Here is a 288,358-nt window from a genome sequence, read left to right as displayed (position 1 = left end):
GCTCTGGAAAACCATTGCTAACTTGTAGGACATGAAGGGTCAGATAGCTCAAATGGTATGTACAGTAGTGTGACCGTTAGTATAATTGCTATTACAGCTCAAAGGGCCAAAGTTCAGTTCCTGCCACTGTCTGTAAGGAATTTGTATGTTCTGCTCATGACTGTCAGGTTTTCTCCAGGTGTTCTGGTTTCCTCCCACATTCCAGAAACGTACAGGTTATTAAGTTGATTGGTCACATGGGTCTAAATCGGGCTGTGGGTGGGGCTATTAACTTGCCATATCTTTAAATAAAAAGTAAATGATTGGACCGTGCGGGCTTGTTGGGCCAGAAAGTCTTGTCGCATCTCTAAATAAAATACAGGTGAAACAATGAGGAAGCATCCACTGCAATGGAAGTGGTGTTGAATTCATTGCAATTCTTTCACCCAGGTCACCTTTGCCCCCGTGACCCATTTAATTCCTCACCCACCATACCTGACGACAAACACGAGACTTCTCCAGTAGATATTGTTCTATCTTGGCTCCCTCGATGGCCCCTCGCTTGTTAAAATGGATGTCGATATATTTCCCAAAACGACTGGAGTTATCATTCCTGATAGTTTTAGCATTCCCAAAGGCTGTGGGCAGAGGATGAGGGCAGAGCAGTTAGGTCACGACACTAGAATCAAGCACAGTAGCAAAGAGGTTGGCATAACGCTGTACCATGCCAGCTGTAAGATCAGGGTTCAATTCCTGCCGCTGTCTGCAAGGACACTGCACGCTTCCCGTGACCGCTTGGGTTTCCTTTGAGTGCTACAGTTCCCCCCCCCCCACCCCCACATTCCAAAGATGTGCTGGTTAGGGTTGGCGAGTTGTGGGCAAGCCTTGTTGGCATTGGAAGTAGGGTGACACTTATGGGGTGCTCCCAGTACATCCTTGAACAGCATGGTCATTAATGCAATATGATGCATTTCACTGTGTATTTCTATGTACACGTGACAACTAAAGCTAACAGTTAATCTTTAAGTGACATGTTGTGCAAATCAAAAATACAAGAAAACCTGCAGATGCTAGAAATCCAAAGCAACGTATGAAGAACACTGGAGGAGCTCAGCATCAGTGGAAAAGAGTAAACAGTAAACATTTTGGGCCTAGACCTGACTATTCCTCTTCCTTTCCAGTCCTGATGAAGGGACTCAGCACTAACATCAACTGCTTAGTGTTTTCCATAGATGCTGCCTGGCCTGCTGGATTCCTCTAGCATTATGTGAATGTTGTGTAAACTCTTATTCTCTCTATGCCCAGCTCTGAATTGGTACCTCTGTTTTCAATGGACATGGCAGTGTTTCAATATCAAGGTTACACCAACAAACCTTCCAGAATGGGATTTGCTTCAAGGACTTGCTGCTCGATCCACGAATGCTGGCCGCTGATCGCTGCCAGGAACTGTAGTATCAGCTTTGTGCTCTCCGTTTTCCCAGCACCAGACTCTCCACTAGGAATCCCAAACAAAGGTTAAAATTCATCAGCACAAGAGATTCTGCAAATGTTGGAAATCCAGAGCAACACACACAAAATGCCAGAGAAATTCAGCAGAACAGGTAGCATCTATGGAAATGTTTCTGGCCAAAACTGTTCATCAGGACCGGAAAGGAAGAGGGGAAATGCCAGAATAAGGAGGAGGGTGGGGGGGGGGGGGGGAAGAAGGACAATCCAGAAGGAGATAGGAGAAGCCAGGTGGGCTAGGAGGGGGGATGAAGTAAGAAACTGGGAGGTGATAGGTGGAAAAGGTGAAGGGCTGAATGAGGAGGAATCTGATAGGAGAGGAGAATGGACCATGGAATAAAAGAAAGGAAGAAGTTTATCATTTCAGGTAAAGTTCAATTGCTATTACATTCAAACTTTCATCATACCAATAGAGCAGTCAACATAATCAAAGACTCTACCCACCCTTGACATTTTCCCTTCCCCCTTGGGCAGAAGATACAAAAGCCTGAGAGCACCTACCACCAGGATCAAGGACAGCTTCTATCTCTCTGTTGCATGACTATTGAATGATTGTCTAGGATAACATGGACTCTCAGCTCCAGTCTGCCTCATTATGATTTGCACATTATTGTCTAAAGGTACTGCACTTTTTCTGTGGTTGTTTTATTCTGCATTCTGTTATTGCTTTACCTTGTCCTACCTCAATCCACTAATGGTCTGATCAGTATGAAGAGAATGCAAGACAAGCTTTCCACTGTACACATGACATTATTAAACTAATTCCAATTTAGCAAAGATTAGGAACACAATAACCAAATTTTCATTCACTTATTAAATGGCTGGTAAATTTGTTTAATATTGTCACATGTACTAGGGTACATTGGAAAACTTCATTTTGCATGCCACCTGTACAGATCAATTCATTATAATGGTGCAGTGAGACATTAGAAGGGAAAACAGTAACAGAATGAAGAACTATGTGTTACAGTTGTCTGAAAAGAGGATGCTGTCTAAGTTGCATGCCATCTTGGACAATGTCTCCCATCCACTCCGTAATGTACTGGTTAGGCATAGGAGTACATTCAGCCAGAGACTCATTCCACTGAGATGTAACACTGAGCGTCATTCCCACCTGTGGCCATCAAACTTCACAACTCCTCCCTCGGAGTGTCAGAGACCCTGAGCCAATAGGCTGGTCCTGGACTTATTTCCACTTGGCATGATTAACTTATTATTATTTAATTATTTATGGTTTTATATTGCTATATTTCTTCACTATTCTTGGTTGGTGCGACTGTAACGAAACCAAATTTCCCTCGGGATCAATAAAGTATGTCTGTCTGTTACAGAGAAAATGCAGGGCAGGCAGATAACAAGGTACCGTAGACCGATGGGTCAAGAGTCTATCTTATACAAGAATGTTTGGCTACCCAAGGCAATTTCTAAGGTAGGGACATGTTTGGCACAGCTTTGTGGGCTGAAGGGCCTGTATTGTGCTATAGGTTTTCTTTGTTTCTATGTTTCTCAAAGACACCTCCCACCCCAGACATTCCCACTTCTCCCCTCTCCCAGCGGGCAGAAGTCACAGAAACCTGAGCGCACAGAACACCAGGCTCAAGGACAACCTCTATCAGACTCTTGAACAGACTTGTACAGTAAGACAGACTCTTGGCCTCACAATCTACCCCATTATGATCTTGCACTTCATCGTTTACCTGCATTCACTTTCTTTGTAGCTTTTACGCTTTATTCTGCATTGTTATTCAGCATCATTATGTGCCATGTCGTATGACCATAAAACACTACAGCACAGTACAGGCCCTTCAGCCCTCCATGTTGTGCCGACTCATATAATCCTTAAAAAAGTACCAAACCCACACTACCCAAAAACCCTCCATTTTTCTTTCATCCATGTGCCCGTTCAAGAGACTCTTAAATACCCCTAATGTTTTAGCCTCCACCACCATCCCTGGCAAGTCATTCCAGACACTCACAACCCTCTGTGTAAAAAAACTTAACCATGACGTCTCCCCTAAACTTCCCTCCCTTAATTTTGTACATATGTACTCTGGTGTTTGCTATTGGTGCCCCGGGAAACAGGTACTGACTGTCCACCCTATCTATGCCTCTCATAATCTTGTAGACCTCTATTGAGTCCCCTCTCATTCTTCTACGCTCCAAAGAGAAAAGTCCCAGCTCTGCTAACCTTGCTTCATATGACTTGTTCTCCAAACCAGGCAACATCCTGGTAAATCTCCTCTGCACCCTCTCCATAGCTTCCTGATGTGGGCAATCAAGACCCTGATCGTTCTTGGCAAACTTTTCCTATGGAATTGGTTTGCCATCGCCTCCTGGACAGTGTCTTTACAAGATAGATGACGTCAGCCATTTGCAACACTCTTCAGAGATTGTCTTGCTGGTGTCGGTGGTTGCATAACCAAGACTTGTGATATGCCCCTGCTGCTCATACGACCATCCACCACCTGCTCCCATGGCTTCACGCGATCCTCATGGGGGAGCCAAGCAGGTGCTACACCTTGCCCAAGGGTGACCTGCAGGTTAGTTGAGAGAAGGAGCACCATACACCTTCTTTGGTAGAGATGCATCTCCACCCCACTACCTGAGCACTGTTATTGTTTTACCTTATTCTAGCTCAATGCATGTAATGATATGATCTGTATGAAGAGTACTCAAGACAAGCTTATCACTATACCTTGGTATGTGTGATAATAATAAACTAATACCATTGCCCATATGTTTTCCCAGTGTTAGGGTCGTGCAGGTGGGTTCTAGGACTGTTTATTAGCCACTTTATGATTGATAACACTCAAAGAAGGTCATCATGAGGCTACTGAGTAGTGGTCGCTGACTCACCTTATGATACAGCACTGGTCCTTGCCGTTCCGTTGCATGTTGAAGTAACAGTTATCAGCAATTGCGAAGATATGAGGCGGCATCTCCCCGATCTTCCTGTTGGTGTAGTAGCGGATTTGCTCGGCCGTGTAGATCGGCAGCAGTTGATAGGGATTCACCGCCACCAGGATGGAGCCAGTGTACGTCTGAAACAGTCACATTGAGCCCATTACCAGCGGACCTCTAAACTCTGCAACCCTCACTCCTCCTGCAGAGATACACCACTCCGATAACAGGTCCCGCTGCAAACTCCCCATACTACATCAGCAGGGAAACACTCAGATGTTGTTCTGAAGATGGGATTGCATTCAAGTCTATAACATATTGTAAAGCCAAGATAAAGAGTGGATGAGGAGAGGATCTGTCCTATAGTGAGGGAGTCTAGGACCAGAGGGTACAGTTTCAGAAGAGGACACCCCTTTAGAACAGGGATGAGGAGAAATTTCTTTCGCCAGATCATGGTGAATCTGTGGGATGCATTGCTACAGATGGTTGTGGAGGTCAAGTCATAGGGTATATTTAAAGTAGAGATTGATAGGTCCTTGAGTAGTAAGATTGTCAAAGGCTACAGGGAGAAGGCAGGAGAATGGGATTGAAAGGGATAATAAATCAGCCATGATGGAATGACAGAGAAGATCCAATTGATCAAATGGCCTAATTCCGCTCCGTGTCTAATGCAAGAGGCAACAGAACTTTGGACTCTGTGTCATAGACCATTATAACACAGAAACAGGCCTTTCAGACCATATAGCTAACGTTGAACTTGTTCTGCCTCGTTCCATCAATGCACATCTGGACGATATCCATCTGTACCCCTCCCATCCAAGTCCTTATCCAGACTTCTCTTAAATGCAGCAAACAAGCCCCCATCCACCACTTCCACTGACAGCTCATCCCACGCTCACACCAGCCCCTGAATGAAGACTTGACAACCTCAGTTTCTTCATGGAGTTTGCATGTGTACATTTATTCAACCATGAAGGCAGCCTGTTTCTACTTTCTTAGAAGTCCAAGGAGATTCAGCATGAGATTGAAGACTGGAAAACTTCTACAGATGCACAATGGAAACCACTCTGACTGTCTGCATCATAGCCTGGTATAGAAACCCCAATGCACAGGATTGCAAGAGGCTATAGAGGATGGCGGACTCAGCAAGTTCCATCACAGGTTTAGCTCTCCACACCATCGAGGACGTGAACAAGAGGTGATGTCTCAGGAAGACAGCACCTCTTCTCAATTCTGCCATCAGGCAGGAATTACAGGAGCCTGAAGACCCAAACCTCAAGGTTCAACAACACCTTCTTCCCCACTACCATCAGGTTCTTAAGCTGATTTGAAAATCCCCAACTCTACCTCGGACCACATTTCCCTCAACTTACATCAATCCCTGTTTATTTTGTTGTGTGGACATAACTAACCAGCGCAATCCGAATCACAACAGTTTAGCTACACTATAACCATTTTCATCACTTTGCACTCTAATAAACGTTGTTGTTATTTGTTCTGCTTGTGTCCTTCCTTATTAAGAGCTGAGTTGGGGAGGGTCAGCAACCTTATTTCTGAGAAGTGCAATTACAAAGGAAGCACTGCAGCGCCTCCTACTTCCTTAGGAGCTCGCGCAGATTTGTCATGACATCTAAACCTTTGACAAACTTCTATAGATTGTGGAGGCATGTATGGAAACACCAATGCCTTTGGACAGAAAATCCTACTACAAGTAAGGGATATGGCCTTGTCCATCATGGGTAGAGCTGTCCCTACCACTGAGCACTGTCGCAGGAAAGTAGCATCCAGCATTAGGAAACCTCCCCCCCCCCCCCCCCCCCATCCCCACCACCCAGGCCATGTTCCCTTCTCACTGCTGCCATCAGGAAGGAACAGGAGCCTCAGGATCCTCACCGCCAGGTTCAGGAAAAGTTACTAGCTCTCAACCATCAGTGTCTTGAACCAAAGGAGGTAACTTCACTCATCTTCACAGCCCCATCAGCAAGATGTTTCCATGACTTATTGACTCACTTGCAAGCACTCTTCATCTCATGTTCTCGATATTATTGCTGATTTATTTATTATTGTTTCTTCTTTTCTATTCGCAGTTTATTTCCTGTTTGAATTCCTATATGGGCAGTCTTTTATTGATTCTGCTATGGTTATTATTCTGTAGATTTAGCAAGTATGTCCACAAGAAAATGAATCTCAGGATTGTATATGGTGACACTTATGTACTTCAAACTTTTTTTTTTAAATTTATTATTTTTTCTTGTGAGCCCTGCTTATATGATGCTATGTGCCTGTAATGCAAGGTGTTTCATTACACCTGTGCATGAATGTGCTTGTGCATAGTCAATAAACTCAAATTTATGTCATTTACTTTAAGTTTGTTAACTTGTATTAGTGTTCTACAGTGATGCCTCTCCAAAAACACTGATTGTCATGATGTTTATACCTTGGGTATCAATGCCCATGATAACAAACTTGAATGTGAAACCTGATGGTGAGGGTTTTCCCTCGAGAACTCCTGACTCCTCCCACATCCCAATGACATGTGGGTTAATTGGTCACCGTAAACTGCTTCTGAGCCGCCAGTGAAAGGTAAAGTCTGGCGGGTGGGGGGTGCAGGGAGGGTGGGAAGCTGAAGACAGTCAGAAGAACAGATTCCGTGTAAAATGGTTGGCTGATTTTCAGTGTGGGCTGGATGGGTTGAGGAGCATATTTCTGTTCTACAACTCAAGCCTCTGGTGGGGGTGAAACTGGTTGTAATTTGGATTGAGTCTCATTTTTTCCATCTGAGCAGATAAATGCTGCACTTGTAAATGGCATTCACAACAAAGGCCTCCATCCGGTTAGTGCCCTCCCCCCCCCCCCACTCTTCCCCTGCTTCCTCGGTCATCACCTTAGTCATAGAAACAGACCCTTCAGCCCATCTATTTCATGCTGGATTGTTAACCTGCCTAGTCCTATCAAACCTCACCTTGCTCTCCAAGCACATACTTATTTATACAAATTTATCTTAAATGTTGAAATAATCCCACATCCATCATTCCCACAGGCAGCTTATTATTCCACACTCTCACCACCCTCTGAGTGAAGACATTCCCCCTCAGGTTTCCCTTAACCATTTCACTTTTCACCTTTAACCTATGACCTCTAGATCTGTTCTCCTAGGTGGTCCTCCCTGCTCCCAATTCATGGGCACACTTTCCCTTTTCTAGAGAAGAAATTCAATCTTTTATCATCCATATATTCTTCTACCCTTTTCAGTTTATGAATATCCTTTGAACATACAAGGCATACAAGCCACACCCCTCCAAAAACCAAAATAAAAGCCAGTTGCTGAAGGGCCATGGAGAAACGTTAAATGATCATAATAGTTTATTAAGCTTCATTTTAACTCTTCGAACCCCAGTAGCACGAGATGGGAGAGGTAAGGACACCCACCACCGACTGAATTCAGCTATGCAGAGCCATGAAATGGTGACTTGGAGAATGCCAGTGCTTATGGATGACTTGGCACCCCTAATGAGATCAGAAACACCAATGCTGATGGTTAGCCATGCAGAGTGCAGCCTTTGAAACATGGATGTGTGGAGTTAATGGTGCGGAAGGCTTTGACAGTGTAACTACGGCTGCCTTCAGCCACGAACAGCCATGCACTGCACTTACCCGACTGCCACAGTTTGTCTGTTGGGGGAGAGGAAGCAATGCATTAAAAAGCCAAAGGAGGGGGGAAGATCATCAGGAAAGGACACAGTGTTCGGGGGTGGGGGGGGGAAGAGAGAAGGAGAACTCTTGTATTTATATAGCAACATTCAATTCTCTCATGGGGTCTAAAAGCATTCAGGACAGTTCTCAGAGCAGTCAGGAGATAACTCATCTTAGGCACCAAGGCAACAGAGACTGCCCACGCACAGAACTTTCAGGAACACTGGCTGAGCACCAAGGCGTTACTGACCACGCAAGGGGAAAAACAGCTTTGTCTGTACCAGTCATGTCTCCCTGATGGTCTAAGCAACTTATGCATGCTTCCAGGCATGGAACACAACACCGGCCACAACAACCTCCCCTCCCAGATGAGTATCTGCTGTCTGTAACAGCAGCAGACGCGAGAAGGACTTAGCAGTGAGTCAATCATAATAAGGCAGCCAGGCCAGAAAGAAAATCTCAGGCCGAGTACTCAAGGTACATGTACACACCAGCTCACCAATCTCACTTTATGGACGTACAACTAATCCAAATATACAAACTATCTTAAGTATTTATACTTGCTGTTTATTACTATTATTATTGTGTTCTTTATCTTATTGTACTTCTTGGGCTGCATCAGAGTCAGAGTAAATTATTTCATTCTCCTTTACGCTTGTGTATGGGAAATAACATTAAACAATCTTGAATCTTAGAGTACATCACAATTATCGTGCACAGCCACTGGTGTAACAGAATGCACAGGGGCCCAGGGGGCAAGTTACAGGACTTGCAGCTGTGATTCCAACTATTCAAAAACAAAATTAGAAACCTGTTACTGCAGTCTTAAAGTTAAAAAGCAGAGTGAGGAATAAACAGTCGACATTTCAGGCCAAGACCTTTCATCATTCTATGAAGGTAATAAGATGACTGCTGGATTGGTGTGAAAATGTATCTTCAAAAAGGGGGATAAAAATGGCCTCACTTACCAAAGTCTGGTTCTTAATGACTTCAAGCTACTAACCGTTTCCATTGAGGCAATGAAGGATAAACAATAAATGCTAGCATGGACAGTAATGTCCATGAAGTGGGGCAACAAATAGAAACAGAGGAGACTGTGCACATGGGAAGCAATACAAGAGATCACATCTTGAACTGGGACACCATATAGAAGAACAACATATTAAATGGAGATCTCCTTGTGTCTTTCCAGACACCAGCTTCTTACAACCACCCTGGTAGGAAAGGCACTGGGACCAGGAGCATAGGAGACTCGTGAAAATCACAGTCTGGATTTCAGTTATTTTTGATATCTAATCACACCTCTCAGTGAAGAGTGTGAAGTGCTGTTAGATCATGAGCACTTTAAGCAACTCATTTTAAAAGCTGCAAGAACTGCACAAAGTAATCCAAATTCCCAAATTAATATTTCAATACAAAATCATTGCTAAAAATAACAAAAAAAATGCAGAAAGCAGAAAAAAAAATGCTGGAAATAATTAGCAGGTCTGAGAGCATCTGTGGAGAGAGGGGCTGATTTTAAAGACTTTTGCTATTGAGTCCAGCTTCCAAGAGGATGACAACTCTATCGTGTTTTGGAGGCTTGCGTGCCTCAATGATCCAGAGATCTATGTTGGCTTTATACTTTGGCTTTTTTTTGGGGCAACCCATGCCAAACAGGTTAAAGGGGAGAGAGAAACCAAGAGTGGTATTCTTGAGTGTCCACCTGGGACTTGCATAGTAGTGAAGATACTGGCACAATCAAGGAAGCCCTGAACACAAAACAGGGATTGAAATTCAAATATACAAACAAAGGGTGGAAATACACAGCAGGTTAGGCAGCGTCTGCGGAGAGAAAAATAGGGAAAATCTGTCATGTTAAACAGCATTGCCTTTCTCGCGTGCCTCAACCATAGATGCCACCCAAAATGGACTACACTCACATAGATCAAGCGGTCTCGGTAACGGATGAGGAGGTTACGTAGAATTCCTGCTTCATTTAGGTCTCCCAGTCGGATCATGTCTTCCACTCCATGGACGGATGTCGGATGCATGGGCTTAATATTGGTGGCATTCTGAGGTGAGATCCAGTGCTCCTAGAAAAGTGAATGAAGAGACTAAATGTCCAAGTTTTGCTAAGATAGAACTACTTTGCAACAAAAGGCAGAGATTGATAGGTTCCTGATTAGTAGGAGGGTTTAGTGTTATGGGAGACAGCAGGAGAATGGGGTCAGGAAAAAGAAAATCAGCTATGATTGAATGTTGGAGCAGATTTGATAAGCGAAATGGCCTAATTCTGATCCCAAGTCTGATGAACTGTCTGGGACAAGACTAAAGTTCAAAGTACATTTATCAAAGTATGTATACATTGTACAACCTTGAGATTCATCTCCTTTATGGCAGACGCAAAACAAAGAAACCCAAAAGAACCCAAAACAGAGAAAACAGTCGAACACTGAATGTACAGAGAGAGAGAGAAAAAAGCAAAAAACAATACAAGTAAGCAAATAGCATTCGGAACTGAAGTTTTACAAAAGCCACGAAAGCCAGGCATCACTCCAGCCGGAGTAGGCCACAGCCCCAGTTTATCACAGAGATGAGTAAACCTTGAGAGTCCTCAGTACAAGTTGACAGTTATCCATTCTGGCTGACCAGATCCCCTCGAACTCTCCAACTGAAACGGCGACTCAGTCATTGCCACCACTCATGGCATGTCTTCTCTCTTACCATCAGGAAAGTGGTACAGGAATCTGAATACACACAATTTCAGGAAAAACTCTGGCATCAGATTTCTGAACGGTCCATCAGCACTACCTCACTATTCCTCTCTTTGCACTATTTATTCATCTGGGCAGTGAGAGTCCTGGCTCTGGTCAATCAGAATGGATAACGACCAACTATTTCTTGTAACTTATAGTAATTTTATGTATTGCACTGTACAGCTGCCACAAAACAACAAATTTCATTGCACATCTGTGATAATAGAACTGATTCTAGTCTAAGACACTGCAGATTCATTGATATTAAAATATTCCCAAAAGGATCTGCAAATTTGCCTCTATTCATCTCACAGAAAGGCCAATCAAAAGAAAAACCATAATAATTTATCCAATTTATGTTCAAGGAACAGAGATTTAAGAATACTTACATTCCCTTCGTCATCCACAACCTGAATTTGTCCGGAGTCGCATAACTTCACCACTGCTCCAATTGGAACTTCAAACTCACGGCCGGTCTTCAAATCCAACCAGACATAATCCCCCTGTGGACAGATAAGTCAGAGCATCTCAGGGATTCGCAAATTAAAGTACTGCAGATGCTGAAAATCTGAAGCAAACACAAACATGCTGGGAACACTCAGCAGGTCAGGCAGCATCTGTAGGGAGAAGAAACAGAGTTGGCGTTTCAGGTCAACTACCTTTCATCAGACTGAAGACTGAGAAATGAAACATTTTTGGTTGCAGAGAAAAGCAGGATGAGGGAAGGAGGCAAAAGGAGAACAAAGGGTGGGGGCAATAACCGAGTCAGAGTTTGAGTTTCGCAGTACTCACCCATGCTGACCAAATTCCCTAACTGAGCTAGGCCTATTTACTTGTATTTGGCCAATACCCAGCTAAACCTTTCCTACCCATTGCTGGATTAGAGCACAAAATTGTTATTTTTCCCCACAGTTAACTTTTCTTACGCTTGCTTAAATTTTGATATAATTACCTATTACAGTACAGTGCAGAAGAGTGTGAACCCTGTAGAATTTCTCCATTTTTGCATAAATGACCTAAAATATGATCAGATCTTCACATGTCCTAAAACTAGATAAAGAGAACCCAAATAAATAAATAACAAAAAATTATACTTGTTCATTTATTGATGGAGAAAAATGATCCAATATTATATGTAATTGTTGGAAAATTATGTGAACCTTTGCTTTCAGTAACTGGTGTGACCCCCCCCCCCCCACCTTTATGCAGCAATAACTTCAACCAAACATTTCCGGTAACTGTTGATCAGACCTGCACATCAGCTTGGAGGATTTTTAGGCCATTCCTCCTTACAAAACTGCTTCAACTCTGGATGTTGGTCAACTTCCTTGCATGAACTGCTTGCTTCAGGTTCTTCCACAACTTTTCTGCAGGATTAAGATCAGTCATTGACTCAGCTGATCCAAAACACAAATTTTCTTTCTAAACCATTCAGATGTTGATTTACTCTAATCTTCCAGATCATTGTCTTATTATCAAATTTCTATTAAACTTCAGGACACCAACTGCTACCGAGCCAAAGCTGCCAAACACTTCTCATATGTTAACCTCTTCATTGCCTGAATCATCTGCATGAACCTCCTCTGGACTTTCTCCAATGACAACATATCCTTTCTGAGATATGTGGCCCAAAACTTGACAATACTCCAAGTGCAGCCTGACTAGTGTCTTTTAAGCCTCAACATTATCCCCTTGCTTTTATATTCTATTCCCCTTGAAATAAATGCCAACATTGCATTTGCCTTCTTTACCAAAGAGTCAACCTGTAGATTAACCTTCTGGGAGTCTTGCACGAGGACTCCCAAGTCCCTCTGAACCTCTGATGTTTGAACCTTCTCTCCCATTTAGATAAAATTCCGCATTATTGCTCCTTTTACCAAAATGCATTATCATACATTTCCCAACACTGTATTCCATCTGCCACTTTTTTACCCATTCGTACAATTTGTCCAAGTCCTGCTACTATTACATTGCTTCCTCATCACTACCTACCCCTCCACTTATCTTCACATCATCCACAAACTTTGCCTCAAATCCATCAATTCCATTATTTAAATCATTGACAAACAATGTGAAAGTAGCAGTCCCAATACTGACCCCTGAAGAACACCATGAGTCACTGGCAGCCAACCAGGAAAGGCCCCCTTTAATTGTCACTCCCTGCCTCCTGCCTGTCAACCATTCCTCTATCCATGCCAGTATCTTCCCTGTAACACCAAGGAATTTTTATCTTGTTAAGTAGCCTCATATGTGACACCTGATCAAATGCCTTCTGACAATCCAAGTAAATGACATCTACTGCCTCTCCTTTGTCTACCCTATTTGCTACTTCTTTGAAGAACTTTTAACAGATTTGTCAGGCAATATTTCCCTTTATAGAAACCATACTGACTGACTTATTTTATCATTAGTCTCCAAGTACCCTGAAACCTCATCCTTAATAATAGACTCCCGGCAATGTCCCAACCACTGAGGTTAGGCTATCTGGCCTACAATTTCCTTTCTTTTGCCTTCATCCCTTCTTAAAGAGTGGAGTGACATTTGCAATCTTATAGACCTCCAGAACCATACCAGAATCAAGTAATTCTTGATAGATCATGACCAATGCATCCGTTATCTTTTCAGCAATCTCTCTCAGGACTCTGGGATGTAGCCTATCTGGTTCCGGTAACTTATCCACCTTAAGACCTTTCAGTTTGCCCAGCACTTTTTCCTTTGTAATAGCAATGGCACTCGCTCCTGCTCCCCAAGACTCACAGACCTCTGGCACACAGCTAGTGTCTTCCATACTGAAGACAAATTCAAAGCACTCACTAAGTTCATCTGCCATTTCTTTGTTCCCCCCCCCCCCCTTTACTACCTCGCCAGCACCATTTTCCAGTGGTCCAATATCAACTCTCACATTTATTTTACTCTTCATATAACTGAAAAAATACTTTTGGCATCCTGCTTTATATCATTGGCGTTTGCCCTCATATTTCATCTTTTCTCCTCTTATAGCTTTCTTAGTTACCTTTTGTTGGATTTTAAAAGCTTCCCAATAATCCAACTTCCCCCTCACTTTGCTACCTTATATACCCTTTCTTTGGGTTTTATGCAGTCCTTAATTTCCCTTGTCAGCCACGGTTGCCTAGCCCTGCTGTTTGAAAACAACTTCCTCTGTGGGACATATCTATCCTGCACCATGTGAACTGTTCCCAGAAACTTCAGCTGTCTCTGCTCTGCCGTCATCTCTGACAGCACTGTTCTAAACATTCTCTGATATTAAACTATAGAACTATCCTTGATTCTGTAGCAAAAAAAAAAGCAGCGTCCATCACTGAGAACCCATACCATTCAGGCCATGCTCACTTCTTGCTGCTGCCAATAGGAATGTGATACAGTTGCCTCAGGACTCGCACCAGCAGGTTCAGGAACAGCTATTATCGTTCAACCATCAGACTCTTGAACCAGAAGGGATAATTTCGCTGAACTTCAGCTGACCCATCATTGAAATGTTCCCACAACTCCCCTATTGACTCACCTTCAAGGACCCTTCATCTCATGTTCTCAATATTTATTACATCCTTATTTATTATTTTTTTCATCCTTCTTTTTGTATTTGCACGGTTTTTTCCTGCACATTGTCTTTTTGGGCATGGCCTTCTATTTTGTGTTTCGTCTATTTACTCTGATTAACCACAAGAAAAGGGTTGGATATGGTGAGATGTACGCACTTTGATAATAAGTTTACTTTGAACTTAGCTCACGCTCTCTCATCCAGGCAGCATCCCGGTGAACCTCTTCTGTAACGAAATGCATATGGAACACTCCAGCTACAGAATTTTAAATACAAATCTCATATTAAAGGGAATTCTAAACAGCCTGGCTTGGGTTACCTGACACAGCCGAGAGTGGTGCAACCAGCAACGTGGAGTAGAAATAGGCGCAATTAAATTAATTGTCTTTAGTTTCAAAACAGTGTAGGGTGAAATTGATCCTCTTCTGCCTGTACTAGACACGCGCTCAGTGGCCACTTTATCTTTATGTATCTTTGTACCTAATAAAGTGGACACTGAGCGTATGCTCATGGTCCTCTGCTGCTGCAGCCCACCCACTTCAAGGTTCTGCACGTTGAGCTTTCAGAGATGCTCTTCTGCGCACCACTGTTGTAACATGTGGTTATTTGAGTTACTGTCAGCTAGTACCCAGTCTGACCATTCTCCTCGGACCTCTCATTAACAAGGCGTTTTCACCCACAGAACTGCTGCACACTGGATTTTTTTTGGGACCTTTCTCTGTAAACTGACTGCCATGTGTGAAAATCTGCCACGACCAGAGTTACTTAGATCACATTTCTTCCCCATTCTGATGTTTGCTCTGAACCTCTTGACTATGTCTGCATGCTTTTATGCATTGTGTTGCTGCCACATGATTGGCTGATTAGATACTTGTAATAACGAGGTGTACCTAATACAGTGGTCACTGAGTGTATGTTGAACATGTTACATTAACTCTTACATTTGCTTCCATCAACTCTAATTTTTTTTTCATACAGCATCTATACCAACCCTTCAGCTTATGACAAACACAAGCAATTAAATAGAGTACTGTAGGTAATGTAAGATGATCTTTTCCCACGTGTGGGTGTCCTCTCATATGATTAAAGTTTTAGCTTTTAAAATGAACAATGACTTGCAAACTTGTATACAAGAGAAATTAAAGCTGTTCATTGTGGTCATATTACAGAGCCATAGAACAGATCTCAGAAACAGGCCCTTCAGCCCATCAAGTTGGTGCTAAACTGTTATTCTGCCTAGTCCCATCAACCCACACCTGGTCCATTGCCCTCCATACTCCTCCTATCAATGCGAGTTATGTAGGCTCTAAAACTGCTAGCCAAAACTGCCTGACAGATTAGGAACACCAGCCTACCCTCCATCACACAGACACAGGAAAAAGGTATGAAAGTTCCCGCCCAACCAGCTCATGGGCTGTTTGTTCCACTCACATCAGGGAGGAGGCTATGTAGCATCCACACCAGGACAACCAGGCTCAAAAAGTTATCTTCCCCAAGCAGTAAGGCTGATCAACACCTCCACTCACTAACACACCCTACCACCACACCCAGCCACCACTACTTTATCATTTCCTGTCAGAGTCACCTTATGTACAGACACTCCTGTGCCTAGTGTCACTCTATGGACATACAATGTATACAAGCTATCTTATAAATTTATATTATTGTACTTTTTATCTTAATACATTTTATTTGTGCTGTATCAGATCTGGAGCAACAATTATTTTGCTTTCCTTTGCACTTGTTTTTACACATGACATTAACCCATCTTCAATCTTGAACCTAAACAGATGCTAGAAATCCAGAGCAACCCCCTCAAAATGCTGGAAGAACTCAACAGGTTGGGCAGCATCTTTGAAGAGGAATAAACAAGGCTGCAACCCTTCATTACGACTGGAAAAGAAGGGAGAAGAAGCCAGAATAAGTTGGGGGGAGGGGAGAAATGTACAAGTTAGCAGGTGATAGGTGAGAACAGGTGAGGGGGGGAAGGTGGGTCGGGGGGGAAAGTTGGGAGGGGCAATGGCACAAGAAGCTGCAAGGTAATAGGTGGAAAAGGCAAAGGGCTAAGGGAATCTTATAGCAAAGGAGAGTGGACCATGGGACAAAGGGAAGGAAGAGGGGGACTAGAGGGAAAGAAGAGATAAAAGTGGAGCAAGAATGTAGAATGGAATGAGAGAAAGGGGATGGGGGAGAAGTTTTTCTCAAAGTTAGAGAAATTGATCATCATGATATCAAGTTTGAGGCTACCCAGATGAAATATGAGGTGTTGCCTCTCCAACCCAAGAGTGGCTTCATTAGGACTGTAGAAGGGGTAGAATAGGAATGAGAAGCAGCATTAAATTTGGTGGTCATTAGGAAACCCCATGTTTGTGGTATTTTGAGTGGTTCTTCAATCTGCATTGGGACTCACTGATGCAGAGGCTGCTTGGGGAGCATCATATACAGTAGATAACTCCAACAGACTTGCAGACTCTCCCCTAATGGTTCTAATTATCACTTAGAGTTCAGTACTGGTAGCTCTTTCTGTTCCTGCTGACCATCCTCCAGTAGCTGTCTCCAACCTTATCAATACCTACCCAAGTCACTCCATCCGAGTCTCTTCTTGCTCTCTGCCTCCAGCTATCCCACCTGCCTCTATCTCCCAATTCTACCAGACTCAAACTCACCATCATGTCTCACACCTCTTCAGTCCACTAATCACCTCTGGCTCATCTCACCACTCCCCCTCTCCCCTTTGTACTGACCATCTCCCTCCTCAGCCCTGGTATTGGGTTTCAATCTGAAATGGTGACAATTCCTCTCCTGCATAGGTACTACTCAGCCCACTGATTTCCTCCAGCTTATTCGTTACTTCATATTCCAGGATCCATAGCTGTTAGTGCAATGCTCCGGAGTTCAGTCCCTGCCGCCCTCCACAGGGATCTTCTACCTTACCCCAGTGACTGCATGGATTTCCACCGGGTGCTCTGGTTTCTTCCCTCTTTCTAAAGACCTACAGCTAAGTGTTAGTGTGCCCACAACTCACTATGTTGGTGCCAGAAGTGTGGTGACACTTGCAGGAGACCCAGCAAAATACTTGCTGATTCGATTTGACACAAAACACTATGTTGCCATGTACACATGACAAATAAAGTGAATCTTTAAAAACTTCAATTTTTTAAATTGTGTCTCTTCAGTTCCAACTCTTTGCTCCTTATGTAATGTGCACAAGATGCTGGAGGAACTCAGCAGGTCAGACAGTATCCATGGAGTCCAATAAACAGTCGGCATTTCAACCCAAGATCTTTCTGTGACCACTTCAGAGGAGGAAAAAAAAACCCTAGACCACTCAACCTTTCCTCATGAGATATGCCCTTGAATCCAGGCAGTGGTCTGGTAAATCTCTGCACCATCTCTACATCCTTCCCATAATTAGGTGACCAGAAATGAACACAATAATCCAAGTGCGGTCTAACTAGAATTTCATAGAGTTGCAACAGTACCTTACAGGTCTTGAACGCAATCTCCCAATTATCAGAGGCTAGTACATAATACACCTTTCTAACCAACCTTGTATTTGTAGTTAGTGTGGTAAAGGCAACACATGGCATATTTGCTTTCATGGGTCAGGACATGGTATACAAGAGTAAGGGAGTCATGATACAGATGCAAAGAGCATGGAAATAGGTTCTTCATCCTAAGTAGCAGCTGGATAAAACTTTGGTTAGGTCTCATTTGAATACTAAACAGACACATTACAGGAAGGATGTAGGATCCCCTGAAGATTAATTTGCAGGTTGTGTCGGTGGGGCGGAAAGCAAGTGCAATCTTAACGTTCATTTCAAGAGGTCCAGAATATAAAAGCAAGGATGCAATGTTGTGCCTGTAAAAGGTATGGGGAAGCCTCTTATCCAAGAAAGGACGTGCTGATATTGGAGAGGATTCAGAGGAGGTTCACGAGAATGATTTCAGGTATCTAAGTGTTACCATATGAGGACTGATAGGACCATATGGGCCTATACTCACTGGAATTCAGAAGAAAGAGGGAAAGCTCATTGAAACATATCATATGTTGAAAGCCCTCAATGAAGTGCGTGGAAGGTCACGTTTGACAAATCTTATTGAATTTCTTGAAGAGGTTACTAGGAAAGTTGGCGAGGGTAAAGCAGTGAATGTTGTCTATATGGACTTCAGTAAGGCCTTTGACAAGGTTCCTTACAGAAGGTAAGTTAGGAAGGTTCAATTTTTAGGTATTAGTATTGAAGTAGTAAAATGGATTCAACAGTGGCTGGATGGGAGATGCCAGAGAGTAGTGGTGGATCGGTGACTAGTGGTGTGCCTCAGGGATCTCTACTGGGTCCAATGTTGTTTGTCATATACATTAATGATCTGGATGATGGGGTGGTAAATTGGATTAGTAAGTTTGCAGATGATACTAAGATAGGTGGTGTTGTGGATAATGAAGTAGGTTTTCAAAGCTTGCAGAGAGATTTAGGCCAGTTAGAAGAGTGGGCTGAATGATGGCAGATGGAGTTTAATGCTGGTAAGTGTGAGGTGCTACATTTTGGCAGGACTAATCAAAATAGAATATACATGGTAAATGGTAGGGCATTGAGGAATGCAGTAGAACAGAGTGATCGAGAAATAATGGTGCATAGTTCCCTGAAGGTGGAATCTCATGTGGATAGGGTGGTGAAGAAAGCTTTTGGTATGCTGGCCTTTATAAATCAGAGCATTGAGTATAGGAGTTGGGATGTAATGTTAAAATTGTACGAGGCAACGGTGAGGCCAAATTTGGAGTATTGTGTACAGTTCTGGTCACCAAATTATAGGAAAAATGTCAACAAAATACAGAGAGTACAGAGGAGAGTTACTAGAATGTTACCTGGGTTTCAGCACCGAAGTTACAGAGAAAGGTTGAACAAGTTAGGTCTTCTTTGGAGCGTAGAAGGTTGAGGGGGGACTTGATAGAGGTATTTAAAATTATGAGGGGGATAGATAGAACTGATATGGATAGGCTTTTTCCAGTGAGAGTAGGGGAGATTCAAACAAGAGGACATGAGTTGAGAGTTGGGGGCAAAAGTTTAAGGGTAACACGAGGGGGAACTTCTTTACTCAAAGAGTGGTAGCTCTGTGGAATGAGCTTCCCGTAGAAGTGGTAGAGGCAGGTTCGTTATTGTCATTAAAAAAAAAATTGGATATGTATATGGACAGGGAAGGAATGAAGGGTTATGGGCTGAGTGCAGGTCGGTGGAACCAGGTGAGAGTAAGCGTTTGGAATGGACTAGAAGGGCTGAGATGGCCTGTTTCCATGCTGTAATTGTTATACGGTTATAAGTGATGATGGACAGGATGTTTTCTATGGTGGGGGACGCTTGGACCAGAGGGCACAGCCTCAGAATGGAGGGACATTTATTTCGAATTGAAATTATTTCATTAGCCAGAGAGTGATGAACCTGTAGAATTTGTTGTCACAAGCAACTGTGGAAGCCAAGTCACTGGGTATATTTATGGTGATAGATTCCTGTTAGTCAGGGTGTGAAGGGAGGAGATTGAGACTGAAAAGGAAACGGATCTGCCATGATGAAAGGGCAGAGCAGACTCAATGGACCAAATGGCCCAATTCTGCTCCTGTATGTTATGGAAGCTTTTGAATGGATACAGAAGAGGTTCACCAGGGTTCCTGCATTAGAGGGCATGAGCTGTAAGGAGAGGTTGGACATATTTGGATTACTTTCTTTGGAGCAGAGGTCAAAAGAGGACTCAAAGGCTGATAAGATGATGAGAGTCATAAGAAAGGAAGGGGTGGACAGTCAGAATCTTTTCCCCCTTAGGGTGGAAATGTTAAACACTGGACTTGTATTTAAGACGAGAAGGAAAAGACTTAAAGGGTGATAGGCAGAGCATGATTCTTTTCCACACTCAACATGGAGAGTACCTGGAACGGGCAACCAGAGACGGTGGTGGAAGCAGGTATGATTGCACCATTTCAGAAGCTTTCAGATGGACGATATACATTATGTCCTTGATATTTATTACTTATTATCATTTTTCTTGTTGTATTTGCAGTTTGTCTTCTTCTGCAGTCTGGCTGAACACCCAACTTGCGGGTTCTTTCATATAGCTATTCTTCTACAGATTTATTGAGTATGCCCACAAGAAAATGAATCTGAAAGTTGTATATGGTCACATTTAATAAATTTATTTTGAACTTTGATATAGAATATTTACAGGCAAAAGATGTTTAGCTTAATTCAGCATCATGCTCAACACAGACATTGTGGGCTGAAGAGCTTGGTCTTGTGTTGTTCAAAGGGCTGAGCTTACAATCCTCTTTCACTCAAGTTCATTGTCTGAAAACTGTATACATTCATACCATCAAATGAAACAATGTTCCTCTGGACTACCAGCACAACACAACACATAAAGTAACATTAATTAACAAATAATAAACTATATTCCAGAAGCCTGACGTTTAGCACAAGGTGTACTTATTTCACAAGTTAAAAAGTTAACAGTATAGTGCTACTGGTGCTTCATAAGCTTGGATGTTAGTAGGGAGTTCAGTAGTCTCACAGCCTGGGGGAAGAAGCTGCTTCTCATTCTAAATATCCTTGCCCCAATGCTATGGTACTTCCTGCCTGAAGGTAGCCAAGGTTCTTTTCCCTACCTTCCCACAATCTACTTGACCCCTTACCATCAGACAGGAGGGACCATAGTTTTGCTTCATCTAACTAGGCAACAAGACACAAAACAAGCTGTGAAATACAACGGACATTATTGGAGAACTTTTGTCCCCATGGACACACTGTACTTACTGGAAGCAATGTGTGCTGGTATTTGAACACTTGGTTGACATTACGTAGCAGTGCCCATTTTCCCTCGTCTTTTTGATACACATCACTGTCCACTCCGCTGCGCGTGTACATTTTCCAGAAAGACTCCCCTTCACCCTCCAGCTAATCCAAACTGCTGTTCCAACACTTAATCCACACACAAGAGACTTCTACAACACACAACTGTTTCAGGGTGAGACCAACATCATCAGGGGCAGAAGGGCAGAGCCAGCACACCAGAGATCTTCAGCCAAGGACATCCCATTCCAGAAAAAGATAATTGGTCACAGGAACTCAAAAAAGCTTATTCCCAAATGTGACAACAGGAGTACAGCACATAACATCACATTAGAGGGGTTTAAAATCCGGGAAACTCATTCTTGACTTTCAGAAGTCCTGAGTCCTGGAGCATTTAACCCCGTTGAGCCAACCTCGAAAGTGAGCTGTACTTCTCCCTCTGTTGCAAATCTTTGCCTGGCTGTCCGCGGGGGATTTGTTGAATAAAGACCAAACCAGTCAGGTGGCTGAAGCAGTCTGGTGACTTATAAACCAAACTCCAAGTTGTAACTGGCACTCATTAATCCATTAAACACCACCACACAGCAAACATTCATGCATTAATGTAGGAACCTGATCGCAACAACCTTGAAGCTACTCTTGCCATCTGCCGTGGGAACCGAAAGAAGATGAGAGAGGCATTAGTATACAAGGGAGCGATCCTGAGCTAATGATAAGAGCATCGTGAATCATTTATAGCATCTGGTCTTTGGCGCTTCTCTTAATCAGAGTAAGAATTTCTGAGGAGCTAGTCAAGGGTTGCCAAAGGCCAACTTGCTCTTTGATTGGACCTTTGAGCATTGGTGGTCGTCCAATAATTAATGCAGCAAGAATGAACACAAAGAGTGTTCAATTCATAGAATTTACTCCCCAGCATTAAAATTTTAGATGCAGTATTTCATTATACTGCTGTCTACCCCATTACCGTTGGAAGGCAAATGGAGATAACGTGCTGAATGGAGTCACATCCACTTTCCAGTACTCAATCCAATTCAAGGACATCAGTCATAGAGCACTACAATGCAGAAATAGGCCTTTCAGCCGATCTAGTTCATGCTGAACAACTATTCTGCCTAGTTCCATTGACCCACACTGGACCATAGCCCTCCATACCCCTCCCATCCATGTACTTATCCAAGCTTGTCTTAAATGTAGTAGTCAAACCAGTGACCACCACACCTTCTAGTAGCAATCATCTTCATCATGTGACTAACTCTGTAGGTTCACTTTGTAACTCTGCCTCATTATTGCTCTTCTGTGGTCAAATTCTTATCCTCCAAACTCCCCCATTTTTCCCTCTCAACCTCACTTTCCTGCCTTCTCCCCATAACCCTTTTTGCTCTTACTGATCAAGACCCCATCATACTCTGCTTCAAATATACCTAATGACTTCACCTCCACAGCAGTCTGTGGCAATAAATTCTACAAATTCACCATACTTTGGTTCATGAAATTACTCCTCATCATCATTCTAAAGGGATATCTTGTATTCTCTGGTCCTAGACACTCCCACTATTAGAAACATCCTCTCCACATCCATTCTATCTAGGCCTTTCAATATTCGATAGGCCACCTCATTCTTTTGAACTCCAATGAGTACAGGCCCAGAGCCATCAAACAGTCCTCATACAGTAAAACTTTCACTCCCAGAATCATTCTCATGAACCTCCTCTAAACCCTCTTCAACGCCACCACATCCTTTCTTAAATCCGGAGCCCAAAACTGCTAACAATAATCCAAGTGCAGTCTGACCAATGCCTTTTAAAGCCTCAGCATTACATCCTTGCTTTTATATCCTGGTCCTTTTGCAATGAATGCTAACATTGCATTTATTATAGGAAGCGAGGACCTCGATAAAATCACTATCACTAAAGAGATAGTGATGAGCAAACTAGAGGGCCTTAAGATAGACAAGTCTCCTGGTTATGATGGGATGCATCCCAGGGTGCTGAGGGAATTGGCGGAGGTTATAGTAGGTGTGTTGATAATCATTTACCAAAACTATCTAGACTCTGGGCAACTCCCAGTGGATTGGAAGACAGCAAATGTCATGTCACTTTTTAAAAAAAAGGATGTAGGTAAAAGACGGGCAACTATAGGCCAGTTAGCTTAATGTCTGTAGTCAGGAAAATGCTGGAAGCTGTCATTAAGGAGGAAATAGCGAAACATTTAGAAAGGAGCGATTCCATTAAACAGATGCAACATGGATTCAGAAAGGGCAGGTCCTGTTTGACAAACTTACTGGAGTTCTTTGAGGTCATAATGAGTGCAGTGGATAGAGGGGAACAGGTGGATGTCGTATACTTGGATTTCCAGAAGGAGTTCAATAAGGTGCCACATAAGAGACATAAATAAGATACGGATGCATGGGGACAGAGGAAGAGAGTTGGTATAAATGGGTATTTCTCCGGTTGGCAGTCTGTGGTGAGTGGGGTGCCGCAGGGGTCAGTGCTGGGCCCGCAGCTGTTTACCATTTACATTGATGATTTGGAAGAGGGGACAGTGTAGCGTAGCAAAATTTGTTAATGACATTAAACTGAGTGGAAAAGCAAATTGTAGAGAGCATGTGGAGAGTCTGCAGAGGTATATACATAGGTTAAATGAGTGTGCCAAGGTCTGGTAGATGGAATACAACGTTGGTAAATGCAAGATCATCCATTTTGGAAACAATAATAGAAGAGCAGATTATTATTTAAATGGTGAAAGATCGCAGAATACTGTTGTGCAGAGGGACTTGGGAGTGCTTGTTCATGAATGGCAAAAAGTTGGCATGCAGGTACAACAGGTTATTAAGAAGGCAAACGGAATGTTGGCCTTCTTTGCTAGAGGAATTGAATTCAAGAGCAGGGAGGTCATGCTGCAACTATACAGGGTATAGGTGAGGCTGCATCTGGAGTATTGTGTGCAGTTCTGGTCTCTATACTTGAGGAAGGATATACTGGCTTTGGAGGCAGGTTGATTCCAGGGATGAAGGGGTTAACCTATGAGGAGAGATTGAGTCGCCTGGGACTATACTCTCTGGAGTTCAGAAGGATGAGAGGGGATCTTATAGAAACATACAAAATTTTGAAAGGGATAGATAAGATAGAAGTAGGAAAGTTGTTTCCATTAGTAGGTGAGACTAGAACTAGGGGACATTGCCTCAAGATTCAGGGAAGATGATTTAGGACACAGATGTGGAGAAAGTTTTCCCCCCAGAGAATGGTGACTCTGTGGAATTCTCTGCCCAGGGAAGCAGTTGAGGCTTCTATACTAAATATATTTAAGAAACATTTAGATAGGTTTTTACATAGTAGGGGAATTAAGGGTTATGGAGAAAAGGCAGGTATATGGAGCTGAGTTTATGGACAGATCAGCCATGGTCTTATTGAATGGTGGACCAGGCTCGATGGGCCGGATGGCCTACTCATGCTCCCATTTCTTATGTTCTTGCTATTAACTCAATCTACAAATTAACATTTAGGAAATCCTTCATAAGGGTTCAGAAGTCCTTTTGCATCACTGATTACTTCTGGTTTATATAATAGGTAGATGTTTATTCTTTCCACTGAACTGCATGACCATACATTTCCTTACACTGTATTCCATCTGCCACTTCCTTACCTATTCTTCTAATCTCTCCAAATCCTTATGCAGACTCCCAACTTCCTCAACACTACCTGCTCCTCCACCCATCTTTAACACAATGTGAAAACTAGCAAATGCAATACCAAAACCCCACAGAACTATAATGACTCCAGCACTGCTAACCATTCCTCAGGAACTCCCTCCCTACATTATTACAATTCTCTTCCTCTCTTCTCAAAACAAACTTCTGGTCTCAAGCTCCACAACTTGTGGCTTGACGTCCAATTTTAAACATGCAAACTAAGGAGCCCAAGTTGGCCAATGTGACCAATAGATTTAATTTAGCTATTTAAGACCATAAAATATAGGAATAGAATTAGGCCACTTTGCCCATCAAGGCTGATCCATTTCATCATGGCTGATTCATTTCCCTCCCAGCCCCAATCTCCTGCCCACGTCCTGACTAATCAAGAATCTATCAACCTCTGCTTTAAATATACCCAATGACTTGGCCTTCACAACCATCTGTGGCAATGAATTCTACAGATTCATCACTGTGGCTAAAGAAATCCCTGCTCATCTCTACTCTAAACGGACACCCCTCTATTCTGGGGCTGTGTCCTCTGGTCTTAGACTCCTCCAGCATTGGAAAGATTCACTCCACATCCACTCTATAGAGGCCTTTCAAAATTTGATAGGTTTCATTGAGATACCCTCTTCATTCTTCTGAACTCCAGAGAATACAGGCCCAGAGCCATCAATTGCTCCTCATAAAACCTTGACCTACCTGGTGTTTGATATCTGAGAAGCACATTGAAGCATTTGCACTATTAAAGGTATTTTTCAGAGAAAAGGCGGTAGTAGTGTGATCACTTAAGTCGAGCATGATGTTCCTCTAATGGAGAATACCTGTGCATGATTTTGTTTAATGGGGGAGGCTGATGCATAGGCAGCCATCATACGATTCTTGACAGATTGAGGTCAGGATCCAGTGGCATGGAGTACAAGATGACTGGGGACCCTTCACCACTGCGGCCTTCCTCCGCCTTCACTGCTGCTGTGATGTGTCATCATCTTCCAGCAGCTCTACTGGTTGGATCAGTCTTTTTCTGGAACCTTCCCCTTGACTCTGCTGCCATGGCTGATCCCATCAGGAGCTGAGGGCCAGACAGCATCACTCTCGGGATCTCACCAGCCTCTCCGACACGGCACGATACTCAGAGAAGCTGGTTACAAGATACCGACATGGCTCATTCACAGAACACAGGTACCCCCTTTAAAAGGTGCATTCCAACTGGAACTTAAAAGAGAACAGTGGAGCACAGGGACAACCCCACAATATCTGTGCCAAGATGATGCCAAATTAAACCAAATGTCTTCTGCCTGTAAATTGCCCATATTCCTCCATCCTTGCATATTTACAGTATGTCTATCTAACAGCTTCTCAACCACCACCATTGTATTTGTTTTCACAACAAAGCCCAGTAGCCTGTTCTTGCCACCTTCCACCTTCTGTAAAAATAAAGTTGCCCCCTCTCATCGTAAGTGCAATTTCTTTGGTACTAGAAACTGTTTTAAGTTGCTTAATTTACAGAGCAGCACTGCTCAATCCTCTTTAAGTGGACACTAGGAATAAAGACCAAAGTTAGTTTATTATTGAAATACATACACATCAACATCTACAACCCTGAGATTCATTTTCTTGTAGGCATTCTTAATGAATCCATGAAAGAATAATAAATGAAAGACCCCAACAACTTGGGGGTTCAAGCAGTTTGCAAAAGACAAACTGTGCAAGGACAAGAAAGATGAGAAAATAATAACAATCATAAAAGACACCAAACCTTACTATAAATACAAGCCTGATCCAGCTTTAGAGTCAGTGTCTCACAAATTATACCAAGACCAATATATTATTACAGATAGGACAATCCAGAATAACTGGTCGGATGTAATATTACAGGATAAACGAACAAGAGCTTACTTAATAGATATAGCCATTCTAAACATGCATAACTTACAGAAATCAGCAAATGAAAAACACCAGAAATATGCTGAATGAAAAGAGGAAATTGAAAGACCGGAACATGTACAGGGTATACATTGTCCCAACAGTATTATCTACAATCAGCATCATCCCAAAGTCACTACACAATAGCATTAAATAATTAGGCCTACACAGCAATATTTATGTAAATCTTTAGAAAGCCACAATACTAAACACCAGAAGAATATTCCTAAAGTTCATAGCAATTGAGAAATGAGTGTGCTTGGCTATGCTCGTAACTCAGATTTTACCAGCTTTAGCTGAGACAATATAAAAATAATAAATAAGCACTAAATATCGAGAACATGAAATGAAGAGCCCTTGGTGGTGAGTCTGTAGGTTGTAGGAAGTGTTCAGCGATGGGGCAAGTGAAGTTATTCCCTCTGGTTCAGGAGCCTGATTATTGAGGGGTAATGCCAGATAGACTAATCAGTAAGGAGACACAAGAGACTGGAATGCTTAAAATTTGGAGTAACAAACACTGGAATAACTCAGCAGGTTAGGCAGAATCTACGTAGAGGAATAAACTGTTGACATTTCACAGCAAGATCCTTCCTCAGGACTGGAAAGGAAGGAGGTGGAAGGAAGGAGGTTGGGGTGATGGAGTACAAGCTGATAGGTAACAGTTGAGATGGAAAGTGGGGGAGAGGGTAAAACCTCTCACCCCCCATCCTCTCACTTTGCTCCCCAATCTCACTCCCCTCTTACCCCTTTCTCTTTTTCTCCTCTTTACCTCTGATGCCCCTCCTCCTTCCCCCTCTTCCATGGTCCACACTCCTCTCTTATTGCATTCCTTCTTCCTCCTTCCATCTCCTGGTAATCTCCAGCCCCGACGAAGGGTTTTGGCCCAAAACGTCAAAGTTTTTTTTGTATGACCAAAACCCCATCACCTAGGACAAGCCCTCTTCCCATTGCTACCTGCAAAGAGGTGGCATAGGAGCTTGAAGACACGCACTCAATGATTCAGGAACAGCTCTTTCCCCTCTGCCATCAGATTTCTCAATGGTCAATGAACCCAAGAACACTTCCTCACTATTTTTCTCCCCTCACTTTTTGCACAAATTTTTTGATTTAAATTCCTTTACACTTACTGTAGTTTAGTTTCTTTAATTATTATGCACTGCTCTGTACTGCTGCTGCAAAACCACACATTTCACGACGTACGTCAGTGATATTAAACCTGGTGCTGATATTTATTTAGCAATACAGCATTGAGTAGGCCCTTCTGCTCCAGCAACCCCATAACCCCAATCAACTTTAACCCAATCACGGGACAGTTTACAATGACCAATCAACCTACCCGGTACAGCTTTGGACTGTGGGAGGAAACCAGAGCACCCGGAGAAAACACACACACTCAACAGGGAGGATGTACAGAGACTTTTCATAGAACAGTGCCGGAATGGAACTCCGAACTCCAGAACACACCAAGGTGGTTAGCGTCATGCTAACCACTACGCTACCATGTTGCGCCTTGATTCCCCTCCATAGATGCCACCTGACCTGCTGAGTTGCTCCAGCATTTTGTGTGTGTTGCTCAAGATGTCCAGCATCTGCAATATCTAGTCTCTAGAATCTGGAAGGGAAGTGGACAGTTGACCCTTCAAGCAAAGACCTTTATGTTGGGTCTTCTATCCCAATCTTAGCCTCAAGTCCAGAAGAAGGGTTTAGACTTGAAACATCAACACTCCATTTTCTTCCATCGATTCAACATGTTTCTTTCCACAAGAGGTAGCAGTAGTGTGGAGCTTTCCAGTGTCAATACAGTTATGTGCAGTTTAGTCACACTATAGATCAGTATAGCTATAATGAAAACACAACAGTGCAAGGTGTTCAGTTAGAAAATCAGCCATGACACCAGCACGTGATATAACAGGGTCAGGAGGCAAGTGGCCTCTACTTGAAGAAGGCTGATGAACATCAAACCATCAATCTACTGATCCCTGCCCTCCTAAGTTCTTCTGAGTTCTGGACTGCCTGCAGCATTTCAAAGCATAGGAAAATGGCAACCATCAATGACCTTCAAGTTTACTGGAAGGAAGATAGAACCAATATCATCGTCCTCAGCCACACCAAAACCCACTCCAGGTCAAACCTGGTACTGAATTATCAGACACATAAATTGGCAGGAATGCAAGAACCCGCAGAAAGTAGCGGAATCTGCCCAAAGCATCACAGTAACATCCCTTGCTACCATCAGTAGTATCTAAAGGAAACGCTGTCCCAAGAAGGATTTGTCCGAAGATCTCCACCATCTGGGCCATGCCACCTTCTCACAGCTACCATCAGGCAGAAGTTCAAAGCAAATTTATTAACCAAGTTACCTTATACTACCTTGAGATACACTTACTTGCAGGCATTCACAGGAAAAGAAATACAATAGAATGTGTGGAAGACAAACTGTGCAGATAAAAATAAACACCAAGAACATGAGTTCTAAAGTCCTTAAAAATGAATCTGTAAGTTGTGAATGAAGTTATCCACGTTGGTTCAGGAGCCCGATAGGTGAAGGGTAATAACTGTTCTTGAAGCTGGTTGTGGGACCCAAGGTTTCTGTACCTCCTACCTGATGGCAGCGGTGGGAAGAGAGCGTGAGCTCCTTGATGATGGATGCTGCTTTCTTGCAGCAACGCTCCAGGTGAATCTACACAAGTGTGGGGAGGGCTTCTCCAGTGATGGACTGGGCTGTATCCACCATGTTCTGTTCCTAGCTATTGTTTCCATACCAGGCTGTGGCACAACCAGTTAGGATACTCTCCACTGCATCTATACAAGTACGGAGGTACAAAAGCCAGAAGTCCAGGTTCAAGAACAGCTACTTCACCTCAACCAATCAGTCCTTAAACCATCGAACAAATCCTAATCACTACCTCAGCATAGCTGCACTTCAACCATCTGGAATATAATGAACATTTTTGTTCCAATTATGTTCTTTATTATAAAATTTATGCATTTAATTTATGTTTTCTTGTAACTGCTGCTCTTCTCCCATTATGTGCCTGTGATGCTGAAGTTTCTCATTCACTTGTGCATCTACATACCTGCAAGGCAGTATGCACAAATATATACACTGTATGTACCTGTAAGGCAATGTATAGAAATAGATACTGTACATACTTTAATAAAATTAGTTTGGCTTTGTGCACGTGATGATAAACATTTTGACATTCCATAGAACAAGTGTGGGAACCGTTGGCAGGTCAGAACCAGTGGATGTGACACGGCTGGCTTTTTTCCCCTCCACACTAGTCATAGCCATCCCAGCTGAGCAGGAGGAGAAATAATCAGCAGCTGGTTCAGCACATTTCAGGCCCCCGGTTCAAAAACTCAGTCCTCGTTATCGCAGCTTGGTTAATTATTGAATTGCTCTATTCATGCTTCATCACTTCTGTAGGCTCCCCATCTCTCTTACAACAGGACAGCTCGATGTATGTATCGAATTTCACTCGGTCTCTGCCAGCTCATTAATACTTTATAGGAAATGGGAATAAGATGATATTTTAAGCATTGTATATTCTAGTACATCCTTAAGTGCTCAAAGTTCAAAGTGAGATTAAGGGAGCTCGGGCTTTACTCTTTGGAGAGAAGGAGGATGAGAGGAGACATGATCGAGGTGTACAAGATATTAAGAGGAATAGATAGAGTGGATAGCCAGCACCTCTTCCCCAGGGCACCACTGCTCAATACAAGAGGACATGGCTTTAAGGTAAGGGGAGGGAAGTTCAAGGGGGATATTAGGGGGAAGGTTTTTTTACTCAGAGAGTGGTTGGTGTGTGGAATGCACTGCCTGAGTCAGTGGTGGAGGCAGACACACTAGTGAAATTTAAGAGACTATTAGACAAGAATATGGAGGAACTTAAGGTGGGGGGAGGTTATACAGGAGGCAGGGTTTAAGTGTCGGCACAACATTGTGGGCTGAAGGGCCTGTACTGTGCTATACTATTCTATGTTCTATGTAAATATATTATCAAAGTACATGCCCCATGTGCTACCCTGAAATTGATTTTCATGCATGTAGAACAGAGAAATACAGCAAAGTGAAAAACTACCCTCAAAGACTCACAAGCATCAATATGCAAAATACAATAAATAAATAATACTGAGAATATAAGTTGTATTTTGTTCCATTTTGTTGATTTAAAAAAAAAGGGCCACTTGTCCTTTAGTATTAATTCTGTTCAAACTCACATTTAATCAGAGATGGTATTGATGACTCCAAGGGTAGTCATAGACGAAGGGTGGTAGTGGGGACGAGCTCCCACTGCTAAAGAAATGCTCTTTATGGCATGCATCTCAAACAGCCTCTAACAACTAAGTCCAACTCCTGGCCTTCACATGTGGCATAGTTCTTAAGCCTGGCGGAGCTGTTCTCACTGACCGGAGAAGGGGCAAAGGCGGGCCACTGGCACCTTAAAACCAGTCGCTCCAGGCAGATGGGACATTAACCGCGGATGGCAGCTCATCTAGGAGAGGGAAAACTCCGATTTCAAACCTCCGCTGCCTTGCAGCTATACCCGCTCACAGGAAAGGCTTTGGGGATGAACCCCAAGGAAAAATCTGGAATCGGAGTCCCGAAGGCAGCTGACCGCTGTACCCAGCACCGGCACGGCAACTCCTGCGATGCTGCTGGCGCCAAACCGTATCGACTTCCGTCGTTCCTTTGGACCCGTCATCAGCATGGGGGGGGGGGTCCCACTGTACGGGCAACAGGCGGATCTCCACATCAACTCTGCCCTGGCTTGTGCCCTGGAGAAGCCACTCCCGGTGACTGCCAGAGGCGCAGTACCCATGGTAGACCACGACCGACGGAAGCCGTATATTGATGACTGGACATGAGAAAAACTAGCATGGCTGTTTACTCTGGAGCAGAGGCTGAGAGGTAGAGTGAAAGTTTTAGCTTGGGAGCAGCCATTTCAATAAAATGGGAAGAGATTAACACTCAGAACCAAAATGGCAACGTGTTAAAGAGAGCCAATATTGCCTCCAAAATAACAAAAAGCAAACAAACCAACCAGAGTCATAGGAAACTACAGCACAGAAACAGCCCATTCAGCCCATCTGGTCTGTGCCAAACCATTTAAACTGCCTCGTCCCATCATACCTCTACTATCCATGTACCTATCCAAACTTCTCTTAAACATTGAAATTAAAATTGCATCCCCCACTTGTGCTGGCAGCTTGTTTCACACTCTCACCATCCTCTGAGTGAAAATCCCCCTCACGCTCCCCTTAACCATTTCACCCTTACCCAGAAGCACTGCTTGTAGTCTCACTCAAACTCAGTGGATAAAGCTTGCTTGCATTTACCCTTTCTATACTCCTCATAATTTTGAATATCTCTATCAAATCTCCTCTTAATCTTCTGCATTCTAGGGAATAAAGTTCTAACCTATTCAGTCTTTCCTTATAAATCTGGCCCTCCAGCCCTGGCAACGGTCCTTGTAACACATCGACAAACAGCCCATGAAACGAAAATTAAAACCATAAATCAAAGTGTTTATGTGACTCACTGAAAGCCACCTACACTAATGACACAGCCACACACTCACACACGATCCAAGATCAAATGCTCAGATCTTCATTAATAATCTCCCCAGTGGTGTTAATTCAGCAACCTGGCTTAATTGCCTTCAGCTCTGGACAGTTGTAGGTAATAAACCAATCGGCTGGTAAGCTACAACTCATCGTAAATGGCGAGTCCCACGACTCCCATCATTTTGGGAATGAAGCGGTGCACTGGGAGGTCAGAGGTCATCTCATAGCCTCTTTCAATCTATATGCTAATGAGCCCTGGTTGATGACAAAGCGTTGAGCCCAACCTGTCAAACTTCAGGAGGGCACAGCCCCCAGGAATTTATTAGCTTAGCCCTCAGACTCTCACTGCCACCAACAGAATTTGTTTATTGATTGTCAGAACTCATTTCGATGCTTCACCGCCAAAAATAATATTGCAAATTAAACCATAACACTTGTATTAGTTCCAGGTCAAGACCTAACACAGGTTCCTCCATATAAATCTTGGGTAGCTCTGTACTACGTTGCTAATTCAGAGGTCCTCGGGAATTAAAATTAAAAATGTTTGGACCCGAGAAAGGTCATGTCATTAAAATACTTCCCCAAACCATATTCTTTAAAATACTAAGCCACACACACACAAAATGCTGGAGCAGTTCAGCAGGTCAGGCACTACCTATGGAGAGGAATAAAGAGTTGATGTTTCGGACCGAGACCCTTGATGTATTCGGTTCTTGGACTAATGAGCAAAATACTTGATTACTACAGTGTAGCAACTCTATGACCTCTGTGCACTAAAATGGACCTTGATTTTTATTCCAATAGTGCTCCTTCTTGTAAAATGTCTGCAGATCCTGGAAATCCAAAGCAACACACACACACACCCCCCCCCCCCACCCCCCTCTGGAGGAACTCAGCAGGTCAAGCCGTATCTTTAGAAATGAATAAACAGTTAATGTTTCAGGCCAAGAACTTTCATCAGGACTGGAAAAGAAGGGGGAAGATGGCAGAATAAAAAGGTGGAGGGAGGGAAAGGAGGATAGCTGGAAGGGGATAGGTGAAAGTAGGTGGGTAGGAAATATAAAAGGGTGCAGAGAAAGTGAAGTCTGACATAACAGTATTTCAGTGGGGTAAGGAAAATTACAGTGATATAGAGAGGAGTTGGCGAAAGTAAATTGGAAGGAGATGCTGGCAGGGATAGCAGCAGAGCAGCAATGGCTTGAGTTTCTGGGGAAAATGAGAAAGGTCCAGGATGCATATGTTTCAAAAACAAAGAAATATTCCAATGGCAAAATAGTACAACCATGGCTGACAAGGGAAGTCAAAGCTAATGTAAAAGGAAAAGAGAGGGCATACAGCAAAGCAAAAAGTAGTGGTAAGACAGAGGATTGGGAAGCTTTTGAAAACTTACAGGGAGCAACTAAAAGAATCATTGGAAAGGAAAAGATGAAATATGAAAGCAAGCTAGCAAGCAAATCAAAGTGGAAAGTAAAAGCTTTCTGAAGTATGTAAAAAATAAAAGAGACGAGAGTGGATATAGGACCACTAGAAAATGAGGCTGGAGAAATGATAACGGGGGACAAGGAGATGGCTGCTGAACTAAGTGAGTATTTTGCACCAGCCTTCACTGTGGAAGACACTAGCAGTGTGCCAGATGTTAAAGGGTGTGAGGGAAGAGAAGTGGGTGCAGCTACTATTACAAGGGAGGTGATCAAAAAGCTTAAAGACCAAAAAATACACAATTCACCCAGACCAGATGAACTGCACCCTAGGGTTCTGAAAGAGCTAGCAGTAAAGATTGTGGTGGCATTAGTAATGATCTTTCAAAAATCATTGGACTCTGGCACGGTGCCAGAGGACTGGAAATTTGCAAATGTCACTCCACTCTTTAAGAAAGGAAAGGTGCAGCAGAAAGGACATTATAGACCAGTTAGCCTGACCTCAGTGGTTGGGAAGATGCTGGAGTAAATTATTAAGGATGAGGTTATGGAGTACTTGGTGACACAGGACAAGACAGGACAAAGTCATCATGGTTTCCTTAAGGGCAAATCTGGCCTGACAAATCTGCTGGAATCCTTTGAGCAGATTACAAGTAGAATGGATAAAGGGGATGCAGTGAATGTTGTATATTTGGACTTTCAGAAGGCATTTGACAAGGTAAGCCCACAACACAATAGGAGTCAAATTAGGCCATTCAGCCCATCAAATCTGCTCCACCATTTCATCATGACTGATCCCAGGTCCCACTCACCCCCATACACCTGCCTTCTCCCCATATCCTTTGATGCCCTGACTGATCAGGAAACTATCAACTTCCACCTTAAATATACCCATGAATTTGGCCTCTACCACAGTCTATGGCAGAACATTCCACAGATTCACTACTCTTTGACTAAAAAAGTTCCTCCTTACCTCTGTTCTAAAAGGTTGGCCCTCAAATTCTGAAGCTGTGCACTCTAGGTCCAGACGCCCCCACTATAGGGAACAATTCCACCCCCCCCACCACCGCCACATCCATCCCATCAACATTCAGTAGGTTTCAATGAGTTCCCACCGCATTTCTAAATTCCAGTGAGTACAGGCCCAAAGCTGTTAAACACTCCTCACATGTTAACCCTTTCATTCCCAGAATCATCCTTGTGAACCCTTCTGGACTCTCTCCAACGACAATACATCCTTTCTGAGACATGGGGCCAAAAAACTGTTGACAATTCTCCAGGTGTGGCCTGATTAGCTTCTCATAAAGGCTCAACATACCTCCTTGCTAAGGTGCCTCTCACGAGATTGTTTACCAAGTTAAGAGTCCATGGTATTACAGGAAAGTTACTGGCGTGATTAGAACATTGGCTGATTGGTAGGAGGCAGTCAGTGGAAATAAAAGGATCCTTTTCTGGTTGGCTGCCAGTGACTAGTGGTGTTCCGCAAAGGTCGGTGTTGTGACTGCTTCTTTTCATGCTGTTTATCAGTGATTTAGATGATGGAATAGATGGCTTTGTTGCCAAGTTTGCAGATGATACAAAGATTGGTGGATGGGCAGGTAGTGTTGAAGAAACAGGAAGGCTGCAGAAGACCTAGTCAGATTAGGAGAATGGGCAAGAGAGTGGCAAATGAAATACAACATTGGAAAATGTATAGTCATGCACTTTGATAGTAAAAAATAACATGGAGACGATTTTCTAAATGGGGAGAAAAATCTAAAATTCTGAGATGCAAATTCCCAAGTCCCTTGGAAGTCCTTGTGCAGAACACCCCAAAGGTCAGATTACAGGTCAAGTCAGTGCTGAGGAAGGCAAATGCAATGTTGGCTTTTCTTTCAAGAGGTCTAGAATACAAGAACAGGGATGTGATACTAGTAAGGCCTCACCACGAGTATTGTGTACAGTTTTGGAATCCTCATTTAAGAAAAGATGTGCTGGCATTGGAGAGGGATCAGAGGAAGGTCACAAGGATGATTCTGCGAATGAAAGGGTTATCGTACGAGGAACGTTTGATGGCTCTGGGTTTGTATTCACTGGAATTTAGCAGGATGAGCGGGGATCTTATTAAAACCTTTCAAATGCTGCAAGGCCTAGACAGAGTAGATGTGGAAAGGATGTTTCCCATGGTGGGGGAGTCTAGGACAAGAGGGCACAGCCTCAGGATAGAGGGGCATCCATTTAAAACAGCTGTGGAGAAATTTCTTTAGCCAAAATGTAGTGGAGGCCAGGTCACTGGGTGTATTTAAGGCAGAGCTTGATAGATTCTTGATTGGACACGGCATCAAAGGTTACGGAGAGAAGGCTGGGGAGTAGGGTTGAGGAAGGGGGACAAAAAAGGATCAGCCATGGTTGAATGATGGAGCAGACTTGATGGGCCAAATGCCTAATTCTACTCATATATCTTATGGTATCTGATGGAAGAGGTGTGTAGTTCTTAGTAGAAAGGGAAGGAGGATATAACCAGGGGAGATGACAGGCAGGTGAGAAGAGGCAAAAGGGAATAGAAGAGGGGAGGGGGAGGGAATTTTTTTTTAAACTGGAAGGAGAAATTGACATTCATGTCATTGGTTTGGAGACCACCCAGGTGGAATAAGGTGTTGCCCCCTCCTCCCTGAGGGTGGCCTCATCTTGGCACAAGAGGAGATGCATGGACTGACTCGTCAGAATTGAAAAGTTTGGTCACCAGGAAGTTCTGCTTTTGGCGGGTAGAGCGGGGGAGCTCAATGAAGAGGTCCCCCAATTTACGGCGGATCTCACCAGTGGAGGGGAGGCCGCGTCGGAAGCATGCTTTATTTTCTTCTTGCAAATGCTGCTCAAATGATGCCTTGTGTCCCTGACGCTTCTGCGAGCAAGATCTTCATTGCACCGGTGCATACAGATACTAGTGGAGATGACAATAAACTCTCCTTTGGCTGGTTTTAAAATGGTATTTGATTTAACAGGTTACAGGGAACGGCCAGCGGAACTAAGTGAGTTCTATGACAAATTAACACCACCCAGGCAGAGTAAACTGGCTACTGGCAGAGAAAAACACTTTACTCAAACAAAAATTACCATGCCTTAATAAATACTTCCTCCCACATCCTGGTTTAATCAATTATACGGGCTGCTCTAATCACTCTAGGGAGGTGCAAATACACTGAGGAAGGAAAACTCCAAGACAACCTGCATATTTTCTTTCTTCCAATTACCCCGATGCAGAAGACGGACTTGTTGAAAGGTGACTGATTAGAGAGGAGCTCAAGAGACCACCACCAGCACTGAGTCATAGCACTCTACAGAAATAGTCCCTTCGGCCCATCTAGTCTGTGCCAAACTGTTATTCTGCCTTGTCCTTTCGACCTACATCTGGACCATGGCCCTCCATACCCCTCCTACTAATGTGCTTATCCAAATTTCTCCTAAATCCGCACCTGTCACTTCTGCTGGCAGCTCGATCCACACGTAGACCAAACTGAGTGAAAAGATAACCTATGACCTCTAGTTCTAATCACACCCAGCCTCAGTGGAAAAAGCCTGCTTGTATTTCCTCCATCTCTACCCCTCCAAAAAAAAATTGTGTGTACCTCTATCAGATTTCTCCTTATACTCTGTGCTCTAGGAAATAACACAAGACCATAAGATAGAGGAACAGAATTAGGCCATTCAGCCCATCTAGTCTGCTCCACCATTTCATCATGGCTGATCCAATCTCCCTCTCAGCCCCAATCCCCTGCCTTCTCCCGATATCCCTTCTGCCCTGACCAATCACGAATCCATCAATCTCTGCCTTAAATATACATAAAGACTTGGCCTCCACCACTGCCTGCGGCGAAGAATTCCATTCTGTCACCATCTCCATCAAGTTGCAAACAACTTACCCTGAGACAACCCCAACTCCTCTAGTTCAATCTTTCATTAATATCCTTCTGGCTCTTAAATACTGAAATTGGTATAATATTGTCACATATACAGTGAAAATCTTGTCCTTCATGCAGATCAAATCATTACAACTGTATAATGAGATAGATTTGGCCCATTGGGCCTGCTCCACCAATTTATCATGGTTGATCCATTTTCCCTCTCAGCCACAATTTCCTGCCTTTCCCTGAACTCTCCCCCCCACCACCCCACTGCATAACCACAGCCTGACCAATCAAGAATTTTGTCAACTTCTGCCTAAAATGTACATGAAGAATTGGCCTCCACAGCTGCCTGGGGCAACAAATTCCAGAGATTCACCATTCTCTGGCTAAAGAAATTCCTCATCTCCATTCTAAAAGAATGTCCCTCTATTAAGAGGCCATGTCCTCTGGTTTTAGACTCTCCCACCACAGGAAACATCCACGTCACATCCACCGTCAAGGCCTTTCACCATTCATAGAAGAATGAGGGGTGACCTCATTGAAAACTGAATTCCAGTGAATACAGGCCCAAAGCTATCAAATGCTCTTCATATGACAAGCCATTCAATCCTGGAATCATTTTCATGAACCTCCCTCGGACCCTCTCCAGCTTCAGTATGTCCTTTTTAAGATTAGGGGCTCAAAACAACTCACAGTACTCCAAATAAGGCCTCACCAGTGCTTTATAAAGTCTCAACATTACATCCTTGCTTTTATATTCTAATTCTCTTGAAATGAATGCTAACATCACATTTGCCTTCTGCAACACAGGTTCAACCTGCAAATTAGCTTTCAGGGAATCCTGCATAAGGATTCCCAAGTCCATTTTAACCTCAGATTTTTGTATTTTCTCTCCATTTAGAAAATAGTCAAACCTTTCATTTCTTCAACTGAAGTGCATGACCATACTCTTCCCAACACTGTATTCTATCTGCCTCTTCTTTGCCCATTCTCTTAATCCATGGAAGTCCTTCTGTAGCCTCTCCAATTCCTCAAAGCTAAACACCCCTCTTCATTTCATCTGCAGACATTGTAACTAAGCCGCCAATTCCATCATCCAAATCATTGACACTTAATGTAAATGGAATTGGTCCCAACACAGGCCCCTGTGAAACACCACTAGTCACCAGTAGCCAACCAGAAAAGGCTCCCTTTATTCCCACACTTTGCCTCCTGTCAGTCAGCTACTGCTTTATCCATGCTAGAATCTTTCCTGTAATACCATAGGCTCGTAGCTTGTTAAGCAGCCTCACGTGGGGCACTTTGTCAAAGTCCTTCTGAAAATCCAAGTACACAATATCAACCAATTCTCCTTTGTCTTCCCTGCTTATTATGTCGTCAAGGTGTTCCAACAGATTTGTCAGGCAAGATTTTCCTTTGAGGAATCCATGCCGACTACAGCCCGTTATATCACGTGCCTCCTCGACTCCAACATCTTCCCAACCATGGAGGTCAGACTAACTGGCCTATAGTTTCCTTTCACATTCCATCTTCATCTTCTTAACTTTATTTAGTTGCCTTCTGCAAGTTTTTAAAAGCTTCCCAGTCCTCTAACTATCCACTGATATTTGCTCCAATATAAGCCTTCTCTTTGGCTTTTATGTTGGCTTTGACTTGCCTTGCTAGCCATGGTTGTTTCATCTTTCCTTTAGAATACTTCTTCCTCTTTGGGATGTACATATCCTGTCCTTCCGAATTGCTTGCAAAAATTCCAGCCATTGTTGCTCTCCCATCAACCCTGCCAATATTGTTTTCCAATCAATTCTAGTCATCTCCTCTCTCAAGGCTTTATTCCAAGGTAAAGGGAAAAAAGTGTAACAACAATTGAGAAAGTGCAGTGCAGCTAGACAATAATTGCAAAGTCATAATGAGGTAGATTGTGAAGTCAACAGGCCATCTTAATAATGCAATACGAAGACAAGTAGAGGGGGCAGATAGTGTTGAGAAAACAGAGGCTACAGGAAGACTTGGACAGATGAGGAGAATGGGTAAAGGAATGGCAGATGGAATATAGTGTCAGGGAGTGTGTGGTCATGTACTTTAGTAGAAGAAACGAAAATACAAAGAACCAAGATTCAAAGGGACTTGGGTGTCCTTTTGCATGATTCCCTAACGATTAATTTGCAGGTTGAGTCTGCATTACGGAAGGCAAATGCGATGCTAGCATTTATTTCAAGAGGACCAGAATATAAAAGCAAGGATGTAATGCTGAGGCTTTTTAAGGCACTCGAAGGCCTCACTTGGAGTACTGTGAGCAGTCTTGGACCCTTTGTCTAAGGAAGGATATGCTGACACTGGAGAGGGTTCAGAGGAGGTTCACATGAATGATTTTGGGAATGAAAGGGTTTATGTTTGAGGAGCACTTGATGGCTCTGGGCCTGTACTCCCTGGACTTCAGAAAGATTGGGGGGGGGGGTAAAATATCACTGAAAGCTATCAAATGTTGAAAGGTCTCAATAGTGGATGTGGGGGAGACTAGGTCCAGATGGCACAGCCTCAGAATAGATGAATGTTCAGTTAGAATGGAGATGAGGAGGAATTTCTTTAGCCACAATGTGGTGAATATGTGGAATTCATTGCCACAGGCAGTTGTGGAGGCCGTCATTGGGTATATTTACAGCAGAGGCTGATAGATTCTTGATTAGTGAGGGCATGAAGGGTTAACGGGGAGAATGCAGGATGCTGAGGCTGAGAGGAAAATGCATCAGTCATGATGAAATTGTAGAACAGACTCGATGGGCCAAAGAACCTCACTCTGCTCCCATATCTTACAGTCTTACAACAGTGAGGTGGAGCCTGTTCCTGAGCTTAATGCTACCTGCTATCAGGCTTTTGAGACTTCTGTCCAATGGGAGGGAGAGAAGAGAGAACGATAGGTTTGCTTATTCTAACTCGAGAGGCAGTCAGCTCAATTAGGTTCATCCCACTTCTCAAAGCAACCCCTTGGTCCCAGACCCTCCTCTCATTCCCCTGTACCCTTGCAGCTTGATTCTGTATAATATCCGGAATATACGCCAAAGAGAAGGGTTGATTGATACCATTTAAGTCTCCCCGCAACGGTGTGGGATTCCACCACGTGCTCCTGTTTCTTCCCACATTCCCAAGACATAGGGGCTAATAGGAAACATGGGAGTAACTGGGTGGCGCGGGCCTGTTGGACCGGAATGGCCTGTTATCATGCTGCATCTCTAAATAAATAAAAACCTAAAAATAAAAGGGATTCTGCAAATGCTGGAAGTCCAGAGCAACACACAATGACTTCGACAACAAGTTTACTCCATGATATGGCCGTGACTGGAGCGAGGCTCAGGAGGGCCAGAGAGCTGGGTGAAGAGACGGGGAAGGAAAGCTTCTGGCTGTGGACAAAAGAAATCAGGGACCAACCAACCACACTGAAAGCTGCAGGGGGGTGGCAGGGAGACGTCACTGCCCCTGCTCTGCCACTAGGAGGCGCGCCAGGGCTGAGGGAGCGAAACATCAATGAGCGGTGATCCCTGAAGCTGACCCAAGGCACTGCTAAGAGTTGCGGCAGGCAGTAATACCAAGCAGGAAACACCTTCCTGTAAATATCTTTGAGATACTGTGCAGAATAGGCCCCTCGATCCACACAACCCAACAAACCCTATCCAAATTTAATCCTAGCCCAATCACAGGACAATTTACAATGCCCAATTAACCTACCGACTGGTAGGTCTTTGGACCGTGGGAGGAAACCCTCGTGGTCACAGGGAGAAAGTACAAACTCCTTACAGGCAACGGCGGGAATTGATCTGAGGTCACTGGTGCTATAAAGCATTGTGCTGATCACTACACTGTCACTGCTGCCCTGATGAATTTTCTCAGCCTGAAACATTCCAGTAAGCACTTCCTGAACCCGTTGCCTCGGTCACTCCACTGTAAACACTTCAAACCACTTTTTAAATGTGTTTCTAAGTAACCACTGTTTACCTTTTAAATACAAGATCCTGAAGAAGGGTCTCAGCCTGAAACATGGACTGTTCATTCGTTTCCATAGATGCTGCCCAAGTTGCTGAAGTCCTCCAGCATTTTGTATGCATTGCTCTGGATTTCAAGCATCTGCGGACTTTCTTTTGTTTGCTAATTATTCACATTTTATTCCAAATATGTCCCTTAAGCTCCAACTTTATTAGTTTTATTTAACTTTAAAAAATTCTTTACAATTGCTGAATGTTGTTGTTTTTATGCATCTCACTCTTTGACCAACACACAGCAACTTCCTAACGCATGCTAATGTATATGGTAAATTAATCTGATTCATAAAAATCTGAATAAAACTGATCTTTGAACAACTGTTTATTCCCCAAAATAAAAAAAAACTACATGTTCTGAGTGGAAATCCATTAGAATTCTTAATGGGCAGAGCAGGCGACAGCATACTGGCTGGAGATGGAATACCTCACCTGGTTGAAATACGTCATGGTCTCAATGGCTAGGGTGGTCATTGTCCGAGTCAGTCCGGTGAATCTGTGCATTCCACCGTACAACACTGCAGAGTTTTGAATACCTGCTGTTTACGCCCTGACTCACACCCGTCACCTCTGTGCTTACCAACCTACTTTGGCAGCCAATGTTATCAAACCCAAAGGAAAGCACCACCCTCCTGTTAATTTCTCCACCCTGGAGCCTTCTGAGGTTGGCCCCGATTTCAAACATCCCATGACTGACAGGTCTGCCTTTCACTGCCGATGCCACAACCTCCGGAATTCCTTCTGGGACTTTCAAAGCTACAAGACATAGGAGCAGCTTTAGGCTATTCAGTTCATCGGAACCTTCCACTCTGATGAAGCCTTTGGTTATCTGCCTTAATGTTTCCTCAGAAGGGATGGTCAGATTTTGCCTAACAGTGGCGTAACGGTAAGCGCAATGCTCTACAGCCGGCTGCCAGATCGGTGTTTGATTCCCTCCGCTGTCTGTAAGGAGTTTGCACGTTCACCCTGTGACCACATGGGTTTCCTCCCACATTCCCAAGATGTACAGGGCAGGGTTAGTAAGTCGGAGGCATACCGCGTTAGTGTCAGAAGCGTGGTGACACTCGTGGGCTGCCCCAACACATACCTCACTGAGTTGGTTTGGTGCACAGGGAAACATAGAAAACCTACAGCACAATACAAGCCCTTCGGCCCACAAAGCTGTGCTGAACATGCCCCTACCTTAGAAATTACCAGGCTTACCCATAGCCCTCTATTTTACTAAGTTCCATGTACCTATCCAAAAGTCTCTTAAAAGACCCTATCATATTCGCCTCCACCACCGTTACCGGCAGCCCATTCCATGCACTCACCACTCTCTCAGTAAAAACCTGACATCTTTTACATCTCCTCTGTACCTACTCACCAGCACCTTAAACCCGTGTCCTCCTGTGACAACCATTTCAGCCCTGGGAAAACGCCTCTGATTGTCCACACGATCAATTTCACTGGACACTTCAGTGTACGTGTGACAAATGAAGTTAATCATTCATCTTTAAAAACAGTGAAGCACTTTTAAACACAAGAGTTTCTGCAGATGCTGGTAACCCAGAGCAACACACACACATACACTCACTCACTGCTGGAGGAACTCAGCAGGTCAGACAGCACTTTCAAATAAATTTTCTACCTTAAAAAACTCTTTAGATAAGACACCAACTACATGGCTCTGTGCTTAATCCAAGCTACCTTGGGTCTCAGGAAGATCAAACACAATCAGGGTGAGCCTAGCCAGAGTTTAATACTCCTCCCTCAAATTAACTATTGGCTTAAAATCAAGTCCAACTGTGCTTTTTCATCTTTTAATGAAAATCCCCAGCACTTTCTGTGGGTCATTTGTAATGGTGAGAGAGAATTAAAAGGAAAAAAAAAATCAATATTAGAACTATGATACAGAAGCAGAACGAGGTTATTTGGCCCATCAAGTCCGGCCTGCCACTCAATCATGGCTAATTTATTATCCCTCTCAACCCCATTCTCCTGACTTCTCCCTGAAACCTTTGGCCAGGGTAAGTTGCAAACAAACCCCAACAAAAGATAAAGTGTATTGGCCTGAAATGTCAACTGTTTATTCCCCATAGATGCTGACTGACCTGCTGGGTTCCTCCTCTCCGTGTGTGTAAATGAGACTTGAGGCTGCTTTTGAGGCCAGCAGAGAGCATTTCCTGCTGTGTCAGACATCAGCTCAAACTCCTGACATTAGCATCCAGGCACATGGTGACAGATCAGTCATCAGACCAAGCGACGACTTCTCCTCAGTGACTGACATTGCAGTTTAGTGTTTCAGAAATGCAGGATATATCCTCAGTGTACATCTGTGGTCTTCTGCTGTAGCCTATCCACTCTTAGGTTCGAAATGGTGTGCATTCAGAGATGCTCTTCTGCACACCACTATTGTGACACAGGGTTATTTGAGTTACCATTGCCTTTCTGTCAGTTTGAACCAGTCTGCCTATTCTCCTCTGACCTCTCTCATTACCAGAGCGTTTTGCCCACAGATCTGCAGCTCACTGGATGTTTCTGTGCTTTCAGCACCATTCTCTGTAAACACTAGGGACTGCTGTGCCTGAAAATCCAAGATCAGCAGTTTGAAATACTTAAACCACCCTTCCTGCCACCAACAAACACTTCACAAAGTCACCAAGATCACATTTCTTCCCCATTCTGGTGTTTGGTCTGAACAACAACTGAACCTCTTGACTCTGTCTGTGTGCTTTTAGGGATTGAGATGCTGCCACATGATTGGCTGATTAAATTTTGTGTTAACAAGCAGGTGTACTTAACAAATCAGTAGCTGGGTGGAGATAGATCTCCAGCAAAGGTGGTAGAAGACTCTCCTTCCCTCCGCGAGCCTGCAGATCACCCTCGGGCAAGGTGTAGTACCTGCTTATCACACCCCCCACCCCAAATCAGGGTCACGTAAAGCCACGTGAGCAGGTGCATTTCACAAGTCCTGGTTATGCAACCACTAACACCCGGCAGACCATCTCTGAAGAGTATTGATAATGGCTGGGGTCGCCCGTCTTGTAAAGTCACTGCCCTAAAGGCAATGGAAAACCACTTCTGGAGAAAAACAAAATTGCTAAGAACAATCACGGTCAAGGGATCATGATCGGCCACATCATATGACACAGCAACGATGATGATGATGTACCTAATCAAGTGGCCGAGTGTGGATTGGGTCCAAACCAGTTTGTACACCATCCAAATCAGAAACAGAATACTTACATATAAAATTGGTGCTTCTGTTGAATGTAATGCTGAAGAAACAAAAACATGAATATGTCAATCAGCTGCCAGTTTGCTCTTTCGTCAAGAACCGTGATTGACAATCTACTGGGACTCAGTGTGTTACGTATTCAGGCAACAATAAATATATGAGTTAGGCAAGGGTTTATATAACAAATAATACGTTTATTAAACATTGAAAACAAACCCCCCAAAAGTAAACAAACACTAACGTAACCGGAAATCAGCTGCTGTGCGGCAGCTTAAACAGTTCTTAAAGCGATGCAGCTCAAACAGTTCTTAAAGCGATGTTGCAAAAACAGTTCTTTAACGTAGTATTGCCAAAAGTTCGAAATGCTCACAGTCCATTTAAGGGAAAGACTTTTTAAGGCGATTTAAATTCTCTTTCACATCGTTTTGCTTCGATCCCCGACGTCGAACTTCTCCCACGAAGAATTTATGAAACAAAACAGCTTAAAGGCACTGACCTTTCCTTTATCACTATCCTCAATCTTTTCTGCTATCCCGCAGAGATTAACACAAGAACAGTCAACGAATTCCTTCCGAATAAGGATCAAACAAGGTCGAACCCGTTTCGCCGTCAAAAATCGATTCTCCTCGATCTTTAACTCCCGAACTCCGATCTTCACTCTCCACTGATCCTCAACTAGCAGTATTGTAAAGAACCTGCTGGCAATGACCTTTTAAACTTTAGGCATTAGATAAAAACTTCATCCTTCAACTAAACTGCGTCATCACATTAAATCACGCAGTGGCATGAAGTCAACATGGCAAATCCAGCCACGAACTGCCCCTCCTCACAGGGTGGGGTCTTCCTTTTATAACCTGTAAAAAAAACCTGTCACATGATCTCTACTGGTGGGAAAATCACTCAACCATCACAAGACCATTACCTCAAGTCCAGTATAGCTTCAACCCCAGTCACGTGACAAGGGTACCACTGTCATGTGTCACGAGTACGTAACAAGTGTCAAACAGCACAGAAACAGGGCCTTCTGTGGATTTGGTCTTTGCCAACAAAATGGGGCACAGAGCACCTTAGCAGTTAGCGTAAAACAATATTCCCGGCTCTGAGATCAGTTTCCGCCACTGACTGAACATTCTCCCTGTGGCCACACGCGTTTATTCCCTGGGTGCTCCAGTTTCCTCCCACATTTCAAAGACATGCGGGTTGGGGTTAGTGAGCTGTGGGCACGCTATGCTGGTGTTGGAAGCGTGGCAACACTTGCAGGCATCATCCTCGTTGATTTGAATTGACTTAAACGACAAATTTCACTGTATGCTGCAACAAATAAAGATGATCTGAAGTTGCCTGTCCAACATAGTCCAGTTTTTCAGCATATTGAACAGTACAGCGCAGAATGGACCTTCTGGCCCACAATACCATGCCAACATTTTAATCTACTTCAAGATCAATCTAACCCAGGCATTCCCAACCTTCTTTATGCCACAGACCCTACCATTAACCAAGGACCCCAGAGCTGATCTAACCCTTCCCTTCCACATAACTCTCCACATTCTTTTCATCCATGTGCCTATCTAAGAATCTCTAGAAAGTCCCTAAAGTACCAGTCACTACCACCACGCCTGGCAGCACACTCTACACACCCACCACTGACATCCTCTTCCTTTATATTCCTTCAATCAACTTAAATTACACCTTCTCATATCAGCCGTTTCCACTCTGGGGGCAAAAACCTCTGGCTTTCCACTCGATCTTTGCCACTTACCATCTTGTACCCCTTTATCAAGTCACCTCTCACCCTCCTTTGCTCCAAAGAGAAAAAGACCAGTTTGTAGCGGTGTGCTACAAACAGCGCTAAAATTACGACACGGAGTCGGTAACTGCAGTCGAAGGAAAAACTTTATTCGAAAACTTCAGCCTCACTTTTAAGCCTCTGTCAACCGGCCCCCCATGGCGAAGAGGCTCCAAAGCTCTGTGCTCGCAAACCCCCGTAGGCTATCTAATTGTGAGTCGGTTCGCATACGCTAGGAAATGAGCCGCCACATAACCCCCCCCCAGAACCGGCGATACACCCCCCAATGTCCACAGCCTGGGCCAGAACCTGCTTGGGAGGTCGGCCTCTGCGCCGAGGCGCCGGAAACTCGGCCGGTTGCGCCAGGTCCACATGGGCCGGCTTGAGGCGGTCCACCGTGAAAACCTCCTCCTTCCCCCCAACGTCCAGCACGAACGTGGACCCGTTGTTCCGGAGCACCGTAAACGGCCCCTCGTATGGCCGCTGCAGCGGTGGCCGATGCCCGCCCCTTCGTACAAACACAAACTTACAGTTCCGTAGGTCTTTGGGTACGCAGGTCGGGTGCCGCCCATGCTGTGAAGTGGGTATGGGGGCCAGGTTACCGAGCTTCTCGCGAAGTCTGCCCAGGACTGCAGCGGGTTCTTCCTCTTGCCCCCTCGGGGCTGGTAGGAACTCCCCGGGGACGGCCAGGGGCGCGCCGTATACCAACTCGGCCGACGAGGCGTGCAGGTCGTCCTTGGGCGCTGTGCGGATGCCGAGAAGGACCCAGGGAAGCTCGTCCGCCCAGTTGGCTCCTCGCAGGCGGGCCATGAGGGCCGACTTCAGGTGACGGTGGAAACGCTCCACTAGCCCGTTCGACTGTGGGTGGTAGGCAGTGGTGTGGTGCAGCTGAGTCCCCAAAAGGCTGGCCATAGCTGACCACAGGCTGGAGGTGAACTGGGCGCCTCTGTCGGAGGTAATGTGGGCTGGTACACCAAAGCGGGATATCCAGGTGGCGATCAGGGCTCGGGCGCAAGATTCGGAGGTGGTGTCGGTGAGCGGGACCGCCTCTGGCCATCTTGTGAACCGGTCCACGATAGTCAGGAGGTAACGCGCTCCGCGCGACACTGGCAGGGGGCCCACGATATCCACATGAATGTGGTCGAAACGCCGGTGGGCGGGATGGAACTGCTGCGGTGGGGCTTTGGTGTGCCGCTGAACCTTGGCCGTCTGGCAGTGCATGCACGTCCTGGCCCATTCACTGACCTGTTTGCGGAGTCCGTGCCAAACGAACCTGCTGGAAACCATCCGGACAGTTGTCCGGATGGAGGGATGCGCCAAGTTATGAATGGAGTCGAAAACACGTCGCCGCCAGGCTGCGGGGACGACCGGACGGGGCTGGTTGGTGGCGACGTCACAGAGTAGGGTCCTCTCACCTGGGCCCACGGGGAAGTCCTGGAGCTGCAAACCAGAGACTGCAGTCCTGTAACTCGGAATCTCCTCATCTACCTGCTGTGCCTCTGCCAGTGCCTCAAAGTCTACCCCTTGGGAAAGGGCATGAACGGTAGGGCGAGAGAGCGCATCCGCCACGACATTGTCCTTACCCGAGACGTGCCGGACATCCGTTGTGTATTCAGAGATGTAGGACAGGTGGCGTTGCTGGCGGGATGACCAGGGGTCGGATGCTTTCGTAAACGCAAAGGTAAGCGGTTTGTGGTCCGTGAACGCGGTGAAGGGCCGACCTTCTAGGAAGTACCTGAAATGCCGGATTGCCAGGTAGAGCGCCAACAGTTCCCGGTCAAAAGCACTGTACTTGAGCTCGGGTGGCCGCAGGTGTTTGCTGAAAAACGCCAGGGGTTGCCAGCGACCTGCGATGAGCTGCTCCAGCACCCCACCGACTGCCGTGTTTGATGCGTCCACTGTGAGGGCGGTAGGGGTGTCCATTCTGGGATGTACTAGCATTGCGGCGTCAGCCAAAGCTTCCTTCGTTTGAACGAAAGCGGCGGCGGACTCCTCGTCCCAGGTAATGTCCTTGCTCGGACCCGACATCAGGGCGAACAGGGGGCGCATGATCCGGGCAGCTGAAGGGAGGAAGCGGCGGTAGAAATTGACCATACCTACGAATTCCTGAAGGCCTTTGACCGTGGTGGGTCGGGGGAAGTGGCGGACCGCATCTACCTTAGCGGGCAGAGGGGTTGCCCCGTCTTTAGTAATCCTGTGGCCCAGGAAGTCAATGGTATCAAGTCCGAACTGGCATTTGGCAGGGTTAATTGTAAGACCGTACTCACTCAGTCGGGCGCAGAGTTGACGGAGGTGGGACAGATGCTCCTGACGACTGCCGCTGGCTATGAGGATGTCATCCAAATAGATGAACGCGAAGTCCAGGTCCCGTCCCACCGCGTCCATTAACCGCTGGAACGTCTGTGCGGCATTCTTCAGGCCGAACGGCATGCGGAGGAACTCGAAGAGGCCAAACGGGGTGATGAGAGCCGTCTTGGGGACGTCGTCAGGATGCATCGGGATTTGATGGTACCCTCGGACAAGGTCGACCTTGGAGAAGATCCGGGCGCCGTGCAGGTTTGCCGCAAAGTCCTGAATGTGCGGCACAGGGTAGCGGTCCGGTGTGGTAGCCTCGTTCAGCCTGCGGTAGTCGCCGCACGGTCTCCAGCCCCCCGTCGCTTTGGGCACCATGTGCAGGGGGGAAGCCCAGGGGCTGTCGGACCGCCGGATGATCCCCAATTCCTCCATTCTCTGGAACTCCTCCTTCGCCAGTCGGAGCTTGTCCGGGGGAAGCCGCCGAGCACGGGCATGGAGGGGTGGTCCCTGTGTCGGGATGTGGTGCTGTACGTCGTGCCTGGGCATGGCTGCTGTGAACTGCGGTGCCAGAACCGATGGGAACTCCGCCAGGACCCTGGTGAAGTCGTTGTCGGACAGCGTGATGGAGCCGAGGTGAGGGGCTGGCAACTGGGCCGCGCCCAGGGAGAACGTCTGAAAGGTCTCGGCGTGTACCAGTCTCTTCCTGGGCAGGTCAACCAGCAGGCTGTGAGCTCGCAAAAAATCCGCACCCAGAAGCGGTTGGGCTACGGCGGCCAGTGTGAAGTCCCACGTGAACTGGCTGGGGCCGAACTGTAGCTGCACCTGACGGGTGCCATAGGTCCTTACTGTGCTGCCATTCACGGCCCTCAGGGGGGGACCCGGTGCCCTGCTGCGAGTGTCGTAACTTGTCGGAGGTAAAACGCTGACCTCAGCCCCAGTATCGACCAAAAAGCGGCGTCCCGACCTGCTATCCCACACATACAGGAGGCTATCCCGATGGCCAGCCGCCGTAGCCATCAGCGGCGGCTGGCCCTGGCGTTTCCCGGGAACTTGCAGGGCGGGCGGCAACGGCGGGCTTCTGCGCCCCACCGCTGGTGGTAGAAGCACCAGTGGTCATTGGGCCGGGGGTTAGTGGGCTCTGCGGCCGGGCCTGGACTGGTTTGCTGCCGGGAGCGTGGCTGGGTGATCTGTGCGATGGACGCCCCGCTCACCTTTTTGGCGTTCCACAGCAAGTCCGCCCGGGCTGCCACCTTCCGGGGGTCACTGAAATCCGCGTCGGACAGCAGCAGGCGTATGTCCTCGGGCAGCTGCTCCAGGAATGCCTGCTCAAACATGAGGCCTGTGTGTCCCTCGGCCAGAGACAACATCTCATTCATTAAAGCCGATGGAGGTCTGTCGCCCAAGCCATCCAGGTGCAGTAAACGGGCAGCCCGCTCGCGCCGTGAGAGTCCGAAAGTCCTGAGGAGCAGGGCTTTGAATTCCGTGTACTTGCCGTCTGCCGGGGGCGACTGTACGAACTCCGCGACCTGGGCAGCTGTGTCCTGGTCGAGGGAGCCCACCACGTAGTAGTAGCGGGTGTCTTCTGAGGTGATCCGGCGAACGTGGAATTGGGCTTCGGCTTGCTGGAACCATAGGTCCGGGCGCTGTGTCCAGAAACCCGGCAGTTTCAACGAAACCGCATGAACAGAGGCGGCGTCGGTCATTTCTGGTCCAAAAATCGTTTGGACCGTCGGGGTCACCAATTGTAGCGGTGTGCTACAAACAGCGCTAAAATTACGACACGGAGTCGGTAACTGCAGTCGAAGGAAAAACTTTATTCGAAAACTTCAGCCTCACTTTTAAGCCTCTGTCAACCGGCCCCCCATGGCGAAGAGGCTCCAAAGCTCTGTGCTCGCAAACCCCCGTAGGCTATCTAATTGTGAGTCGGTTCGCATACGCTAGGAAATGAGCCGCCACAAGTTCACTATTTATCTTGGATTTTTTTTGGTGAACGCTGCTTATACACTACGATGTTATGTGCTGCTGCAAGCTGGTTTGTCATCATGTTTGTGCATCCACGACCTTGTGCATATGACAGTGTACCTGGGGGTGCTCTTGGGTGACTGACGAGTGCAGCAACAAAAGAGAGGCCAAGGAGGCCGGGATCCTTTAGAGTGTGCAGGCCTCTCCTTCACATGTTCTACCTTTCTGTTGTCACCAGTACAATTTTCTACGTGGTGGTGTGCTGGGGCAATGGCATCAACACGGGTGATGCCAACAGGCTCAAACTGATTAGAAAGGCTGGCTCTGTTATAGGAGTCAAACTGGACACGCTGGAGAACAACAAAGGACCCTACGTAAAATCTTGGTAATTCTGGACAATATTTCTTGCCCTCTGCATGCCACCTTGGCTGAACAGAGGAGCACTTCTAGTAAAGGAAGAAGATAACTGTGCTGCTCCAAAGAGCACTATGAGGTCATTCTTACCCTTGGGTCGATAATGATTCAACCTAGAGCTGGAGAAGTGATGATCCCCTCCCCCCATTAAACTGTTTAAGGTAATTTATTATTCTTTCTCACTTCTCTTCTAATATTTGTATATCTGAGCACTTGTAATGCTACTGTGGCACGACAATTTCCCTTAGGATCAATAAAGTATCTATCAACTCGATTTTGGACACAGAACGTACACTCAGTAGCCACTTTATTCGGGACATCTGTTTGTTACTGCAAATATCTAATCAGCCAATCATGTGGCAGCTATTCAATGCACTAAAGCATGCAGACATGGTCAAGAGGTTCAGTTGTTGTTCAGACCAAACATTAGAATGGGGCAGAAATGTGATCCAAGTCACTTTTGCCGTGGAATGTTTGTTGGTGCCAGGTGGGGTGGATCGAGTGCCTCAGAAACGGCTGATCAACCCAGATTTTCCATGCACGGCAGCCTCTAGAGTTTAAAAAGAATGGTACAAAAAAAAACAACAAAGAACATCTAGTGGGCTGCAGCTCTGTGCGTGAAAATGCCATGCTAATGAGAGAGATCAGAGGAGAATGGTTCAAGCTGACAAGATGATGCGTTACAACAGTGGTGTGCAGAAGAGCATCTTTTAATGCACAACACATTGAACCTGGAACTGAACAGGCTACAGCAGCAGAAGACCACGGACGTACAGGAATACACTCAGTGGGAGGGGAGAGAAAAAAATGTTTAAACCAGAAGGAAAAATTGAGACTTGTGCCTTCAGATTTGAGGCGACCCAGATGGAATACAAGGGCAAACACAAGGAAATCTGCAGATGCTGGAAATTCAAACAACACACACAAAATGCTGGTGGCCTTCTTACCCCATCCCTGACATACTTAGTTGTTTGCCTGTTCTCCATCTCCCTCTGGTGCTTCCCCCCCCCCCACCTTTCTTTCTCCTGAGGCCTCCCGTCCCATGATCCTTTCCCTTCTCCAGCTCTGTATCACTTTCGCCAATCACCTTTCCAGCTCTCAGCTTCATCCCACCCCCTCCGGTCTTCTCCTATCATTTCGCATTTCCCCCTCCCCCCACTACTTTCCAATCTCTTACTATCTTTCCTTTCAGTTTAGTCCTGACGAAGGGTCTCGGCCCGAAACGTCAAGAGCGCTTCTCCCGATAGATGCTGCCTGGCCTGCTGCGTTCCACCAGCATTTTGTGTGCGTTGTTTGGAATACAAGGGGTTGCTCCTCTAATTAGTAGGCCAATTGGTCATTGTAATTTGCCCTGTGATTAGGCTAGGGTTAAATCGGTGGGATGCTGTGTGGTTCGACTCAAAAGGGCCTGTTCTGCACTGCCTCTCTAATTAAATGTCGTATCGACACTTGAGCCTACTCTAAGAGCAATCTAATCCTTCCCTCACACAAAGACTTGATATTGATCCTTCTTCCATTTGGATCACACAACAACGTAATGAAAACAGAGAGCCACGCAAAACACGCGGCCCTCTCTTTCAAACGCGTTGTCCGGCTGAGACCAGAGGCGGAGTGGGCGATAAAATGCAGCATCAGACCTCCAGAGCAATGCCAACTTCTGTAGTCCTGTATGAAGATATCAGAGGGGAGGAGCCACTGTTCATGTCAATTCTCCATTATACTGTCAGTTAAAAAAAAATTAGGACAAGGAACCCAAAAGTTCTGTTTGATTAGCAGCCAAGTTAGAGAAGATAAATTGGAACACGGTGTCCTTTGTTACGGATCTGCAAGAGGTTTGTGCTATGTTCATGGAGTGGTGAAGTGTGCAGGGACAGAGGTTAGGATGGATTTTAAGCAATCACAGCCAGAGCTGCTGCTCCCTCTAGTGTCAGAATGTTGTAAAGCAGCTTATAATAAAACATCGTAGCATAGCACAACGCTTTGTAGTACCATCGGCCTGGGGTTCAATTCCTAATGCTGCCTGTGAGGAGTTTGTACATTCTCTCTGTGACTACATGGGTTTCCTCCCACAGTCCAAAGACATGCCAGTTCGTAGATTAATTGGTCATTGTAAATTGTCCGTGATTAGGCTAGCATTAAATTGGTGGGTTACTATGCGGCATACCGTGAAGGGTCAGAAAGTCCTACTCCACACTCAATAAATAAATATTGGTGATTTGACAGGTTAGCTCAGCGTATACAGAAAGAACAGCCTAGCCCCTTCATTCTGGTGGGAATAGAGATATTCCCTTCTTAAAGAAGTCAGTTTTCATAGTACTGCTACAGTAAAACAAGTTTTTCAGTGGTCACATTACTAGGAACACCTCCTCAACCAATCACATGGCTGCAACTCAATGCATAAAAGCATGCAGACCTAGTCAAGAGGTTCCGTTGTTCAGACCAAACATCAGAATGGGGAAGAAATGTGACACAAGTGACTTTGGCTGTGGAATGATTGTTGGTGCCAGACAGGGTGGTTTGAGTATCTTAGAAACTGATGATCTCCTGGGATTTGCAAGCACAGCAGTCTCTAGGGTTTACAGAGAATGGTGTAAAAAGCAAAAAATAAATGCAGTGAGCAGTGGTTCTGTGGGCAAAAATACCTTGTTAATAAGAGAGGCAAGGAGGGTATGGCCAGTCTGGTTCAAGCTGACTGGAAGGCAGCACCTTCAGGTGCAAAGAAACTATTCTGTCTGGATCCATCACTAATTGGTACGGCAATTGTTCTGCACACGGCCACAAGACACTGCAGAGAGATATGGACACAACACAGCACATCACAGAAACCAGCCTCCCCTCTGTGAACTTTCTCTATACTTATCGTTGCCCCAGTTAAACAGTCGATATAATTGAAGACCATTCTCTCTTCTTCCCTTTCCCATTGGGCAAAAGCCTGAAGGTACATACCACCAGGCACAAGGACACCTTCTATCCCACTGCTATCAGACTATTAAATAGTTCCCCGTAGCACAAAATGGAGTCTTGACCTCACAATCTATCTCATTATGACCCTGTACTTTATCATTTACCCGCAGTGCACTTTCTCTGCACCTGTTCATCTGCATTGTTATTGGTTTACTTTGTTCTACCTTTACGCATTGTATGATACTTTGATCTATATGAACAGTATACAAGACAAGCTCTTCACTACATCTCAGTACATGTCAATAATGAACAAATTCTAATAAGCCAATTATTTTAATCAGCAAACACGAGGAAATCTGCAGATGCTGGAAATTCAAACAACACACACAAAATGCTGGTGGAACGCAGCAGGCCAGGCAGCATCCATAGGGAGAAGCGCTGTCGACGTTTCGGGCCGGGACCCTTTGTCAGGACTAATTGAAAGGAAAGATCGTAAGAGATTTGAAAGTAGTGGGGGGGAGGGGGAAATAGGAAATGATAGAAGACCAGAGGGAGTGAAGATGAAGCTGAGAGCCGGAAAGGTGATTGGCAAAAGGGATACAGAGCTGGAGAAGGGAAAGGATCATGGGACGGGAGGCCTCGGGAGAAAGAAAGGGGGAGGGGGGAGCACCAGAGGGAGATGGAGAACCAGCAGAGTGATGGGCAGAGAGAGACTGAAAAAAACAAACAACTACAAATGTCAGGGATGGGGTAAGAAGGGGAAGAGGGGCATTAATGGAAGTTAGAGAAGTCAATGTTCATGCCATCAGGTTGGAGGCTACCCAGCCGGTATATAAGGTGTTGTTCCTCCAACCGGAGTTTGGATTCATCTTGACAGTAGAGGAGGCCACAGATAGACATATTAGAATGGGAATGGGACATGGAATTAAAATGTGTGGCCACGGGGAGATCCTGCTTTCTCTGGCGGACCGAGCGTAGGTCTTCAGCGAAACGGTCTCCCAGTCTGCGTCGGGTCTCACCAATATATAAAAGGCCACACCAGGAGCACCGGATGTAGTATACCACACCAGCCGACTCACAGGTGAAGTGTCGCCTCACCTGGAAGGACCATCTGGGGCCCTGAATGGTGGTTAGGGAGGAAGTGTAAGGGCAGGTGTAGAACTTGCTCCACTTACAAGGATAAGTGCCAGAAGGGAGATCGGTGGGAAGGGATGGGGTTATGAGTGGACAAGGGAGTCGCGTAGGGAGCAATCCCTGCTGAAAGCAGAAAGGTGGGGGGGGGGTGGGGGGAAGGGGAAGATGTGTTCCACCAGCATTTTGTGCGTGTTATTTTAATCAGCTCTGGTCACCACAGACCCCATTTCTACTAGTACAACCACAACCCCGAACATTCACTGCCCATTTCCCTCCAAAGTTGCTTCCTGATCTGCCAAGTTCCTCCAATTTGTGGCATTGAGGCCATACCAGTGTTCTTTTAAAAAAAACAACAGACTGCAAATGCTGGAATCCACAACCACACACGATCTGTTGGAGAAACTCAGCCAATTAGGAACCGTCAACATTTTAGGCTGAGACTATATCAGGACTTACCAAAACAACTTCCTTGCTTTATACTCCAGGCCTCTACAGATATCATTCAGAATGGTGAATGTCTTGTTAGAAGGGCTTCCTGGAAGTGTGGGTGGCACGTGTCAGCAACCTGGGCTCAAATCCACGGCTGTAAGGAGTTTGTCCGTTCTCCCTGTGACTGCGTGGATTTCCTCCAGGTGCTCCGGTTTCCTCCCACATCCCAAAGACATGAGGGATTGGGGTCAGTAAACTGTAGGCATGCACTGTTAGCACTGCAAGTATGGCAGCTCTCACCGGCTGCCCCCTGCACATCCTTGGAATGTGTTGATGCAAATGACGCATTTTATTGTATAGTTCGATGTACGTGTGTCAAATAAAGCTAATCTTTGATCTAACCCCATGCTTGATCTTGGCCAAAGATAATTCTCACCTGTTGAAGGATCACCATTGCTCCTTAAATCCTGGCAGCAGCCATCCAGCACCTGAGAGAGAGGGAAAGAGGTAAGTAAAGGGTCAGAGAAGCTCTCATCCCCCTATTCAAAGGCACACATTGCTCATAATATCAACTAATTGTCATAATTGGACCATAGCCCTTCACGCAGACCCTACTATCGAGCCCATCTACGAGGAGCATGCCACAGGAAAGCAGTGTCCATCATCAAGGACCCCCCAACATCCAGGCCATATTCCCATCAGACAGGAGGTACAGGAGCCTTGGGTCATAAGCACCAGGATCAGGAAGTTACTACCCTTCAACCATCAGGCTCCTGAAATGGTGTGGATAACTTTACTTCCCTGAACACCAAACTGATTCCACAACCTGTGGATACACTTTCAAAGATTCCACAATTCTTGTTCTCAATATTATTTATCTATTTGGCATAATTTGTCTTTTTTTGCACATTGGTTGCTTGTCAGTCTCTGGTTGTGTGCTGTTTTACCATTAATGATATTCTTTCCTACGGAGAATAGCTGTTAAGAAAACGAATTTCCTTATAGTACATGTCCACTTCTACAGACTTTGATAATAAACTTATTTTGAAATTTGAACTTTTGAATAGCGTCAGGATTCCAGGAAATAGATTTAGGAAGGAGAAGAGGAGAAACTGCTTTTGCACTGAGTGGTGAACCTGATGAATTCTCTGCCTAGGGAAGCAATTGAGGCTCCCTCATTGAAAATCGTTAAGTCATTAGATAGATCTGTCCTGATGAAGGGTTCTCAGCCCGAAGGGTTGACTGTTTATTCTCCTCCATTGATGCTGCCCAATTCATTGAGTTCCTCTAGCTTTTTGTGTGTGTTGCTCCAGATCTCCAGCATCTGCAGAACCTCATGTTTAGATTTTTACAAAGCTGGGGAATTAAAGGTTATGGGGGAAATAGGCAAATAAATAGAGCTATGTCCATAGTCAGGTCAGCTTTGATCTTATTGAATGGTGGAGCAGGCTCAAAGGCCAATTAGTTTACTCCTGTCCCTAGAAAAAAAACTGGTCTTCAAACAGAGACCATGGTAATTCTATATCTTTCACGTTACGAAAGAAGAGGTACTGCCTATTGGATGGGATATTAACCCAATACACCATCTGCTACACCTCAGACAAATGGTTGACGTTTCAGGCAACTAGAACTAAGGGACATAGCCTCAAAATTCAGGGGTGTAGATTGAGGACGGAGATGAGAAGGAACTGCTTTTCCCAGAGATTGGTAAATCTGGAATTCTCTGCCCAATGAAGCAGTGGAGGCTACCTCAGTAAATATATTTAAGACAAGGTTGGATATACTTTTGCACAGTAAGGGAATTAAGGGTTTGGGAGCAAAAAGCAGGAAGGTGGAGGTGAGTCCATGGCCACATCAGCCATGATCTTAGGGAATGGCAGAGCAGGCTCGATGGGCCAGATGGCCTACTCCTGCTCCTATTTCTTATGTTATGTTGGCCAAAACCCTTCATCAGGACAACTGATGAATGGTCTCTGCCTGGAAAAATCACCTCTTTATTCCTCACCGTAGATGGTGCCTGACCTGCTGAGCTCCTCCAGCATTTTGCATACAATAAACTTGGAATTCCAGCTCACACTTAATCGTCTGGTGGTCATCAAGTTGCAGTTTATTTCACTACAGCGGTGACTATACTCAGAATTTATCAGCTGTGAGTAGATTTGAGTCATCAAGGACAACAAGGCTACTTGAATACCAGTTCTTTCGTAGAGACAATTTAAAACCTTTAAATGACAGATCAACAGGGAACAAATAGAAACAAAGCCCCCTTTTTCTTTCTGCCCACAAAATAAACTGGAGATTCACCAAAAGTAATTATTTTCTGTGTCCACGGGAGCAGAAGATCCCTGGACACAGACTGCATTCATGACAGGAATGTTGATGGGGCAGACACTGGTTTCGAAGCATAACGGCAGCTTTTATTCACACGGTCTGTCTTCTCCCCGTTTAATTAACACATTTAATATATGGGGTGATTCTCAGGCAATGTTGTGGAAAATGTCAATACAGATGGATTTACTGGGGAGACATTTTCTAAAGAGAGACATTCCTCAACCCAGTCAGATTCTACCAGAGATCAGAAATAGTCATCAAAATAACTGCATAGAGAGCCTGTTGAAGTGTAGAACTCTTCTGCAAACACTGTCCACTGTATAATTGAACATTTGTTTAATAACATACCAGTCAGTCATGCAGAAAATACTTCGATAATATGAGGTGTTGCTCCCACAACCTGATGACATGAACATCAATTTCTCTAACTTCTAGTAATTTCTTCCCCCTTTTTTCCTTTCTCCATTCTGGCTCCCCTCTTACCCCTTCTCTTCACTTGCTCATCATCTCCCTCCAGTGCCCTTTCTTCCACAGTCCACTCTCCCCTCCTATCAGATTTCTCCTTTTTCAGTCCTTTACCTTTTCCACCTGTCACCTCCCAGCTCCTTACATTGAGCCCCTCCCCCATCCACCAACCCACTCTCCGCCTCAACTATCACTTCCAGTCTGTCCTCCTCCTGCTCCCTCCAGCTTCTCATTCTGGCTTCTTTCCCCCTTTCCTTTCCAGTGCTGATGAAGCGTCGACAGTTCATTCCTCTCCGTAAATGTAAAGGAAGACGTTGCTCCTTCCAAACAGCTGTACGTCCAATTCGTGCAGTGTTCTGACTCAGTGAGCACATGAAACAGGAAGGTTTCTTTAACAGGAGTCCAAGGTGCTTCACGGGATTACTGATCACAATTCATTAATCCCCTTTGGTGGGTCAGTGACAGGATGGCGACAACACAGGAAGCTGCCGTTCTGTCCACCAACTTCTTACCATCTCTCCATACAATGAGGTTACTCCCACTCACTGCTCTCCCCTCCCACACCATCCCCCCCCCCCCCAACCCTGGAAACCGCAAGATTCCCCTCATTAGGGCACAGATTCTACAGATGCTGGAAATCCAGAGTAACTCACAGGTCAGATGAGAAACAAAGTCGATGTTTCAGCCCGAGACACTGACTCTTTATTCCCCTCCATTCATGCTGTCTGACCTGCAGAGTTCCTCCAGGATTTTGTGTGGGATCTCTCATCTGGCTTCCTTACCAATGCTACAATTAAATTGGTCTTCAAATTGTCCTCAGCCACCCAACACCCACCACTCCACTGCCGTAACGTAAAGAGCCTTTAACAGTGTTGAAGAGCAAAGAGATCTTGGGGTCCAGGTTCATAGCTCCCGGAAAGTCGCTACACAGGTTGAAAGGGTGGTTAAGAAGGCGTACAGCACGCTTACCTTAATTAGTCAAGGATTTGAGATCAAAAGTTAGGAAGTTATGTTGCAGTTTTATAAAACTCTAGTTAGGCCACATCTGTAATATTGCATATAGTTCTTCACTCTTTCCCCACACACCTCATAGGAATGAGGCTGCAGCTTTGAACAGGGTGCAGAAGAGATTTACCAGGATGCTGCTAGTATCAGAGGGCATGTGCTACAACAAGAGCTTGGATAAACTTGGGCTGTTTTCCCTGGAGTGGTGGAGGCTGAGGGGAGAGCTGAGAGGACAGACAAACAATATCTTTTACCCAGGGCTGAAATGTCTAATACCAGGCTAATAAGAACATAAGAAATAGGAGCAGGAGTCGGCCATCTGGCCTATCGAGCCTGCCCCGCCATTCAATAAGATCATGGCTGATCTGTCCCTGAACTCAGCTCCATCTACCTGCCTTTTCCCCATAACCCTTAATGCCCTTACTATGTAAAAACCTATCTAACTATTTCTTAAATATATTTAGTGAGGAAGCCTCAATTGCTTCCCTGGGCAGAAAGGGGCAATTTCAAAGGAGTTATGGAGGTGCAAGTTCGTTTCTTTTTTTATATATATAATACAGTGGTGGGTGCCTGAATGCACTGCTGGGGTGGTGGGGGAGGTAGATACATTAAAGGACATTTCAGAGATATATCGATAGCCACATGAATGTGAAGAAAATTGAAGGATATGGACAGTAACTTATTTGACCATTAGTTATAGGAACAGTATTAAGCCATCTGGCCCATTCAGTTTGGCACAGGATTGTGGGACGCAGGGCCTGTTCCTGTGCTGTACAGTTCCATGTTCAGACAGATCATTCCATACATTGAGGTAGGACACAACTGCAGACTATAGTTTTACAGTTTAGAGAAGGTGCAACAAGACTAAGAGCATTAAGAGGTCGATGATGAGCTAGATTGGGAGATGGCCTGAGATGATGGAATGTTTTTGTATGCACAAGTACATCAAGGAGTACCAATATAAATTAAAGTGTTGGAGTTACAGCAAAACCAAGCCTGGCAGCTGGAGATGTTGCCTCCTTATTGCCCAGTTCCAGCCTGTCAGAGCACCACCCAGAAACAGGCCCTTCAGCCCATCTGGTCTATGCCAAACTAGTATTCTGCCTATTCCCATCAACCCCCACCTGGACTGCAGCCCTCCATGCCCCTCCCATCTATGTATTTAAAGGTTCAAAGGTCCAATTTGACATCGGAGAAATGTATACAATATATATCCTGAAATGCTTTATCCAAACTTCTCACAAATATTGCATTTGAACTCTGCATCCAGCGGCAGCTCATCCTACAGCTTCTGATTGAAGGTCCTCTTCAGATTCTCCTCAAATATTTTACCCAAGTGGTGAGAGTATGGAACGAGCTGCCAGTGTAAGTAGTGAATACAATTTTGATTTTGACGTTTAAGAGAAGTTTCAATAGGTACATGGATGGGAGGGGCATGGAGGTTGATGAGGGTGCAGATCAATGGGACTAGGCTGATTAAATGGCTTAGCACAGACAAGATGAGCTGAAGGGCCTGTTTTATGTCCTGCAGTTTTCTATGACTCTACAACTCTTAACCTATGACCTCTAGTTCTAGTCTCCCTCAACTTCAGTGGAAGATGCCTGCTTACATTTACCCTATCTGTACCCCCTATAATTTTGAATACCTTTATCTAATCTCCTCTCATTCTCCAGGGAGCCTCCTGCACCTAATAAATTGGTCACTGAGTGTACGTTCATGGTCTACTGCTGCTGTAGCTCACCCACTTCAAGGGTCGACCTGTTGTTTGTTTAGAGATGCTCTCTGCATACCACTGTTCTAATGCATTCTTATGAGTTATTGTTCCCTTCCTGTCTGTTTAAACCATTCTTCTGACCTCTTTCATTAAGAAGACATTTTCACCCACAGAACTGCTGCTCACTGGATGCTCTTTTATTATTATTATTTTAAACATACCATTCTCTTAAACTCCAGAGACTGTTGTGCTTAAAAATCCCAGGAGATCAGCTGTTTTGAGATACTCAAACCACCCTATCTGGCACCAACAATCGTCCACAGCCAAAGTGATTTAGATCACATTTCTTCCCCATTCTGATGTTTGGTCTGAACCTCTTGACCACATCTGCATGCTTTTCTGCAAAGAGTTGCTGCCACATGATTGGCTGATTAGATATTTGCTTTAACAAGGTACACAGGTGTACATAATCAAGTGGCCACAGTGTATACTGCAGTTGCACAAGTCATTGGAGAGGCCACACCTGGAGTACTGACTACAGCTTTGCTCACCCTGGAATAGGACAGATGTGGTTAAACTGGAAATAGCACAGAAAAAATAGAGGATTTTGCCATGACTAGAGAGAGGGCCTGAGTTGTAGCAAAAGATTGGACCCAAGATTTATTGGAACGGGGGAAAATAAGGAGCTTCCTTACAGAAATGTTTAAAATTATAAAAGCAAGGTGGATGGTCTTTTCCCCAGGGAAGTGAAGTCCGAAATTTAGGGCCAAGAGTTAGGTTGACAGAAGACTCCCAAGGGACAATTCTTTCCACACAAAGGATGGCGAGTTTATGCAATGAGCTGCCAGAGGAAAAGGTTGCCCATAAAACAGGAGCAGGATCAGGCCATTTGGCCCATGAAATCTACTCTACCAGCCCACTATGACTGATTTATTATCCCCCTCAACCTCATTCTCCTGTCTTCTTCCGTAATCTTTAACTCTTTCACTGTTAGGAACCTATCAATTTCTGCTTTAAATATACCCAATGACTTTGCCTCCATAGCCATCTGTTGCAATTCCATAGATTCACCACCCTCTGGCTAAAGAAATACCTCATCTACCTCAATGTATAGAGAGCATCCTGAGCAGCTGCATCACTGCCTGGTTCGGAAATTGCACCATCTCGGATCGCAAGACCCTGCAGCGGATAGTGAGGTCAGCTGAGAAGATCATCAGGGTCTCTCTTCCTGCCATTACAGACATTTACACTACATGCTGCACCCGCAAACAGCATTATGAAGGACCACACGCACCCCTCATACAAACTCTTCTCCCTCCTGCCATCTGGGAAAAGGCACTGAAGTATTCGGGCTCTCACGAAGACTTTGTAACAGTTGGGGAAAAAAGCTGGAAGCCATCAGATTCCTCAATACCCAGAGTCTAGACTAACACCAACTTACTGCCCTCTACTGTGCCTACTGTCTTTTTATTATTGATTGTAATGCCTGCACTGTTTTGTGCACTTTATGCAGTCCTGGGTAGGTCTGTAGTCTAGTGTAGTTTTTGTGTTGTTTTACGTAGTTCAGTGTAATTTTTGTATTTTTTCATGTAACACCATGGTCCTGAAAAACACTGTCTCGTTTTTACTGTGTACTGTACTAGCAGTTATGGTCGAATTGACAATAAAAAAGTGACTTGACTTGATCTCTGTTCTAAAGGGATTGTATTCTGCAGTTGTGCTCTCTGGCCCTGGACTCCCCCTAATCCTCTCCACATCCACTCTCTCTAGGCCTCTTAATATTCAATAGGTTTCAATGAGATCCCCTCTCATTCTTCAGAACTCCAGACAGTATAGGTCCAGAGCCACATCAAACGTTCCTCATAGGTTAACCCTTTTATTCTTGGCTTCATTCTCATGAACTGCCTCTTGACCCTTTCCAATACCAGCACATCTTTTCATAGTTAAGGGGCCCATAAAATACTCTACAATGCTTCAAGTGTGGTCCCAAGTTGAGGTAGGTACAATGGTGTCATTTCAGAAGCACTTGGATTGGGGGTTCCCAACCTTTATGCCATGGACCCCTACCATTAATCAAGGGGTCCATGGAAGCAATTTGGACTAGTTGAGGGGCACTGTGCTTTACTGCTCTAACTATGGAATCAAAGACAAAACCATTCTCTGCATAAGCAGGACCTTGGGGGTAGTAATCTCAGGATTACAGCCTTTTCCATGCGACAGCGAGTATAGGAATAGAAAGAGGTGGAGAATAAATGCGTGGCTGAAGGATTGGAGCATGGGGCAGGGGTTCCGATTTCTGGATCATTGGGACCTCTTCTGGGGCAGATGTGACCTGTACAAAAAGGACGGTTTACACTCGAATCCAAGGGGGACCAATATCTTGGTGGGGAGGTTTGCTAATGCTTTTGGGGAGGGTTTAAACTAGATTTGCAAGGGGGCGGGAGCCAAAGTGAAGAGGCAGTGGATGAGACGGTTGGCACACAAGTAGAGACAGCTTGTAGGGAGTTTGTGAGGAAGGCCAGGCAGATGATAGAGCAAAGATGCACTCAGCCCAATGGTTTGAGGTGTGTCTATTTTTATGCAAGGAGTATCATAAACAAGGTGGATGAATTTGGAGGGTGGATCAAAACGTGGAATTATGACTTCGTGGCCGTTACAGAACTTTGATGTCTCGGGGGCAGGAATGGCTACTGAGTGTGCCAGGTGTTTTAAAAAGGACAGGGAGGGAGGCAAAAGAGGTGGGAGAATGGCATTGCTAATCAGGGATAGTGTCACAGCAGCAGAAAAAGAAGAATCATGGAGGGATTATCTGAGTCAGAAACAGGAAGGGGGCAATAACAGTGTTTTTTGAAATAGACCCCCCCAAAAAAAAAAATAGTAACAGGGACATCGAGGAGCAGATAGGGAGGCCGATTCTGGAACAGTGCAATAATAGAGTTGTTGTGATGGGCAATTTTATCTTTCCTAATATTGACTGGCATCTCCTCAGTACAAGGGGTTTAGATGGGGTGGAGTTTGTTATGTGTTCAAAGGTCCAACTTAATGTCAGAGAAATGTATACAATATACATCCTGAAATACTTTTTCTTCACAAACATCCACAAAAACAGAGAAGTGCCCCAAAGAATGAACAACAGTTAAATGCAAGAACCACAAAGTCACCCACCCCCCAAGCTCCCCGACGTAATATGTAGATAAGCCAAGAGGAGAGGCTGTACTTGATCTGGTATTGGGAAATGAACCTGGCCGGGTGTCAGGTCTCAGTGGGAGAGCATTTTGGAGATAGTGATCACAAATCTATCTCCTTTGCCATAGTGCTAGAGAGGGAGAGCAGTAGTTAATTTGGGAAACCATCTAAATGGGGTAGGAGGAAATATGATGCCATTAGGCAGTAACTTGGGAGCAAGTATTCTCAGGGAACTGCACGGCAGAAATGTGGCAAACGTTCAGGGAGTACTTGCATGGTGCTCTGCATAGGTATGTTCCATTGAGGCAGGGAAAGGATGGTAGTGTAAAAGAAACATGGTGTACAAAGGATGTGGAAAATCTAGTTAAGAAGAAAATAGCTTACAAAAGGTTCATGAAAGTAGGTACTGAGAGCTCTAGAAAATGACAAGGGTGCCAGGAAGGAGCTCAGGAATGATATTAGGAGAGCCTGAAGGGGCCATGAAAAGGCCTTGGTGAGCAGGATTAAGGAAAACACCAAGGCATTCTACAAGTATGAGAAGAGCAAGAGGATGAGCCAAGTGAAAAAAGGGCCAATTAGGTATGATATTGGAAACATGTGCATGGAGTTGGAGGAGATAGCGGAGGTACTTAATGAATACTTTGCTTCAGTATTCACCAAGGAAAAAGACCTTGGCAATTGTGGGCATGACTTACAGTGGACTGAAACACTTGAGCATACAGACATTAAGAAAGAGGATGTGTTGAAGCTTTTGAAAAGCACAAAGTTAGATAAGTCACCGGGAATGGATGAGATATGCCCCAGGTTACTGTGGAAGGTGAGTGAGGAGATTGAGGAGACTCTGGCAATGATCATCAATAAGGACTGGAGAAGCACTGGACGATTGGAAATGTTGTTCCCCTGTTCAAGGAAGAGTAGAGATAACCCAGGAAATTATAGACAAGTGGGTCTTACTTTAGTGGTGGGCAAATTGTTGGAGAAGATCCTGAGAGGCAGGATTTACGAGCATTTGGAGAGACATAATCTGATTAGGGACAGTCAGCATGGCTTTGTCAAGGGCAGGTTGTGCCTTAAGAACCTAATTGAATTCTTTGAGGATGTAACAAAACACATTGATGAAGGTAGGGCAGTGGATGTAGTGTATATGGATTTCAGTAAGGCATTTGGTAAGGTTCCCCATGCAAGGCTTATTGAGAAAGTAAGGATCCAAGGAGACCTTGCTTTGTGGATCCAGAATTGGCTTGCCCACAGAAAGCAAAGATTGGTTGTAAATGGTTCGTATTCTGCATGGAGGTCAGTGACCAGCGGTGTTCTACAGGGATCTGTTCTGGGACCAGTCCTCTTTGTAATTTTTATAAATGACCTGGATGAAGAAGTAGAAAGGTGGGTTAGTAAGTTTACTGATGACCCAAATGTTGGGGGTGTTGTGAATAGTCTGGAGGGTTGTCAGAAGTTATAGCAGGAGATCAAAAGGATGCAGAACTGGTCTAGGAGTGGCAGATGGAGTTCCACCCAGATATATGTGAAGTGATTCATTTTGCTAGGACAAATTTGAAGACAGAATATAGTATTAAAGGCAAGACTCTTGATAGTGTGGAGGATCTGAGAGATGTTGGGGTCTGTGTCCATAGGACACTCAAAGCTGTTGTGCAGCTTGAAAGAGTTGTTTAGAAGGCATATAGTGTGTTGACGTTCATCAACCATGGGATTGAATTCAAGAGCCCTGAGGTAATGTTAAAGCTATAGTAAGACCCCACTTGGCGTACTGTATTCATTTCTGGTCACCTCACTAGGGAAAGGATGTGGATACTATAGAGAGAGTGCAGAGCAGATTTACAAGGATGTTACCCGGATTGGAGTGCGTGCCATCTGAATGAACTTGGCCTTTTCCTCCATGGAGTGACACAAGATGAGAGCTGACCCAATAGAGGCGTACAAGGTGATGAGAGACATTGATCATGTGGCTATCTAAAGGCTTCTCCCCCCCAGGGACGAAACGGCTAACACAAAGGGTCATAGTTTTAAGGTGCTTGTAAGTAGGTACAGGGAGGATATCAGAGGCAAGATTTTCCACAAGAGTGGTGGGTGCGTGGAATGCACTGCCAGTAACAATGGTGGAGGTGGATACAATAGGGTCTTCTAAGAGACTCTTAGATGGGTACATAAAGATTAGAAAAATAGAGGACTATGCAGTAGAGTAAATCTAGGAGTTTCTAGGAGTAGGTTACATGGTCAGCACAACATAGTGGGTCAAAGGGCCTGTAATGTACTGTAGATTGCCGAGTTCTATCATCACATAGGACCATCTGCTTCACCAATGTTTCTCAGGCAAGGTAACTTCCATCCTTGCTCTGCTCTGACCTATACACTGCTCATTAATGCAAACATCTAATCAGCCAATCATGAGGCAGCAACTCAAGGCATTGAAGCATGCAGACAAGGTCAAGTGGTTCAGACCAAACGTCGGAATGGGGAAGAAATGGGATCTAAGTGCCTTTGAGTGTGGAATGATTGTTGGTGTCAGACGAGACGGTTTGAGCATCTCAGAAACTGATCGCCCGATAGTTTCACACACAACAATCTTTAATGTTTACAGAGAATGTTGTGAAAAACCAAAAAACATCCAGTGAGTGGCAGTTCTGTGGATGAAAACACCTCGTTAATGATGAGATCAGAGGAGACCGGCCAGACTGGTTCAAGCTGACAGGAAGGAGACAGTAACACAAATAACCACACATTACAACAGCGGTGTGCAGAAGAGCATTTCTGAATGAACAACATGCCGGATCTTGAAGTGGATGGGAGATCACAAACATTTGAGGGGTGATTGATAAGTTCGTGGCCTAACGGAGGAGACGAGTCATTAACTTCACGCTTTCTGCATTATCACTGCACATGCAGTTCAACTCGAGTGATTATGCAGAAAGTTTGAAGTTAATAACTCATCGCCTTTTATCTTAGGACACAAACTTATCAATTACCCCATGTTGTGGACCACTTCTGGAGGTCCAAGACGCCGACTTCTACAAAGAAGGGATCCGTATGCTCCACGACCGCTGGACTAAGTGTGTAAATGTAGGAGGGGACTATGTTGAAAAATAAATGTGCCAGGTTTTCCAATATTGATTCCTACTACCTTAGGCCATGGACTTATCAATCATCCCTCGTACACTCATTGGCTACTTTATTAGACACAGGAGGCATGAAATAAAGTGGCCATTGAGTGCAAGACTCCAGACTCAGCAAATTAGTTGGCTTTTAAATGTATATTGATCACACAGGCTCCCACAGATGATCAATAAATGGCAGTATTGATAACAACATCCAATCCTGATGAAGTGACAAAACTCACTTTACTGCAGCTATGGGGTAATTATTTTGAAACATCAAGAACTCACATTGGCGCCAAGGTAGCATAGTGGTTGGCACAATGCGATTACAGCTTGGGACCGAGTTTGAAGTTCAATTACAGCATCCTCTAAGAACGTTTGTATATTCTTCCCCTGCACACGTTTCCTCTGGTGCACCTTTTCCCTCCCACAGTCCAAAAGACATTCGGGTTAGTAGGTCAAACGGCCAGTGTAAATTGCTCTGTGATTATGTTGGGATTAAATCAGTGGGTTGCTAGGCGGTGCGACTCATTGGGCCGGAAGGGCCCGTGTTGCAGTGTATGTCTAAATAAATAAAAAATAAATAACGTCTCACCCTTGCCAATTCCAACCCACCCCAACTCCGCACTGCACGACACAAGTAGTGTGCAACTTAACTGGCTGCAGAGTACAAAAATGATCAACGGCCACCCAATAAAATGTTTCTGCCTAGTTCATGCATGCTGTTTCACCCATTATCAAGAAGCCATCATGAAAGGGACACAAAAGCACATTAAATACCATTTAAAGCCCTCATGGAGCAGAGGCCAGCATTAATTGTTGGAATAACAGCTTTTAAAGTCAAATCGATTCCCTTTCAATGTGCGCTCGATCATTTTTCATATGGTGGACTTCATGTCCGACCCCAGCAGATTTATAATTGCTGACATGGCTCTCTGACCTTTTTAAAAAGTGGGCTACTCATTTTCCAGTCTAGTGCCTCTTCCCAATCTCCAATCAAGAAACCCACAAATCACTCACACTGTTCTGGTCTCATCAGGGTCTGTCGATTACAGGCTCAAGTGTGTTCTGAGCAGCCAGAGTCTCATTAGCTGTCTATCTCACTGACCTCTTGTGCATCATTCCAAAGAATGCCTGAAAAATCCAAGGATTACCTCATCTGCTGATTGGAAATATTAAAGCTTTCCAGGCACAACATGGAGTTTAATAACTTCAAATACATTATTATTCCAAATTTTAAGCGTTCCTCAACAGTTTAATTTTATATTTTGCACATTCCTGACAGAAACTCAAATATAGAAACAAAAATCTACAGCACATTACAGGCCCTTCGGCCCACACTGTTCTGCTGATCACGTAACCTACTTTAGAAACTGCCTAGAATTTCCCTACCGCACAGCCCTCTATTTTTCTAAGCTCCACATACATATCTAAGAGTCTCTTAAATGACCCGATTGTATCCACTTCTACCACCATCGCTGGCAGTGCATTGTATGCACCCACCACTCTGTGTGGAAAAACTTACCTCTGACGTCCACCTCTGCACCTACTTCCAAGCACCTTAAAACTGTGCCCTCTCGTACTAGCCATTTCAGCCCTGGGAAAAAACCTCCGACTATCCACATGATCAATGCCTCTCATCATCTTGTACACCTCTATCAGGTCACCTCTCATCCTCCGTCGCTCCAAGGAGAAAAGGCCAAGTTTGCTCAACCTATTTTCATAAGGCACGCTCCCCAATCCAGGCACCATCCTCCTCTGCACTGTCATAAATAAATATGCTTTTATTCATTTATTGAGATCTAGCAGGGAATAGGCCCTTTGAACTTTGCCCCCAGCAATCCCTGATTTAATCCAAACCTAATCACAGGACAATTTACAACAATCAATTACCCTACCAACTGGTAGGTCTTTGGACTGTGGGAGGAAACTGGAGCACTGGGAGGAAACCCATGCAGTTCTGAGGGAATGTACAAACTTCTTACAGGCAGCAGTGGGAATCGAACCCAGGATGCCTGTACTGCAGAGCATTGTGCAAAACACTGCGCTACTGCGCCACCCCTGTGATTAGGCCAGCATTATGCTCATCATCATCCTGATGCCGTGGATTCATAAGCTAACACAGGTCCTTTGTCTGTCCAAGGTCGCATTATTGTCAATCACACATTTATACATTAATTTTAACCTTCCCCACACTCTCATCAACTGCCCCACTCACCTACAATACACGCTAGGGGCAATTTACGAGGGCCTATTAACCTACGAACCCGCATGTCTTTAGGCTGTGGGAGTAAACCTGAGCACCCAGGAAAACGCAGGTGGTCACAGGGAGAACGTGCAAACTCCGCAAGGACAGCACCCAAGGTCAAGTCCTATTCCATCTGACAACCCCTTACCAGAGCCGTCTCATTCTCTCCCTCTATTGTCAATTTTGGCTCAAAGAGCAGAAGAAAATTGAGTAAGTCACAAGGTCCCAAGCTTGCTGACTATCCCCACTGGACCTTAAAAACCAAAGCCCACAAGATCATGAGGCAGCAGCTCGATCAGCTGCTCCACTGTCACTCAGAACTTCCGCAAAGTTATCCACATAACCCTGAAATGATTTTGGCAAGTCTCGTCTTTATGTTCTTCAAAGTCTTCAGAATCTTTCCTGAAGCCGGCATGTAGAACTGAGCACAGTTAACCTATGCATTGACATTTTGGACAACCTATCCAGAGCTTGGGTCAGCTACAATCACAATGCCCTGATGGACATTGGTGATACAAAGTACTGCATGCACTGGTTCATTGGCAGGACCAACAGCGGGGTAGCCGCATGGCTTCGAATGTTGTGCGGGCTAAGCCCTCGTGCCACAACGTCGCCTGGTACGGCCACGTAGGGGAGGCGGCGAGTTGGGAGAGAACAGAGGCACAGCGGGTGTCCTAGAATCCATGCTGCGTTGAGGGCTGGTCCCTGCTTGCTGGCTCTCCCATCAGGGCTGCCCTCCAGTGTTCGCTCCCTGGATCGTGGCTGTGGGAAATGAGGAAGTGCTATATGTTTGTTTTTGCAGGACCATGGCTCCAGGGCAACATGCCACTCAGAATCAGATTTATTGTCACCGGCATGCGTCTTGAAATTTGTTAACTTAGCAGCTGAATAATAATAATGATAAATAAGTAAATCTCAGAATTGTGCCAATATTATTTATGTATGTGCTATCGTAACTATACATGCTGTCTGTACCTTGGCCCCAGAGAAACAATGTTTCATTTAGCTGTATACTTGTGCGTGGCTGTGTGATTATAAACTTGAAGAAAGGAGCACCAGCGTCTTTACTTTCTTAGGAAGTTAGTCTTTTCACTGAACACTAACCATCTTTGGATGATTCACAAAACAAGTAATGCTGGAGGAACTCCAAGTCAGGCAGCTTCTATGGAAATGAATAAACTTACCCGTTCAGGTCAGAGGAGGTTCACGAAAATGACTCCGGGATTGAATGGCTTGTCATATGACGAGCATTTGATGGCTCTGGGCCTGTATTCACTAGAATTCAGAAGAATGAGGGGTGACCTCACTGAAACCTGTCAAATGGTGAAAGGCTTCAATGAGGTCACTCATTCTTCTGAATGCTGAAAGGCTTCAATAGAGTGGATAGAGAAGGAATGTTTCCTATGGCGCAAGAGTCGAGGATCAGAAGACGCAGCTTCAGAATAGAGGGATGACCTTTTAGAACAGAGTTGAAGAGGAATCTCTTTGGCCAGGGAGCGGTGAATCTGTGGAATTCATTGCCACAGGCAGCTGTGGAGGCCAAGTCTTTATATACGCTTAAGCAGAGGTTGATTGATTCTTGATTGGTCATGGCGAAGGCAGGAGAGTGGGGTTGAGAGGAAAAAATGGATCAGCCATGATGAAATGTCACAGCAGACTTGATGGGCCAAGTGGCCTAATTCTGCTCTTGTATCTATGGTCTTACATGTCAAGACCCTTCATTAGGGCCAACAGACTTCTACAGATGTACTGTAGAAAGAATCTGAACTAGTTATGACACCATCTGGTACAGCAATTCAAATACACGGAAATGCAAGAAGCCACAGAGAGTGGCAGACTCTTCCAGTACCTCACGGGTGTGCTCCCACCCCATTGGCGGTACCTACAGGAGGCACTGCCATTCTGCACACCATCTGGGCTTTGCCTTATCCTCACAGCTGCCGCTGGGCAGGTGGAATACCTATTACTCCAAAACCATCAGGCTCCTCTCGAGTCACCGCAACTTCTGAACTGATCCTACAACCTACAGACACACCTTCACGGACTTTACCACTCACGCCTCCAGTATTATGTTTCTCGTTTGTCTTCTTTTGTACATTGGGTCTTAGGTATCTATTCACGATATGTTGTGGGTGACCACGGTTTTGGTCATGATTGTTCTTGGCAAATTTTCCTACAAAATTGGTTTGCCATTCCCTTCTTCTGGGCAGTGTCTTTTTTTTCCATATATAGTTTCATGTAGTTTCTTCCACAAATTCTTCTGTATTTATTTTCCTGTAAATGCCTGCAAGAAAATAAATTTCTAGGCAGTATATGGTAATATCTGCAAACTTTGCTAATAAGTTTACTTTGACTTTGAAGTCCTGCAGCACCATATTCAAGAACAGCTGATTCCCTTCAACCATCTGGTTCTTGAACCAGCTGACATAACTACTGTTCAGCAACATTATGATCACTTTGGACTAAAATGACGTTGCTTTTTTTTGTTCCAATTGTGTTCTCCTTTGTAAAGAGTTTTACCCTTTTTCTTGTGAATGCTCTTGTATGGAGTTAAGTGTCTGTGATATCGCTACAAGCAAGCTTTTCATTGTACCTAAAACATAGAAAACCTACAGTACAAAACAGGCCTTTTGGCCCACAAAGCTGTGCCAAACATGTTCTTACCTTAAAAATTACCTAGGGTTACCCATAGCCCTCTATTTTTCGGAGCTCCATGTACCCATCCAGGAGACTCTTAAAAGACCCTATTGTATCCACCTCCACCACCGTCACTGGCAGCCCATTCCACGCACTCACCCCCTCTGCATTAAAAAACTTAGCCCTGACATCTCCCCGTACCTAAAACAGAATGGTAGAGCACAGAAACAGGTCCTTTGGCCCACAATGTTGCGCTAAGTCACTCAAATGGCCAATTAAACTAATTCCATCTGCCTGCACTATGTCTGTCCATTTTCCTCACTTTCATATGTTAATCTAGAGACTTTTAAGAGATGTTTAGGATACATCCACACTGGACTGGTTAATTTTGAAAACGCCGGTTTCATGTAAAAACGATAGGCATCCACACCATGCATTTTTGAAAATATCTCTATCCACATTGAAACGGAGATTTCGGCAAATCTCCTCCTACTGCGCATGCGCAGGACACATCTACTGAAAACAAGCGACATGTTTGGTGTTGAATCTCGCTGTGAAAGTGCATGATTTGTTGAGTTACAGACTAGAAAAACTTAAACAATGGGCAGCTGTTGGCTCTCGTGCAGGAAGATTTAAAAATAATTTAAAAAAAACAAATACTAGAGCGTATGGAGGTAACCAACGGGGTGTTCACGAACAGTATGACCCAGCTGATGACAAACATTGAAAAACTGACCAACTCTGTTGCAGTAATAAAGCACCTTGTTAAATGTATAAAACATGTCTGCATCAGTGTTATCTTGTATTTACATATAATGTTACATTAGGCTGTTACACATCTATTGTCAGAGAAGTACTTACATAAATAGGTAAACCACCTTCATACGAGCAAGGACAGAAAACAGGGCACCGTGAGTACAGTTTACTTATTTATTCAGTAAGTTATGGGTCAAAGTATTTGGTGAGTACATTTCTAACTCTTCTGGCTTCAGTCTCGTTGTCGTCTGTTCTGAAATTGTTAGGTTGCGTTCAGGAAAACAATGAAATAGCGCACTGCCGTCTGACAGCATTTTCAGAAGTCTCCAGTTACCCCGTCCACACTGATCTGCCCAAGCAGAGTTTTCAAAAATACCCACCCTGGAAAGCGTTTCTGAAAAGCTCTGGTTTCGGGGGGCAAAAACGCCATTTTAGTGTGGACAGATGGTAAAAAAGAGAAAAAGCGTCGGTTACAGATTTATCCGGCATAGTGTGGACGTAGCCTCAATGTACTTGCCTCTACCCCAAGCAGTGCATCCTAGGCACCCACCACTCTGTGTAAAAAAAAAACAAACAATTTGCCCCTCACATCGCCCTTGAAATTACCCCCTCTCACCTTAAATGCATGCCTTCTGGTATTAGACATTTCAATCCTGGGAAAAAGATATTGCCTGTCTACTCTTATCAACGCCTCTCATAATCATGAATTATTGAATATGACAAGGCGATTTTGACTTCCACACCTCGTAAAAGGCAGGAAAGAGGTCAATTATTAATATTGAATCATCTCATCTCCAAATTTAGCGGGTGTATGCATGTAGAGGATTTGTCCCACACAACAGGTTATTGTCAGATGGTAAAACATGATGTTCCCTCTAAAGCCACTCCATTAATAAAAGTGGGAGAGATTTCACGTACAGAACAGCTGATTGATGCCATGTCAACTACAGAACAAAAGGCAGCAATACCTCACCCTCTCCATAAGCCAGACAATTGTAGGGGCAATCACATTGTACTAATACGATATTTGAGCCCACAGCCATGATAATAGGGGAGTTAAATAGAGAATTTTCATTTTGTCCTTGGTCCCTCTGGATGTTCAGGCAACTAAAAAATTTAATAGCTCAATTCAACAACACACCCTGGTAGAATTTCATCAGTTGAGATACACCGGTGCTTGCATAGAGCTTTGGAAACACTCAGATAGAACATCGAACAGTACCGGACAGGTACAGGCCTTACAGCCCACAATGCTATGCCCAGGTAGAATTTCATCAGTTTAGTTATACCAGTGCTTGCAGAGAGTTTTCCCAAGCTCTCAGGTAGAGAATAGAATAGTACAGGACAGGTACAGGCCCTTCACCCACCCCCCACTAATTCAAGTTCAAGTTTAATTGTCATTCAACCATACATGAATACAGGCAAATGAAATAGCGTTACTCCTGGGTCAAGGTAAAAAACACGAATCCAACAGTCACACACAGCACAAAAGCATGCACAGCATGCACAAAATAGCAAGTACATATGGTATCATAGCCACGCAATAAAAAAGTCCAAACTCCAGCCATCAGTCTACAGTTAACCACAATACAGCCAGGCTGAGCTTCCTGTGGCAGAGGAGAAGCTCAAAAAGATACTATATCAATGAAAACATTCAACAACATCTATAGCAGTGATTCCCAGTGGGGGCAGCTACATGTCCTAAGGGGGCATAGAAGCCGAAGTAGTTGGGAGCATTCAAAATTCTTGGGGGGGGGGGGGGGTCGGTAAGCAGCCCCCTAACTTGAGGTATGAGACCTGGCAGACCGTGTCAGCTCACTGCCATTGTCAATATCTGATGGGCATTCCCAGTTTGTGCTCAATTTTTTAAAATTTTAATTTAGTCCCATTAATACGTACGTAACAATACGTAAATACGTATGGTGCGATCTCAGAGCCTGAAGATGGTGATTGAATTCTAATCCTGCTAAGAAACAAACTATAGAAAGTCTGTCAATATAATGTTACATACCTGGAGTGTGGGTTTTATTCCGTTCCTGTCAGATCAGCGACTTCTCATGTCTTATTTGTAATACTGTACTATCTAATGAAGCCATGAAACCATCGAGATTAGAGGAATACTTTCATAAAAGATACCCCAAAAAGGCTGCTTACGGAATGACTCAGTTCCAGAAAATGAAAGAAGCTTTTGAAAAGCATTGCACACTGTAGTCATTTGCCAAGAAAGCTAAAAATGACCCTGATAGTGGTCTCAATGCTATCATTTTGAAAATGTTATAAGAAGCAAAGTGTGAAAAACCTCAAACAGGTGATGAAAGATTAATAATATCTGTTGTACCAGAAATGGCTACCACTGTCTCAAAATGGATACTAGTATTTTAAAATCAATTCCGAGTAATAACTCTGTAGTTTGTCATATCGACGAAATGAGTGAAAGCATTGAGTATCAACTCTGCACAGAGCTGCAAATAAAAACAAACAAAACAGAATTTGGGATTCAACTGGATGAGTCAAGACAACAAGGCAATGCTAATGGTATATGCACGGTTTATCAAAAACAGAAATGTTTATGACAAGGTTCTCCTTTGTAAAAAGTTGAAAACAATTATCAGAGAATCAATCTACAATGAACTCAGAATGCATATTAAAGACAAAAGTATTCCAATTAACAACATGATTTCTTGTGCAATAGATGGAGCACCATATATGACAGGTCGCCATACTGGTTTAGTGGCATTTATGAAAAAAGAAATTCCAAGTCTGTTTGCAATCTACTGTGTTATTCATCAACATCTTGCATCAAGCATCTCAGCCAGTGACATTTTTCAAGCATAATTCTTGTAACATCTGCAATCAACAAAATTAAAGCTCATCCATTAAACATAATATTTTGCCATTTATGCCACTATAATGATGAAGAGTTTGAATGTTTGTTTCTTCACACTGAAGTGCATTGGCTGTCAAAAGGCTGCTGCTCAAAACATTTCTTTGCTCTTTTTGACACTGGTTGAAGTTTTGCTCAAAGTCGAAAAGAGCTAAGGAGACAAGGTTGAACTTTCTACTTGGAGATGTGGCATAACTAGCCAAACTGTATGACAAAATGAACATTCTAAATATGAAACCGCAGGTGTGAATTTCAACTTAATCCAGGCGAAAAGTGCAGTATTGGAAAATTGGAAATAATTAAGCAAAACATGGAGAAGAATGCTCTCTCAGTTTTCCTACATGGAAAGTATGGCACTCTCTTTCACAGACAGTGATTTGCAAGAGTACTGCTTACACCTGCAGTCACTGAAGAAGGATTTTCAGAATCGATTCAAGGATTTGAATGATTTGGAAATTCCAAACTGGGTAACTAACCCATTTCTTTGCAAGGTGGAAGTACAGAAAGAGAGCGTGCAAGAAGAAATTATCAAAACTCAGAAGCAAAAATGCTTCTCAAAAATGTCAGTTTTTGGTATGTGGCTACACGGTCATGAAAAGTTGTCTGGTCTTTGTTGAAGAGCAAATCTGCTCTTCATTGCATCCTCCTACCTTGTTGAAAGAGGCTTCAGTGCAGTGAACCACTTACTCTCAAAACAAAATAAAACAACAAACACAGAAATCACTTGGACATTGTTACACATGGGGAGTTCAGGATTTTGCTGTCATAATTTGAACCAGGTATTTCAACTCTTGTTAAAAACCATCACATTGATATCAAAGCTGCTATACAGTGCACTGGTACTGTGCAAGGTAGGTCTAAAGACAAATAAAAATTTAAAGTAGAATCACTTTCTCATGTTAGCGTTTGGGTAGATAGGTTTTTACACTATGGGGTGCAGGGAAGTATATTGTGCTGAAGAAGGGTGTTGGCAAGTATGGATGTGGTTGGGGGGGTGCAAAGATGGATAGAAGCATTCCACATGGCAGTAATATGATTTCCATTATGCTTTTCAGACTTGGATTTAAAAAAATAACAGTCGCTACAAAAATACCACCATTGTCTCCAGAAAATCCTCCATATTCGCCAAAAAGGATGAGTGAAGCAGATTCAGTGGTCTTTCCCCTCAGTGAACATCCTAGCACCGAGCATAATTCGGGGATTCAGATCAGGTCATTCCCTTCTGCTACATTAGACTCCTGAAACAGGCATCTATAGCGAGTTCTGTCATACAAGGAGACCAAACCGAGAAAAGTTTCCTCCCAGAAGGAATGCAGGTGGTTGTACATTCAGCCAGCTCTATCATGGGCACTAACTTCCCCCAAACCAAGCACATCCTGATGTTGTCTTCTCATCACTACCATCTTAGAGGTGGCACAGGAGCCTGAAGATCTTAGGACCAATTTCTTCACCTGTCATCATATTTCTGAAGACTATTTCACTATTTGGTGTATTAGAGTATCGTGAGCAGTTTTGGGCTCCATATTTTGAGAGGACATGGTGGCTTGGAGAAGGTTTACAAGAAAATTCCCCAAGAAGAAAAGAATTAACATTTGATGGTTATGGGCCTGTACTTGCTGGAATTCAGAAGAGTGTGAGGTCAGGGGGCAGGGGAGGATCTCATCTCATCGAAACCTATCGAATATTGAAGCATGTAGCTAAAGTTGATGTGAGAGGACATTTCCTGTAGTGGGGGAGTCTAGGACCGGAGGGCACAGATAGAGTGGATGTGGAGAGGACGTTTCCTGTAGTGGGGGAGTCTAGGACCGGAGGGCACAGATAGAGTGGATGTGGAGAGGACGTTTCCTGTAGTGGGGGAGTCTAGGACCGGAGGGCACAGATAGAGTGGATGTGGAGAGGACGTTTCCTGTAGTGGGGGAGTCTAGGACCGGAGGGCACAGCCTCAAAATAGAAGGATGTCCCTTTCAAACAGAGATGTAGAGAAATTTCTTTAGTCAGAGGGAGGTGAATTTCTGGAATTAATTGGCAAAGACAGATGTGGAAACAAAGTGATTGGATTCATTTAAAGCTGGGGTTGATAGGTTCTTGATTAGTTTGGGTGTCAAAGCTACAGGGAGAAAACCAGAGAATGGGGTAGAGGGGATAATAAACAAGCTGTTATTGAATGGTGGAGCAGATTTGATGGGCTAAATAGCCCAATTCTGCTCCCCATGTCTTATGGTTTATAACCCACCTCTCCTTACTATAATTTCTAGATCCTACTTCATGGCATTGCTTTTCTAATTAGTGGTCAGTATGCAGCAATAGCCCTTTATGAGTCATGCAGTAAGTTATTATCTTCTTACAAAGTTTACAAAATCTAGCAAATATTCAAGCTTTTTACAGATGCATAGTTCAACACATCTTAACAAGGATCAATTTGCTCTCCATATATATTTACATGCATTAGGAATTCGCTCCGGAATGTTGCCATGACCACACAACCAAAAAAAAATTTCAATTCTCGAGAATAAAGAATTATATAAAAATGTTAAGAATTTGAAGTATGGATATGGAATAAAATACCAGCATGTATTTACAACATAAACAACATTATACAAAAAGTGGTTTGAGGTGTTTAGTGCAGTGACTGAGGTAATATAGAAGGGGCGGGGCTAACTAGAATGGCTAATCAGATTGACCAGAGGAAGAAACTTTTAAGGTGACTTGAAGATTTTGTTTTAATAAATGGTTGCATCATGTCCTAGTACACACCCATGAACACAAGATGATGTAGAAAGCAGTGCATACAACCAGGTCCAGCACAGGCCAAGGCATCCCCACCATGGACAGCAGCTACAGGAGGCACCGACTCGAGAGAATGGCATCTATAATCCAGGACGTGCCCTCTCCTCACTGCTACCATCATGCAGGAGGTAGTGAAATCCTGCACACCACGTTCAGGAACAGTTACTTTCCTCCGACCATCTGGTTCTTGGACCTAGCTGCACAACACTAACCCTGCCTCAGCAACAGAATTCCAGGGACCCCCCTTTTACTCAATCATGGATTTGACTCCGATTGAGGCAAGTTACTTCATATTTTTTCCACACAGTTGTACAATTTAGAGTACTGTGCAACATTATATATACACATCCGAAGACTCTTCCACAGTACTATATTTGTCAATGTGGATTGGACAGCCAGTTTGTAAATCTGACAGGAGCGTAGGTTTTCATAAATAATAACAGCAGAGACATTACAAGTTTCAGGGAAACCATAACCACCTTTGTCCTCCAAACACAAAGCATGGTTAAAAACTTCACATCCTTATGTCATCACATCAGACTAGCCTTTCAGAGAATGCCAACTAACTGTCTGTGGTTGCGAATTATGCATGTTTCCACCCATTACAGGAGCAAGGATGCTGGGAATAGTGAGGATAGAACACTGTGGGAGGGGTGTGGACAGATGGCAGAGGAGTTGCAGAGGTTGTGGGGGGGGGGGGGGGGTGCAGGTGCCTACATACCCAGCTCTGTGATAACAGGCAAGGTCAGTTGATTTCAAACAACTGGTTTATTGATAATTACAAAACGTCTCTCTGGTGCTTCCTGCTCCCTCCCCTCTCCCCCTTTTCCCAACCATGATTCCCCTCTCCCTGACCCCTTCCCACTCGTGATCCACAATAGAGACCAATATAAGAATCGGGTTTATCATTCAGACATCATGAAATTTCTTTGCAGCAGTACAGTGCAACACATAAAATTTTACTACAGTACTGTGCAAAAATCTATATATTAGATCTATATTATAAAATATAATATTTATAATATAGATCTATATTAGTATGTGCCCAAGGCTTTTGCACAGCTCAGTATGTATAATTTATATTTTGCTTTGCCTGTACTGATGTGCCCATGATGCTGCTGCATGATTCTCATTGTGTCTGTACCTCAATGTACTTGTTCACATGACAATAAAGTGAACCTGACATCAGATTGCCTGCAACCTCTCACTTGCCTAGGTCCTGCTCAATTAACAACAACTCCTTCCGCCCCGGGTCACACAGTAGAACACCTGCTCTTTCCAATGTCCTTGCGTGCACATCTGTCAATTTCCCCCTCCGACTGATAGCATTCTCCTGCCGACACCAGGTTTCTCACGCAATCAGTTTCTCCAAACTCATTCTAAACCAGCCACACAGTTGCAGCTGTCATCCTTAGCTACGTCACCAGCTCAGACAATATGCTACTGTCTACACTATCTTTCTGAATCTCAAAACTCAAAGTAAATTTATCAAAACATATTTAGCAATAAAAGGTCCATATACTACCTTGAAATTCATTTTCTTGCAGGTGTTCATAGGAAAACAAAAATAGAGTAATAGAAATCTACAGCACAGAAACAGGCCTTTTGGTCCATCTAGTCTGTGCCAAACAATTAATCTATCTACCTCCATCGACCTGCACTGGACCATAACCCTTCATATGCCTCCTATTTGTTGCCTATCTAAATTTCTCCTAAATGTTAAAATCACACCCACATCCACCACTTCCACTGACAGCTCACTAAACACTCCCACCATCCTCTCAGTGAGTAAGACCCCCCCTCATGTTCCCCTGCAACATTTCACCTTTCACCCTTAGCCCAAGACCTCTAGTTGTTGTCCCACACAACCCCTGTGGAAAATGTCTGCTTGCATTAGCTCCATCTAGAGCCCTCATAATTTTGTATACCTTAACAAATCTCCCTCATTTTATATGCTTTACGGAATAAAGTCCTACCCTATTCAACCTTCCCCTACAACTCAGGTCGTCATGTCTCAGTAACACCCTTGTAAATTTTCTCTGCAATTTTTCAATTTTATTTCCATCTTCCCTGCAAGTAGGTGACCAAAACTGCAAACAATACTCCAAATTAGGTTCTGCCAGCATTTTGAACAATTTCAACATAACATCCCAACTTCTGTACTCAATTCATTGATTTACAAAAGCATACGTGCCTAAAAGTTTATTTACAAAGTGATTTCTCTACCTGTGATGCCACTTTCAAGGAATTAGGGATCTGTATTCACAGACCCCTCTATTCTACCACACTCAGTGCCCTACCACTCACTCTGGTTTGTTCTGAGAGCCTTTCTTAATCAGTGGAGCAACATTAGCAATCCTCTGGCACCTCACCTGTGGATAAGGACATTTTAAATATCTCTGCTAGAGTTCCTCAATTTTTGTCAGGCCCTGGGGATTTATTCACCCTAATTTGCCTCAAGACAGCAAACACTTCTTCCTCTAATCTGTTTAGGGTCCATGACTGCACTGTTGCCTCACATCTATAGACTCTGCCCATCTTACGGGTAAATATAGATAAAAATAGATTTATCATCTCCCTCATCTCTTTTGGCTCCATGCATTGATTTTCCAGAAGATCTTCCAGAGGACCAATTTCGATTCTTGCTATCCTTTTGCTCTTAATATATCTGTAAAAGCACTTGGGAAGCTCCTTCACTTTGTCTGCTAGAGCAGACTCACATCTCCTTTTATCCCTCCTGATTTCCTTAAGTATTCTCTTGCATTTCTTATACACCTCAAGTGCCTCATAGACACCTTGTACTTAACCAGAGCCTCAATCTCTCGAAAAAAAGCGAGGTTCCCGAAACCTGTTGTCCTCGCCTTTTATTCTTACAGGAACAAACTCTGTACCCAAAATATCACTTTTGAAGGCCTCCCACTTAACCAAGTTCACCTTTGCCAGAAAACAACCTGTCCAAAGGTACAAAAATACAAAAAATACAACTGCAGATGTTGAGATTACATACACAACGCTGGAAGAACTCAACAGGTCAGGCAGCATCCGTGAGAAAAGAGTAGCCAACGTTTCGGGCTGAGACCCTTCAGCACCCATTCCTGATGAAGGGTCTCGGCCCAAAACGTTGGCTACTCTTTTCTCACGGATGCTGCCTGACCTGCTGAGTTCTCAGCGTTGTGTACTGTCCCAATCCTCACTTGCCAGATCCTTTCTGATACTATCAAAATTGGCCTTCCGACAATTTAGAATCTCAAAGACCAGACCTGTCCTTTTCCATAATTATCTTGAAACTAATGGCATTATGATTACTTGATGCAAAGTGTTTCCCTACACAGTCTTTTCTCATCTGCCCTGTCTCATTCCCTAATAAGGGATCTAGCTTTGCACTCTCTCTAGTTGGGACTTCCATGTACTGTTTAAGAAAACTTTCCTGAACACATTTGACACACTCTTTCCCATCCTGCCCTGTTAGTTTGGAAACCCCACTCAATATGTGGAAAATTAAAAATGAACTATCACAATCTTATGTTTCTTGCTGTATTGATCTCTCTGAAAACTTGCTCTCCAATCCTGTGGACTGTTGGGTGGTCTATAATATAATCCCATAACGTGGTCCTACCTTTCTGATTCCTCAGTTCTACCTATAAAGCTGTACTAGAAGAACTCTCCAATCTGCCCTGACTGAGCAGTGCCGGGACAATTTCCCTAACTAATAATGCCGCACCTCCCCCTTTAATCCCCCTCACCCTATCATGTCTAAAGCAATGGAGCCCTGGAGCGTTAAACTGCCAATCCTACCCTTCCTGCAACCAAGTCTCACTAATGGCTACAATGTCTTAATTCCACATGCTGATCCATGCTCTAAGCTCATCTGCTTTTCATACAACACTCTGTGCATATGAAATACATATAGCTCAGATCATTAATCGCACCATGCCCGACCTTTAGAATCTAGGCTTTGTACATAGGCTTAAAAACATCTTTCTCCACCATCTATTCTGGCACTCTGGGTCACATCCACCTATAACTTTAGTTTAAACCCAGCCCAACCCTTCCCCCCACCTCAGTTCAGGTGTGAACGGTCCCTCCTATAAGTCCCACCTTCCCTGGAAAAGAGCCCAGTGACAAAAAGTCTGTACACCTCCCTCTAGCACCAACTCCTTAACCACATATTAAACTTAATGATCTTCCCATTTCTTGCCTCATTAGTATGAGGGAAGGGTAGCAATCTTGAGATCATAACCCTGGAGGTCCCGTCATTTAACTTAGCACAACTCCCTGAACTCACTTTGTAGGACCTCGTCACCCAAATTACACATGTCATTGGTACCAATGTGGACAATGACCTCTGGCTGCTCACCCTCCCACTAAAGAATGCTATGGACTTGATCTGAGTTGTCCCGTTCTCTGGCACCCAGGAGGCAACAAACCATCTGGGAATCTCATTCTCATCCACAGAACCCCCCTTCTGCTCTCCTAAACAACGAATCCCCCTAACACTACAGCTTGCCTCTTCTCCCTCCCACCCATTCCTTCTGAGCCACAGAACCAGACTCAATGCCAGATACCTGACCATTGTGCTTTTCCTCTGCTTGGTCATCCCCTCCCTCCACCCCAACAAAAGTATCTGTTGTTGAGGGGAACAGCTGGAGGGGTACCCCGAGCTGGCTGCCTATCCCCTTTTCCCCTCCTGACCGTTGCCCATGCCGTATATCTTGGGTGCAACTACCTGCCCCTGCCAATTAACCCTTCAGTCTCCAAAATGATCCAGAATGAATCCAGTTCCAGCTCCATCTCTATTACATGGTCTGTTAGAAGCTGCAGCTGGATGCACTTCTTGCAGGTGTAAATATTAGGGATACTGGAGGTCTCCCTGCCTTCCCACAAGATTCCAGTATCTTGCCTGGCATCCCCACTGCTTTAAATTTACAATAAGGAATAAAGAATAAATAATGGGAAAAAAATAATCTACCCACAGCTTACATCTCTCCCCTCTTAAGCCTCTAGGAGGCTAAAGTCCAGCTCCACACTCCAGTACATACCCACTCGCACAATGGCCGTTCTTCTTATACCCAAGATCTTTTTAAAAATCGGTCCTTGCTAAATGCCCAATTATGTGCAATCAAATGCCTCCTCTTGGTTCCTTAACATTGTTATAGCTGGGGGAGGTAGTGAGAATAAGCTCCCACTACTCATTAAGTGCTTCCAAAGGTGCACGTCTCAAGTAGCCTCTGACAACCCAGTCTAGCCCCTAGCCTTCACATGTGGCTTCGCTGCCAAGTCCGGCAGAAATGTTTCGACTGGCAGGAAAAAGGCAAAGTGGGTTACCGGCGCCTCGCTTTGGACGGGTGAGGCTCATCAGCTGTGGTTGTGCCACACACGAGGCTGCTTAGCAACGAATTACAGAAAAGATTCCAGCATGGATAAAGCAGAGGCTGACTGGCAGGAGGCAAAGAGTGGGAATGAAGGGAGACTTTTCCAGCTGGCTGCCAGTGACTAGTGGTGTTCCACAGGGGTCTGTGTCGGGACTGATTGCTTTTATGTTCTTTGTCAATGATTACATGATGAAATTGATGGCTTTGTTACAAATTTTGCAGATTATGAAGCTAGGTGGAGGAATTAGAGAGGCTACAGAAAGAAGTAAACAGATTAGGAGAATGGGCAAAGAAATGGCAGATGGAGTACAGTGTCAGGAAGTGTATGGTCATGAACTTTGGTAGAAGAAATGGAAAGAAATACAAAAAGAGGTGCAAAGGGACTTGGGAATCCTGTACAAGGATTCCCTGAAGGTTAATTTGCAGGTTTGAGTCTGAGGTGAGGAAGGCAAATGCAACGTTAATATTCATTTCAAGAGGACTAGAATATAAGAACAAGGATGTTATGTGGAAACTTTATAAGGCACTGGTGAGGCCTCACTTGGAGTATTGTGAGCAGGTTTGGGCCCCTTATCTTAGAAAGGATGTGCTGAAACTGGAGACTGAACAAAGGAGATTCACAAAGATGATTCCAGGATAGAATGGCTTGTCACATGAAGAGTGTTTGATGGTTCTGGGCCTGTATTCACTAGAATTCAGATGAACGAGGGGTGACCTCATTGAAACTCAACAACCCATGAAAGGCCCTGATACAGTGGATGTGGAGAGGATGTTTCTTACAGTAGGATTGTCTAAGACAAGAGAACACAGCCTCAGAAAAGAGGGGTGTCCTTTCAGAACAGAGTTAAGGAGGAATTTCTTTAGCCAGAGAATGGTGAATCTGTGGAATTCTTCATCCCAGGAAGCTGTGGAAGCCAAGTCTTTATGTATATTTAAGGCATAGGTTGACAGATTCTTGACTGATCAGGGCATGAAGGGAAATGGGGAGAAGGAAGGAGATTGAGGCTGAGTGGAAAATTGGATCAGCCATGATGAAATGGCAGAGCAGACTCGATGGGCCAAATGGCCTAATTCTGCACCTGGTCTCATGGTCTTATGGTTAGCAGTTCATCAAGAAGGAAAACTCTGATGTCAAGCCTTCACTACATTGCTGCTATACCAACTCATGGGGAAGGCTTCGGGAGTAAACCCCGAAGGAAAAAGTCCTTATTTTCTCCTACATTAAGTTCAACCCTGACTGGCAATTCCTGCAATACCATTGTTGCCAAACTGTATCGGTCTCTGTCATTCCAACTGTGTGGAAATGGGTAGGGTGCTATGTGGGCAACAGCTTATCCCCCATGTTGTATGGTCCTGGCCTGTGTATCATGTAGATGCTGGTATACAACATCTATGATTGACCTCCCCCAATGGAGCACCTCACAATATCACCTCAGGACTCTGGCAATCGAAAAGTGCCGAATGACCCCGCCCACTTCATTTAAACCCCGTCTCCCTCTACAAAGTTCAGTGTCTCCTCGGGACTATGACACGCAAAATGTAATAGAATCAATGAAAATCAGCACCAGCCTGCCCACCATCAAGGACCATGAAGGATCCCACCCACCCTGTTCATGGAATGTTTGTCCCACTCCCATCAGGGAGGAGGCTACAAAGCATCCACACCAGGACCACCAGACTCAAAAACAGTTACTTTCCCCAAGTAGTCAGGCTGATCAACATCTCCACCCACTAACCCACCCCTCCACACTCCCAACCACCACTACTTTATCATTTCCTGCCTAATGTCACTTTATAGACATACAATCAATGTACATAAACATTATATATTATAAATAATAAATAAATAAATACTGAGCAGATGAGTTGTAGAGTCTTTGAAAGCGAGTCTGTAGGTTGTGGAATCAGTTCAGAGTTGAGGTGAGTGAAGTTATCCACACTGGTTCAGGAGCCTGATGGTTGAGGGGTAATAACTGTTCCTGAACCTGGTGGTATGGGACCTCCTTCCCAATGTCCACAGTGAGGAGAGAGGATGTGCTGGTCCTTGATGATGCTTTCTTGTTGCAGGTTTCCTTGTAGGATTGCAAAAATCTACAGAATTTTAGAAGATTACCATCAGTACTCTCACCATCTCCAAAGCCACTCCCTTTAAGACAGTAGGATACACACAGGAGATTGTGCAGATGCTGGAAATCTTGAGCGATATACACAAAACTCGAGGATCAGGTAGTATCTCAGGAAAGCAATAAAGAGTAGACGCTTTGGGCTGAGACCCTTTATCAGGATTGGAAAGGGAGGGGAAAGAATCTAGAATAAGTGTAGGAGGGGACGAGGTACAAGTAGATAAGGGGGTGGGCACAAGAGGTTAAAAAAGAGGGGAAGTAAAATACTGGGAGGTGATAGGTAGAAGAGGTAAAGGAGAGAAGGAAGAGGAACCTGGCCCACTGTCCTCCCCAATCAGATTCCTTCCCCAGCTCTTTACCTCTTCCACCTATCACTTCCCATCTTAAGGCTACATCCACTCTAGACTGGATAATTTTGAAAACGTCAGTTTCGCCTAAACACCAAGCGTTTTTGAAAATGCCTCCATCCACATTAAAACTGGTATTTCGGCAAATTTCCTCCTACTGGGCATGTGCAGGACACATTTACCGAAAACAAGTGACATGTTTGGTGTTGAATCTCGCTGTAAAAGACTCCGTGCGTGTTTGTCCAGTTACAGACAATAAAAACTTAATTGCCAAACGACAGACAGCTGTTGGCTCTCGTGCAGGACTTAAAACTAAAAAAAAACAAATCCTGGAGTGCATGGAGGCAACCGACAGGGAGTTCACGGACAGATTGACCCGGCTGACGACGAAAATTGAAAAACTGACTAACTCTGCTGCATTAATAAAGCCCCTTGTTAAATGTATAAAACATGTCTGCATCAGTGTTATCTTGTATTTCCATACAATGTTATATTAGGCTGTTACACATCTATTGTCAGAGAAGTACTTGCATAAATAGGTAAACCACCTTCATACAAGCAAGGGCAGAAAACAAGGCAAAGTGAGTATGCTTATTTATTCAGTAAGTTATGGGTCAAAGTATTTGGTGAGTATATTTCTAACTCTTCTGGAAATTGTTAAGTTGCATTCAAGAAAACAAAGAAATGGTGTGCTACTGTCACATAGAAACATAGAAAATAGGTGCAGGAGTAGGCCATTTGGCCTTTCATGCCTGCACCGCCATTCAGTATGATCATGGCTAATCATCCAACTCAGAACCCTGTACCTGTTTTCTCTCCATACCACCTGATCCCTTTAGCCACAAGGGTCATATCTAACCTCCTCTTAAATATAGCCAATGAACTGGCCTCAACTGTGGCAGAGAATTCCACAGATTCACCACTCTCTGTGTGAAGAAGTTTTTCCTCATCTCCATCCTAAAAGGATTTCCTGTTATCCTTAAACTGTGACCCCTCGTTCTGGACTTCCCCAACATCAGAAACAATCTTCCTGCATCTAGCCTGTCCAATCCCTTTAGAATTTTATACTTTTCAATAAGATCCCCCCTCGATCTTCTAAATTCCAGTGAGTATAAGCCTAATCGATCCAGTCTTTCTTCATATGAAAGTCCTGCCATCCCAGGAATCAATCTGGTGAACCTTCTCTGTACACCTTGGCAAGAATGTCTTTCCTCAGATTAGGGGACCAAAACTGCACACAATATTCGAGGTCTCACCAAGGCCTTGTACAACTGCAGTAGAACCTCCCTGCTCTTGTACTCAAATCCTCTTGCTATGAATGACAACATACCATTTGCCTTTTTCACCGCCTGCTGTACCTGCATGCCCACCTTCAGTGACTGGTGTACAATGATACCCAGGTCTCATTGCATCTCCCCTTTTCCTAATCGGCCACCGTTCAGATAATAATCTGTTTTCCTGTTCTTGTGACCAAAGTGGATAACCTCACATTTATCCACATTAAGTTGCATCTGCCATGAATTTGCCCACTCACCTAACCTATCCAAGTCACCCTGCATCCTCTTAGCATCCTCCTCACAGCTAACACCGCCGCCCAGCTTCGTGTCATCAGCAAATTTGGAGATGCTGCATTTAATTCCCTCGTCTAAATCATTAATATATATTGTAAACAACTGGGGTCCCAGCACTGAGCCTTGCGGTACCCCACTAGTCACTGCCTGCCATACTGAAAAGGTCCCGTTTACTCCCACTCTTTGCTTCCCGTCTGCCAACCGATTCTCTATCCACATCAATACCATACCCCCATACCATGTGCTTTAAGTTTGCACACTAATCTCCTGTGTGGGACCTTGTCAAAAGCCTTTTGAAAATCTTATTATACCACATCCACTGACTCTCCCCTATCCACTCTACTAGTTACATCTTCAAAAATTTCTATAAGATTCGTCAGACATGATTTTCCTTTCACAAATCCATGCTGACTTTGTCCGATGATTTCACCTCTTTCCAAATGTGCTGTTATCACATCTTTGATAACCGACTCTAGCATTTTCCCCACCACTGATGTCAGACTAACCAGTCTATAATTCCCCGGTTTCTCTCTCCCTCCTTGTTAAAAAGTGGGGTTACATTAGCCACCCTCCAATCCTCAGGAACTAATCCAGAATCTAAGGAGTTTTGAAAAATTATCACTAATGCATCCATTATTTCTTGGGCTACTTCCTTAAGCACTCTGGGATGCAGACCATCTTGCCCTGGGGATTTATCTGCCTTTAATCCCTTCAATTTACCTAACACCACTTCTCTACTAACATGTATTTCCCTCAGCTCCTCCATCTCACTAGACCCTCGGTCCCTTACTATTTCCGGAAGATTATTTATGTCCCCTTAGTGAAGACAGAACCAAAGTAGCTATCCAATTGGTCTGCCATGTCTTTGTTCCCTATGACCAATTCACCTGTTTCTGACTGTAAAGGACCTACATTTGTCTTGACCAATCTTTTTCTTTTCACATATCTATAAAAGCTTTTACAGTCAGTTTTTATGTTCCCTGCCAGCTTTCTCTCAATCTTTTTTCCCTTTCCTAATTAAGCCCTTTGTCCTCCTCTGCTGGTCTCTGAATTTCTTCCAGTCCTCAGGTGTGCCGCTTTTTCTGGCTAATTTGTATGTTTCTTCCTTGGAATTGATACTATCCCTAATTTCCCTTGTCAGCCAGGGGTGCACCACCTTCCCTGGTTTATTCTTTTGCCAAACTGGGATGCACAATTGTTGTAGTTCATCCATGCAATCTTTAAATGCTTACCATTGCATATCCACCGTCAACCCTTTAAGTATCATTTGCCAGTCTATCTTAGCTAATTCACATCTCATACCTTCAAAATTACCCTTCTTTAAGTTCAGAACTTTTGTTTCTGAATTAACTATGTCACTCTCCATCTTAATGAAGATTTCCACCATATTATGGTCACTCTTACCCAAGAGGCCTCGCACGACAAGATTGCTAACTAACCCTTCCTCATTGCTCAATACCCGATCTAGAATGGCCTGCTCTCTAGTTGGTTCCTCCCTGCTTATACTGGTCCCACCTCCCCCAGAACTGGTTCCAATGCCCCAGAAATTTGAATCCCTCCCCCTTGCACCATTTTTCAAGCCACGTATTTAACTGAAATATCCTCCTATTTCTACTCTGACTAGCACATGGCACTGATAGTAATCCAGAGATTACCACCTTTGTGGTCCTACTTTTTAGTTTATCTCCTAACTCCCTAAATTCAGCTTGTAGGACCTCTTCCCATTTTTTTACCTATATTGTTGGTACCTATGTGCACCACGACCACTGGCTGTTCACCCTCCCATTCCAGAATGTCCTGCAGCTGCTCAGAGACATCCTTGACCCTTGCACCAGGGAGGCAACATACCACCCTGGAGTCTCATTTGCGGCCGCAGGAACGCCTATCTATTCCCTTACAATCGAATCCCCTATCACTATAGCTCTCCCACTCCTTTTCCTTCCCTCCTGTGCCGCAGAGCCACCCATGGTGCAATGAACTCAGCTGCTGCTGCCTTCCGCTGATGAGACATCTCCCCCAACAGTATATCTGTTTAGGAGGGAGATGACCTCAGGGGACTCCTGCACTACCTGCCTACTGCTACGCTGTCTAGTGGCCACCCCTTCCCTTTCTGCCTGTGTAGCCTTTACCTGATAATAAATGTAGCCTTCACCATTTGTTCTGTCACATTATGACAGTGTTTTTAGATTTCTCCGGTTACCCCATCCACACTGCTCTGCCCAATCTTGTGTTTTCAAATTTATACACTCCGTTTTCAGGGTAGGAAAATGCCATTTCAGTGTGGACGGATGGTCAAAACAAAGAGAAAAAGCTTTGGTTACGGATTTATCCAGTCTAGTGTGGACATAGCCTAAGTCATCCCACTCTTCCCCCACCCACCTTCTCTCTCACCTTGTACCCACCACTTTGTAAAAAGCCTACCTTTGACATCCTCCCCCTATACTTTTCCCCAAATACTCCATCTTCACATTGGCCCATGCTGCTCTACGAAAAAACCCACTACCTGCCTACTATCAATTCCTCTCACATTGTACACCTCTATCAAGTCAATTTGCATCCTTCTCTTAAAAGAGAAAATCCCTAGCTCACTCAACCTTTTCTCATAAGACAGAGCTTTAATCCAGTCAGCATCCTGGTAAATCTCCTCAGCTTCCACATCCTTCCTATAATGAGGCAGCCAGAACTGAACACAATACTCCAAGTGTGGTCTAACCCAGGAGTTCCCAACCTGGGGTCCATGAACCCGTTTAATGAAATTGGCTCCGGCATAAAAAAAAGTTCATAGGTTCATAAAGGTCTAACCTTTATGGAGCTGAAGCATTACCTCAATAGGCTTAGACATTTAAATTCATTCAGAACACTGTGGTATGAAAGCCCAATTACAGTGCTGAACTGTTCTATGTTCAGTAGATATTTCCATTTAAAAAGGGAATCACAGATGTAATGGGCCAAATGGCCTTCTCTTCTGATGCAACACTATTATGGAAAAAATCCTAGCTGAGAACCAGTGGGCAGGGGAGGAAGAACCACAGTTCAGAGCTGCTCATTTCCTGGTCCAGCCTTTCTTCCACAGGATAATAAATGGGCCCCATTACTGCCACGGTATTGTGAAGCCCTGCAGAATCCACCATATCAAACAAACGCTCCAAGGTCAGACAGTTCACCACATTCATCCTCAAGGCCGCTATCACAAGACGCATTCAGCACACTGAGCTGACAACGGTCAAGGCCCCATGATGGCAGAATAATGAAAACTTGCTTTTTAAATATCACCTCAGTGTTAATTTGAAAAAAAAAAATCAAACTCCAAGTATAATACTTAAATAACCCTGCTGATATTTCAGAACGCAGTTCATTTTCTGCCGAGACACTCCTCAATTACCAAATGTGACCCTACTCCGAACACTACATTTCTGATTCAGAAGGGTTAGGCCATTTGTTTAATACAACAAGAAACAGGGCCTTTGAGCCAACATGTTCACTAAAAAAAAAGATCAACTTTATTTCTTACATGCGCATTGAAACATACAGTGAAATGCATCGTTTGAGTCAAATCAAATCAGCGATGGTCATGCTGGGCAGCCTGAACGTGTTGACACACTTCCAACGCCAAAGTAACACGCCCACAACTGACGAACACCAACCTCTTTGGAACATGGGAGGGAACTGGAACACCTGAAGGAAACCCACGCGGTCACCTGGGAGACACGCAAACTCCTCACAGACAGTGGCAAAAATTGAACCCCAAATAGATGATCACTGGCACTGCAAGTGTGATGAACTGATACACTACCATGCCAACCGATGCCCCATTTGCGCTACACCTCATGAAACCTTTCCTATCGTAGAGTCAGTCATATAGCACGGGAATAGGCTCTTCAGCTTAAACTCATCCGTGCCAGCCAAAATTTGCATCTATGCTAGTCCTGTATCTCCCCAAACCTGTTCTATCCACGTACCTGTCCAAGCTTCTTTCAAATGTTACTGTATCTATAATGACTACTTCCACCGACAGCTTGCTCTACAGAATGTGAAGTCGCTTCTAAACCTTTTTCCCCCTCTCATCTTAACCTTATGCCCTCTAGAATATATTCCCTTGCGTATGTTTAAAGCCGAGGTTGGTAGTTCTTGACTAGTAAGGTCATCAAATGTTGACACCATAAAGACAGAATTACTCCATTTAGTCCATCGAGACTGTACCGCCATTTGATCATGGTCTATTTATTATCCCTCTCAACCGCATTCTCCTACCTTCTCCCCACAACTTTGGTTCTCTTACTAAATAAAAGCCTACCAATCTCCACTTTAAAATATACCCAATGACTTGGTCTCCACGGCCATCTGCGGCAACAGGTTCCACAGATTCACCACCCTCCAACTAAAGAAATTCTAAAGAGAAGTTCTACTCTAAAACTGTGCCCTTTAGTCCAGGGGTCCTCAACCTTTATTATGCCATAGACCCCTACCGTTAACTGAGAGGTCCATGGACCCGTGGCCATCCCCTCAGCATCAGGATTATTCCTTTGGATACTGTTGGCCAGGAAGACCTGGCAGGGGAAAGTCACACCAGTCATGTCATTGGCATCGAGTCTGGCTCAGTGACTCAGAAGGTGGGGGGTGGGGGGGGGGGGAGATGGAGTAAAGGCACGCTGTGGTGAGAGGGGATTTATTGGTTGGGAACAGAAAGGAGATTCTGTGGGTGAGAACAAGATTCCCAGATGGCACGTTGCCTCCCAGGTGCCAGGGTCCGGGACATCTCTGATCGAGTACTCAGCATTTTCAAGTGCGAGGGTGAACAGCCAGAGGTCATGGTCCATGTAGGTACCAACGACACGGGTAGGACGAGTTACAAGGTGCTGCATTGGGAGTTCAGGGAGTTAGATGCTGAATTAAAAGGCAGGACTTCCAGGGTTGTGACTGCAGGATTGCTACGCATGCCATGTGTTAGTGAGGCTAGAACTAGGAAAATTACAGTTTCATGTGTGACTGGTTTAGTGTAGGAGGTGGGGGGGGGGGGAGACAAGATTTTTTTGATCATTGGGCTCTCATCCAGGGAAGGTGGGACCTGTACAGAAGGGACAGTTTGCGCCTGAACTGAAGGGGGAAATAATATTCTAGTGGGAAGGTTTGCTAATGCTACACAGTGGGGATAAGAACCAAAGTGCCAGAACAGTAAGTAGAGCAGTTGTGGAGACAGATATTACTAGACCTCAGACAAAGTCAGGAATCAAAAAAAGGTGCCTCTAGTGTCTTGAACTATATATATTTCAATGCAAGAATATTTGTAGGAAAGGCATGAATCTACACCTGGAATTATACTATTTTAGCCATTAGTGAGACTTGGTTGCAGGAGGGTCAGGACTGGCAGCTCAGTATTCTGGGGTTCCATTGTTTTAGATGTGACAGAACAGGAAGGATGAAAGGAGGTGGAGTGGTGTTACTGGACAAGGAAAATATCATATAACCATATAACAATTGCAGCACAGAAACAGGCCATCTTGGCCCTTCTAGTTCGTGCCGAACCCTTACTCTCACCTAGTCCCACCAACCCGCACTCAGGCCATAACCCTCCATTCCTTTCCTGTCCATATACCTATCCAATTTTTTTTCTTTTTTTTTAATGACTATATTGAAACTGCCTCTACCACTTCTACTGGAAGTTCGTTCCACACAGCTACCACTCTCTGAGTAAAGAAGTTCCCCCTCGTGTTACCCCTAAACTTTTGCCCCTTAACTCTCAACTCATGTCCTCTTGTCTGAATCTCCCCTACTCTCAATGGAAAAAGCCTATCCATGTCAACTCTATCACCCTCATAATTTTAAATACCTCTATCAAGTCCCCCCTCAACCTTCTGCACTCCAAAGAATAAAGAACTAACTTGTTCAACCTTTCTCTGTAACTTAGGTACTGAAACCCAGATAACATTCTAGTAAATCTCCTCTGTACTCTATTTTGTTGACATCTTTCCTACAATTCGGTGACCAGAACTGTACACAATACTCCAAATTCAGCCTCACCAATGCCTTGTACAATTTTAACATTACATCCCAACTCCTATACTCAATGCTCTGATTTATAAAGGCCAGCATATCAAAAGCTTTCTTCACCACCCTATCCACATGAGATTCCACCTTCAGGGAACTATGCACCATTATTCCTAGATCACTCTGTTCTACTGCATTCTTCAATGCCCTACCATTTACCATGCATGTCCTATTTTGATTAGTCCTTCCAAAATGTAGCACCTCACACTTATCAGCATTAAACTCCATCTGTCATCATTCAGCCCACTCTTCTAACTGGCCCAAATCTCTCTGCAAGCTTTGAAAGCCTTCTTCATTATCCAGAATGCCACCTACCTTAGTATCATCTGCATACCTACTAATCCAATTTACCACCCCATCATCATGGCAGTGTTCCATCAGGGCAGACAGGCAAACTCGCCTAAGTGGGCTTTATGGGTGGAACTGAGAAACATGAAAGGTACGACTACATTAATAGGGCTATATTACAGACCACCTAACAGTCCTAGGGATTTAGAAAAACAAATTTGTAAAGAGCTTACAGAACATTGCAAGAAACAGAAGGTTGTTTTAGTAGGTGAGTTCAACTTCCCACGTATTGACTGGGAATCCCGTACTATAAAAGAACTAGATGGGATAGAGTCTGTCATAAATGACAAGGAAAGGTTCCTTCATCAGTACATAGAAGTCCCAATAAGAGAGTGCTGCAATACTGGATCTGCTATTAGGGATTGAGACAGGGCAGGTGACATAAGTTTATGCAGGGGAATATTTTGCATCAAATGACCACAATGCCATTAGTTTCAAAGTAAGTAGGCAAAAAGATGGGTCTAGTCCATAGGCTGAGATTCTAAAATTGGAGTTAGGCCAATTTTGATGGTATTAGAAATGATCTGGCAATGTGGATTGGGATAGGCTGTTTTCTGGCAAAGATGTACTTGCTCAAAAGTGAAATTTTGAGAGTACAAAGCTTGTATGTGCCTGGCAGAGTAAAAGGTTAAGATAACAAGTCTAGGGAACTTTGGTTTTCAAGAAATATTGAGGACCTGGTTAAGGAGAGAAAAAAAAAGAGGTGCATAGCAGGTATAGGCAGGCAGGAACAAATGAAGTACAAGAAATGCAAAAAAAAAATCAGGAGGGCTAAAAGGAGGCATGAAATTGCTCTAGCAGACAATGTGAAGGAGAATCACAAGGGATTCTACAGCATTAACAGCAAAAGGATTGCAAGGGACAAGATTGGTTCTCTGGAAGTCCGGATTGCTAATTCATGTGAGGAGCCAAAACAGCTGGAGATTTTAGATACATTTTTAGCATCTGTTTATTTGGGAGATAGATTATAGAGGCAAAGTGGCTTCAACTTCATGGACCCTGTACAGGTTATAGAGCAGGAGGTGCCTGCTATCCTGAGGCGAATCAGGGTAGATAAATCCCCAGGGCCTAACAAGGCGTTTCCTCGGACCCTATGGAAGCCAAGTAGAGAAATTGCTGGGACCCTAGCAGAGACGCTTAAATTATCCTTCGTGCCAGAGGATTGGAGGATAGGTAGTGTTCCATTGTTTTAAAACAAAAGGGTCTAAACATAAATCAGGAATTTATAGACCAGTGAGTCTGACATCAATTTGTGGGATAGTTGTTAGGCATTGTAAAGGACTGGCTATCCAAGTACTTGGATAGACGTGGACTGATTAAGGGTAGTCAGCATGCTCCATACACGGTGGGTCATATCTAACCAATGTAATAGAGTTTTTTTTTGAGGAAGTTATGAGGAAAGTGGATGAAGGCAAGGCAGTAGATACTGTCTACATGGACTTTGGCAAGGCATTTGACAAGATCCCACAAGGGAGGTTGGACAAAAAGGTTCAGTCACTCGGTATTCCAGATGAGGTACTAAATTGGATTAGACGTTGGTTTTGTGGGAGAAGCCAGAGAGTGGTGGTAAGTGCTCGCGTCTCTGACTGGAGGCCCACAAGTAGTGGTGTGCCACAGGGATCAGTGCTGGGTCCTTCATTGCTCATCCATAAATCAATAATCTGGCTGATAAGGTGGTTAACTGGATCAGCAGATTTGCAGATGGCATCAAGATGAGGAAGGCTATCGTGGCTTGCAGAGGGATCTGCATCAGCTGGAAAAATGGGCTGAAAAATGGCAGATGGAATTTAATGAAGACTTGTGTGAGGTTTTGCATTTCAGCAGTACCAACCAGGGTAGGCCTTGCACCATGAACTGAGGAGTGTGGCAGAACAAAGGGATCTAAGAATACAGCTCCATAATTTGTTAAAAATGGCATCATAAGTGGATTGGGTTGTAAAGAAAAAGCTTTTGGTACATTGGGCTTCACAACTCAGTTTATTGAGTACAGGAGTTAGCATGTTTTGTTGAAGTTGTACAAGACGTTGGTGAGGCCTAACTTGGAGAATTGTGTGCAGTTTTAGTCACCTACCTACAGGAAAGATGTAAACAAGATTGAAAGGGTACAGAAAATTTACAAGGATGTTGCCAGGACTCAAGAACCCAAGTTATAAGGAAAGATTGAATAGGTTAGGAGTGTATTCCTTAGAATGTAGAAGATTGAGAGGAGATTTAACGGATGCATACAAAATTATGAGGGGTATATATAGGGTTAATGCAAGCAGGCTTTTCGCACTGAAGTTGCGTGGGACTACAGCCAGAGGTCATGGGTTAAGGGAGAATGGTAAAAAGCTCAAGGGGAACACGGGGGGGGGGGGGGGAGAGAAAACAACCTCTCTGAGGGCCATAGGAGTGTGGAATGAGCTGTCAGCGCAAATGGTGCATGCAAGCTTGATTTCAACATTTTAAGAGAAGTTTGGATAGGTACATGGATGGTAGGGGTATGGAGGGCAATGGTCTCGGTGCAGGTCGATGGGAGTAGGCAATTTAAATGGATTCAGCATGGACTGAAGGGTCTGTTTCTGTGCTGTACTTTTCTATGACTCTATGACCCCAGGTTGGGAACCCCTGCTTATGTCCTAGACTCCCCCACTGTAGGAAACATCCTCTTCACGTCCACTATATGTAGGCCTTTCAATATTCTATAGGTTTCAATGAGATCCCTCTTTTTCTAACCTCAGCAGGTACAGAACCATCAAACATGCCTTACTAGTTAACTCTTTCATTGCCAGGATCATTCTCATGAGCCTCTTCTGGACCCTGTTCAATGCTAGCCCATCCTTTCTTCAATAAGGGGCCCAAAACTGCTCCCAATACTCCAAGTGTGGTCTGACCAGTGCCTTATAAAGCCTCAGCATTACTTTCTTGCTTTTATATTCTAGTCCTCTCGAAACAAATGTGAACATTTCTTTAGCTTTCCTTACTAAGGTGAAGGCGGGAGAATAGGGTTTTAAAGAAAATAAGTCAGCCACGATTGAGTGGCAGAGCAGACCCATTGGGCCAAAAGGTCTAATCCCATTTCTATGACTTATAGTAAAGGTTCCCAAACTGGTATCCATAGACCCCTCTGTTAACGATAGGGGTCTATGGCATTAAGGAAAAAAAAGGTTGGGAACCTGTCTTATATTGCCTAGTAGCCAAGTTGTTGTTTGTTGAAAGGCAAGAAATAGCATCAACAAAAGTTAGAACATAGCATTGACCATTTTATTAGGTAGAAGAATGGAAACCAGTGTGGTCTTCTGCAGTTGTAGCCCATCCATTTCAAGGTCTGACATATTCAGAGATGCCCTTCTGCACACCACTGTTGTAATGTGTAGTTATGTGAGTTACTGTCACCTTCCTGTCAGCTTGAATCAGTTTGGCCATTCTACTCTGACCTCACTCATTTACAAGGCATTTTCTCCCACAGAAGTGCCACTCACTGGATTTATTTTATTTTATTTATTTTTTTTTTAAAAAAAGGTTTTTTTGCACCATTCTCTGTAAACTCCAGGGACTATTGTGTCAGAAGACCCTCGGAGATCAGCAGTTTCTGAGCTATTCAAAGCAGCTCGTTTGGCACCAACAATCATTTCAAGGTCAAAGTCACTTAGCTCACATTTCTTCCCCATTCTGATGTTTGGTCTAAACCAAATCTCTTTATCATGTCTGCGTGCTTCAATGCGTTGAGTTGCTGCCACATGATTAGCTGATTAGATATTTGTATTAACCAACTGGTGCACAGGTGTACCTAATAAAGTGGCCGCTGATGTTCATTCACGAGTCAGCTGTACTGCAGCAAGTCTGGAGTCACACAAAAATTTAGACCAGGCAAGAATGGAAGATTTCCTTCACCCTGACAGTTCCAGCAAACAATTCAATTTAATTGTCAGCGCCAAAACTGGCTGCTTAATTCCAGGTTTTATACTGTCAGCAATGTTAGGTGAGATTGAAAGTGTTCCTAAGGCAGTGCAGATGACGTGCAGCTGTTGAGCACTAACGAGTATGGCACCCTTTAAAGAACAGAATGGTTCAGCACAGGAACAGACCCTTCAGCCCACAGTGTTGTGTCAACCCATTCAATTTGTAATCATACAGGGAACCCAACGAATCCCCTCTGTCTACACAACGTCCATATCCTTCCACTTTCCTCACATCCATGTGCCTATCTAAACTCCTTCTAAAAGTCTCTCATGTATCTGCCCCTACCAACACCTCAGGTGGTGCATTCCAGACACTTAACTGTGTGTAAAAAAAAACTTGTCTCTCCCATCTCATTTGAAATTACTTTCTCTCCATTTAAATGCATGTCCTCTGGGATTAGACATCTCAACCCTGGGAAAAAGATACTGTCTACTTTATGCCTCTCATAATCTTATAAACCTCTATCAGATCTCCCCTCAGCCTCCAATGTTCCAGAGAAACCAAGCCTCTGTCTCCATGCTTACTTCTTTGGCAAATACTCTCCAGCCCATACCAATGACCCCTTCTCCCATCTTCAACCCTACTCCTCTTCCTGGACACCCCACTCTGGAACTCTACCTGCTCTTGATAACTGCTAAAGAGACATCAACTGTCTTGACTTTAACACACCGCTCTCCAATTCTAACCACACTGCTCTCCACACTAATCTCAACATCACCATCAAAAACACTGATGAGGTGGGGGGGGGGGAGGTGAGGGGGTTGCTTTAATAGTTTGGCAGACTGACATCTACCTTGCTGAGGCAAAGTGACAATTCTCAGACACCACCTCTTACTTACCCCTCGAACAGGATCACATAAGGAGCACCAGGCCATTGTCTCCCACACCATCACTGACCTTATTAACTCTGGGGATCTCCCATCAACCTCATAGTTCCCTTAACCCACACTTCCCATTTCCAATTCCTACCCAAGATCCACAAACTTGCCTGTCCAGGTAGACTCATTGTTTCTGCTTGTTCCTGCCACACCAGTCTTGTATCTGCATACCTCGACTCTGTTTGATCCTCTCTGATCCAGCCCATTCCCACCAACATCCATGACACTTCACACACTTTTCAATTACTTTTACTTCCTGGCCCCAATCATCTTATTTTCAGATGGATGTCCAGCCCCTATACATCTCCATCCCCATCAGAAGGGCCTTAAAGATCCCCGCTTCTTTCTGAACAGACCCAACCAGTTCCCTCCATCTAGCAGAAAGTCCTCAATCTTAACAATTTCTCCTTTGGCTCCTCCCATTGCCTTCAAACAAAAGGTGTAGACGTGGGCACTCGCATGGATCCTAGCCATGGCCGCCTGCTTGTTGGCTACATGAAACAAGCCTGCACTGGCATCCGTCTCCCACTTCTTCTATGCTACATTGACAACTGCATCAGTGCTGCTTCCTGCACCTATGCGGAGCTTGTCAACTTCATCAACTTTGACTCCAACTTCCACCCGGCCCTCAAGTTTCCTTGGTCCATTTCCGACACCTTGCTCTCTTTTCTCAATCTGTCTTCATCTCTGAAGACAGTCCATCTACTGATATCTTTTATACACCCACTTAGTCACACAGCTACCTGGACTATACCTTTTCCCACTTGCTTTAAAAAAAAATGCCACCTTCTCTCAGCTGCTCTCTTTCTACTATATCTGCTCTCAGGATGAGGCTTCTCATTCCAGAGCTACTGAGACGTCCTCCTCCTTCAAAGAAAGGGGCTTCTCTTCCTCCACCATCAACACTGCTCTCACCCCATCCTCCCACTGCCACACCAGGGATAGAGTCCTTTTTGTCCTCACCTACCACCCCAATCATCTCCACGTCCAGCATATAATTCTCTGTAACTTCTGCCATCTCCAATAGGATCCCACCAAGCGCGTCTTTCCCTCCCCCACCTTCCACAAGGATCGCTCCCTATGTGACTCCCTTGTCCACTTATCCTTCCTATTGATCTCCCTCCTGGTATTTACCCTTGCAAGTGGAACAAGTGCCACACCAGCCCCTACACCTCCTCCCTCACTACCATTCAGGGCCCCAAATAGTCCTTCCAGGTAAGGCGACACTTCACCTGCGAGTCTGTTGGGGTCCTCTACTCTATCGGGCACTCCTATATATTGGTGAAGCCCAACGTAGATTTGGAGTCTGCTTCACCAAACACCCATGCTCCCTCCACCAGAAAAAGCAGAATCTCCAGGTAGCTACCCATTGTAATTATACTTTCTATTCCCTTTCTGATATGCCAGTCTAAGGCCCCCTCTATTGCTGTGATGAGGCCACAATCAGGTTGGATGAACACACCTAGTATTCCATCTGGATAGTCTCCAACTTGATGGCATGAACATCGATTTCTCAAACCTCAGGTAATTGCACCCCCCCCTCCCACTTTACCATTCCCTCTCTCACTTTATCTTATTTATTGTCATCACCTTGCTCTGGTGTTCCTCCCCCTTCCCTTTCTTCCACGATCTTTAATCCTCTATTCGATTCCCCCTTCTCCAGCCCTTTATTTCTTTCACCGGTCAACTTCCCGGCTCTATTTCATCCCTCCCACTCTCCCCACTTCACCTACCACCTTGTACTTATTCCTCCCCTCCTCCCACATTCTTACTCTGTCTTCTCCTCTTCCTTTCTAGTCCTGATGAAGGGTCTTGGCCCAAGATGTCAACTGATCACTCTTATCCATAGATGCTGCCTGGCCTGCTGAGTTCCTCCAGCACTTTGTGTGTTGCTTTGGACTTCCAGCATCTGCAAAAACTCATGTTTGTGAAAACAACCCAAGTTTGTCCCACCCTCCCATGCTTTTGAATCCATGCAGCATCCTGGTCAACCTCTTCTACACCCTCTCTAAAGCTTCGCTGTCAGTCCATCAGTAAAGTAATTTAAGTATCTTACCTTACCAGTTGCAATACAAGTAGTATTTTCAGTACTATCAAAGGTTGAAGAGCAAGATTTAGCATGAGACAATGTTGTAAGCTTAGGAAGATGGGAAGAGGAGGGAATTATCAGGAGTCTTGCTGTACTACAGCGTACAAACAGGTCTTTCAGCCCATCTAGTCAATGCCAAACTATTATTCTGCCTACTCCCATCAAGCTGCTCGTGGATCATAGCTGTCCATCCTCTCCCCACCATCACCATCCCCCTCGTCCTTACACCTATCCAAACTACTCCTAAATATTGCAATCAAACTCACATCCACCATTTGTTCCGTCAGCTCATGCCACCCTCCCGTAGATATGATGGACTGCAACAGGAGCAGGGGAATCCAGAACTAGGGGCATAGGTTTAGGTGAGAGGGGACAGGCTTAACAGACCCAAGAACAAGATTTTCCTTGCAATGTATGGTGTAAATATGGAACAATCTGCCAGACGCACATACAGTAGCATCACTTACTAAGCACGTGCCTATCCAGATGGAGGGGCGGAACCTTGAGGGATATGGGCCAAATGCAGGAAATTGAGTCCAACTGGATGGTCCCCATGAACTGGCTGGGCCAAAGGGCCTGTATTAAATGCTCTATGACAACCCCAAAGAAGAAAGAAATGAAAACACAACAAATAATTCTGTCTCCTTTACAACAGCATTGGAGAGCGATAGGAACAGACAAGTTAGAAAAGCATTTAATTGGAGTAAGGAGAATTATGAGGCTATCAGGCAGGAAATTGGAGGCTTAAATTAAGAACAGATGTTCTCAAGGGAAAAGTACAGAAGAAATGTGGCAAATATTCAGGGGATATTTATGTAGAGCTCTGTATAGGTACGTTCCAATGAGACAGGGAGGTTATGGTAGGGTACGGGAATCATGATGTACAGAGGCTGTAATAAATCTAGTCAAGAAGAAATGAAAAGTTTACAAAAGGTTGAGAGAGTTAGGTAATGTTAGAGATCTAGAAGATTAGAAGGCTAACAGGAAGGAGCTTAAAAGGGAAATTAGGAGAGCCAGAAGGGGCCGTGAGAAGGCCTTCACAGGCAGGATTAAGGAAAACCCCAAGGCATTCTACAAGTATGTGAGGAGCAAGAGGATAAGCTGTGAAAGAATAAGACCTATCAAGTGTGACAGTGGGAAAGTGTATGGAACTGGAGGAAATAGTAGAGGTACTTAATGAATACTTTACTTCAGTATTCACTATAGAAAAGGATCTTAGTGATAGTAGTGATGACTTGCAGCAGACTGAAAAGCCTGAGCATGTAGATATTAAGAAAGAGGATGTGCTGGAGCTTTTGGAAAGCATCAAGTTGGATAAGTCACCGGGACCAGGTGAGATGTACCCCAGACTACTGTGGGAGATAAGGGAGGAGATTGCTGAGTCTCTGGCAATGGTCTTTCCATCATCAACGGGAACGGGTGAGGTTCCGGAGGATTGGAGGGTTGTGGATGTTATTCCTTTAGTCAAGAAAGGGAGTAGAGACAGCCCAGGAAATTATAGACCAATGAGTCTTACTTCAGTGGTTGGTAAGTTGATGGAGAAGATCCTGGGAGGCAGGCTTTATGAACATTTGGAGAGGTATAATATGATTAGGAATAGTCAGCATGGCTTTGACAAGGGCAGGTCGTGCCTTACGAGCCTGATTGAATTTTTTGAGGATGTGACTAAACACATTGATGAAGAAAGAGCAGTAGATGTAGTGTACTGTATATGGATTTCAGCAAGGCATTTGATAAGGTGCCCCATGCAAGGCTTATTGAGAAAGTAAGGAGGCATGGGATCCGAGGGGACAATGCTTTGTGGATCCAGAACTGGCTTGCCCACAGAAGGCAAAGAGTGGTTGTAGACGAGTCATATTCAGCACGGAGGTCAGTCACCAGTAGAGTGCCTCAGGGATTTGTTCTGGGACCCTATCTCTTCGTGATTTTTATAAATGACCTGAATGAGGAAGTGGAGGGATGGGTTAGTAAGTTTGCAGATGACACAACAGTTGGAGGTGTTGTGGATAATGTGGAGGGCTGTCAAAGGTTACAGCAAGACATTGATAGGATGCAAAACTGGGCTGAGAAGTGGCAGATGAAGTTCAACCCAGATAAGTGTGAAGTGGTTCATTTTGGTAGGTCAAATATGATGAATGGTATTAATGGTAAGATTCTTGGCAGTGTGGAGGATCAGAGGGATCTTGAGGTCCAAGTCCAAAGGATGCTCAAAGCAGCTGCGCAGGTTGACACTGTGGTTAAGAAGGCATAAGATGTATTGGCCTTCATCAATATTGGGATTGAATTTAGGAGCCAAGAGATAGTGTTGCAGCTACATAGGACCCTGGTCAGACCCCACTTGGAGTACTGTGCTCAGTTCTGATCGCCTCACTACAGGAAAGATGTGGAAGCCATAGAAAGGGTGCAGAGGAGATTTACAAGGATGTTGCCTGGCTCCTGTAAACAGGCTCATGTTAAGGAACCCCAGCACCCAGGCAATGCCCTCTTACCACTGCTGCCACTGGGCTGGAGGTACAGGATCCATGGGTGCCACACCACCAGGCTCAGGGATAGTTATCACCCCTCAACCATCAGGCTCCTAAATCATTGTGGATAATTTCACTCACCTCAACACGGAACTCACTCCTTAACCTACAGACTCACTTTCAATGACCTTACAACTCATGTTCTCTGTATTATTTATTGATTTTTTTTTATTTGTGCAATTTGTCATCTTTTGCACATTGATTGTCAGCCTTAGTTTATGTATACTTTTACATAAATTCTATTGTATATCTTCATTTTCCTGTAAATGCCTGAAAGAAAAGCTATCTCAAGGCAGCATATGGTAACAAATATGCACTTTGATAATAAATTTGCTTTGACTCTGACCATTATTAAGTCATAATTGGAAAAGAATTAAACTACAAACTAGCTTATCCTGAGTAATATTGTAGACAGATTTATCAATTAGCCTGAGTCACCATAAGATATAGGAGCAGAATTAGGCCATTTGGCCCATCAAGTCTGCTCCACCATTTCAACATGGCTGGTCCAATTTTCCTCTCAACCCCAATCTCCTGCCTTCTCCCCACATCTGTTCATGCTCTGACCAATCAAGAATCTATCAACATCTACCTTGGACTTGGCCTCCACAGCTGCCTATGGCAAAGAATTCCACAGAATCACCACTCTCTGGTTAATGAAATTCCTCCTCATCTCCATTCTAAAAGGACGGCCCTCCAATCTGAGGCTGTGTCTTCTGGTCTTAGACTAGCAAGAAACAGGATGCTGGAGGAACAGTGAGTCAGGCAGCATCTGTGGAGGGAAATGGACTGTCAATAATTTGGCTCAAGGCTCTTCCTCCGGAGTTGGCAATCTCTTCCACCCCTGCAAGTGCTGCTCGGTTCTGTCCGCAGTATCTCTAGATACTGCAGTTCAGCATAAATTTATTATCAAAGTACACATGTATATGCACCATATCCAATAAAATGAGATTCATTTTATTGTGGGCATTCACAGTAGATACCAAGAACACAAAAGTCAATGAAAACCTACACAAAAAGACAGTCTAACAACCAAAGATGACCTGCAAATACAAATAAAACTAATAATAATAAATACTGAGAGCATGAATTGTAGAGTCCTTGTAAATGTGAGTCTGTAGGTTGTGGAATCTGTTCAGTGTTGAGGTGAGTGAAGTTATTATCCACGCTGGTTCAAGAGCCCGATCGTTGTAGGGTAATAACCGCTCCTGAACCTGCTGGTGTGGGACCTGAGGCTCCTGCGCCTCCTTCCTGATGGCAGCAGAGAGAAGTGAGCATGGCCTGGATAGATGCAGCAATAGTCCTTGAAGATGTGCTCGGTGGTGGTGAGGGCTTTTCCTCTGATGGACTGGACTCTGTTCACTACTTTTTGTAGGCTTTTCCATTCTCCATGGCACCTTGTAGAGAGGGCAGTCTTGGTTGTGTTACAAAGTCGAATTGAGCACAGTGCTCAATCAAATGGAAAAATCCGTATCCAATTCCGATGAGGTGTAGTGATGTGTTTACGTCAGTCATTGATTGTTGAGAGAGTTAAAATGGAATAAAGATCGTTCAAGACTGTTTAATGTCATTTCCAGTACACAAGTATAAAGGAGAATGAAATAATTATTACTCTGGATCTGATGCAACACCAAAAAAAATACATTAAGATAATGAACACAATAAATATAAATAGATAGAGTAGCATACATCCCTAGACTGACTGTATGCTCTTAAAGTGACGATAGACACAGGAGTGTCTGTACATGGGGTGACTCTGACGAGAAGTGGTGGTTGGGTGCATGGAGGGGTGGAGGTGTTGATCAGTCTTACTGCTTGGGGAAAGTAACTGAGTCTGGTGGTACTATGTGGCCTCTTCTCTGATGGGAGTGGGGTAAATGTCCATGAGATCCTTCATGATGCTGCTGGTCCTTTTCTGACACCTTTCTGTACGCAAGTCTTATTGCACTGAGAAAAATGGGGAACTGTCACCAAATACACAACCCTTTGTTCTGTTTCTATGTTGGACTAAAAGAACCAATAATCCATGGTTTCCTTGCATTTCCAGCTGTACATGTTAAATAGTTTGCTTCAATTATTTCTGTGTGTACCCAAGCAATTGTCAAACTTGATCAATGTCTCCTGTAATGTATCGGTGGACCAAATAGGATTATTGTTAATAACAACAGCTTTTTACTTAATTGCAGGGTTTCCCAAGATGGGGTCCACTGATCCCTGGTTAAATGGTCCATGGCATAAAAAACGTTTGGGAACCCCTGCTCTGTGGTTTGTGCTTTCTGAAGCCAACTTTCTCTTCCTGTTCATAAGCACAGGAGATGCTGGAAATCCAGAGCAGCACACACAAAATGCTGGGGGAACTCAATAGCTCAGATAGCATCTATGGAGAGTCATAGGGCACTATAGCACAGGTACAGGCCCTTCTGTCCTTCTAGTCCATGTCAAACTATTATTCTGCCTGCACCCAGACCAGAGCTCTCTGTTCCTCTCCCATCCATGTATTTGTACAAATTTCCCTTAAATGTTGAAATTGAACTCGTCCACAACTTGTGCTGGCAGCTCGTTAAACACTCACCACCCTCTGACTGAAGAACGCCCCCCTCGTGTTCCACTAAACAGTTCGCCTTTTCACCCTTGACCCTTGACCTCTCATTCTAGTCTCAGTGAAAAAAGCCTGCTTGCATTTAACCCTATCTATAACCTTCATGGATTTTGTATACCTCTGTCAAATCTCCCCTCATTCTTCTGCTCTCTGGGGGCGGTGGGGGGGGGGGGGGGAGAACGACAATTGCTACTTTAGGCTGAAGTCCTTGATCAAGCCTTCATTCCCTCCTTTTGGAGGGTCTCGGCACAAAATGACAGCTGCTTATTCCTTTCCATGGATGCTGCCTGACCTGCTGAGTTCCTCCTGATTAGTTTGTTTCCCAGTCTGCGGAGAAAGAAGCTGTTTCAGAATCATAGTGTGAGCCCTCAGGTTCTTCATTGCTAAAGGAGTGAAAGGTTATTGGTATTTGTTTAAAATGTCACCTGTACCAAAATACAGCTTCTGTCCAAGAGCCATCCAGATAGATCAGGTGATGCACAAGTACCTTGCAGAGGTAAAAAGAAATGCAATGTGGGATATAGTCTTGCACTTACAGGGTGCAGTGTGGGTAGACAAAACATTCAAGAGCACAAGAAGGTAGCCTGAGAGATCAGGAGATGCAAGTGTATGGCAGGGCAAGGAGTTCAGGTTGATATACAATTGTGGCTACCTTTATTAAATGACAGGATCAGTTCAATGGGTTGAGAGGCCTACTCATTAGTTTGTTCGTTAAGTGAAGATCCAGTACATTTAGAAACACAGAATACAGGCCCTTCGGCCCACAAATTTGTGCCAAACATGTCCCTACCTTAGAAATGACCAGACTTCCCCATAGCCCTCTATTTTACTTAGCTCCATGTACCCATCCAAAAGTCTCTTAAAAGACTCTATCGTATCCACCTCCATCGCCGGCAGTCCATTCCATGCACTCACCACTCTGAGTAAAAAACTTACCCCTGACATCTCCTCTGTACCTACTCCCCAGCACCTTAAACCTGTGCCCTCTTGTGGCAACCATTTCAGCCCTGGGAAAAAGCCTCTGACTATCCACGCGATCAATGCCTCTCTTCATCTCACACTCCTCTATCAGGTCACCTCTTATCTTCCGCTCCTCCAAGGAGAAAAGGCCGAGTTCAGTCTTAAGCCTTATGTAAACAGGCTCCTGTTAAGGAGTAAAAGATGTGCTTTCTTATGGCAGTGCTCCTCGTCGATGTGCTCGGTGGTGGGGCGGGCTTTATCTGTGAGGGACTGGGCTGTGTCCATCACTTTGTGTAGGCTTTTCAGTTCCTGGGCATTGGTAGTAAAGTCTACACATTGCTAAAAGTGTAGGGAGTCATGCTACAAAAATCCTACCCACAACAGATAGAAGCTCGGTCTCTGCCCAAAACATTGACTCTTTAATCCCTTACCATGGATGCTCCCTGACCTTGCTGAGTTCCTTCAGCACTTGTAGAACCTCTGGTGTTTCCTCTCTTCCTTGGTGATCTGCTCTCCCTCCCTATCCCAGATCCCAATCAAAATGGGTCACTTACATTTTAACACACACAGGATGAACTCAGCAGGACAGGCAGCAAGGGTCTCAGCCTAAAACGTCAGGTCTTTTTTTCCTCTCCATAGATGCTGCCTGACCTGTTGGTTTTTTAAATTTTTTTTATTTATTGAGGTATGGTGCAGAATAGACCCTCTGACCATCCCAGCAACGTAGCTCAGCAATCCCCTTATTAATCCTAGCAGAATTTACAAACTAATCTATCAACTGACAGATTATCAACCAGAGGAAACGAGGAGACCGCGCAAACTCCCCACAGGCAGAACGCGGTTCACCTGTACTGTAAAGGGTTGTGCTAACCGCTACGCTGCTGTACCGCCCTCCTCCAGCAGTGAGGAGATCTGAATTTCCAGCAACTGCAGAATCTGTTGTGTTTCTGCTTTGGGGTGACAATATTAGCCGGGACAGAGCCTCCTTCACCCCCAGGAGCAACAGAGGAACTTTCGGTGGCTTTCCAGGAAGGTCTATCGCGGTCTAGTCTGGAGTGTCACATCTCATGAAAGGGACCCGGGAGGGAGCAGTCAAGTCGGAGGGCTTTGGAGAGGGGTGGGGAGGCTTGAATCCACCAGCTTTTGACCGTACAAAGTGACTCATGCGGGCGGGCGGGCGCGGATTAGCACGGACATGCCGAGCAACAGGCGCCGACCATACTGGGAAGAAAGAGCCCTGTGTTCTTTTCAAGACATATTGTTGAATCGGTATCGATAAACTGGCACTGAATGTAACACGGACCACTGGAAACGTGAAGGCCATCATCTTGTCTAGTAAAGCCCTCTTAAAGCGGAATAAGCACATTACAGCCAGCTGCCTAATTGGACAGAGCAGTTAAATTGCTCTGATCCATAATTATGCACCGCATTCCCCTACATCTTCCCAAAGAACAACATGGGGGTAAATAAAACTCACCAAATCGCCACGACAAGCGTCCAAACTCCCCCCAATCCTTTCGCTGGAGCCGGGCTATTAATTCGCGCGACGAAGCGAGTTTACAACACCTGCGGCCACTCCTTTTTAAAAAAAAAGGCTCGCTTAATTCGGCATTAAAGCGGATTTAAATAAATTAAGGCAAATCCTTAAGATTCTGAGTTATTTCTGCCAAGCCGTCGCCTGTTGAAGAGCGGAGCGGGATGGGCTGGTTAATTCCTCGGAATGGTAATTGACAGGTTCTTCCACGGGAGTTAAAGAGGCGCTCTCTCTCTCTCTCCCGCTGACGGCGAGGGGCGGTTGAGCCAATTTCACTGATGGCGTCTCCGTCTCTAAGAGACCGGTAGACTTCTCTCCCAACACCGCCGCCCATCGTCGTAGGAAAAACTTACAACAGATCGCATCTTTTAACAAAGGAGACAGATATGGGATGTTCTTTCTCCTGGCTGGATTGTCTTCAAAGATAACAGTCTCAAACTAAAGCCATTCTAAAGTAAATTTATAATCAAAGTACATATTAAAACCCCTCTGTCCTCCAGGACTGGGGATCATGCTCAGGGTTAACAATTCTGACTGGTAAAACGAAATTGTTCCAGAAACAGCAATCCCTTCTACATCTGAGCGTGACCGTATTCCAGAATTAAGGAGATGTCTTCCTTCTTCAAAGAAAGGGGCTTCCATTCCTCCACTGTCAACACTGCCCTCAACTGCATCTCTTCCATTTCAAGCTCGTCTGCCCTCACCACCAGTGAGATGGTTCTTCTTGTCCTCACCTACCATCCCTCCAGCCTCCGCGTCCAGCACGTAATTCTCTGGAACTTTCATCACCCCCAACACCAAGCACACCTCTCCCTCCGCCCCACTTTCTAACGTCCGTAGGGACCACGCCCTACGCAGCTCCCTTGTCCATTCATCCCTCCCCACTGATCTCCCTCCTGGCACTTATCCTTGCAAGTGGGACAAGTGCCTCAACTGCCCCTCCACCTCCTCCCCCACTATCATTCAGGCCCCAAGCAGTCCTTCCAGGTGAGGTGGCATTTCACCTGTGAGTCTGTTGGGGTCATCCACTGTATCTGGTGCTCCCAGACTCTTGTATGTCGGTGAGATCTGATGTAGATTGGGAGACTGCTTCGCCGAACACCTACGCTCTGTCTGCCAGCAAGAGCTGGATTTCTCAATGGCCACCCATTTTAATTCCACTTCCCATTCCCACCCTGACATGCCTCCTCTACTGTCGCAATGAGGCTACACTCAGGCTGGAGCAGCAGCACCTTATATTCCACCTGGGTAGCCTCCAACCTGATAGGATGAACATCAATTTCTCAAATTTCCAGTAATGCCCCCCCACTTCTCATTTTGCCATCCCCTTTTCCCTTTCTCATCTTATCTCCTTGCCTCTGGTATGCCTCTCCCTTTTACTTTCTCCCATGGTCTTCTGTCCTCTCCTATTAAATTCCCCCTTCTCCAGACCTGAATCTCTTTCACCAATCAACATCCCAGCTCTTTACTTCCCCTCCCTCTCCCGGTTTCATCTATCACCTTGTGTTTCTTCCTCCCCTCTCCCCGCCTTCTAACTCTGACTCATCTTTTTTTCTCCAGTCCTGATGAAGGGTCTCAGCCCGAAACGTTGACTGTAATCCTTTTCCATTGATGCTGCCCAGCCTGCTGAGTTCCTCCAGCATTTTGTGTGTGTTGCTCGGATTTTCAGCATCTGCAGATTTTCTCCTGTTTGTGATTTGCCATCTTCTTTAAATTTAGATTGTCAAATTCTGTGGACGTGACCGGGTTACAGGCACTGACCATGGGTCTGTGGTGCAGAAGGGAAAGGGAAAGAAGAAGGGAGTGGTAGTGATAGGGGACTCGATAGTGAGGGGACAGGCAGGAGATTCTGTGGATGTGAACGGGACACCCAGATGGCACGTTGCCTCCCAGGTGCCAGGGTCAGGGATGTCTCCAATTGCGTCCACTACATTTTTGAGAGGGAGGGGGAACATATTGGTACATATTGGTACCAATGATATAGGAAGGAAAAGCAGTGAAGTCCTGAAAAGAGAATTTAGAAAGCTAGGTAGAAAGCTGAGAAGCAGGACCTCCTGGGTAGTAATTTCTGGGTTGCTGCCTGTGTCACGCACCAGTGAGGGTAGAATCAGGATGATTTGGCGGATAAAGGCGTGGCTGAGAAGTTGGAGCAGGGGGCATGGTTTCAGGTTCTTGGATAATTGGGATCTCTTCTGGGGGAGGTATGACCTGTTCAAAAGTGACGGGCTGCACCTGAACACGAGGGGGACCAATATTCTCATGGGCAGGTTTGTTAGTGCTATTGGGGAGGGTTTAAACTAACTTGGCGGGCGGTGGGAACCAGAGGAAAAGGTCTCAGGAAAGGAAGATAGCGTGCAGTCAGATTGTCAGGAAGGGCCAGCAGCTGAAGGGACTTAGCTGCAGCCAACAGGCTGAGTATCAAATCATTAGGGATGCGAATCAGAAAGGACAGCAAATATGGTACACAAAGTGTTTTATCTAAATGCACGTAGTAAAAGAAATAAGGTGATGATGTTGCAATATTACAGATTGTCAGGGATGATGTTGCGGCCATCACTGAATCGTGGTTGAAGGATGGTTGTAGTTGGAAGTTGAATGTCCAAGGTTAAATGTTTAGCAGAGGGATAGGAAGGTAGGCAGAGAGGGTGGTGTGGCTCTGCTGGTAAAGAATGGCATCAAATCAGTAGAAAGATGTGAAATAGGATCGGAAGATATTGAATCCTTGTGGGTTGAGTTAAGAAACTGCAAGGGTAAAAGGATATAGATGGCAGTTTTGTGCAGGCCTCCCAACAGTGGCTGGGAGGTGGAGCACAGGTTACAACAGGAAATAGAAAAGGCAGGTCAACAGGGCAATGTTATGGTAGTTGCGGGAGATTTTAACATGCAGGTTGATTGGGAAAATCAGGTTGGTAACTGATCTCAAGAAAGTGAGTTTGTTGAATGCCTATGAGATGGCTTTTTAGAGCAGTTTGTCATTGAGCCTACCAGGGGATCAGCAATACTGGATTAGCTGTTATGTAATGAACAGGAAGCAATTAGGGAGCTTAAGGTAAAAGAACCCTTAGGAACCAGTGATCACAGTATGATTGTGTTCAACTTGAAATTTGATAGGGAGAAAGTAGTCTCATGTAGCAGTATTTCAGTGGAGTAAAGGAAGTTACAGTTGTATGAGAGAGGAGTTGGCTAAAGTAAATTGGAAGATGCTGCTGACAGGGATGTCTGCAGAGCAGCAATGGTGTGCGTTTTTGGGAAAAATGAGGAAGGTGCAGGACATGTGTATTTCATAAATGAAGAAATACTCAAGTGATAAAATAGTACAACTGTGGCTGACAAGGGAAGTCAAAGCTATTGTAAAAGCACAAGAAAAGGCATACAACAAAGCAAAAATTAATGGGAAGATAGAGGATTGGAAAGATTTTAAAAACCTCCAGAGAGCAACTAAAAAAATCATTAGAAAGGAAAAGATGAAATGTGAAAGCAAGCTAGTAAATAATATCAAAGTGGATAGTAGAAGTTTTTTAAAGTATGTTAAAAATAAAAGAGAAGTGTGAGTGGATATAGGACCACTAGAAAATGAGGCAAGAGAAATAACAACAGGGGACAAGGAGATGGCTGCTGAACTAAATGAGTATTTTGCATCAGTCTTCACTGTGGAAGACACTAGCAGTGTGCCAGATGTTGTAGTGTGCCAAGGAAGAGAAGCGGGTGCAGTTACTGTTACAAGAGAGAAAGTGCGCAAAAAGCTGAAAGACCTAAAGGAACATAAGTCATCCAGACCAGATGAACTGCACCCCAGGGTTCTGAAAGAGGTAGCGTTAGAGATTATGGTGGCATTAGAAATGATCTTTCAAAAATCATTGGATCCTGGCATGGTGCCAGAGGACTGGAAAACTGCAAATGTTACTCCACTCTTTAAGAAAGGAGGAAGGCAGCAGAAAGGAAATTATAGACCAGTTAGCCTGACCTCAGTGGTTGGGAAGATGTTAGAGTCATTGTTAAAGAAGACGTGAAGGAGTACTTGGTGACATAGAGCAAGATAGTGAAAAGTCAGCATGGTGTCCTTCAGGGAAATTCCTGCCTGACGAACATGTTGGAACTCTTTGAGGAGATTACAAATAGGATAGATAAAGAGGATGCAGTGGATGTTGTATATTTGCACTTTCAGAAGGTCTTTGACAAGGTGCCACATATGAGGCTGTTTACCAAGTTAAGAGCCCATGGTAATACAGGAAAGTTACTAACAAGGTGAGAGCATTGACTTATTGGTAGGAGGCAGCAAGTGGAAATAAAAGGATCCTTTTCTGGTTGAATGCCAGTGACTAGTGGTGTTCTGCAGAGGTCAATGTTGGGACAGCTTCTTTTTATGCTGTATATAAATAATTTAGATAATGGAATAGATTACTTTGTTTCCAAGTTTGCAAATGATACGAAGATTGATGGAGGGGCAGATAGTGTTGAGGAAACAGGTAGGATGCAGAAGGAATTAGATTAAGAGAATGGGCAAGAAAGTTGGGAATGAAATACAATGTTGGAACATGCATAGTCATGCATTTTGGTAGTAGAAATAAACGTGCGGACTATTTTCTAAACGGGGAGAAAATCCAGGAATTTGAGGCACAGAGGGACTTGGGAGTCCTTGTGCAGAACAGCCTGAAGGTTAACTTGCAGGTTGAGTCTGTGGTGAGGAAAGCAAATGCCATGTTAGCATTCATTTCAAGAGGTCTAGAATACAAGAGCAGGGATGTGATGCTGAGGCTTTATAAGTCACTGTGGACAGTTTTTGCCCCTCATCTTAGAAAAGATGTGCTGGCATTGGAGATGGTCGAGAGGAGGTTCACAAGGATGATTCCAGGAATGAAGGGGTATCATATGAGGAATATTTGATGGCTCTGGATCTGCACTCGCTGGAATTCAGGATGGGAAGGGGTGAGGGGAAATCTCATTGAAACCTTTCGAATGTTGAAAGGCGCAGATAGAGCAGGTGTGGAAATTATGTTTCCCGTGGTGGGAGAGTCTAGGACAAGAGGGCACAGCCTCAGGATAGAAGAACACCCTTTCAAAACAGAGATGTGGAGAAATTTCTTTAGCCAAAGGGTGATGAACGTGTGGAATTTGTTGCCACATGCAGCTGCGGAGGCCAGATCTTTGGGTGTGTTTAAGGCAGAGATTGATAGGTACTTGATTGGACGTGGCATCGAAGGTTACGGGGAGAAGGCCAGGAACAGGGGTTGAAGAGGAGTTAGAAAAAAGGATCAGCCATGATTGAATGGCAGAGCAGAATCGATGAGCCAGATGGCCTAGTTCTGCTCCAATGTCTTATGGCCTTATTTCCTGGCTCTGAGTAAAGATTTGGGGAATGAGATTAATTCTAATACACTTTGAAAGGATACTGTACCAATGGGCCAAGTGGCCTCTTTCTATGCTGTAGTTAATGGGTTGTTCCTCTGCCACTCAGTTAGCCACGCCCACATGGGAGGAGTTCACATATTGTACAAGCAGTGTTGTCAATAAAGTTCAGATGACTATCTTGCAAGGCTTCCATCCTGGTGTGTTCTGAACTCTCTCTTAACATTGAACACAACAATGTACTAGCCTTTGAATCTATCTAGAGGTGCCATTCCTTCCTCCCTTTATTTTTAACCAAGTTTTTGATCTATTTGACTTTCAGTTGCTATGGTCAATTTACGATCAATCAATTCATGGGGGATATCCAGCAGCTGTCTGAGTCGTGTCGTGCCTTTGAGCTCCACAACGTTTCGCTTCACGTGTGATGAGCTGAGACTGACACTGCTGTCCCTGATCTGGGCTTCGTATCCATGACTCACTTCCATTCTGAATGCTGTCACTTCCTTTCATTGTTTACACGATTTGTGTCTCTCTGCGCATTGGGTGGTTGTTGGTCTTTCATAATGAGTTCTTTTAGGGTTCTTGTCTTGTAGGTGCCTGTAAGGAGATGAATCTCAAGGTTGTATAATGTATACATACTTTGATAATAAATGTATTTTGAGTTACTGGTTTTTTAGAGCATGGAACATTCCAGCACAATACAAGTCATTCATCTCATGATGTTATACCAAAGTTTTAACTTCAATATCAATCTAAACCTTCCCTCCATTTTTCTTTCATCCAAGTACTTATCTTATCATTATCGTTATGTGCTGAGTCATAGGACATATGGTCTTTCCATAAGCATGATTGCTCTACAGAAGTTGTTTGCCATTCTGGGCAATGTCTTTACAAGATGGGTGACCCCAACCATGATCAATACTCTTTAGAGATTGCCTGCCTGGCATCAGTGGTCACATAATCAGGACTTGTGATCTGCACCAGCCGCTCAAATGACCATCCACCATGTGCTCCCATAGTTTCACATGACCCTGACTGTGGAACTAAGCAGATGCTACACCTTGCCTGAGAGTGACCTGCAGGCTAACAGAGGGAAGGAGTGCCTTACACCTCCGTTGGTAGAGACATATCTTCATCCCATCAAACCTATGTAAGAGTTTCTTATGTGTCCCTAACACCACCCCTGGCAGGGCAGTTCACACACCACCACTCTCTGTGTAAAAAACCTTCCTCTGACATCCCTTCCTTTACTTTCCTCCAATCACCTTAGAATTATACCCGCTGGCATTAGCCATTTCTGCCCAGTTTCCTTGTGGACTGATCTGTCAACTGATTTGATCCAAGTGGCCATGCAAAGTCATTGAGCACAGGCTTACTTACTGTCTGTTATGCCACTGACGTTTAGGGCAGCAATGAAGGTCCTCCATCTCTGGTGCTGTTCAAGGCTTCCTTCATCGTGTCAGTAGCTTCTTCTTGGTTTTCACTACAGTCATTCATGCAAGTCCTGGGTGGAGACGTGGGAGTACCATCACACTCAGATGTACAATAATTCTTCATTGCCGTTAAAGTTTTGTTTTACCAGTCGGGGTTGTTAGTCCTGAGTGAAACCCCTGAACCTGGAGGACTGGTGGACCACTCTTAGTCTGTCCTCTACCCTTTGACCTGTTTGGCATTGGTGACCCTACTAAAAGACATAGCATAAAGCCCTGACATCCAGCCAACAGATCTCCAGGTCACTGAGGTACACAAGCCTCCAAAACATGACAAGGTTGTGGTCCTCTTGGAAGAAAGTCATTGAGGAACAGCAATGCAATTTGGGTTGGGGCAAAGGAGCAAGTACCTCATTACTTCTGCCCAGGGTAAATGCAATGGAGCTGAGTGTTAGAACATAGAGCATAGAACAGTACATTAACAGTTAGCATAATGCTTTACAGAGCCAACTGTAAGATTGGATTCAATTCCCTCCACTGTCTGTGAGGAGTGACCACATGTGTTTCCTCCAGGTACTCTGGTTTCCTCAAACATTCCAAAGACGAGTGGGTCAGGATTAGTAAGTTTTGGGTATGCTATGTGTGTCACAGTCCCTTCTGGCAATCACCCACCTGGCTATTTACCTCAGGAATTGGGCCTCAATCACCTCGTTTAGTTGCAATCATTCCCAGGTTCCACCAACTACAAGCACCTGCCATCCATCAGCAAGTGTAGTATAAAAACTCTGTGAGCACATCAGGGAGCTGTCAGTTTGCTGGTCGACTCTGGTGTGAGTAACTTGTTTCATGGGTTTTTGGACTACCAGTTCTTGGTCAAGCATTGCTCCTGGATACTGACTCCATGCTCTCTACGGTAATGATGCCTCCTGACTCTGCCTCCACGCCCATGTTCTGCACTTGGGTTCGTTTCCACCGCCACGTCCTTGCAACAATGTGGCGATGCTTGCAGGCTGCCCTCAGCTCATCCTCGGACTGTGTTAGCTATTGGTGCAAAACAATGCCTTTTGCTGTATGTTTCAATGTACATGTGATAAATAAAGTTCTTTAATCTTCCAATATTTAATCTTTATTCATATTGTACCCTGATGGAGAAAGAGCAAATACCCCATAAACCTCTGTCTGGGGTAAGTGCCAAAGTGTTGGGTCTGAGAATGTAGACCATGACACAATATAGCACATTATGGGCCTTTTGAAGAATGTTGTACTTACCAATATAAACTGTGATTGATCTACACAGCCCATAACCCTTCATTTTTCTTACATCCATGTGCTTAAATGTCCCTAGTGTATCTGCCTCTATAGCCACCAGCAGTGTGTTCCTCACAGTCTGTGTAAATAAAAGTCTACCTCTGACATCTCTACTAGACTTTCCTCCATTCTTCTTACCCCCGCACCCTGGAGGAAAAAAGTACTATCGTAGCTGGGTTTATTTCAGTTTTAGGCATGCAATGTGTGGGACAGGGTGGACCAATCAGTAGAAAGCCCTTTACCAACTTTAATCTCCATTTTAATCAACAAAGTGGATTTCCTGGACTGGGGCTTTAGAGATGGAGATCTGGGGATGGGGGGGAAAGAGTGATGTGAGAGTACTGGCATGAAGATAAAGTCCATCAGAGTATTTTAAAGTTTCACAGTCAGCTCTTTTGGAATGACCTTTATTCATTACACCCTGGTTCAGAGAAACATTGTCTCGTTTGACAGTATATATGTATATGGTTAAGTGACAATAAACAACTTGACTTGATGATCTGCAGAATTGATTCAAGATCCATCTATGCATTGGTCTTCCTTAGATCCCTTTAACACAGTGAAAACTCGCACTGCCCTTCTTCCCAATCTCCATAGGCTTTGAAATCCTATTGAAACACCACTCAATTTCCTTTCTGTCAATGAGTGAAGAGGGGCTGCAATAGTCACTGGGCTCTGGTGTTTGCAATATCTTGACTCGAATGAACATGAAGACATAGGAGCAGAATCAGGCCATTCAGCCCATTGAGTCTGTTCTGCCGTTCGTTCATGTCTGATTTATTATCTTTCTCAGCCCATAACCTAGAAAGTGAGTCCATAGGCTATGGGAACAACTCTGTGATGGGGTGTGTGAAGTTAAGTACAGTTATCCCCTTTGGTTAAAGAGCCTGAAGGCTGAGGGGAAGTAACTGTTTCTGAACCCAGAGATGTGAGTCCTGAGGCCTCTGCATCTCCTCCCTGATGGCAGCCGTGAGAAGAGAGCATGGCTTTGTTGGTGCGGGTCCTCGATGATGAATGCTGTTTTCTTCCACGTGGATGTGCTCAATGGCGGTGCGGGCTTTACCCTTCATGGACTGATCTACATCCATTACATTTAGTGGGACTTTCTATTCAAGGGCACTGATATTTCTATACCAATCTGTGATGCAGTCAGTCAATATACTCTCCACCACACATCTGTAGAAGTTTGTCGAAGTTGTAGATGCCATGCTGAATTGTCACAAACTCCTAAGGGAGTAGAGGCACAAAATTTCCGCCTCTGATCCCCTGATGAGGACTGGCTCAAGGACCTCCTGAAGTCAATAATCAGCCCCTTGGTCCTGCTGATATTGAGTAAGAGGTTGTTGTTGTGGGACTGCCTGGCCAAATTTCCAATATTCCTCCTACCTGCTGATTTGTCAGCACCTTTAATTCAGCCTATGACAGTGATGTTGTCAGCCAGCTTAAATATGGCATTGGAGCTGTGCTTAGCCACACAGTCATAAGTGTAAAGTGAGTAGAGCCGGGGGCTAAGCACACAGCCTGTGGTGCATCTGTGCTGATGGAGATTGTGGAAGAGATGTTGTTGCCAATCTGAACTGACTGCGGTCTGCAAATGAGGAAATCAAGGATCCAATTGCACAAGGAGGTATTGAGGCCAAGGTCCTGAAGCTTATTCAATGGTTTTGAGGGGATTACGGTATTGAATACTGTGCTGTAGTTGATAAAGAGCATCCTGATGTTTGTACCTTGGCTGACAGATATACCAGGGTCGAGTGAACGGCCAATGAAATGGCACTCGCTGTAGACCTGTTGCTCCAGTTGGCAAATTGGAGCAGATCCAAGTCTCTTCTCGGGCAGCAGGTGCTATGCTTCATCACCAACCTCTCAAAACACTTCATCACTCCGGAGGTAAATGCGACAGGACAATTGTCTTGAGGCAGGTTACCAAGTTCTTAGGCACCGGTGTAATCAAAGCCTGCTTGAAGCAGGAGGATACCTCAGACTGCCAAAGTGAGAGGTTAAAGGTATCAGTGAACAGAATCAGAATCAGGTTTATTATCAACGGCATGCGTCGTGAAATTTGTTACCTTAGCAGCAGCAGTTCAATGCAATACACGATAATGTAGACATCAATCAATTACAGAAAGTATGTTTCTGTATGTTGAATAGGTTAAAAATAGTGTGAAAACAGAATAAATACATATTTAAAAAACAGTGAGATAGTGTTCATGGGTTCAACGTCCATTTAGGAATCAGACAGTAGAGGGGAAGACACTGTTCCTGAATTGCCGTGTACCTCCTTCCTAACGGTAACAGTGAGAAGAGGGCATGCCCTGGGTCCTTAATAATGGATGTTGCCTTTCTGAGACACCGCTCCTTGAAGATGTCTTGGCTACTATGGAGGCTGTTATCCAAGATGGAGCTGACTAATTACACAACTTTCTGTAGCTTCTTTTGATCCTGTGCAGTAGCACCCCACCCACCCCCCCCCCATACCAGACAGTGGTGCAACCTGTCAGAATGCTCTCGATGTTACATCTATAGAAGTTTCTGAGAGTTTTAGATGACAAACCAAATCTCTTCAAACTCCTAATGAAATATAGCTATCATCTTGTCTTCTTTATAGCTGCATTGATATATTGGGACCAGGTTCTGTCCTCAGAGATCTTGACACCCAGGAATTTGAAATTGCTCACTCTCTCCACATCCGATCCCACATCTGATTGGTTTGTGTTCCCTTGTCTTACCCTTCCTGAAGTCCAAAATCAGCTCTTTGGTCATACTGATGTTGAGTGCTAGGTTGTTACTGCGATACCACTCAACTAGCTGGTATACCTTGCTCCTATACACCCTCTCATCTCCATTCGATACAATGGTTGTATCATCAGCAAATTTTGGATGGTATTTGAGCTATACCTAGCCACACAGTCATTGGTATAGAGGGAATAGAGCAACAGGCTAAGCATGTACCCTGAGGTGTTGATCATCAGTGAGGAGATATTATCATCAATCTGCACAGATTATGGTCTTCTGGTTAGGAAGTCGAGGATCCAACTGTAGAGGAAGGTACAGGAGCCCAGGTTCTGTCATTTCTCAATCAGGATTGTGGGAATGATGCTGTCAACAAAGCTATATAAGCTCATTGAAGTCAGAGACATTGATGTTCCTGCCATCGTGTTGAAGACTACCCAGATGGAATATGAGACGTTGCTCCTGGCAATAGGAAAGGGCATGGACAGACATGTTGGTGTAAGAATGGGATGTTGAATTGATATGGTGACTACAGGGAGATCCTGGCTGTGGTGTTTGAATTTTCAAAGCTTTGGGGATCAGAGTTACCTCACAGGAAGCACTGACCCAAAACCTTTCCACCCTTAATCTCCCTAAATCATGGGTATTCTGAGGAATTTGGACAGAAATCTCCATCAAACACCATGATGCAAATCCAGCAAGTATTTGACTATGTTCCATGGATCTTTAACGGACTGCCCAACTTAACCGTTCAGTTACCAGCCCAGCGGCTGAAGCTCACATGTTGAACAATGAACACAAAACCCAGGCATTAAAGTAAAGGCATTAAAGGTTAGCTTTATTTGTCACATGTACATCAAAACAAAGCCCAGGAACAGTTATTACCCAATACCCATCAGGCTCCTGAACCAGCACGGACATCTGCCTCACATCAACTCCAAACTGATTCCATAATCTATGGATGGACTTTCAAAGACTCTACAACCCATATTCTCAGCCTCAATTATCTATCTATCTGTCTGATTGTATAGTCGGTCTTCTTTTGAACAATGTCAGTCTTTGTTTATGTACAGTTTTTCAATAAATTCTATTGTATTTCTTAATACTTCAATAATAAATTTATTTGGACTATGACTTAATTTGAAAGATCGAAACATACAGTGAAATGTGAAATTTCGCTACAGTAACCACCCCTCCCTCATACAAACAGGGAGTTTTCTCGCTGGTTTACTGACCACTTACTAAATTTAAAAAGAACGTTCAGCTTACTTATTTTCGAACACCAGACACATTTCCTTCCATAGATGCTGACTGATCTGTTGAGTTCCTCCAACGTTTTGTGTGTGTGTTATAAAGAAAAAGATATGAAGAGTGACAACTCCCCTGGTTTTTATCCTCTATCCCTTTCTCCCACGGTCCTCTCTCCTTTCCTATCAGATTCCTTCTTTTTCAGCCCTATCTTTTCCATCTTTTCCACCTATCACCTTTCACCTTCTTACTTCATCCCCCTTTTCCCAATCACGTGGCTTCACCTATCACCTGCTAATTCATACTCTTTAGTCTCCCCCTACCTTCTTATTCTCTCCCTTCCTTTCCAGTCCTGGAGAAGGGTGTCGGCCCGAAACATCGATTCTTTATTCCTTTTCATAGATGCTACCTGATCTGGTGGATACATCCAGCAGATGGTATGTGTTACTCTGGACTTCCAGCATCTGCAGAATCTCTTATGTTAGAGATTGTGAAGATTAATTTTATTTGTCACACGTACATTGAAACATCAGAACAATGAGCAGCACAGTCCGTGGAGGGACTGTGCTGGGAGCAGCCTTAAGTGTCGCCATGTTTCCAGCAGCAGCATAGCAAATCCATGAATTACTACCCCGTCCCAACATGTTGGTCCATGGCCTCCACCTCTGCAATGATGAGGCCACCCTCAGGATGGAGGAGCAACACCTCACATTTTGTCTGGGTAGCATCCAATCTGTTGGCATGAACATCGATTTCTCCTTCCAGTAAAAACTACTTTTTCCCTCCTCCTCCTTTCTTCTTGTACTCCCCACTCCCGGCCCCTGACCTCTTGTCACCTGTCTATCACGTCCCTCTGGGTCCGCTCCTCCTTCCCTTTCTCCGATGGTCCACTCTCCTCTGCTATCAGATTCCTTCCTCTCCAGCCCTTTACCTTTCCCACCCACCTGGCTTCACCTATCACCTTCTAGCTTTCCTCCTTCCCCCTCCCCCACCTTTTTATTTTGGCATCTTCCTCCTTCCTTTCCAGTCTTGAAGAAGACTCTCACCCCAGAGTTTAATTGCCTACTTACTGCCCATTATACCACTGCTGTTTCGGGCAGCAATGAAGGTCCTCCATTTCTGGTGGAGTCCAGAGCTTTCTTCGTTATGTGAGTAGCTTCCTCTCATTGTTCACGACCGACAGTCCTGCACGTCCTGGGCGTAACCTCGGGAACGCCATCACATTCAGATGTAGGATTTTACATTGCTGTTTCTGCAACGGTTTTGTTTGATCAGTCAGAGTTGTTAGCCTTGAGCTGAACCCCCGAAACTGGAGGTAGACCACTTTTATTCTGGCCTCTGCACTTTGAACTGACCCTACCAACAGCCAAAGCATAAAGCCTTGACTCCAGCCAGCATAGCTCTCTGGGCCGTTGAGGCACACAAGCCTCCAAACCAGGGCAAGGTTGTGATCCTCTTAGCCTGAAACGTTGACTGTTTATTCAGTTCCGTAGATGCTGCCTAACCTTCTGAGTTCCTCCAGCATTTTGTGTGGGTAGCTCACTAACCCTTACCCACACATTTTTGGAATGTAGGAGGAATCTAGAGAACTTAGAGGAGACCAACATGTCACAGAACGAGCATAGGAACTTCTTATGCACAGCAACGGGAATTGAACCCAAATCAAATGTCATACTAAATGCTACTATTGCTACTTATTGTGGGAACTGGCCATGCAAAACTGGTTTTGTTATTTCCTGCAATGTCACACTAATAGCCTAACTTACTGGTTGTCGAGGCTTTAAGAAATCTTGGGTCTGTAACGACTGCTGTAGCAATGACAGGTCTGTTGTTACTCACTAAAAGGCAACAGAGAGTGAGCAACACTGCCCTCTAGTGGGTGCCTTGTATGTCCTCTGTCGGACAATGACCAGGTTTCCTTCAGTTTTAATCATTCAGAGTATGTTATCATTACACAAGGATCACACGTGAGAAGTTTTGATTCAATGTTGAGGAAAGAAAAATAGGGAGATGGTTACATTTGCATTCTTTACCTGTAAATTAACCTTCTGGGAGTCTTGCACGAGGACTCCTAAGTCCCTTTGTACCCCTGATGTTTGAACCTTCTCCTCATTTAGATAATAGTGCACACTTCTGTTCCTTTAACCAAAATGCATTATCATCAGGACCATGGAAAGGAGTAAACAGACAATGTTTCATCGAAACGTGTCTTCATCAGTCGTAATGAAGGGTCTCAGCCTGAAATCCATTGTTTTCCGCGGATGCTGCCTGACCCGCTGAGTACCTCCAGCATTTTGTGTTACTCTAGCTTCTTAATTCTACACCATAATGCACAAGTAGATATAGCAGGTCTGCAGAACTTTGCTCACATCATTTCATTGCAAGATAGTTCAGCTGTGTCCATTACATACTATTTTCTGTAGAACATGGATATAATCCTGTGTTGCAGAACTGACAGGTTGACAGCACATTTTTAAGTATTGTCCTTATTATATTCTTGAGAATTTTGATCCTCAATCCTCACCAAAGAGAACAGGTTTCCACAGAGTCCATTTTATATACTTCTAATAAAATTTTCCTCGGCTTTCCCCAATAACAAATATGGTCGTAACCTCTCTAGGCCATTTTTGTAATTGTGCTTCCTTATCATTCTCAGGAAGCAATGGCATAAATCTTTTCTGGACCTTAATGTCTTCACATCTTTCCAATAATGCAGTGGTCAGAACTGAAAACAGTACTCTAGTTAAGGCAAACCCAGTGTTTTTCTCAAGATTTAATATAGCTCCCTCTTTTTATACTCAATGCCTGTATAGATCAAGCCCAGAATTGTATGTGGCTTACTATGTCATGGCTGTGGAGATAACAGAACTTTGTCCTTAGAGAATTCAAAAGTCACTAGCCAAAAATGTTAGATGTGGAATAAAATTGATGTGAAAGAAAAGCAAATAAGAAACTGAATCTGCATGAGATACAGGAGCAGAGGTTTCAATGACAATCCAGAACACCCTCTGTAAGGAGTTTGTGCTTTCTCCTCATGACCACGTGGTTTCAATATTCTTGCAGGCAGGTTTACGAGAGCAGTTGGGAGTGGTTTAAACTGATACGGCAGGGAGATGATAGAGTGAGGATGAGCCAGCCGGTTTACAAATGTAAGAACGTAAGAATGTAATGTAAGAATGTAAGAAAGGACAAGCCAATGAATGGGTACACATGCAGACAGAGCAAAGAGTTAAATTGTACCACAGAGGCAAAATTCAAAAGGGCAAAGAATGCAGGACCGAAGGTGCTGTACTTAAATGTGCATAGCATTCAGTGTTACGAACCCCTTAACTGGGTTACTTACCAGCAAAGATAGAGACGTCTGTTGGAGTCTGGTGATACTATTTTTAACAGTATTTATTAGTAAAAAATACACAAAAATAATAACAATGCAAATATACAGATAATATACGTCGTCAATACTAAACCTAAAAGTGCAGGTCTAATAATAATCAATAAGAAACAAGCTCTATCGTTGTCCAGGGGATAATGAATTGTCCGATGGAAATATAAAGTTCGTTCAGTTCCTACAGGCTGCAGCCACTGGGGACCGCTGTGTTGCAATCATTGGAGAGAGAGAGAGAGAGAGAGAAAGAGAAAAACTTGCCGGCTTTCCTTTATGATTTCGATCCGTCAGGTGTCTCGTTGTCGTGGCCGTTCAAATGTGACCTCTCCTTTAGCTAAACCGTTCTTCCGTGATGAGCCCGCCACCCAGGCAAGGGAGGATGCACACGAGCTCCCACCGGCTTTCGCTATAAAACGCTGTCACTGGATTTCTAGCGTTTCTCCGGGTGCGTCTAAAGGGGTGTTCCCCAGACCCCTCTTTTATCCTCACTCATGGGGTCTCAGATGTCAATCAGATTGGGATGATGCAACCCTCAACCAGACCACTCTGGTTGTCCCCTGAGGGGTTTCAGTGAGTAGTACAGTACTCAATACACAATTCCTTCTCCAAGAGACAATGGCAGTAATCAGTGGTTCCGTTCCGCTGATGTCAGCAGACATTCCAAACCTTGTATATTCTGCGTCTCCCTCTCTCATGATGTGTATCTCTCTCATTTCCTGGGTCCCAGACCCGAAATAATAGCGATCTTGAGATTCTCAAAAAGGAGGGGGCGACTTTGTACCCTTTGGCCCCCCAGAGTTGCTCCACCTTTGTAACATCAGAATAAGGTGGATGAACTCGTGGCGCAATTAGAGATTGGTCGGCATGACATTGACATTGTGGGCATCACTAAGTCGTGGCTGAAAGAAGGCCGTAGTTGGGAGCTTAACATCAAAGGATATAATTTGTATCAAAAGGACAGGCAGAAAGGTATGGGCAGTACTGTGGCTCTGTTGGTAAGAGATGGAATTACATCTTTAGGAAGAGGTGACATGGGGTCAGAGAATGTTGAATCTTTGTGGGTGGAGTTAAGAAATTGCAAGGTTAAAAACACCATTATGGGAATCATATATAGGCCTCCAAGTAGCAGCCAAGATGTGAGGTTGAGATTGCAAAGGGAGCTGGAAAGGGCATGCCACAATTGTAAGGGGGACTTATGCAAGGGGATTGGGAAAATCAGGTTGGTGTCAGATCGCAAGAGAGGGAATTTGCTGAATGCCTATGAGGTGACTTTTTAGAGCAGCTTGTACCTGAGCCAACTTGAGGTAAAGTTATCTTAGATTGGGTGTTGTGTAATAACCCAGATCTTATTAGGGAGCGTAATGTAAAGGAACCCTTAGGAGACAGTGATCATAATATGATTGGATTCCTACTGCAATTTGAGAAGGAGAAGCATAACTCATATGTATCTGTATCACAAAGGAATAAAGGGAACTACAGAGGCACGAGAGAGGAGCTTGCCTAGGAGGATTGGCGGGGGATACTGGCGGGGTTGACGGCAGAGCAGAGATGGCTGAAATTTCTGGGAATAGTCCACAGGGTGCAGGATAGGTATATCCCACAGAGGATGAAGTTCTCAGATGGCAGTGGTAGGCAACCATGGCTGGCAAAGGAAGTTAAGAACTGCATAAAAGCCAAGGAAAGAGTTTACAAATTAGCAAAAGTGAGTAGGAAGTTGGATGATTGGGAAGCTTTTAAAATCCAACAAAAGGCAACTAAAAAAACTATAAGAAGGGAAAAAAATGAAATATGACGGCAGAATAGCCTATAATATAAAGGAGGATACCAAAAGTTTTATCACTTATATAAAGAGTAAAAGGAAGTGAGAATGGACCAATGGAAAATGTTGCTGGTGAGGTAGTGATGGGAGACAAAGAAATGGCAGATGAGCTTAATGAATATTTTGCACCTGTCTTCACTGTGGAAGACACTAGAAGTGTGCCAGTGGTCCATGAGTTTTAAGGAGCAGTAGTGAGTGCCATTGCTATTACAGAGGAAAAAGTGCTGGGCAAACTGAAAGGTCTTAAGGTGGATAAGTCACCTGGGCCAGATGGACTGCATCCCAGAGTTCTGAGGGAGGTTGCTGAAGAGGTAACGGATGCATTGTTCATGATCACAAAAGCAAGAATCACTTGTTTCTGGCCTGGTCCTAGAGAACTGGAAGATTGCAATTATCACTCCACTCTTTAAGAAGGGAGGAAGGCAAAAGAAAGGAAATTATCGGCCAGTTAGCCTAACCTCAGTGGTTGAGAAAGTGTTGGGAGTCTATTATTAAGGATGAGGTTTCGGGGTACTTGGAGACTAATGTTAAAATAAATAAAAAGTCTGTATGTAAAGGGAAATCTTGCCTGACAAATGTGTTAGAGTTCTTTGAGGAAGTAACAAGCAGGGTGGACAAAGGAGAGGCAGTGGATGTCATTTACTTGGATTTTCAGAAGGCATTTGATAAGGTGCCACACATGCGGCTGCTTAACAAGATAAAATCCTATGGTGTTACAGGAAAGACACTGGTATGGATAGAGGAATGGCTGACAGGCAGGAGGCAGCAAGTGGGAATAAAGGGGGCCTTTTCTAGTTGGATGTCAGTGACTAGTGGTGTTCCTCAGGGGTCAATATTGGGACCACTGCTTTTCACGTTGTCGGTGATTTAGATAATAGAATTGATAGTTTTATGGCAAATCTTGAAGATGATACGAAGAAAGGTGGAGGGGTAGGTAGTGCTGAGGCAACAATGGGATTGCAGCAGGACTTAGACAAATTGGAAGAATGGGCAAAGAGTGGCAGATGGAAGTGTTGAGAAACGTATGATAATATATTTTGGTAAATAGTGCGGACTATTATCTAAATGGGGAGAAAACGCAAACATCTGAGGTACAGAGAGACTTAGGAGTCCTCGTGCAAATTCCTAGAAGGTTAAATCACAGGTTGAGTCTGTGGTAAAGAAGCAAATGCAATGTTGGCATTTATTTCAAGGGGAATAGAATATCAAAGCAAGGAGATAATGCTGAAGCTTTATAAGCTACTAGTCAGGCTGCACTTGGAGTATTGTCAACATTTTTGGGATCTGTATCTCAGAAAGGACATGTTGTCATTGGACAGAGCCCAGAGGAGGTTCACAAGGATGATTCTGTTAATGAATGGGTTAACATATTATGAATGTTTGGCAGCTTTGGGCCTGTACAGTGAGTACTCACTGAAACCTACCGAATGTTGAAAGGATAGGGTGAATGTGGAGAGGATGTTTCATACGGTGGTCGAGCCTCAAAATTGAGGGGAGACTCTTTAGAACAGAGGTAAGGAAGAATTTTTTTTTTAAGCCAGAGAGTAGCTCTGCCACAGACTGCGGTGGAGGCCAAGTCCATGGGTATATTTCAGGCGGAAGTTGATTGTTTCCTGATTGGTCAGGGCATCAAAGGATATGATGAGAAAGCAGGTGCGTGGGGTTGAGTGGGATCTGGGATCAGCCATGATGAAATGGTGGAGCAGACTCAATGGGCTGAATGGCCTAACTCTGCTCCTATGTCTTACGGTCTTATCGCACATTCCAAATACACCCAGGTTAGCAGGTTAATTGGTCACACAGGTGTAATTGAGCAGCGTGGGCTCTTTGGCTGGACGAGCCAGCTACCATGCTGATTCTCTAAGGAATGTGCTGTCATAGGGTTAATGGGAGGATGAGTAAGGAAACAAAAGATGAGTCAAGAGGGGATAGAAATGGAAAAATAGAATCATGGTGTTGCTACTTGAGTTGACAGACGTAAGGATTATATACTCAGTGGCCCCTTTATTAAGTACCTCCTGTACCAGCAAGTGTACCTAATACAGTAGCCACTCACTCAGTGCACGTGAAAGGTTTTGAAGTCAATGTTGAGGAGAGATAAATGGAGAGGAAGTTTTCAGTTCTAATGAAGTTGATTTTCTATAGGTGTTATGATAGTTATCCCAGGATACAGTAACAATTCAGGTAAAGAAGAAGTTCTTTAGTCACATTTTGGAGACTTTGACAATGTATCTGTTCCTCTACATTATTGCTAGAGTTCAAATAGGAATTTGACATTCTGGGATTGTCCCATAAGCAACAGATCCTTTGATTTTGTAATAAAGTTGCCATTGAATGTCTCTTCAGAGAGTGATAGCTGTGTGGAATGAGCTTCCTGTAGAAGTAGTAGAGGCCAGTTCAGTTGTGTCATTTAAGGTAAAATTGGTATATGGACAGGAAAGGAGTGGAGGGTTATGGGCTGAGTGCGGGTAGGTGGGACTAGGTGAGATTAAGAGTTCGGCACGGACTAGGAGGGCCGAGATGGCCTGTTTCCGTGCTGTGATTGTTATATGGTTATAATTATTAGGAACTAATACACAGTTTTATAGTACTGAAGTGGTACTGGTAGTGTTCCAATTTGTTCTGTATTTCATTTAAATACATTATTTGTTATTCAGTTACACGACAGTTTGTCTTTTTATACCATTCTTAAAACTATTTTCATAAAACTTTGGCTAACTGGGGTAACCACTTAATTAGGGTCAGAGAAGAATGGCTAGACTCGTTTTTTTATTTTATTAACAAAATATATTTTATTCAAAAATAATGTACAATAAAGCATTCAATCCTTTACAGACATTTCCACTACATTCTATACATTTCTACACTTTTTGCCACTCATGGCACTCTGTTAGTTCATCTTTAAATGCCATAGTTGAGGGGTAAACTCCCTGCCACCCTACCCCTCCCACTCCTGCGGGAGGAAGACCCTAGACTGTGGTCCTTCCCCACCGGGCCCTCACGGTGGCTGCACCAAATTTCAGTGTGTTCCTCAGCACGTACTCCTGGAGCCGAGAATTTGCCAGTCAGCAGCATTCTCCCACGGACGTCTCCGTGTGCTGGTAGAACATCAAGTTTCGGGCCGACCAAAGAGCGTCTTTGACCGAGTTGATGATCTGCCAGCAGCACCGGATGTTGGTCTCTGTGTGCGTCCCCGGGAACAGCCCGTAAATCAGGGAGTCGTCTATTATGCAGCTGCTGGTGATGAAGAATGACATTAGTCCTTCCATCCTCCTCCACACCTCCGTGAACCCACAGTGCACAAAGAGGTTGGTCACTGACTCCTCCTCACTGCAGTCCTCCCGTGGGCAGTGGGGTGTGGAGACGACATTCCGGGCGTACAGGAGGGATCGGACTGGGAGGGCCCCTCTCACCACCAGCCAGGCGAGGTCTTGGTGCCTGTTGGTGAGGTCTGGCGATGAGGCATTTTGCCAGATGAACTGGACGGTCTGCTCAGGGAACCACTGTGTCCATCACGTCTTCTCCTGCAGTGCCTGCAGGACCTTACATGCTGACCACTGCCTGATGGCCCTGTGGTCAAAGGCATTGACCTGAAAGAACTTCTCTACGAAGGACAGGTATGGCGGCAACAACTAGCTGACTGGGTTGTTGCACAGTAAGGGGGCCAGACCCATCCTTCGTAGCTAGGGCGACAGGTAGAACCTGGGCACGTAGTGGTACTTGGTGCCCACGTACCTGGGATCCACGCACAACCTGAAGCAGCCACATACAAAGCTGGCCATCAGTGTGAGGGCGACATTGGGGACATTTTTGCGCCCGTTGTCCAGGGACTTGTGCATGGTGGTCCATCTGACCCGCTCCATCTTGGATCTCCAGACAAATCTGAAGACGGCTCGGGTGATTTCCGAGCTGAAGGAGTGGGGGACTGGCCACACCTGCGCCAAGTACAGCAGCCCTGAGAGCACCTCACACCTGATGACCAGGTTCTTGCCCGCTATCAATAGGGAGCGCCCTCCCCACAGTCCCAGTTTCTGTTTCACCTTGGCAGTCTGCTCCCGCCAGTTCTTGTTGCACGCCTCGGCCCCTCCGAACCAGACCCCAACACCCTCACGTGATCAGACCTGATGGTGAAGGGGACGCTGGATCAGTCGGGCCAGTTGCCGAAGAGCATGGCTTCACTCTTTGTGCGGTTGACCCTGGCCCCCGGCGCCTGCTCGAACTGTTCGCAGATGCTGATCAGCCTGCGAACTGACCTCGGATCGGAGCAGAAGACGGTGACATCGTCCATGTACAGGGTGGTTTTGACTTCAGTTCCTCCACTGCCTGGCAGCGTCACCCCTCTTATGCCCTCATCCTTCCTGATGCTTTCTTAGAACATTAAGCAGGTTTGTTTTCAGAGCAGTGGTGATAGTCAGTTTAGATGCCAAATAATGAACACAATTCAAACTGTATTTATAGTTTATTTCTGTCTGAGGGTATCCTTCATATAAAATACATTTTATTGAAACATTTTAATGCGCCACAATTTTATAATGGACTTGTGAAGCTGCAGCGAGACAATGGGTGAGCAGAAGACCTGATCCATGCAAGTAAGAGAAAAATTAATTGGCGAATTGCAGTGCCATTGCTCTACCACCAGGTGCCAGCACTGCTCGCCTTCTGCTAAATTGATAAAATACAGACACAACTCCATGGTTCTTTCCGGCCTCACACTCTGGCAGAATCTCCGGATTTAATTGGCTGCCCCCTGTTTAGATGTTATCCAAAACTAAGCATAGCAATAGTGTTGAACTACAGTCCATGATCTAAGTGTTAGCTGGCTTAAGAAATATGGGTATTTCTTATAAAAATTTATTTCTATTATCTTGTTTTATGTCAAAAATGGGATATTCATTCTTGGCAATAGTTGTGAATCTTCTTTCTTTCGTTGCTGGTACAGTCTTCTCCAAAATCACAAAATAACTGTTAACACAGAATATTAGAACACAATGCAGGCCTTTAACCTTCTCCAAGAGCTATCTAACTCTTCCCTCCCACATTGTCCTGCAGTTTCCTTTCAGCCATGAGCCTATCTAAGTCTTATATGACCCTAATATATCAGACTCTATCACCAACCCTGGCAGCGCATTCCTGGCACTTATCACTCTGTGTGAAAAAAACCTACCTTGGACATCCCCCCCTATACCTTTCCTCAAACCACCTTCAGAGTTTGCCCTCTGCTATTAGCTATTTCCACCCTGGGAAAAAGGCACACTGGTAGTCTACTAATCTACAGTATGCCTCTTATCATCTTGTACAGCTTTACTAAGTCACCTCTCATCCTCCTTCACTCCAAAGGAAAAAAGCCTAGCTCGCTCAACCTGTCCTCATCCACATGCTCTCTAATCCAGGCAGCAGCCTGATAAATCTCCTCTGCGTCCTTTCTGCAGGTTTCACATCCTTCCAGAATCTCTCATACAGATTTCCAGTATCTGCAGCATCTCTTGCGTCTCCAAGCAGCTAATTAACTCCAGGGAGTTTTTAACTTTTCTGGTATGAGTTGTACTCTTATTGAAGTTACTAGGCAACACAACACCCCTTTAGACCCAATTTCAAGCATTCCACTGTCTTGATCAGCAGACTAAAGCCAACCCGTGATACCAATAATTGACCTCCAGCAAATGCTCCCTCTACAGGTTGGAGACAGACAGTGTTTCCTTCCTCTGGTCCCAGCGGAACATAAGCCATTCATGTCAAATTCCCGTGATGTTAAACCTGATTCTGAGGAGGATGGAATGAACAGTCAGTATGATCTTGATGGGTCTCGAGTTAGAAGGATACAGAAGATCAGATTCCTACGCTGTACTGTTCTATGTTCCATTCATAAAGAAGGAGAAAGAAAAACTGGAGCTGGATAGCGTAGAAGGTTAAACAGGAACAAATTAAACTCCCAGAGAACAGACAGAGGAAACATGGAATCCTCAACCATTAGGTTGGCATTTGGAGTCACGTGTTACTTTTGAGATGGAGCTCGATAGTTTCTTGTCACGCAGGGATACAACCAGCTCTGTGATGGACGGTCCTAAGCCTAGCTGCAGAAGGAGGCGAGTTGGGCATGGGGCTAGCGAACCCATCCCATTAAAAACCCAGAGCTACAGAAATTGCCAACAGAAGCTCCGAAGACCTCATCCCTGGGAAAGGAAGGATCTTTGGTGGGCTCCACCCTGAAGGACTGAAAGGATGGCCCAGGACAGAGGACTCTGACGAGCTGCTCTTGGCAGCCTATGCCCCAGCAAGGGTGATGGATAGAATTAAAAAGGAGGGTACGATCGAGTCATAGAGATCTACAGCACAGAAACAGACCCTTCAGCCCATCAAGTCTTTGCTGACCATCAGACCTGTCTATCCTAATCCCACATACCTGCATTATGGAATCAGAGAGAGTTGGAATTTAGAATCAACTCCAAAGGGTTAAATGGTTGCTTACATTCCAACATTGATTAGAGCCAAAGAGCAGGTCTTCTTGTTGGACTCAGAGCAGAGGAAGTTTTACTATGTCTAAATAATGGTACACCTTGACCAGGTAATGCTTGAAACTTGGGCTGGACACAGGTGGGGTTCACTATCAGCTGCTCAGAGTTTTAGACATAGCACTAACTAGGCTGCAGGGCCTAACATCCAGACAATCAGTTTATATCTCCCATCACAGAACCCAGTTTTCCGGCCATGGACTCAATACTTCTCAGTAAAGCAGCCAGCACAATCAAAGGCCCCTCCCACCCTGGACCTTCTTCTCTTCTCCCTCCTCCCAATGGGCAGAAGATACAAAAGCCTGAATTTACATAGCACCAGGCTCAAGGACAGCCTTTATCCCGCTGTTGCAAGACTATGCACCATGATGGACTCTTCACTGCACAATCTACCTCACTGTGATCTTGTACCTTGTTGTCTACCTGCACTTACTCTGTAGCTTTATTCTGCATTCTGTATTGTTTTATTTCGTTCTACCTCTATGCACTGTGATCAAATAATTTGATCTGTATGAACATAATGCAAGACAAGCTTTTCACTGTCTCAGTATATATGAAAATAATAAACCAATACCAATTACTCCATTTTAGCACAGAAATCATGTGGACATCTTGAAATCTGAGACGATTCACTCTGCATCCATAAGGCATTTATTGTACAATTTGTCAAATTCCATCATCTACCTTTTGCAGTTCTTGTGGATGTTACCTGCTGGTTGATGGGATCTGCAAGGCCACAACAGGTAAATAAAGCCCAAAGATATTACAAGGGAAACTAGTTCCTTTTTTTCTTAAAGCCAGTTGATTCATGCTTTCTCTAACAGCCCACCATCTGCACCTGGGGAGAGCACGCTGATCACCCCAGCCTTGTTCCCAACTCCCCACCAATCCCAGTAAGATGAGCAGAGATCCCACCAGCCCCAGCGAGGAGGTTGGGGGGGGGGGGGGGTCCTACTAAACCCAGCAAGGCGTGAGAAGATCCCACCAATCACCTCAAGGCGTGTGGAGATCCAGAAAGGCGCGTCGAGCACCAATTACATAAGTGTAAGGGTGGAGAAATGACCAATCCCAAGGAAATTGAGGCTCTAAATAATCTCAGGAGCGACTTTCTCCTGATGAAACTTGGCAACAACTCATCTCTGTTACGTTGTGTAGTCAGGAAGAGGGTAACTGTACGCAGGTTCAGAAATTATCCATTTTTGACCCATTATCCTAAACAATCATCCAGGCACAGATTGAATACACAAAGACTATCCTATCACCTCAACCAAAGGTTGCCAAGGATAGTCCATCAATAAGTGGTTTCTGCCCTCTATACACAGTAAAAACAAAAAAGAGGTCTTCCATTTATAAAAGCACATTTTAAACAAAAAGCATTTAAAAATCATTGGTTAAAAGTCCACAGGTTATGTCTTTCAGTTCAAAGTTATAATTCTAGAAGTTGAGTGAACCTTTTTCACAGTGCACACCCTCAGAATAAGGCTGGTGTGTCACAATATGGCTTCACTCCTGTGGTCCCAACAAGATGTCCTGCCCCAGTGTCTGAGACAGATATGAGAGAACAGAGGAAGAGATGTGGACCACAACACAAGGTACAGGCAGAGATGGAATGAAAGAGAAAGTTGATAGAATGGTGTGTGTACTGGATGATATTAACTCCTCAGGAGTTGTTGGAGCCAAACTCATCCAGGCAATGGTGTATTTCACCATTCTCCTGACTTATGCCTTATAGATGGTGCCTAAGGCTTGGCATGTCCAGAATGCTGAGTACCCCATCTTTGACCGATTTTTTGGAGTTGGGATGTTATGTTGAAGTTGTATAAGAAGTCGATGAGACCAAATTTGGAGAGTTGTGTCTAGTTCTGGTCACCTACCTACAGGAAAGAGATTGCTAAGATTTGAAGAGTACAGAGAAAATTTATAAGGATATTACCAGGACTTGAGCACATGAGTTATTGTGAGAGGCTGATTAGGTTAGGCATTCCCTGGAGTATATGAGAATGAGGGAAGATATGGTACAGTTATACCAAATTATGAGTGAGTGAGTGTGTGTGTGTGCGCATGCGCGCATACACACACACGCAAGCAGGCTTTTCCACTGTGGGAGCTCCTAGAGCTAGAGGTCATGGCTTAAAGGTGAAAGGAGAAGTGGTCAAGGGGATCATGAAGGGTAAGTTCTTCACTCAGAAGGTGCCGAGAATGTGGAATCAGCTGCCAGCGGAAGTGGTGGATATGAGACAATTGCAACATTTAAGAGGTTTGGATAACTACATGGACAGGAGAGGTGTGGTGGGTTACAGTTGAGCTGCAGGTTGATAGGACTAGGCAAAACAAAAGTTTGGCATGGACCTGATGGGCCAAATGGCCTGCTTCTGTGCTGTACTCCTTCATGACTCTTGGAAAAACAGTGTTGGTACATCTGCTCCGGATGAGTTACTGGCTCTCAAGATGGGCTTGGCGATCTCACAGGGAGGGGTGGCTTAACTACAAGGATGACACGCAAACTCGTGAAACGTTCCATATGTTTCGGGCTCCACGGTAGTGTAGCAGATAGTGTGGTCTGGAGTTCAGAGTCTAATTCTGGCACCATTCTCTGCAGGTAGTCCCCATGACCACGTGGGTCTTCTCCGGGTTCACCTGTTTCCTCCGGCAGTCCAAAGACGTACCGGGCAGGTTAACAGGTCATTGTAAATGGTCCTGTGATTAAGTTAGAGTTAATCGAGTTTGTTGGGGGTTACTGGGGTAGAATGGCTTGAGGGGTTGGAAGGGCCTATTCTGTACTGAACCTCTAAATAAAGAAGATATAAGAAGCGTGAGAGAGAATAGATATCCTTTGGGGGAGAGATAATATCACAAGCCAGACAGCCACAGAGTGGAGAATGAGAGGGAAAGGGTGGTGCCAGGGGGTGAGGGAGGTAGGACAGTCTTGTGATTATGATTGACCAGTTAAAATGTTAGTGCTTAACTCATCCGGTAGCCCAGCCAGTGGTGGTCAACAGTCTGTGAAGATGGAGTATGGAGGGTGTGCATATTAAGACCATCCTTGTAAGCAGCCATAGGTTCTTTATAGAGGTAATTTTCAACTGTGTTGTGAGAGGGGGAAAAGAGCGCGAGGAAGATGGGAGGGGTGGGTTTGGGAGAGGAAGATGAGAAGGAAGGAGGCAGGAGGCGAAGGAGACGGCCACAGTTTGGACCTCTGCTCCATTCTTGAAGGCCAAGTGATGGATGAGTGAAGGGCATTTGTGGATGTCAGGCTGTCCAAGGTTACTGGATCCAGGGAGGCAAGAGGGCCAGCCTATTGGAGATCGATTCTGGGGGTTCAGCGTCCCATCACTGATGGTTGAAACCCGAAGGACAATTGGAAGTCAGGAAGTCGAAGCCGATAGCCGAAGTCTGGAGACTGGAGGCCCAGGGGCCTGGACTGAAGTTGGAGGTCTGTTTGTGTGTAGGGGTGGGTGTGAGGGAGGAAAAGGGTTTGTTCTGCTGTTGTTGTCTTGTTGTGTTCTGCAGAGCATTGTGGGATTGCTATGTTGGAGCCAGTATATAGCAATAGTTGCAGGCTGCCTTTAGGTAGTGTTGGTTGTTTCACCGCATGTCTCAAAGTACGGTACATGTAATCAGTGGAAGAATCAGAATCTGACTGGAGGTAGAGCGGATGGAGAGGGGGCAATAGAGAGAGGACGTGGGGAAGAGAGAGGGGAAAAGGGGGTAGGGGAGGAAAGGGAACGAGGAGGCAGCAGAGGAGAAGACAGGGAACAGCGTAGTACAGAGAGATGAGGGAAGCAGGAAACAGGAGGAGGGGGACAGCGCAATGAAGAGGGCAAGGAGAAGAGAGGAGGAAGGGACAGGAAAGAGGAAATCACAGAGGAAACGAGAGAAGATGGGGCTGGTGGGCAAAGTGGTTGGGAGATGAACATACGGAAAGAGAGGGAATTGATGGACTATCACATCTAGTCTTGTATTCACCCTCTAAGAGAGTTCCAGGGGAACGAAGAGGAACTGACAGAATACCCTTGCACCTTTCCCTAATCGCCAACCCATCCAGCAACCCCTGCTCTCTCAGAGAGAGACCCTACCAAGGTGGGGAAGAGGAATCTCTTAATGCTTGAGCAGATTAAGTTCCGGGAAGAGCAAACGCCATGGGAGGAGTAAGTCTCCAAGCAGAAATATAGCCTACCCAAGAACAGGAAGTCAAGAATTCTCATATTAAAGGCCATTCTGAAAAGTGTTGGGTGATTGGCGAGCTGCAGGTAGATAAAGGGGGTAAAGGTCTGTGGGAACCATCAATTCCCCCTCCTCCCTCCCTTCCTATCCATAGATCTAAGTGGATCTGGTCAACCATCTTGCTTATCTTGTCTGGCAGAAGAGTGTCGGGGACTTTAGAAACTGGCTAGCTCGTTGCTGCTGCTGATGTTGAGGTTGATAGTCCCAGGAAGATCGTTGTTCTGTCGGTTACCCTTGTCCCTCAGGTGCAAGGTGTGGTGTGGCTGGAGGTCGCTGGGGTCAGCCAGGAGTGTCACCTGACCCAGGAACTGGTCACTGAAGACGTTGTTGTTCCAGATCTGGGCAAAAACAAAATTAGCTCTGATATGTGGAGAGTTCAAATTATTGCACATGTGGTAACAATGCACTTGAGAACTTCAGATCATTGAAATTATTTCAATTTCTAAAGATATCAGAATCGCAATCAGGTATCACTGATATATACTAAGTGGCCTCTTTGTAGCGTAGTGGTTAGAGTGACACAATTACAACTCGGGACGTCGGAGTTCAGAGATCAATCCTGGAGTACTCTGTACATTCTCCCCATGACCACAGAGATTTTGTCCCGGTGATTTGGTTTCCTCCCGCAATCCAAAGATGTACAGGTTAGTAGGTTAACTGGGCATTGTAAAGTGTCCCGTGATTAGGCTAGGGCTAAATTTGGGTTGCTGGGTAGCGTGGCTCAAAGGGCTGTTCCACTCTGATCTCTAAATAAATAAATTTATCAGATACAGTCAGCATGGCTTTGTGAAGGGCAAATCGTGCCTAACAAGCCTGATAGAGTTCTTTGAGGAGGTGACCAGGCATATAGATGAGGGTAGTACAGTGGATGTGATCTACATGGATTTTAGTAAGGCATTTGACAAGGTTCCACATGGTAGGCTTATTCAGAAAGTCAGAAGGCATGGGATCCAGGGAAGTTTGGCCAGGTGGATTCAGAATTGGCTTGCCTGCAGAAGGCAGAGTGTCATGGTGGAGGGAGTACATTCAGATTGGAGGGATGTGACTAGTGGTGTCTCACAAGGATCTGCTCTGGGACCTCTACTTTTCGTGATTTTTATTAACGACCTGGATGTGGGGGTAGAAGGGTGGGTTGGCAAGTTTGCAGAAGACACAAAGTTTGGTGGTGTCGTAGATAGTATAGAGGACTGTCAAAGATTGCAGAGAGACATTGATAGGATTGTTCCGAAGGATGAACAGCTCTGATGGGCAGAAGGGTGCAGAGTTACTCATGTTTCACCCCCCCCCCCCCCCGGGACAATCACAAACCGTTACTGTTGCTATGCTACAGATAAGAGAGAGATAAAGAAGAGGGAGAGAGACTTGTTGATCCACCATATTATGACTTCTGAAAGACTTATGGCTTCTGAGAGGGTTGTTTACCTTATACTATTCTGTTCATTAAAATTCCTCAGTGGACAGCCGGAGTGGGCTGGTTTGATGGACTAAGCCATTCAAAACTGATTGACACCTGAGACCCCGTGAGTAGGGATAAAAGTGAGGTCTGGAGAGACACCCCTCAGACGCACCAAGAGACACACTAGTGAGCACTGATTGAGTGTTGGAACCCACGAGAAGGTGTGGGGCATCGGAGACCGAACAAGGGATCGGTCAGTTTAACTCACAGTGTGACGGCAGGGCCAGTGGGGACTTGTGTGTGTGTCCACTCATGCCAGAGTGATGAGTCCACCACAGAAGAATGGTCTAGCTGAAGGACAGAGGGGTCACACCTGAATGGCCGCAACAAAACGACTGATCAAGAACGTAAAGGAAGGTTTGCCTGCCGGTAGATGTTACTGCTTGCTCGCTCGCTCTCTCCAACAATTACAACACAACAGCCAACATCTACTTCAGCATGTATGAACTGGACTGAACTTTATACTTATATATGACAATTCATTATCCCCTAGACATCAATAGAGCTTGTTTATTATTACTTATTATTATACCCACATTTTTAGGTTTATTATTACTAATGTGTATTATCTATATATTTGCATTATTGATATTGATTTGTATATTTTATTAATAAACACTATTGAAAATAGTACCACCAGACTCCAACAGATACTTCTTTCTCTGCTGGTCAGACACCCAGTTACGGGGTACGTAACAGGATGCAGAAGTGGGCTGAACAGTGGCAGATGGAGTTCAACCCGGAGAAGTGTGAGGTGGTACACTTTGGAAGGACAAACTCCAAGGTAGAGTACAAAGTAAATGGCAGGATACTTGGCAGTGTGGAGGAGCAGAGGGATCTGGAGGTACATTTCCACAGATCCCTGAAAGTTGCCTCACAGGCAGATAGGGTAGCTAAGAAAGCTTATGGGGTGTTAGCTTTCATAAGTCGAGGGATAGAGTTTAAGAGACGCGACGTAATGATTCAGCTCTATAAAATTCTAGTTAGGCCACATTTGGAGTACTATGTCCAGTTCTGGTTGCCTCATTATAGGAAGGATGTGGAAGCATTGGAAAGGGTATAGAGGAGATTTACCAGGATGCTGCCTGGTTTAGAGAGTATGCATTATGATCAGAGATTAAGGGAGCTAGGGTTTTACTCTTTGGAGAGAAGGAGGATGAGAGGAGACATGATGGAGGTATACAAGATATTAAGAGGAATAGACAGAGTGGACAGCCAGGACCTTTTCCCCAGGGCACCACTGCTCAGTACAAGAGGACATGGCTTTAAGGTAAGGGGAGGGAAGTTCAGGGGGATATTAGAGGAAGGTTTTTCACTCAGAGAGTGGTTGGTGCGTGGAATGCACTGCCTGAGTCAGTGGTAGAGGCAGATACACTAGTGAAGTTTAAGAGACTACTAGACAGGTATATGGAGGAATTTAAGGTGGGTGGTTATATGGGAGGCAGGGTTTGAGGGTCGGCACAACATTGTGGGCCGAAGGGCCTGTAATGTGCTGTACTATTCTATGTTCTAACCAGGAGTGGAACCCAGTGTGGTCTTCCACTGCTGTAGCCCATCCATTTCAAGGTTCAACAGCATTGTGCATTCAGAGATGCTCTTTTGCACACCACTATTGTTATCTTCCTGTTGAACCAGCTTGAACCAGTCTTTCCATTCTCCTGGGACCTCTTTCATTAACAAGGCACTTTCACCCACAGAACTGCCACTTGCTGGATGTTTCATTTTTCACCATTCTCTGTAATCTCTGGAGACTGTTGTGCGTGAAAATCCCAGGAGTTCAGCAGTTTCTGAGATTCTCAAACCATGCTTTCTGGCATCGACTGTTATGGAAATTTTCCATCTGGAGTTTGAAGAGATTTGGCATTTCACCAAAGGCTCCTGCAGCTTTCTATACGTGTAGCATGGAACGCATTCTGACTGATCACATTGTTAGGGCATAATCTGGATTTAGAAACATAGAAAACCTACAGCACAATACAGGCCCTTCGGCCCACAAAGTTGTGCTGAACATGCCTCTACCAGAGAAATTACTAGGCTTACCCATAGCCCTCTATTTTTCTAAGCTCCATGTACCTATCCAAAACTCTCTTAAAAGACCCTATCGTATCCGCCTCCACCACCATTGCTGGCAGCCCATTCCATGCACTCACCACTCTCTAAGTAAAAATCATACCCCTGACATCTCCTCTGTACCTACTCCCCAGCACCTTAAACCTGTGTCCCTTTGTTGCAACCATTTCAGCCCTGGGAAAAAGCCTCTGACCATCCACACGATCAATGCTTCTCATTATCTTATATACCTCTTTCAGGTCACCTCTCATCCTCCGTCGCTCCAAGGAAAAAAGGCCAAATTCACTCACCCTATTCTCATTAGGCATGCTCCCCAAACCAGGCAACATCCTTGTAAATCTCCTCTGCACCCTTTCTATGGTTTCCACATCCTCCCTGTAGTGAGGCAACCAGAACTGAGCACAATACTCCAAGTGGGGTCTGATCAGGGTCCTATAGAGCTACAACAGTACCTCTCAGCTCTTAAACTCAATCCCAAGATTGATGAAGGCCAATACACCGTATGCCTTCTTAACCAGAGAGTAAACCTGCGCAGCTGCTTTAAGCATCCTATGGACTGGGACCCAAGGATCCCTCTGATCTTCCACACTGCCAAGAGTCTTCAGCACATTTGACCTACCAAAATGAACCACTTCACACTTATCTGTGTTGAACTCCATCTGCCACTTCTCAGCCCAGTTCTGCATCCTATCAATGTCCCGCTGTAACCTCTGACAGCCCTCCACACTATCCACAACACCTCCAACCTTTGTGTCATTAGCAAATTTACTAACCCATCCCTGCACTTCCTCATCCAGGTCATTTATAAAAATCACGAAGAGTGAGGGTCCCAGAACAGATCCCTGAGGCACAGCACTGGTCACCAATCTCCATGGAGAATATGATCCATCTACAACTACACTTTGCCTTCTGTGGGCAAGCCAGTTCTAGATCCACAAAGCAATGTCCCCTTGGATCCCATGCCTCCTTACTTTCTCAATAAGCCTTGCATGGGGTATCTTATCAAATGCCTTGCTGAAATCCATATACAGTACACTACAACTACTGCTCTTCCTTCATCACTGTGTTTAGTCACATCCTCAAAAAATTCAATCAGGCTCGTGAGGCACAACCTGCCCTTGACAAAGCCATGCTGACTATTCCTAATCATATTATACCTCTCCAAATGTTCAAAAATCCTGCCTCTCAGGATCTTCTCTATCAACTTACCAACCACTGAAGTAAGACTCACTAGTTTATAATTTCCTGGGCTATCTCTAATCCCTTTCTTGAATAAGGGAACAACATCTACAACCCTCCAGTCCTCTGGAACCTCTCCCATCCCCATTGATGATGCAAAGATCATCGCCAGAGGCTCAGCAATCTCCTCCCTCACCTCCCACAGTAGCCTGGGGTAGATCTCCTCCAGTCCCGGTGACTTATCCAACTTGGTAACACAAAGTACACTGCAGATGCTGTGGTCAAATCAACACGTACAAGCAAGCTGGATGAACTCAGCAGGTCGGGCAGCATCCGTTGAAAGGAGCAGTCAACATTTCAGGCCGAGACCCTTCATCAGGACTGGTCCAGTGCAGTCTTGTCCAGTTCAGTCCTGATGAAGGGTCTCGGCCTGAAACGTTGACTGCTCCTTTCAATGGATGCTTCCCGACCTGCTGAGTTCATCCAGCTTGTTTGTACATGTTAATTATCCAACTTGATGCTTTCCAAAAGCTCCAACATATCCTCTTTCTTAATATCTACAATCTCAAGTTTTTCAGTCCGCTGCAAGTCATAACTACAATTACCAAGATCCTTTCCGTAGTGAATACTAAAGTATTCATTAGGTACCTCTGCTATTTCCTCTGGTTCCAGACACACTTGATAGGTCCTATTCTTTCACGTCTCATCCTCTTGCTCTTCACATACTGTAGAATGCCGTGGGGTTTTCCTTACTCCTGCCCGCCAAGGCCTTCTCACAGCTCCTTCTGGCTCTCCTAATTTCCTTCTTAAGCTCCTTCCTGTCAGCCTTATAATCTTCTAGATCTCTAACATTACCTAACTCTCTGAACCTTTTGTAAGCTCTTCTTCTTGACTAGATTTATTACAGCCTTTGTACACCACGGTTCCTGTACCCTGCCATAACTTCCCTGTCTCATTGGAACGTACCTATTCAGAACTTCACACAAATATCCCTGAACATTTGCCACATTTCTTCCATACTTTTCCCTGAGAACATCTGTTCCCATAGCCTTATAATTCCCCTTACTCCAATTAAATTCTTTTCTAACTTGTCTGTTCTTGTCTCTCTTCAATGCTATTGTAAAGGAAATAGAATTATGATTACTATCTCCAAAATGTTCTCCCACTGAGATCTGACACCTGACCAGGTTCATTTCCCAATACCAAATCAAGTACAGTCTCTCCTCTTGTAGACTTATCTACATATTGTGTCAAGAAAACTTCCTGAATGCACCTAACAAACTCCATCCCATCTAAACCCCTTGCCCTAGGTGGATGCCAATCGATATTTGGGAAATTAAAGTTTCCCATCACGACAACTCTTATTATTACATCTTTCCAGGATCTGTTTTCCTATCTGCTCCTCAATATCCCTGTTACTATTGGGTGGTCTTTAAAAAACTCCCAATAAAGTTACTGACCCCTTCCTTTTCCTAACTTCCACCCACAGAGACTCCGTAGACAATCCCTCCATGACGTTCACCCTTTCTGCAGCCATGACACTACCTCTGATCAATAGTGCCACGCCCCCACCTCTTTTGCCTCCCTCCCTGTCCTTTCTGAAACATCTAAAGCCTGGCTCTTGAAGTAACCATTCCTGCCCCTGAGCCATCCAAGTCTCTGTAATGGCCACCGCATCATAGCTCCAAGTACTGATCCACACTCTTAAGCTCATCCGCTTTGTTCACAATACTCCTTGCGTTAAAATAGGCACATCTCAAACTGTCGGTCTGAGCGTGTCCCTTCTCTATCACCTGCCTATCCTTGCTCAAAAACTGTCTCCAAGCTTTCTCTATTTGTGAGCTAACCTCTCCCCCAGTCTCTTCAGTTCGGTTCTCACCCCCCAGTAATTCTAGTTTAAGCTCTCCCCAGTAGTCTTAGCAAACCTCCCTGCCAGGATATTGGTCCCCCTGGGATTCAAGTGCAACCCGTCCTTCTTGCACAGGTCAGACCTGTCCCAAAAGAGGTCTCAATGATCCAGAAATCTGAATCCCTGCCCTTTGCTCCAATCCCTCAGCCACGTATTTATCCTCCACCTCATTCTATTCCTATACTCACTGTCGCGTGGCTAAGGCAGTAACCCCGAGATTACTACCTTTGCGGTCCTGCTTCTCAACTTCCTTCCTAACTCCCTGTAGTCTATTTTCAGGACCCCTTCCCTTTTCCTACCTATGTCGTTGGTACCAATATGTACCACGACCTCTGGCTGTTCTCCCTCCCACTGCAGGATATCATGGACGCGATCTGAAACATCCAGGACGCTCTAGGGTGTTTAGCAAATATAACTTCAACAACAATCTTTAGACCCCAACATGGATTGTAGATTACAGTCCTGGACAATAGTTTCTTCAAGCTGTGGACTCCAGTTAATTGAAAACCGGATAATGCTGATTAACATTCACTTTGGGTGCCTGGTGTGTGGCTGCAAAGGAGGAGGAGTAAAAATTATATGTAATTCAAGGAAGCATCGTAGATACATTGTGAATATAGAATTGCCCTGCCACTACCTCTGATAAAATGTCAAGGAATATTGGGTCAAGGGTCCTCTTCCTCCAAGAGCATCTCATTTTTGTTGAATAAAGCACTTCTGTGTCCACTAGCTTCAGTGTATCTCTGATGAGGGCTATGTGGTAGGGAAATTCTAGGCAGTTTCTAGAGAAGGTCAGCACAACATTGTGAGCCGAAGGGCCTGTACTGTGCTGTAGATTACTATGTTCTGTGTTCTATAACTTTGCTCACATTAATGCCTTGTTAATGAGTGAGGTCAGAGGAGAATGGTCAGTTAGTTCAAGATGACAGGAAGGTGACAGTAACTCAAATAACCACGCATTACCACAGTGGTGTGCAGAAGATGATCTTTGAATGCACAACATTGAACTTTGAAGTGGGTGGGCTACAGCAGCAGAAGACCATGAACATACATTAGGAGGTACCTAATAAAGTGGCCTCTGAGTGCGTGTACATAAAATTTGTTATTGAAGGGGACAAGAAGCAGAAATAACATATGTGGTGGAGTTACAGCAGACTCTGTCGAACATTCAGAAATTGCGATGAAGATGGACAAGTCAACAGCATTTGAAAAATTATACAGATGTACCGTGGAGAGCATTCTGACTGGCTGTACCACCTTCTGGGATGGGGTGGGGTTACTGCACAGGATCGAAGTAAGTTACGTTGTGCTGTTACACTGTCCATCATGGGCACTAGCCTCTGTAGTATCCAGGACATCCTCAAGGAGCAGTGCTTCAAAGAAGTGGTGTCCATCATTAAGGGCCCCCACCACCGAGGATGTGCCCTCTTCTCATTGCTACCATCAGGAAGGAGGTACAGGAGTCTGAAGGCACACACTCAGTGATTCAAGAACAGCTGCCATCTGATTTCTGAATTGACATTGAACCCATGAACTACCTTTTATTTCTGTTTTTGCACTATTTATTTAACTATTTAATGTACATATATATTTACTGTAATTCAGTTTTCTTCCTAATATGTATTGCATTGTATCATTGTCACAAAGAACAAATTTCACAACACATGTTAGTGATATTAAACCTGATTCTTAAGTCAAAAAGTGTACATAACTTGAAAACTCACGGAATGTTAAGCCCTCCCAGAGTTGAAAATGGCCTCACCCTTTTAATGCACAAGGTTAAATTAAAACCCAAACTGCACTGATACTCTGAGGCATGTGGTAATGACGGGTAATTCTATTCAGATTCTGATGGCGCCATTTAGTAATTAAAAACGCAGAACATTACAGAACTTTACAGGCCCTTTGGCCAATGATGTTGTGCCGAGCTTTCAATTTACCCCAAGATCAATCTAACCCTCCCCTCCCACATGGCCCTCTATTTTTCCATCATCCATGTGCCGAAGTAATTCTCTGCCTCTACCATCACTCATGGCAGGGCATTCTGAGCACCCACCACTCTCGATGTAAAGAATGTACCTCTAACATGCCCCCCTCTGCTTTCCTCCTATTACCTTAAAATCACGCCCCCTTGTATCAGTCATTTCTGCCTTGGGAAAAAGCCTCTGGCTGTTCATTCTATCTACACGTCTCATCATCTTGTACACCTCTATCAAGTCACCTCTATCCTCCTTCGCTTCAAAAAACAACAATCCCAGCTCACTCAACCTATCGTCATAAGACATGCCCTTTAGTCTGGGCAGCGTCCTGGTAAATCTCCTCTGCACCCTCTCTAAAGCTTCCATACCCTTCCTATAATGAGGCGACCAGAACGGAACACGAATTCCAAGTGTGGTCTAACCAGAAATAATTTATTCCACAAATAACTTATGGGGATTATGATGCAAAGTGTCACTCACAGAGTAATACTGTACCTCACACATAACCAGTGTCTGTTTTTAGATTTTAAAAAAGTCAAAGGTTATTAATATATGCACAAGTACGTACAATGCAAAGCTGCTTGCATCACTGACACACAGCATCAGATATGGCATCATTCATAAAATTAATTAAACAACACCTAATGGGGCAAACCTACTGAAATACAGGGTGGTCCCAAGAACTGAATGGCCTTCTCCTGCCTTGATCTGTTCTGGACTTTGACCAGGCGTACAGGTGACTGTGATGTGATCCACAAAGATGCAGGGATATCAAGGAGAGGAGAAGCGTGGAGTCACTCACCTCGATGTGGATAGGAGTCTTGGCATCTTTCCTGTAGAAGATTCCCTTCACGTTGAACTCGGGATTGAGTGTGTCCTTGTGAGTAGGCGACCTGACCTTGTCTCGCCCACACCGGATGATCACATAGGGGTCAGCTCCTGCACAAGCACAGAAGGATGATCAGTTTCCAAAGCCACTCAACATGGAGAGCTGCAAACCAATCAAAGCACTGTCATGTGAACTGTACTCCACTACCCGCTAGAACATAGATACAGATGAGGTTCCTCCATCTACTGTGCCAGCTGGGATCTCCTGCTGGCCAGCCAATTGGTGGGTGACACAGTAGGGTAATGAATGACACTGTAGCAGAGTGGTTAGCATAACACTTCACAGCACCAGCCTTCTGGGTTCAACTCCCACGGGTTAGGGTAAGAGAGTTGCCACCAGAAGTGTGGCAAAACTTGAGGGCTGCCCCCATCACAATCCTTGGACTGTGTTGGTCGTCAACACAAAATGACCCACTTCCCTGCATATTTCAATGTGCTGATGAGAAATAAAGCTAACCTTTACTCCTTAATTCTACTTCCCACCCAAACACTGACCTGTCTGTCCTTGGCCTCTTCCACTGCCAGGCTGAAGTTAAACGTGGCATCTCCAATTCCATCTTGGCTGTCTCCAACCTGACACTGGCAGAAATCCACTAACTATTTCCCCAATCATACATGGAGTACTAGTCTCCCAACCATGAAGTCATACATCAGAGATGCAGGATCTTCAGACCAACTAGTCCACACTGGCCATGAAGTCAAACATCGCAGACATGGGTAGTTTATTTCTGATACAGACCACACTTTGGCCGAAACATTTGCTACTTTAGCTCCCATTGAATCACTTCTCCTCTCTTTGAACCTGTGCCATCTTGTTCTTGAATCTCCTACCTTTAGAGGAAAGCCTCTATCTATCCTCCTTCTGATTTTGTACATCTCTTTGAGATCACCCTAGGTGGCGGGGTGGAGATATGTCTCTACCAAAGGAGGTGTAAGGCGCTCTCTCCCTCCATTAACCTGCAGGTCACCCTTGGGCAAGGTGTAGCACCTGCTTAGCCCACCCACTCCCCGATCAGGGTCACGTGAAGCCAATGGAGCAGCTGGTACATGTCACAAGTCCTGGTTGTTCAACGCCAGGCAGATAACCTCTGAAGGGTATTGATAATGGCTGGGGTTACCCGTCTTGTAAAGACACTGCCCAGAAGAAGGCAATGGAAAACCACTTCTGTAGAAAAGTTTGCCAAGAAAGACCACGATCTCCCATGTCTTTTAACACGCACATAGTGACGTTGACAAAATCACCTTCATTCTCCTATGCTTCAAGGAATAAAGATTTAAAGATTAGCTTTATTTGTCACATGTACATTGAAATACACAACAAAATCTGTTGTTTATGTCAAAGCAGATCAGTGCGGGTTGTGCCGCGGCAGCCCTCAACCGTCACCATGCTTCCAGCGCCAACATAGCATAGCCACAACCTATTAATCCTGACGTTATGTCGTTGGAACGTGGGTGGAAACCTGAGCACCCAGAGGAAACTCATGCAGTCACGGGGAGAACATACAAACTCCTTACAGGCAGCAGCAAAGAATTGAACCCCAACCGGTGATCGCCGGCTGGTGCTGTAAGCGGCATGCTAACTGCTACTGTCCTGTGTGGCCTCAGTCCCAATCTGCCCCTACCTCCCTCCGTAACTCAGTCTCTTGAGTATGGGCGACATCTGCTGAAATCTCCAGCTTACTGGCACCTTTCCCACAGCAGGGTGGCCAGAACTGAGCACAATATTCTAAATGAGGCCTCACCAGTGTTTTGCATAACCGCCACATAACATCCCAACTTCTGCACACAATGCTCTGACTGATGAAAGCCATTGTACCAAAAGCCTCCTTCACCACCGTACACTGGAATTTCTAGATCACTTTGTTCTCCACACTCCTCGGGGTCCTACTGTGAAACTCCTACTCTGGTTCAGGAAAAGATCCACTTTCACAGAATTTATGTGAATAAATAAGCCTTTATTTTTCTCTTAATTTGCATTTCTTGATCCAAGTGCAGATAATGTAGCTTCCTGTTATGGGAAACCATGAAGTGTTTTCAAGGACTGCAATCCTATCCTCCTTCTGATTTTGTACACCTCTCTGAGATCCCTTTAGGTGGCGGGGTGGGGATATGTCTCTACCAAAGGAGGTGTAAGTTAGGGATCACCTGGAATTGTAACCACTTCTGCCACATCATGGGCAAGAAAGCTCGCCAATCCCTCTACTTTCTCAGGAGGCTGAAGAAATTTGGCATGTCTGTTTTGAACTTCATCAGTGCGCCTTTGAAAGCATTCTACCCTGATGCCTCACAGCTTGGTACGCAACTGCTCTGCTTGCAACTGTTTCTCTGGTCGCAAGAAACAGTAATGAATTGTGGGCACGGCTCAGCCCATCACGGAAACCAGCGTCCCCGCCATCGATCCCGTCTACACTTCTCGCTGCCTCAGTAAAGCAGCCAGCGTAAGTAAAGACCCCCACCCATCTTGGACATTCTCTCTTCTCCCCTCACCCACTGAGCAGAAGATACAGAAGTATGAAAGCTGGTGCCATCAGGCTTAAAGATAGCTTCTACCGACTGTTGTAAAACCATTGAGTGCTTCACTACTGTAAGATGGACTCCGGACCTCCCAATCTACCTTGCATCTTATTGGCTACCTGCACAGTACTTACCCTGTAACTGGAAACACTTCACTCTGCATTCTGCAATTGTTTTTCCTTGTCATAAAAATACAGTACTGAAACAGACCCATTGGCTCATCTGGTGCATGCTGAGCCATTTAAACTGCCTACTCCCATCGACCTATACCAGGACCATGGCCATCCATACCCCTGCCATCCATGTACCTATCCAAACTTCTTAAATGTTCAAATTGTGCTCACATGCACCATTTGTGTAAGGAACTCCTTCTACACGATTGACCCTCTGAGTGAATAAGTTTCCCCTCATGTCCCCCTTAAACTTTTCACCATTCACCTGAAATCCAGATCTTTGGTTATAGTCCCACCCAATGGAAAACGCCTGCTTGTTCTTACCCTATCAATATCTCTCATAATTTTGTATATTTCTATCAAATCTCCCCTCAATCTTCTATGTTCTAAGGATTAAAGTTCTAACTTATTCAATCTTTCCCTATAACTCAGGTCCTCCAGACCCAGCGACATCCGTGTAAATTTTCTCTTTACTCTTCCAACCTTACTGACTTCTTTCCTGTTGGCAGGTGACAAAAACAACAAACAATACTCTAAACTAATGTCTAATACAACTTCAAGATAACATCCATCTCCTGTCCTTATTTCTTTGATTTATGAAGACCATTATGCCAAAAGCTTTCTTTATGACCATATCTACCTGTGGCAGCACTCTTAGTGAATTATGGACCTGTAGACCCAGATCCTTTTGTTCTACCACACTCCTCAGTGCCCTACCGTTCACTGTGTAAGACCTACCCTGGTTGGTCCCATTGTAGTGAAACACCTCGCACTTGTCGGCATTAACCCCATCTATACCCCTCATTATTTTGTATATTTCTACCACCAAATCTCCCCTCAGTCTTCTATGTTCCATTACGCACCATCATAATGAATTGATCTGTTTGGACCATAGGCTATTACTGGATCTCTGTACATGCATCAATAATAAATCCATTTATCTTGTGTGTGGAAAAACTTTTTCCTGATGGTTAGGGAGGGCTAACCTTGCCAGCAATGGCTTGATCCCTAAACAGGGATAAGCACATAAATAGTTTCCTGTTCCAGCAATCCAAACTCATTCATTACCTGATTAACCTATTGGACAGCTTGGCAACACCAGGAACTTTCTAAGCATTGCAACTTCTCATCATTAACTTTGTAAACATTGCAGCACAGCAGTTAGCATAACAGTTTACAACGCCAGCAATAAGGTTTCATTTCCCGTATCTATAAGGACTCGGTATGACCTCCCCATGACTGGGTGGGTTTCCTCCAGGTGCTCCGGGTTCCTCCCACATTCCAAAGATGTACGGATTATAGTTGAGTTACAGAGGAAGGTTGAATAGGTTAGGACTTTATTCCCTGGAGTGTAGAAGAATGAGGGGAGATTTGATAGAGGTGTATAAAATTATGATGGGTATAGACAGAGTGATTGCAAGCAGGCTTTTTCCACTGAGGCTAGGGGAGAAAAAAAAGCAGAGGACATGGGTTAAGGATGAAGGGGGAAAAGTTTAAAGGGAACATTGGGGGGGGGGCTCCTTCATGCAGAGAGTGGTGGGAGTGTGGAATGAGCTGTCAGATAAAGTGGTAAATGCAGGCCCACTTTTAACATTTAAGAAAAACTTGGACAAGTACATGGATGAGAGGGGTATGGTGGGATATGGTCCAGGTGCAGGTCAGTGGGACTAGGCAGAAAAATGGTTCGGCACAGCCAAGAAGGGCCGAAGGGCCTGTTTCTGTGCTGTAATGTTCTATGGATTAGGGTTAGTGAGTTGCGGACATGCTATCTTGGCACAGGACGCATGGTGACACTTGCCAGCTGATTTCAGCACAATCTTCGGACAGTGTCAACCATTGATGCAAAAACAATGCGTATTTCACCGTGTGTTTCAATGTACATGTCACAAGTAAAGCTAAAATAATCTAACCTTTATGCTCCTGGGTGAGTGTTCGGAAAACAAATACAAAGCGGTAAATTGTCAATTTGATGCACGATGGTTGGAAAAGTCCAGCCAATCGGTGAAGGTTTAGCTGTGCACTGGGTACCTGACGCTCCATCCTGCTGGGCCAAACCACTCGCAGAAATCACGTGAACTTGAGTCACAACCTGCGGATATCCAAACAGCCTGTTCCAACAAGTGTGAGGAGGCTCATTGAGAGTTAGTTCCCTGTAGAGACAATCACAAAGCAGGAAAGGCCTTTAAGATTAATTGTCTTTAAGAACATAGAGGGCATGCTGTGTTGGCGTGGGAATGTGTGGTGATACTTGCGGGCTGCCCCCAGCGCATCATTTGGTTGCTTTGGTTGTTAAACGCAAACCGTGCATTTCACTGAATGGTTAGATGGATGTGTGATAAATAAATGAATCTCAGTCTGAACTGTAGTTAGCTGCACATCAAGGCAGAGAATGGAATGCTAACATGAGGCAAAATAAATTAAACTATGTCACATACCTATGGGAAAGATGTAAAAGAGGTTGAGAGAGCAGAGAGAAAGATGACAAGGATATTGCCGGGACTGGAGGACCTGAGTTGTGAGGAAAGATTGAATAGGTTAGGACTTCATTCCTTGGAATGGAGAAGATTGGACGATGATTTGACAGAGGTGTATAAAATTATGAGGGCTACAGATAGGGTAAATGCAAGCAGGCTTTTCCCTCTGAAGTTGGGTGGGATTACAACTAGAGGTCATGGGTTAAGGATGAAAGGTGAAATGTTTAAGGAAAATATGAGAGGAAACTTTCCATAAGGGTCTGGGTGTGTGGAATGAGCTGTTGGTGCGAGTGGTGCATGCGAGCTTGATTTCAGCATTTAAGAGGAGTTTGGATAGGTACATGGATGGTAAGGGTATGGAGGGGATGGAAGTAGGCAGTTTAAATGGTTTCAGCACAGACTAGATGGGCCAAAGGGCCTGTTTCCTTGCTGTACTATTCTATGACTCTATATTTCACCAGACTGTTAAGTGTGTACAACGGGTAGAATGGACCCAGCATACATCAGGCTGCCAATACGCAGCAGCGTCTCATTACCCACAAGGTGTGGTGCGGACACAAAGGCAGAGTTGAAGAGAGGAGGGAAGGGAAGCGTGAGAGGAAAAGAGGGAAAGAGAATGGCAGAGAGAAGGGGCCAAGGGGTAGAGAAGGGAGGTGGAAGACTTCATTAGAGAAGGGAGGGAAAAGGAAGACACCACTTGTTCGTTTCAAGACAAGATGGCCTCCACGAGGATCTTTCAGGAATGTGGAGGGAGGGATTTTAGGTGCTAGGTTTCAGCACCTAAGTTACAGAGAAAGGTTGAACAAGTTAGGTCTTTATTCTTTGGAGAAGGTTGAGGGGGGACTTGATAGAGGCATTTAAAATTATGAGGGGGATAGATAGAGTTGACGTGGATAGGCTTTTTCCATTGAGAGTGGGGAGGTTCAAACAAGAGGACATGAGTTGAGAGTTAGGGGTCAAAAGTTTAGGGATAACACAGGGGGAACTTCTTTACTCAGAGAGTGATAGCAATGTGGAACGAGCTTCCAGTAGAAGTGGTAGAGGCAGATTCAATATTGTCATTTGAAGTAAAATTGGATAGGTATATGGACAGGAAAGGAATGGAGGGTTATAAGCTGAGTGCAGGCCAGTGGGACTAGGTGAGAGTAAGCGTTCAGCACGGACTAGAAGGGCTGAGATGGCCAGTTTCCGTGCTGTAATTGTTATATGGTTATAGGGGGTCTGGGTTATGGAGTCAGTGGGTGAAGAAGCCAGTTGGGGATGAGCAAACTTCCTACAGAGTTATCTGCTTCATTTGTAGAGCAATGGAGGCACCTTGTGGTCCACATCTATAAATCTGTCAGAGTTGCAGTGCAGGTGGATAGAGTGGTTAAGTGGGTGTATGGTGTGTTGGCCTTCATTAGTCAGGAGATTGAGTTCAAGAGCCACGAGGTAATGTACCGGTTCTATAAAACCCTATTTAGAGTAGCACAACCAAACTACTGGATGAACTCAGCAGGTCAGGCAGCATCTATGGAAATGAATAAACAGTCAATGTTTCAGGCCGAGACCCTTTTTCAGAACTGGAAAGGAAGGGAGAAGATACCAGATTAAACAGGTGGCAGAGGGGAAGGAGGAAAGGCTAGAAGGTGATAGGTGAAGCAAGCCAGGTGGATGAGGGAAGGGTTGAAGTAAGAAGCCGGGAGGTGATAGGTGGAAGAGCTGGAGAAGAAGGAATTTGATAGGAGAGAAGAGTGGACCATGGGAGAAAGGGAAGGAGGAAGAGTACTGGGGAAGCTGATAAGCAGTTGAGGTAAGAGGCCAGAGTGGGGAATTGAAGAAGGGTGAAGGGCAAGAGGGGGGAAAAGTACCAGATATGAGGGTAATCAATGTTCATTCCACCAGTTGGAGGCTACCTGGATGGAATATGAGGTGTTGCTCCTTCATACTGAGCGTTGCCTCATCATGGAAGCAATGGAGGCCATGGACTGACATGTCAGAGTAGGAATGGAGGTAGGAATTGAAATGCTTGGCCACTGGGAAATTGTGTTTTTTGTGGATGGAGCGAAGGTGCTTCCCAAAGCGGTCACCCAGTCTACATCAGGGCTCACCATTGTACAGGATGCCGTCGGATCACTAGACCGCCCCAGCAGATTTACAGATGAAGTGAATTACCTTGGGTGGAGTATTCTGTTCAGCTCTGGTCACCTCAATGTAGGAAAGGATGTACAAAGTAGAAGCTTTAGAGAGCGTGCAGAGAAGATTTACCAGGACGCTGCCTGGACTAGAGGTTGAATTAATGAGGATAGGGTGAGTGGGCTAGAGCTTTTCACTTTGGAATGGTGGAGGATGGAGCATGGAAGGTGACCTGATAGAGGTGTACAGTGTGATGAGAGGCGTCGATAGACTGGGCAGCCAGGGACTTCCTCTAGGATGGAACTGGCAAAGTGAAGAGGGCATAATTTTAAGGTGACTGGAAGAAAGTGTAGGGGAGATGTCAGAGTTAGGTCTCTTACACAGAGAGTGGTGGGTGCGTGTAACACTCACCAGGGGTGGTGGTGGAGACAAATACATTAGGGAGATTTAAGAGATCCTTTGGTAAACATATGAATGATAGAAAAAAGGAGAGCTATATATGGGAGAGAAGGGTTTGATTGATCTCAGAGCATATATAACCATACAACAATTACAGCACAGAAACAGGCCATCTCGGCCCTGCTAGTCTGTGCTGACAGGTTGTAAGACCAGCACAACATCGTGGGTCAAGGGGCTTGGACTAAGCTGTACTGTGCCATGATCAAAGATGCCCACCTGACCTCATGGGTATTCCTTGGCATTTTATTTCTACACCAAAGCTGTTTTACTCTTGTGATCTTACTTGAAGTTTGCCGGCACATCTGTGAAGATCCTCAGCAAGAATTCCCCGGTGATTCCGGGCTCAAAAGTGGTGGGGATGATGACATAACGGCCCTGGGGGAGTTCCTTCCGAAGGAAGATGGTCTTGGAGTTGATGTAGACGGAACTGGCCACCTTCTGCTGTATGGTGTGCATCCTATAGTTCCGGTTCAACTCCACCTGTGGAAACCAAATCTGCTCAAACACCAGCAGAGAACATGGAATATGTGGGTTCAGATCACAATTATAGAGTGAATGTTATGGTTAGGAGAGACCAGAACTACAACTCATAGGTTAAAGGTGAAAAGTGTAACATTTAAGGGGATTCTGAGGGAGAAACAGTCAACATATTGAGCCGACACCCTTCATCGGGACTGAAATGTTGACTGCTTATTCCCCTCCTTAGATGCTGCCTGACTTGCTGAGTTCCTCCAGCATTTTGTGTGTGTTGCTCAAGATTTCCAGCATCTGCAGAATCTTTTGTCTTTATCATGTACTTAACCAACTGTCTTTTAAAAGTCAGCTGTGTTCCTGTTTCAACCACTTCCTCTTGCATCATGTTTACATTCATACCACCCGCGGGAAATGAAAGATGACCTTCACATTCCTATTAAATCTCTGCACTTTCACCTAGAGCTTATGCCCTCTTGATCATCTAATCCTGAGAAAAAGACTGAGTGCATTCACTCTATTTTTGCCCCTCATGACTTTATACACCTCTTTAAGATCGTCCCTCAGCCTCCTATGTTCCAAGAACTAAAGTCCTAAGATATCCAATCTCTCTCTGTGACTCTTCTCCCTTGAGTCTTGGCACCATCCTTGTAAATCATTTCTGTGGATGCCGGAAATCTTGAGCAACACGCGCAATATGCAGGAGGATCTCAGTATGTCAGGCAGCATCTGTAGAGGGGGGACAAAAAGTTGACATCATCAACTCATTGCAAGCCTGGGTCCCAGTTCACTCTAAGCCAGTGGATACTCCAACCCACCTGCTTGCATCCTGCCGTGCACTCCAAATGATGTTATTACCCAGGGGAGGTGTTCCACACCTGGTCTTCATGATGGGTCACTTACCCTGTAGACCTCAAAGCCCATGGACAGCTTCTCGCCCTTGCCCTGTTGCCGAGTGTAACGGATGTCCTTCTGCTGCAAGCACATCAGCACCTCGTCCATGTCCTTCTTGACGTCAAACACGTACTGCAGGGGTTAAGACCAAGAGAAGACATTAATCTTTCACAGCTTGGTGAATGGCGAACAACTGTATTTATTACAGTACAGGACCACAGCACGACAACATCATCACCATCATGTCCTGTGTCATATGATGTGGGCGATCACGGTCTTCCATTTTTTTTTGCCTGTGGGGAAGACACCCCCTTCATGCTGTTGTTCTTGTTCTTTTCTCTTTCCTTGACCATGATCATTCTTGACAAATTTTTCTACAGAAGTGTTTCGCCATTGCCTTCTCTCAGGTAGCCTCTTGACAAGATGGGTGGCTCCAGCCATCATCAATACTCTGCCTGGCGTCAGTGGTCACCGAACCAGGACTTGAGACGTGCACCAGCTGCTCGTACGACCACCCACCACCTGCTCCCATGGCTTCATGTGGCCCCGATTGTGGGGCTAAGCAGGTGCTACAACTTGTCCAAGAGTGACCCGCAGGCTAGCGGAGAGAAGGAGCACCTTACACCTCCTCTGGTAGAGATGCATCTCCAGCCTGTTACCAGCAACACCAGCACTGCATCACTGTAACAAGATCATAAAACTTAGCACCAGAATTAGGCCTTTCGAGCCTGCTCTGCCATTTCATTGAGACTGATTTATCATCTCTCTCAACCTCATTCCCCTGCCTTCCCACCGTAACCATTGTTGCCCTTACTTATCAAGAACCTATCAACCTCTGCTTTAAATATAGCAAATGACTTGGCCCTCGCAAATGTCCGTGGCAACGAATTCCACAAATTCACCACCTTCTAGCAGGGGTTCCCAAACTTTCTTATGTCATGAACCAATACCGTTAAGCAAGGGACCGCCGGTTAGGAACCCCTGCAAGAAATTGCTCTTCAACTCTGTTCAAAAGGGACATCTGTTGACTCTGAGGCTGTGCCCTCTGGTCTTAGACTCCCCCACTATAGGAAATATCCTCTCCACGTCCACTCCATCGAGGTCTTTCAATATTTGGTAGTTTTCAGTAAGTTCCCCTGCAATAATAATTGAAGCACAGAACCCCAACACTATATGATTATAACCGTTGCAATATAAACATCAATACCACACTACTATGATTAATGTTATATAGAATATAACTCCATCCCCCTCTACTCCATCTGCATATCATCCACACACACCTTCCACAGATTCCCATCCCCCTTCTCTTCCCACCTAACCACCCCATACTCTTCACTTGATTCCATGCTCCACCTTCCTCTCCAATCAGAATCCACCATTTGCTGCCCTTTGTCACCTCCACCTTTCACCTCCCAGTTTCTGTCACTACATCTACTTTCCCCTCCTCCACTTGCCCGTCATCACCTGGATCCACCTGTTGCCTGCCAGCTCTTTATCCACCCTTCCTCCCCCCCAACTTTTTATACCAGCCGTCTCCCCTCCATCTTTCAGTCCAGATGAAGGGTTTAGATCCAAGATGTCATCAGTTCATTTCCTTCCATGGATGCTGGCTGACCCACTGAGTTCCTCCATGTTGAATGACCTTCACCATCTGGGAAATGCCCACACACAATCACCTTTGCCTCCACCATCAAATTTGAACAGTCCATGACCCATGAACACTTCCTCACTATTTTGCTTCCTTTTTGCACTATCTAGTTCTTATTGCAATTTACCGTAAAATGTTTTTACACTGTACTGCTACTGCAAGACAACAAACTTCCAGACGTATGTCAGTGCTAAAAAGCCCGATTCTAATTCCCGCGAACACTACCTTATTATTTTGCTCTCTATTCTGCATAATTGGCTATACTTAAAGCAGAGGTTGATAGGTTCTTGATCAGATGGTTATGGTGGGAAGGCAGGAGAACGGGCCGTCTACCACCTGCTCCCATGGCCTCATGACCCTGATCGGGGGGGCTAAGCAGGTGCAACACCTTGCCCAAGGGTGACCCGCAGGCTAGCGGAGAGAAGGAGCACCTTACACCTCCTTTGGTAGAGATGTATCTCCACCCTGCCACCAGCAATACCAGCACTGCATCACTGTAACGAGATCAGAAGACGGAGGAACAGAACTAGGCTTTCGAGACTGCTCTGCCATTCCATCAGAACTGATTTATTGTCGCTCTCAAGCAGGTGATGGATGGTCGTATGAGCAGCTGGTGCACATCACAAGTCCTGGTTAAGCGACCACTGACACCAGCATTATTGATAATGGCTGGGGTTACCTGTCTTGGAAAGACACTGCCCAGAAGACAGCAATGGTAAACCAATTCTGTAGAAAAATTTATCAAGAACAATCTTGCTTGAACATCACAATTGCCACGTCATAAAAGATGGTAATGATGATGGTGATGAAGGTTTTTTAAAAATACTTTTCTTATTAAAATGTTCAGTATCTTCCTCCCTCCCACCCTCCACGTCTTGCACTGTGCTGTACTGCTGCCACAAAACAAAGGCATGGTAGTATGGTGGTTAGCACAACGCTATTGCAGCTCGGGGCGTCGGAGTTCGAAATCCGTCTATAAGAAGTTTGCTCCCCCTTTCCATGAGCGTGTGGGTTTCCTCCAAGTCCTCCCACAGTCCAAAGTGATACTGGTTAGTAGGTTAACTGGTGATTGTATATTGACCTGCAATTAGGCTGGGTGAGAGTAAGCGTTCAGCATGGACTAGAAGGGCCGAGATGGCCTGTTTCCGTGCTGTAATTGTTATATGGTTATAAAGAAATACAATGAAATCCATGAAACACTACACACAAAAACAAGCAAGCGACCAAAGACAAACTGTCCAAAGACAAAATAAGTAAATAATACTAAGAACCTGAGCTGTAAAACTCTGTCATGGATGGTCTCAAGCCTGTCTGCAAAAGCAGATGGAGGGCAACCCCATCTTGTAAAAACCCAGAGCTACAAAAACAGCAGAAGTCCCAAAGGCATCATTCTTCACCTAAAAGACATACAAAACTGTTTGGTGAAATTGGAAGCTGGAGGGTCGATCAATCTTCTATTGGTCCAGGACAGAGGACTCTGGTGAGCTTAAGAATTGTAGAGTTCTTCAAAGTGAATCCAGAGATTGTGTTCAGTGATCAGTACAGCATAGGTGTGAGCAAAAATATCCACGCTGGTTCAGTAGCCTGATGGCTGAAGAGCAATAATAGTTCCTGAACCCACCCCAAGGGACTGTTCAGAATCCTTGCTCAGTTTAGCCCAATATCCATGATGTGTTTCACTTGAACAAGAATTTTTTTCCCCCCGAATCCTCATTTGTGGAAATTAATCTCTTTTACTGACCACGATAAAGTGGTAATGAGCCACTGTCTCATTTACTACTTATCTGTTGGATACAACTAAGTGTCTTGGATCTCAGTGGGGTGAGTTCCTCCAGCTCTTTGTGTATTGCTCCGGATTCCAGCATCTGCAGTCTCTTGTGTCTCAACCAAAGCATTGTCTCATGCCCTCTTCTCACTGCTACCATCAGAGAGGTGGTACAAGAGCCTGAAGATACACACTCGACCTTTCAGGAATAGCTTCTTCCCCACCGCCATCAGACTTCTGAATGGACAATGAACCCATGAACACTATCTTTTTTTTGTTTTATTTTTGCACTACTTATTTATGTTTTCCTCTTTCCTGCCACTTCTCTGTTCTTCTATTCCCCATTCTGGCCTCTTTCCTTTTCTCCTCACCTGGGTTATCAACTCCCCCAGTGCCCCTCCTCAGTCCCTTTCTATCTTTTCCCTCCTCTCCTATCATTTTTTTTTATCTCTAGCCTTTTACTTTTCACCTAACCCCCTCCAGCCAGGCCTCTTTCCCCTCCCTCACTTTTCTCTTCTGGCATCTTCCTCTTTCCTTTTCAGTTCTGAAGAAGGGTCTCGGCTCAAAACATCAACTGTTTATTCATTTCCATAGATGCTGCCTGACCGGCTGAGCTCCTCCAGCACTTTATGTCTGTTGCTCTGGATTTCCAGGATCTGCAAAATCTCTTATGTTTGCAGTTTTCTTTGTGTGTGCATTGCAATGTACTGCTGCCACAAAACAACAGATTTCAGGACATCTGCCCGTGTTACTAAACCTGATTCTGATTCATGTTACTCTTTCAGGTAAACAATCAGTAATTCCAGCTTTACAGCATCTCCTTACTTAAGCTAACTGTGTTGGGATTTAGAGTCACCCTTCCTAATCAAGCAATTCCTCTGAATATTGGTCCAGTCACCCAAACTCACTGTGACCTCAGTGTCCTTCTTTGGACAGTGAACGAGGAGACAGAATTCATTTCACCGAGGTCATGAAGGGATTCGATTATTGTTGATAAAACAATATTTATTTATCACACACAAAGAGCTGGAGGAACTCAGCAGGTCAGGCAGGGTCAATGGGGAGGAATAAAGAGCTGACGTTTCAGGTCAAGGCACCTGATCAGGACTGGAAAGGAAGGGGGCTGAAGCCAGCATAAGAAGCTGTGTGGGGGGGGAGGGATGAAGAGGGAAAGGTAGTCGGTGAGACCAGGTGAGAGGGAGTTGGGTGGGTGGAGGAGGGGGGGAGGATGAGTAAGAAGCAGGGAGGGGATAGGTGGAAGAGGTAAAGGACTGAAAGAAGAAGAGGAGGAATCTGATAAGAGACGAGAGTGGACCATGGGAGAAAGGGAAGGAGGAGGGGCACCAGAGGGAGGTGATAGGCGGGTGAGGAAGGAGCCAGAATGGGGAATTGATAAAGAGAGAACGGGAAAGGGGAGAGATTGCTGGAAGTTAGGGAAATCGATGTTCATGCCATCAGGTTGGAGACAACCAAGACACAACACGAGGTGTTGTTCCTCCAACCGATGTTTGGCCTCATCATGGCAGTAGAAGAGGCCATACACTGACATGTTTGAATGGGAATAGGAAGTCGAATTGAACTGTCCTTTTGAACAGACTGTGCAAAGGTTTTATTGATCTCCTTGCTCGTCGAGGTAAACAAGTGTGTAATGCTTTTGACCTCACCTGGGGGTTTTGAAGGAAGGTGTCCCGGTTATTGATGCAGCCTCCAGCACGGTTTAACAGGGGGTCTTCATGTCTGGTCCAGGCACCCTTGACCATGGCTTCCTCCCAGGTCTTGTGGAAGCTGAAGAGGGAGGTATTCAGAACACGGCAGACCACCAGGTCGGTGAAGTTCTTGCAGAAATCATCGAATGACATCCTGAAAACCAGGCAAACACTGGTCAGACCTTATTGAAGCGAGGAGTCAAGGACCCAATTTTAACAACAGGGGCCCAGGTTCGACCTTACCATTCATACTGTCCATGAGGAGTTTGCAAATCCTTCCCACGACAATACCCACCAGCTAGACCACAAGACATAGGAGCAAAATCTTACCCGTCACTTTTATGATTTTATATATAGAGGTCCCCTCTCATTCTTCTGAAATTCAATGAGTATAGTCAAACTCGTGTCATACTCTGGAATCAATCTGGTGAACCTGCTCTGCACCACCCCCAAAGCCAGTATATCCATACTTCAAACTCACTCCAAGGACTCCTATGTTTCCCACTGGTTGCAGTGATGGAAGTTTCAAGGCTCCATCTCTCTCATCCTCATCCTACTTTCTTTCTATCTCCCCCTCCCATTGAAAGTGGCATCACAGGTAGTAGACAGGGTCATGAAGGCTTTTGCATGATGGCCTTCATCACTCAGGGCATGGGCTACAGAATTTGGGGTATTACACGCAGTTGCTCAAGGCATTGGTGAGGCATTTGGAACATCATGTTCAGTTTTGGTTGCCCCGCTATAGATTCCATTGAGCTGGAAAGACTACAAATGATATTTAGAGTCATAGAGCACAGAAACAGGCCCGTGGGCCCATCTAGTCCATGCTGAACTGTTATTCTATCTAGTCCCATTGACCTGCACCTGGACCATACTCATCCATACCCCTCCCATCTATATACTTATCCAAACATCTCTTAAATGTTACAATCAAACACTGGTACTGACAATCTGTTCCACACTTAAACCACTTTCTGAGTAATGAAGCTCCCCTTCAGATTGCCCTTAAATACTTCACCTTTCACACTTAACCTATGACCTCTAGTTCTAGTCTCACCCAACCTCAGTGGAAAAAGCCTGCTTGCAGTTACCCTGTCTATACCCCTCACAATTTTGTGTACCTCTATCAAATATCCCTTCATATATCTGCACTCCAGGAAATAAAGTCCTAGCCTATTCAATTCTAATCATGAGAATGCCGCTGGGAATGAAGGGACTCGGTTATGGAGAGAGGCTGAACAGGCTGGGGCCTTATTCACTGGAGCATAGGAGAACGAGAGTTGATATTATAGAGGTGTATAAAACCACGAGCAGGAGAATATTCGTTCATTACGTGCCATGTAGTATGATATAGGCTATCATGGTCTTTCCATGACTATGATCGTTCTTGGTAAATTTTTCTACAGAAGTGGTTTGCCATTGCCACCTTCTGGGCAGTGTCTTTACAAGACAGGTGACCCCAGCCATTATCAATTTTCTTCAGAGATTGTCTGCCTGGTGTCACCGGACACATAACTGGGATTTGTGACATGCATCAGCTGCTCATATGACCATCCACCACCTGCTCCCCTGGCTTCACATGACCCTGATCGAGGAGCTAAGCAGGTGCCACACCTTGCCCAAGGGTAACCTGCAGGCTAGAGGAGGATAGGAGCACCAAAGGAGTCCTTTGGTAGTGACATAACTCCACCCTGCCACCCAGGGTGAATGTACACCGTCTTTTTCCCAGTGTTGGGGAATCAAGCCCTGCAGGGCAAGGTGGAAGGAGAGAGATTTATAGGAATCTGAAGGCAACTTTCGCCACACAGATGGTGGTTAGTAGATGGAATGAGCTACACACACAAAATGCAGGCCAGGCAGCATCTATAGAAAAGTGGTAAATGTTTCAGGCCTTCATAACTGATGAAAGGACTTGGCTCGAAACATCGACTACTACTTCCACAGATGCTGCCTGATCTGCTGAGTTCCTCCAGTATTCTGTGTGTGATGCCTGGATTTCCAGCATCTGCAGATTTTCTCTTGTTTGAGGTGGAATGAGCTGCTGGGCAAATGTTTGAAGCAGCTGTATTAAGAACCTTTGTAAGGTATGTGGACAGGTACATGCATTATGAAGGTTTACAAGGGTATGAACCAGAAGTGTCATAATGGGACTAGCTGAGATGGGCAATATGGACCAGATGGAGTAAAGGACCTGATTCCAATATAGATACAATAGGCAGTAGGCCACAGCTGTAACTACATACACCTTCAGAAGCAGCAGCTAGCGATTACCCCTGGCCTGCAGTAATGCTCCTCAGCACTTGGCCCACTGTGGATGTAGAAGGACAACAAATCACACCTTGAGGGACTCACCAGAACTCGCCATCATCTCGCACGGTTACCCCCATGGACTCCCGCTCTCCCTTGCTGACCTGCTTCCATTCTTGAGAGCTGCAAAGACAAAGTCAAGCCGGTGTCACTCACCTTTTACATATCGCATGGTGCTTTACAGTTCAATAACCCTGAAGGACTAGAAAATATTAGCAAGGATGTAATGCTGAGGCTTCATAAAGCATTGGTCAGACTGCACTTGGAATATTGTGAGCAGTTCTGGGCCCCTTATCCAAGAGAGGATGTGCTAGCTTTGGAAAAGGTCCAGAGGAGGTTCACGAGAATAATCCCAGGAATGAAAGTTAGTTCTGGGCCCATACTCACTGGAGTTTAAAGGAATGAGGGGGGAATCTATTACAACCTATTGAATATTGAAAGGTCTGAATAAAGTGACTCTAACAATGGGGGAGTCAAGAACCAGACGACACAGCCTCAGGATTGAGGGATGCCCAATCAGAATAGAGATGAGGAAAAATTTCTTTTTCCAGAGGATGGTGAGTCTATGAAGTTCATTGCCATTGCTGTGGAGGCCAAGACGTTGTGTGTGTTTAAGGTGGAGTTTAATAGGCTCTCGATTAGTAAGGCCGTCAAAGGGTATGGAGAGAACCAGGAGAATGGGGTTGAAAAAGATAATAAATTAGCTATGATGGAATGCAGAGCAGATTTGATGGGCCGAACTGCCTAATTCTGCTCCTGTGTCTTATGGTCATATGGTCTAAGGATACTGTTTATCAATTACAGCTCAGCATACAACAACATCACCGTCTTGTGGAGGTTACAGCAAAACATAGGTTAATATCCAGTCAAGGATAATCTCCAGACACCGGCAGACAGAGAGCATGCAGTCGGCCCAGGCAAGTCTACAGTGTCCAGGCTAGGATAGTCTACCAACAGTGTGAGCACCCTACAGAGAGTGTGTACCCTACAGAGAGTGTGCCGTCCACGGAGGGAGCACAGTCAGCCCTCGCAAGTCTACAGTGTCCAAGTTAAGGACAGTCTGCAGAGAATGTGCAGTCAGCCCAGGCAAGAGAGGTTTGGAAGAGCATAGCTTCCCTTTGCACAAAGGGGACCAGAGCCATTTGGCGTATGGGGACCAGATAAGGAAGCAAATCAAGGATTCAAGGGTGACATTTATTATTGGTCAGTTACTTCACCATTTCTGAAGTATTTTTAGCCTTTAACATGTAGATTCTATTGCCCATTAACACCTGTATTACCATATTGCGATTGATGATTGATAATGCAAATAAGGAATTTAAACGTATTCCTTATCCGCAGATTCCGCGTGCGCGAATTCAACCAACCATGAATCGCGAAAACCCGGAAATGCTCTTCCAGCACTTGTTCGAGCATGTACAGACTTTTTTTTCTTGTCATTATTCCCTAAACAATGCAGTATAACAACTATTTTACATAGCAGTTACATTGCATTAGGTATTATAAGTAATCTAGAGATGATTTAAATTATACGGGAGAATGTGCATAGGTTATCGTGGATCAGGATCGAAACAAATCGGAAGTTCTCTTACTAAGTAAGTCAGAACAGGTACATCCAGTATTATTTAGCGTCAGTTAGTCAAATGTTTGTTTTAGTATATAGTATATATTTTACCTTTCTATGCCTATAAAACACTTAAGAATGTATGTTTCAGCACCGGGCTCGGGAACGGAAGTTCCCTAGTTCGATCGAGTGACAAACTGCTCCCGAGTGCATTCTCCACTGTGCTGGGTTGATGTGAAGGATCAAAAAACCAAAACCCAATAATTAAACCACTGCGTTGCTTAGTAATAATTGTAGCTTTCATCAGAGCAGAGCCTTTCTCACTTTATCCTTTAAAATTGTTCCGATCGTTGACTGACGTAGCCTAACGCTTTTCCAATGACCGATGGCGTTTCACCTCTTTCCAATCGCTTTATTATTTCCACTTTATTTTCAATCGTGATCATGATTATTTTCGTGAACAGAAAGACTGCGGATTTAGAGTTCTACCGCCGGGTCCTAATGTCCACCGCACTGAGACAGGTTAAATAAGGTCTGGGGTTCTGCTGGGTCCTAAGATCCACCGCATTGAGACAGGTTGAATAAGGGGCTTGAGCATCTGCAAATTTTGGTATCCACGAGGGGTCCCGGAACCAATCCCTCGCGGATAAGCAGGGCCGACTGTACACAGTTTAGCAACTGGTCGATATCCGTAACTGCTAGTCAATTTTGTATAAGAATGGCATTTCTTTGTTCAAACTTCAGAATAGTATGGTGATAGGGGCCAAGCTGTTCTCTTTGTGCGCAAGTAACTAAAGTGTGATTGAGGATCAAGCGTGAGTTTTCAGAGTTCAGATAATCAGCAATGTCACCCTCATACTAGTCAACAAGCTTCAAAGCCTGAGCCTCCATACCTCCTTCTGCATCTACATCCTCAATTTCCTCATCAGGAAAGCACAAACAGTGCAGACTGGGAAAAACTCCTCCTCACTGACAATCAATATAGGCATACCTCAAGGATGCATACTCAGATAATTGCTCTACACTCATGAGTGTGTGATTCAACACTGCTCATACGCCATCTATAAATTTGCCAATGACACCCCCGTTGTTGACAGAGTCTCAGGTGCCAAGAGGAGGCGAACAAGATTGAGGTAGAATGGCTGATTGAATCAACCTTGCTCTCAACATCCGCAAGACCAAGGAACTGATTGTGGACTTTAGGAAGGGGGAATCGGGAGAACATGCATCAGTCCTCTTTAAGGGGGTCAGCGGTGGAAAGGGTGAGTAGCATCAAATTCCTGGGCATCAACATCTCATTGGATCAGTATTGAGCCCAACATAATGATGCAATCACAGAGTTTGAGGAGATTTGGCACGTCACCAAAGACTCTTACAAATTTTTATAGACATTCTGACTGGCTGCAACACAGCCTGGTATGTAGGCTCCGATGTACAGGATCACAAGATGTTGCTGTGGGTTGTAACTCAGGCTGTTTTATCAAGGCAACTACACACCCCTCTATCAAGACATCTTCAAGACATAATGCCTCAAGAAAGTGGTATCCATGACGAATGACCCCCACCATCCAGGACATGCCCTCTTCTCACTGCTCTGACTGGAAGGAGTTTCAGGAGCCTGAAGACCACACTCAACGAATCAGGAACAATTTCTTCCAATCCATCATCAGATTACTGAATTGTCCACAAACTCATGAACATTACCTCACTATTCTTTTTCATACTTTTTATCTATTTTTGTTATTTACTGTTGCAGCTATATAGGACCCTGGTCAGAGCCCACTTGGAGTACTATGCTCAGTTCTGGTCACTTCACTACAGGAATGATGTGGAAACTATAGAAAGGATGCAGAGGAGATTTACAAGGATGTTGTCTGGATTGGGGAGCATGCCTTACGAGGGTAGGTTGAGTGAACTTGGCCTTTTCTGCTTGGAGCGACGGAGGATGAGAGGTGACCTGATAGAGGTGTATAAGATGATGAGAGGCATTGATCGTGTGGATAGTCAGAGCCTTTTTCCCAGGGTGAAATGGTTGCCACAAGAGGACACAGGTTTAAGGTGCTGGGGAGTAGGTACAGAGGAGATGTCAGGGGTAAGATTTTTACGCAGTGAGTGGTGAGTGCGTGAAATGGGCTGCCGGCAATGGTGGTGGAGGCGCATATGATAGGCTCTTTTAAGAGACTTCAAACAGAGGGCTATGGGTAAACCTAGCAATTTCTAAGGTAGGGACATGTTCGGCACAACTTTGTGGGCCAAAGGGCCTGTATTGTGCTGTAGGTTTTCTATGTTTCCATTGTAATTTTGTATCTTTGCACTATACATCGGGCCACACTCCCACCACTCAGCTCATGCTCTCTTTTCGCTGCTGCCATCAGGAAGGAGGTACTGGAGCCTCAGAGTTCACATCACCAGGTTCAGGAACAGTAACACACACAAAATGCTAGAGGAACCCAGCTAGTCTAGCAGCATCCATGGAAAAGAGTAAACTGTCAACGTTTCAGGCTGAGACCCTTCATCAAGGGGAGATCAGAGTAAGAATGTTGGGGGGGGATCTGGAGGGAGAGAAATAATCAAGTAGTACAAGGTTGCAGGAGATAGGTGAAACTGGGAGAGAGAAAGAGGGGGTGAAGTAAACAGCTGGAAAGTTGGTTGGTGAAAGACATAAAGGTCTGGAGAAGGGGCAATTCCACATTCCCAGAAAAGCTGAATAAAAAGGGGTTTTATTTGTATTATTTTTTAGGGTGGTGGGGTGGGGATACATCTCTACCAAAGGAGGTGTAAGGCACTCCTTCCCTCCACTAGTCTGCAGGTCACCCTTGGGCACCGTGTAGCACCTATTTAGTCTCACCACCACCTGATCAGTGTCATGTGATGTCATGGGAGGTGGTGGCAGGTGGTCGTATGAGCAGTTGCTGCTTATCACAAGTCCTAGTTGTGTGACCACTGATGCCAGGCAGACAATCTCTGAAGAGTATTGATAATGGCTGGGGTCAACCGTCTTGTAAAGACACTGCCCAGAAGAAGGCAATGGCAAACCACTTCTGTAGAAAAAATTCCCAAGAACAATCACAGTCATGGAACAACCATGATTATTCCTGTCATATGATACAGCACATAACGAATGAATTTGCACAGTCTTTTTGTCTGTCCTGTTAGGTATGGTCTTTCATCGATTCTATTAGGTTTCTTGGATGCCCGCAAGAAAATGAATTTTAGATTTGAATATGATGACATATATGTACTTTGATAATAAATTTTCTTTAAATTTTGAACCTTCATTTTTGCACTGATTATTTTTGTAATTCATAGTAATTTTATGTTTTTGCACTACACTACTGCTACAAAACAATAAATTTCAGCTGATGCGAGATAGTGATTGTAATCTTGATTCTAATGTAAAGAGCTTCGCAAAGGAACATAATTCACATAGCCAGCTGCTATGATATGGAACTCAATGACTGTCAGAGAGAAGGTTTGGCTTTCAGAAAGCTTTAGGAATACATACACAGGGAAAATATGAGCAAGCAAACACAGTGTCTGTTTGGGAGAGTCTTGAAGGAGAGGATAAGAAGGATGAGAGGGGATCTGATTGAAACATATAAGATTATTAAGGGATTGGACACGCTGGAGGCAGGAACCATGTTCCCGCTGATGGGTGAGTCCAGAACTAGAGGCCACAGTTTAAGAATAAGGGGTAGGCCATTTAGAACTGAGATGCGGAAAAACTTTTTCACCCAGAGAGTGGTGGATATGTGGAATGCTCTGCCCCAGAAGGCAGTAGAGGCCAAGTCTCTGGATGCATTCAAGAGAGAGTTAGATAGAGCTCTCATAGATAGCGGGGTCAAGGGATATGGGGAGAGGGCAGGAACAGGGTACTGACTGTGTATGATCAGCCATGATCACAGTGAATGGCGGTGCTGGCTAGAAGGGCCGAATGGCCTACTCCTGCACCTACTGTCTATTGTTATACGTTCAAGGTAATTTAAAACTTGAAGTAGGTTGGTTTCTTCTTGCAGAGAGTGATAAATCTCTGGAAATCTTTATTTTAAAGGTTACAGAGATTAGATCATACAGTATATTCATAAAGGAGGTAAATCATTAACTCTACCCAGAAGGCGGCAATGATGCCTAAAATCCAGGGCAACACACACAAAACATTAGAGGAATTCAGCAGGTCAGCCAACAACTAAGGAGAGGAACTGATTGTCAAAGTTTCAGGCCAGGACTCTTCTTTAGGACTGGAAAGGAAGGGGGAAGACACCAAACTAAAAAGGTGGGGGGAGAGGAAGGAGGCTAGCTGGAGGGTGATAGGGAAGCAAGTGGGTGGGAAAGGTAAAGATCTGGAGAGGAAGGAATCTGATAGGAGAGCAGTGGACCACAGAAAGGAAAGGAAGAGGAAACCTGGGGGAGGTGATAGGCAGGTGGGAAGTGGTAAAAGGCCAGAGTGGGGAATCGAAGAAGAGGGGAGGGGGAGGGAAACACTTCTTAAACCGGAAGGAGAAATTAATATTCATGCCATCAGGTTGGAAGCTACCCAGACGGAACATAAGGTGTTGCTCCTCCACCCTGAGCATGTGAGGAGGCCATGAGATGACATGTCAGAGCGGGAATGGGAATGGGAATTGAAATGTTTGCCTAGGTGGGTGGAGTGGAGGTGCTTGACAAAGTGGTCCCCCAATCTACAACGGGTCTCACCAACGTAGAGGAGGTCACATCGGGAGCGCCAGACACAATAGACGACCCCAAAGGATTCACAGGTGAAGTGTTGCCTCACCTGAGGCCCTGAAAGGAGTTGAGGGAGGAGCTGAATGGGCAGCTGTAGCAATTAAGCTGCTTGCAGGAATAACTGCAGTGAGGGAAGTAAATAAGTACTCAAAAAGTCAAGCGATACTTTTAACTTCTGCTAATCTTGATGCAGGGTTTCAACGTAACATGTCAACAATCCCCTTCCTCTCACAGATGCTGCCTGACTCTGTGTTTCTTCAAAAGATGTTTTTTCATTGCTTCTACTTCCAGCATCTGCACTCTCCTGTGTCTCCTGAGAGTTACGAGTAGCTGGCTCAGAACAGCTGGTCTTGGACTAATTCACTCATGCTGGTCTCACCTATCATTTGCCCCCACCACTCCCTCTCCCCTACCTCCCTCACCACCTTAATCTGGCCTCTGTTCCCTTCCTTTCCAGTCCTGCTGAAGGGTCTCGACTAGAAACGTCAATTGTTTATACCACTCCATAGATGCTGCCTGACCTGTTGAGTTCCTCCAGCATTTGGTGTCAATTGCTCAAGTTTTCAGCATTTGCAGGAACCCTTGTGCCTATAATCCAGGCTTTTAAGGGTCTTCAAACTTACCTATCACTCCAGGCTCCATTCCATTCCTTCTGTCCCCAGGGGTTCCTCATCCTGATCATGAAGAGTTTGTCCGCCTTGAAGTACGCTAGGAGACCGTGGCCGAGTCGGACTTTCCGGACATCAGTCACTGCGTAAGCATGGCCCTTCACCAAGCCGCTGTTCAACCGCTCTTCCATCTCAGCAGGTGTCGTGGCCTACAGAAATACAACGTTTTCGGTAAATCCTGATGAAGAGTTTCAGCCCCTAACTTCGACTCCTTATTCCTTTCCCTAGAGATGCTGCCTGACCTGATGAGTTCCTCCAGCACTTTGTGTCTTCTACGTAGTACAGCAGCCTGCATAACCAAGATCCCACCCACCCCCGACTTTCCCCCTTCTCCGCTCTCCCGTCAGGCAGAAGATACAAAAGCATGAAGCCCATACCACCAGGCCCAAGGACAGCTTCTACCCACTTTTACCAGACTCTTGAACGGACACCTTGATCAGTAAGATGGACTAGGCCTCACAATCTAACTCCATTACGATCTTGCACTTTATTGTCTACACTTTCTCTGTACCTTTCACCCTTTATTCTGAACCCTTGTGCCTATAATCCAGGCTTTTAAGGGTCTTCAAACTTACCTATCACTCCAGGCTCCATTCCATTCCTTCTGTCCCCAGGGGTTCCTCATCCTGATCATGAAGAGTTTGTCTCCCGTCAGGCAGAAGATACAAAAGCATGAAGCCCATACCACCAGGCCCAAGGACAGCTTCTACCCACTTTTACCAGACTCTTGAACGGACACCTTGATCAGTAAGATGGACACTAGGCCTCACAATCTAACTCCATTACGATCTTGCACTTTATTGTCTACACTTTCTCTGTACCTTTCACCCTTTATTCTGAATTGTTATTATTTTGCCTTGTCCTACCTCAATGCACTGTGTAATGATCCGATCTGTATGAACATAATGCAAGACAGCTTTATCACTGTAATTTGGCACAAGTGACAATAATAAACCCATATTAAAACCTCTACCAATTCTAATTTTCACACTGTGGTATCTTCATGGTATAGGTCCTTACCCTCTCTGTCAATGGGTGCAGTGATGCCAGGAACTTGGCATAGCACCATCAAGGAATTACCCATAGCTCAGTTTGGAGGGGGTGTCAGAGGGTGAGCTAGAGGGGGTGGTCTCTAGGCTTAGAACTGGAGGGCTCAGGGTTACAAACTGACCAGCATGGCAAGTTACAGTCATAAACCCATAAGATACAGGAGCAGAATTCGGTATTTGGCCCATTGAGTCTGCTCCGCCATTTCATCATGGCTGATCCATCTTCCCTCTCTGCCCCAACCTCCTGCCTTCTCCTCATATCCATTCATGCCCTGACCAATCAAGGATCTATGAACCTCTGCCTTAAATCTACCCAATGACTTGGTCTCCACAGCCACCTGTGGCAACGAATTCCCCTCAGATTCACTATCCTCTGGCTAAAGAAATCCCTCCTAAAAAGAAGGGATTCTAAATGGGACTTCCTCTCTCTGAGGCTCTGTCCTCTGGTCTTTGACTCCCCTCCATAGGAAACAACCTCTCTACATCTACCCTATTGAGGCCTTTCAACATTCAATAGGTTTCCATGAGTTCACCCTTCATTCTTCTGAATTCCAGTGAGCAGAGGCCCTCAAATACTCCTCAAATGATGAGCCTTTCAATCCCAGAATCATTTTTGTGAATCTCTTTTGAACCCTCTCCAATGTCAACTCATCCTTGGATAGAGATATGGAGATATACAGCATGGAACCAGGTCACTTGCCCAATTGGTCTACACTGGCCAAAATGCCTACCTAAACCAGCTCCATTTACCAGTGTTTAGCCCCCTACTCTTTTAACCCTTCCCATGTTCCTGTCAAATGCATGTAAAATGCTGGAGAAACTCAGCAAGTCAAGCAGCATCTATGGAGAGGAAAAAGTGGTCAACATTTCAGAATCAGATTTAATATCACTGGCATATGTTGTGAAATTTGTTAACTTTATGGCAGCAGTACAATGCAATACATGATAAATAAATATAGAGAAAAAAACTGAGTTACATTAAGTAAATGTGTCTATTAAATAGTTAAGTTCAAATAAGCAGTGCAAAATGACAGAAATTAAAAAGTACTGAGGTAGCGTTCATAAGTTCAATGTCCACCCAATACCAACAAGGCAGTGTTCAATATTCAGGCTGAGACTTCTCATCAAGACCAAGACGTCGACAGTTTACCTTCCTCCATAGATGCTGCCTGACCTGCTGAACATTTCTTGCGTGTTGCTCTAGATTTTCCTGCATCTGCAGAATCTTATATGTTAACCATGAATCTGTCCAACTGCTTTTTTAAAAGTAACTATTGTTCCTGTCTCAACCATTTTTTCTGGTATCACGTTCTACATACATACCACCTCCATATATAAAAAATGTTGACCTCACATTCCTATCTTCTCTGCATCTCAGTACATGTGACAATAATTATAAACCAATTCTAATTCTAAACTGCTGCATTCATTGGGGTGCAGGAACTCAAGAAGAACAGATGAAAGTAGCAAGTTTGGCCTCTCAAACCTGCTCCACTATTAAATAGAGTCATCGAGTCACAGAAAAGTACAGCACAGAAATGGGCCCTTTGGCCCATCTAGTCCATGCCGAACTGCCTAGTCCCATCAACCTACACACAGACCATAGCCATCCATACCTCTACCATTCACATACCTATCCAAAATTGTTTTGAAGGTTTAAAATCAAGCTTGCATGTACCACTTCTGCTGGCAGCTCATTCCACATTCTTTGAGCAAAGAGGTTTCCTCTTACCCTTTCACCCTTAACCCATGACCTCTAGTTAGTCCCACCCAACCTCCATTGAATAAGCCTGCTTGCATTTACCCTCTCTATACCCCACATAATTTTGTATACCTCTATCAAATCGCCTCTCTGTCTGATATGATGTTGGCCTCAACTCCTCTTCAGAGCCACTTCCTCATCACTCCTCAGAGGACTTTATTTTTTGGAGGATTTTGTCACAAAAGGCAAAGAAGGAATGTTGAAAATATTCCCTGAGGAAATATTTAAATAGAGAATGGTTCCATATAAGACTATAAGATATAGAAGCAGAAGTAGGCCCAATCCTTTCAATCAGTGCAGGTCACCCTGCTCTTTCCCTGTACCGAGAGGGGTGGGGTCCGGGGTCGATGTTTGTGTTGCTGTTCTTTTTTTGTGTGTTTGGGGGAGGGGGGTAGGTTTGCTGTTTCTCTTTGAACTGACTTCCATGGTTTTCACTGTTTCGTGGCTATCTGGAGAAGACAGATCTCAGAGTTGTATACTGCATAAAAAACTTTGATAATAACATAAACCTACAAACCTTTGGACCTTTTTTTGATTAAAGAGGATCTTTCTGGTTAGCAGCTGGTGACTAGCAGTGTTCCACAGAGGTCCATGTTGGGTCCTCTACTTTTCAAGTTGTACATTAATGTACACCAACTATATTACATGAGGTTTATTGTATTACTTTCTAATGTCATAGAGTCAAAGAACTGCTCAGAAAGAAATAATTTGGTCCATCTAATCTGGCCTAACCATTATTTTCCTAGTCCCTTTGACTCGCACCTGGATCGTACCCCAGACATTCATGTACCTATCCAACCTTCTCTTAAATGTTTAAATTTAACCCGTATTCACCACTTACAGTTGCAAGAAAATGTTGGTGCACCTGTCACAATTGCCTGTTTTTCCTGCATTAATTACTCATAAAATGTAGTCTGATCTTCATCTAAGTCAGAATAACAGACATACTCAATCTGCCTAAATTAATAACACACAAACAATTATACTTCTTCTCATCATTACTGAGTACACAATTTAAACAATCACAGTCTAGGTTCAAAAAAAGTATGTGAACCTTCTACAAAAGCTATTTGGAGTCAGATGTTCCAATCAATTAGATGAGACTGGAGGTGTGGGTTTTTGAGGTACCATGCCCTTTAAAAAAGACACACAAAATCAGGTTACTGACAGAGCCTGCACTTCTCAAGAAGGATCAGTTTATGTGCACCATGCCTCGATCAAGACAACTTTCAGAGGATCTTAGAAGAGGAATTGTAGAGATGCATGAAGCTGGAAATGGCTACAAAAGCATTTCCAAAGACACGAGTGCTCATCAGTCCACAGTAAGAGAAATTGTCTACAAACTGAGGAAACTCAATACTGTTTTTACTCTCCCTAGGAGTGGACATTCTGCAAAGATCACACCAGAAGCACAATGACCAATGCTGAAGGAGGTGAAAAATAACCCAAGGGTAACAGCAAAAGACCTGCAGAAATCTCTAGAACTTGCTAAAGTCTCTGTTCATGTGTCCGCTGTAAGAAAATCCCTGAACAAAAATGGTGCTCGTGGAAGGACACCATGGAGGAAAACACTGCTCTTCAAAAAACATTGCAGCATGTTTCCATTTGCAAAGACCACCTGGATGTTCTACAACACTTCAGGGACAATATTCCGTGGACAGATGGGACAAAAGTTGAACTTTTTGGCAGAAATGTACATTGCTATGTTTGGAGGGAAAAGGCCACTGCACACCAACAGCAAAACCTCACCCCAACTGTGAAACATGGTGGAAGGAGCATCATGGCTTGGGGTGCCTGCCATTGTTGGGAGAGTAATGTGGGCTGCCTTAATGACTATCGTCCGGTAGTACTCACATCAACAGCAATGAAATGCTTTGAGGGGTTGGTTATGACGAGACTGAACCCCTGCCTCAGCAAGGACCTGGACCCATTGCAATTTGTCTACCACCACAACGGGTCAACGGCAGACGCAATCTCAATGGCTCTTCACATGGCTTTAGACCACCTGGACAACACAACAACTACGTCAGGATACTGCTTATCGACTATAGCTCAACATTTAATACCATCATTCCCACAATCCTAATTGAGAAATTGCAGAACCTGGGCCTCTATACCTCCCTTTGCAATTGGATCCTCGTCTTCCTAACCAGAAGGCCACAGTCTGTGTGGATTGGTGATAACATATCCTCCTCGCTGACAATCAACATTGGTGCACCTCAGGGGTGTGTGCTTAGCCCAATGCTCTACTCTGTGTGTACACATGACAGCGTGGCTAGGCATAGCTCAAATACCATCTACAAATTTGCTGATGATACAACCATTGTTAGTAGAATCTCAGGTGGTGATGACAGGGCATACAGGAGTGAAATATGCCAACTAGTGGAATGGTGCCACAGCAACAACATGGGACTCGATGTCAGTAAGAAGAAAGAGCTGATTGTGGACTTCAGGAAGGGTAAGACGAAGAAACACATACCAATCCTCATAGAGGGATCAGAAGTGGAGAGAGTGAGCAGCTTCAAGTTGCTGGGTGTCAAGATCTCTGAGGATCTAACCTGGTCCCAACATATTGATGTAGTCATAAAGAAGGCAAGACAGCGGCTATACTTTATTAGGCGTTTGAAGATATTTGGCATGTCAACAAATACACTCAAAAACTTCTATAGTTGTACCATGGAGAGCATTCTGACAGGCTGTATCACTGTCTGGTATGGAGGGGCTACTGCACAGGATCAAAAGAAGCTGCAGAAGGTTGTAAATCTAGTCAGCTCCATCTTGGGCACTAGCCTACAAAGTATCCTGGACATCTTTAGGGAGTGGTGTCTCGGAAAGGCAGAGTCCATTATTAAGGACCTCCAGCACCTGGGGCATGCACTTTTCTCACTGTTACCATCAGGTAGGAGATACAGAAGCCTGAAGGCACACACTCAGCGATTCAGGAACAGCTTCTTCCCCTCTGCCATCCGATTCCTAAATGGACATTGAAGCTTTGGACACTACCTCACTTTTTTTAATATACAGTATTTCTGTTTTTGCACATTTTTAATAATCAATTCAATATACGTAATTGATTTACTTGTTTATTTATTATGTTTTTTCTCTCTCTCTCTGCTAAATTATGTATTCAACTGAATTACTGCTGCTAAGTTAACAAATATCACGTCACATGCCGGTGATAATAAACCTGATAATAAATTCTGATTCTGAATTTAAAATTACATGAAGACATTCTGCAGGAGAAATAAGATTAATAGAAGTTGGATGATGCAACAATGATCTGAAACACCAGAGTAAATCAACAACAGAATGGCTTAAATTTTTTTTAAATTATACGTAAGATAATAAAACTTTGAAACAGCCAAGTTGGAGTCCAGAACTTAACCAACAACCGAGAGCTGTTCATGCAAGATATCCCAGAAATATTGATGAGCTGAACAGTTCAACAGTTTTGTATGGAGGAATGGTCTAAAAATTCCTCCAAGCCAATGTATAGGACTGATCAACAGTTAATGGAAACGTTTGGTTGAAGTTATTGCTGTACAAGGGCATCACACTAGTTAATGAAAGCAAAGTTTCACATACTTTTTCCAACAATTACACGTGATACTGAATCATTTTTCGCAGTAATTAAATAGACAAGTAAAATGCTTATTGTGTTATTTATTTAATTGGTTCTCTTTATCTAGTTTTAGGACTTGCATGAAGATCTGATCACATTTTAGGTCATATTCATGCAGAAATAGAGAAAATTCTAAAGGGTTCACAATCTTTCTAGCACCACTGGCAACTTGTTCCACCCTCTGAGTGAAGAAGTTTCCTCTCTCAAGTTCCCCTTAAATATTTTACCTTTCACCCTAAATCCTTGACCTCAACCTCAGTGGAAAAAGCATTACATTTACCCTACCTATACCTCTCATAGTGGAGATATGTCTCCCAAAGGAGTTATAAGGCACCCCTTCCCTCAGCTAGCCTGCAGGTCACCCTTGGGCAAGGTGTAGCACCTGCTTGGCCCCCCCAAACAAGGTCACGTGAACCCTTGGAAGCAGCTGGTGGATGGTCATCTTAGCAGCTGGCGCACACCACAAGTTCCTGGTTACGCGACCACTGACACCAGGCAGACAATCTCTGAAGAGTATTGATAATAGCTGGGGTCACCCATCTTGAAATGACACTACCTAGAAGAAGGCAATTGCAAACTACACCTGTGGAGAAATTTGCCTGGAAAAATCATGGTCATGGAAAGACCATGAATGCCCACATCAGACAACATGGGACATAATAAACAAACAATACCCCCTCATAATTTTGTAAACTTCTATTAAATTTCCCCTCATTCTCCTACACTCCATTAAATGGTCTGTCTCGATGGCAGGCAAACAAAAGCTTTTCATTTAGTATATGCAGCAATAATAAATAAATTCCAACAATAAACCAATTCCAATGCTAATCGAGGGACAAGGAATAGGCTTGGTAGTCACCCTGATCGAGCAGCTGATGAGACCCTCCCGGCTGTGGACTTTCAGAAGTTTCTCAAACAGCTGGAGCCTCTGCTCCTCCACAGTGGCAAAGTTCCCCTGGAACAGGTCGATGGGCTCTGACACGCCACCGGTGAAATCCACCAATGCGTCCGCTGTGTTCCCTCCGTCCAGAGACTCGTAACAACCCGCCAGCCTGGAAAGAGAACGGCCACAGGAACTCATCAACAACCATCGGATTTATATCGAGCCAACAAACCTTTGGCTGCACAGAGGCGTATTGGTCACATTCATGCAGAAATAGAGAAAATTCTAAAGGGTTCACGAACTTTCTAGCACCACTGGCAACTTGTTCCACCCTCTGAGTGAAGAAGTTTCCCCCTCAAGTTCCCCTTAAATATTTTACCTTTCACCCTAAATCTATGAACTCAACCTCAGTGGAAAAAGCATTACATTTACCTGACCTATACCTCTCATGGTGGAGATGCGTCTCTCCCAAAGGAGGTGTAAGGCACCCATTCCCTCCGCTAGCTTGCGGGTCACCCTTGGGCAAGGTGTAGCACCTGCTAAGCCCCCCAATGAGAGTCACGTGAAGCCTTGGAAGCAGCTGGTGGATGGTCGTATGTGCAGCTGGTGCATATCACAAGTCCTGGTTATGCGACCACTGACACCAGGCAGACAATCTCTGAAGAGTACTGCAGCATCTGCAACCCAGGTTCAATTCCCGTCGCTGTGTGTAAGGAATTCGTATGCTCTCCCTGTGAGTGCAAGGGTTTCCTCCCTCATCCCAAAGATGTTCAGGTTAGTAGGTTAATTGGGCTGTGTGGGCTCATTGGGCCAGAACAGCCTGTTACCATGCTGTATGTCTAAATCAGAGGCTCTCAACCTTGGACCAACACCATTAAGCATGGATCTGCGGACCCCAGATTGGGAACCCATGTTCTGTTCTATGTGAATATGTTCCATGCACCCTGCTGTAGTGTCCTCTGTACTATAATATAATTCAATGTACCAGGGAATGGAGATATGGATCATGTTGAGCAGGCAGATGGGATTAAGTAGCTTCATTTGGCCTGGGCCAGCCTGGGCCAGCCTAGGCCAAAGGGCCTGTACTGAGTTACTCTGGAAGCCAAGCCTTCTATCACATCCTCTCAGAGGCTGCAACACTTGTTACATGATATACCTTCCACAGAGAGGTTCTGGCAGCAGGAGCTGCTTCTCCACGGACAGAGAACTCCAACACCTGTTGCCAGCAAGGCCCAGAGCTGATTTTTTTTAAAACGACGGAGCAGTTAGCACGATGCTGCTGCAGTTCGGTGCATCACAGTACAGAGTTCAATCCCGGCATCCTCTGTATGTGTGGGTTTTCACAGGGCAGTCCAGTCTCCTCCCAAAGTTTAAAGCCATACCAACTGTCCTGTGATCAGGTTAGAGTTTAATCTGGTTGTGGGGCACGGCACAAAGAAGGGCCTATTTCACACTTTATCTCTAAACAAATAAATAAACTTTATACATCATAAAGAGTACTTACAAGAATAAACCATTCAATGCCTTTCCATTCTTACGTTCATAAACATGTTTAGTGTTAAGTTAAAGCAAAAACTTCACGTTATCTTAAAAGTTTCTTTATCCAGGCAGTTAATCTGATCAACCAGTCTGGATAGTCCCTACACCTTTCACCTCAGTCACTTATCTGTAAACACTTCAAACCACTTTTTGTAATGCTGTTTACATTGTAAATACATGCTGGTATTGATGTATTTATGCAATTTAATTATTTTATTCCATATCCAATTGCTTAAGGTTGTTACAGCTTGCGGGGGGTGGGGTGAGGTAGGGAGATAGTGGGGATAAGCTCCCGCTACCTATTAAGTGCTGCCAATGGCCTGTGTCTCAAGTAGCCTCTGACAACAGAGTCCACATCCTGGCCTTCACGTGTGGCTTGGTTAATAAGCCCAGCAGAACAGTTTCTACTGACAGGAAAAGGGGCAAAGGCAGGTTACTGGTGCCTTAAAACCAGTCACTTTGGGCGGGGCTCATCTCCTGTGGTTGGCAGTTCATGTTGGAGAAGGAAATCTCCGGTCTCAGACCACCTCTGCCTTGCAGTTATGTCCATTCGTGGGGAAGGCCTTGGGAGTGAACCCCAAGGGAAAAGTCTGGAGCTGGAATCCCTGCGGTAAACGCTGACTGGCAACTCCTGCAATGCTGCTGGTACTAAACTGCATCAGTCTCTGCCACTCCTTTGGGTTCATCAGCTGCGTGGAGTAGAGGAGCTCACTAAATGGTAATAGCTTCCTCTCCAAATTGTACTGTCCTGCCTTGCGTATCTAGGCAGCTAGGATGCAACATTCATGGTCAACCCAGACCAACAGAGGCCTCAGATTCCGTTTCCATACTTTACCCTCCAACCTTATGTTTTATATAACTCGTTTTAATTGTCGAATGTTGATTTTTTTGCTGCATGTTACGCCAAAACACCACAGCAAATCCCTGATGTGTATGGCAAATAAAGTTGATGCTTGATCACATTGCTTAAAGCCAACAACATCTTTGCCCCTCATCTGGCCCCCTGGCATGGTACACAAGGGCAGCACGGAAGCATCACAGTCAGCGTAATGCCGTTACAGTGCCATTGACCAGGGTTGAATTCCTGCCACCGACTGTAAGGAGTTTGTACGCTCTCACCATTAACATGTGGGTTTTCTCCGGGTGCTCTAGTTTCCTCTCACATTCCAAAAGGTGTATGGGTTAGGAGATTAAATATTCACACGGGTGTAATTGGGCAGCACGCTCTCGTTGGGCCAGGAGGGTCTGTTACCGTGCTGTACCTCTAAATAAAATAATCCATGAAGTGATAGATACCTGGAGAGGTAAACTGCTGCAACAAGAGCGAGGCTTTCTCACCCAACCCACCTCCACCCTGTCCAATCGCAGAGGTCCCACAGCTTTAACAACGCAGCAGTGTGAACGAAAACAATACAAGCCGCACTCTTTAAGCGCCAAGCCAACTTCTTACATTACACACAAATACTGGCTCCCCGCCAATGTCTCTCGTGCTGTTCCAGAGCAAAATTCCGATCTCGATGACAATGGGGGGCAGGAGTTCTGACCATTAGGCCCACTGCATCCAAAGTTCAAAGTGAATTTTATTATCAAAGTACATATACGTCACCAAGTACAACCCTGAGATTCATTTCCTTTCAGGAAACTCAGCAAATCTATAGAATGGTAACTACAACAGGATCAGTGAAAGATCAACCAGAATGCAGAGGACAGCAAACTGTGCAAATGCAAATATAAATAAATAGCAATAAATAATGAGAACATGAGATAAAGAGTCCTTGAAAGTGAGATCGTTGGTTGCAATGATGAGGCAAGTGAGTGCAGTTATCCCCTTTTATCCAAGCATCTGTGGGGTAGTAACCATTCTTGAACCATACCAACCAGTAGGGACTCAATCATAATAAATCACATCTTCCAGCGCAGCCTAGCGATTTCAGATTCATTTATTTATCGCATGGACATCGAAACATACAGTGAAATGTGTTGTTTGTGGTTAACAACCAACACAACTCAAGGATGGGTAACAGAGACAAAATGCCGGAGGAACTCTGCAGACCAGGCAGCACCTGAGGCCCTCCAACACGCTGGAGGAACTCAGCAGGGCGGGCAGCATCAGCCAGCGTTTCGGGCCGAGACCCTTCGTCAGGACTCTCAACCCGAAGCGCTCACTGCTCGTTTCCACGGATGCTGCCCGACCTGCTGAGTTCCTCCAGTGTGTTGCTCCGACCCCAGCATCTGCAGAGTATTTCTGTGGTTACCTGAAGCCCTCCATTGGTCGGGGTTGACCACGGTTGTTGCGGTCCCAGCTGCCTACATGATACACGAGTCCCGGTAGTACAAAATGGAGAGCAAGTTGTTGTCCATGCAGCAGGCTTCCCCTCGCCATGCAGCTGACGAATCCAAAGAACGGCAGAGACCGATACAATTTGGCATCAGTGGCATCACAGGAGTTGCCAGTCAGTGTTGAACTCAGCGTGGGACTGCCTTAGGGTCTCCAGCTCCGAATTTTTCCCTCGGGGTTCACTCCCGAAGCCTTTCCCATGACCCACAAGGCAGCAGAGGTCTGAGATCAGAGTTTTCCTTCTCCTGGGTGATCTGCCAACCACGGCCGATCAGCCCCACCTGCCCGAAGCAGCATTTATGGGAATGAATAAAGAGTCAGTGTTTTGGCCGAGGTCCTTCATCAGGACCCCTCAGAAGGATGGCTCGATAAGACGCATAAATAGAGCAGGCAGCCAGAGACTTCTTCCCCCACCCCCCCCCCCCCAAACCCCCAGCACAAAGAAGCATAATTTTAAGGTGATTGGTGGGAAGTATAGGTGTTAAGTTAAGTTATACGAGTTAAGTTCCTTACACAGAGTGGAGGGTATCTGGGGCCAGGGATGGATACACAGGCAGACACATTTGGGACATTTAAGGAACTCTTGGACAGGCACATGAATGTTAAAAAAGTGGAGGGTTATGTAGGAGGAGAAGGTCAGATTGATCTCAGAGTAGGTTGAAAGGTTGGCACAGCATAGTAGGCCGAAGAGCCTATATTGTGCTGCCATGTTCTATATTCTGCCTCTCAAAGTCCAACATTATGTCCCCGTGAGAGGTGGAAGGCCAGCCAGCAGGGCTCCGGTGAAGCTGTACAGGTCAATCTCCTGTTCAATGGATACAATGGATTACAGAAGCATTGATGAACTCCAACGATACCATTGACCGAGGGAGGTCATCAATGGCTTATGCTCCACTGGGAACTAAGGCCCCAAGAAGAAGCAATTCTATGTTCTATGTGCTGGGGAAAACACTCATCTAGAAGCTACTTAAGTGCTGTCAGCCACTCTGTCTCCACCGTCCTCTCCAGCAGGGTATTCCCCTTCTCAGATTCCCTCTAAATCTCTTCCACCTTTCCCCTAATTCTACATCCTGTTGTTTTACCTCAAGCAGCAGTAGAAATCACACTTATTGAAAGCATTATATTTTTTAAATCTCAGTGAATCATTGAATTTTAACAGCACAGGAAGATGCCTTTCAGGGCATTGTTCCCTGCTGATTCTGGAAGAACCACTCCCTACTCCTTCCTATTAATATTTTTCCTGTTCAGTTTTTTTGCAACAATTGGAAACACTTTTCTTCTGGCAAATCCATATCAGACATGTGGAGGGTGTTTAAAGATCAATTGCACAGAGTACAGGAAAGGTTTGGCCTGTTAGAAGGGAAGATAGGGAGAGGCTTCAGTGTCCAGTGAGGTCTTGAATTTAGTCAAGAAGAAGGAGGAAAAGTATATAAAGCTTCAGAAGTTGGATCAAATGGAACACGGGGATTATAAAGAAGCCAGAGCGAACTCAATAAGATAATTAGGGTCGGCCTTGGATCACCTGGACAACACAAACACCTATGTTAGGATTATGTTCATCAACTATAACTCAGCATTTAACACCATCATTCCCACAATCCTGACTGAGAAGTTACAGAACCTGTAGCTCCCTCTGCAATTGGATCCTCAATTTTCTAACCGGAAGACCACAATCTGTGCGGAATGGTAATAATATCTCCTCCTCGCTGACAATCAACACTGGCGTACCTCAGGGGTGTGTGCTTAGCCCACTGCTCCACTCTCTGTATACACATGACTGTGTGGTTAGGCATAGCTCAAGTACTATCTATAAACTTGCTGATGATGCAACCATTGTTGGTAGAATCTCAGATGGTGACGAGGGGGTGTACAGGAGAGAGATATGCCAACTAGTGGAGTGATGACGCAGCAACAACCTGGCACTCAACGTCAGTAAGATGAAAGAGCTGATTGTGGACTTCTGGGAGGTTAAGATGAAGGAACACATACCAATCCTCATAGAGGGATCAGAAGAGGAGAACTAAGCAATTCAAGTACCTAGATGTCAAGATCTCTGAGGATCTAACCTGGTCCCAACACACTAACGCAGATATAAAAGCAAGAAAAGCAAGGTAGCATGCCTGAATGACTATCGACCTGTGGCTCTAACATGCATTGCTATGAAGTGCTTCGAGTGATTGGTTATGGCACACATCAACCATAACCTACCGGTCAACCTCGACGCTTTGCAATTCGCCTACCGGAGCAACAGGTCAACGGCAGATGCCATCTCTCTGGCACTACATTCTTCCTTAGAACACCTGGAGAATAAAGATGCCTATCTAAAGCTCCTTCTCATTGACTACAGCTCTGCCTTTAATACCATCATTCCAAATAAACTGATTCCTAAGCTCTGGGTCTTAGCACTCAGATCTGCAGCTGGATCTTCAACTTCCTCACAGACAGGACCCAGGCTGTAAAAATAGGGGACAAGCTCTGCTCTACACTCACTCTGAGCACCAATGCCCACAAGGCTGTGTACTCAGTCCCCCTGCTGTACTCACTGTACACCCATGATAGTGTAACCAAGTTTCCATTGAACTCAATACGTAAGATTGCTGATGACACCACAATTGTAGGCCGTATCTTGGGTAATGATGACTCTGAGTTGTTACGAATGTACCACAGCTCTGAGGGGCCGAAGGGTGCCCCCTACTTTGTGAGAATCGCAAGATCACTATTAAGTCAGTTCAGGAGACCCAGGAAATGAGAGAAAGACATGCAGAATCCACAGAGAATTGGAATGTGTCCTGGCCTCCGAAAGGCGGAGCAATTGATACCGGCTATTGTCTCTTGGAGCCGGACTTGTGTATTGAATCCGGTACAATGCATCGAAGCCCCCAGGCAATGAACCGAGGGGGGTTGGTGGAGGGATTGCATCATCCCAACCTGATTGACATCTGAGACCCTGCGAGTCAGGATAAAAGAGGGTCTGAGGAACAGCCCCTCAGATGCACCAGAAGAAACGCCAGCGATCATGTAATAGCAAAAGCCGGTGGGAAGGCCACGTGCATCCGTTTCCATTTGCCCCGGAATCGGTGTGCCTTGACCATGGAAGAACGGTTTTTAGCTAACAACGGGGAAATCAACTCCCAACGACTCTCGAAGGATTGACATCATAAAAGGAATGGGCAAGTTTTAACCCGTCTTTCTCTCAAACCAGAAAGCTGCAGCTTGAATGAACTAAAGTGACTTTTATATTTCCATCGGACAATACATTATCCCCTAGACAACGATAGAGCTATTTCTTATTGATTATTATTATACCCGTGCTTTTAGATTTAGTATTGACGACGTATATTATCTGTATGTTTGCATTGATATTATTCTTGTGTATTTTTATCAATAAATACTGTTAAAAATAGTACCATCAGACTTCAACGGACCTCTCTATCTTTGCTGGTAAGTGACCCAGTTACGGGGTTCGTAACAATTGGGGTTCTCGTCTCGGGATTTGACACCAAATTGGGAGGCCAGTGAATCGGGCTTGTAAGTCCAAACTTGGATCTGGTTATGTGGGTAGCCAGATGGGAAACCAGCAAAGATGGACGTGGGTGAATTTATAGAAAACCTGACTCTGGAGGTGCTAGAGGCGGCCACCAAATCGGACTTGATAAATCTGGCAAAAGGGCTAAACCTCGCAGAGGTGAGGTCGTCCATGAAAAAGTGGGAGGTGCGAAGGGCAATAACTCAGCATTATATTAGGAAGAATGTGTTTGCAGCTGAGGGATTGGAAAATATCCCTGAAAAGGTACCAGCTAGTGGATCGGCTCAGTTAGAGTTGGAGAAATCAAGGTTGGAACATGCAAGTTAAAGCAGCTGGAAGCATCTGAGAAGGAGAGAGAGAAAGAGAGGGAAAGGGCCGAGAGAGAGAAGGAGAATGAAAGAGCCGAGAGAGAAAGGGAGCATGCACTCCAGCTAAAGGAGTTAGAGGTGAAACGGGAGCAGGAAAGAGCTGAGAAACAAAGAGAGCATGAAATTCAGTTAAAACAGCTGGAAGCAGCTGAAAAAGAGAAGGAAAGGGCTGAGAAGGAGAGGGAGGAAGAGAAACAGAGGAAACATGACTTGGAGATGGAGAAGTTAAAGCAAGAGCCACGAGTTCAGGGGTCAGACTGAGAGGAGCGGTTTAATGTTCGTCGGGAGTTGAGGTTAGTACCTTCGTTCGAGGAGACGGATGTTGATAGTTATTTCTTGCTTTTTGAAAAGGTGGCAGTGAATCAGAAGTGGCCCAGAGATCAGTGGGTGGCGTTGTTACAAAGTGTGTTAAAAGGGAAGGCACAGCAGGCATATACGGCATTGTCCATGGAGGAGGAAGAGGAGGAGAGTTATGACAAAGTAAAGGTGGTCATTCTCCGGAGTTACGAGCTAGTACCTGAAGCCTATAGACAAAAGTTCAGAAATTTAAAGAAAGGGTGGAATCAGACGTATACCGAGTTTGCCTGTGAGAAGGGTGTGCTCTTGGACCATTGGTGCACAGCAGAGATAGCGGGAGAGGATTATTGGCGTCTCAGGGAGTTAATTCTGATTGAGGAATTTAAAGGTTGTGTTTTGGAGGATATCCAGATGTATTTGAATGAGAAGCCAAATAAGTCCATCTCAGAATTTGCTAGGTTCGCAGATGAATGTGCCCTAACCCACAAGACAAAGTTTTCCTCGAATAAAAGTTCCCAGAGAGACCGTGGGAATGATCGAGAAGGCCCGCCAGCTGAGGCAGAGGTCCCGCCGGGAGCTAGTGGTAAGATTGAGGGGGAAAAGAAAGACGGCCAGAGATCTCTGGGCTTGACCTGTTTTAATTGTCGAAAGGGGGGGCATATTGCATCTAGGTGCTTTGCTCCGAGGAAAGAGACAGGAAAAGGGAAAGCAGCAGTCCCTATCGGATGTACCGTGGTAATCAGTAAATCGACAAGAGAGCCCCGGGTAGACAGAGTACGAGAAGGGTCTGAGACTTGTATGTCAAACAGAACCGTGTCTGTGAGGGAGGGAGACACCACAGTTCCAGTACGGATCTGGAGACACGAGGGCTGAGCTATCATTGATCAGCAGTAAGGTACTAGATTTTGGTTGCAAGACGGGAATGGTAGCTGTGAAAGGAATAGGCAAAGGGACGGAAATGGTGCCCTTGCATAGGGTCATTATGAATTGTGAGCTAGTCTCTGGACCAGTTGAAATGGGGGTGCGATCAGAATTCCCAAGAACTGACGTGGACGTCCTTCTGGGTAATGATTTAGCCGATGGTAAGGTTTGGGCAGCAATGACGCTGACAAAACAGCCTGTGAGTGTTGAGGCTCCGCCCCTAGATTCCCAGATCTATCCCGCATGCGCGGTCACTCGCAGCATGTCGAGAAAGGCAGCTGAGACAGAGAGCAGTTTAAATCAGGCCAGTATCAATTTGGCCGAGACGTTCTTACCAACCCTGTACCACGAGGGTTTAGAGGGTGGTAAAACGAAGAGTAGTAAAGTGAAAGAGAGTAAGGGAGAGGAGGTAGACCTGCCCTTAGCGAGGAGAAAAGTTCTAGAGGCAGGAGGTAAAGATGAGAAACAGTTAGAGCTGTTAAAAGGTCCAGAGTTGGACATGGATGATCTGTCTGGTTTGGCAGAACTGTTTGAAAAAGTTGAAAATTCTAAAGGTGTTCCCGATAATGAAATGAGGGCAGCCCTAGATGAAAAGGGTGTCCTTACCTTGAAGAAGTCTGCTGGGTTGGCAGATGAGGTTGTTTCAGCCCGCGGGGTTGAGTTTACTCCGGAAGGGAGTTGCCCAGAGAGTAGCTGGGAGGATCAGGGGAATTTAGAATTTGGACCGGGTATGGGTATTGAAAGCCTGGAAGAGGCAAATGTCCCGTTTAAGTGTGTTCAAGATGTGGATGCACGTGGTACTGAACCTAGTAATGGAGCTCAGAAAAAGTCTGAGGTATTTGATTCAGTTGAAAAGGAAGGCCGTCCTTATGGGTCAGATAGACTTGGTTCAGTGAAGAAAGGGTTAACCTTGGCAATAGTGGGAAGTGAGAGTTCCCAGGTGTTTATGCTTGAAGGTGTGTTAAAAGTTAATGCGGAGATCAAAAGTGGGAAGATGAATATTACTATTGAAGGAAAAGGGAAATATGTAGTTCCCAAATCGAATGAAAAAAAATTAAAGGCTGGATTAATATCAAAGGCAGCAACCAGGCTCTAGTCATTTCAATGGCGTGGTACCACAAAGCCTGCGGATCACTTACAGGTTCAGTTGGAAGATGGCCGGGGGGCCCCCCATGCTATTGTTATTCCAGAGTGTGGTGTGAAAAGGCAGAATTTGAAATGCTGCATGGACAAAGAGTTTGAACTAACAACTAATAGCCTGAAGGGTCCTGAAGAGAAAACTAGCAGCTTGCGTAAAATTAAAGAATTGGGTGGAAATTCAGAAGATGGTCTAAGTTTGGGACACAGTGTTGATAAAATAACTCCTTTGGAAGAAGTGGGCGAAAGCCTATTTCGCCAGGGTACCCAAGCTCCCCACGTAGGAATTAACCGGAAAAGAGGCGAGGGTTAATGGGGACGCCATTTTTAAATAGCAAAAGCCGGTTTTACGGGATTTCGGCAAAGCCTGTGAATAATAAAGACAAGCCCATGGAAGCCTGCCTGTTAAGTTTGAAAGCAACAGAAAGATTAGTATTTGCATGAACTTCTGTAGTATACATGCAAGCTAAGATCACAACCCTTTAGTTTTTGTTTGCTGAAGGAAAGAAATAAAAATAGGTGGTTACTAAATTGAAGTCTGATGCTACAAGACTTTAGTAAGGTACAAGATATTAAGATATTAAAGGAAGAGACACTAATCGTTAACTGTTTAGATGCCGAATTGAATGTGTAACTGTATTACTCTGTAGAGAAAAAACTTTTGTATTGTGTTAGATTCTAAAATCCTGTAAGACTCTGTACTACTTGGTTTTCACCGCTGGTGAAAACGCTTTGAAGAAAGGGGGTGTTACGAATATACCACAGCTCTGAGGGGCCGAAGGGTGCAGGGTAGCCCCCTCCTTTGTGAGAATAGCAAGATCACTATTAAGTCAGTTCAGGAGACCCAGGAAATGAGAGAAAGACATGCAGAATCCACAAAGAGTTGGAATGTGTCCTGGCCTCCAAAAGGCAGAGCAATTGATACCGGCTATTGTCTCTTGGAGACGGACTTGTGTATTGAATCCGGGGGGGGGGGGGGGGGGGGTACGATGCATCGAAGCCCTCAGACAATGAACCGAGGGGGAGGTTGGTGGAGGGATTGCATCATCCCAACCTGATTGACATCTGAGACCCTGTGAGTCAGGATAAAAGAGGGACTGTGGGAACAGCCCCTCAGACGCACCAGAAGAAACGCTAGTGATCCCGTAATAGCAAAAAACGGTGGGAAGGCCACGTGCGTCCGTTTCCATTTGCTCCGGAATCGGTGTGCCTTGACCACGGAAGAACGGTTTTTAGCTAACAACGGGGAAATCAACTCCCAACGACTCTCGAAGGATTGACATCATAAAAGGACTGGGCAAGTTTTAACCCATCTTTCTCTCAAACCAGAAAGCTGCAGCTTGAATGAACTAAAGTGACTTTTATATTTATATCGGACAATACATTAACCCCTAGACAACGATAGAACTATTTCTTATTGATTATTATTATACCCGTGCTTTTAGATTTAGTATTGACGACATATATTATCTGTATGTTTGCATTGATATTATTCTTGTGTATTTTTATCAATAAATACTGTTAAAAATAGTACCATCAGACTTCAACGGACCTCTCTGTCTTTGCTGGTAAGTGACCCAGTTATGGGATACGTAACAGAGTACAGAAAGGAAATTAAGGACCTGGTGGCATGGTGTGAAGACAATAACCTATCCCTCAATGTCAGCAAGACGAAGGAATTGGTTATTGACTTCAGAAGGAGTAGCAGACCGCACGACCCCATCTACATTGGTGGTGCGCAGGTGGAACAGATCAAAAGCTTTAAGTTCCTCTGTGTGAATATCACAAATGGCCTGACTTGGTCTAACCAAGCAGTGTCCACTGCCAAGAAGGCCCACCAGCGCCTTTACTTCCTGAGAAAGTTGAAGAAATTTGGCCTGTCCCCTAAAACCCTCACTAATTTTTATAGGTGCACCATAGAAAGCATTCTTCCAGGGTGCATCATAACCTGGTATGGAAGTTGTCCTGTCTAAGACTGGAAGAAGCTGCAGAAGATGGTGAAAATAGCCTAGCACATCATACAAATCAATCTTCCATCCTTGTACTCACTTTACACCGCACGCTGTCGGAGCAGTGCTGACAAGATAATCAAAGACACGACCCACCCAGCCAATACACTTTTTGTCCCTCTTCCCTCTGGGAGAAGATTCAGGAGCATGAAGACTCGTACAGCCAGATTTGGGAACAGCTTCTTTTCAACTGTGGTAAGACTGCTAAATGGATCCTGACCCAGATCCGGGCCGTACCTTCCAAATATCCAGACCTGACTTGCATTACCTTACTTTCCCTTTTCTATTTTCTAATTACGATTTATATTTAAAATTTTTATTATATTTACTTTGATTTGTACTTCAGGAAGCGCGAAGCGCAGAATCAAATATCGCTGATGATTGTACGCTCTAGTATCAATTGTTTGTTGACAATAAAAGTAAAGAATAAAGAAGGTAAGACAGCGGCTGAATTTCATTTGAAGTTTGAAGAGATTCGGTTTGTCACCTAAAACACTCGAAAACCTATATAATTGCACCATGGAGAGCATTCTGGCAGGCTGCATTATTGTCTGGTATGGTGGGGGGGGGGGGGTGGCTACTGCACAGGACCTAAAGAAGCTACAGGAAGATGTAAAATTAGTCAGCTCCATCATGGGTACAGGCCCCCGTAGTGTCCAAAACATCAGGGAGTGGTGTGTCAGAAAGGCAGTGTCCATTATTAAGAACCTCTGTCACTCAAGACATGCCCTCTTCTCATTGTTACCATCAAGAAAGTGGTACAGGAGCTTGAAGGCTCATACTCAATGATTCAGGAACAGCTTCTTCCCCTCTGCCATCTGATTCCTAAATGGACTTTGATCCCTGTGAACACTGCCTCACTTTTTTTAAAATAGCATTGCACTCACACACACACACACACATTATATGCATACGTACTATATATTTACTGTAATTGTACTGCAATTGATTTACTTTTTTTTCCTTCCTATATTATCACACATCACATTGAACTGCTGCTGCTAAGTTAACAACTTTCATGACACATGCTGGTGATAATAAACCTGATCCTGATTCTGAATTAGGGAAGACAGGAGGGGCCATGGAAAGTTGTTGGCAAATAGGATTAAGGTTAATACCAAGACATTTGATACATACATTATCAGGAAGAGGACAACTAGGGAGAGGGTGGGACCACTCAAGGATAAAGGGGGACCATTTGCTTGATTGTGGAGAATGTGAGGGAGGTACTTAATGAGTACTTTGCCTCATCATTTGCTAAGGAAAAGGACACGGAGGGCCAGATCATCAGAATTGAATTGACTTTATTACTCACATCCTTCATCTACATGAGGAGTAAAAATCTTTACATTACGTTTCCATCTAAATGTGCAATGTGCATCTTATAGTAATTTGTAATAAATAGTATGTACAACAGGATAGTCAATATAACATAAAAATACAATTGTGTCAGCATGAATTAATCAGTCTGATGGCCAGGTGGAAGAAGCTGTCCCGGAGCCTGTCAGTCCTGGTTTTTATGCTGCGGTATGTTTCCCGGATGGTAGCAGCTGGAACAGTTTGTGGTTGGGGTAACTCAGGTCCCCAATGATCCTTCGGGCCCTTTTTACATACTTGTCTTTGTAAATGTCCTGAACAGTGGGAAGTTCACATCTCCAGATGCGCTGGGCTGTCCACACCACTCTCTGCAGAACAGTTCCCGTACCAGGCAGTGATGCAGTCAGTCAGGAGGCTCTCGATTGTGCCCCTGTAGAAAGTTCTTAGGATTTGGGGGCCCACACCAAAATTCTTCAACCGTCTGAGATGAAAGAGGTGCTGTTGTGCCTTTTTCACCACACAGCTGGTGTGTACAGACCATGTGAGGTCCTCAGTGATGTGGATGCCGAGGAACTTAAAACTGTTTACCCTCTCAACCCCAGATTTATTGATGTCAATAGGGGTTAGTCTGTCTCCATTCCTCCTGTAGTCCACAACCAGCTCCTCTATTTTTGTGACATTGAGGCAGAGGTTGTTTTCTTGACACCACTGTGTCAGGGTGGTGACCTCTTCTCTGCAGGCTGACTCATTAGTAAGCTTGCAGATATACCAAGATTGGTGGAGTTCTGGATAGTGTAGAAGACTGGCAAAGAATACAGAGCGATATAGATAATTTGCAGATATGGGCAGAGAAATGGTACATGGTATTTAATCCAGATAAATAAGAGGTATCTTGGTAGGACAAATGCAAGGAGACAGTACTCTGTTAAAGACAAGACCCTTAACAGTGTTGCTGAGCACAGCGTTTTGGAGTCCAAGTTCAAAACTCCATGAAAGTATCGACATAGGTCAATAAATGGTTAAGGCGGCTTATGAAATACGTACATTAATTAGTCCAGGCATTGAGTTCAAAAGTCAAGAGACAATGTTGCAACTTTATAAAACTCTGATTAGGCTACTTCTGGAGCATTGCACACAGTTCTGTTTGCACCATTATAAGAAGGTGCAGAGGTGGTTTACCAGGATTCTGCCTGTGTAGAGGGCATGTGCTATGGTGAGAGGCTGGACAAACTGGGGTTGCTTTCTTCGGTGTGATGGAGGCTGAGAGGAGATCTGACCGAGGTTTATAAGATTATGAGAGGCACAGGTAGAGTAGGCAGGAAGAATCGATTTCATAGAGTTATAGAAAAATACAGCACAGAAACAGGCCCTTTGGCCCATCTAGTCTGTGCCAACACCATTTAAACTGCCTACTCCCATCGACCTGTACCAGGACCTTAGCCCTTCATATTCCTACTATCCATGTACCTATCCAAACTCCTCTTAAATGTGAAAATCAAACTTGCATGCACCATTTGTGCTGGCAGCTCATTCCACACTCTCACAATCTTCTGAGAGAAGTTTCCCCGCATGTTCCCCTTAAAATTTTCACCTTTCACCCTTAACTCATGACCTCTGGCATGACTTCTCCCACCCAACCTCAGTGGAATAAGCCTGCTTGCATTAACCCTATCTATACCTCACATAATATTGTATATCTCTATCAAATCTCTCCTCAATCTTCTACATTCCAAGGGATAAAGTACTGACCTATTTAATCTTTCTTCATAACTCCAGACTCGGCAACATCCTTGTAATTTTCTTTCTGTATTCTTTCAACTTTACTTACATCTTTTCTGTAGGTAGGTGACCAAAACTGCACACAATACTCAAATTAGGCCTCACCAACATCTTTACGACTGCATCTACCTGTGACCCCACTTTCAAGGAATTATGTACCTATATTCCCAGATCCCTTTGTTCTACCACACTCCTCAGTGCACCACCATTCACTGTGTAAGACCTACCCTGGTTGGTCCTATTGAAGTGCAACACCCTGCACTTGTTACATTAAATTCCATCTGCCATTTTTCAGCCCATTTTTCCAGCTGGCCAAGATCTGCAAGCTCTAGTCATCTTCATCGCTTTCCACTACTCCTCCAATCTTGGTGTCATCTGCAAAGTTGCTGATCCAGTTATCCACAGTGCCATCCAGGTTATTGATATACACCAGTCCCTGCAGCACTCCACTAGTCACAGGCCTCCAGTCAGAGAGACAACCATCTACAATTACTCTCTAGCATCTTCCACAAAGCCATTGTCTAATCCAAGCTATTACCTCGTCTTTAATGCCAAGCGACTCAACCTCCTTGACCAACCTCCCATGGGGGACTTTACTAAAGCCCATGTAGACAACATCCACTGCCTTCATCCACTTTCCTGGCAACCTCCTTGAAAAACTCTACAAGATTGGTTAGACATGACCTACCAATCATGAAGCCATACTGACTATTCTCAATCACTGCATGTCTATCAAAGCACTTATATAGCCAGTCTCTTAGAATACCTTCCAATAACTTGCCCACAACTGATACCAGATTCACCGGCCTATAATTTCCTGGTTTATGTTTAGAGCATTTCTTAAACTGCAGAACAACATTGGCTGTCCTCCAATCCACTGGTACCTCTCCTGTCGCTAAGTAAGTTTTAAACATCTCTGCTAGGGCCCCAGCAATTCTGCACTTGCCTCTGATAGGGTCCCCGAAGGAACACCTTGTCAGGCCCTGGGGATTTATTCACTGGCTTGCCCCAGGACTGAAAACAGATGCTCCTCTGTAATCTGTAAAGAGTCCATGAAGCTGGTACTGCCTTAGCTCACTTCTATGGATTCCGTGTCTGGCTCCAGAGTAAATACAGATGCAAAAATATATTTAAGAACTCTCCTATCTGTTTTGGCTCCACACATGGATTATCATTATGATCATCCAGAGGACTAATTGCTTTTTCTTGCAATCCTTTTGTTCTTAACGTATCTGTAGAATCCCTTAGAATTCCCCTTCACCTTGTCTGCTACGGCAACTTCATGTCTTCCTTTAGCCTTCCTGATTTCTTTCTCAAGTACAAACATGAGAAAACCTGCAGATGCTGGAAATCCAGAGCAGCACACTCAAAATGCCAGAGAAACTCAGCAGGTCAGACAGCATCTGTGGCAAAGATTCATCAGTCGACGTTTCAGGCTTAAGAAGGGTCTCAACCCAAAAAGTTAACTGTTTACCCTTTTTCATGGGTGCTGTCTGGCCTGCTGATGTCTGCCAGCATGTTGTGGTTTTTTCTCAAGTGCTCTCTTGCATTTCTTGTACTCCTTAAGTACATCATTTGTTCCTACTTGCCTATACCTGCTATGCAGCTCCTTTTTTCTCAGAACCAGGACCTTATCTTTTGAAACCAAGGTTCACTAAACTCATTATATTTACCTTTTACTCTGACAGGCACATGCAAGCTTTGTACTATTAAAACGTCACTTTTGAAGGCCTCCCACTTTCCAAGTACACCTTTGCCAGAGAACAGCCTGTCCCAATCCACACTTGCCAGATCCTTTCTGATACCATCAAAACTGGCCTTTCTCCAATTCAGAATCTCAACCCGCAGTCCAGATGTACATTTTTTTCATATTTACTTTGAAACTAATAGCATAGTGATAACTAGATGCGAAGTGTTCCCCTACACAAACTTCGGTCACGTGCCCTGTCTCATTCCCTAGTAGCGGAACAAGCATCGCACACTCTGTTGTTGGGACTTTTACATACTAATTCAAGAAACTTTACTGAACACATTTGTCAAACACTATCCCATCTAGTCATTTTACAATATGGGAGTCCCAGTCAATAGGCAGAAAGTAAAATCACCTACTATAACAATAGACAATAGGTGCAGGAGTAGGCCATTCGGCCCTTCTAGCCAGCACTGCCATTCACTGTGATCATGGCTGATCATACACAATCAGTACCCCATTCCTGCCCTCTCCCCCTATCCCTTGACCCTCTCTAAGAGCTCTATCTAACTCTCTTGAGAGAGCTGGAAGCTTCGGTGCTGGGACCGCAGCTGTTTACAATATACATTAATGATTTAGATGAAGGGATTAAAAGTAACATTAGCAAATTTGCTGATGACACAAAACTGGGTGGCAGTGTGAAATGTCAGGAGGATGTTAAGAGAATGCAGGGTGACTTGGACAGGTTGGGTGAGTGGGCAAATGTATGGCAGATGCAGTTTAATGTGGATAAATGAGAGGTTATCCACTTTGGTGGCAAGAACAGGAAGGCAGGTTACTATCTAAATGGAGTCAAGTTAGGAAAAGGGGAAGTACAACGAGATCTAGGTGGTCTTGTACATCAGTCAATGAAAGCAAGCCTGCAGGTACAGCAGGCAGTGAAGAAAGCTAATGGCATGCTGGCCTTTATAACAAGAGGAATTGAGTACAGGAGTAAAGAGGTCCTTCTGCAGCTGTACAGGGCCCTGGTGAGACCCCACTTGGAGTATTGTGTGCAGTTTTGGTCTCCAAATTTGAGGAAGGACATTCTTGCTATTGAGGGAGTGCAGCGTAGGTTCACAAGGTTAATTCCTGGAATGGCGGGACTGTCATATGTTGAAAGATTGGAGCAACTGGGCTTGTATACACTGGAGTTTAGAAGGATGAGAGGGGATCTGATTGAAACATAAAAGATTATTAAGGGATTGGACACGCTGGAGGCAGGAAGCATGTTCCCGCTGATGGGTGAGTCCAGAACTAGAGGCCACAGTTTAAGAATAAGGGGTAGGCCATTTAGAACAGAGATGCAGAAAAACTTTTTCACCCAGAGAGTGGTGGATATGTGGAATGCTCTGCCCCAGAAGACAGTGGAGGCCAAGTCTCTGGATGCATTCAAGAGAGAGCTCTTTTAGATAGAGCTCTTTTAGATAGGGGGGGTCAAGGGATATGGGGAAAGGGCAGGAACAGGGTACTGATTATGTATGACCAGCCATGATCATAGTGAATGGTGGTCCTGGCTAGAATGGTTGAATGGCCTACTCCTGCACCTACTGTCTATTTACTCAGAGAGTCATGGATGCCTACAATGTGCTGCCTGGCACAGTGGTAGAGGCAAATATATTAGAGGCTTTCAAGAAATATTTGGATAGGCACATGGATGTAATGAAGATGGAGGGTTATGGACATGGTGTAGGTACGAGGGATTAGTGTTTGGGTGTTTTTGATTTGCTTTTTAGCTGGTTCAGCACAATATTGTGGGCCGAATGGCCTGTTCCTCTGCTGTACTCTTCTATGTGCTTTGTTCCATGTTCTAACTCATTTGAGTTTTAAAACTAATGAAGCACCAAATCAGGACCTTCAGCTCAACTCATCGATGCCGGCGAGGGTGCCCACCTAACCTAGTCCCATTTGACTGTGGGGGGCAGAGTCAGAAGTAAGAAGGTGGGTGGAAGAAGCTCAAGCTGACAGGTGATAGGTGGGGCCAGGTTGTGGGGGAAAAGGTGGATGGATGGGGGAGGGGGATAATTGAGAAGCTGACAGGCGATAGGTGGGGCCAGGTTGTGGGGGGAAAGGTGGATGGATGGGGGAGGGGGATAATTGAGAAGCTGACAGGTGATAGGTGGGGCCAGGTTGTGGGGGGAAAGGTGGATGGATGGGGGAGGGGGATAATTGAGAAGCTGACAGGCGATAGGTGGGGCCAGGTTGTGGGGGGAGGGGAAGTGGGTTGGTAGGGGAGGCGGGGATAAAGTGAGAAGCTGACAGGTGATAGGTGGAAAAGATAAAGGGCTGAAGAAGGAGGAATCTGATAGGATTATTGTTTTATCTCATTCTACATCAATGCACTGTGTAATAATCTGATCTGTATGAACTGTCTGCAAAACAAGTTTTATTTATTGTACCTTGGTACATGTGACAATAATAAACAAACTTACATCTCATTTTCTGCTTCGGTTGTCTACAATTTGGGTATGAACATCGGCCCAATGAAGGGTCTCAGTTCAAATGTTGACTGTTTATTTCCCTCCATAGATGCTGCCTGACCTGCTGAGCTCCCCCAGCATTTTGTACATGTTGCTCAAGATTTCCAGCATCTGCAGAATCCCTTGCATTTATCATCTGACCATTCCATTCTCCTGTTTCAGTAAGATGGACTCTTGACATTGGTTTGCCTCGCCATGACCCTGCCTGCACTGCACTTTCTCCAACTGTAACACTTTTCCCTGCATTCTGTTATTGTTTTCCCTTGTATCACCTCAATGTACAGACGTGATGAGATTATCTGTACGAGTGGCATGTCGGACAAAGTTTTTCACCGAACCTCAGGACACGTGACAATAATAATCCTACAATACAGTGCAAAAGCTTTCGGCATGTATATACAGCTAGGGTGCTTGCGATTTTTCCACAGCACTGTATTTGTCGACGTGGAAAGGAGAGCGAGTTTGTAACTCAAAAGGAGAAATATTTCACCCGGGCACCGAGTCCATTTGGAATGCACAGCCCCTGGAGATTGCTGGAAACAGGCAAGCCCACATTTCAGTAGCATCCAAACACTCGAATCCCCAAGTATAAATGTTAATAGGAACACATAGAATTCCCGTCAAAATAATCCATGGCAGATTGCGGAGAGGGAGGTTCGGAGCTGTGGGAGAGAGCCTGCTGATATCTGCATGAAGAATGAGGGGAGATTTGATAGAGGTATCAATAGGGTAAATGCATGCAGGATTTTTTCCACTGAGGTTGGGTGGGGCCAGAACTTAAGGTCATAGGCTAAGGGTGAAAGTTGAAATATCTCAGGCTGTGGTGAGCAAGGCCTGGAGTTACAGACTAAGTATTAATGGTCCAAGTACACGTAAATGGGATTAGTCTACATAGATGAATCAACATGAGCACAATGGACTGAATGGCCTGTTTCTGCACCGTGTGAAAATCCTGTAGCGTCAGGGAGACTGAAATGAGATACCAGACAAGTCATAAGCATTTACCTCCGGGGGAGGGGTGAAGAAATCATTGTTGCAGATGATGATCTTTCAAATAACCGGTCTTTCTGGTTTGTGTCACAACTGCCCAGTTCTGACAAAAGCACAGTATTTTCTCCATTTATATTAAACCGGAGGTGATAACTTCACTCAACTTCAACTACCCATTCAGTGAACTCTTCGCACAACTAGTGGACTCACTTACAAGGACTCCTCACCTCATGGTCTCAGTATTTCTTGCTTATTTATTATTATCTTTCTTTTGAACTTGCACAGTTTGTTGTCTTTCCATTGGGTGGGGTCTTTCATCGATTCTATTATAGTTCTCAATTTGGCTGGTGGTGTCGTGGCACCAGCACTGCACCTTCAAGTGAATGGTCCCAGGTTCGAATATGGCCAGCTCCTCACACATGGCAAAAAATGCCACCCATTTGCGACAAAAGGAGAGAAAAGGAGCACCGATTATGGCTCTTGGATTTATTGAGTGCATCCACAAAAAATCAAATCTCAGGGTTGTATTATACATCACCATATAGTACTTGAACTTTGATAATAAATTTACTTTAAACTCCTTGAATCCATCCTGTCAAGCTATCCTAATTTTCAGAAAATTTGCCATGGAAACAAAAAAGGGGAGAAACCTGGATTCAATTACGCAATGTTCAGTATTCCCACGTGCATCATCGTTTTCCAAGCTGAATATGTAACTGAGCTCAGAGCTGGCACAGTCGCTATGAAATTCAGCTCAAGGGAAAAGATCAAGAATTTTAACCATTTAATGCACCCTTACACAGATCACAACTCCTGCTTCTTGCTAATTATATGGTATTACTAATGTCCTGCTAGCGATAACAAATCACTGCCTCCCCTAGCAGCTGCTCTCCAGTGTTTGGTCCCTGGAAGACTAGCTGGATCGTATTTGTCTGCGGCTGACCCATGTAAGGTTTATTGAGATACAGTGCAGAAGAGAGCCTTCCAGCCCTTTGAGCCGTGCCGCCCAGCAACCCCCAATTTAATCTTGAACTAATCACTGGATAATTTACAATCAGCAATTAGGGATATAGGAGGATATATCCAGTCTTTGGGATATAAGAGGAGTAAACCCATTGGGGAGGATTTACTGACTCCTTACAGATGATGCTGAAATTCAGGAACTATTGTGTGTTTGTTTTTGGCTCCAAGACAACATCCCAAGCACCAACAATCTCAGGCCATGACACTCAGGGACTTGAGCCGATAATATTTTGTGACTGTATATGCTATCGTAACTATACATGCCGTGTGTGACTGTGCATGTACTGCGTTTTGCACCTTGGCCGCAGGTGAACAATGTTTCATTTAGCTGTATACATGTGTACGGTGGAACAGCAATAAACTTGAACTTGGAAGAACATTGTGTTTCTGTTTAAAGTTTGAACTGAAAGCTGGCTCGAGAACTGCTTCTACCCCACTTTAGCAAATATTTAAACAGACCTCCCAGGCAGTAAAGTTAAAGATTAATCTCCCAATCTAAGCCATTGTGACCCGCACACTTAATTTGTCTACCAGCACCAGACTTCCTCTGTAACTGTAAAACTATGTTCTTTATTCTTTTTACTGCCTAGATTCCTTGTAAAATGAGTTTTGGGTGGCACAACGCTTTACAGTACCAGCGACCCAAGTTCAATTCCTGCTGCAGCATTTGAGGAGTTTGTTTGTTCTCCCAGTGACCACATGGGTTTTCTCCAGGAGCTTTCTCCGGCTTCCTCTCCGGCTGGTAGGCTAATTGGTCATTGTAAATTGACCTGTGATTAGGCTAGGGTTAAATCAGGGGTCGCTGGGCGGCACGGCTCGAAGGGTGGAAAGGCCTATTCCACACTGTATCTCAATAAATAAATAAAGTCAACGTAAATTAATTACTCATGTATGTCTATGTCACCGTACGCTAACCTGAGATTCATTTTCTTACAGGCATTCACAGGAGAACAAAAAAAAACCAGAATCAATGAAAAACAACACACAAAGACTGACAACCAATGTGCTAAAGAAGAACACAAGTGGTAGAGTCCTTGAAAGCGAGTCCATAGGTTGTGGAATCAGTCCAATATCGAGGTGGGTGAAGTTAGGGAGGGTTTTCCTGTGATGTATCCAGTACTATTTGTGTGCTTTTCCATTCTTGGACTTTGGTGTTTCCATACCAGGCCGTGATGCAACCAGTCAGGTTACTCTCCCCTGTGCATCCATAGAAGATGAACTCAGATACACATATTAATGCAGTTACAAAGAAGTCGTGCCAGCAACTGTGCTTCATTAGAAGTTTGAGGAGATTAGGTGTCTCACCAAAGACTTCCTACAGATTTCCCATGGACAGAATTCGGACAGTTTGCATCACCATTTGGCACAGAGATGTCAATGCGCCAGATCTTGCTTTTATTAGTCGAGGCATTGAGTTCAAAAGTCAGGAGGTTATGTTACAACTTTATAAAATGCTAGTTAGGCCATATCTGGAGTATTGCATACAGCTGTTGTCGCACTACAATACTGAGGCTTTGGAGAGGGTGCAGAAGAGGTTTAGCAGGATACAGCCTGGTTTCGAGGGTGTGCTATCATAAGAGCCTGGATAAACTTGTTTGCTCTGGAGTGGCAGAGCCCAAGGGGAGATCTGATAGACGTTTACAAGATTATGGGGACATAGACAGAGTGGACAGAAAGCATCTCTTTCCCAGGGTTGAAATAGCAGAGAGCATGCACTGAAGGTGAGAGGGCTAGGTTCAACCACTGCACTGTGCAGGAATTTTTTTTTTTTAATAAACACATCCTGATAACTATGTGGCACTTTAGTATTAACATTATAGAAAAAAAAATTCAGCTGCATGGCATCAAAGGCTATGTGTGAGAGCATTTCAGCAATTGCGTGGCCACGCACCTACATTGCTTAGTGAAAACAGTGCCCGCATGTCCCCTTTGACCATTCGTCTTCTCACATTAAAGCTATACTCTCTAGTGTTCAACACTTCAACCAATGTAAAAAAACAATACCAGCTATCTACTCTGTCTATGCCTCTCATAATCTTAAGAACTTCTGCCGGGTATCACCTCAGCCTCTGGTGCTCCACAGAAAACAACCAAAGTTGTTGCACTCTTGACCTCATGTTCCATGTTATAATCCTGCATCTTGTCTATAATTTCTCTATACTGCTACACTTGTGTGTGTGAGTGATGATAAACCTGATTCTGATATGGGTCTCTCTTGTGGCCTGACAGTGGGAAGGGGGCAGGGAGACTCGAATCACGGTTGGGAAAAGGAGATGGAGAGAGGAGGGAGCAGAGAGACGTTCTGTAACGATCAATAAACCAATTGTTTGGAATCAAATTACCTTGCCTGGTGTCTCAGGGCTGGGTGTGTCTGCACCCGTGTAAGGATCCCCACACCAGCGCTCCTTCTCTGCCACCTTTCCCATATCCCTCTTGCGGAGCTCCACCCTCGCCATTCCCAACATCCTTTGCTTGCACCAGATTTACAAACTCCCTCTCCGTTCCACGTTGACAAATACAATACAGTACAAAAATCTTAGGCACTCTGGCTAGATGTGCTTAAGACTTTTCGACAGTACTGTAGGTAGTGAACAGTGTGCAAGACAAACTTGTCAATGTATCTCGGTACCAGTGACAATAACAAACCAATTCCAACCTTGATGCACATATGGAATAATCTGCCTGGATGGAACGTATAAAAACACCTTTCAACGTACCTCAGTGACAATAACAAGCCAGTAGACCATTCCCTCTCCATCACTCTGTCTTCCCAAGATCGAAATGCTTCAACATTTTTTTCACTGCATCTTGGTAGATGTGACAATAATAAATCTACTACCAATTTCCCATTACTCCAAGACATAACGGGCTGAATTGCCTTTAGAAACTTAGAATAGAAAACCTACAGCATAATACAGGCCCTTCGGCCCACAAAGCTGTGCCGAACATGTCCTTAGCTTAGAAATTACCTAGGGTTACCCATAGTTTATTTTTCTGACCTCCATGTACCTATCCAGGAGTCTCTTAAAAGACCCTATTGTATCCGCCTCCACCACTGTCCCCAGCAGCCCATTCCATGCACTCATCAGTCTCTGAGTAAAAAACTTAGCCCTGACATCTGCTCTGTACCTACTTCCAAGAACCTTAACACTGAGCCCTCTTGTGCTAGCTATTTCAGCCCTGGGAAAAAGCCTCCGACTATCCACACAATCAATGCCTCTCATAATATTATACACCTCTATCAGGTCACCTCTCATTCTCCGTCTGTCCAAGGAGAAAAGGCCGAATTCGCTCAACCTGTTTAATAAGGAATGCTCCTCAATCCAGGCAACATCCTTGTACATCTCCTCTGCATCCTTTCTATGGCTACCATATCCTTCCTGTAGTGAGGCAACCCAAACTGAGTACGATACTCCAAGTGGGGTCTGACCAGGGTCCTGTACAGCTGCAACATTACCTCTCTGCTCCTAACCTCAATCCTATGGTTGATGAAGGCCAATGCACTGTACACCTTCTTAACCAGTCAACCCATGCAGCAGCTTTGAGTGTCTTATGGACTCGGACCCCAAAATCCCTCTGATCCTCCACGCTGCCAAGAGTCCTACTATTCATACTATATTCAGCCATCATATTTGGCCTATCAAAATGAACTACTTCACACTTATTTGGGTTGAACTCCATCTGCCACTTCTCAGCCCAGTTTTGCATCCTATCAATGTCTTGCTGTAGCCCATGACAGCCCTCTACCCTATTCACAACACCTCCAACCTTTGTGTCATCAGTAAATTTACTAATGCATCCCTCCAACTTCCTCATCCAGGTCATTTATAAAAATCACAAAGAGTAGAGGTCCCAGAACAGATCACTGAGGCATACCACTGGTCACTGACCTCCATGCAGAATATGACCCATCTACAACCACTCTTTGCCTTCTGTGGGCAAGCCAGTTCTGGATCCACAAAGCAATGTCCCCTTGGATCCCATGCCTCCTTACATTCTCAATAAGCCTTGCATGGGGTACCTTATCAAATGCCTTGCTGAAATCCATATACACCACATCTACTGCTCTACCTTCATCAATGTGTTTAGTCACATCCTCAAAAACTTCAATCAGGCCTGTAACGCACGACCTACCTTTGACAAAGCTATGCTGACTACTCCTAATCATATTATGCCTCTCCAAATGTTCATAAATCCTGCCTCTCAGGATCTTCTCCATCAACTTACCAACCACTGAAATAAGACTCACTGGTCTGTAATTTCTTGGGCTATCTCTACTCCCTTTCTTGAATAAGGGGACATCATCCACAACCTCCAGTCCTCTGGAACCTCTCCCGCCCCCACTGATGATGCAAAGATCATCACCAGAGGCTCAGCAGTCTCCTCATTTGCCTCCCACAGTAGCCTGGGGTACATCTCGTCTGGTCCCGGTGACTTATCCAACTTGATGCTTTCCAAAAGCTGCAGCACATCCTCTTCCTTAATATCTACATGCTCAAGTTTTTCAGTCCACTGTAAGCCACCCTTACAATCACCAAGATCCTTTTCCATAGTGAATATACTGAAACAAAGTATTCATTAAATACCTCTGTTCTCTCCTCCCATTCCATACACACTTTTGCACTGTCACACTTGATTGGTCCTACTCCCTCACATCTTATCTTCTTGCTCTTCATGTATTTGTTGAATGCCTTGGGGTTTTCCTTTATCCTGTCTACCAAGGCATTCTCATGGCCCCTTCAGGCTCTCCTAATTTCATTCTTAAGCTCCTTCCTGCTAGCCTTATAATCTTCTAGCTCTCTATCATTGCCTAGCTTTTTGAACCTTTTGTAGGCTTTTCTTTCTTGTCTAGATTTGCAACAGCCTTTGTACACCACAGTTCCTGTACCCTACAATCCTTTCCATGTCTCATTGGGACATACCAAAGTAGAACTCCACCCAAGTATCCCCTGAACATTTGCCACATTTCTTCCATACATTTCCCTGAGAACATTTGTTTCCAATTTATGCTTCCAAGTTCCTGCCTGATAGCCTCATATTTCCCCTTACTCCAATGCTTTCCTAATTTGTCTGTTCCTATCCCTCTCCAATGCTATGGTAAAGGAAATAGAATTGTGATCACTATCTCGAAAATACTCTCCCACTGAGAGTAGGTTCATTGCCCAAAACCAGATCAAGTACAGCCTCTCCTCTTTTAGGCTTACCTATAATATTGTGTGAAGAAACTTTCCTGAACACACCAATCAAACTCCACCCCATCTAAACCCCTCGCTCTAGGGAGATGGCAATCGATATTTGGGAAATTAAAATCTCCCACCACGATAACCCTGCCTTTCCGGTGTGCTGGATGATTCTTTCTCTACTGATGGTGAGAAGAGGAGGCAAACAGTACAGTTTGCTGGTCTATACCCCAGGGTTCTGAAAGAGGTAGCTGAAGAGGTTGTGGAGACATTAGTAGTGATCTTTCAAGAATTACTAGATTCTGGAATGATTCAGAAGAATGGGAAACTTTAAAATGTTTCTCCACTCATTAAGAAGGGAAGGATGCAAGGGAGAGGAAATTATAGGCCAGTTGGCCTTATGTCAGTGGTTGTGAAGATGTTGGGAGTGTATTATTAAGGTTTTGGGGTATTTGGAGTCACACGATAAAATAGGCCCTAGTCAGCAGGAGTTCCTTAAGGTGTAATCTTGCCAGACAAACCTGTTGGAATCCTTTGAGGAAGTAACAGGCAGAATAGACAAAGGAGGCTGTATATTTCGATTTTCAGAAAGCCTTTGACAAGATGTAATACCCCATGGTATTACAGGAAAGATAATAGCACGCAAAGAGAATTGGGTGACTTTAAGGATTTGTTCTGACATTCACTTACTTGGCATAAGCCTTCTCCACCAAAGCGCTCCAGAACTCATTCTTGGAGTTAGAGTGACAGTAGATGAGCTGCCCATTGACTGTTGGCAGGCGGTCATCAATCACCACATCCACCCACTCTCCAAAGCGCCAGAAACAGAAGTGGAAGATTCCTGCGTAGTTGTTGGGCTTGTCCACGGCCCATTCCTGCTCTTTCCAGTTCGGGATTACCTGTGATCCCACACAAAAAGAAAATCGCACACAGATTAGGCTGCGGTTGGAAATTTAGCGTCAGTCAACAGCTTCTCAGTGAGCCTACCTTTTTCTATTCCTTCCTTCCCATCATTCCTCACTGCCGCAAAATTGTCCGGCGCAGTTTCTGATGCCGAGAATCACTTCCACTGAGCATAAGAAATCATGGCGAGAAAAATCCATTTAGACCAGGGGTGGGCAAACTTTTTGACTTGTGGGCCACAAAGGGTTCTAAAATTTGACAGGGGGGCCGGACCAGGAGCAGATGGACGGAGTGTTTTGGTAATACACCTCATAAGAGAAAATAAAATATCATGGGATATGTAGAAAACATGTGCTTTAATTTCAATTGAAAATGAACAAATGCATTACAACAAAATATCTGTCTTTGAAGTCCCATGGTATTTAGCTATTTATTGAAATGACTTTTAAAACACTGAAAATTAAATGAATAAAATACAGCTTTTTTAATAGTAACAGTTATTATTTTAAAGCACTGAAAATTCTGTTATCCTTCAAGATATTATCATCATCACTCTCCTCCTGATTGTCTTTATTTCAAAAACGGGTAGGAGGTGCAGGTCTACTTGTCCTGCTCCTTCTTATTTAATTGTCCCCTGTGCCAAAACTCAACAACGACCAGCACAAAGACAGAACAGTGACAGCGCGCCAGTATGCGGAGCGCGTTATTTGATCTGGAGCGCATTTTTTATTTTGAGAACGTACGTGCACCTGCGCACTACTCATGTCCATCACTTAACAGAAATGACATGTAACATGTAAGGCTTATTGAAAAAAAATATTTTCAAATGCATTTTTTACATAACACAACGATAAAACTTATTTTTAATTTCAGTGGGAACAGTGTTGTTGGTCTCCTTTTTTAGCCAGCGCATCAAAGTCTGGATTTAGTTTTGTTGTGGCGATTCTCAGGATGGATCTGAGGTGTTGGTCAGTTAACTTGGATCTGTGGCTGGCTTTGTTGATGTTCATGGCGCTGAACGCCTGTTCACACAAATAGGTCGAGCCGAACAAAGAGTAAAGCGCAAATGTGGAGTAATACGCTGCACCTCAACAAAGGTCAATGTATATTGAGTGCGTCATCTATTGGGAAAACGCCAGAATTGCGGGGAGAAAACGTTAACAAGGTTTATTAATATAATTTCATCAAGTTCTGCGGGCCGGATTAAAAAGCTTAACGGGCCGCATATGGCCCGCGGGCCATAGTTTGCCCATGCCTGATTTAGACACTTATATGTTCTTCCTCATTCAATAGGGTTGTGGTTGATCTTATACCTCAATGCCTCATTCCTGAATAAACCCATCTCCTCAATTAATATCCAACAATCTACAGGTATCTCCCTCCACCTTGAATGCACCATGACCCTGTTGGGTAGACAACACAGAGCAATACAGCACCGGATTAGGCCATTTGACCCACAATGTCTGTGCTGAATTAAATGAGATTAAAGGAGATTAAATTAATTCTCCTCTACATGATCCCTATTCCCCCACCCCAACCCCATTCCATAAGACATAGGAGCAGAATTAGGCCATTTGGCCCATTGAGCTTGCTCTGCCACTTTTATCATGGCTGATCCAATTTTCCTCTCAGCCCCAAATTCTCCCCGTATCCCTTCATGTCCTGACCAATCAAGAATCTATCCACCTCTGCCTTCAATATACATAAAGATCAGGCCTCCACAGCTGCCTATGGCAAAGAATTCCACAGATTCACCACTTTCTGGCTAAAGAAATATCTCCTTATCTTTGGTCTTACACTTACCCACCATGGGAAATATTATCTCCACATCCACTCTATCAAGGCCTTTCATCCTTCAATAGGTTTCCATGAGGTCATCCCTCATTCATCTGAATTCTAGTGAATACAGGCCCAGAGCCAAATGGTCTTCATATGACAAGCTGTTCAAACCTAGAAACATTTTCGTGAACCTCACTTGAACCCTCTCCAGTTTCAGCACATCCTTTCTAAGACAGGGGCCCAAAACTTCTCAGAATACTTCAAGTTAGGCCTCACCAGTGCTTCATTAAGTCTCAATATTACATCCTTGTTTTATATTCTAGTCCTCTTGAAATGAATGCTCAATATTGTACTTGCCTCCCTCACTACAGACTCAACCTGCAAATTAAACTTTAGGGAATCCTGTACAAGGGCTCCCAAGTCCCTTTGCACTTCAGTTTTTTGTACTTCCTCTCCATTTAGAAAATAGTCAACCTTTTCATTTCTTCTACCAAACTGCATGTCCATACACTTCCTGACACTGTACTTCATCTGCCACTTCTTCATTCATTCTCCAAATCTGTCCCCCTGTAGCCTCTCTACTTCCTTAAATCTACCTGCCCACCACCTATCTTCGTATTGTCTGCAAACTTTCTAACAAAGCTATCAATTCCTTCACCTAAATCACTGACATATAACGTAAAAAAGAATTGATCCCAACAGACCCCGTGGACACCACCTGTCACTGACAGCCAACCAGAAAAGGTTATCTTTATTCCCACTCTTTGCCTTCTGCCAATCAGCCACTACTTTATCCATGACAGAAGCTTCCCTGTAATACCATGGGCTCATAGCTTGTTAAGCAGTCATGTGTGGCTTGTTAAGCAGGCCTTTTGAAAATCCAAATACACAACATCAACCAATGCTCTTTTGTCTATCCTACTTACTATATCTTCAAAGAGTTTCAACAGATTTGTCAGACAAGATTTTCCCTTGAGGAAACCATGCTGACTATGGCTTATTTTATCATGTGCCTCCAAATACCCCAAAACCACATTCTTATCAATCGACCCCAACATCTTCCCAACTGCTGAGGTCAGACTAACTGGCCTATAGTTTCCTTTCTTCTGCCTTTCTCCCTTCTTGAAGAGCGGAGTGACATTTGTAAGTTTTTAATCTTCCAGAACCATTCCAGAATCGAGTGATTCTTGAAAGATCATTACTTATGCCTCCACAACTTCTTCAACCACCTCTTTTAGAACCCTGGGGTGCACACCATCTGGTCCAGGTGACTTGTCTACCTTCAGACCTTTCAGTTTCCCAAGACCTTCTCCCTAGTAATGGTAACTTTACACATTTGATGACCTCTGACACATAGAACTTCCACTGCTAGTGTCTTCCACAATGAATACTTATTCAGTTTGTCTGCCATTTCCATGACCCCATTTCTACCTCTCCAGCATCATTTTCCAGCAGTCTGATATCCACTCTCACCTCTCTTTTACACTTTATGTATCTTTATTTACACTTTATTATTGGCTAGCTTACTTTGTATTCCATCTTTACTTTCTTAATTGTTTTTCTAGTTGCCTTCCGTTGGTATTTGAAAGCTTCCCAATCCTCCAACTTCCCACTAATTTTTGGTCTATTATATGCCCTTTTGTTGGCTTTTATGCTGGCTTTGACTTCTCTTGTTAGCCACAGTTGTATCTTCTTGCCTTGAGAATACTCCTTCCTCTTTGAGACGTATATACCCTGTGCCTTCCAGATTGCTTCTGGAAATTCCAGCCATTGCTACTCTACCATCATCCCTGCCAGTATTCTTTTCCAATCAACTCTGGCCAACTCCTCTCTCATGCCCCTATAATTCCTTTTACTCCACTGTAATACTGATACATCCGACTTTAGCTTCTCCTCAAATTTCAGAGTGAATTCGATCATTTTATGATCACTTACTCCAAGGGTTCTTTTATCTTAAGCTCTTCATATAATGGTGGGTTAAAGTATAGGGGGAAAGTCGGGGTTTTTTTTGTTTTTTTATATATATAACACACAGAGTGGTGGGTGCCTGGAGTGCACTGCTTGGGTGGTGATAGAGGTAAATACATCAGTGACATTTAAGAGATTCGTAAGTAAGTACTTAGATGAAAATAAATTGCTAATAACCCTGATAGGTCAAACAAAATTGTTACAGAGACAGTAATGAAGAATCACACATCGGAGTGCAACAGTGTTCCTGAGTCCCCACCTAGCATAGCCAACAGTCATGAAAACCATCAGGAAGCTAATGGTATGATGAAGGAAGACCACCACCAAGACCAAAACCAAAATTGGTTTCTGGCCAAGGACAGACAGAGATGGAGAAACTTCACTGCTGCCCCAAATGCCTGCAGGTATAATGGGGAGTAAATAAGTTTAGGGCTGAGACCCTTCATCAATCTAGGATCTCATTCCAAACCCGCCGCATCCTTCCTTAATGGGGCATCCAGTACTACACACGATAATCAAAGTGTGGCCTAACTAAAGTTTCATGTGCCTCCAATATGACTTCTTAACTCTTATACTTAATAACCCAACCAATGCAGGTAAGTATGGCGTACACCTTCTTTACCACCCTTTCTACTAGCATGGCAACTGACAGGGAGAGTTCCAAAGGTTCATTACCTATCCTCTCCTCTGAATGGCCAACCCTTATTCTGACCCCTGGACCTGGACACTCCAACCAAGGGAAATATCAATTCTGCATCTACCCCGTAAGACTTTGTACCACAGAGAAGCCTGAATTGCTATGATACATCCATCATCTCTTAAGGTTTTGTTGGGCCCTTATCTAAGGCTTAGAGTCATTGAGTAATACAACATAGAAACTGGCTCATCAGCCCATGAAACCAAGATGTCCATCTAAGCCAGTACTGTAACTCTCCAAACCTTTGTCTCTGTATCAATCCAACTGCCTTTTAAAGATTGTACTCACCAACATCACTTCCTCTGGCAACTCAATCTATATATTCATCACTCTCTGCAAAGAGAAGTTGCCCCTAAAGTCCTTTTCCTTCTCACTTTAAAAGTGCACCTTCTAGTTCTTGATTCCCCAACCCTGGAAAAAGGGCCACATGCCCTATCTATGCTCACTCATAAACCTTTGCAAGGTCACCCTTCCGTCTCCTATTCTCCAAGGAATGAAGTTCTCCCCTGTCCAACCTCCTCCTGTAACTCAGGCCCTCAGGTCCCGGTGGCATCTTCGTAGTTCTTCTTTGCACTCTTGCTGGCTCAAGTATGTCTTTTTTTATAACAGGGTGACCAAAACTGGAATTAATACTCCAGGTGAGATATCACCAGCATCTTAACTTAAACACAAGAGATTCTGCAGATGCAGGAACTCTTGAGCAACACACACAATATGCTCAGCAGGCCAGACAGCATCTATGGAGGGGAATAAACAGTCGACATTTCAGGCCAAAACCCTTCATCAGGTCTTGTATAACTGTAACATAATGCACCAGCTCCTATAGTTAATGCCCTGAGGCATGTTGCCAACATGCTACATGTCTTCTTCATGACCCTATCCACCTGTGACACCACTTTCAGGAGCGATTTTCTCGGACTCCTAATTACCTCTGGGTCTACAACACACCCCTGTAGCCCTACAGTTCACTGTGAAAGTTCAGGCCTGGTATGACTTCACAAATCATAACACCTCATACTTATCTAAACACTATTTGCCATTCCTTGGCCCACTTAACCAACTGAACAAGTTCCCCTTATAATTTTTAATAAACTTCATAGTTTACAACAATATTGATTTAGTGTCATCTGCAAACTTACTAAGCACACCTTGTACATTCTCATCCAAATCATTTATATAAACAATGATTAACAACAGTCCTTGCACTGACCCCTGTGGCACACCACCGGACACAGCTGCACAGCTTCAGAGTCTGGACTGTAGTCATCTTTGTTTTTACGTATTTATTCATGGATACAGCAAGCGCTTCTGGCCCGACAAGCCCACACCGCCCAATTACACTCATGTGACCTACCAGCATGTACATCTTTGAATGTGGAGGTCAACCGGAGCACCCAGAGGAAACCCACACAGACATCCAATTAAAGGTAGACAGTACAGCACAGTACGCACCCTTCAGCCCATCTTGTTGTGCCGCCTAATGTCAATTTAACCTTTCCCTCCTATCCTTCATTTGTTATGCGCCGTCATATAACAGAGGCAATCGTGATCTTTCTGTGACCATGATTGCCCCTGCCAAATTTTTCTACTGAAGTTATGCTCTGTTGCCGTTGCCTTATTATGGGCAGTGCCTTTACAAGATGGGTGACCCCAGTCATTATCAATACTCTTCAGAGACCATCACATAACCAGGACCTGTGAGATACACCAGCCGCTCATACGACCATCTGCCACCTGCTCCCATGGTTTCACGTGACCCTGACTGGAAGAATTTATTTAACTCTTACATCCATCTCACAACAATCTTTGTGTTATGACTCCGTTGCAATGTACAGACATGTGAATTTAAAAGTCTAAAGGCTTGTAGAAAGAAGCTGTCCCATAGCCTGTTGGTCCTGGCTTTAATGCTGCGGTCCCGCTTGCCAGATGGAAGCGGCTGAAACAGATGATGGCTGGGGTGACTGGTGTCCCCGATGATCTTTCAGGTCTTCTTTCTGCACCTACAGCTATAAATGTCTTCAGTGGAGAGAAGTTCACATCCACAGGTGTGCTGTGCTGTCCGTACCATCCTGTATGGCTATATGGTCTGATTGGGGGGCTAAACAGGTGCTACATCTTGCCCAAGGGTGACCTACAGGCTAGCGGAGGGAAGGAGCACCTTACACCTCCTTTGGGAAAGACCCATCTCCACCCCACCACTCTTCTCTCCCTTGCAGTCATCCTTTTTTCTTCCATCCAATGAATGACTCCAGTGCATCTGCCTCTACCATCAGTCCTTGGCAGTCTGTTCCACCCATGCATTCACTATCCTCTGTATAAGGAAACTATCTCTGACATCACTCCTATACTTTCCTCCAATCCTCTTAAAATTATGCTCCCTCATATTAGCCATTTCTGCTATGGGACAAGTGTCGGGCTGACCACTCAGTCCATGCCTTTTATCATCTTGTACACTCCTATCAAGTCGCTCCAAAGAGGAAACCCCTTGGGCTGCTCAAGCTCTCCTAAGGAGAGGAACAATGGGAGAGATTTATAGAGACACGTACCTTTTGCCACAAGGCGTCCCTCGAGGCCAAGCAGGAGCAGGCTGCCACAAACCAACAGTTCCCCAGCTGGCCTTGGTTGAGGTCATGGGCACTCATTCCGTCCACAAAGAGGTGAGGGCTGTTGCAGATTTCCTGTGGTGGTGAGAGCATAATCAGATTCCATTTATTTCATCGGCTATACAGTGGAACAGTGTGGCAATTGTGTTACCAACCGACACCACCTAAGAATATGATAGGGATATCCCACAAGCATCATAACACATTCCAGCACCAACATAGCATGCCCACCACCATGCTCAACAGAACAACAGAAGCAACAACAACAGCAGGAACAGAGCCACAGCAACAAAACAAGCTCCATTCCCGTAATCGGAAGGAAATATTGAGGGGGGGGGGGGGGATATCAGAAGTAATCTTTTTCCCCCGCACTGAGCGGTAGGTGCATGGAATACACTCCGGAGTGGTGGTGGTAGAGGGAGATATTATAGGGGCATTTAAGAAACTCTTAAGATAGACGGTGTAAAAATGGAGAGCTATGCAGGATTAGATCTCAGATTAGGTTAAAAGGCTGGGACAACATTGTGGGTCAAAAGGCCTGTAATGTTCTATGTTCTATTGGCTGTCCACTCAATCTATGCCTCTTATTATCTGTGTACAGTTATCGTCTTGCCTTTCATCCTCTTACACTCCAAAGGGAAAAGCCCAGGCTCGCTCAGCCTTTCTTCATAAGTCGTGCGCTTCAATCCAGGCAGCATACTGGCATTCTCCTCTGCAGCACTGGGTACATCAGCAGTGGAACGCACAACCGTGCAAAGGTGGAAAATGTAAAAGGGTGCAAGTCTTTTTCCCAGGGTAAAAATTAGTGGCTATACTGTGTGCTCAGCCCATTGCTCATACACAATTGCAGGGCCTAAACCCCTGAGCAGTCTCATTGTCTATTTTGCCGGTGGTGGGGCTCATCACCAACAACAGATATTGGAGCAGAATTAGGCCACTCGGCTCATCGAGTCTGCTCTGGCATTTGATCATCTGAGGCACCCTACAGAGAGGTGCTGTAAAAGCTCGAGGCCTGGAAAACTCTCTCTCAGTGTCAGCAGGACAGAAGACACAGTCATCGACTTCAGGAAAATCCGCACCACCTACAGCTCTCTTTATACCAGCAGATCAGCAGTGGAAACTGCAAGCAGTTTTGTACGCTTGGGAGTGCACATCTCGTACAACCTCTTCTGATCCCTGATCGCATCCTCCGGAGTCAGGAAAGCACGCCAATGCGTTTACTTTCTGAGGAAGTCGAAGAGAGCTGGACTTTGCACATCCGTACTCCAGGCCTTCTACAGATGTGAGGTTGAAAGCATCTTAACACACTGCATCATTGCGTGGAATGAAAACTGCACTGTGGCTGATAGCAGGGCTCTACAACAGGAAGTTAAAACTGCTCAACACAACACCAGCACCAGCCTAACCACCAAGGACATACATATAGAAAGGGCAAGTAATTTCAGAATCAAATTTAATATCACTTGCATGCATCATGAAATTTGTTCTTAAGCAGCAGTGCATTGCACTACATAATAAAAACTGTAAATTACAGTAAGATATATGTATATATTTTAAAAGTTAAATAAGTAGTGCAAAAATCTGCAGTAAGGTAGTGTTCACGGGTTCAATGTCTGTTCAGAAATCAGATGGCAGAGGGGAAGAAGCTGTTCCCGGATCGTTGAGTGTGTCTCTTCAGGCTTCTGTACCTCCTGCCTGACGGTAGCAACGAGAGGAGGGTATATCCTGGGTGATGCGGGTCCTTAATGTTGGATGCTGCCGTTTTGAGGCATCACTCCTTGTAGATGTTTCAGATGTTGGGGAGGCTGGTGCCCAGGATAAAGCTGACTGAGCTTTCAGTTTTCTCCAGTTTATTTCAATCCTGTGCATTGCTCCGCAACACCCCTCCCATATCAGACAATGATGTAGCCAGTTAGAATGCTCACCATCAGATCATGAAGGATCCCACCCACCCTAATTATGGGCTGTGGGTCCAACTTCCATCAGGGAGCAGGCTGCACAACATCCACACCAGGACAACTACACCCCAACACCTTGATCAACTAACCCACCACCACCACCATCGTGATGCAACTACAATCAATGTATGTAAATAAATCAATCAAGTTACTTGGACATTGTGATTTATAGGATTGCTTTTATATTTATATTTATTGCATTCTTTATGTTTATTGTGTTTTTTTTATGCCGCATTGGATCCAGAGTAACAATTATTTCTTTCTCCTTTACACTCACGAAGAATGACAATAAACAATCTTGACTCTTCAATCTGGATTTAAACAAGCACCAAACACAGTTTATTTCATTAACGTTCTTGACGGAAGGAAGACTGTTTTCTTAGCACAATGTGGTCGGTCAGTGTCTCCTTAACATGAGGCACACAGTTCACAGGAAGTTAAATGGCAGTTTAGGGTAATAGATCAAAAGTTGTTATCGCTGCCTTCACTATGTAAGTGTACACTTCTGTGAGAGTTGGAGTATAATCCACATTGTCAAAATCTCCATTATAACTAGGATGTTTCACCCTGGGATCTGCAAACACACACCCCACCCTTGGCCAGAGCACTCACTGTATTACAATAGAATGTGTGACTTACACAATGACTCACAGCTTGGCCAGGAGTCTTGTGGTTACCAGTCTGGTAGAGAATCAGAGAAGTGTACAGTGTAGCGCAAGTAAACTCAGCAAGTCAGCCAGCATCTACGGAAAGGAATAAACAGCCAACATTTGGGGACAAGACCCCTCGTCAGGACCCTGCTGAGTTCCTCCAGCATTTTGTATAAGTTACTCTTGGGTTTCCAGCACCTGCAGAATCTCATGTTAACTGCAAAACTCAGCAGCACTGAAACACGCCCTTCAGTCCATCTCAATCGTGCTGGCTGCGGTACCTACCTACACCAATCCTCTTTGCTGCACAAGGCTCTCTATAACATTATCTATATAACTTAGAATACTACAGGACAGTACAGGCCCTTCAGCCCACAGTGTCGTGCCAAACTTATAACCTACCTTCTGATCAATCTAACCCTCCATTTTCCTATCATCCAGAGTCCCTTATGTATCTGCCTGTACGATCATAATATTGCTCTATATTAATGCAAAGTTGTGCCCCTCCCCACACAAACAACACCCCCTCTGCTCAGTTCATAAAGGCCACCGCGTTCCACCTCGGCATCAACCTGTGTTGGTACTGGGTTTGCTGATTGCAGAGTTTTAAATGCAAAGTGAAGACCTTAAGCCCTATCTGATACAAATGCCTACAAGTACCCTCACTAAAGGGAGATTATACTGTAGCTACCAAATTCTCAGACTAGTTCACTTCCCTGTTTATAACCACCTTTCTCTCGATGTCAGCAAAACCAAAGACTAGAGGAGGAGGGACCGGAGGTCCGTGAGCCAGTCCTCATTAGGAGATCCGAGGTGGGGACTATCAGTACATTTAAATTCCTTCGGAGGATCTGTCCTGGGCTAGCTTGTAAGTACCTTTACAAAGAAGGCATGCTAGTACCTCTAATTACTTAAGAGGTCTGTGTAAACACCATCAAGGTTCACCATCCAGGCCATGCTCTCTTCTCACTGCTACCATTAGGTCCCACACCACCAGGTTCAGGGACAGATAGTACCCTTTAACCATCAGGCTTCTGAACCAGCATGAATAACTTCACTCACCTCAACTCTGAACTGATTCTACAGCCTCACTTTTTCTAGACTCTGCAACTCACGTTCTCAGTATTATTTTTATTTACATAATTTGTCTTTTTGGCACGATGGCTGTTTTTCAGTCTTTGTTGTTTATGGTTGGGGTGGGGGAAATTCTATTGTACTTCTTTACTGCTGTACTCCAAGCAGTAATAGCGTAGAAGTTAGCGCAATGCTCTTACATCTCAGCCCGTCGGACTTCGGAATTCAATCCTGGCACCCTGTCAGGAGTCTGCACAGCTTCCCCACGGAATACATGGGTTTTCTCCCTGGAGCTCCAGTTTCGTCCAACAGTCCAAAGGCCTACTGGGCAGTTAAGTAGTTATTGTAAATTGTCTTGTGATAAGGTGAGGGTCAAAATGGGGATGATGGGGCAGCGCTGCTTGAATGGCTAGAAGGGCCTACTCCACACTGTATTGCTAAATAAATTATTTTCCTACAAATGCCTGCAAAAAAATGAATCTCAAGGTCCTTTATGGTAACATATACACACTTTGATAGTAAATTTACTTCGACTTTCACTTTGAAATTAGCTGCTCCCAAATGCAGCAGAGACCATTACAAACATAACTAACAAATAATATACAATTTACACAACAAAATATACAGAGAAGAGAAACTGGTAGGGATGGAGGAAGGGGAAAGAAAATTCTTTTAAATGTCAAGCTGTCCACAGGAAGGAAACAGTGGAGGGGAGCAGAGACAGATTCATATCCCAGTTTACACTGGAATGCTGGAAGTTGCAACCAAATAGTTTCCCATCATTACCATAATCTCTGCTGTATATGCTACACTTCTAGTTGTCACCCACCAGCCTTCAGAAATACATTTTGACCTTTGAACCTCGTTTTTCAACCTCCCACGCAGACTCATTTGATGCTACACTTTGTGTCAACTCTCAGAGGGCTTGACAATCAAAACAGAAATCATAGCCAAATTCAGGAGTAGCAACAATGGGACCAAGTTTTGCCTACAGTAAACTTGAACAACAACATGAAGGACCATGCTACATTGGAGCAGAAATAGGCCATTCAGCCCATCGTCTTCTCCACCATTCTATCATGGCTGATTTACTATCTCTCCCAACCCCAATTCTCCTGCATTCTCCCCGTAACCTTTGACGCCCTTACTAATTAAGAACCAATCAACCCCCTCATGTCAACCAGACAATTATTATTTAGATGTAGGTCTAGTGATTATATTTTAGCTAAGACACCAAGCAAATCCCCTTGTCAATACTAGTTTGAAAGAAAAATAAAACACAAGGAAATTGAAGCAGGACCACATCTCTCTGCACTTCCATTCAAAGAGACTACAGCTATTCTTCCAATGGCTTTATCTCCACTTTGATCCCAGTTTCCCATCACTCCGTCCATCACAAAAGGCAATCTTCCCTAACAGCTACCCATTTTAATTCTACTTCCCATTCCAATATGTGGACCATGACCGCCTCTTCTGCCACGATGAGGCTACTTTCAGGTTGGGGAAGCAACACATCATATTCCATCTGGGTAGCCACCAACCTGATAACATGAACATCGTTTTCCCTAACTTCTGGTAATTTTTCCCTCTCCTCTCTTTTTCCATTCCTCATTTTAGCTCCTCCCTTCTCACCTGGTTTCCCCCTTCCTTCCCTTTCTCCCTTGGTCCACTCTCCTCTCCTATCAGACTCCTTCTTCTCCAGCTCTTTACTTTTCCCACCTACTACCTCCCAGCTTCCTACTTCAGTCTTCCTCCCCCGCTCACCTACCTTCCTCCCCTCACCTGGTTTCACCTATCACCTGCCAGCTTGAACCCCTTCCCCAACCCAACATCCCCACCAACTTCTTATTCTGGCATCATCCCCCTTTCCTTTCCAGCTCCAATGAAGAACCCGAACCCTAAATTCCAACTGCGTGTTCCTCTCCATCAACGCCGCCTAACCTGTTGAGTCCCACCGGCAGTTTGTATGTGTTGCTCTGGACTGTAATATTTAAGAAAGGATGTGCTGGCATTGGCGAGAGCCAGAATTCACAGAAAGTTGATGAGAATGATCCTGGGACTGAAAAGGTTAACATAAGAAGAGCATTTGATGGTTCTGTGCCTGTACTCACTGGAGGGGGGAAAGGCCTAGATTGAGTAGATAGAGAAAATGTTCCCATCTAAAGATGAGGGCCGGGGGCACAGCCTCAGAACGACCCTTTAGAACAGAGATGAAGAGGAATTTCTTTAGCCAGGGTGGCAAATCTGTGGAATGTATTGCCACAAGCAGTTGCAAAGGTCCAAATCTTGAGAATATTTAAAGTGGAGGTTGGTGGGTTCTTGATTAGTCAAGGCATAGAAGGCTACAGGGAGAAGGGAGGAAAATGGGGTTGAGAGGGATAATAAATCAGCCAAGATCAAATGTAGTAGAAGGCTCGATGGGTCCAATGGCCTAATACTGCTTCAATGTCTTATGGTCTTATTATATTGGGTTTACTGACATTGCAGCACCCCCTTTGAAGACTACACATCATCAGCCTGAATTTCGGATTTTACTTTTTTTTTAAGAGGAGTGGAACGTTTCTCACCCAGAGGGTAGTAGCGATTTTAACTGGTTGCATCCTGCTCTGGTACAGTCATTTGAATGTATAGAAGTGCAAGAAGCTACAGAGAGTAGTGGACTCTGCCTAACACATCGCAGGAACATCCTTTCACACCACTGCAAGTGTCTACAGGGGGCACTGACACAAAAAGGTAACATCCACCATCCGGGACATGGCAACTTCTCAAGCTCCCATCAGGCAGTAAGGACAGAAACCTGAGGTCCCACACCAGCAGGTTCACACCAACAGCTACTTCATTTCAACCATTTGCTTCTTGAACCTACTGGCAAAACCCTAATCACTACACTATGACAGTTTTTATCATTTTGCACTTAAATGGACTTCTAAAAAATCTAATTGTGCTCTTTTTTGTAAAGATATTTTTTCTTGTGAATGCTGCTTACATGATGCAACGTGCCTGCGATGCTGCTACGAGAAGGTTTTTCATTGAACCTGTACATGCATTTTCTTATAATAAGCTCAACATTGATCCTTCGACATAGTGATAGTTGGGAAACCCAGCACAGTTAAACATACTTGGATTTCCAAAAATGAAATGCTACCATGGACCTGTGTCTGTACTGTAGTGCCCTATAAACAGGATTAGAGCATCTCCTCCAGATGAGCTATTGGTCCCCTGGATGGATTTGGTGATGGTGATCTAACAGGGAGGGGCAGCTTAACTACAAGAATGACACACAAATTCATGAAGCGCTCCGTATTTCTTGGGCGCCACCCTAGTGTAGCAGTTGGCGTGACGCTATGACAGCGCGGAGCGTTCCAGAGCTCAGAGTTAAATTCCGGTGCCATTATGCAAGGACTCCCTGTATGTCCTCCCTGTGGACTGTGTGGGCTTCTTCAGGCGCTCCGCTTTCCTCCCCAAAGTCCAAAAACGTACTGAGTAGCTAACTGGTTATTGTAAATTGTCCCGTGATTAGGGTAGACTTAATCCAGGTTGTGGCGTTGCTCTCAAAGAGCTGGAAGGGCCTATTCCACACCGGATCAAAAAAAAAGTCACAGGTTGTGCAGCTATGAGCTCAGTAGCATTAGACTGGAAAGCTCTTTTTAGGCAGAGACTGTGATGGATGTTCACTTTATAGTGCCCAAGAGGCTTGTCGCCAGACTCAGTTTTCCAGCACAGCTGCACGACCTTTCCAAAGGGTCAGAGCTGGTGGTGATAAAGCTTTTAACAAATGATCTCTGCTCAGCTTTTTGTTCATGCCTCCTGTCAGCAATGTGTAAATTCCAAGCTGCAACCTGGTTGAAGTTGGAGACAAGAGTTTCACAAAGCAAAGAGGCCAGGAGACATCTTGACTCCGTTAGCCAAATGCAAGACTATGGGGTTATGTCACTCGGCACATCAAAGATGGTTACAAGTTGGGATATTTGTGAACTCAGAGGATAAGCATTAATTGTGGATGCTAGGAATCTCTCACCATAAGCTTTTCAGACCATCTGTGCGAGTTACTTTGTCCCAGCAAAAGTATCAGGAAAACATAGAACATAGAATAGTACAGCACATAACAGGCCCTTCGACCCACAATGTTGTGCCGACCCTCAAACCCTGCCTCCCATATAACCCCCCACCTTAAATTCCTCCATATACCTGTCTAGTAGTCTCTTAAACTTCACTAGTGTATCTGCCTCCACCACTGACTCAGGCAGTGCATTCCACGCACCAACCACTCTCTGAGTGAACAACCTTCCTCTAATATCCCCCTTGAAATTCCCTCCCCTTACCTTAAAGCCATGTCCTCTTGTACTGAGCAGTGGTGCCCTGGGGAAGAGGCGCTGGCTGTCCACTCTGTCTATTCCTCTTAATATCTTGTACACCTTTATCATGTCTCCTCTCACCCTCCTCCTCTCCAAAGAGGAAAGCCCGAGCTCCCTTAATCTCTGATCATAATCCATACTCTCTAAACCAGGCAGCATCCTGGTAAATCTCCTCTGTACCCTTTCCAATGCTTCCACATCCTTCCTATAGTGAGGCGACCAGAACTGGACACAGTACTCCAAGTGTGGCCTAACTAGAGTTTTATACAGCTGCATCATTACATCACGTCTCTTAAACTCTATCCCTCGACTTATAAAAGCTAACACCCTATAAGCTTTCTTAACTACCTTATCTACCTGTGAGGCAACTTTCAGGGATCTGTGGACATATATCCCCAGATCCCTCTGCTCCTCCACACTACTAAGTATCCTACCATTTACTTTGTACTCTGCCTTGGAGATTGTCCTTCCAAAATGTACTACCTCACACTTCTCCGGGTTGAACTCCATCTGCCACTTCTCAGCCCACTTCTGCATCCTATCAATGTCTCTCTGCAATCTTCGACAATCCTCTACACTATCTACAACACCACTGACCTTTGTGTCATCTGCAATCTTGCCAACCCCACCCTCCTACCCCCACATCCAGGTCATTAATAAAAATCACAAAAAGTAGAGGTCCCAGAACAGATTCTCGTGGGACACCACTAGTCACAACCCTCCAATCTGACTGTACTCCCTCCAACATGACCCTCTGTCTTCTGCAGGCAAGCCAATTCTGAATCCACCTGGCCAAACTTCCCTGGATCCCATGCCTTTTGACTTTCTGAATAAGCCTACCATGTGGAACCTTGTCAAATGCCTTACTAAAATCCACGTAGATCACATCCACTGCACTACCCTCATCTATATGCCTGGTCACCTCCTCAAAGAACTCTATCAGGCTTGTTAGGCACAATCTGCCCTTCACAAAGCCATGCTGACTGTCCCTGATCAGACCATGATTCTCTAAATGCCCATAGATCCTATCTCTAAGAATCTTTTCCAACAGCTTTCCCACCACAGAAGTAAGGCTCGCTGGTCTATAATTACCTGGACTATCCCTACTACCTTTTTTTGAACAAGGGGACAATATTTGCTTCCCTCCAATCCTCCAGTACCCTTCCCGTTGTCAATGAGGACATAAAAATCCTAGCCAGAGGTTCAGCAATCTCTTCCCTTGCCTCGTGGAGCAGCCTGGGGAATATTCCATCAGGCTCCGGGGACTTATCCGTCCTAATGTATTTTAACAACTCCAACACCTCCTCTCCCTTAATATCAACATGCTCCAGAACACCAACCTCACTCATATTGTCCTCACCATCATCAAGTTCCCTCTCAATGGTGAATACCGAAGAGAAGTATTCATTGAGGACCTCGCTCACTTCCACAGCCTCCAGGCACATCTTCCCACCTTTATCTCTAATCTCTAAAACATCTCAGGCAGATGATGTCATCTAGTCAGAAAGAGTATAAACATCAGAAGCATTGGGGTTGATAGGAATGTCAGAACGATGGGATTACAGAAAGAACAACTAGAATTCATTCCTCAAACTTCAGTTTCTGTGACAGCCAACTCATTCATCTGCAACTCTTTGGCATGTTCTAATTCATAACAATTTAGAAACCCCTCATAGTTCATAAATCTTTTGTAATTCAGTAGTATTCCTCTGTGAGTGTTAAATGTGTGTTAAGAACTATTTGTCTAAATTTAAATGTGCATCATTAAAAACAAAATAACTGTTTAAACTACATTGTTAGCTCCTTGACATCCCTTTGGTAGGGAAGGGGGAGACTCACCATTCAATCAGTGGGTACTGGCAGCTAAACCCCACTGCACTAACTAGATAGGGAAGTAAGCTAGTCTTTGAAGAATAGATGGGTACTGTACAACCTCCCTATATTGAGGGTACCTGTAGATACAGCATCCATATCGGATATGGCTTAAAATCTCCTTTCGATTTTAGGGCTTTGTGGACCAGAACCTAATGCCATCACAAAATATGATGGGCTGAGTGGCCTTATTCAATGTTGTAAATGCTCTAGGATTCCCTCAGCTTGTATTTGCCAAGCTCACCAGCTCTAAAGACTTCACAGCACAGGATAGAAACCTTTGCAAACAAGGGGTTAAGCTGCAGATCACATTTTCCAACAACTAATCAAACCTCAAAGAGCAGAGTTACTGATTTCCTTCCCTTTGGCAGACACTGTCAGAAACAAACTGCGTGGACAAAAAACCTAACAGAACAGAAACAGCAACAGCTCCTTTGCTTAGAACGAGGCGGCCCAACCAGGCATTGCTGCAGATTCTTTCCCTGCCTTGCTATGCAATGGTCACTGTTACTCATGCAATGTTACTCATCAACTAAATGCAGCCAGCAGAGGGGCGACAGTAAGGAGTAAATAAAATTTCTTCAGTATCTCATATCTCAAAGGAGGTCACAGTGCTGAGTCCCTATTGTCCCACACGGGAGTAATCCCAAACATGAAAAAGTCTGCTGATGCTGGAAATCCAAATCAACACGTACACAAAGTGCTAGAGGAACTTCAGCAGGTCTGGTATCCATGGAAATAAACTAATAATTGACATTTCGGGCCGAGACCCTTCACCAGGGCGAAGGAATAATTCCAATATTCCTGTTGCCCACCTTTCCAACATGCCCCCTTTAATTATTTCTACCAATTTTCTACCTGGATACATCATAATTCAGTACAGCAATGTCACCGCAAAAACCTGCAGAGAGTTGTGGTCACACTCAGCGTATCACGGAAACCAGCCTCCCCTCCATGGACTCTGTCTACATTTTTCACCACCTCGGTGAAGTAGCCAGCATGATCACAGACCTCAGTCATCCTGACGTTCTCTCTTCTCCCTCTCCCATTGGGCAGCAGAAACAAAAGCCTAAAAGCATAGACTACCTCGGGCTCAAGTATAGTGTCTATCCCATAAAACAGGTCTCTTGGCTTCACAATCTAAGTTATTATAATCTTGCACTTATTGTTTACCTGCACTGCACTTTTTCAGTAGCTTTCGCACTTTATTCTGCATACTTACTCTAGTATTATTTTACTTACTTAATGCACTGTGTAATAATTTGATCTAAACAAACTGTATGAAAAGGGAATGAACAGCAGACGTTTCAAGCCTGGATGCTGCCTGACCTACCCAGTTCCCCCAGCACTTTGTGCGTGCTGCTCTAGCTGGCACAGGTTTCAGCGGAAGGGGGAAGATTTAAAAGAGACCCGAGGGGGATGGTACAGATATGGAATGAGCTGCCAGACGTAGTGGTGGCAGCAGGTACAATAACAACATCTATAAGACTCTTGGACAGGTACATGGATAGGAAAGGTTAGAGGGATATGGACCAAACATGGGTAAAACTTATAACTTTTATTAACTTTATTCATCATATACTGTACATAAATGCATTAGGAACTTGCTGTGTTGGTCAGGGCATGTCATGCATCAAGACGCTCTTCAATGACTAGACCTCAGCATTCAATACTATCATCCTCTCAAACTAATCAATAGGCTTCAGGAGCATGGCCTCAATACTTCCTTGTGCATTTGGATCCTCAATTTCCTCACCTGTAGACCCCAATCAGCTTCGATTGGCAAAAGCATCGCTTCCACAATCTTCATCAACACAGATGCACCACAGGCTGTGTGCTTAGCCCCTGGCTCTACTCATTTTACACTTATGACTGTGAGGCTAAGCACAGCTCCAATGCCATATTCCAGTTTGCTGATTACACCACTGTTGTGCGTGACATGCCAGCATTTAGGAGGGAGATTGAAAACCTGGCTGAGTGGTGCCACAACAGCACCCTCTCACTGAATGTCAGCAGGACCAAGGAGCTGATTATTGACTTCAGGAGGACAACACTGGAAGTCCATGAGCCAGTCCTCATTGGGGGGAATCAGAGGTGAAGAGAGTCAGCAACTTTAAATTCCTCGGTGTTATCATTTCGGAGGGTATGCTCTGGGTCCAGCACATAAGTGCCATTATGAAGAAAGCACAAGAGCACCTCTGCTTTCTTCGAAGATTCCAAAGGTTCAGCATGTCATCTATAACTCTGACAAACTTGTGTAGATGTGATGGAGAGTATATTGACTGGTTACATTGTGGCCTGGTATGGAAACACCAATGCTATTTATATTTTTTCCTTTGGTATTTGCATGGCTTGTCCTTTGCACACAGGTTGCACGTCCATTCTGTTGGGCACGGACTTTGACTGATTCTATTGTGTCTTCGTTTACTGTGAATGCCCTCAAGAAAACAAATCTCAGGATTGTGATATGATAATAAATTGGCTCTGAATTTTGCATTTTCTCTGGGGTCCTGACCAATATATTTTCCATCACCCACCATTTTGAACGTTTTTATTGTAATTACCGGGATGCTGTTAGTGGGATCTCACTGTGCACAAATTAGCTGCTGCATTTTGTACATTCCAAGGTCACTGCAAAGTCAAAGAACCTCCCGGACTGCAAACTCCTTTGTGAACTTTTGAAATGCAAATGCACATTCGTCACAGCCCAGGGAGGTTCCAGATGGGTTTAACAAGGAGGCCACTGGGGTGAGAAAGACGAGGCAGATGAATCGAGGGTGGGGGTGGGGGCGTTGGGAAGAATGAGGCCACAGAAACCTCACAGAGTCCTCAGGAAGAGAAAACATCAGTAAAATAAGAGCTCAACTGCCAAGTAGAAAAAAAAATTCCTTCCACAGTCCAATGCACCACAGATTACACACCCAAAAACCAAAGGAATTTTAAAGGGTTTATTTTTTATTTATTGTAGTTCCTCTTATTTCGTCAGACATGTTAGGCTCAAGATGGAAACTCCAGCAAACTTCTCTTTGGCAGAAGTTACCAGACAGAAAATGGATGTAATTCTCAGGTCAGTGACAGAAAACTGTTATCTCCTGGGCTGCACCATTTCTCCCAGTACAGGAAAAATAATCCAGGTCATTCACCACAGAAGCAGACACGTTAAGAGTCACTTCGAAAAACTAAGCAACTCAGTTTCTTGAAGATCTGACACCCTGGGCAGATCAGACACGAATTGGACCTCATACCTAAGAAATGGAGACGGCTCAGAGGATTGTTGGGCTCTCTTCCAGGGAAGGTGGGACCTGTACAGAAGAAATGGTTTGCAGCTGGAGGGGCACTAATAGTTGAGCAGCAATGGTTTGCCAGTGCTGCAAGGTTTAAACTAGAGTTGCAGGAGGATGGGAACTGGAGTGCCAGAACAGATAGAGGAGAGGTTGTGAAGACATATATTGTTAAGACCTCAGACAAAATCAGGAAGCAAAACATTGAGCCTGGTGTGACAACCGTCCTGAGCTGCATTTACTTCAACGCAAGAAGTATCGTAGGAAAGGCCAATGAGCTCAGGGCACGGATCGACTCCTGGAATTATGATATTGTAGCCACTAGTGAAGCTTGGATGCCGGAGGGACAGGACTGGCAGCTCAATATTCCGGGGTTCTGCTGATTTAGATGGGACAGAGTGGGCAGGTTAAACAGGGATGGGTCGTGTTACTAGTCAGGGAAAATGTCAAGCCAGTGCTCAGTCAGGACAGACTGGAGAACTCATTTAGTGAGGCATTAAGGGTAGAAATGAGGAATAAGAAAGGTATGGCCATATTAATGCAACTATATTATAGACCACCCAACAGTCTACGGGATTTAGAGGAACAAATTTGTAGATAGGTTGCAGACTGTTACAAGAAACATGAAGTTGTTTTAGTAGGTGATGTTAACTTTCTACATACTGACTGGGAATCCTGTACTGTAAGAGGACTAGATGGGATAGAGTTTGTCAAATGCATTCAGGAAAGTTTCCTTCATCAGTACGTAGATGTCCCAACAATGAGACAAGACAGGTGACAGAAGTTTGTGCAGGGGAACACCTTACACCTAGTGATCATAATGCCATTACTTTCAAAGTAAGTATGGAAAAAGATAGGTATGATCTGCAGGTTAAGATTCTAAATTGCAGAAAGGCCAATTTTGATGGTATGAGAAAGGATCTGGTAAGTGTAGATTATGACAGGTTGTTTTCTGGCAAAGTGGGAGGCCTTCAAAAGTAAAAGTTTGAAAATACTAAGCTTGTATGTGCTGCAAGGTGGGGGGTGGTGTGGTTTAAACTAGAGTTTGAAAGGCAATGATAACAGGTTTAGGGAATCCGGGTTTTCAAGTGGTATTGAGGCACTAGTTAAGAAAAAAAAGGTGCATAGAAGGTGTAAACAGGTAGGAACAACAGAGGTATTTAAGGAGTATAAAAAATGCAAGAGAAAACTCAAAGAAATAAATGAGGGATGCTAATAGAAGGCATGAAGTTGTCCTAGCACGAAAAGTGAAGGAGAATCTAAGGGATTCCACAGATACATCAAGCAAAAAAGGACTGCAAAGGACAAAATTGGTCCACTGGAAGATCAAAATGGTAATCTATGCATGATGGGGGAGATCTTTTTTTTTAAACTTTTTTTATTGCATTTTTAAATGGTTACAAAGTATGAAAAAACAATGTATATAACCCATACCCCCTCCCCTTAACCCCTCCCCCCTAACTGCCCTATAGAAAAGAAAGAAAGAAAGAAAGAATGCCTGGTTGTTGGAAGATCTCCACATGCTCCATGGAATTCGTAATAACTTTAATATGTATATTTATTTCTTTCAGTTACTTGGAAATCGGATACACATTTAAGTATAGATTCTTGGAAGAAAGAAATCTATGGTTGTATTCCATTAGAAAAAATTACTTATAATTTAAGAGATAAATATGAAACATTTTTGAAAATTTGGAGCCCTTATTTACAAAAGACAGGATTAAATATATAGATGCTCTGATGGGGGAGATCTTAAATAAATTTTTTGCATCTGTGTTTACTCAGGAGTTGGACACGGAGTCAACAGAAGTCACAGACCCAATAGAAATTACGGAGGAGGAAGAGTTTACTGTCTTGAGGCAAATCAACGTGGATAAATCCCCAGGGCCAGACAGGGTGTTCCCTCAGAATCTTGTGGGAGGCAGCTGCAGAAATTGCTGGGGCCCTAGTAGAGATAGTTAAATCATGAGGTACCGGAGGATTAGAAAATAGCTACTGTTGTTCTGCTGCTTAAAAAAGGTTCTAAAAATAATCCCCAGGAAATTATAGGCCAGTGAGCCTAACATCAGTAGTGGGAAAGTTTTTTAGAAGGTATAGAGACCGGATATATGAGTATTACAATGGACATGGACTGATCAGGGATAGTCTAACCAGTCTTAAGAGTTTTGCGAGGAAGTTAGCAGGAAAGTTGGATACAAGGCAGTAGAAGTTGTGCACGTGATCTTCAGCAAGGCATTTGACAAGGTCCCACTTGGGAGGTTGGTCAAGAAGATTCAGTTACTCAACATTCAAGATGAGGAAGTAACTTGGATTGGACATTGGCTTTGTGGAAAAAGCCAGAGAGGAGTAGTAGATGGCTGCTTCTCTGACTGGAGACCTGTGACAAGTGGAGTGCCGTAGGGATCGGTGTGGGGTCCACTGGCGTTTGTCATCTACATCAATGATCGGGATGATAATAGAGGGATCAGAAGCGGAGCAAGTGAGCAGTTTCAAGTTCCTGGGTGTCAAGATTTCTGAGGATTTAACCTGGTCCTAACATATTGATACAATTATAAGGAGGCAAGACAGCAACTATACTTTATTAGGAGTTTGAACAGATTTGGCATGTCAATAAATACACTCAAAAACTTCTACAGATGTACCATGGAGAGCATTCTGACAGGCTGCATCACTGTCTGCTATGGGGAGGGGTCACAACTGCACAGGATCGAAATAAGCTGCAGAAGGTTGTAAATCTAGTCAGCTCCGTCTTGGGTACTAGCCTACAAAGAACCCAGGACATCTTCAAGGAGCAGTTCCTCAGAAAGGCAGTGTCTATTATTAAGGGCCTCCAGCATCCAGGGCATGCCTTTTCTCACTGCTACCAGTAGGTAGGAGGCACAGAAACCTGAAGGCACACACTCAGCGATTCAGGAACAGCTTCTTCCCCTCTGCCATCCGATTCCTAAATGGACATTGAACCCTTGGACACTACCTCACATTTTTTTAATATATAGTATTTTTGGTTTTTTGCATGATTTTTAATCTATTCAATATGTGTATACTGAGTAAGATTTATTTTTTCTATATTATGTATTGCATTTAACTGCTGTTACTAAGATAACAAATTTCATGTCACATGCCAGTTAAAGTAAACCTGATTCTGATTGGAGGTGTAGTAGAGAGCAAGGAAGATAATCAGAGCTTGCAGAGAAACTGGGTCAGCAGGAAATGGGCTGAATGGGCTGAAAAATGGCAGAAAGAATTTAATGCAACAAGTGCAAGGTGATGATGCACTTTGATAGGACCAACCAGAGTAGTCTTACACAATGAACAGTGGGGTACTGAGGAGTGAGGTACAACAAAGGGATATGGGAACACAGTCCATAATTCATTGAAAGTGGCAGGACAGGTAGAAAGGGTCGTAAAAAAGGCTTTTGGCATGTTGGCATTCATAAATGAAAGGATTGAGTACAGGAGATGGGATGCTATGTTGAAGTTGTACAAGACATCGGTGAGGCCTAATTTACAGTATTGAGTGCAGTTTGGTCACCTATTTACAGGAAAGATGTAAGTAAGTTTGAAAAAGTACAGAGAAAATTTACGAGGATATTGCTGGAATTTGAGGAAGTGTGTTTTAAGGAAAGATTGAATAGGTTAGGGCTTTACTCCTTGGAACAAAGAGGATTGAGAGGAAATTTAATAGAGATATACAAAATTATGAGGAGTATAGATAGGGTAAATGCAAGCAGGCTTTTTCCACTGTGGTTTGGTGGGACTACAACTGGAGGGCATGGATTAAGCGTGAAAGATGAAAAATTTAAGGGAATTAGGAAGGGAAACTTCTTCACTCGGAGGGTTGTTAGATTTTGGAATGAGTTTCCAGCAGAAGTGGTGCTTGCGAGCTCGACTTTAACATTTAAGGGAAGTTTGTACAAGAACATGGAAGGTAGGGATAAGGAGGGCTATGGTCCCGGTGCAGATCGATGGGAGTAGGCAATTTAAATGGCTCAACATGGACTAGATGGGCTGAAGGGCTTCTTTCTGTGCTGTACTTTTCTATGACTCTAGACAGAATCACAGAGTTCTAGTTGCACCAAACCTCGGTGGAAGTCACCTGCTTGTACTTACCTTGTCTAATACCTTCATAACTGCATACCTCTAATAAATCTCCTCTCAAGGAACTTGGGTCCTCAAGTCCTGGCAACATCCTTGTAAATTTTCTCTGTATACTTTCAATGTTATTGAAATATTTCCTGTAGGTAGGTGACCAAAACTGCACACAATACTCCAAATTAGGCCTCACCAACATCTCATACAACTTCAGTCTTACTTCAGTGGTTGGTAAGCTGATGGAGAAGATCCTGAGAGGCAGGATTTATGAACATTTGGAGAGGTATAATATGATTAGGAATAGTCAGCATGGCTTTGTCAAGGGCAGGTTGTGCCTTACGAGCCTGATTGAATTTTTTGAGGATGTGACTAAACACAGTGATGAAGGAAGAGCAGTAGATGTAGTGTACTGTATATGGATTTCAGCAAGGCATTTGATAAGATACCCCATGCAAGGCTTGGTAGCCACAAAGAAGCACCACAGAACTGTTTAAAGAAAACCCCCACACAAGACTATCAGGTGTGCAAATAAAGAGAGCAAATCGCCAAAACAGCAAAAAGTGGACAAATAACACACAAAGCATTAAACTTCAGACCGCAGAGTCCCCAAAAGCAAGTCCACAGCCGTGAGCCATAGAGGTGAGTAAAGCCCATCCAGGGAAGAAGGGGACACACACAAAATGCTGGTGGAACACAGCAGGCCAGGCAGCATCTATATATAACACTGTCGACATCTCGGGCTGAGACCCTTGACGAAGGGTCTTGGCCCAAAATGTCGACAGTGCTTCTCCCTATAGATGCTGCCCGGCCTGCTGTGTTCCACCAGCATTTTGTGTGCGACTTGCTTGAATTTCCAGCATCTGCGGATTTCCTCGTGTTTTCCAGGGAAGAAGGGGGTTGAGATGGAAAATAAATCAGCCATTAATTGAATGGTTGAGCAGACACAATGGGCAAAATGACCTAAACTGCTCCTATATCTTATGGATGGAGGGGTAGGTTTGAGGCCTGACCAGCATTTCTTCTGTTCTGTTCGCCCCGTTACAGTAAGGATGTGGAGGCAACAGAGAGAGTACAGCAGAGGCTCACCAGGATGCTACCTGGATTAGAAAGCACGTGTTATAAGGGCTCTCTTCACTGGACTACTGGAGACTGAGGGGAGGTCTGATAGAAGTTTATAAAATGACAAGTAGTCAGTCAGGATCTTTTTCTCAGAATAGAGATGTCAAGTACTGGAGGACATGCATTTAAGGTGGGGGGGGAGAGTGTAAATGAGATGTGTAGGACAAGATATTTGTTTAAAATACAGAGAACAGTAGGTGCCTGCAATTGTCTGCCAGAGGGAGAAAAGGGAGGAGGAGAAGGAACCAAAGAGGAAGTAATGGACAGGTGAGGAAAACAGGAGAGAGGATAACCAGAATAAGGAATGGAAATAGAAAGGAGAGAGCAAGAGGAGAAATTGCCGGAGTTAGAGAAAGCAATGTTCATGCATTCAGGCTGGAAGCAACCAAGATGTGTTGCTGCTCCAACCTTGCCCTAGCTTCTGAAATGTGCTTTTCAGGGTAACATCTTGTCTTGGAGAGTCTTTAGTTTCTTCACTTATGTAAGCCCGTCACCTATACTGGGGCGGCAGCATCGCAGAGTCCTCTGTCCAGAGCCAGTCTTTCAAATTGTCCCCAGGTGTAATCCAGCTTTGAAGACCCTTCCTCTCCCAGCAATGAGGTCTTTGGAGCTTCTGTTGGTGTTTCTGTAGCTCTGGGTCTTTATGGGATGTGGTTGTCAGTCCCATGCCCACCCCTCCTCTCACAGCCAACCTTGGGACTGTCCACAGTGGAGTTTTCTTCACTGCCCAGTATAATTTCCATTGTGTGTTATGTGTACCGATGTGCCAGAGATACTGTTCTAAGTAAAACTTTGTACTGTACCTCACTGTAATTGTGCACATGGTCTCTGAGGGAACCAGTGTACTAATGGACTGCCGCATTTCTTACTCATAACCTTTCAAATGTTTTTCACTGGCGCATACTGAAGGGGAAGTGAATGACATAGTTCACCTTGACCATTGTGCATCCTCACCAAGCCACAGCGACTTAACTGATCTATTGGTCCAGGCAGATGGGAATCATTAGCCATTGTTGGCAGCTCATCCAAGAGAAGAGAAACTCAGTTCTCAAACTGCCTCTGCCTTGCGGCTGTACCCACTCATGGGGTCAGCTTCAGGTGTAGACCCAGAGGAAAAATCCAGAGCTGGAGTCCCTAAGGCAGCTCAATGTTGAGATCAACACTGACTGGTAACTCCTGTGACGCCGCTGGTGACAAACTGTATTAGTCTCTGCTATTCCTTTGGATTCATCAGCTGTGTAGAGAGGTGGAGTCTGCTACATGGGCTACAGTTTGCTCTCTGTATCTACTGGCTGGCTTCCATAACGGCTTATGTACGACAGCTAGAACGCACCATCCGTGGTCAATGCAGACCAAGAGTCAGGACCAAGTTAACAACAGGGGCTGATTCATCAGGAAAGTTCACTTACCGGAGGGCGCTTCCAATGCACATTGGACAACAGCGCGGTTGAGCAGAACAGCGACTCCTCGCTGGCGAGGAACTGGGGGTCCTCGAAGAGCTGATTGCGTTGCCGGCATTCCTTCTTGAGGGCGTGGTAATCCTGGTTTGCATAAGGCTTCACGGAGTCAAACATCCTTCAAACCTGCCGAAAGGAACACAACGTACAGTGAGGAAGACACCAGGGGCAACCCACACAGAATGCTGGAGAAACTCATCACATTGGACAATGGAGGGAAATGTACGGTGAATGTAGCAGACCACAAGACAGAAGAGCGAATTAAACCATTCAGCCCATCACGCCTTCCACCATTCCATCATGACTGACTGAATGTGTTGGGCCGATACTCTTCATCGGTACTCCTTTGATCAGGAAGACATAGGGTCTTGTCCATTCACAAAATATCTCTAATATTGCTCTTGAGGGCAGGAGTCCTGCCTCATAGATCCACAGAGGCTTTCAAGGAAATAACCCTGAGGCTGTGTCTTAGAACACAGACAACAGCACAGTACAGGTCTTCAGGCTATGATGTTGTGCTGACCTTTTAACCTAACCCTTCCCTCCTACGTAACCCTACATTTTACTGTCACTGATGTGCCTATGCAAGAGTTATTTAAATGCCCCTAATGTATCTGCTTCTACCACCACCCCGGCAGGATATTCCACACACACATAACCACTCTGTGTGTAAAAACATCTCTTTCTAACCATCCCCAAACTTTCCCAATCACTTTAAAATCACGCCCCCTTGTATCTTGTCTGACAAGCGGGAAGAGAGAAGCTTCTTCCCTCAAAGGTAATGAGGAGTTGGAAGTATTTACAGTGGGATTCACAGGGTGTCTGCAGATTATGACAAGGTTCAATTCCTGAGAACAGTGCATATCCCAAATTGTACGCAAGCTGGAAATAAACAAAACAGTTTGCCGGCTGGGGGGGGGGGGTTTAAAAAAACAGCTGAGTAACACACACACGCACAAAGTGCTGATGGAACCCACCAGGCCAGGCAGCATTTAAAGGAAGGCTTAAATTGTCAATATTTATATGGAGTTCCTTCAGTATTCTGTGTGCATTGCTCAATATTCCCAATATCTGCAGAACCTTTAAACGAAGCCACCGAAAGAGATTGTTACTTTACTTTATTTTCACCAAACAACTGATACTAGAGCGTACAATCATCACAGTGATATTTGACTCTGTGCTTCGCGCTCCCTGAAGTACAAATTGAAGTAAATACAATAAAAATTTAAATTATAAATCATAATTAGAAAATAGAAAAGGGAAAGTAAGGTAGTGCAAGTCAGGTCCGGATATTTGGGAGGTATGGCCCAGATCCGGGTCAGGATCCGTTCAGCAGTCTTATCACAGTTGGAAAGAAGCTGTTCCCAAATCTGGCCGTATGAATCTTCAAGCTCCTGAACCTTCTCCCGGAAGGAAGAGGGACAAAAAGTGTGTTGGCTGGATGGGTCGTGTCCTTGACTATCCTGGCACTGCTCCGACAGCGTGCGGTGTAAAGTGAGTCCAAGGATGGAAGATTGGTTTGTGTGATGTGCTGGGCTATGTTCACGATCTTCTGAAGCTCCTTCTGGTCTTGGACAGGACAACTTCCATACCAGGTTGTGATGCACCCTGGAAGAATGCTTTCTACGGTGCACCTATAAAAATTAGTGAGGGTTTTAGGGGACGGGCTAAATTTCTTCAGCTTTCTCAGGAAGTAAAGGCACTGGTGGGCCTTCTTGGCAGTGGACTTTGCTTGGTTAGACCAAGTCAGGTCATTTGTGATATTCACTCCAAGGAACTTACAGTTTTTGACCTGTTCCACCTTCTGCCACTTCTCAGCCAGGTTTTGCATCCTATCAATGTCCCGCTGTAACCTCTGACAGCCATCCATACTATTCACAACACCTCCAACCTTTGTGTCATCAGCAAACTAACCCATCCCTCCACTTCCTCATCCTCATTTATAAAAATCACAAAAAGTAAGAGTCCCAGAACAAATCCCTACAGGTCACTGACCTCCATGCAGAATATGACCAGTCTACAACCACTCTTTGCCTTCTGTGGGCAAGCCAGTTCTGGATCCACAAAGCAATGTCCCCTTGGATCCCATGCCTCCTTACTTTCTCAATAAGCCTAGCATGTGGTACCTTATCAAATGCCTTGCTGAAATCCATATACACTACATCTACTGCTCTTCCTTCATCAATACGTTTAGTCACATCCTCAAAAAATGTAATCAGGCTCGTAAGGCATGACCTGCCCTTGACAAAGCCATGCTGACTATTCCTAATCATATTATACCTCTCCAAATGTTCATAAATCCTGCCTCTCAGGATCTTTTCCATCAACTTACCAACCACTGAAGTAAGACTCACTGGTCTATAATTTCCTGGGCTATCTCTACTCCCTTTCTTGAATAAGGGAACAACATCCGCAACCCTCCAATCCTCCGGAACCTCTCCTGTCCCCATTGATGATGCAAAGATCATTGCAATTCAATTCAAAACAGCTCCTAGAGCCCCCCACTATAGAAAATATATTAGATGTATATTACCTACACTAGGTGAATGGCCCAATGTGTTAAAGTGATGTTATTTTGGGATTAAGTATAGATGAACATGTCAGGGAAAACCTCCTCTGTTCTTCTATGAAGCAATACCCTAAAATCTCCTACATTTAGTTGGGAGGGTGTGGGGAGCCTCAGGTAACACATCATCTGTGCCACAGGGTGCACAAAAATAGCAAAAGTAGCAACAATCTGCTAGAGCAGGGGTTCCAAATCCTGGGGTCCACAGATCCCTTGCTTAATGGCTTTGGTTCATGGCTTAAAAAAGGTTGGAAATCCCTGTGCTAGAAGAACTGAGAGGGTAGAGCAGCATCAATAGGAGAGCTAAAGGGTACTGTCAATATTTGGGCTTGAAACCCAGCAGTTAGGACTGAGAGTGGGGAGGAGAAGTGGTGAGCGTGAAGAGACACAGTAACCCCACCCCACCCAATTCCCAGTCCATTCCACCCTTCTCCCATCTTTATCCTCCTATCCCTCCTGCTTCTACCTTCACCCACTACACACCAAGTCCCCCCAACCCCTCTTTCCTATCACAAACACGAGGAAATCTGCTGATGCTGGAAATCCAAATAAAATGCTGGAGGAACTCAGCAGACCAGGCAGGAAAAGAGTACAGTCGACATTTTCATTCAAGATCCTTTAACATATATATTTCTGGTTCAATCTGCTCTACACCTCTCTCCTAATGGTTCCCACTCTCACCTCCTTTAATTCCACTGGACAACAAAGATTTTGCTTCCTGAATACTTTTGGGTGTACCTTATTGATTTTGGACTGCTGATCATGAAAATCACTGTGAAATTTCTCTATCAGCAACTACTTTTGTAATCACCTATATTTGCTATTTAAATTGATAATTCAAGACAATTAAAATGTTGCCCACAATGTAAGCGGAAGAGTTTTCCATCTTGTCCAGGCATGCTCAGGCAGGGTGATGCTGCATGGCAGGACAGACTTTAGAGAGGCGATAAACGCATCAAACACACAGCGTTCTATGCATTGTGTTTACATGTAAATCGGTTTGCAACCACGTTGATACGCGTGCTCTACTCACAAGGCATATTGTGTACACTGATTATAAAAATAATTGTATTTTCCAGGAGTATTTGAGATAGTAAAATATCTCACTAATGTTGCAACAGCTACGATACTTACTGTTATATTTGTGATGAGTATACATTTAAATCACAAAGACAGAGCCTGTCTCCTCTTATTAAAGTCTGTGGGTGTGAAATTGCCAACCAAGACAAAGCTTAGACTCCTCACATTTGTTGCATTCCCATTTAGACTTCTTCCCTGCAAATCTTGGCTCTGTTAGTGACGAGCATGGTAAAAAGTTGCATCAGGATATTGTGGTCGTGGAGAAACAGTATCAGGGCAACCGGAATCCATCAGTGCTGGCTGATTATTGTTGGACACTTAAGCAAGAAGCCTCAAACACTGAGTACAAATGAAAATCATCAGCAAAACATTTTTAGCTCAGTCGAGTTACTGCAATTGCATCAGAACTGTTATGCAATTAAAAGCATTGTACTGTATTCAATAAAGGTTAACTTCTTGTTTCTCCAAATTCCTACGTAATCTGAAATTTTAATTGTTTTCAGCTTCAAGCGGGCTATCATAAACAGAAGTTTCTGAGGAGACAACACCTTCGAAAAAAATTTGTTGTCTAGTGCCAGAGTTTAGCAAATATGTCCGTACTTATCTCTCTCCAGCAGCTGCCCTCACTTTCACTCTCCTCTTCTAATCCACCTTATTTTCTTCTCTCCCGGCCTGCCTTCATTTATTATCAGCCTGTCACTGGTGGTACAATAGCATGGAAGGGTGGCATGGTAACATTGTAGCGGTGTGCTACAAGCAGCGCTAAAATTACGACACGGAGTCGGTACTGCAGTCGAAGGAAAAACTTTATTCGAAAACTTCAGCCTCACTTTTAAGCCTCTGTCAACCGGCCCCCCATGGCGAAGAGGTTCCAAAGCTCTGTGCTCGCAAACCCCCGTAGGCTATCTAATTGTGAGTTGGTTCGGATACGCTAGGAAAAGAGGCGCTACATAACCCCCCCCCAGAACCGGCGATACACCCCCCAATGTCCACAGCCTGGGCCAGAACCTGCTTGGGAGGTCGGCCTCTGCGCCGAGGCGCCGGAAACTCGGCCGGTTGCGCCAGGTCCACATGGGCCGGCTTGAGGCGGTCCACCGTGAAAACCTCCTCCTTCCCCCCAACGTCCAGCACGAACGTGGACCCGTTGTTCCGGAGCACCGTAAACGGCCCCTCGTATGGCCGCTGCAGCGGCGGCCGATGCCCGCCCCTTCGTACAAACACAAACTTACAGTTCCGTAGGTCTTTGGGTACGCAGGTCGGGTGCCGCCCATGCTGTGACGTGGGTATGGGGGCCAGGTTACCGAGCTTCTCGCGAAGTCTGCCCAGGACTGCAGCGGGTTCTTCCTCTTGCCCCCTCGGGGCTGGTAGGAACTCCCCGGGGACGGCCAGGGGCGCGCCGTATACCAACTCGGCCGACGAGGCGTGCAGGTCGTCCTTGGGCGCTGTGCGGATGCCGAGAAGGACCCAGGGAAGCTCGTCCGCCCAGTTGGCCCCTCGCAGGCGGGCCATGAGGGCCGACTTCAGGTGACGGTGGAAACGCTCCACTAGCCCGTTCGACTGTGGGTGGTAGGCAGTGGTGTGGTGCAGCTGAGTCCCCAAAAGGCTGGCCATAGCTGACCACAGGCTGGAGGTGAACTGGGCGCCTCTGTCGGAGGTAATGTGGGCTGGTACACCAAAGCGGGATATCCAGGTGGCGAGCAGGGCTCGGGCGCAAGATTCGGAGGTGGTGTCGGTGAGCGGGACCGCCTCTGGCCATCTTGTGAACCGGTCCACGATAGTCAGGAGGTAACGCGCTCCGCGCGACACTGGCAGGGGGCCCACGATATCCACATGAATGTGGTCGAAACGCCGGTGGGCGGGATGGAACTGCTGCGGTGGGGCTTTGGTGTGCCGCTGAACCTTGGCCGTCTGGCAGTGCATGCACGTTCTGGCCCATTCACTGACCTGTTTGCGGAGACCGTGCCAAACGAACCTGCTGGAAACCAGCCGGACAGTTGTCCGGATGGAGGGATGCGCCAAGTTATGAATGGAGTCGAAAACACGTCGCCGCCAGGCTGCGGGGACGACCGGACGGGGCCGGTCGGTGGCGACGTCACAGAGTAGGGTCCTCTCACCTGGGCCCACGGGGAAGTCCTGGAGCTGCAAACCAGAGACTGCAGTCCTGTAACTCGGAATCTCCTCATCTACCTGCTGTGCCTCTGCCAGTGCCTCAAAGTCTACCCCTGGGGAAAGGGCATGAACGGTAGGGCGAGAGAGCGCATCCGCCACGACATTGTCCTTACCCGAGACGTGCCGGACATCCGTTGTGTATTCAGAGATGTAGGACAGGTGGCGTTGCTGGCGGGATGACCAGGGGTCGGATGCTTTCGTAAACGCAAAGGTAAGCGGTTTGTGGTCCGTGAACGCGGTGAAGGGCCGGCCTTCTAGGAAGTACCTGAAATGCCGGATTGCCAGGTAGAGCGCCAACAGTTCCCGGTCAAAAGCACTGTACTTGAGCTCGGGTGGCCGCAGGTGTTTGCTGAAAAACGCCAGGGGTTGCCAGCGACCTGCGATGAGCTGCTCCAGCACCCCACCGACTGCCGTGTTTGATGCGTCCACTGTGAGGGCGGTAGGGGTGTCCATTCTGGGATGTACTAGCATTGCGGCGTCAGCCAAAGCTTCCTTCGTTTGAACGAAAGCGGCGGCGGACTCCTCGTCCCAGGTAATGTTCTTGCTCGGACCCGACATCAGGGCGAACAGGGGGCGCATGATCCGGGCAGCTGAAGGGAGGAAGCGGCGGTAGAAATTGACCATACCTACGAATTCCTGAAGGCCTTTGATCGTGGTGGGTCGGGGGAAGTGGCGGACCGCATCTACCTTAGCGGGCAGAGGGGTTGCCCCGTCTTTAGTAATCCTGTGGCCCAGGAAGTCAATGGTATCAAGTCCGAACTGGCATTTGGCAGGGTTGATTGTAAGACCGTACTCACTCAGTCGGGCGCAGAGTTGACGGAGGTGGGACAGATGCTCCTGACGACTGCCGCTGGCTATGAGGATGTCATCCAAATAGATGAACGCGAAGTCCAGGTCCCGTCCCACCGCGTCCATTAACCGCTGGAACGTCTGTGCGGCATTCTTCAGGCCGAACGGCATGCGGAGGAACTCGAAGAGGCCAAACGGGGTGATGAGAGCCGTTTTGGGGACGTCGTCAGGATGCATCGGGATTTGATGGTACCCTCGGACAAGGTCGACCTTGGAGAAGATCCGGGCGCCGTGCAGGTTTGCCGCAAAGTCCTGAATGTGCGGCACAGGGTAGCGGTCCGGTGTGGTAGCCTCGTTCAGCCTGCGGTAGTCGCCGCACGGTCTCCAGCCCCCCGTCGCTTTGGGCACCATGTGCAGGGGGGAAGCCCAGGGGCTGTCGGACCGCCGGATGATCCCCAATTCCTCCATTCTCTGGAACTCCTCCTTCGCCAGTCGGAGCTTGTCCGGGGGAAGCCGCCGAGCACGGGCATGGAGGGGTGGTCCCTGTGTCGGGATGTGGTGCTGTACGCCGTGCCTGGGCATGGCTGCTGTGAACTGCGGTGCCAGAACCGATGGGAACTCCGCCAGGACCCTGGTGAAGTCGTTGTCAGACAGCGTGATGGAGCCGAGGTGAGGGGCTGGCAACTGGGCTGCACCCAGGGAGAACGTCTGAAAGGTCTCGGCGTGTACCAGTCTCTTCCTGGGCAGGACGACCAGCAGGCTGTGAGCTCGCAAAAAATCCGCACCCAGAAGCGGTTGGGCTACGGCGGCCAGTGTGAAGTCCCACGTGAACTGGCTGGGGCCGAACAGTAGCTGCACCTGACGGGTGCCATAGCTCCTTACTGTGCTGCCATTCACGGCCCTCAGGGGGGGACCCGGTGCCCTGCTGCGGGTGTCGTAACTCATCGGAGGTAAAACGCTGACCTCAGCCCCAGTATCGACCAAAAACCGGCGTCCCGACCTGCTATCCCACACATACAGGAGGCTATCCCGATGGCCAGCCGCCGTAGCCATCAGCAGCGGCTGGCCCTGGCGTTTCCCGGGAACTTGCAGGGCGGGCGGCAACGGCGGGCTTCTGCGCCCCACCGCTGGTGGTAGAAGCACCAGTGGTCATTGGGCCGGGGGTTAGTGGGCTCTGTGGCCGGGCCTGGACTGGTTTGCTGCCGGGAGCGTGGCTGGGAGATCTGTGCGATGGACGCCCCGCTCACCTTTTTGGCGTTCCACAGCAAGTCCGCCCGGGCTGCCACCTTCCGGGGGTCACTGAAATCCGCGTCGGACAGCAGCAGGCGTATGTCCTCGGGCAGCTGCTCCAGGAATGCCTGCTCAAACATGAGGCCTGTGTGTCCCTCGGCCAGAGACAACATCTCATTCATTAAAGCCGATGGAGGTCTGTCGCCCAAGCCGTCCAGGTGCAGTAAACGGGCAGCCCGCTCGTGCCGTGAGAGTCCGAAAGTCCTGAGGAGCAGGGCTTTGAATTCCGTGTACTTGCCGTCTGCCGGGGGCGACTGTACGAACTCCGCGACCTGGGCAGCTGTGTCCTGGTCGAGGGAGCCCACCACGTAGTAGTAGCGGGCATCTTCTGAGGTGATCCGGCGAACGTGGAATTGGGCTTCGGCTTGCTGGAACCATAGGTCCGGGCGCTGTGTCCAGAAACCCGGCAGTTTCAACGAAACCGCATGAACAGAGGCGGCGTCGGTCATTTCTGGTCCAAAAATCGTTTGGACCGTCAGGGTCACCAATTGTAGCGGTGTGCTACAAGCAGCGCTAAAATTACGACACGGAGTCGGTACTGCAGTCGAAGGAAAAACTTTATTCGAAAACTTCAGCCTCACTTTTAAGCCTCTGTCAACCGGCCCCCCATGGCGAAGAGGTTCCAAAGCTCTGTGCTCGCAAACCCCCGTAGGCTATCTAATTGTGAGTCGGTTCGGATACGCTAGGAAAAGAGGCGCTACAACATGACAATTAGCCTGGCTCTTTACAGCACCAGTGCTTGGAGTTTAATCCCCACCACTGTCTGGAAGCAGATCGTACGTTCTCCATGACCGTGTAGGCTTCATGCGAACGCTTTGGTTTCCTCTCACATTCCAAAGATGTACAGGTTAGGGTTGGTAAGTTGTGGGCATGCTATGCTGGTGCCAGAAACGTGGTGACACTTGTGGGCTGCCCCCAGCACATCCTCGGACCGTGTGGGTCATTGACGCATTTCACTGTATGCTATGCTGTACGGTGACAAATAAGGCTAATCGTATCACCATCTCCCAGTTCCTCCCCCCCTCTCCTCCACTACCTACCCATCATCTTTCATCCCTCCTCAGTCCACTAATCACCTCAGGCTCCTGTTCCACCACTCCCCATTCTCATCATACTGACCACCCACCCTCATTTTCAGTCTCCTGTCTCCAAGCAGGTGTTTAAAACTTCCTGAAGAAGTTGTATACTTCGAAAATAAATGAACCTTTGAAGAAGAATCTTGGGCCAAAACGTTGACCGTTTACTCTTTTCCATGGATGCCGCCTAACCTGCTGAGTTCCTCCAGCATTGTGTGTGTTGTGTTGTTTTGGATTTCCAGCATCAGCAGGCACTCTCGTGTTGGGGTTTGGCACTGGTTGCACCAGGAGGACTAGAACTGCCAACTGGGTAACAACTTCTTCCCTGAGACTTTGAGACTAATGAATACCTGCCACCACCAAGGTCTCGTCACTGGAATAGAGCGCTATTTACTGTCTAACTGTACTTTGAATTATATTAACTTATTTAGGGTAACATTTTGGTTATCTGATATATGCTTTGTGGGTGCACAGTAGTCCAGAGAAAGATTGTTTCATTTGCTTGCTTATATCTATAGTCAGATTAGAATAAGTTCATATTTCAAAGTACATATACTGTATGTCATCATATTCAACCCCAAGATTCATGTTCTTGCAGGCATAGTCAATAAACCTAATATCCATAATAGAAACAATGAAAGATCACTAACAGGGCAGATAATCAGAATGCAAAAGACAACAAATACAAAAAATAATTAATATTAAATGAATAAGCAATAAATATCGAGAATATGAGATGAAGAGTTCTTGAAGGTTAGTTCAAAGGTTGTAGGAACTGTTCCGTGATGGGGCAAGTGAAGTTATCCCATCTGGTTCAAAAGCCTGATGGTTGAGGGGTAATAACAGTTTCTGAACCTGATGTTGTGAGTCCTGAGGCTCCTGTCCCTTCTTCCTGATGGCAGCAGCAAGAAGAGAGCATGTCCTGGATAGTGGAATCCCTGATGATGGATGCCGTTTTCCTGTGACAATGCTCCGTGCAGATGTACTCAGTGGTGGAGAGGGCTTTATCATGATGGAGTGGGCCATATCCACTACTTTTTGTAGGATTTTCCGTTTGAGCTTCCACACCAGGATGTGATGCAGCCAGTCAATATACACTCCACCACATAGAAGTTAGTCAAAGTTATAGATGTCATGCTGAAGGTTTGCAAACTCCTAAGGAAGCAGAGGTGCTTTCTTCATAATTGCACTTAGCGCTGGGCCCAGAATAGAGCCTCCGAAATGATAACACAAGCTTAAATTTTAACTTGAGAGGAGACAGAGTGGGTAGCAAGGCTTCTGAAATTGGAGAACTTAATATTCGCCAGGCTGTAGATGACTCACAGGAGGTATGAGGTGCTGTTCCTGGAATTTGCAGTTGGCCTCTCACTGGCAGTGGAGGAGGACGAGGACAGGCAGAGCGGTGTGTGGAGAGGGGCAAAATGAAATCACTGGAAATAGGGAGATAAATCTTCAAGGTGGAGATTATATTAGGGAGAGCAGAGATTTTTTTTATTTTATTCTGGAATATGTATGGAAGAATCAGTAAGTGTAGGCAGCAACACCTCTGCCATGATAATTCTAAAGACTAGGGCTTCACAACATCGCATCCTCAGCCCTCGGCTCTACTCCCTGCACACTCGTGACTTCATGACCAGGTTCTGCTTTCACTCCATCTACAAGTTTACAGATGGTACCACCTGTAGAATAGAATCAGGTCTATTATCTCTGACATACGTCATGAAATTTGTTGGCTTGCGGCAGCAATACAGTGCTGTACATAAAGATTACTACAAGTTACAATAAGAGACATGTTTTAAAATTTTAAAGAGTAATGCAAAAAGAGAGCAAAAAAGTAAGGCAGGGTTCAAGGACTGGTCAGAATTCCGATGGCAGAGCTGAAGAAGTGTTGAGTGTGTACCTCCTCCCTGATGAGATAAGAGCACATACAAGAGAAAATCTGCAGATGCCGGACATCCAAGCAACACACATGAAATCCTAGAGGAACGCAGCAGGCCAGGAAACGTCTGTGGAAAAAAGTACAGTCAACATTTTGGGCCAAAACCCTTCGGCAGGACAGAAGTGGGTGGTGGGGATCCTTAACGGTGGATGCCGCTTTCTGGAGATACCTCCTTTTGAAGATGTCCTCGGTGCTGAGGAGACTAGTGCGCATGATGGATCTAGTTGAGCTTACAACCTCCTGCAGCTTCCCCCCCCCCCCCCCCCCCCCGAGACAGTGCCTTGGTGCCTCCATACCAGACGGTGACATTAGCATTGTGGGCCACATCTCAAATAACAAAGAGCCAGGGTACAGGAAGGAGATAGAGAGCTTACTGACATGATGTCATGGGCTTCAGAGTTGAGAGGGTTGAGAGCTCTAATTTCCTCAGTGTCCTGTCCTGGTCCAACCACATGGATGTCACGGCCAAAAAAGCTCACCACTACCTCTACTTCCTCAAGAGACTGAAGGATAATTTTTATTGATGCCCCATAGAAATATTACCTGGATGCACCACGGCTTGGTACATGACCACAAGAAATGGCAGAGAATTGCTAAAACATCACCGAAACCATCCTCTCCTCTATGGACTCTCTGCCTCAGTAAAGCAACCAGCATAATCAATAACACCCACCCAACCTGACATTCTCTTCTCTGCCCTCCAGTAGGGCAGGAGATACAAAAGCCTGAAAGCACATGCCATTAGGCTCAAGGACAGCTTCTTCCCTGATGGTGTCAGACTCTTGAACAGACCTCTTGTATGAAAAAATGGACTCTTAACCTCACAACCTACCTCATTATGGCCTTGCGTCTTATTGTTTACCTGCACTGCCCTTTCTCTGTACTTTTTATACTTTATTGTGCATTGTTTAACCTTCTACTACCTCATACACTGTATAATGATCTGATCTGTATGAACAGTATGCAAGACAAGCTCTTCAGTGTATCTTGGTACATGTGATACTAATAAGCCAATATCAAGATCAATGTGAGAATATTTTTGTTTGCTTTAGTGGAGGCTTTGTGTTGTGATGTCCCGCTGCACAGTCCTCCAACTAGTGACAGAGAGTCTGGGAGGAAAAAAAAATCTGTCAGATTCACCAACAATTCCAACAGACGAAAGGCCAAAAGGAGGCTACGCTTGACTTCCAACATGGACAGCTTTCCAAGAATAGGCAACACAGGCATTCCTGGAATTCCAGTGTTGGGATTCTAGCGATCAGAGTCTACTGCACAGAAAACTCCAGGCTATCAGCTGACCACTGGAAAAGATGAGTGTTGGGCCAAGTCCAATGACTCTCTCTGTGCAAAATGGGAAATTAATATGGAGCAGGAAGCTGGGCATGTGAGTGTTGGCAGGGGGTGAGGAGAAAGAAAGTATATACCTTTTTTAAAAAATAATGCAACTCATGGAAAGTATACTGTAATGACCAAAATCAGGAGGTAAAACTAGACAAAATTAATATGCATAAAAACATACCAATAACTCATTGTTGCTAATGAGTTCTCTCATCTCCCATGGTCCATGCTCCACTTTCAGGTTCCTTCTTCTTCAACCCTTTATCTTTTCCACCTTTCACCCTCCAGCTTCTCACTTCATCCCTCTCCCCCACCCACCATCCTTCCCCCTCAGCTGGTTTCACCTACCACCTTCCGGCTTGTACATTTTCCCCTCCCACCACATCATATTATTGTGTCTTCCACCCCACCCCCCCATAGTCCCGATGAAGATCTCGGCCCGAAATATTGACTCATTATTCTTCTCCATAGATGCTGTTTGACCTGCTGAGTTCCTCCTGCATTCTGCCTGTGTTGTTGGCTGTTGTATTTCATTGGATTGGCTAAGAATTCAAAAGTTATCCCAGTGACTACAATAGGATAGACAGACTGAATCTGGTCTAGATGGGACAGACAGCCAGTATCTTTCTCCTCCAGAGTAAAAATGACGAATACTTGGGGACATATCTTTAAGACACAATTTCCCAACCTTTTTTATGCCATGAACCCTACCATTAATGGAGGGATCACAGGACCCCAGAATAGAAACCTAAATTTTAAGGTAGAGGAGTAAGATATTTTTTTGTAAGTTACATGGACGGTGGTAGCCGCCTGGAACACGCTGCCAGAGACAGTGGTGGCAGCAGATACGATGGTGATGTTCAAAAGGCTTTCAGACACATAAATGCACAGGACATTTAGAGATATGGATCATGTGCATTGTGGGCCAAGCGACCTGCTCCTGTGCTGTACTGTTCTACATTAGTTCCAGGAGTTCCTTTCAGACGACTATAGGACAGAGACAGTCCAATACCAGAGCAAAGCCAAGGGGTTTGTACCACGTGGTACTATGTTCTAACACAAAGCTTTCACTGTGACTATAATAAAACCCTACGAAAATTTTCAAAACTAAAACAACAATCCAAATGCACAAACTCCAAGGATTGGAGGAAAAAGTGAGGGTAGTTCAAATACTCAGATAATGGATCCACTTGGATACTTCTATATACTAGCCCAACATCCATTTTCTTGCAGGCATTTACAGAAAATAAAGTACAAGCGAATATAAGAAAAACTACACATAAACAAACACCAAACATCTAATGAGCAAAAGAAAACAAAATAGAAAACACAGACATAAAAACATAGAAAACCTACAGCAGAATACAGGCCCTTCAGCCCACAAAGTTGTGCCAAATATGTCCCTACATTAAAAATTACTAGGTTTACCCATAACCTATTTTTCTAAGCTCCAGGTACCTATCCAAAAGTCTCTTAAAAGACCCTATCATATCCACCTCCACCACCGTTGCCAGCAGCCCATTCCACGCACTTACCAGTCTCTGAGTAAAACACTTACCCCTGACATCTCCTCTGTACCTACTCCCCAGCACCTTAAACCTGTGTCCTCTTGTGGCAACCATTTCAGCCCTGGGAAAAAGCCTCTGACTATTCACACAATCAATGCCTCTCATCATCTTGTACACCTCTATCAGGTCAACTCTCATCCTCCGTCGCTCCAAGGAGAAAAGGCCGAGTTCACTCCACCTATTCTCATAAGGCATGCTCCCCAATCCAGGCAACATCCTTGTAAATTTCCTCTGCACCCTTTCTATAGTTTCCACATCCTTCCTGTAGTGAGGCGACCAGAACTGAGCACAGTACTCCAAGTGGGGTCTGACCAGGGTCTGAAGTAGCTGTAACATTTCCTCTCGGCTCCTAAATTCAATTCCACGATTGATGAAGGCCAATACACCGTACGCCTTCTTAACCACAGAGTCAACCTGCGCAACTGCTTTGAGCGTCCTATGGACTCAGACCCCAAGATCCCTCTGATCCTCCACACTGCCAAGAGTCTTACCATAAGCAAATAAAAATATTGGGAACATAGTCAAGAGCAAAAGCTCCACCCCTAACATAACTCAAAGTAATCTGAGCTCTCCTTTGGTAAATGACTGCTGTTGCAACATATTACAATCAATAGGACACTGTTTAGTCAAAAGATCAGTATTTGCAATATACACTCATTAGCCACTTTATTAGCCACACCTGCTCGTTAATGCAAATATCTAATCAGCCTATCATGTGGCTACAACTCAATGCATAAAAGCATGCAGACATGGTCAGAGTGGGGAAGAAATCTGAGGGACTTGCACCATAGAATGATAATTGTTGCCAGGCGAGGTGGTTTGAAACAGCCTGTGATTTCCAGAGTTTACAGACAATGGTGCAAAAAACAAAAAACATCCAGTGGGTGCAGTTCTGTGGTGAAAGTGCCTTGTTAATTAGAGATGCAAGCAGAGAATGGGCAGACTGGTTCTAGCTGACAGGAAGGTGACAGTAACTCAAATAATCACGTGTTACAACAGTGATGAGCAGAAGAGCACACCTTGAAGTGGATGGGCTTCAACAGCAGAAGAGCACACCGGGTTCACTCCTGTACCTAATAAAATGGTCACGGAGTGTACAATCATTTACTGCCAGAGAATAAATAAGGGAGGCAGGAAGCACGTTCCCGCTGATGGGTGAGTCCAGAACTAGAGGCCACAGTTTAAGAATAAGGGGTAGGCCATTTAGAACTGAGATGCAGAAAAACTTTTTCACCCAGAGAGTGGTGGATATGTGGAATGCTCTGCCCCAGAAGGCAGTGGAGGCCAAGTCTCTGGATGCATTCAAGAGAGAGTTAGATAGAGCTCTTATAGATAGTGGGGTCAAGGGATATGGGGAGAGGGCAGGAACGGGGTACTGATTATGTATGATCAGCCATGATCACAGTGAATGGCAGTGCTGACTAGAAGGGCTGAATGGCCTACATCTGCATCTACTGTCTATTGAAATGGGCTTGATGGGATCACACCAAGACCAAACGCAATTGTTTGTTCATTTGCTCAGTGCCGTGTTGTGTGGCGTGGGTGATCATGGTCTTTCCATGACCATGATTGTTCTTGGCAAATTTTTTCTACAGAAGTGGTTTGCCATTGCCTTCTTCTGGGCAGTGTCTTTACAAGACGGGTGACCCCAGCCATTATCAATACTCCTCGGAGATATTCTGACTGGCTTTAGTGGTCACATAACCAGGATATGCACCACCTCCTCCCATGGCTTCACATGACTGTGATCGGGGGGGGGGGGGGGTGCTAATCAGGTGCTACACCTTACCCAAGGGTGACCTGCAGGCTAGAAGAGGGAAGGAGAGCCTTACACCTCCTTCAGTAGAGACATATTTCCACCCCATCGCCTCAGCGTACAATAGATGGGCTAAATTGCCTCCTAAGGGAATACAAGGAATGGATTGAAGCTCAAAGATCCTGAAACTGCTTCTTGTAGTGGATTTAAATAATTTCCAGAGGGCAGATCTGGATGAAGAAAGAAGTTCATTGGAGCCAGTCCAAGAACATTTTGATTGTGCAATGTTATTTGGCTAGCTGTGTTGACATTTTCAAATCTAATCCGGAAAGAATGCTGATGGGGCATACAAGAATATCAGTCTCTCAACCTGAAATATCGGCTGTCCATTCCCCTCCACAGGTGCTGCCTGGCCTGCTGAGTTAGCCCAGTATATTATGTACGGCTAGAGATTCCAGCATCTGTAGTCTTCACCAGTTTTATGGTCACAGAGTCACACGGCACTGATACAGGCAGACGGAGACCACGGTACCTGCCCAGCTAAAGTCAAGTTCCTATCTTTGGCACATCTCTCTCTAAGCCCCATCCCTCTATGCACCAGTCCAAGTGCTTCATAGGATCATACCTGCCTCAACCACTTCCTCTGGCAGCTTGTTCCATGTAATCACCACCCTCTGCATATAAAAGTTGCCATTCAAGTCCCTTTTAAATCGTTCCCCTCTTCCTAAACCTCTGCTCAGTCCTCCCTTAGTTTTGGACTCCCCTTCCCAGGGGAAAAGGTTAACATACGAGGCACATTTGATTATTCTGGGCCTGTACTCAATGTGGCTTAGAATAATAAGGGAAGGGAGGTGATCTCATTGAAACCTGTCGAATATTGAGAGGCCCGGATAGAGTGGGCATGGATGGGATGTTTCCCATAGTAGTGCAGTCTAGGACCAGAGTGTCTTCATCATCATTATTTGCCTTGTTGTATGAAGTAAGTGATCATGGTCCCACAGCCATGATTGTTTTTGGCAACTTTTTCTACAGAAGTGGTTTGCCATTACCTTCTTCTGGGCAGTGTCTTTACAAGACGGGTGACCCCAGTCATTATCAATACTCTTCAGAGATTGTCTGCCTGACGTCAGCGTTCGCATAACCAGAACTCGTGATATACACCTGTTGATCAGAGGACCATTCACCACCTGCTCCCAAGGCTTCACATGACCCAGATCGGGGGGCCAAGCAGGATCTACACCTGCTAATATTATTATGTTAGTATTTTACGTGCTGTATGTAATATATGCACTGTATTTTGCATGTTGGTCCCAAAGGAACTTGGTTTCATTTAGAATATGGTTGCACATCAGCAAACTTGAACTTGGTTTGCTATATTGCTACACCTTTCTCAATTCTGGTCTACCCTGGCTCTCTTCCATTCCCCACCTGCTGTCAACCAGTTACCTGGACCTATCACCCTCCCCGCACTGGGTTCCACCTGCCCATCACCCAACATACCTATCTATCTGGCTTCTTCTCCCTTGGTTCATCTTTCCTATTCCCTCTCACACAAGGCTACATTGCCCACATCCCTCCCTCATCTGGCTCCAACTATCACCTTTTCTCATGCAGTTTTACCTTCTCCCCGTGAGGTTCCTTCCAGGTACTCTGTCATTCTCCAACACTGCAAAGATGTACAGTACCTTGCAAAAGCATTAGACACATACTGTATATATAGCTAGGGTGTCCAAGACTTTTGCACAGTACTGTAGTAATTTTATGTATTGCACCATACTGCTGCAAAAAAAAAACAAATTTCATGACATAGGTGAGTGATGATGAACCTAATTCTGATATGGGTCTCTATTGTGGACTGAGAGTGGGAAGGGGGAATGGGACAGGGGAGGTAGTGGGAAGCATTAGAAAGACATTCCATAATGATCAGTAAACTAACTGTTTAAAATCCAGTGACCTTGCCTAGTGTCTCAGGGCTGGTGTATCTGCACCCACACCAAACCCCACCCTTGGGACTCCTTCTCTGCCACCTGACCCACAGTCCTCCCACAGCACTCCACCGTCGCCATTCCCAACATCATTTGCTCCCACCAGATTTACAAACTTGCTCTCTGCTCCACATTGACAAATACAGTCCTGTGCAAGAGTCTTAGGCACCCTAGTTAAATACACAGTATGTGCATAAGACTTTTGCACAGTACTGTATGGGTTAGGGTTAGGGAGTTATGGGCGTGGTATGTTGGTGCCAGAAGTGTGGTGAGATGACAGGCTGACCCTACACACACTGCTTTGATCTGATCAGACACATTAGTTTTATTTATAACATGGACATCAAAACCGATGTTTCATCTTTTCCAGCCTCTTTCTCCATTTCCCCATCTTACCTCCCACCTGCCCATTATACTCCTACCTCGACTAGTTCCACCTATCACCAACTGCACCTGCCTTACTTCTTTTCTCTCACCCCTCTATGCAGACACTCTTCCCTCTCCACTCTCAAACCAAAACAGCAACCATTTACCCACCATCAAGAAATGTGCCAGAAAAGGGTCAGTAGCATCATGAAGGATCCCACCCACCCTGTTCATGGACTGTTTGTCCCACTCCCATCAGGGAGGAGACTATGTAGCATCCACACCAGGACCACCAGACTCAAAAACAGTTACTTTCCCCAAGCAGTGAGGCTGATCAACACCTCCACCCACTAACAGCCCAACTACCACTCCTTTATTTCCTGTTAGTCACTCCTGTACCTAGTGTCACTTAATGTGTTTAAGTTATCTTATGTATTTATATTATTTTGTTTTATTATTATTAATGCATTGTTTATCTTATTTCAGTTGGTCTGTGCCTAATCAGATTCTGAGAAACAATTACTTCATCATCCTCCTTAACTTGTGAACTGGAAATTATGTTCAACAACCTTGAACTTGAAGCTGTTCCTAAAAAGTCAAGTGTGTGTCTTCAGGGTCCTGGATCTCCATTGAGCCAAGTAAAGGGAAGAGGACATGTCCTAGGTGGTGATGCTGCCTTTTTGAGGCATAGCCTTTTAAAGATGTGCTCGATGCTGGGGAAGCTATATTAAACCTTGTATCCAAACTCAGTAACACAAGAAAGAATATGGAGGAGGAGGGGTAGTCATGGAAAAATGTCCCAGATTCACCTCGTGAGGCTTTAAGGGTGGAAATAAGGAATAAGAAAGGTATGACCACATTAATGGGGCTATATTATAGACCAGTGTCCCCAACCACATGCAAAGCATGCGCTACTGGGTCGCGAGGGAACGATATAAAATGATATGAGTCAGCTGCTCCTTTCCTCATTCCCTGTCACACCCACTGTTGAACTTGAACGCATGTGAGGTCATCAGTCGGTCATTAACCTACAACTACTCGATGAGTAAAAAACAAACATCGCTTGAGAGTTTCTTTGGAAGAGGTGGTAGGGGACATAAAAGGCCTAACGATGATGATAACGCAGAGACAGCTGAGGCCGAGACTGCAAAAAAAAGAAAGCTTCCTTCAACAGAAAATATGACAAGTTGTACATAAACTATGGCTTTAATGCGACCTGTGACTTGCATGTTCCAAGCCCTCTGTGTGATATGTGGAGACAAGCTGTCTAATGAAGCAATGAAGCCCTCAAAACTGCTTCGGCACCTTGAGTCCAAGCACCCTGCACTTAAAGACACCCGCTGAGTTTTTTTTAAAGCAGAAAAAACATGAGCAAGCAGGATAGAAGCAAGTGCTGAGAGCCACCACCTCCACAGATGCTGCTGCTCTGAGAGCTTCGTACTTAGTGGCTAGCCGTATTGGTGAAGAATTGATTCTGCCCGGTGCCAAGGACGTGTGCTGTGAACTGTTGGGAGAACCTGCAGCTAACAAGATGGCACAGGTTTCTCTTTCAGCTACCACCGTTTCAAGGAGAATCGATGACATAGCGGAGGACATCGAAGCACAGCTGTTGGAACAGCTTAACGAGTCACCATGGTAGGCTATCCAGGTCGACGAGTCTACAGATGTCGACAAGGCAATACTGCTGGTTTATGTGCGATGTATATTTCAAGACGATGTGCACAAGGATATGTAGTGTGCACTGCCAACTAACACAATTGGGGCAGAACTATTCAAGTCTTTGAATGACTACACGTTCAGCAAACTGTGTTGGAACATACATAGACGGGGCTGCAGCTATGACTGGACGGCTGTCTGGTTTCACTACCCGAGTCAAAGAGGTTGCTCCTGAATGCCAGTCTGCAAACTGTGTCATAAGCTGGGAAATGCTGGCCAGCTGAAAACTGTCTTCAGGTTGGCAGATAAAGTGTCTGCTTGCAAGGCCAAAATGGAACTGTGGGGACAGCGAGTGAACAGGGGCATATTTGACACGTTCCCAACATTAGCTGGGATTTTGGGAGAGACTGAGGCTGCACTGTCCTCACAGCTAGTGCGCGATCACCTATCTTCGCTGTTGATAGAATTCAAGCATTACTTCCCAACCGCAAATGACCCAAAACGTGCAAAGGAGTGGGTCCGTGACCCATTTGTGAATGTCCCCGGTGAATCATCCATGTCAGCGTGGGAAGAAGATCAACTCTGAGCTTTCAAATGATGGTGGGCTAAAAAGTATGTTTGACATAACATCTCTGATGGCATTCTGGCTCAGTCAAGGCAGAATATCCTGAGATAGCCAGGAAAGTACTGAAAACATTGCTTCCATTTCCAACACCATATCTCTGCGAAGCAGGGTTTTCTGCAATGAATGCAACAAAAACTAAATCGCGGCATAGACTGGACATAAGGAACCCCCTTCGAGTTTCGCTGTCTCCCATCATCCCTCGATGGGACCGTCTTGTTGCAGGGAAGCAAGCCCAGGGCTCCCACTGATTCAGTGATATTGCTGTGTTGCAATGATCTTATACGTTCATGAAGAAAATATGCACTGTGTGTTTAATATCCAAACGTTACTTAAAATGTTATGATGCTAGTGACTTACAAGTGACTTATAATTGACTTATCACTATATTCATGCGAGGAAAATATGTGCTGTGTGTTTAATATTAAATTCATTAGATAAACCCTTTTAGAAATGAAATTGAGTGTATTAGCCACTTTTAGTGACCTATAGTTGACTTATCACCTGTATTCCGGTTGTGATTAACACTCACCCCCACCTCTCTCCCCCCCCCCCCACCCCCGGTTGGCAGGTCCGCAAGAATATTGTCAATATTAAACTAGTCTACGGTGCAAAAAAGGTTGGTGACCCCTATTATAAACCATCCAAACAGTCCAAGGGATTTAGAGGAACAAATCTGTGGAGAGAATGCAGACTGTCGGAAGAAACATAAGTTTGTTATAGTAGGTGATTTTAACTTTCCGCATATTGACTGGGAATCCCGTACTGTAAAAGGACTAGATGAGATAGAGTTTGCCAAGTATGTTCAATGGTCATCATGTCATTAGTTTCAAAGTAAATATGGAAAAGAATAGGTCTGGACCACGGGTTGAGATTCTGATTTGGAGAAAGGCTGACTTTGATGGTATCAGAAAGTATCTGGCAAGTGTGGATTGGTACTGACCATTTTCTGGCAAAGGTGTACTTGGAAAGTGACAGGCTTTCAGAAGTGAAATTTTGAGAGTACAAAGCTTGTATGTGCCCATAAGAATAAATAAGACAGGTTTAGGGAAACTTGAGGTTGATCAAGAAGGTTCAGTCACTCAGCATTCACGATGAGGTAGTAAATTGGATGAGACATTGGCTTTATGGGAGAAGCCAGAGAGTGGTAGTAGATGGTTGCCTCTCTGACTGGAGGCCTGTGGCTAGTGTTGTGCAGAGGGATCGGTGCTGGATTCACTGTTGTTTGTCAGCTGCATCAACAATCATGATGATAATGTGTTTAACTGGATCAGCAAATTTGCAGATGACTCCAAGATTGGAGGTGTAGTGGACCATGATGAAGACTACCGGAGTTTGCAATGGGATCTGGGCCAGCTGGAAAAATGGGTGAAAAATAGCAAATAGAATTTAATCCAGACAAGTGCGAGGCTGCACGTCAGTAGGATCAACCAGGGTAGTCCTTACACAGTGAACGGTAGGGCACCGAGGAATATGGTAGAACAAAGGGATCTGGGAATACATGTCTATAATTCATTGAAAGCGGCATCACAGGTAGATAGAGACATAAAGAAAGTTTCTGGCACATTGGTCTTCATAAATCAAAGTACCGAGTACAGAAAATGGGATGGTAAGTTGAACTTGTATAAGATGTTGGTGAGGCTTAGTTTTGGAATATTGTGTACAGTTTTGATCAGCTAGAAGTACAATGTAAATAAGGTTGAAAGAGTACAGAGAAAATTTACAAGAATATCTCTGGAACTGGAGAACCTGAGTTATTAGGAAAAATTGCATAACTTGGGACTTTGTTCCTTGGAATGTAGGAGATTGAGAGGGAATTTGATAGAGGAATGCAAAATTATGAGGGAATAGATAAAGTAAATGCAAGCAGGCTTTTTGCACTGAGGTTGGGTGGAACTATAACTAGAGGCCATGGGTTAAAGGTGAAAAGTTTAAGGGGAACACAAGGGGTCATGAGAGTGTGGAACAAGCTGCCAGTTCAAGTAGTGCATGTGAGCTTGATTTCAACGTTTAAGAGAAGTTTGCACATGGATGGTATAGCTATGGAAGGCGATGGTCTGGGTACAGGTCGATGAGAGTAAATAGGTTAAATGGTTTGGCAGAGACTAGATTTGTCAAAGGGGCCATTTACGTACTGACCTTTTTGAAAACTCTGACTATAAGGGAAGGGAAACTAGCAAAATAGCAGTCAACAGCTCTGATACTTAAAGCAGGAAACTGTGAAGTGAAAAAAACATACATGTGCGGTTTGTAGCTTCAGGGTCCCCACCATCCAGAACATGCTCACTTTGCACTACTACCATCAGGAAGGTACAGGAGGCCTCAGGACCCACACCACCATAAAATTATGATGGATATAGATAGAGTGAATGCAAGCAGGCTTTTTCCACTGAGGCTAGGGGAGAAAAAAAACCAGAGGACATGGGTTAAGGGTGAAAAGGGAAAAGTTTAAAGGGACCATTAGAGGGAGCTTCTTCACACAGAGAGTGGTGGGAGTGTGGAATGAGCTGCCAGATGAAGTGGTGAATGAAGGCTCACTCTTAACATTTAAGAAAAACTTAGACAGGTATATGGACAGGTGTGTGTGGAACATACCGCCATTGTAGAGGCAGAATGAGAATCAGGTTCAATTATCACTGGCATATGCCACGAAATGTTATGTATGCCACAGCAATACAATGCCATACATAATAATAGAAAATACTGAATTACAGTAAGTATATATTAAACAGTTAAATTAAATAAGCAGTGCAAAAATGGAAATAAAAAAGTAGTGCAGTGGTGTTTATGGATTCAATGTCCATTCAGAAATCAGACAGCAGAAAGGAGGAAGCTGTTCCTGAATCACTGAAGGAGACCTTTACGCCCCCCTGTGCCTCCTTCCTGATGGTAGCAATGAGAACAAGGCAAGTCCTGGGTGATGGTGGTCCTTAATGATGGGTGCCACCTTTTTGAGGCATCACTCGTTGAAGGTGTCCTAGATACTACAGAGGCTGGTGTCCATGATGGAGTTGACTAAGTTTACACTTCCCTGCAGCTTATTTTGATCTTGTAATATTAAATAAGCAGTGCAAATAGAAAATAGTAAGGTAGTGTTAATTGGTTCATTGTCCATTCACAGATCTGACTGCAGAGGGGAAGAAGCTGCTCCTGAATCGTTGGGTTAATCTTCAGGCTCCAAAATATTAACATTATCTTTAGCCAACAGTTTTGCATGTACACAGGTGCTCTTACCATCAGAGGCATTAGGATGTTTGATAATATCCATCTTCAGAGGGAGCTTAACCTGAGGCATCTTATCAAAGTTGACACCATCTACCAGAAGGAAACATGCTTCATTAATGGTAGCAATGAGAAGATGGAATGTCCTGGGTCGTGGAAGTCCTTACTGATGCATGCCACCTTTTATTTTGTTCGAGGCAAAGGTTCCCAACGTAGGAAATGTCTCCTAAGTTGGACAAGTGGTGTGACAAAGTAGATGTTTTGAGAGATGATGGATCTGGATGGTGTTCAGGAAACATGTTACAGTTTGCGATTTTCATCTTATTTGGAGACACAGAGTAGAGCAGGTTCTTCCAGCCCAGTAAGCCACATCATCCCGCAACACTATTTAACACTAGCCTAATCACAGGACAATTTACAAACATAGAAAATAGGTGCAGGAGTAGGCCATTTGGCCTGCACCGCCATTCAGTATGATCATGGCTGATCATCCAACTCAAAACCCTATACCTGCTTTCTCTCTATACCCCATGATCCCTTTAGCCACAAGGGCCATATCTAACTTCCTCTTAAATATAGCCAATGAACCGGCCTCAACTGTTTCCTGTGGCAGAGAATTTCACAGATTCACCACTCCCTGTGTGAAGAAGTTTTTCCTCATCTCAGTCCTAAAAGGCTTCCCCTTTATCCTTAAACTGTGACCCCTCGTACTGGACTTCCCCAACATTGGAAACAATCTTCCTGCATCTAGCCTGTCCAATCCCTTTAGAATTTTATACGTTTCAATAAGATCCCCCCTCAATCTTCTAAATTCCAGAGAGTATAAGCCTAGTCGATCCAGTCTTTCTTCATATGAAAGTCCTGCCATCCCAGGAATCAATCTGGTGAACCTTCTCTGTACTCCCTCTATGGCAAGAATGTCTTTCCTCAGATTAGGGGACCAAAACTGCACACAATATTCTAGGTGCGGTCTCACCAAGGCCTTGTACAACTGCAGTAGAACCTCTCTGCTCCTGTACTCAAATCCTTTTGCTATCAATGACAACATACCATTTACCTTTTTCACCGCCTGCTGTACCTGTATGCCCACCTTCAAACACCAGTTAACCCACTAACTAATAAATCTTTCAACTGTGGGAGAAAAATAGGGCATCCAGAGGAAACCATGCAGTCAATTGGAGAAAATACAAACTTCTTACTCCATTGCCCCAAGGGGCTATGGTGTCGGGCTGACTGCTAGTCTACCACGGTGCCCCATGTTCTGAGAGCCAGCAAGCTAATGACACAAGGGTGGGGGTTTATTCTCCTGAAAGTCAGGAGTTGATACTAATTAAAATAAATTAAAGCAACTTTTCATTGATTTGGTTCAATAAAAAGCTTTTAAATATCTCCAACCTTGTGGAGATCAGTAATTTCCAGACATCCTGTAACTAACAGCGAGACTTCCTGGAGCATTATCTTGTCCAGTGATTAAAGTCATAATTAGAGAACAAAACGTTAATTAAAGGAAGGAATAAGAATTTATGTCAAAAATAGGACGTGTAACTGCTAATTTTATTACTTCAAGACCTTACATTGGACATACTCTACAGTTAACAAGGAATTTCTACTTGTCTAATGGTCACAATAGCCCGTGATGAAACTTCCGCAAAAGAATAGAAGTATTTTATTGAATGCAATCTTACACTCATTTGCTTCTTTATTAGGTACACCTGTATGTCTGCTCATTAATGCATATATCTAATCAGCCAATCACAGGGCAGCAGCTCAATGCAGTGAAGAATGTAAACATGGTCAAGAGGTTCAGTTGTTCAGGCCAAACATCAGAATGGGAAAGAAATGTGATCTAAGAGACTTTGACTGTGGAATGACTGTCGATGCCAGATGGGGTGGTTTGAGTATCTCAGGAACCGCTGATCTCCTGGGATCTTCATGCACAGTCTCTAAAGTTTACAGAGAATGGTGTGAAGAACAAAAAAGGCATCCAGTGAGCGGCAGTTCTGTGGGTGAAAACACCTCGTTAATGAGAGAGGTCAGAGGAGAACGGCCAGACTGGTTCAAGCTGACAGGAAGGCAACAATAACTCAAATAATCATGCGTTATAACAGTGGCGTGCAGAAGAACATCTCTGATTGCACAACATACTGAAGCTTGAAATGGATGGGCCACAACAGCAAATGACCATGAACATACACTCAATGGCCATTTTACTCGGTACAGGAGGTACATAAAGTGGCCACTGAGTTAACTGTGCAGTTAACATGGTAGTTTCAATTGTCTAATGGTCACAACAGCTTGTGATGAAACATCTGCATAAGAATTGAGATATTACATTGATTGTAGGTTTATGTACTGTATATCTATGGCAGGTAGTGAGATGCAGACTGAGGTTTCTTAGCCTGTAAGCTACCTCACATCCTCACAGACAAAATTATCAAGGGGGGGGGGGGGTGATTTATCGGAAAGAAGCCTGGAGTGTGGGACTGAGACTCCTGGAATTATTGCTGCTTAGAATGGTGAAGGGTTAAGATCCACAGGACTGTTTCAATCCACAGCCAGAGTTTGCAAAATAAACTCAGCAGTTTCAGAATTACTGCAACACACAAAAATTACTGGTGGAACGCAGCAGGCCAGGCAGCATCTACAGGGAGAAGCACTGTCGACATTTCTGGCCAAGACCCTTCATCAATTAAACTGCTTACTAACAGCAAGGGTTGAAGCGGTGACTCGCTTCTGCACCTTCTCAAACGTCTTCAGGGAGTAGCTTTCAATGCTGACTATGCCCAGGAATGCACACCAACAATCTGCTGGAGGGTTAAACAGCATCTGTGTGGGGGAAGCAATTATTGACTTTTTGGGTCAGAACTCTGCATCTAGTCCTGATGCAGGATTTTGACAGAAAATGTTGACTATTCCTTCCCATCCCCACACACAGGCAGAAGCTGTTCGACCCACAGCCCAGATTAGGGAGCATATCATATGAAAATTAGGTTGAGCAATCTAGGGCTTTTTCCTTTGGAGTGGCGGGGGATTAGAAGTGAGCTGATGGAAGTGTACAAGATAATGATGGAGTAGACAGCCAGCACCTTTTATCCATTGAGGCAGAAATGGCTAATATGAGCGGGCATGGTTTGGGTGCATTGAATGCACTGCCAAGGGGGGTGGTTAAAGGCAGATATACTGGGGGCATTTAGGAACTCTTAAAAGGATAATAGGAACAAAATGGACGGCTATATGGGAGGGAAGGGTTAAATTGATCTTAGAGTAGGTCAACACAATATTGTGGGCCAAAGGGCCTGTGCTGTCAGTTAATTCTACGTTCCTCCAGCAGACTGTGTGTTACACTAGCGTATAGCCACATAACCAGAACTTGTGATACGCACCACAAGAAGGTGGTGGAGTTTAAAAGCCCAGATGTCAGGTTCAAGAACAGCTTCTTTCCCAATCCTATCAGTCTTCTGAACACGTCACAACTTACACATCCACTCTCCAGTGATGCTGTCATGTTCTTGAACTCTTAACTGTACCTCTCTATTAGTTATCGTCACTTTAGCAATTCTTTTTAAAACCACCCCAGAACACACCACAATCTTTGCATCATTCTCACATGAGACTTTGCAGATCCTGAAAATCTTGCACAACACACTCAAAATTCTGGAGGAACTCAGCAAGTCAGGCAGCATTTATGAAGGAGAATAAACAGTTGATGCTTCTGGCAGATATCCCCTTCCATCCTTTTTTCCCATGGTCCACTGTCCTCTCCTGTTGTATTCCTTCTTCAGCCTTTTACCTCTTCCACTCATCTCCTCACAGCCTCTTACTCCATCTCCCATACCCCACCCGTGAACCTTTCCCCTCGGCTGATCTCACCTGTTACCAGCAGATTGCACTCCTTCACCTCCTTCCCCCAAACCTTCTTATTCTGGTTTCTGCTTCCTTCCTTCCTAGTCCTGATGAAGGATCTTGGCCCAAAACAGAGAACGTTTATTCCCCACCATGGAAGCACCCTGACTTGCTGAGTTTGTACCATTCAGTAGTTTTACAATCATCATTAACAATATTGTAGACTGGATTCCGGTTAATTGGGCCATCGGTTAATCAGAGCAGCTACTTACTTGGGACAACTCATAAGGAAGAAAAACTACTGAGAAAATAGCCATGATTCTCCTTGGCTTTTCGGGTCACTATGCCGCTGAACTGGGACTGGAGACCGTTATGTCACCGTATACAACTCTGAGATTCATTTTCTTATGGGCAATCACAGTAAATACAAGAAACAACAGAATCATAGAAAGACCACGCCTACCAGGACGGGCAACAATGTGTATTTAAGAAAAAACAAACTGTGCAAGCACAAAAGTACAAGAGCAAGGATGTCCTTTTGCATTTGTACAGGGCCCTGGTGAGACCACACCTGGAATATTGTGTACAGTTTTGGTCTCCAGGTTTAAGGAAGGACATTCTGGCAATTGAGGAAGTGCAGCGTAGATTCACTAGGTTGATTCCTGGGATGGCAGGGCTGTCTTACGCAGAGAGATTGGAGAGATTGGGCTTGTACATGCTGGAATTGAGGAGATTGAGAGGGGATCTGATTGAAACGTTTAAGATAATTAAAGGATTTGATAGGATTGAGGCAGGAAATATGTTCCAGATGTTGGGAGAGTCCAGTACCAGAGGGCATGGATTGAGAATAAGAGGTCAGTTATTTAAAACAGAGTTGAGGAAGAGCTTCTTCTCCCAGAGAGTTGTGGAGGTGTGGAATGCACTGCCTCGGAAGACGGTGGAGGCCAATTCTCTGGATGCTTTCAAGAAGGAGCTAGATAGATATCTGATGGATAGGGGAATCAAGGGATATGGGGACAAGGCAGGGACTGGGTATTGATAGTGAATGATCAGCCATGATCTCAGAATGGCGGTGCAGACTCAAGGGGCCGAATGGTCTACTTCTGCACCTATTGTCTATTGTCTAAAAAGAGAAAAGCAATAAATATCTAGAAATTGGAATGAAAAGTCCTTGAAAGCAAGTCCAGTTCTGTGAAAGGACAAAGAAATGATAACACTGAGAAATTTGAAGTTGCTGACCCTCTCCACCTCTGATCTGCCGATGACGACTGACTCATAGACCTCTGGTGTCCTCCTCCTCCTCAAGATAATAATCAGCTCCTTGGTCTTGCTGACAATGAGTGAGAGAGTACTATTGGTAGTGTTCCAAAATGTTCTCTATTTCACTTAAATACATGATTTGTTACTCTTTTTTTAAAATATACCTTTTAAAACTTTTTCCACGAAACTTTGGCAAGTTGGAGAAGCTGCTTAATTGGGCCACAATGTACTGGTCTTGATGTGTCCCATTTAACTAGAATCCAGTGCACTTATCAGCACGAACACAGCTTACTCTGTGAGCTGCACTCAAGTCTTATTGCACCCGGGTGTGCATGTCACTGAACTGATAGTCCTATCTGATCCAGATACCAATCACAATCAAGGTGTAAAGTTGTCATTCTATTCCGATAGCTTGTCTCAATTGAGTTACAAACAGAATCAGGTTTATTACTGCTGACACTTGAGACAGTAGTACAGTGCAATACACAAAAAATTGCTAGAAGTTACAATAATATAAAAAATGTAGTACAAAAAGTTCAAGTTTAATTGTTTTTCAACCTCACAGTACTGTGCAAAAGTCTTAGGCACATCTATGTAGCTAGGGTGCCTAAGACTTTGGCACAGTACAGTATTTGTTAACTTGGAGTGGAGATTGAGCTTGTAAATCTGGTGGGTGCAAAGGATGCTGAGAATAGTGAGGGTGGAGTGCTGCGGGTGGGGTTTGGGATAAGTGGCAAAGGAGTGCCAGTGGTGGGGGGTGGCGCAGGTGCAGATACATCCAGTCCTGAGGTACCAGGCATTTGATTCCAAAAAAACTCGTTTATTGACTATTACTCAACTTTGAGGCTATGTGCTCTAGTTCACCCCCACCATAGGAAACATCCTCTCTACATCCACATTATCTAGACCTTTCAACATTCAGTAGGTTTCAACGAGATTCGCCCCACATTCTTCTAAATTCCAGCGAGTACAGGCCCAAAGCTGTCAAATGCAGCTCATATGTTAACCCTTTCATTACCGGAATCATCCTCAGGAACCTTCTCTAGACTCTCCAATGACAACATATCCACTCTGAGATATGGGGCCCAAAACTGTTGATAATACTATAGTGTCTTATAAAACATCAGCATTATCTCCTTGCTTTTATATTCTATTCTATTCCCCATGAAATGAATGGCAACATTGCATTTGGTTTCTTTACAACAGACTCAACTTGTAAATTAACTTTCTGGGAGTCTTTTTGCACCTTGGATGTTTGAATTTTTCCCCCATTTAGATAATAGTCTGCACTTTTGTTCCTTAATTGAATTGACTTCATTTCTTACATCTTTACATTGTCTCCATCTAAATGCGCATTGTGCAGTCATAGTAATTTAAAATAACTAGAATCAAAATGCATTCATATATTTCCCAACACTGTATTCCATCTGCCACTTTTTTGCCCATTCTTCCAATATGTCAAAGTCCTCCTGCAATCGCATTGCTTCCTCAGCACTACCTACCCCTCCACCTATCTTCATATCATCCGCAGACTTTGTCACAAAGCCTCCTATATCCTTCTCCTGGAGTCAATGATCATCTCCTTGGTCCTGCTGACATTAAGTGAGAGATTATTGTTGCAAGCACCACTCAGACAGATTTTCTGTCTCATTTCTATACGCTGATTCGTCATCACCTTTGATTTGGCCAGTGACAGTGGTGTCATCAGCAAACTTAAATATGACATTGGAGTTGGGCTTAGCCTCACAGTCATAAATGTAAAGCGAGTAGAACAGGTGGGGGGGGGGGGGTTAAGCAAATAGCCAGGTGATGCACCAGTGCCAATGGAGATTGTGGAGGGGATATTGTTGTCAATTCAAACTGACCAGGTTCTGCAAGTGAGGAACTTGGGAATCCAGCTGAACAAAGAAGTATTGAGGCCAAAGTCTTTAAACTTATTGATTAGTTCTGAGGGAAAGATAGTATTGAATGCTGAGCTGTATCCTGATGTATATATCTTTACTGTCCAGATGTTACAGGGTTGATCGAAGAGCCAATTAAATGGCCTCTGCTGTAGACCTGTTCTGATTGTAGGCAAATTGGAGTGGACCCAAACTGCTTCTTAGGCAGGGGGTGATACCTCTCATCACTAGCCTCTCAAAGCACTTGGGCGAGTCATTGAGGCAGAGCTACAATGGCACTAGACACTGACTTCTTCAAGCTCATCTGCAGAAACAGCTTAATTTCTATCTTTTCAAGGTGGATGGGGTTCTCTGCACTCAAACTTTCGGTTCTTTGAACTGATGGAACCCATTCCAGGGCTGACCAACTAGCCATTTATCCCAAGCACCTGACCTAGAACACAAGTGCGCCTCCTGGATTCCAAGGCTTTGTGTGTCTGGGGACGATACGATTCTACAGGAGTGCTGCCAACTGATGCATCGCAGAAGAAACTGGAATATTGGGAATAGCGGACCAGCTGTCGGAGGGTCTGTATTCAGTGAATCACTATCTCTCTCTCTCAGTGGGGAGAGTTTGTTGCTGATTCTTGAGTCGAAGAACTTGGGGGAAAACAAAAGCAACACAGCAGACTTTAACACCATAAAATGACGAGTGTTTTTTCTTTGATCTTGTTAGTCTCCCTCTTGCTGTGTGACACCTCCCTGTCTCTTTATTAGGAAGCGAGAGAGAGAGAAAGAACCTGCGGCATGTCAAATTGTCGAGCGAATGATTAGTTTTTGTGATACAGCAGATCATGGTCTTTCTTGGGGCTTTGCTATCACTTGCTTGGTGGGTGAAGGGTACTGATGCTTTTTTGCTGAGGTAAGTGGAGGGAGGGGAGGGTCGTTTCTCTGCTGCTGCTTGTGAGTGGGGGGCTTCGGGGTTCTAACATTTTACTGTCACTCATTCTTTGGGGCACTCCTCTGTTTTCATGGATATTTGCACAGAACAAGAATTTCAGGTTGTATATTGTATACATTCTCCGATATTAAGTGGAACCATTCAGGCAGGCTACCACGTTCGTCTTAGGCACCGGTATAACAGAAGCCTGCTTGAAGCAGGTGGGTACCTCAGACTATCAAGGCGAGAGGTTAAAAATATTGGTGAATACTCCAGCCAGTTGATCAGCACAGGTCTTTAGTACTCAGCTAGGTACCCCATCTAGGCCGGATGCTTTCAATGTATTCACTCTCCTGAAGGATGCTCTCAAGTCAGCTACAGAAATTGAAATCACAGTTATTGGGGGCTGTAGGAGTTCATGAAGATTGCTCCACGTTTTGATTATCAAGGTAAACATTAAAAAAACGTTGATTTCTTCTGGGAGCGAAGCCTTATCATCACCCATGCTGTTTGGTTTCACTTGTAGGAGATGGGTTATGATCCCCCACTGTCCAGGCCCTGCCATCTTGCAGCATGCATCAGGCAGAAGCCTGAAGAGCCATACCACCAAGTTGAAGAACAGCCCTGGTGAAGGATTCCAGCTCTTTATTTCTCTCCTTAGATGCTGCCTGGCTTCCAGGTTCCTCCAGCACTGACTGTGTCACTCAGCAACAGCTACGTCTCTTCAACCACATGGTTCATGAAACAACCAGCACAACCCCAACCACAAAAGTCCAGCTCAATCACCACGACTCAGCTTAATTACCACTTTGTTCTAATTGAGTTCTTCCTTGTGAAAAAAGGACAATAATTTATGTTTATATTTACAAGGAGGCATGGTAGCATAGCGGTTAGCATAACGCTCCACAGCCCCAGCAATCAGAGTTCAATTCCTACCACTGTCTATAAGGAGCTGTTATGTTCTCCCTATGACGATGTGGCTTTCCTCTGGGTGCTCTGGTTTCTTCACACATTCCAAAGATGTGCGAGTTAGGGCAAGTGAGTTGTGGACATACTTGTTGGCTCCTGAAGCACAGCAAAACTTGCAGGCTCCCCCAGCATGTACTTAATTGGGTATCTCCTGTACCTAATTAGTGGCTACTGAGAGTATTCATGTGGTCTGCTGCTGCTGTAACCCATCTTCTTTGGGAATCGACATGTTGTGCATTCAGAGATGCTCTTCTGCAGAGTGTGGTTGTAACACGTGGTTATTTGAGTTACTGTCACCTTCCTGTCAGCTTGAATCAGTCTGGCCATTCTCCTCTGACTCACTCATTAACAAGACGTTTTCACCCACAGAAAACTTATGTGTTTTGTTTTTTTTTAAAAATATCCAGGAAACAGTACCGCAGCATAAAAGCCAGGTCCAACAGGCTCCGGAACAGCTTCTTCCACCAGGCTATCAGACTGATGAACTCACACTGATTTGAGTGTACTCTATGTCACACTGACTGCTCCACTTATTATAAAGTATTATAAATTACCATGATTGCACATTTAGACAGACGTAACGTAAAGATTTTTACTCCTCATGTATGTGAAGGATGTGATAAATAAAGTCAATTCATTCATTAAAATTCATTCAATTCATTCTAAAAGCTCTAGAAATGGACATGCATTAAAATCCAGGAGCTCATCATTTCCAAAATATTCAAACCATTCCATTTCGCTCCAACAGTCATTTAATGACCAAAGTCACTTAGGTCACATTTCTTCCCCATTCTGATGTTGGTCTGAACAACAGCTGGACCTCTTGACCATGTCTGCATGCTTTTATGCGTTGAGTTGCTGCCACATAATTGGCTTTTTAAACATTATGGTCTTAACAAGCAGGAGTACAGGGGTAGCTAATAAAAATGGTCACTGAGTATATTCAGACTGTGTTGGTCATTGATGCAAAATGCACAATTATTTTGTTTTATTTGGAGATGGAGTGGTACAGGCTCTTTTAGCCCAATGAGATACCATGCCCAGAAACCCACCCATATAACCCTAACCTAATCACAGGGCAACTACAATGACCAATTTAACCTACTAATTAGCACACAGGAAAGACTGTGGGAGGAAACCGGAGCACCTGGAGGAAGCACACAGGAAGAAAGGATAAACTTTCTTATAAAAGACGCTGGAATTGAAGTCTGAACGGCACCATCTCAAGCTGTAATAGCATTGTACTAATTGCTACTTTACCATAGCGCCCAACTGTATTTCAAAGTTCAAAGTAAATTATCAAAGTATATATATATATCATCATATATATCCCTGAGATTTGTTTTCTTGTGGGTATACACAGTAGATGTATGGAAGACACTAGCAGTGTGCCAGATGTTGAAGGGTGTGAGGGAAGAGAAGTGGGTGCAGTTACTTTTACAAGGGAAAAGGTGCTCAAAAAGCTGAAAGACCCAAGGGTACATAAGTCACATGGACCAGATGAGCTGAATCCTAGCTGAAATGAGCTGAAAAAGGTAGCAGTAGAGGCACTAACAATGATCTTTCCAAAATCATTAGACTCTGGCATGGTGCCAGAGGATGGCAATTTGCAAATGTCATTCCACTCTTCAAGGAAGGAGGAAGGCAGCACAAAGGCCTGACCTCACCCTAACGCGTGGGAAGATGTTGGAGTCAATTGTTGAGGATGAGATTAAGGAGTACTTGGTGACACAGAACAAGATAGGAAAAAGTCAGTATGGTTTCCTTAAGAGAAAATCTTGCCTGACAAACCTGCTGGAATTCTTGTAGGAAATGACAAGTAGGATAGATGAAGGGGATGCAGTGGATGTTGCATATTTGGACTTTCAGAAAGCCTTACACAGGGTGCCACACATGGGGCTGCTTACCAAGTTAGAGCCCATAGTATTACAAGACAGTTACTAACATGGTTAGAGCATTGGCTGATTGGTAGGAGGCAGCAAGTCGGAATAAAAGGATCCTTTTCTGGTTGGCTACCAGTGACAAGAGATGCTCCGCAGGAGTCGGTGTTGGGACCACTTCTTTTTATGCTGTATATCAATGATTTAGATGAAGGAATAGATGGCTTTGTTTCCAGGTTTTCCTCGTATATGATATGAAGATTGGTGGAGGGGCAGGTAGTGTTGAGGAAACAGGTAGGATGCAGGAGGACTTGGATTAGGAGAACGGGCAAGAAAGTGGCAAATGAAATACAATGTTGGAACATGCATGGTCATGCATTTTGGCAGTAGAAATAAACGTGCGGACTATTTTCTAAACAGGGAGAAAATCCAGGAATCTGAGATGCAGAGGGACTTGGGAGTCCCTGTACAGAACACGCTGAAGGTTAACTTACAGGTTGAGTCAGTGGTAAGGAAGGCAAATGCCATGTTAGCATTTATTTCAAGAGATCTAGAACACAAGAGCAGGGATGTGATACTGAGGCTTTATAGGGCACTGAAGAGTTTTGGGCCCCTCATCTTCAAAAAGATGTGCTGGCATTGGAGAGTCCAGAGGAAGTTCACAAGAATGATTCCAGGAATGAAAGGGTTATCATACGAGGAAAATTTGATGGCTCTGGATCTGTACTCGCTGGAATTCAGGATGGGTGAGGGGTGGGGGGAAATCTCATTGAAACCTTTCGAATGTTGAAAGGCCCAGACAGAGCAGATGTGGAAAGGATGTTTCCCATGGTGGGAGAGTCTAGGACAAGAGGGCACAGCCTCAGGATAGAGAAGCGCCCTTTCAAAACAGAGTTGTGGAGAAATTTCTTTAGCCAAAAGGGTGGTGAATTTGTTGCCACATGCAGCTATGAAGGCCAGGTCTTTGAGTGTATTTATGGCAGAGATAGAAAGGTTCTTGATAGGACATGGCATCAAAGGTTACAGGGAGAAGGCCAGGAACTGGGGTGGAGGAGGAGATAGAAAAAAAAAGGATCAGCCATGATTGAAAGGCAAAGCAGACTCGATGGGCCAGATGTCTTATGGTCTAAATCCAAGAGACAATAGAATCATTAAAAGACCACACCCAATGGGACAGACAGTCAATGTACAACAAACAGTGCAAATGCAAAAAGAGACAAATATAATAAATGAGTAACCAATAAACGTCAAGAACAGAAGATGAAACGTCTTTGAGAATGAGTCCTTAGGTTGTGGGAACAGTTTAGTGATGGGGCAAGTGAAATAAAGTGAAGTTATCCCCTCTGATGTACCATCTGCTATGTTATCATGCTGCTGGAACAATCAAGCATACACTTATGCTAATCCTAACTCGAGAGTCTGCGTTATAAGGAGGTGGGCAGACTTTATGCCTTGGAGTATGATCGACTGAGACGTAACCAGGTAGAGGTATAAGGGTCATGTGGCATCGATAGGGTTGAATGCACGATAGTTTTTCTCCCGAGAAAGGGCATAGGTTTAAAGTGTGTCCATGATAGAGTTGGTTGAGTTTATAACTCTCTGCAGCCTCTTTCAGTCCATTGCAATGGAGCCTCTATACAACCTGTCAAGATGTTCTCCATGGTACATCTGCAGAGTCCTTGGTGACACACCAAGCTTCCTCAAACTCCTCATGTAGTATGTTTTCTTCTTGATTGCATCAATGTGTTGGGCCCAGGATAGATCCTATGAGATGTTGACACCCAGGAACTGGTTTATTATCAATGATGTACCTTGTGAAATTTATTTTAAATTGGACAAACGCGAGGTACTGCATTTTGGTCAGTTACACCTGGACAGGACGTGCACCATGATGGAAGGGTGGCGGAGAGTGCTGTAGAACAGAGGCACAGGTACATGGTTTCCAGAAAGCAATGATGCAGATAGATCCGGTTGCAACAAGGCATTTGGCCCACGTTTGCCTTCATCGGTCAGAGTAAGCGAGTACAGGAGTTGGGATGCCATCTTACAGCTGTACAAGGTATATTCATAGATAACATAAATGGTCACGGTCCATTTCCTTAAGCTCAGCAAGACTTAAACTCGAGAGCTTAGATTTGAAGTAAGAGGGGAAAGATTAAAAGGAGACCTGAGAGCCAAGTTAGAATAGTGGGAATATTTAACAAGCTGGCAGAGGAGATAGTAGAGGCAGGTACAATTACAATGTTTAAAAAGCACTTAGACAGGTATATGGGCAGAACACTGACAATCAGCGCTGGTGCACCTCAAGTTCACGTGCTTAGCTCTCTGCTCTACTCTTTTTACACTCATGGCTGTACAGCTTGGCGTAGCTCAAACATCATATTTACATTTGCCGATAACACAACTGTTGCTGGCAGAATCTGAACCCGCAGGGACTACCTCGCTAATTTCCTCTCTTTCTGCGCTATTTATTTTTCATATATTCAAAGATTAGCTTTATTTGTCATGTGCACATTGAAATATACAGGGAAATGTATCATTTGCAGCTACAAACCAAGACTGCCCGGGGACTGTGCCGGGGACAGCCCACAGGTGTCACCGTGCTACTGGCACCAACGTGGCACGCCCACAACCTACTAACCCCAACACATACATCTGTAGAACGCGGGAGGAAAGCAGAGCATCCCAGGGGAAACCCACACGGTCACAGAGAGAATGTACAAACTCCTTAGACAGTGCCGGGAATTGAATCTGATTGCCATTTGTAGTAATTTTTATATTACTGCACTGTTACAACCACAAAACATTTCACAACATTTCAGTGATAATTCTGACCTCAAAATCCAAAGAACTTCAAAATACAAGCTCTAAGTAAATTTATTATTTGTATATGTCACCAAAGGCAACCCTGAGATTCATTTTCTTGCAGGCATTCACAGTAGGACAAAGATGTACAATAGAATCAATGTATCAGAATCAGGTTTATTATCACAGCATGGGATGTGAAATTTGTTAGCTTAGCAGGAGCAGTTCAACGCAATATGTAATCTAGCAGAGAGAGAAAAAAATAAAATAAACTATATAAACAAATAAATCAACTATGTATATTGAATAGATTAAAAAACGTGCAAACACAGAAATACTGTATATTAAAAAAAGTGAGGTAGTGTTCAAGGGTTCAATGTCAATTTGGGAATCGGATGGCAGAGGGGAAGAAGCTGTTCCTGAATCGTTGAGTGGGTGCCTTCAGGATTCTGTATCTCCTACCTGATGGTAACAGTGAGGAAAGGGCATGCCCTGGGTGCTGGAGGTCCTTTATAATGGACGCTGCCTTTCTGAGGCACCGCTCCTTGAAGATGTCCTGGGTACTTTCTAGGGCTTCTTTTAATCCTGTGCTGTAGCCCCTCCATACCAGACAGTGATGCAGCCTGTCAGAATGCTCTCCACTGTAAAACTATAGAAGTTTTTGAGTGTATTAGTTGACATGCCAAATTTCTTCAAACTCCAAATGAAATATAGCTGCTGTCTTGCTTTCTTTATAACTACATCAATACGCTGGGACCAGGATAGATGCACAGAGATCTTGACACCAGGAACCTGAAGATGCTCACTCTCTCCACTTCTGATCCCTCTATGAGGATTGGTACGTGCTCTTTTGTCTTACCCTTCCTGAAGTCCGCAATCAGCTCTTTCGTCTTACTGATGTTGAGTGCCAGGTTGTTGCTGCGGCACCATTCCACTAGTTGGCATATCTCACTCCTGTCAGCCCTCTTGTCACCACCTGAGATTCTACCAACAGTGGTTCTATCATCAGCAAATTTATAGATGGTATCTGAGCTATGCCTAGCCACAGAGTCATGTGTATATAGAGTAGAGCAGTGGGCTAAGCACAGACCCCTGAGGTGTGCCTGTGTTGATCATCAGCGAGGAGGATATGTTATCACCAATCCGCACAGACTGTGGTCTTCTGGTTAGGAAATTGGGGATCCAGTTGCAGAGGGAGGTACAGAGGCCCAGGTTCTGCAGCTTCTCAATCAGGATCGTGGGAATGATGGTATTAAATGCTGAGCCATAGTCGATAAACAGCATTCTGATGTAAGTTTTGGGTTGTCTAGGTGATCTAAAGCTGTGTGAAAAGTCACTGAGATTGCGTCTGCCGTTGACCTATTGTGGCGATAGGCAAATTGCAATGGGTCTTGGTCCTTGCTGAGGCAGGAGTTCAGTCTAGTCATAACCAACTTCTCAAAGCATTTCATCCCTGTCGATGTGAGTGCTACTGGGTGATAGTCATTAAGGCAGCCCACATTATTCTTCTTAGGCACTGGTATAATTGTTGCCTTTTTGAAGCAAGTGAGAACTTCTGCCCATAGCAGTGAGAGGTTGAAAATGTCCTTGAATACTCTCGCAAGTTGGTTGGTACCGGTTTTCAGAGCCTTACCAGGTACTCCATCAGGACCTTCCACCTTGTGAGGGTTCACTGTCTTTAAAGACAGTCTAGCATCGGCCTCTGAGACAGAGATCACAGGCTCATCAGGTGCAGCAGGGATCTCCACATCTGTAGTTATATTCTCCCTTTCAAAGCAGGCATAGAAGGCACTGGAGTTCATCTGGTAGTGAAGCATCGCCACCATTCATACTATTGAGTTTCACTTTGTAGGACCCTGCCAGAGTTGCCGTACACACTAAGAAATCTATACATTTACAGTCAAGAACTCACATCCGAGCAGGTGGACTGGACAGAAAAGGAGAATCAAAGGTTATTGAGATGACTATGTCACAACCATTGGAAACACTCCATGACAGGGCATCCAAACTTCCTCCAAGATCTACATGAATGTTGTCATGACTTGAGGATCCAAGTTACGGGGCAAGGTTGAAAAGGTTAGGACTTGATTCCCTAGAGTTTAGGAGAATGTGGAGAGATTTGACAGAGGTATGCAAAATTATGAAGGATATAGACAGGATAAATGCAGTCAGGCTTTTTCCACTGAGGTTGGATGAGACTAGAGGTCATGGGTTAAAAGTGATAGGTGAAATACTTATAGGGAACCTGAGGAGGTACTCTGTCACATAGAGGGCGGAGAGAGTGTGGAACAAGATGCCAGCAGAAGTGATGGATTCAGGTTCAATTGCAACAGTGAAGAGAAATTTGTATATGGATGGGAGGGGTATGGAGGGCTATGGTCCGGTGCAGGTCAATGTGACTAGACAGATTAATCATTCAGTATTGACTCAATGGTCCAAAAGGTGTGTTTCTGTGCTGTAATGTTCTATGACTTGATCTCGGTCCCCGAGGTCGAAGCCACCTGACTGTGTATCATCTCACTTTGTTTCAAGATTCCAGGGCGCCCTAATTCAAGGTCCTGATGTGGTGAGATAACTCGGAAATGACAGGCCTCAGAATCAGGAAGCAAGTGGCCCTATAAACTAGAGTTACTGGCCATTACAGGGCTTTGGTCATTGAGTAACCTCTGCCTTAAAAAAAAATTAAAAATTTGCCAAACCAATGGACATGTTTTCCTGTCAGAAGCAGACTGAGATTGATGCTAAGTGCCTTCTGCCACAGCAAGGTCTCTAATTACAGCGAATCAATTAAACTAATGGTTACTTTCATTGCATCCTTTACAAACAAAGGCTCCAATTATGCCCAGAGAGCATAGGGGCTGTAATGTGTAGTATCTGCAAAACACCAGCTCAAAACCCATTTATGTAATTTTGCTTTTAACGAACATCTTTTTTTTGCCTTTTATTTCCTGTCCAATTTTTTAAATTTCATTTTCATGTTTGTACTTTAATCCCATTGTAAAGCATCTATGTGAAAAGTGCTCTATAAATAAAGCTATTGTTAAATAGAGTACTCAGTCTCTTCAAAGACATCTTCCAAGCGCCCACCTCTGTCTCCAAGCAGGACCAGGACAGCAGGTATTGGGACTCCACATCATCTCAAGCTCCTAATGAAATACAGCTACTGACATGCCTTCTTTGCCATCAACATGCACCACCACTTAAAGGTTCCTCTCCTAGTCAGGATCAGAATCAGCTTTATTATTACTGAAACACGTCACAAAATCTGTTTTTTAGTGGCAGCAAGTTCAGTGTAATACATAAAAAAAAGTTAGTGGAAGTTTACAAAATTATTGCGGGTATAGATAGGGTAAATGCAAGCAGGCTTTTTCCGCAGAGCAACACCCAGAAAATGCTGAAGGAACTCAGCAGGCCAGCTAGCATATATGGAAAAGAGTACAGTTGACATCTCAGGCTGAAACATCAACAGTTTAAACATTTCCAAAGATGCTACCTGACCTGCTGAGTTCCTCCGGCATTTTGTGTGTATTGCGAGGGATCTCCAGCAGCTGCAGATTTTCTCTAGTTTGTTTTGCCATAATCTCTAGTTGTGAGACTACAACTAGAGGTCATGGGTCAAGGGTGAAAGGTGAAATGCTTAAGGGGAACACGAGGGGAAACTTCTCTCAGAGAATGGCAAGTATGGAATGAGCTGCCAGTGCAAGCGGTAGATATGCATCTCAACATTTAAGAGAAGTTTGGATAGGTAGATGGTTGAGAGGGCTATGGTTTGGGTGCAGCTCAGATGGTTGAAACAGGTATAATAACAACTTGTAAGAGGCAGCTGGACGAGGACATGGATTGGAAAAGTTTCAGAAAGTTTCACCTTTTCAGAAAGGTGTAATATCAAATGTTTACAATATAATTATGAAAATACGTTCAGAGGCCTTTTATAAGATTAAAAATGATTGGGAAAGAGAACTTAACTTTATTATCCCTATTGAAAATTGAGATAACATTCTTCAATTAGTTAATTTATCCTCTATATGTGCTAAACATTCATTGATACAGTTTAAAGTTGTGCACAGGGCTCATATGTCCAAGGATAAATTGGCTCATTTTTATTCCCATATAAATCCTATATGTGACAGATGTCATTCTGAGATAGCTTCTTTAACTCATATGTTTTGGTTACGTCAGCTTTTGAAAAAATATTGGAAGGACATTTTCGATATTATTTCCACGGTATTGAACATTGATTTACAACCTCTTCCTATTACTGCAATTTTTGGTTTACCAATGATGGGGTCAATCCATTTATCTTCTTCTGCTTGTCAGATGATTGCATTTCTTAAATTAATGGCTAGAAGATCTATTTTGTTGAATTGGAAAGAAATTAATCCCCCTACCGTATTTCATTGGTTTTCTCAAACTATGTTATGTCTAAATTTGGAGAAAGTTAGAGGTGTCGTATATGACCCTTCTATTAAATTTGAAAAGATTTGGAGGCTATTTATTCATTTATTCAATATTTTCACATGATGTAATTTGACCCTGTTCCAATCCTATTTGTTTTTCCGGTTTTGATTTTTTATATATATATATTAAAAAATGTTGAGAGGATCGGAGTTGGGGACACTGATGATTTTGTAATTTTTTTTTAAATAGATACTATAAACAGCCCATTTTTTTTTCTTCTTTCCTTTTTTTTCTTAATAGTTAGTGGTTAGTTTAGTTTTTCTGAGGGTATAATATTATTATTTTCTTTTTCTCTTCTCTGTTTTTTTTTTCCCCCAACATGAATTACTTAGTTTTTTTTTTGGTTTCATTTATATGATACTTGTATCATTCATGATTTGGGAAGACTTAACTATAATGTACTTATTGCTTCTGTATCCTTTTATGTTCATTTTAATTTTGTAAGTTTGTAATCCCATTATCTATGTACTAAACTTATCATGTTGATATTAATAAAAAGATTGAAAAAGAAAAGAAAGGAAAAGTTTAGCAGGTTATGAGCCTTCTGGCAAATGGGACTTGATTGGCATGGAGCAGAGAGGCAGAGGGACCTATCACCCTGCTATATGAATCTATGACTCAATAAGGAGAGACTGGACAAACTTGGGTTGTTGTCTTTGGAGTGTTGGAGGCCGAGGGGAAATCTGCTAGAGGTTTATAAAATTATGGATGGTAGAGGGTGTACACAGTCAGAATCTTTCCTCCCCCCCCCCCCCAAGAGTCAAATTGTCAAATAAAGAGATTAGCTTTATTTGTCACAAAGTGAAATGTGTTGTTTGAGGCAACGACCAACACAGTCCCAAGGAAGTGCAGGGAAAAGCCCGCAAGTATCACCATGCTATCCCTGCCGACATAGCACACCCACAACTTACTAACCTGGAGCACCCAGAGGAAACCCACGTGGAGAACGGATATGCTCCTTATGGACTGCAGCAAATTGAACCTTGATTGCTGGTGCTGGAAAGCGTTAAAGCAAAGGGTACAAAGAGAAGGGAGGAGAATGGGGCTGAGGGGGATAATAAATCAGCCAGATGGTATGGCGCAGCACTCGATGGGCTGAATGACCTATTCTGTTCCTGTATTATACTAACCATAATGCTACCATGCCACCCACGGTGTATCGCTTCAAGGTGAGAGAGGGAAAGTTTAACTGAGACCTGGAGGCGATTATTTTGCAAACACGAGGAAATCTGCAGATGCTGGAAATTCAAACAACAACACACACACAAAATGCTGGTGGAACACAGCAGGGCAGGCAGCATCTATAAGGAGAAGTACTGTCGACGTTTCGGGCCGAGACCTGATGAAGGGTCTCGGCCCGAAACGTCGACAGTACTTCTCCCTATAGATGCTGCCTGGCCTGCTGTGTTCCACCAGCATTTTATGTGTGTTAGGCGATTATTTTGTATTTCTTTTCCATAACGTGAATGATGGTTCCAAGAATGCGCTGCCAGTGATGATGATGGGAGCAGTCCTGATAGCAACATTTAAGAGGCATTTAGACAGGCAGATAAACAGAGGGAAATGGACCACGTGCGACGTACATTTAGATTACTTAGACATCACACTCAGGACAGACACTGTGGGCCAAAGTGCTTGTTCTGTACCCTTCTATAAAATACTGGGGTCTTGCCAATAGTACCCAAATCATAAAGAGATTAATGTTAAAAGATCATTAGAGAGATATTTAAAGGAATTAATGGCCAAAAAGGGTCTCTTCACCTGTACAAGACCCACTGAGCTAGCTACATCCTAGTCAACAGACCCACACTGTTGAATACTCCATAACTCAGTAACCTGGGCTGACCAGATCTGGTAATGACTAACTAAGACTGGGAAACATGCATGGATTGGAGAGGAAACCAACCTTATCGGAGGTTACTTGTTAACTTTAACCAGGGTAACGTAATTGCTTTTCAACACAAGCAATCACTGATTGGGGTTTAATTGCCCCCCCCCCCCCCCGCCTGTAAGGAGTTTGTACATTCTCCTCCATGACCACATGGGTTTGCTCCAGGGGCTCCGGTTTCCTCCCATGGTTCAACAATGTACGGGTTAGGGTTAGTAATTTGTTGGCATGTTATGTTGGCACTATAAACATGTGGACAGCCCCAGCACAAGCAAAACATTTCACTGCACATCTCTATGTACATGTGATAAATAAACCTAATCTTTAATCTTATTTTCTGGTCCAGATGAAGGGTCTTGACCCTCAATATCAACAATTCATTTCCCTTTACAGAGGCTGCCTCTGTTCCCCGAGCAGAAGGGTGAACTTCTGCCTTGTAGTTTCAGACACCTCCCCTAAGGGGAGCTTTTCTTCTCATCAAACCTATCCATCCGCTGGGTTACCGTATGAGGAATGTCTGGCAGCTCTTGGGCTGGATTCCCTGGAGTTCGGGGAAGGTTGGGGGGGGGGGGGGGGGGGGAATCTCATTAAAACATTCTGAATATTAAAAAGCCTGAACAAATTAGATATGACAAAGTTATTTCCCATGGTAGGAGATTCTAGGACAAGAGTAGGGGAGATTGAAATGAGAGGACATAATTTGAGAGTTAGGGGGCAAAAGCTTAAGGGTAACACGAGGGGGAGTTTCTTTACTCAGAGTGGTAGCTGTGTGAACGAGCTTCCAGTAGAAGTGGTAGAGGCAGGTTCGGTATTGTCATTTAAAGTAAAATTGGATAGGTATATGGATAGGAAAGGAATGGAGGGTTATGGGCTGAGTGCGGGGCAGTGGGACTAGGTGAGTGTAAGCATCGTCATGGACTAGAAGGGCCGAGATGGCCTGTTTCCATGCTGTAATGGTTATATGGTTATAAGATGGCGTGACTTCAGGATTGAAGGACGTCCTTTTCTAACTGAGATGCGGAGAAATTACTTTAGTCAGAGGGTGGCAAATCTGTGGAATTTGTTGCCACGAGTGGCTGTGGAGGCCAAGTCATTGGGTGTATTTAAGGCAGAGATAAATAGGTTCTTGATTAGCCAGGGCATCGAAGGGTATGGGGAGAAGGCAGGGGAGTGGGGTGAATGGATGAAGTGGATAAGCCCATGATTGAATGGTGGAGCAGACTCAATAGGCCAAATGGCCTCCTTCTGCTCCTACATCTCATGGTCTTAACCTCCTCACCAGGTCTTCCACTCAAGTAATCAGCCCCACTCGCTAGAACTCCCTCCCTAATCCCACCCACCTCTCCCAGCCTTGATAATTGCTCATCATTTCAACCCAACTCTCAGTCACTCTTCCCACCCCCCATTCACTGCTTCAAATGTCTTACGGTCACAGAGCTTTACAGAATGGAAACAGACCCACTCATTGACTCATGCCCGAGTCTGGCCCATTTTCTGAAGGCAAAGGAGAAGATCATCATCATGCGCCATGTCATTTGTCATAGATGATCATGGTCTTTCCATGACCGTGATTGTTCTTGGCAAGTTTTTCTAGTGTCTTTACAAGATGGGTGACCCCAGTCATTATCAATTCTCTTCAGAGATTGCCCGCATAACAGCAGTGGCCGCATCCCCAGCACTTGTGATCTACACCAGCTGCACATACAACCATCCACCACCTGCTCCCATGGCTTTACGTGACCCTGATCGGGGGGGCGGGGGTTAAGCAGGTGCTACACCTTGCCCAAGGGTGACCTGCAGGCTCGCGGAGGGAAGGAGCACCTTACATCTCCTTTGGTAGAGACGTACCTCCACCCTGCCATTCCAAAGGGGAAGAAGCTGTTGCGTGTGTATAATCAAGCTCCTGTTCCTCCTCCTTGATGGTAGCAATGAGAAGGCAGCGGCTTGTCCTGGGTGATGGCAAGCACCAGGTACATTCTAATTGTACCTGCCCCTATCTGCTTTTAAACACTCACCACCCTCTGTGAAACACTTGCCTCAAGTCCCTTTTAAAATCTTTCTCCACTCATCTTAATCCTACAATCTCTAGCTTTAGACCACCTTGCCTTGGGAGAAAGACCGATCACCCACCTTATCTATGCCCTTCATGATTTTAAATGAAAAGGCTGCAGTGGTAAAAATAAGCAAGTCCTTGATAACCAATTGGAACCACAACAAAATCCTAGGTTTAAAAGGGACTTGAGGCAAGTGTTTCACAGAGGGTGGTGAGTGTTTAAAAGCAGATAGGGGCAGGTACAATTAGAATGTACCTGGTACTTGCCATCACCCAGGACAAGCCGCCTTCTTCTGACCAAAACCGATTAAGTCCAGATGAAGAATCTCAGCCCTAAAAATCAGCTATCCATTCCCTCATCAATAGACAATAGGTGCAGAAGTAGACCATTTGGCCCCTCGAGTCTGCACCGCCATTCTGAGATCATGGCTGATCATTCACTATCAATACCCAGTCCCTGCCTTGTCCCCATATCCCTTGATTCCCCTATCCATCAGATATCCATCTAGCTCCTTCCTGAAAGCGTCAAAAGAATTGGCCTCCACCGTCTTCCGAGGCAGTGCATTCCACACCTCCACAACTCTCTGGGAGAAGAAGCTCTTCCTCAACTCTGTTTTAAATAACTGACCTCTTATTCTCAATCCATGCCCTCTGGTACTGGACTCTCCCAACATCTGGAACATATTTCCTGCCTCAATCCTATCAAATCCTTTAATTATCTTAAACGTTTCAATCAGATCCCCTCTCAATCTCCTCAATTCCAGCGTGCACAAGCCCAATCTCTCTGCGTAAGACAGCCCTGCCATCCCAGGAATCAACCTAGTGAATCTACGTTGCACTTTCTCAATTGCCAGAATGTCCTTCCTTAAACCTGGAGACCAAAACTGTACACAATATTCCAGGTGTGGTCTCACCAGGGCCCTGTACAAATGCAAAAGGACATCCTTGCTCTTGTACTCAATTCCCCTTGTAACAAAGGCCAACATTCCATTTGCCCTCTTCACTCATCCACTGAGTTTCTCAAGTAACTATGTGTGCTAGAAGATGAAGAGTTCACCTCCAGCTTATGGGAGGGCAGTTCAAATGGTGAGATAGAAAACCTTGAGCATGGTGATTGATCCTCTCGGTCTTCTGTGTCTTCCCCATCGGAAGCAAGATGGTTCACAGAGCAATCCCATTCCCACCACCACAAAGTGAAGGAGGGCGAGGGGCAACTTGATACAGGTGTACAAAATGGTCAGAGGCAACAATGGATTGAACAGCCAGAGAATTTTTCCCAGGGCAGAAATGGCAAATTGTAAGAGGGTGACTGGAGGAAAATGTAGGGGGCATGTCAGAGGTTGGTTATTTACAGAGAGAGTGGTGGATGTGGGTAATGCCCTGCCAGGGTAGGGGCATTCAAGAAAGTCTCAGATAGACATGAGGATAGAACATAGAAGGCTGTGTAGATGGGAGGGTTACAGAGGAGGGAATGGTGAGATTGATCTTGGAGTAAGTTAGAAGATCAGCACAATGTGAGCCAAAGGGCCTGTTCTGTTCTGTAACATTCTATGTTCCATGTTCTAGGTATTTTTGGTGTGAACTAATTTCCATCAAACCCACCCCATGACCCTCAGTTTGCAATGACCAATTAATTGAGCAGCCTATCAGCAGGGTTAGCAATCAAAGTTCATGGAATTAGTAAAGTCATAGATAACATTTTGGATGGTGTGACACACTTCTTGGAGGGCAGAGGCTGCAGTTCATGAATCACTTCATGCCAATACACAGTGGGGAAGAGTTTTCGGGAACAAGGGAGAATTGTGGACAGAGGAAATGGTTTGGCTCTTTAGACAATAATAGGCTAAATGGCTCCTGTGACAGTGCACGATTCAGGATGGACATTAGCCTTTGTCTGATCCTCAGTTACTGCCTGTTATACCACTGATGTTTAGGGCAGCAAGGAAGGTCCTCCATCTGCCTGTCACACAACAGTTATAAAATTCTTCATTCCTGTTTCTGTAACAATTTTTTTGGACCAGTCTGGGTTGCTATCCCTGAGCTGAACTCCTGAACCTGGAGAACAGGTAGACCTCTACCCTTTGAACTGTTAGGCATGGTGACCCTACCAAGAGTCAAAGCACAAGGCCCTGACTCCAGCCAACATCTCTCTCCAGGTCACTGAGGCACTTAAACCTCCAAACCCTACAACAAAGGTTGTGGTCCTCTTGGAGGATGTCTAATCCTTCCTCATAGAGGACTACAGCATTGGAAACAGGATCCTCGGCCCATCTAGTCCATGCCGAACTACTATTCAGCCTAGTTTCATCAACCCACACCTAGATCAGGGGTTTCCCAACCTTGAGTCCACAGCCCTTTGGGTTAATGGTAAGATGCATGGCATAAAAAGGTTGGATATCCCCCAACCTTGACCATAGCTCTCCATACCCTTCCCATCGATGTACCGATCGGAACTTCTCTTAAACGTTGCAACCAACCCCACATCTACCACTTCTACTGGCAGCTGGCTCCACACTCTTACCACCCTCTGAGTAAAGAAGCTCCCCTTCAGGATTCCCTTAAATATTTCACCTTTCACCTCTAGTTCTAGTCCCAACCTTTCAGTGGGAAAAGGCTGCTTGCGTTAAGGCTCTCTATACCCCTGGCAATTTTGTATACCTCTGTCGGATCTCTCTTCATTCTCTTAAATTGCAGAGAATACAGAGCGTAAATATCAATATATTTCCTGTAGGTGGGGGAGCAAAACTGCACCCACTACACCATTGTCTTCACCGATGTCTTCAACACAATATCCCAACTCCTGTACTCAATACTCTGATTTATGAAAACGAATATGCAGAAACTGTCTTCAGGACCCCGCCTACTTGTGACACTACTTTCAAAGAACTGTGTATGTTTTCCCAGACCCCTCTCTCCTACGGCACTCCTTAACGCTCTACCGCTCTTTCAGTGAGAGGGCGATACAAACAGGGGGCATTGTAATTAACAGTGGCGACAATCTACTTAGACACCCATAACATTAGAAATGGGAATAAAAAGCGAGCTGTACGAAAGCGACGAACTCACTGCAAAAAGCGCGAAGTTATTAAGAAATTACGCATATGTCACCGTAACAACCCTAAGATTCACTTGCTCGCGGGTATTCACAGTTGATACAAAGGAACACGAGTAAATGAGAAACCACGCAAAACAGAGACCGACAGACGACCAACGTGTAGTCGAAGGAAATACTTGAGATTGAAGTGTTCGCTGCCAACATGTTTGCCCTCAGATAACATGGGAAACATGCAAATATTCCCGCCTTGTATATGCCCTGAAGTACGACATACTGCTCCCTGCAATCGTAAAAACACAACCTATAAACACACAGGCAATATTTCTCTCAATGCCGTTTGTCTGCCTCTGCTGTTAAAAATCCATCTCGCCAGAACAGCGTGGAACGCCAAACCCAAGAGTTACAAAGCATTAAAATCAAAGTAACCTTCCAGTTCCTGAGAAAATCGCTGTTACTCTTCGCCTTGTTGATGTATCAGCTTGAGAATAATTGTATCAAACATGTTAAAAGCACCTAGATAAGGAGAAACGAACGTGTCTGGATTGTATCTTTTAACTCTGTTACATTCCTTCTGCCCCAGTTGAAGATGGTGTTAGGGGAAATCTCACCTCTCCAAATAGCTGGCCGTCTTTAAAGCTGCGAACCGCCGCCAGTTTTGAGCTCGCTTTGCCCCGACTGGAGGAAGCGACAGCTGATCAATTTCTGCGGGTTAGTTACGCCCGCTGGATACTTTTCCCCCGCCCGTGGGTGGAGTGCGGAAGCAGTGCGCATGCGTGCTCAGCAAATTTGCCGCTACGGTCTTGATGCACACCGGGAGATGTAGTTTAATTCCGCGTGGGCGCGAAAGTCTGGGGAATACCGACAGGGTGGTGTGCAGTCGTGGTCAGCGGCTCGGCTTATTGATCCGGAGACACAGCTTGACTCCTTTCATCACTGAGAGTTTTAATAAAAACTCTGCATTTATGAACATGAAACAACTAGATGGTAAAAAAAAACTGTCTGGCTCCACAAAAGCCTCTTGATATTTACTTATTTTAAGCACAAGAGATTCTGCAGATGCTGGAAATCCAGAGTAACACACAGGAAAATGCTGCACGAACTCAGCAGGTCCGGGAGCATCTAAGGAAACGAGTGGGCAGTCGACGTTCCGCCCGAGACCCTTCATCAGGACTGCTATAAGTTTCCCTGTTTGATGACCTCAGACCCATAAAGCAACTTTGTTTTTGTTTTTGACGAAAATAAGTTTATTTTAAGTACTGCAACACACACTAAACGAATGGTGGCGGTACTTTTGGACTGACGCCGATACAATCCTTGGGACTGTGTTGGTTTTTGAGGCAGACGGCGCATTTCACTATATAGAAGATAGAACTAGATGAGTGCAGCCCAGGGACCGGCCATCCGGCCCCCAATGTGGCACAGAACCAGCTGAAAACAAATCAAACACACCCAGACACTAATCCCTCCAACCTACATAACCCTCCATCTTCCTTACATCCATGTACCTATCCAAATGCTTCCAATGTATTTGTCTCCACCATTATAACGAGCATCCAGGACTCTCTGAGTGAAAGATTTACCCCCTCACACCCCCCTTAAACCTACCCCTTTCAGATATGCCCTCTGGTATTAAACATTTCATAGAAACATAGAAAACCTACAGCACAATACAGGCCCTTTGGCCTACAAAGTTGTACTGAACATGTCCCTACCTTAGAAATTACTAGGCTTACCTATAGCCCTCTATTTTTCTGAGCTGCATGTACCTATCTAAAAGCCTCTTATAAGACCCTATCGTATCCGACTCCACCACTGTTGCCGGCAGCCCATTCCACACACTCACCACTCACTAAGTAAAAAACTTACCCCTGACATCTCCTTTATACCTACTCCCCAGCAGCTTAAACCTGTGTCCTCTTGTGGCAACCATTTCAGCCCTGGGAAAAAGCCTCTGACTATCCACACGATCATTGCCTGTCATCATCTTGTACACCTCTATCAGGTCACCTCTCATTCTCCGTCGCTCCAAGGAGAAAAGGCCAAGTTCACTCAGCCTATTCTCATAAGGCATGCTCCCCAATCCAGGCAACATCCTTGTAAATCTCCTCTGCACTCTTTCTATGGCTTCCACATCCTTCCTGTAGTGAGGCAACCAGAACTGAACACAGTACTCCAAGTGAGGTCTGACCAGTGTCCTATATAGCTACAACATTACCTCTCGGCTCCTAAATTCAATTCCAGGATTGATGAAGGCCAATACACCATACGCCTTCTTAACCACAGAGTCAACCTGCGCAGCAGCTTTGAGTGTCCTATGGACTCAGACCCCAAGATCCCTCTGATCCTCCACATTGCCAAGAGTCTTACCATTAATACTATATTCTGCCATCATATTTGACCTACCAAAATGAACCACCTCACACTTATCTGGGTTGAACTCCATCTGCCACTTCTCAGCCCAGTTTTGCATCCTATCAATGTCCCGCTGTAACCTCTGACAGCCCTCCACACTATCTACAACACCTCCAATATTTGTGTCATCAGCAAACTTACTAACCCATCCCTGCACTTCCTCATCCAGGTCATTTATAAAAATCACAAAGAGTAAGGGTCCCAGAACAGATCCCTGAGGCACTCCACTGGTGACTGACCTCCCTGCAGAATATGACCCGTCTACAACCACTCTTTGCCTTCTGTGGGCAAGCCAGTTCTGGATCCACAAAGCAATGTCCCCTTGGATCTCATGCCTCTTTACTTTCTCAATAAGCCTTGCATGGGGTAGTTTATCAAATGCCTTGCTGAAATCCATATGCACTACCTCAACACTGGAAAATAGATGTTCTGTGTCCACTCTGTCTGTGTCTCTCTTAATCTTGTAAACCTCTATCAGGTCCCCCCTCATCATCCTCCACTCCAGAGAAAACAACCCCCATTTATCGAGCCTCTCGTGATAGCTCATGCCCTCTAAACCAGGTTTCAAGTTTCAAAGTAAATTTATTATCAAAATACATATATGTCACCATATACTACCCTGAGATTCATTTTCTTGTGGGCGTTCACAGTAAATACAAAGAAACAAAATAGACTCAATAAAGGACTGTACCCAACAGGATGGACAAATAACGTGTGCAAAAGACAACAAACAGTGCAAATGTAAAAATAAATAGTAATAATTGATTAATAATATTAAGAACGTGAGATGAAGAATACTTAAAAGTGAGTCCATAGAGTATGGGAACAGATCTGTGTTGGGTTGAATGAAGTTGAGTGAAGTTATCCCTTCTGCTACAAGAGCCTGATGGCTTAAGGGTAGTAACTGTTCCTAAAGCTGGTGTTGTGGGTCTTGAGGCTCCTGTACCTTCTTCCTGGTGACAGTAGAGAGGATAGAGCAAGACCTGTGTAGTGGGGGTCCTTGATGATAGATGCTGCTTTCCTGACACAGTGCTCCATGTAGATCTGCTCAGTGGTGGGGAGGGCTTTACCCAGAATGGGTTTATGACGTACATGCAACAAATAAAGCTAATCTAATCTATCAAACATAACCTAGATCAAAATAATTCTCCCCCACCCCACCTCCATCTAGGATGCAACCCACTGAGGATTTGACTCAAGGAGACACAAGAGTCTGTAGGCACTGGGATCTAGAGCAACAGACAATCTGCTGGAGGAACTCAACAGGTTGAGTGGCATCTGAGGGAAAGTGGGGGAGGGAGGAGTTGTTAAGATAAGGGACTCTGCAGATGCTGCAACTATGTACCTGTCTCCCTTTACCCGTGTCTCTCTTTCCCATATCCCTCTTAACCCCAAAGGCTCAGAGAGTCCGGGCAGAAATGGCTCATCTGAGTAGGTCATAATCTTAAGGTGACGGGGGGGAGGAGGTACAGTGGGAGGTAGGTTTTTACTCAGAGAGGGATGGGTGCATGTCCTGACGAAGGGTCTTGACCCGAAACGTTGACTGCTTCTTTCAACGGATGCTGCCCGACCTGCTGAGTTCCTCCAGCTTTTTTGTACGTCTTGATGGAACGAATGCCTGGCCAGGGATGGTAGTAGAGGTAGATACATTAGGGACATTTATGAGACTCTTAGATAGACGGATGGGATGACAGGAGAATGGAGCACATTGTAGAAGGGAAGAGTTAGTTTGATCTTGGAGTGGGTTAAAAGTTTGGCACGACATTATAACTTGAAGGACCTGGACTATGTTCTAAGTCCATCACAGCATTAGACATAGTATTAGAATTAAGCTAATGCTTCTCGGGCAGCACATTCCAGATATTGACCACTCTCTGTGTAATAAAACTAACCCCTTCTTCTCACCTTAACCTTTGCTCCCATATTTCTGATACTGCTTCCATGGGAAGGCTCTGGTCCTGTACTCACTGGAGTTTAGGAGAATGAGGGGTTATCAAGCGACATATGAGACAGTAGGGCTTCGCTTCCAGATGAGCTCAATTCCTTTTAGTCTTGCTTTGACCTTCAAAGTACGGAAGAACAACCACATCCCCCAATGACCCTATGAAGTCAGTCTCTGAAGCAAATGTGCAAGCAGGGTGAGCTCAAGAAAAGCGTCTGGCTGAGTTGGGGTCCCCAGCCAAATGACCAGGTACTAAAGACTTGTGCTGATCCGCAGGCTGGTTTATTCATTGAGATCTTTAACCTCTCGCTTTGACAGTGTGGGGTACCCACCTGCTTCAAGCAGACTTCAATTATACCATTACCCATAAAGAGCACAGTAACCTGCCTCAATGGCTATTGCCCAGCAGCACTTACATCCACTGTGATAAATTGTTTTGAGAGCTTTGTGATGAAGCATATCAACTCCTGTCTGAGAAACGACTTGGATCTACTCCAATTTGCCTACCAGAGCAACAGATCCACAGCAGATGCCATCTCATTGGCTCTTCACTCAACCCCGGAACATCTGGACAGCAGTGTTGCATATATCAGGCTGCTCTTTATCCTCTACAGCTCAGCATTCAATACCTTCACCCCCTCAAAATTGATCAATAAGCTCCAAGACCTTGGCCTCAATAGAACATTGTGCAATTGGGGTCCTCGATTTGTATTGAATTGAATTGACTTTATTACTTACATCTTTCATATACTTGAGGAGTAAAAATCTTTAGAATACGTCTGTCTAAATGTGCAATGTGCAATTTATAGTAATTTATAATAAATAGTACTTACAACAGGACAGTCAATATAACATAGAAATACAGTTGTATCAGCATGAATTAATCAGTCAGATGGCCTGGTGGAAGAAGCTGTCCTGGCTTTTATGCTGTGGTAACAGTTTCCCAGATGGTAGCAGCTGGATCAGTTTGTGGTTGGGATGACTTGGGTCCCAGTGACCCTACACTTTATACACCTGTCTTTGTAAGTGTCCTCAATAGTGGGAAGTTCACATCTACAGCTGCGCTGGGCTGTCCGCACCACTCTCTGCAGAGACCTGCAGGGATGCAGCCAGTCAGGAGGCTCTCGATTGTGCCCCTGGAGAAAGTTCTTAGTATTCCTCGTTTGCAGAGCCCAGTCAGTTTGGATTGGCAACAACATCTCCTCCGCGATCTCCATCAGCACAGGAGTGCCACGAGGACGCGTGTTCAGCCCACTGCTTCACTCGCTTTACTCTTATGACTGTGTGGCTTAGTACAGCTCCAATGCCATTTTCAAGTTTGCTGATGACATCACTGTTGTTGGCCAGGTCAAAGGTTGTGATGAATCAGCATATAGGAGGGAGATTTAAAATTTGGCTGAGCACATCTACATAAAACGCTGACACAGGAAAGCAGTATTCATTATCAGGGAACTCCCACCCCCACTACCATCCAGGACAAGCTCTCTTCTCGCTGCTGCTATCAGGAGGAAGGTACAGGAGCCTCAGGACTCACACCACCAGGCTCAGGAACAGGAACTACCCCTCAACCATTAGGTTCTTGAACCACTGGGGATAACTTCACTCATCTTCACTCGTCCCATCAATGAAATGTTCCCATAACCAATGGACTCACTTTCAAGGACTCCTCATCTTATGTTCTTGATATATGTCACTTACTTATTTATTATTATTTCTTTTTTATGTATTTGCAAAGTTTGTTGTCTTCTGCACTCTGGATGAACGTCCTAGTTGGGCAGTCTTTAATTGATGCTGTTAACCATATAACAACAATTACAGCATGGAAACAGGCCATCTGGGCCCTTCTAGTCCATAAATGGTTATGTTATGGTTATTATTCTTCAGATTTATTGAGTATGCCCACAAGAAAATGAAACTCAGGGTTGTATATGGTGACATACTTGTACTTTGGTAATAACATTTACTTTGAACTTAATCTCATTGAAACCTATTGAATATTGAAAGAGTCAGACAGAGTGGACATGGGGAGGATGTTTCCTATAATGGGGGAGTTTAGGACCAGTGGACATAGCCTCAAAATTCAAGGGTATCTCTTAAGAACAGAGAAGAGGAGGAATTTCCTTAGCCAGAGGGTGGTGAATCTGTGGACGTTTTTGCCACAGACGGCTGTGGAGGCCAAGTCATTGGGGATATTTAAAGTTGACGTTGAGGGGTTCTTTATTAATGAGAGCATCAAAGGTTTCACGGAGAAGGCAGGAAATGGGGTTAACAGAGACAATATAGCAGCCATGGTAAAATGATGGGCTGAATGGCCCATTCTGCTCCTACAGTACTGTGCAAGTCTTAGGAACATATACAATATATAGTTGTGTTGCCAAAGACTTTTGCACAGTATTCTGTTTGTCAACCTGGAACAGAGAGAGAGTTTGTAAATCTGGCGGGAGCAAAGGATATCAAGAATGGTGACGGTGAAGCACCTTGGGTGGGGGGAGGGGGGCCAGGTGATAGAGAAGGAGTGCCAAGGGTGGGGGGTGGCCCAGCTTCAGACAGACTCAATCCTGAGACATCAGGCAAGGACATTTCATTCCAAATAATTGGCTTATTTGTCATTCCAGAATACCTCTCTGGTGCTTCCCCTCTCCCTACCCCCTTCCCACTGCCCATCCTCAATGGAGACCCATATCAGAATCAGGTTTATCATCACTCACATACGTCTTGAAATTAGTTTTTTCTTTTGCAACAATGCAATACATAAGATACATAGAAGTACTGTGCAAGAGTCTTAGCTACCCCAGCTACAGTATTTTAATGTGTTTTATGGTCTATGACTTATCCAAATATTTTTTAAACATTTCAGTTGTACCCATGTCTACCACTTCTGGCAGCAAATTCTATATACTCACCGTGCTCAGTGTAAAAAAACTTTCCCTTCAGGTCCCTTTTAAATATTTCTCCTTTCACTTTAAATCTGTTTCCTCCAGTTTTATCCTGAAATTAAAGCTCTGATCGTGCACCTTATCTGTATCACTCATGATTTTGTACACTATAACATTGCAGATTTCCCCCTACACACCAGGGACAAATCAGTTTCGGGCAGATCAAAGTACAGCAGAGTACAGGAAGGAGAGAGACAGAGAGCCTAGCGGCATTGTGTCATGACAATAACCTTTCTCTCAATGTCAATAAAACAAAAGAGCTGGTCATTGACTTCAGAAAGGGGGATGGAGTACACACCTCAGTCAGTATCAATGGTTGAGAAGGAAATGGTTAAGCGTTCCTCGATGTAAGTATCACCAGTAAGGTACTGGGCTGAACTAGCTTAGAGCAGATATGGTCCCCTTATCTTAGAAGAGGTGTGCTGACATTGGAACGCATCCAAAGGAGGTTCGTAAGAATGATTCTGGGAATGAAAGGGTTAAAGTATGAGGCGTGACCTGCTGACTTCCTCCAGCATTTTGTCTGTTGTTTTGGATTTCAAGCATCTGCAGATATTTTTA

The 288,358-nt window shown here is 44.7% G+C and overlaps 2 protein-coding genes across 2 annotated transcripts in view; both read right to left on the bottom strand.

The window, feature by feature from the left end:
* myo7aa (myosin VIIAa) overlaps positions 1–21,723 on the bottom strand; it is a 188,356-nt gene extending 166,633 nt beyond the window's left edge. The window contains exons 1-7 of the mRNA XM_059963729.1: positions 21,174–21,723; positions 11,207–11,320; positions 10,002–10,154; positions 8,041–8,058; positions 4,342–4,526; positions 1,353–1,474; positions 475–617 (exon numbers count right to left, since the gene is read on the bottom strand). Of these exons, the coding sequence (XP_059819712.1) occupies positions 475–617; positions 1,353–1,474; positions 4,342–4,526; positions 8,041–8,058; positions 10,002–10,154; positions 11,207–11,320; positions 21,174–21,284 (846 nt within the window). The 5' untranslated portion in view covers positions 21,285–21,723. The remainder of the gene's footprint in view (positions 1–474; positions 618–1,352; positions 1,475–4,341; positions 4,527–8,040; positions 8,059–10,001; positions 10,155–11,206; positions 11,321–21,173) is intronic.
* Positions 21,724–131,037: 109,314 nt separating this feature from the next.
* Positions 131,038–281,249, bottom strand: capn5a (calpain 5a). Its single transcript, XM_059963728.1, has 13 exons — positions 281,116–281,249; positions 232,007–232,180; positions 212,140–212,271; positions 204,937–205,145; positions 177,590–177,782; positions 170,253–170,446; positions 163,386–163,463; positions 160,992–161,187; positions 155,921–156,043; positions 154,830–155,026; positions 151,527–151,648; positions 146,726–146,862; positions 131,038–137,668 (listed from the first exon to the last, which is right to left on the bottom strand). The coding sequence occupies exons 2-13, from the start codon at positions 232,169–232,171 to the stop codon at positions 137,486–137,488; spliced, it is 1,929 nt and encodes a 642-aa protein (XP_059819711.1). The 5' UTR covers positions 232,172–232,180; positions 281,116–281,249; the 3' UTR covers positions 131,038–137,485.
* Between the last annotated feature and the right edge of the window lie 7,109 nt (positions 281,250–288,358).

The sequence above is a fragment of the Hypanus sabinus genome, chromosome 3 (genome assembly GCF_030144855.1).
Source record: "Hypanus sabinus isolate sHypSab1 chromosome 3, sHypSab1.hap1, whole genome shotgun sequence".
In the NCBI taxonomy this organism is placed as follows: domain Eukaryota; kingdom Metazoa; phylum Chordata; class Chondrichthyes; order Myliobatiformes; family Dasyatidae; genus Hypanus; species Hypanus sabinus.
Note: the sequence above shows the minus strand (reverse complement) of the source record. Positions and strands in the feature narration are given on the sequence as shown.

Coding starts and splice junctions, on each gene's coding strand:
- capn5a (XM_059963728.1), bottom strand. CDS start 232,171: ATGTTTGACTCCGTGAAGCCTTATGCAAACCAGGATTACCACGCCCTC. Junction 212,272..232,006: donor TGCATTGGAAGCGCCCTCCG/GTAAGTGAACTT, acceptor TCACCACCACAG/GAAATCTGCAACAGCCCTCA. Junction 161,188..163,385: donor CGAGATGATGGCGAGTTCTG/GTGAGTCCCTCA, acceptor CCTGGTTTTCAG/GATGTCATTCGATGATTTCT.